We start from the raw sequence: 288,358 nt of genomic DNA, 5'->3' as shown, positions 1-288,358 counted from the left end.
CTCCCAGCCCAGAACCCAGCTCCGAGGGAATGGAAAAGCGGAAGGCGTGGGCTCCCTACCCTACCCAGTCCTCAGAGAGTCATAGATAACCCTCTACATGCACATTTCTTTACCGAATCTCTAAATGAAAATACTGTCAGATCCACAAAATGTCCTTGTACAGTAGTAGATCTAATTAAATATGGAGGATTCTAAATGAATATCTAAGGAGCTTTTATACAATTATAATGCAGGGTAAAATAGTTGACTGAAATAGTTGACCACACGCAGGTAGGCTATTGCTTGTTGGGGGGGATTTTCACACAGTAGCTGGGCTATTAAACTAATCCAACAGATCGGCTCTCAGAACTCATTAACACGCGTTACTGTGTGTGTTTCGATATTCTCTCTCTCTCTCTCTCTCTCTCTCTCTTTCTCTCAGAACTCATTAACACGCATTACTGTGTGTGTTTCGATATTCTCTCTCTCTCTCTCTCTCTCTCTCTCTCTCTCTCTCAGAACTCATTAACACGCATTACTGTGTGTGTGTTTCGATATTCTCACTCACTCACTCACTCACTCACTCACTCACTCACTCACTCACTCACTCACTCACTCACTCACTCACTCACTCACTCACTTACTCACTCACTCACACACTTGCTGTCTTGACCTGTGAATGCTCGGCAATGAAAAGCCAACTAACATTTACTCCAACACTCGAAAAAGGTTCCTTGAGTATCCTTTAGGGGTTCTTCAAATTGAAACTTTGGGGGAACCCCTATAAATTCTTCAAAAAAACATTGAAAAATATTATTCAAAGCATCACTTCCTTGAAGAACCTCAAAGAACCTTTTGAGGCAAATTTTTTATAATAATTATACAAATATTGACAAAATTGATTTAAATATTACATTTTTTATTTAGTGGCACAACAAATGTGAATTAATATTTACAAAGTAAGTTACCAAACAAAACACATTACAAATTTGCAAAAATAAAAGTAACCTTTATTTAACTGGGCAAGTCGGTTAAGAACACATTTTTATTTACAATGATGTTCTACTTCGGCAAACCCAGATGACGATGGGCCAATTGTGTTCCGCTCTATGGGGCTCCCAATCACGGCCGGATGTGATACAGCCTGGATTCAAAGCAGGGACTGTAGTGATGCCTCTTGCACGGAGATGCAGCCCCTTAGACCGCTGCGCCACTTGGGAGCCATGACCAATAAATATATTTATTTTCTTCAGAACATTAACCATGTGTGTTCTCTTGTTTTGTACTGTTCTGTAGTTTAAACCCAATGATTTGTCTGACATTTGCGTCCTGCAGGTCCAGGCATGGATCAAAGCTGGCGAGAGTATTTGTATCATTATTTTATTAATGAAAGCATAAAGATGTTGATGAAGAAGCCACATTTGCCTCATTTGCCATCCCAGTTGGTATTCTGTGGAACCATGCGTTTTTTTTCGCCGTGGCCCGTTGTCCAGCCCTTTGTCCACTGATCTCCACGGATGGTTGTCGGCATGGTTTTTGTAAGATCTGCTTCCAACTCACACTGTCAAACACATAGATCCCCTGAACGCAGCTCACTTTCCAGCCCACTTTCCAGCTCAAACTCTCAAACACATAGATTCCCTGAACGCAGCTCACTCTCCAGATCCCAATCACCTGAATTCTGATCACCTGTTCACACAGCTGTATGTCATTTTGTACACCTTCTATTTGGAGGGCTGTTTATTTCCATATTAGTCCTCCTGTGTATCGTAGTTTTGTCGATCCTCACTAACAACGTACTTTTGCCTATCTGATATCCTGTCATAAATCTCTTGCCTGATCTCCCGGACTACGTTATAAGCCTATCCCCCTGCCTATATTGTTACCTTTTTGGATTCCCTGTGTATGACCTTCTGCCTGTCCATGGACCCTGCTACCTGACTCCACCTGTGGTCCTTTACTAAATAAACACCTGCTGCACCCTGCGCTTGAAACCAGCACTCTGTCTCCCATCATACTCATTACAGTTATATGCTCGGTAAAAACACATTCACGTTTTAAGTACACAATTATCGATTTTATTACACAGTATGCCTACACATTGATAGGCTATATAAAAAAAAATGTTTTCATAAAATGCACTGAAACCAAAATACTTTAAGTTTTGGAGATCCTCTCAGCTGCGGCTCATTTTCAAGTCCTAACCCTGGAACAGGTAGCACCAAAATAAATAAAGTAAAGATCTACAACACCTACGGTAGGCCTACAATATATAAAAAAAATATTATTTTAATCTCTACATGTAGGTGTCCTGATTTAAACCTGATCGAACTTGTTTGGCATCAACTGAAAACATCCACCAGTCTACAATACAATTCTCCCCGTACCCTCCTTCTTGGCAAGAGTCTATTGTCCTGCAAATAGCCCATAATGGGTGGATCGATGGCTTCGTTTTTATGTATTGAACGAATGTATTAATGAGTAATTTACCATTCTCGGCCTGGAAACGTTGTTTGCAGTTCACAATCTAATTTTCAAGTCCTTGTTTAAAAAATAACGACATTTTGGAGTTGATTTTGTTTTCAAGTAACCGAAAGTGAGCGGTTGTAATCGGAATAAAAGGAAAAAGTCTATTGTCCTGCTAATAGCCCATCCTAGAAACGTTGTTTGCTGAATTCACAGCCTGCTAAGCTTGTTTTCTCTCCCTGTTGTGCGTCACCTCACGGGTCTACCAGTCGCAGCCAGCATGGGTATTGAACCAGCATCTGAAGCAACAAAGTTTGCACTGCAATGCAGTGTCTTAGACCACTGGCGCCACTCGGAAGATGCCATCCACAAAGTTTTTAATGCTGATCAATTGCCTTGCACAAAGTATCAAAATACTAAAACACGCACAATTTATACAGCCAACCTAACTAAGAAATACATTTGACGATACAATTCTCCCCCTACCCTCCTTCTTGGAAAGATTCTGTTTTCCTGCTAATAGCCCATATTGGCAATGTACAATGTGACCGGTCGGGAATAGGTTACAGCACTACAGTAAGAGCAAAATAATCCTAACATTTCCACACCCTAATTGTAGTCTAACCAATACCCAAACGGAGTTTCAGTGAAAATAAAAATCTCATTGATTTATCAAGACCAGTCCCCATGCTTGTCTCAAAACAGCGCTGTCTTGACCTCTGAATGCTGTCTTTTCCCCCTTCCACTTGCCTCTTCCATTCATTTTGAAAGAGTATTTTCCAGTAAGCATAATCAGTGTTCTAACTCTACTGTGCGCTGGTTTGGAGCAGTGACGCAGGGTACTGTACTAAACCACAAATTACCTCTAAGTCCCGCAGCATAATCTCAAAACTTTTAGTTGAGCAGCCACTGTATGTGAGAACTCTATTCATTGACTGCAGTTCAGCGTTCAACACCATAGCGCCCTCAAAGCTCATCACTAAGCTAAGGACCCTGGGACTAAACACCTCCCTTTGCAACTGGATCCTGGACTTCCTGATGGGCGACCCCAGGTGGTAAGTGTAGGTAACAACACATCCACAATGCTGCTCCTCAACACGGGGGCCCCTCATGGGCGAGTGCTCAGTGCCCCCCTGTACTCCCTGTTTTCTCATGACTGCACGGCCAGGCACGACTCCACCATCATTAAGTTTGCCGATGACACAACAATGGTAGGCCTGATCACCGACAATGATGAGACAGCCTATAGGGAAGAGGTCAGAGTCCTGGCCATGTGGTGCCAGGACAACAACCTCTCCCTCAAAGTAATCAAGACAAAGGAGATGATAGTGGACTACAGGAAAAGGAGGGCCGAGCACGCCCAAATACTCATAGACGGGGCTGTAGTGGAGAAGGTTGAGAGCTTCAAGTTCCATGGTGTCCACATCACCAACAAACTAACATGGTCCAATCACATTTGACGATACAATTCTCCCGCTACCTTCCTCCATGGCAAGAGTCTATTGTCCTGTTAATAGCCTATAATGGCACTGTACAATGTGAACGGTCGGGAGTAGGCTACACCACTACAGTAAGAGCAAAATAATTCTAACATTTCCACACCTCAATTGTAGACTAACCAATACCCAAACGGAGAGTCGGTGAAAATAAAAGTCGGATTGATTTGTCAGGAGACTTGGCATGGGTCCTCAGGTCCTCAAAAGGTTCTACAGCTGCACCATCGAGAGCATCCTGACAGGTTGCATCACTGCCGGGTATGGCAACTGCTCGGCCTCCGACTGCAAGGCACACAGCCGTGTGTACGGCCTAGTACATCACTGGGGCCAAGCTTCCTGCCATCCAGGACCTCTGTACCAGGTGGTGTCAGAGGAAGGCCCTAAAAACTGTAAAAGCCTCCAGCCACCCTAGTCATAGACTGTTCTCTCTGCTATTGTATGGCAAGCGGTACCGGAGCACCAAGTCTAGGTCCAAAACGCTTCTAAACAGTTTCTACCCCCAAGCTATAAGACTCCTGAACATCAAATCAAATGGCTAGCCAGACTATTTGCTTTGTTGCTGCCTCCCCCCCTTTTATGCTGCTGCTGCTCTGTTATTATCTATGCATAGTCACTTCAATAACGCTACCTACATGTTCAAATTACTTCGACTAACCTGTACCCCCGCACAATGACTGTACCGGTACCCCCTGTATATGGCCTTTCTATTTTACTGCTGCTCTTTAATTATTTGTTACTTTTATTTCTTTAGGTATTTTTCTTAACTGAATTATTGGTTCAGGGCTTGTGAGGAAGCATTTGTTGTATTCTGCACATGTGACAAATAATATTTGATTTGATAAAGAGACAACTTGGGGCTTGGATTTATTTTCCTGTTGGCTGTCCATATGAAAAAGAGAACAACCTGATTAATCAATTTACTGCACTGCTCATTTACAACACCTTCCTAACATGGGCCCCATCCGAAACCATGGTTCCAAACTGCTACTGCTGCCTCACATTACCAGAAGCTGTACTTGGACAAGCTGAGAATGTACACAGCCGTGAAATTGCCTTTCTTTGGACTGCGCCGGCATGCTAGCTTGTTAGCAGTGCTAAAACCTGCACTGAACAAGAGCCTGTGGCGGTAATGACTGTCCAATGAGAGCGTACAGGAGGGAATGACCTGCGTGGGAAGATACCCTCAATGGGATTCCTTCAGTGTAGCCCTATATCACAATGCTAACGTCCAATTACACAAACAGATGTAAGATGAGAAGCAAGAGGGAGAGGCGCATCTGTAATTACATGTTCATCGGAGAAGTCAGGGAAATTGTGTGCTGAAGTCGTCCGGTTACTGTGTGTTTTTATAGACTAGAAGAACTTGTGTGCTGTGAGGGACTGGTATTGGCTTTGGCTTTGAAAACAACAACAACAACAACCAGTGGGTTTTTGTTTTGCTCAATCAAAAACATTTAAAATACGATTGACTTTTGCAATGGCCACCTGACAACTTGCTTCTCCCTGGCCTATCCCCTTAGTCCTTCTCCAATCTCTTCACCAGTCCAGCTCTCGATAGCCTGGTTGCCAGTCTGTTTAGCTTACATTCGTCTCCAGGCATAAGCGACATAAGCGGTCACTTGGGGCCCACTGACGTTTTTTCTTTTTTTGGGGGGGGACTCAGTCGGGGTCTCAACTTAATGTTGAGAGTTACAATAGTAGAATACACGAGGTCAGATTTCTAAATTTGGTTGTGCATCAGCAGTTTCTCTTGTTATGTCAGTCACTGACTGTTACTCAGTGTCAGCAAGTTAGTCTTGTCAGCTATTTAAAGTGGAACTGACAGCGTTTTAACTACTTTGCAGATATGAAACAGACCATCATAACATCAGTCAAAACAATCACATCTCCAGTTCATGCTACAGAACCAGCTTTATAAAGAGGTTTTGACTCAATATTCCATGACATAGAGTAGGTCATTATTGACAGAAGAGATGGATGCAGTTCAATGCATGATTAATAATTCACCAATACATGTATTGATATTCCAACAAATATTGCTGTCATGTTGTAAATCACAGCTGGCCTGGTACATTATTTGCTACCTCCAGCCATTTAGGATGAACTGTTTCAGTTTAAATTACTCAATATTTTGGACAAAAACGGATGAATCTGAAGACTGGGAATGTGAATACAATTAAACTAGCAAGGGTCATGATCACAAGCCAGTCACAAGGTGGCTAATAGCCTAGCATATCTATTTTTTGATTAGCTAGCTAGCTGCTGGGAGTCATGTCATTGGACGAGTTAATGGCTTTCCCCCCAGCATATTGTTTTTCCAGTGGCTACAGCTAGAGATGCAGGTGTTATTTGGTTAGCTTGCAAGAATTGTGAATCACTTTGCTAGGTAGCTATACTGAACTTGAATAAGTGTTATCCACGGTTAGCATACCTCTTAGTTATCAATCAAATGTATTTGGCATCGATCACGTGGGCAGGCAGTCAAGTTCCCACTCAGTTGTCAAAATTTGGGTTGCAACAAGTATGCATTGGCAGGCAATTCAGTGCTATTCTGACGGCCAACTAAGAGCTGTTAGGTTTAAGCTAATTTCGCTCTTGCTAACATTAGTTGTTCATTTTGTTGTTGATTATGATGATGTGCATAGGTAACTGAGAGAGAGAGAGAGTCTACCTATTCATGGTTGTTTGATCAACAGGACTATAAAGTTCCCAAATCCAAGAAGACACCTGTGATATTTACATATTTGAAGAAATCCATTCAGGTGTATTTTGTGACTTTTGGCGAATGCTTTCTAATAATCTGAAGTCGCACTGTTGCTACTGCAAGGGAATACTTTACACTGTCCAGTTCAAATTGAATGATGGTAGGCCCGTGTGGCAAATTACATATTTGCATATAGGCCTACTGCAGCTCTGATTGGTTATGGCTCACCGGCCTAGGTAGAGTCCGGTCCTTGACAAGACAGTTTTTATTAGATTTTATTTCCTGCAGTGCCTATTAATTGTCCAAAGACATGGTCTCTTTCCCACTATAGTATATTGCTATTGAATTTTCACAAATGCCTTAGTATACGTAATTCCCAAGCATTTTATGAACGTATGAAAACGTGACTAATTTCTCGCTTGTCAAATAAAAAGAAAAAGAAGCAACATTCTTCCTGGGGGTGTAAATGAACAGATTTTAATCAAATGTCATGTCGCTAAAAAGCTGTCAGTTCCACTTTAAGGTCCTTATCCACTTCATGACACTGTGTGACTGAGTTAACTCAGCCTTTCAACGTAAGCTAATTAGCACGGCTTTGCCATGGTGAATGCAAAGAGAGGAGAGGACTGGGGTACCCTGAGGTGGACAGGAAGTAATCATGGCCGAATACTGATCGGGCATGCAAGGCAGGTGGGCCAGGGGCCCTGACCTCCAGGGGACCCCCACTGATTTTGTTATTAAATCTCACTCTGATATCATAAACTCTTGGCAAAATGTATAGACTTGCAGGAAATTAGCTTTAAAACTGCAAAGATTTCTCTCCACCCCATGACAAAATGACTAGAAATCTGCTGTAAAACTGCAATTTCTTTCTCTCTTGCCCATGGCAAAATGTGTACAATTGCAAAAAGATTCCTTCCTTTATAGGCATTGGACTGTCACTCACGTTACATTTTGGGAACATGCCTCGGCTCGGTTCGACAGCACCACCCATTAATTGGAATGGACAACGACCCTGGCTCTAATTTATTGCCATTGACGTGCGTCCAATGCCAGCCAATGCTGCATGTTCTCCAGCATACAGCAGCAGCTGTCACCCTCTGCGCATATCACGTCAGGCATAATTATAACAACCGCAGCCTGACCCAGGCTTTGGGGTCTGGTTTTAAGCAGACATGTACAGAGAAGATACATTGTGTAAGGGGTTATATGTGTGTCACTGAAGGAGTTGTCACTGACTATTTCATAATTTGAAAAGGTACAGTAAAGGAAGCAATAGCTCAATGAGCTTTCCAGTACCATGTCTCACTTCCATGCATTTAGGCATCTGTACGTCGTCTAGTCTCCCTTCACTCATCTCTTAATTATTTATATGATTCAGACCTACTTTAATGACTTGAAGCCATAGCAACATACACCAGAGCAGGGTTTCCCAAGCTTGGTCCTTGGGCCCCCTGGGGTGCCCCAGCACTACACAGTGGTTTCAGAACCAAGTTTGGGCAACCCCGCACTAGACTAGGACTCTACAACCCTGTTCTTGGGGAGCTACCGTCCTGTCTCTTTCCACTCCAACCCCAGTTATAACTAACCTGATTCAGTTTATCAACCAGCTAATTATTAGAATCAGGTGCACTAGATTAAGGTGAAAAAAAACTGGTTAGTGCTAAACAGAATACTTGGGACATCCCTGGGATACTTGGGACATCCCTACCCTAAATCTAACCTTAACTTACCCTAACCTTAATCATAACCATAAACCATTTTAGATTTCAACTTCAATGGGTTAGGGATGTCCCCAGTGGTGATTTTAGCATGTAAATCTTGGTGGGGCAAAAATAAAAGTGGAATGCATGCCAGCAAAGCCACTACACGACACAACACAATACTAAACAATACATGAATTGCACTATAACGGTGACAAACGGTGCCCACAAATGACCTATACATAAAGCTGTCCCAACAGCTGTCTCAACATCTTACCAGTGCTACACATGGCTATCAGCAGAGCCTTGTCTGGCAGTGAAACAGTTAATTCAGCCTCATTTACTGCCTTAAAAAACAACGCTAATATGGCTGACTTGCTTAAACAAATGTAGTTTCTAATGACAATTGAGATGTACAAACTATGGCATAATGGGACGACAATTGGATAAGAGGCAATCCGTAATTTCGACTAAGACATTAATGAACGAGCTAGAATGGACTTAGGCAATACAACTATTTGTTTAGCACTTTTGAAATGTGTGTTCTCCCTGTACACCAAGTCAGAACCGTAGGATAAATAAAGGGGTCATTTAAGCAGACAATAAAAACTCTTACAATATTTGATGATTACATTTCTCTAAAACAGGTTATAGGCTAGATGTGCACCACCAAGTCAGAACACTAGACAAAATGAATCAGGGTAAATCAACCAAATTATTAGGGTGAGGCACATGGTCTACTAACATCTTACTACACAACATACACTCAGTATTGCTTTATTAGCAACAGTATACATACCTTCCTGGCATATTGCAGAATTTATGCAGCAGCATACAAGACATTTTTGGACTCACCTTGTTGTGCTGTACTCACATGAAGGTGGCACAGCGGTCCTTTGTGGGCAAATGTTGTCATCAAAGTCTGGCATTCTATGGATTAATGGTGCTTTCAAAACAACTAGGAACTGTGAAAAAAACATGATTGAATCATGATAGCATCAATGATCTTCCGGTCGTAGCTCTAGAAAGAGGCCAGATTTACAATTCCGAGTTGGATGACCATTCAAAACGTATTTTCCCAGTCATAGCTTGTTTATTCCCGACTTCCCAGTTGTCTTGAACTCACTGAAGTCAAGTTTTTGCAGTTCCGAGTTAACAGTTGTTTTGAGCGCAGCACAAATCATGCTTCATTGATAGCATAACCCGTGTTGAATGTTTATCATTTTAACAGACCCTTAATCCCAGATTTGGGACCACACAGCCACTCCACTGAATAGCAGGCTATTAGCCTGTCACTAATTCCTTCCAAATTCATTGTTGAATTTGCAATTTCCAACATGTTGTGTAATGTTTATGTCCAATGGCCGATGAGCACAGATATGTTTTATCTATAAGTTTTCTTCTTTATTTTTCTTCATATGACAAGGATTAAAAAGGATTTGCCAGTAGCTTGTCGACTTGATTCATGATGATGACTGCTAGCTAAGATTTTGAAAGTATGATGTTGACATCAGTCCAATCAAAGCTATTATACATATAATGTGATTTGAAGTCATTTTATCTGCGGCCAATGACTTTGCGCCTTCTTGGATGGGCACTTCTAATTTAACTCTATGGCAGCACCTAAGGGGCTAGAAGAGTGTGCAAAGCTGTCAAGGCAAAATGTGGCTATTTTGAAGATTCTCAAATATGTTTAACACTTTTTTTGGTTACTACACCATTACTTATGTGTTATTTCATATTTTTGATGTCTTCACTATTATTCTACAATGTAGAAAATAGGAAAAATAAAGAAAAATCCTTGAATGAGTAGGTGTGTCCAAACTTTTGACTGATACTGTAGACAGGGGTGCCTTTCCAAATCATGTCCAACCAATTGAAGTGACCACGTGTGGACTCCAATCAAGTTGTAGAAACATCAAGTAAGATCCATGGAAACAGGATGCACCTGAGCTAAATTTCGAAACTCACAGCAAAGGGTCTGAATACTTATGTAAATAAGGTATCTGTTTTTTATTTTTAATAAATATCCAAACATTTCTAAAAACCTGTTTTCACTTTGTCACTGTGGGTTATTGTGTGTAGATTGCTGAGGATTTAATTGAATTTAATACATTTTAGAACAAGGCTGTAATGTAACAAAATGTGGAGAGAAAAAAATCAAGGGATCTGAATACTTTCCAAAGGCACTGTAAACTGGGTAAATCAGTTGTGAAGAAATAAGTAATATACTTTTAGGTCATGTTTTTCAGAATGGAAATGTGTGTCTGTTTTTTTCCTCCAGAAAATGCATTTAGTCCTACCCACTAATTTATTAAACATATCTTAGAATAAAATGAAGTTAAACATTGCAAATGTATTAAATCAGTCTACAAAACATCTGTTTAAGAGTATTGTATTGTGTAATCCACTTGACTCTTTATCTGTAGTACAGGAGGCAATCACTGACAGAGAGAAGGAACACAGAAAGAACAAAGTAATTCCCTGTCCGCATAAATTGAATAATCACTTGAGAGGAAACGTAATAGAGACAGACAATACAAGCACAGTAAATGCAGGTATCAAAAACACAGTGATTTCCAAAACAAGCTACAAATTGGCTATGGTTTTATTTTGACAATGCAGGCAAGGTACAATAATTGCTTTCAGAGGGCTTTCGATAGCGAACAAGTCTTGCCTATTGATAGAGGGTCATGATCAGTGAAATCGAAAATAGACACTGGCTTTATTCAATAAAACATTGCCATTTGTGTGTGTGGTTGTGTGTGTGTGTGTGCATCATTTTAGAATTACAATAAATTCTACACTGTAATAAAAGACTAGCCCCCCCCCCCCCCCCCCCCCACACACACACAAAAAAAGTAACACAATACATAATGAGTCATTCACACTGTGTTGGTTCGATCATTACTGGAGTGAGTTTGGATTGTTGATGCTTAAGTTGAGATGGAGGAATGTCTGGTGTTTTGAACATACTGCGAATCTTACTTACAGACTGAATCCCACGGCTTTGTCGCAGACAAACAGCAGCTCATGATACTGATACACCAGAGGAGCAGCTTGAGGAGCTCATTGGCAAACACTTGTGGTTAGTAAGCCCTGAGCATGCAGGCTAAGTAGCGGCAGAGGATGTTTAGAGAGTCTGACTGTTTTCCCAGGCATATCGACGGGTCCCTTTGACCCTTTCTTCCCAGTGTACATCCATTTCAACCCTCCACTTGCCTCCCTCTGCATCCACTCACTAGCCCGCATCCAACTCAATGCAAGTGAGCTAGGAAGACAGTACTCTGGAGAGCTGCACAGCACTCTCACAAGAGACACTCTGAAAGTGGAGAAGCATTGATGTTTCATAGCAATCTTCTCCCAGAATCGATCTATAGTAACCAAAAGAGACTTGGCTCAGAAAGGACTGCCGATTATAATGCTGAGCTTGAATGGTGGCCGTTTAAATAGAATAGGTAGTATTCAATTCAATTCAAGGGGCTTTATTGGCATGGGAAACATGTGTTAACATTGCCAAAGCAAGTGAGATAGATAATATACAAAAGTGAAATAAACAATAACAATTAACAGTAAACAATACACATACAGAAGTTTCAAAACAATAAAGACATTACAAATGTCATATTATGTATATATACAGTGTTGTAACAATGTACAAATGGTTATTCTAGAATAGTATTCTATTCTAGTATTCTGGTAGTGAAAGAGAGTCAGAGACACTGTAATCGAGCCCTAAAACATTAAGGTAGTATAGGACAAGAGTGAAAGTGTGTGAAAGCCATCTCATCTAAGAAAAAGGGAATTATAAACACTTAAATTGTGGAGTGAAAGTCACTGAATCAATCCATGAAAGGACGCTTTAGGACTCGGGGAGCAACGCCTGAAATCTTGCTGGTCGTTTAAGTGAAAGTATCTAATGGGCTTGTGGTAATGCCATATGAAAATGTGTAATTTTTTGAAAGCCTACTACCTCTGCACGACAATTCAGACTAAAAGCAGCGGGGTCCCTCGGGGAGGATTTCTGTAGATAACCTCTGCCTGCCTGTACAGCTATGCCACGCTAGGCTACAGCCCCTTAGGTTACATAACACTGTCATCCTAGCATCTGTGTTACACATCGATACTTTGCATTGCAAAACACTCCTCTGTGCTATTGCTCTTCTGTGATAAAGCTAATCAATTACAAGGAGATGCTGATAGGGTATAGATTTTTGTGCATGATAAAGAGACAGAGAGGAGATTAGAACTGCTGAGGTGCATTATCATAAATCAGGAAGTGCACAGTAGACAATAATTGTTATTTGAATAGAGGAAAAGTACAGTGGCTGATCTGGGTGTGAGTCAATACTGTGCACTTCCTAACACTTCCAATTTTAACTCGCTCCAGTGTTCATTTGAACACTTTTGCGGTATGTATATGTGTTCACTCTCAACAGAGTGAATTTCACACTTTCAAAAGTACTCTACAGTAGAGTGAAGTATAATGAAATTGTGTACAGTATGTTGTAAAGCCTATTATGCATATTTCCCAAGGTTCATTTTCTTTGAGTGAATTATAGAATTAACACCCATGACTGTATTTGTTAGTGACACAGACAAGGTGGTTGAATTATTTCATTTAAAAGGCCTGTGGCGTTCACCATGTGAGTTCCTAGGCAAATGTTATTATTTAAACGAAACTATGACTATATACATAACATATATCATAAGGCCTTACTTTGATGGCATAGTTTTATCCTAACTTAGTGGTGATAGGAAACACCTGGTTTACAGGCCAGTTCTGGCCTGCAAGTCACACAGTAGAGGCTCCTCAGAGGAGGAAGGGAAAGACCATCCTCCTCAGTGAATTTCATAAAAATAGTAAAACATTGAAAAGTTATGCTTTATAGACAAAACTATAATAAATATATTCACATCAAATACTTTATTAAAACACTGTTTTGCACTGAAGGTCCACAGCTAGCTTCCGTCCTCCTCTCAGTACATTGACCTCAATACAACACCTAGGAGAATCTTGGTTCTCACCCCCTTCCATAGACTTCCACAATAATTATGACAACTTCCAGAGGACGTCCTCCAACCTATCAGAGCTCTTGCAGCATGAACTGACATGTTGTCCACTCAATCAAAGGATCAGAGAATGAATCTAGTACTGAAAGCATAAGCTACAGCTAGCTAGCAGTGCATAAAATGTGGTGAGTAGTTGGCTCAAAGAGAGAGAAAGACAATAGTTGAACAGTTTTGAACATGTTAATTTCTTCAAAAATTGAGAAGCAACTTACTTAGCTAGCAAATGTAGCTGGCTAGTTTAGTTACTCAAACACCCAGCTCACACAGAGGGATGCTATGTTAGCTAGCTGGCTATGACTATCCAACACAACACTGGAACTTCCAAGTCAAGGTAAGCTTTTGGTTTTATTAATTTATCTGCACATCTATCACTCCAGTGTGTAATTGCTAAAATGTAATTATTTTGCCACTATGGCCTATTTATTGCCTTACCTCCCTAATCTTACTACATTTGCACACACTGTATATAGAATTCTCTATTGTGTTATGTTTCCGAGCCGGTCACGGGTGCACCTCAGCCACACTCAAGGTGCTAAACGATATCATAACCGCCATCGATAAAAGACAGTACTGTGCAGCCGTCTTCATCGACCTTGCCAAGGCTTTCGACTCTGTCAATCACCATATTCTTATCGGCAGACTCAGTAGCCTCGGTTTTTCGGATGACTGCCTTGCCTGGTTCACCAATTACTTTGCAGACAGAGTTCAGTGTGTCAAATCGGAGGGCATGCTGTCCGGTCCTCTGGCAGTCTCTATGGGGGTGCCACAGGGTTCAATTCTCGGGCCGACTCTTTTCTCTGTATACATCAATGATGTTGCTCTTGCTGCGGGCGATTCCCTGATCCACCTCTACGCAGACGACACCATTCTATATACTTTCGGCCCGTCATTGGACACTGTGCTATCTAACCTCCAAACAAGCTTCAATGCCATACAACACTCCTTCCGTGGCCTCCGGCTGCTCTTAAACGCTAGTAAAACCAAATGCATGCTTTTCAACCGATCGCTGCCTGCACCCGCATGCCCGCCTAGCATCACCACCCTGGATGGTTCCGACCTAGAATATGTGGACATCTATAAGTATCTAGGTGTCTGGCTAGACTGCAAACTCTCCTTCCAGACTCATATCAAACATCTCCAATCGAAAATCAAATCAAGAGTCGGCTTTCTATTCCGCAACAAAGCCTCCTTCACTCACGCCGCCAAGCTTACCCTAGTAAAACTGACTATCCTACCGATCCTCGACTTCGGCGATGTCATCTACAAAATGGCTTCCAACACTCTACTCAGCAAACTGGATGCAGTCTATCACAGTGCCATCCGTTTTGTCACTAAAGCACCTTATACCACCCACCACTGCGACTTGTATGCGCTAGTCGGCTGGCCCTCGCTACATATTCGTCGCCAGACCCACTGGCTCCAGGTCATCTACAAGTCCATGCTAGGTAAAGCTCCGCCTTATCTCAGCTCACTGGTCACGATGGCAACACCCATCCGTAGCACGCGCTCCAGCAGGTGTATCTCACTGATCATCCCTAAAGCCAACACCTCATTTGGCCGCCTTTCGTTCCAGTACTCTGCTGCCTGTGACTGGAACGAATTGCAAAAATCGCTGAAGTTGGAGACTTTTATCTCCCTCACCAACTTCAAACATCAGCTATCTGAGCAGCTAACCGATCGCTGCAGCTGTACATAGTCTATTGGTAAATAGCCCACCCATTTTCACCTACCTCATCCCCATACTGTTTTTATTTATTTATTTTTCTGCTCTTTTGCACACCAATATCTCTACCTGTACATGACCATCTGATCATTTATCACTCCAGTGTTAATCTGCAAAATTGTAATTATTCGCCTACCTCATGCCTTTTGCACACATTGTATATAGACTCCCCCTTTGTTTTCTACTGTGTTATTGACTTGTTAATTGTTTACTCCATGTGTAACTCTGTTGTCTGTTCACACTGCTATGCTTTATCTTGGCCAGGTCGCAGTTGCAAATGAGAACTTGTTCTCAACTAGCCTACCTGGTTAAATAAAGGTGAAATAAATAAAAAAAAAATATATATATATTGACTGTACGTTTGTTTATCCCATGTGTAACTCTGTGTTGTTTGTGTCGCACTGCTTTGCTTTATCTTGGCCAGGTCACAGTTGTAAATGATAACTTGTTCTCAACTGGCCTACCTGGTTAAATAAAAAAATAAAAAATAGCCAAACAAATAAATAACTCTTACAAATGAAGCACAAAGACTTTGGATTGCCTTTATTAAGACTTTCTCAATATCAATTTTCAGCCAGACCGCCCAGCCAGCATCTAACCCAATAACATAACTTTCTTCCCATATTTTTTTTTTGTCTCAATGAAAGGTTTGGAAAACAAAAGTTTTATAAAAAACACATACACCTACACATTAACACATGGAAACAATACACGCTCCATATAACTCATATCATAGGCCTAAAAGTACTATAGAGCTCTATTTACTTGCACACAATACAGCTGGTCACCCTGCAGTGCCCCAACCCAACACACCCTAGTCAGCTTTAGGATCTTAGTGAAACATTCATTATAGGTTTCAGGTGTGTATGGCCAATGCCAGAATGACAACCAACTGTAAGGCAGAACCCCAGGGCATGTTTTCAATACAGACTCCTTTGTCATATGGTATTCCATATAAGGCATCCAGTTCTTATGAAAGTTGCACAGTATACCTTTAATCTTGTGATAAATCAAATCTAGTGATACATAACGGAAGTTGTGGGAGGATTACCAACCTTTCAATTAATGGCAATGCATTTCTTAACTGCTATAAATGCTAGTTTACACATTTTCTTCTAATAATATCAACATTTACAAGCAAACAGAAACAAGTAGAAGGAAGACTCTGTAGACAAGCTGAGACAAACAAACATACTTCTTGCCAGAATTCCGCCACCCTTCACAAGGCCATCACATATTTCCCCTTTTGTGTTTTACACCTCCAGCAGAATAAAAACATTTCTATGTGCATGATATTCAGTTTCACTGGCATTTAGTACGTTCTATGGATGGTCTTATACTGCAGCAATTTATGTCTTGAGATTATGTGAACATGACTGGGCATTCATCATCAATAGCATCTCCCAGGTCTTCCTCACATTTTTGTTATGCTTGTTTTGTGTCATCGGGAAAAGCCTCTATCACCCTTGATACAGTTTGGAAATCAACTTTAGAGGTCTCTCAGACTGCCTTAAAATAGTTTCAATCTTTGAAGTTTCTTGCTTGTCCAGTGTTTGCTGCACAGACAGAATAAAGTATTGCATCTGCAAAAGTTCACCTCTACGCTGTCACAGATTGGTCTTCCCTGGCTACCTGACCCTAATGAGAGCCCTGTCACCCTCTGATCCTGCTAAGACATGATGAGCATAGTGTTGTGTGCTGACTGAGCATCATTAAGGTGAAGCCTGTAGAGCCGTTTATACCGTGTAAAAGTAGGGAATTGGCTAGGGAAACTGACAGATCAATAACATTACATTGAACATTACATTACACCAGTTTCATCATTTGATTCAGGTCAAGTGTGATCGAGGCAAAAATAATAGCTAAAGTTAGTGAGCTAGCTAGCTAGCTAACATTAGCCAACTAGAAAACATACCCAACCGCTATAAGGCATCCGCATGGTCATGTCCTCCATGTCCCCAGTGAAAGTTGCACCTCTGTGTGACATACATAGACGGGTAACCTAGGATCAGGTTTTCATGTTCTAAAAAGTGGAGATAAATTAATTGTAGAATACTTCCCCTCAGTAATCAATCTCCATCACACAATATGCCAGGGTTCTTACACACACAATTGTGAACTCAAGCAATTGTGAACTAATCATCGGATTTTAGTCTAATCACCTCTTTTGCTCTTTATTCATATCTTACCTCCTCACCCTTTTTTTCAATATTTTGAGGAAATGTATAATCTCATGCCATGTGGTCAAGCAATCACGCTTCGCTCGTTACAACTTAATGTTCAATTTGACTGCTTCAGCATCTGACTGAGCCCCCTTTCCTTCTCTACCTGCCTGCCATTACTCTTAGAGTTAATACCCTTTTCTAATTACAATGTCCTTTGGGATATCATAATTATAATTTCTAAATTAAATCATCACTCGATTGGCACGCGATGAAAAGGAATGATGCAGATGTGCCAAAGATGAAGTGTACACAGTTTGAATTATTATTAGTGTTACTGATGTTATAGACAGATGTAAAAATAACCCAAACAGACATATTAAAAGTACATTATTCAAAACATATGGTTTAATAAGTATATTTGGAAAGTCTTTATAGGGGCTGTCTTTGAGTATAATGGTAAATTGTTGATATCGCGCTATACTGAGTTTTCGTTAATTTGGAACTTCCAAAATGATATGTTCTTATTACAGACATGTTCCTGTTACAGGCTTTGGTTTTTCCATGTACATTTTCGAGGTTGGACGTTAGCACGTGGGGCGGATCAATTGGTGTCACCTCGTTAGTCACTATGTGTTACACCTGTGCTGGTTTGTCATCTCGTTAGTGGGAAGATGTTTCACCTGTGCTGGCCCAGGTTATATTTAAGAGTGGCTGGCTCAGTGCTCTTGAGAGATGTGGCGGGTTAACACCTTTAGTTGGTGCTCCCTATTTGGTGCTCCCTATTTTCTAGAAAAACATTCCTTTGTCTGATCTTCCCTGTTTTCATTTTGCTCCACTTTTTGGTTTGCTTCCTGTCTAAGTTTGGCATGGGTTTTTATTTTGTTTGCCTTTTAGTGGGCAAATGTAGTTTGTGCTCATGGTGGATGTCTTTTAGGACCCAGTTGTTGCTAGTCAACGTTCAGTGGACACCCCCATGAGTATCTTTCAGAACCCCTCCTAAAACTGTTTTGGTTGTTGTCAGTGACTCTTTGTTAGTTCCCTTTTCTGTTTGAGTGACATTTTTGGTTTTCTTGCTGGGGAACACAACAGTTCAGTTGGACTTATCCCAAGATAAATTTGATTATACAATTATCCTGTAACTATTACAATATGTGTTTCAGTCTGGGATTGTTTTGCCTCGTTAAAATTTATTTACAAACCTTATTTTTTCCCCTTGGGGACGGTACTGTAGTATTGGGCGGATGGAAGAATGCCTGAGGGAGGTTGGAAGAAATGTGAACAGTTCACATGTAGTGGTTAGCAGTATTGGACACATTAAAATGGGCTCTTATAAGGCCAGAGCAAGGAGTACTCCAATATTTCAATATCTCAGTATCGTTCTAGCTAGATGAGTAATGGACATGGATTTGGCCTCAAAAACAGTATCAAACAGTTCTGTTGTGCACTTAAACACTCTTGCACGCAGTTCCATGAAAATCCACTTGATGAAACCATGGTTGCAGAATTCACTCGGACTTCTCCATATGCCCATTCACTGCCCATAGCCCAGTGACTGGTTCCATGGAGTGCATTGAGCCTCTGGCAGATCTGATAACAGAATGGACCTGGACTGGGTTCACGTTATGATAATAAACAGGGGTTGGAACCGTAGTTATTTTCCAAATGTTTTTGTTCTGAACAGAACCATTATTTTATTTTGTTTCACTTTTTTGACCAGCAAAAATTTCTGAACCCGTTTAAATCCCAAAAAGTTATGGTTTTATATTGTTCCTTTTTAAGTCTGTCGGTTCTTAAGTTTTTACAATTAGTTCAGCATGAAATTACTTCACCAATAGATGCTGTCAACAGGTCAATCAAACTCAACCAAAACAATGGAATTGCCATAGAAATGTTATGGGGGAAAAATCCCAACTCTCATTGCTCTGTAGAAACAATAGCCTAAATGTAGACAAATTTTTCTATGTGTATTTCATACTTTGTTGAGGTAAAAATTGGAGTATAATGCTTGTATGAATGTCAACCCCAACATGATGTTCATGTCATTGTCACCAATCAAATGCATTACAGTTAAAAAATAACTGACTACCACCACTGATTTCTGTATGCTAAACCAGTTTATACTGTATGAACTGGAGTTAGCATTTAGCAGTCACTTCTAAAACCTGAAAAGGGATACCTTCTAAATGTTCTGCAGCGATAAAAACAGACATAAATCCAAATCAGACTTAAGTAACCACTTTTTGGCGCTAATTTCAGAATCACGATTGTAATGTCAGTAGGCTACTAGACTATGCTTCGGTTGGGAAGGGCAGGTTGCCTACATGCGCGCGCACACACTCTGACTGGCAAAGATTTTCAGCTGGCAGGCGGACAGACATTGGAATACATTTCTGAGTGACTAGGGCTGTTGGGTAGACCGTATTACCACCACACCAGGGCCATGAGTCATGGAAGTAATCAAATTTCACATGACCATTTAATGAAGATAATTAGGCTTCTCCAAGCTCTGATGCTGCTGATGGTCATTAATATCCTACCAAACTTGCTAACTGCCAGGTACTCAGCACTCAATTGTCCGTCTAATCACTCTGACACCAATGCAAATGTCATCAAAAATCGAATCAAACACTTAATGAGAGCCCATGACCTCATGTTGCGCAACATTTCTATAGGCTCTGCAATTACGAGAGAAAACAGAGTGATGGCCTCTTAAAAAGAGGATCCCATCAGCTTTCTATAGGCTAGGCCTAATATATTTATTTCTCAAATTTTCCTAATATTAAGCACATTGCTTATCTGTAAGATAGGAGTATAGCCTTCCTGGCTGGCATGAAAATAAACCACTGAATTCGCTATTTAAGTGCAGAGATGACATATTTTTCCGCCCTGTTTCAAGACAAGTGCATGATAATGGTCCATTCTAAATCAAAATGAATTTCACACATATTATTTAGTATATGTAAAGACAATGTTAAATCAAGAATAGTCACTTTTGATAATGGTGTTTTCATGCTATGGAACATTTGTGCTTTATAGCCTACAGCTTTGTATGCATTGCTGCGCTTATAATGTGAATAGCCTAATAGTTTATAAACATTTTAAGCTTAACGTTCTGGTCTGTTGAGTTAGCCTCGTTGCATAAAAAAGTTTGTTTGATGCTAGTGGTTGTATTAATTTGTGATCTATCGCATCCCACAACTGTCCCAGACAATGTTTGGAATATTTTTTTTTTTGACAGAATAGGTCAACTTTGTACTATGAGGGATAGTAGATTGACATAGGCTAGTGCTTTTGCTGTTCGTTAGGTTTACTCATCTTGTTGGCTGACGAAAAGTAGATGTGGACAGTTCTTCCAATATCTTCAATATGCACCTCGGGAATTGAATAAGGACACGCAGTTGCGTCTCCGATGTGTCTGTTTTCACTTGTAGCCTGTGAGAAAGACTCGATCACTTGATGGAGAGCCATGTGAGTGAGATGAGGGGAGCAGGCAGGCATTTTTTTAGGGTGCATTATGGCCACACAAAGGGGATGCCTGTCACGACCTCTGCCGATGTCGGTTCCTCTCCTTGTTCGGCGGTCGACGTCACCGGTCTTCTAGCCATCGCCGATCCATTTTCCATTTGTTTTGTCTTGTTTTCCCACACCTGGTTTTCATTTCCCTCATTACGTGTTGTGTATTTAACCATCTGTTCCCCCCATGTCTTTGTGTGGTATTGTTTGTTGTAAGTGCTTGTGCACATGTTGACTGGTGCGTGTTGGGTTTTGTACCCATGTTGTTATTTTCTTGATGCCGTTGGTTTTGGAAATGAACTGCTCCGGCTATTACCTAGTTCTGCTCTCCTACGTCTGACTTCCCTGCCACCAGTTACGCACCCCCTTACAATGCCGTCGGGACATTAGAGGCATTATCAAGTGCTTCTTAAATTGTGAATGAGAGTCTGACGAACTATGTACACCCTGCGCACATTTTTTATTAATTAATTAATGCCTTTCAAATAACTTTTGTTCAAATCACCATGCAGCCTTACTGTCACACCCTGACCATAGTAAGCTGTTAATTCTCTGTGTTGTTTGGGGCATGATAGTGACTTGGGTGGGTCATCTAGGTGTTTTGTATTTCTATGGTGGCCTGATATGGTTCCCAATCAGTCAGCTGTTTATCGTTGTCTCTGATTGGGGATCATATTTAGGTAGCCATTTTCCCATGGTTATTCGTGGGATCTTGTCTACGAATAGTTGCCTGTGTGCACCCGTAGCTTCACATTTCGTTTGTGCTTGTTTTTTTTTTTGTTGCTGAGTTTCGGTTTATTAAAAATATGTGGAACTCTACTCACACTGCGCCTTGGTCTACTCATTACAATGAGCGTGACAGAAGATCCCACCACCAACGGACCAAGCAGCGGACCAAGGAGGACTGGACCTGGGAGGAAATCCTGGAGGGAGCAGGACCCTGGACAAGGGCCGGGGAGTATCGCCGTCCGAAGGATAGGAGGAGTTAGCTTAACAAAGTAAGCACGAGAGGCAGCCCCAAAACATTTTTTGGGAGGGGCACACGGGGAGACCGTGGGGAGCGTGTGAACGGTCAGGCACCGTGTTATGCGGTGATGCGCATAGCCCGGTGTGCTCTGTTCCAGCTTCCCGCAGTTGCCGTGCTAGAGTGGGCATTCAGCCAGGATGGATTGTGCCGGCTCACTGCTCCTGGTGTCCAGTACGTCTCCTTGGTCCAGCATACCCTGCAACGGTTCTACGCACGGTGTCGCCAGCGCGCCTTCACAGCCCAGTGCATCCTGTGCCAGCTTCCCGCATTTGCCGGGCTGGAGTGAGCATCCAGTCAGGAAGAGTTGTGCCAGCTCTGCAATCTAGACCTCCAGTGCGCCTCCACAGTCCAGTGCGTCCTGTGCCTCCTCCCCGCACTCGCCCTGAGGTGTGTGTCACCAGCCCGGTACCACCAGTGCCGGCACCACGCATCAGGCCTCCAGTGCACCTCCACAGTCCAGTACGTCCTGTGCCTCCTCCCCGCACTCGCCCTGAGGTGCGTGTCACCAGCCCGGTACCACCAGTCCCGGCACCACGCATTAGGCCTCCAGTGCGCTTCCACAGTCCAGAGCTTCTGACTACAGTTCCCTGTCCAGAGCTTCCGGCGACAGTTCCCAGTCCAGAGCTTCCGGCGACAGGTCCCAGTCCGGAACCTCCAACGACGGCCCACGGTCCGGGACCTCCAACGATGGTCCACGATCCGGGACCTCCAACGACGGTCCATGGTCCGGAACCTCCAACGACGGTCCGCAACCTCCAGAGACGGTTTGCGGTCCGCACCCCCCGGCGACGGTCGGCGGTCTGGAACCCCTGGCGACGGTCGGCGGTCTCCGTCCTTTTCTAAATCCAAGATTACCAAAATAATTCAATTAAGTTGTTAGAGTTTGTTCCCATAAAAGGTAAATCCATAAAGATTACAACACATGAAGTGTGTGTGCCCTCAGGCCCCTACTCTCCTACCACATATCTACAACACAGAAGTTTGGAACCACCAAGACTTTTCCTAGAGCTGGACACCCTGCCAAACTGAGCAATCGGGGGAGAAGGGCCATGGTCAGGGAGGTGACCAAGAACCTGATGGTCATGCTGACAGAGCTCTAGAGTTCCTCTGTGGAGATGGGAGAACATTCCAGATGGTCAACCATCTCTGCACTACTCCACCAATCAGGCCTTCATGGTAGAGTGGCCAGACGGAAGCCAATCCTCAGTAAAAAAGTACATGACAGCCCGTTTGGAGTTTTCCAACAGGTACCTAAAGACTCTCAAACCATGAGAAACAAGATTCTCTGGTCTGATGAAACCAGGATTGAACTCTTTGGCCTGAATGCCAAGTGTCACGTCTGGAAGAAAACTCAAGCTGTGGGGATGTTTTTCAGAGGCAAGGACTGGGAGACTAGTCAGGATCGAGGCAAATATGAATGGAGCAAAGTACAGGGAGATCCTTAATGAAAACCTGCTCCAGAGCCCCCCGGTCCTCAGACTGGGGTGACAGTTCACCTTCCAACAGGACAACGACCCTAAGCACACAGCCAAGACAACACAGGAGTGGCTTCGGGAAAATTCTCTGAATGTCCTTGAGTGGTCCAGCCAGAGCCCGCACTTGAACCCGATCGAACATTAACATTCCCCATATAACCTGACAGATCTTGATAGGATCTGCAGAGAGGAATGGGAGAAACTCCACAAATACTGGTGTGCCAAGCTTGTAGTGTCATACCCAATACTCAAGGCTGTAATCACTGACAAAGGTGCTTCAAAATCAAATCAAATCAAATGTGTATATATAGCCCTTCGTACATCAGCTGATATCTCAAAGTGCTGTACAGAAACCCAGCCTAAAACCCCAAACAGCAAGCAATGCAGGTGTTGAAGCACGTTGGCTAGGAAAAACTCCCTAGAAAGGCCAAAACCTAGAGAGGAACCAGGCTATGAGGGGTGGCCAGTCCTCTTCTGGCTGTGACAGGTGGAGATTATAACAGAACATGGCCAAGATGTTCAAATGTTCATAAATGACCAACATGGTCAAATAATAGGTCTGGGACATGTAGCACGTCCGGTGAACAGGTCAGGATTCCATAGCCGCAGGCAGAACAGTTGAAACTGGAGCAGCAGCACGGCCAGGTGGACTGGGGACAGCAAGGAGTCATCATGCCAGGTAGTCCTGAGGCATAGTCCTAGGGCTCAGGTCCTCCGAGAGAGAGAAAGAGAGAATTAGAGAGAGAGCATACTTAAATTCACACAGGACACCAGATAAGACAGGAGAAGTACTCCAGATATAACAAACTGACACTAGCCCCCCCCCCCCCCCCCCCCCGACACAAACTATTGCAGCATAAACACTGGCGGTTGAGACAGGAGGGGTCAGGAGACACTGTGGCCCCATCCGATGATACCCCCGGACAGGACCAAACAGGAAGGATATAACCCCACCCACTTTGCCAAAGCACAGCCCCCACACCACTAGAGGGATACTTCAACCACCAACTTACCATCCTGAGACAAGGCCGAGTATAACCCACAAAGATCTCCGCCATGGCACAACCCAAGGGGGGCCGCCAACCCAGACAGGAAGATCACATCAGTGACTCAACCCACTCAAGTGACGCACCCCTCCTAGAGACGGCACGAAAGAGCACCAGTAAGCCAGTGACTCAGCCCCTGTAATAGGGTTAGATGCAGAGAATCCCAGTGGAAAGAAGGGAACCGGCCAGGTAGAGACAGCAAGGGCAGTTTGTTGCTCCAGAGCCTTTCCGTTCACCTTCACACTCATGGAACAGACTACATTCAATCATATGACCCACTGAAGAGATGAGTCTTCAGTAAAGACTTAAGGGTTGAGACCGAGTTTGCGTCTCTCACATGAGTAGGCAGACCATTCCAAAAAAATTGAGCTCTATAGGAGAAAGCCTTGCCTCCAGCTGTTTGCTTAGAAATTCTAGGGACAATTAGGAGGCCTGCGTCTTGTGACCGTAGCGTATGTGTAGGTATGTACGGCAGGACCAAATCAGAGAGATAGGTAGGAGCAAGCCCATGTACTGCTTTATAGGTTAGCAGTAAAACCTTGAAATCAGCCCTTGTCTTGACAGGAAGCCAGTGTAGGGAGGCTAGCACTGGAGTAATATGATCAAATTTTGGGGTTCTAGTCAGGATTCTAGCAGCCGTATTTAGCACTAACTGAAGTTTATTTAGTGCTTTATCCGGGTACCCGGAAAGTAGAGCATTGCAGTAGTCTAACCTAGAAGTAACAAAAGCATGGATACATTTTTCTGCATCATTTTTGGACAGAAAGTTTCAGATTTTTGCAATGTTACGTAGATGGAAAAAAGCTGTCCTTGAAACAGTCTTGATATGTTCGTCAAAAGAGAGATCAGGGTAAAGAGTAACGCCGAGGTCCTTCACAGTTTTATTTGAGACGACTGTACAAACATTAAGATTAATTGTCAGATTCAACAGAAGATCTCTTTGTTTCTTGGGACCTAGAACAAGCATCTCTGTTTAAAAGTAGAAAGTTTGCAGCCATCCACTTCCTTATGTCTGAAACACAGGCTTCTAGCGAGGGCAATTTTGGGGCTTCACCATGTTTTCTTGAAATGTACAGCTGTGTGTCATCCGCATAGCAGTGAAAGTTAACATCATGTTTTCGAATTACATCCCCAAGAGGTAAAATATATAGTGAAAACAATAGTGGTCCTAAAACAGAACCTTGAGGAACACTGACATTTACAGTTGATTTGTCAGAGGACAAACCATTCACAGAGACAAACTGATATCTTTCCAACAGATAAGATCTAAACCAGGCCAGAACTTGTCCGTGTAGACCAATTTGGGTTTCCAACAAAGTACTGAGTAAAGGGTTTGATGTTTTTAATACCATTCCACTCATTCTGCTCCAGGCATTACCATGAGCTAGTCCTCCCCAATCAATTAAGGTGTCACCAACCTCCTGTGATGCATGTTTTTTTTTCACACACACCAATTCTTACCCAAAATACCCCTTACTTAAAGTGACTGGTGTAATTTTGACCAATCAATAGAATTTTCACTCTGTGGCACATCATTCATGCCATGGTATTGCCATGTGGTCTCCCGATTTTAAATTGGCGGATGGTGAAGTCGATGTGGTTGTTGTTCATATACCGGAAAAGATGAGCTATCTTGCAATTCCATAAACAATTTCCCCTTAGGTTTACATGCTTAACATTTAATTCTATAGCACATGTGGAGACGTTACAAGCTAGCTAAGAAAACCTAATCATTTCAATTAAATGAATGGCTCAAGCTTCCTCTTTAGACATTAATTTAGAAAATGTCTAACAGAGGCAGAAACACATAGGCTACTTCTGTATGATTTGAGGATAAAACTGCATCTTGGGTGGTGATTGGTGAAACTATGTCTCACGGAGGCGTAATATACTATTCATCAACTAACACTTAAACTTTACACATGTTAAGGTTTTGGAATAAGTCCTATCAACTTTGAACATGTCTTAAATCTCCTCAATGCTGACATATTCATTTCCTCGCCACAAATCATCCCCCGATGGCTACCGCGCTGTGGAATCATCATGCATGAGGTGTCAGCCTAGTCGAATACATGCTGCCTGTATTACACTCATTGATCTCTGGCAAGGTCACACCAACTGCTCACTATCAGATAATAAGGGCTGCCAAATAGGTTTTACATTGTGCTGCTGATATATGGGATGGATTCACACTAGCCCACTACACTGGGTGCTGGTGGTGTGGATAAGAGGTGTGATGACTGAGATAAAGGAGTTGGTGGTCGTTGAGGCTAACTGTAGCTAATGAGAAATAGTGGACAACCATCGGGGAAAAAAGGGATTGATAAAACGTGGTACGGCCGTAGTCAGCAGGTCACAAAAATGTAACCCGGAGGGTTTACCTTAAATTGTCTGATGCTTTAACATTGCTAGACACACATATGCACGCACACACACACACACTAGCTGGATTCCCCAGCCCCACACCCAACACCAAAGTTACTTGGGGTAGCAAAGGCTGTTTCGCCTTTTTAATCTCAGTATCCTCATACACAGCGGCTCCCTAGAGCCTGTGTAATAAAGTCGAATTGCAGACTCTGGCTTGACTAATCTCTCTGTACCCACTCCACTCCACCCTCCCTGCTAATTGTTATTAGGGGAGCTATGCCAGCCTCAAGGCAGAATCGAACTCTCTCCTTTTATCTAAGATGTTTTTCAATCAGAGGTGAGGAGATGGTCAGGGTGGGATGCCGATGATAACCTGAGAGGCTGTTTCCGTTCCTATTGGGAAGGAGGGAATTAGTTCCATGGATTTGGCAACGGGAACCGGCAACACAAGCAAAATAACTCTCCAGTGTAGCTCTTAACAGAACTGTTTGTATGTTTCTCAGAAGTTGTGGTGAGAAAGTCGGGATGTCAGTGAGGCTCTGCCGTCTCTAAGTCACAATTATTGACTTCCTCAATTGATTGGTTGTTTTCTTCTCACTCCTACTGTACTAAGTTGTTTTGAGCATTTGTAATGAGTTGTATGGTCAAGGTTTAAACAAGGAGAATTGAGAGCTGCACTCAAGTGAACTGTTTTCCTCTACTAGCTTCCCCATGACAATTTAGCATAATTAGTAAGTAAATCATGTAATTTGTGTAGCTTTACAAAGTTTAAAAAAGCTTCCTGGACTCAAGTTGCTTTCTTTCGTTTGCTTGAGTGCACAAAACTATATTGTTCTGACTCCCCAATTAAAATATGTTTTTGACAAGATTATGATACATTAAAAGGTAAGAAATGTCTGCCAACCTGCTCTCTGTGAGAGCCATAATAGGATGGTGCTGTACAATGTTGTTCGCATCAGTTCACCCTTTCAGGAAAATCAGTGAGTCAAAATTGCTTTGCATCCAATTATATGTTTCTGAGAGAGGTTCAGAAAGGTTGATAAAGGACGACAAGCATACGCAATATTTCCATTTCCTTTCCATTTCTTGGAAATATGATTTATTACATTGAAAATGAATAATTCAAGGGATAAGGGAGGAGTGGATGATAGAGTTTAACATCTTTAACATCATTCATCGATCTTCCGCAACCATCCAACCGACCTTGCGCAATTATGCCTTGAGGTTATAGTATACAGTATCTTCTGACATTGTGCTTGAGACAGTCGTATGAGTGCTGTCGCCAAACGATATGAGTGCTGTCTCAGCCATTGGTACTTTAGCATGTTTTGTTACTTGGCTGGTTGACAACCAAGATGGCTAAATGTATAATTCCCTGCGACTTTTACACTGAAGAAATGCATGATTTTGTTTGATATCCAAAATGGATGATGACTGCTTCCCTTCAGTGAATTGAATGGTTCATGAGGGGAAAATAAGATGCTTCAGCCCATCCAACATTATGTAGGGGAAAAGTTTTATCCGATTGTAAAATGGTTTGTGAAAACAATGCTGGAAATGTTCTGAGGTGAGTTTCCCAAAAGCTATTTGGCACATAATCTCTCTCAACAATGCAGCTGCACAGCCGCAAGAGTGTAACAAAAATGGCAAGACAATCGTAAATGAACAAAATGATTCAAATGGAGCACTGCACTGGTCTGGGTCTTTGAGAGAAACAAAGTACCACATTAGCAACAAAGATTTTAGGAAACTCAAACTAGTTTTGGACCAGCTCGTTTAATACCATATGATCGGTTGGGGGTAAATAGTGTGCACATACAGGTATCTGCCAAAATAATGGAAACAATTGAGTAAATTAGAGTTCTGGCAGCTCTCATGGTGTGGAGTGCATTTTCCTGGCATGGTTTAGGTCCTCTCATCCCCTTAAGAGGGAAAGCTAAATGGCAATAAATACACAGCCATTCTGAGCGATCACCTTCAACCTAAGGTGAATAATTTCTATCCAGATAGGAGTAGTCTCTTCCACAATGACAAATCATCCAGTGGTCACTGAATGATTTGGTGAGCTTGAAAACTATGTAAACCATATGCCGTGGCCGTCTCAGTTACCAGCTCTCAACCCAATTGAATAATCTGGAGTGGCGCCTGAGAATTTCTTGAGGAAGAATGGTGTCGTATTCCCCAGTAGAGTTCCAGACAATTGTAAACTCGATGCCAGGGGACATTGAAGCTTTTCTGATGGCTCGTGGTGGCCCAATGCTCTATTAAGACACTATGTTGTTTCCTTTATTTTGGCAGCTACCTGTATGTCAAATGTGATTATATTTCTTAACTGACCATTTGTCACGGCTCTCGTCGTAATGAGGATCGGACCAAAGCGCAGCGGGGTAAGTGTAAATGATTTTATTAGATCACAAAACACTCAAACAAAATAAACAAGCGGGATAACCGAAACAGTTCTGTAAGGTGCATAAACTATACAGAAAATAACTACCCACAAAACACGTGGGAAAAGGGCTGCCTAAGTATGATTCCCAATCAGAGACAACGATAGACAGCTGTCCCTGATTGAGAACCATACCCGGCCAAAACATAGAAATAAAGAAACTAGAATGCCCACCCTAGTCACACCCTGGCCTAACCAAAATAGAGAATAAAAACCTCTCAATGGCAAGGGTGTGACACCATTTCAATTACTTTATAAATAGGTTTTCTTTGAATATCCTACAAAACTTTCACTTGTCTTCTGATATGAAAGAATAATGGATAAATATAATCATTTGACCTCATCCAGGCCCTAAGGCAAGGAGGCAGATGAGGACAAAGGCAAGAAAACTTCTATAGACAGTTGACCTGGCCCATGGCCGCAGGAAGATATTTTGGGGTGGGGGTGCTGTCGACAGGGGGATCATTTTTGTTGGGGCGTTCACGTGTGTACAGTTTCCAACTTTTGAAGCAAGCTTGGAGAGAGATTTGCTATGTGAATTTCATGGTGAAATGTGGAAAAATTCTATTTGATTCCTGGAGCATTTAATATTCAATGGTTATTTGTATGACTTATTGCAGCCTATGAATGGCTGCAATAATACATAGCCTCATATCATTCATTTTCAAAGACCAAAGTAGGCATATCAGATTTGAAGTATATGATTATACTGACAAAATTGGGAATAAGTGGAATAATAAAATACGTTTGGGGAAAAACAGTAGTTCTTTCTGACAAGCAGAGTAAATACCCTATATTTTAGGGTAAGGCCTGGGTTTGATCCTGGGCTGTATCACAGCCATCCGTGACTGGGAGACACACAAGGCGGTGCACAATTGGCCCAGCGTCGTCTGGGTTAGAGGAGGGTTTGTCCTTGTGCTCTAGTGACTCGGTGGGTCGGGCACTTGCAAGCTGACTTCGATCATCAGTTGTACGGTGTTTCCTCTGACACATTGGTGCGGCTGGCTTCCGGGTTAAGCGAGCAGTGTGTCAAGAAGCAGTGTGGCTTGGCAGGGTTGTGTTTTGGAGGACGCACGATTCTCGACCTTCACCTCTCCCGAGTCTGTATGGGAGTTGGAGCAATGGGACTAAACTGTAGCTATCAATTTGGATATCACAAAAAACGGGTAAAAGTAAAAAAATAAAAAAAATAAACGATTAATAATTAATTAATAATCAGACTAAATAAAGTAAATAGATAAAATCTTGTAAAGACAAGATGACATAAATCCATTCATAGTCCCCCCCCCCCTCTAGAATGAAACTTTTCTGACAAAATTAATTTCACAGGTACAAATAAGGTCACGCTAAAAAACTATGCAGGTCTGTCTGCTGCCTTTTCGTTGTCACAGCCTAAATGCCAATCACCAAACGAGGGGCTAATGCAAGTGTGGAATAAATCGACTTTAGTACATGCTGTCAATTGGCTGCATTCTGCAATAGGGATGGGAGTAACAGCAAACTCATTTTGTTGACAACATTGTACATAAAACATTTTATAATTTTATTAACTCCGCGAAGAACATTCTCTCCCCATTCAGTGCCACTCTGATCATTTAATTAAAACATGCATCCAATCCCCTTGATCCCTTACATAACTAGACCAATCATATGCTTCAATGTGCTGCGGTTCACAGTTCTGTGGCAAAACAGGACAATGATACAGGTTCTGCTCGTGATGTCAAATTGCAGGCGCAGATGCTCCGATTTCTAAACGATTTGGAGCACAGTTGAAAAGTTTACTATACAATGGATTAGTTAGAATTTTTTTTATTTTTTTACTTTTCAATGAGTGAAATATAAAAGGTGTGCTGTAAGAGCTTGAAACGAGAGTCAAATGCGTGTGTCTCAGGGCCAATGTGTGAGAGTTGGCAGTTCTGAGTTTCACATGTGGAATCGCTGTTTTGACATGTCAAGCTTAAAGCATTATCATTGTTATTCACCATTTTTCTCCGTCGTACTTGCCCTTCCCTGCTGTAAGTGATACATTGTTTACTAAGGCTTTATATCAATAGCAGATCACACAAAAAATCTACTTAGAATTGTGGACTGATTTCATAAATGGATTTGAAATCCTCTCTCAAACACAGTTTAAAGAAAAGTTATTGTGCACATGTTTTAAGATGACATTTGTGGTGAATCAATTACTTCAGTGTATTAAGGTTTCTAAACAGCCTATCATGCTATAATATCCATGCTATAATATCGGGTTACTACAGGAAACTGCCAAAATAAAGGAAACACCAACATAGTGTCTTAATTGGACCTTGGGCCACCAGGAGCCGCCAGAACATAGATTCTACAAGTGTCTGGAACTCTATTGGCGGGATACGACACCATTCTTCCATGAGAAATTCTATAATTTGTTTTTTTGTTGATGGTGGGGGAAACGCTGTTTCGGGCGCCACCCAGAATCTCTCATAAGTGTTTAATTGGGTTGAGATCTGGTGACAGAGACACATCGACAATGCAACTCAATGTCACGTTTCAGGTATTGATGGGGACAGATGCCTATTGACTTGTTTATCTCTGCATCGGCTTCTCTTCCTGGTCCGTTGCTATTTACCCAGACCTATTGTCCTGCTGCATCAGATAAGCTTCTCCAGGCTCGCTGTTTCTTGGAGTCACACGATGACATGTTGTGTGGTCCTCCCACTACGACTCGTGAAAGCATGCAGTTGATTAGGCTACAGACAACTTCACAGGGTGGTGAAAGTGAAAGATGATGAGCTTGATGCTCCTTTCCAATAAATATTGAGGGGCTTATTCTTCTGGTGACCGGATGGTCAATTCAATTTGATGGAAAATGGGAAAATGCACGTTTGCGGATTTTTGAATATTTGCATAAATCTGTTGCCAATTGGATGGAAACTTAGCTAGTGATCTTTGCCCATGTCAATAACGGAGGATGGAGTAATGTAAATGCAAATGGTTTATGTTTGTGTGTTCAGACTCTCATGAGACTGTTGATGATATGTGGGTGGTTTCTGGACACACATACAGAATTTACAGCCAGGTATAATCGGAGTATTGAGCGGCTGGCAGAATTCCACATGAGCAGGGCAGTCAGATTGAGGTGTCTAAACCATTTGTTGGCCCTATTTATTGATTCATGTTGACCTATTGATCTATGCTGGATTAACGTAAAGGTCAATCTTTTGTATTATGACAGGAGCCCACCTATCAGGATGGCGGTCGACGTCGCCAGTCTTCTAGCCATCATCAATCTATTTTCCATTTGTTTTGTCTGCTTTTCGCACTCACCTGGTTTCAATTCCCTAATTACATGTTTTATATGTTCCCTCTGTTTCCCCCATGTTCTTGTCGGGAATTGTTTATTTGTAAGTACGTGTGCTTTATGTACTGCTGAGATACGGGTTTCATGCCCATGTGTTTTGTTATTTTTGTATACCGTTTTTGCATCTTTTACTTTAGGATGAAAATATATATTTTTTTGTTATGAATAATATATTTCACAGCAGTTTAGGTGGTACTATGATTCTCTACAAAATAACTGATTGTTTTGTCACAAACTGATATTAGGTGACCTATTAGAATTTCAGTAACCAGAAAATGGCAGCACAATTTCTGCATAATGTATCTTTAAGACTGCAGAACTAGCAATGTACAAGCTTAAACTTAAATCAAACAACACCATTAACTGGCATGGCAATCCATCTAATCAGAGGCTAAAAAGAAAAAAAAAGCCATGCCTCCAAGTCTTCTAATAGGCCACTACCTCTACAATATATTTTGTCAAAATACTTTTTTAATTGTACTTGATACCAAAAACAGTAACATGCATTTAAATGACAACAACAAAAAATACTACAAACATGATACGTTATCGGTCATGTAGTGAATCCATGTCTTTCATGTGCATAATATGACAAATAAACAAGCAAACTTGACGCGAGAATTGCAACCAACATCCAACGGGAAGAACTTAACGTGTACTAGGTCATTCCATGAAATGAGTGCCTTTGATATGTTAAGTGGAAATGATGCACCAATATGGCCTGTTTTTGAAATGAAGTGCCCTTAAGTATAGATCACATGGAGAACTCAATACATTTGATTTTCAATATGAATAAAGACTTGCTAAAGTGACAATTCAGCAATTTGACATGTCCTTCTGTGCACGTTGTGACTTCTAGGAAGATTTTAAAACACTAACCCCCCAAAATACTCCCAAGTTCTCAACATTGTAAAGCCCTAGTTATGTTCTTGCTTTGACAGTTATTTCTGAAGATTATTAATTATTTCATGCGAAATAGTGATTTATGTCTGTCCCTCATTTTAAGGTCAACCCTGTTTGAACTGAACTTTCATTTTAAATATGGTGATACTATTCTTTTTCAAATATGTATTTCAAAATAAACCATTGAACATCTAGTAGTTAAAACAGTGTAAATCCAGGTGAGCTGGTTTTATTCTTTTTGGCTATTTTCTGGTGTTTTGTGGTAAACTGAGCGTGTTGAGCATAACATGTTTAGACAAGTTAGAAATGTTTTAAAAATTGATGTTTTTTGTGAATCTTGCATTCAATTGCCCATCCTTGTTGCACAAAACAAGCTCCTATTCCCACTGTCACAAGGGGATTAATGGTTGATTTAACTAGTAATTACCAGACGGAGGGCCATCTACAGTTGAAGTCATACACCTACATACACCATAGCCAAATACATTAAACTCAGTTATTCACAATTCCTGACATTTAATCCTTGTAAAAATTCCCTGTCTTAAGCCAGTTAGGATCACAACTTTATTTTAAGAATGTGAAATGTTAGAATAATAGTAGAGAGAATTATTTATTTAAGCTTGTATTTCTTTCATCACATTCCCAGCGGCAAAGACGTTTACATACACACAATAAATATTTGGTTGCATTGCCTTTAAATTGTTTAACTTGGGTCAAACGCTTCAGGTAGCCTTCCACAAGCTTCCCACAATAAGTTGGGTGAATTTTGGCCCATTCCTCCTGACAGAGCTGGTGTCACTGAGTCAAGTTTGTTGGCCTCCTTGCTCGCACAAGCTTTTTCAGTTCTGCCCACAAATGTTCCATTGTATACAGGTCAGGGCTTTGTGATGACCACTCCAATACCTTTACTTTGTTGTCCTTAAGCCATTTTCCACAACTTTGGAAGTATGCTTGGGGTCATTGTCCATTTGGAAGATCCATTTGCGACCAACTCTAACTTCCTGACTGATGTCTTGAGACGTTGCTTGAATATATCCGCATAATTTTCATTCCCCATGTCGCCATCTATTTTGTGAAGTGCACCAGTCCCTCCTGCAGCAAAGCAACCCACAACATGATGCTCCCATCCCCGTGCTTCATGGTTGGGATGGTGTTCTTCAGCTTGCAAGCCTCTCCCTTTTTCCTCCAAGCATAACAATGGTCATTATGGCTAAACAGTTCTATTTTTGTTTCATCAGAGGACCAGAGGACATTTCTTAAAAAAGTATGATCTTTGTCCCCATGTGCAATTGCAAACCGTAGTCTGGCATTTTTATGGTGGTTTTGGAGCAGTGGCTTCTTCCTTGCTGACCGGCCTTTCAGGTTATGTCGATATCGGGCTCGTTTTACTGTGGATATAGATACGTTTGTACCTGTTTCCTCCAGCATCTTCACAAGGTCCTTTGCTGTTGTACTGGGATTGATTTGCACTTTTTGCACCATCATCCTGAGCGGTATGACGGCTGCGTGGTCCCATGGTGTTTATACCTGCGTACTATTGTTTGTACAGATCAACGTGGTACCTTCAGGCGTTTGGAAATTGCTCCCAAGGATGAACCAGACTTGTGGAGGTCCACATTTTTTTCTGAGGTCTTGGCTGATGTCTTTTGACTTTCCCATGATGTCAAGCAAAGAGGCACTGAGTTTGAAGGTAGGCCTAGAAATACATCCACAGGTACACCTACAATTGACTCACGTGACGTCAATTAGCCTATCAGAAGCTTCTAAAGCCATGATATATTCTGGAATTTTCCAAGCTGTTTAAAGGCACAGTCAACTGAGTGCATGTAAACTTCTGACCCACTGGAATTGTGATACAGTGAATTATAAGTGAAGTAATCTGTCTGTAAACAATTGTTGGTAAAATTACTTGTGTCATGCACAAAGTAGATGTCCTAACGGACTTGCCAAGACTATAGTTTAGCAAGATATTAAAACTAGTTTTAATGACTCCAACCTAAGTGTATTTAAACATCCGACTTCAACTGTAAGTGGATTGTGGTATATTCCCACTTTATTACAAACACCACATAACACTGCTAAACATCCACTGTAGAGGTGGGGGGTGCAGCTCAATATTAGGAAGGGGTTCCCAATGTTTGGTGTACTCAGTGTACATGCATCTCTAGAATACATTAAGGAATTACATGCATTTTAGCATAGATTTTTGGGCCACACCTGCTAGGTTGAATATACCCAGGTTAGGACTTAGGACAAGAGGATTCGATTATCCCATAACTATTTGCATAAATTAGGAAGAATTCTAGACAAAGGCACCAGCGATGCTAGTTAGTAACGGTACTGGTCCCATAAGTCTGTTGATTTCCTAAAGCTTCTGCATTGGAATACGCGGTTGTACCTGTATCTTCAACCTAGACCTCCTGTCCTCCTTTGTTTGGTATCTTAGAGGTTAAATGGCTTCCAACTTCAAGCTGTTCATGGGTAAACATCTCTGCTACTGAGCCCTTCCATTCCAAAGTGTCAAAGAACATTACTCATCACCCAAAGTTTGACAATTGTGGAAGGACCACCAGAGGGCAGGCTGGGCTCATGGATAGTAGCCCAACAAGGCATGGGAGACAAGGTAACCAGAGGCAATTAAGCACAGCTGACGGTACTAATGACATACTCTCCTTCCCCTATAAGAGAGAGAATGAAACCAGCAGAGAGGGGGGAAACTATCTCTGGAAGATGGCCACCGAGAGAGAGGAGCTATCCAGGAAGAACCACTAAGACGGTGACAATCCCGGGACTTTTTGTTGTAGTTTAAAGATAATCCTATTATGTTCTTGTTTCATCTGGAGAAGAAGATGTATGTTTTTCCTAGGAAGATTTTCATTGATTATGTTGGAGTGTTTGTGTTGACCCAATGCCCTCAATAGAGAACTGTGTTCAATCAAGAAAACTTACTCCTGACTCGTTTATTCCACCTTCCCGCTTTAGAGTGACGCCCAATTACTTGGTCCGCTCACACAATTTTATCGGCACCAAAATCCTTAAATGTGGATTAAAGAGTTGCAAAGGGCTGCAGCCGCCAACGTGTCAGGTTGAATTTATCACGGTAGTATTTCACAACTTCAACATGCTCTGCTTTGATCCAAGTAGTTGATGTCAGATCAGTCATGAGGTTTCTGTTCCCTCTCTGTAGGGGATCAAAGAACTAGATGTCCGTGTGAAAAAGGAAATCAAGGAGAAATTATCCTGATAATATATTCTGTAAATGTCACGTCTGCTCCCGCTCTTCCCCCCGGCGCCCTCTTCCCCCCTGGCTCCCCCTGGCGCCCTCTTCCCCCCTGGCGCCCCCTGGCGCCCTCTTCCCCCCTGATGCCCTCTTCCCCCCTGGCGCCCCCTGGCGCCCTCTTCCCCCCTGCTACCCTGCATTACACATCACGCGCTTCCCTCGTCACGTGCAGCAAGATCAATTTAACGCAATGATAATATGAGACATGGCCATGCCATTTACGGGCCTGACTGAGCGGCATCCAGAGTGCCAGCTATGATCTCTGACTGTCTGAAAGGAAGTAGATGGCATGTTTTTAGAAAGAGAGAGACAGAGAGAGAGAGAGCGTGATATACATTCTCATAGAGTTGTCTCTGAGTCAGAGCGGAAAATCATTGAGCATGAAGAAAGCCAATGGAAATGAATGTGAATGAGTATGGAACAAAAAGAAAGAAAAGAAATGTATCAATTTATTTTATTCAAAAGTATGAAGTCAAAGTCACGTGATAAATAAAGTTGTATTAAAATGTGATCCCTGTTTGTTAGCTAGCCTCTTCATCCTACCCCCTCCTTTTTCGAACATTCTGTTAAAAATCGCACAACATTTCAGCGTCCTGCTACTCATGCCAGGAATATAGTATATGCATATGATTAGTATGTGTGGATAGAAAACACTCTGAAGTTTCTAAAACTGGTTAAATCACGGCTGTGACTATAACAGAGCGTGTGCTTCATCGAAAAGCGCAAGAAAAACTGGTCACTGAAAGCTGAAAAGTATCCATGACACCAAATTTAATATGGACATGGATGCAATTCCTACAGCTTCCACACGATGTCGCCAAAACGTCATTTTCATTGACAAAAATCCTTTGAGACATTACCAATAGATCCGTCATTCCATCCAGCCTACAACAATCGATTTAGGAAGATTGAAAAATGGACATTGTTTTCTTGAGTAGCTGCTATTGAATACAGATCGCCCAGTGATCAATTTGATCGCTTATTAACGTTTACAAATACCTAAAGTTGGGTTACAAAAGTAGGTTGAAGTGTTTTGTCAAAGAATATAGGCAACTTATATAATTTTTAAAAATGACGTTGCGTGTTGGAAGAGAGCTTTTTTCCTGAAGCAGACAGGCTATACAAATGGATATTTTGGGCATACATGGACGGATTTAATCGGGAAAAATACCAATTTGTGATGTTTATGGGACATATAGGAGTGCCAACAAAGAATATCATCAAAGGTAATGAATGTTTTATATTTTAATTCTGTGTTTTTGTGTAGCGCCGGCTACGCTAATTATTTTGTTTACGTCCCCTTCAGGTATATTGGGGGTGTTGCATGCTATCAGATAATAGCTTCTCATGCTTTTGCCGAAAAGCATTTTAAAAATCTGACTTGTTGGCTAGATTCACAACGAGTGTAGCTTTAATTCAATACCCTGCATGTGTATTTTAATGAACGTTTGAGTTTTAACGAGTACATTTAGCATTTAGCGTAGCGCATTTGCATTTCCAGGTGCCTACTTGAGACGTCTGCGTCTCAAGTAGGATCAAGAGGCTAGCTGGGAAAAATATAGGCTACTTTAATTAGCCACTTTACAAGCAAGCCAGCTAACTGTTGCAAATAAATATTATTTTGTATTATGGAATGTGCCAAATTGAGCTACAGAACCAGCATGATTATGGCAATTAGCTAATTGTTACTTTTAGTTAATTATTTCAGATGAGGGGACTACAGATGCAGTTTCATAATTTGATTACGCTGTTGTTGCAGGGATTTTCCTGCACAGCAAGACACGCAAACTTGTAGTGTATTCGAGATGTAAAATACATTTCTTACTTTTGTAATTCCAGCTTTAAAATGTAAAAGTCACCCAGTGAAATACTACTTCAGTTAGAGAAATATTTAAAAAGTAAATGTATGAATATGAATATGCTTAAGTATCAAAAGTATAAATCATTTCAATTTCCTTATATAAACAGACCAGATGGAACCATTTTCTAGTTTTTTAAATTTATGGAAGGTCAGGGGCACACTCCAACAATCAGACATAATTTACAAACGAAGCGTATATGTTCAGTGAGTCCGCCAGATAAGAGGCAGTATGGCTGCCCAGGAATGTTCTAGAGGTGAAAAGGTAGCCTAGTGGTTAGCGCATTGGGCGAGTCACTGAAAGGTTGCTGGATCAAATCCCTGAGCTGACACGGTTAAATTAGGTTGTTCTGCTGCTGAACAAGGCATAACCCATTGTTCCCCAGTAGGCTTTCATTGTAAATAAGAATTTTTACTTAAACTGACTTGCCAAGTTAAATAAAGGTTAAGTAAAAAAATCTTTAAGTCCCTGAATTTGACTTTTCCTGTCCTGCTAAGCATTCAAAATGTACTTTTGGATGTCAAGGAAAATGTATGGAGTAAAAAGGACATCATTTCCTTTAGGAATGTAGTGAAGTTGTCTAAAATATAAATAGTACAGATACCACCAAAAATTACTTAAGTAGTACTTTCTAATATTTTTACTTAAGTACTTTCACCACTGCATGTACACTGTTCTTCTACATCATAATAATGACATTTCTGCAGAGTGTTTTGTCTTCATTTTGGTAGATCATCTTTATTATAAAAACAAACTCTATTCATAGATTCAGATAACAACAAAAACAGTACAATCCCAACCCCTCATTCTCCCATCCATCCCATCCCCTCCCTCCAAACCACCCACCCACCCACCAAGGCATCTATAAAAGTAATTAAATAGGAAAAGAACATACAGTAATAGAAACAAAAACAGTGATTTATTTTTATTTTTATCAGCACTAATGGCCACTAGAACGGACATGACTGCTTACCAAGATATGCAAGTTACACTAAGTGAAAGACAGGTTTTCCAAATATTGTATTAATGGGGAACAGTTGAAGTCAAACTTTTGTTGGGACCCATACACAGTGTACCTAACCTTCTCCAGAGGCAGAGATCACATCACCTCCTTAACCCACTGCATAAAGGAGGGCTGCTTTGCAGACTTCCAGTGAAAGAGGACAAGACGACTAGCTAGCAGTGAGGCTGATGAATGGTAGCATTCTGGTCTAGGGGAAATACCCCCAAAATGGCAGTGACTGTGTTGGGGCTAACAGTTGTGTTGCACATATGTTAGAATGCCTAAAAATGAGGTCCCAGAGCCCACTCAAAGATTGTCATGACCAAAACATGTGTCCCACAGTCGCTGGACTCTGGTGGCATCTCAAACACTTGGGGTCAACATTTGGGTATATTTTTGCCAATCTGTCATTTGAGTAATGAAGACGGTGCAAATCCTTAAACTGAATAAACCCATGCCTTGTGCAAAATGTTGACATGTTGATGCGCTCAATACTTTGTTGCCATGTATCATCGGGTAGCTCGCCACCCATGTCTTGCTCCCATGCAGATTTTGTATTTGCAAAGGACGGTGGATTAATGTTCTGTATTATGTCGTATAACCTGGAGATTGTGCCCTTCAGGCAAGGGTTAATATCTAAGCACCTCTCGACTGGTCACTTAGTAGGCTTGAGTGGAAATGAAAGGAAACGTTTTTTGGCAAAGCTGCGAGTTTGTAGATTTCTAAAAAAGTGGGTATTGGGAATGTTATGGTTAACCCTCAGAGTATCTAATGAGACTAATGTGTTATCACCAAATGGGTCACAAATAACACCAGACCGTTCCAATGCCAGAACTGGAATGCAGTGTCAATATGCGACACTGGGAAGAGATGATTAGATGTTAATGGAGAGAAGCCACTTGCTCGTTTAAGGGTAAAGTGATTTCGGAATTGGGACCAGAAGGGAGTTAAGGGAGTTCTTAACGATGGGGTTCAAAACATGGGTACCAAGGTTCATGGGCATTGGGGAGCACAGGAGCAGACCGGAGAAGTTGGAAGGCATGACTGTAACTCCATGATGCCCCAAGTTGGGCCATCCTTGTTTTCAAATGTAGAAACCCAATAAACACATTTAGAAATATTTTCTCCCCATTAGTAGTGTAAAAAAATTGGGAAGGCCCATCCCGCCTGCGGGCTTAGGTCTTTCTAGATATACCTTTCTCATTTGTGGATTTGACTTATTCCAAATGAAGTTGGAAATGTAGCTGTCCAGTCGTTTGAACATCGACTTGGGGAAAAATGGGAATCATTTGGAATAAGTAGAAAAACCTAGGTAGTACAGTCATCTTAACAAAATTCAATGTTACCTGCTAATGAAATGGGAAGAGACGACCACATTGTGAAATCCTGCTTAGTGCGCTCCACGAGTGTTTTGAAGTTATGTTTAAACAGAGCCTTAAATGAGCATGTGACCTTAATCCCCAAATAATTAAAAGCCTGATGCGCCACCTTAAATGGGAAATTGGCATACCCAATTCCTTCTGCTAACTGATTAAAGGGGAGGAGCACACTTTTAATTAGGCTTAACTTAGAACCAGAGATGTCCCAAATCCTTGTAGCATGTCTAAAAGAGAGGGCATAGACTCCACAGGAGATGTATAAAAGACGATCGTCTGCGTGTAACGACACCTTGTGAGTTATGTTGCCCCTTAATATTCCCTTAAACCTCTCCTCCGCCCACAGGGCGATAGCAAGAGGCTCAATAGCCATGTCAAATAGGAAAGGAGATAAACAGCAACCCTGCCTGGCCCCCCTGTGGAGAGGGAAGTAGCTGGAGGTAACCTTGTTGTTGCGAAAAGAAGCGACTGGGGATGAGTACAAAATCTTAATCCAGGAAAGGAATGACGGGCTAAACCCAAATCTTTCTAGTACCATAAATAGATATTCCCACTCAACCCGGTCGAAAGCATTTTACAGCATCAAGAGAGATGACGACCTCTGGCTGTAGAGTTGAGTGGGCAGAATAAAGAACATTAAATAGACGGTGCATATTATATGCAATAATTAATCGATTTTAAATAAAGATAATTGTTTGAATAAATGACCAATAAGCTCATGAGGCATGTATGTTCAAGAATCAATGGGTAAGTATAATTCATTTATAAGTGCAAGAATGGATGTGGCAACTGGGGATTGCCCCTTTAAATAGTGGAAACATCTGGTTAGTAATTTGCTCACCGTCATGCTACCTGTCCCTTGTGTACAAGCTGTTTACGAAATATATAAAATGAGTTGTGAAAACTTGATTAGCTATGTGCAGTGTTTGAAGTTGCTCTGATCAAAGGTCTAACTATGGATTAAACTTTCTCACAGCAACAATCATCTGTCTCATCAAATACTAGTATCTGGGTTCAAAAGACCCAATTATGCCCAACTTTAAGTTCATTTTATGGCAATGTTAGAGGTCAATTTAGTTGTAATTGTCCTTTAACATTGATTTTGAGTCTGTTTTCCAGCCTACTGCTGTCCGGTCAGAGTTTTGGATGAGTTTGGGCATTTTGGTTGAGGCAGCTGCCCAGTGCTAGTCACAGCAGTACAGTCAAGGCCCTGTGCCCAGACCGATCAGCTAGGCTGCTTCGCACTGTTCATCTCAAATCAACTTCTCTCCTTTGTGATTGTTCATTCTCTCATTGCCATACTGCGTCTGCATGAATCTCTCACACACACAGACTACGATAAAGTCAACGAGCAAAACGAATGAGTGAGTTCTTCAAGGTTCTTAATCTCAACCAACCTATTACAGATGTCCTCAGAAACATGCTTTTTCCATTACTCTGAGCATGTTTTTTGTCCATCTCTCAGTGGAGGTCGACAGTTATGTGCCTAGAGATGCTTTCTCTTTTCACTAAAAAAAGTTATTCTTGAACAAAGGGATTCAAACTTCCAGTTGAACATGGTCTCATTTGTAAGCTACAGCATAATCAACAACATTCTCTCTTTTCCAAACCCGTGGGCAAGCCATTTCATACTGCCTCGCTAACTGCCGCTTCTAACTTTTATGTGCCCAACTGTAATGTTGTGCAATGGGAGTTTTGATCTATTTTATGTCTTTCATTTGCAGATTTAAAACAATATGGAAGTTGTTTTAATATTGGCTTCATTCATTGTCTGTCCATAGATGCCCGGCAGCAAATCTGCTACTATTCAACATTTTTAGATGTGGGAAAAACAGTCACGGTTTGTGCCCATACGTGGAAATATTTCCATTGAAGCATTTGCCCTAAATACAAAACAGTGGGAATATTGTATTTTAGAGGCACATTACCATAATGTATTTATGGCATGTTCAGAGACCTTCACTGAGCTGCCATTTTTTATTTTCCCATAGTGCATTATTCACTTGGATCATAAAGGAAAATATTTTTTTTACATCTTGCCAGTCTTTTGCTATTTTAGGTTTGTTGACACAGAGAAATATATAACAGCCTATACTTGATCTAAGCACTTGATACTTGATACTTGATTGAAAGTAAAGTATGGTGTCAGAATACCCACGGCCAACATTCAGAATTCCTACCCAGAGACTGATTTTAAATGATTATAACTTCACACTTGCCACAATATTGTCACCGCAAGGACAGCCACGTTCTTTTAAATTAGAATTGACAGATTTTAAGTGGGGTCAAGCCAAAGAGGATCAATGTTTTCATCAGAATATCCCTTTTCCACCACCATGTGTTTTCCCTGCCTGTCGAAAGGGAGGAAAAATACTTGTGGTCTTGGAAAACTGTAGACAAGACTCAAGTAACAGGGTTTGAAAGGTACAGCTATCATCCCTGATCTGCAGTGAGTGTTCTCACATAAATTGTCACGTGATTTGTGGAAAGAATGTGTTGACACTTGTCAAATTGTCAGACAATGTCATATGGAGAGTCTTGAAATCAACTCCAGTGAATGTTATTTTATTGTGACTACAATAACTTATGGGTGAGGAATTCAACAGCATCACTCTTGGGCAGACGACAGCGAAGTTATTGAGAGGGAGAAAACGAGAGACGAGAGAAACTAATGAAAAGAGAATTACTGTTTAATAAACAGTTCACATTTTCAACCCTTGCGTTGTCTCAATTGTTTACTCTATTTAAACTTGAATACAAGGCCAGTGTTTCTTTCAAAACACTTTACCTTTTCAATATGACATCACCTACATAAGCACATACACACTGAATCTAGTCCATTCTTTGTGTGCACTCTGTCATGCCTTTCGTTGATGATGATAATAATAATAATAATGCTTTCACATAATAATCATTGGAAACTTTGAAAATGGCTGACATATTAAAGGAAGAAACCACCCAAAAGCAATAATTGCTATAACTTGCAGTGTTAAATAACACTATGTGAGAACAATATTTGAACAAATGTTTAATTTTGTTATGAGGTTGGTAGCAAAGTGAAAATTGTTGTGGAAATCTGTTGCAGCTCAAGTCGACTACAAAACCCACAATGCAATGCTCTCTGGGCTGGCTGGCTAGCTATAATACCAAAGTCAATATCAGCATGTGAAGTAGCTAGCTATCGATTTGAGTAATCCACTCTTTCAACGTGCAGAGAAAGGAATCCAAAAATCCAAATCCAAAGTCATAATACTTTTCTATTTAATCCTCAGGTGCCCTAAAATGTAATTAAACTATAATATTTCACAGGAAAAGAAGTATGTAAAATTTCAAGCCTGAAACCTTGAACAAAATCTGTTGACATCTAGTGGAAGCCATAGGGATTGCAATCTGGGAGCTGGAATTGCATAGGACCCATAGATTTCCATTGAAAGAGCATGGGCTGTCAAAAAAAAAAAAAAATTTCCGGTTGGTTTTTCTTTGGATTTTTGGCTACCATATCAATTCTTATAGTCTCATACATTATTTTAACATTTCTACAAACTTCAAAGTGTTTCTATCCAATGGTACCACTGGGCGGCAGGGTAGCCTAGTGGTTAGAGCGTACCACTGGGCGGCAGGGTAGCCTAGTGGTTAGAGCGTACCACTGGGCGGCAGGGTAGCCTAACGGTTAGAGCGTTGGACTAGTAACCGGAAGGTTGCAAGTTCAAACCCCTGAGATGACAAGGTACAAATCTGTCGTTCTGCCCCTGAACAGGCTGTTCCTAGGCCGTCATTGTAAATAAGAATTTGTTCTTACCTGACTTGCATGGCAATGTAAAGGTGTAAAAAATAAAAAATAAAAAATAATAATGCATATCCTGGCTTCTGGGCCTGAGTAACAGGCTGTTTACTCTGGGCACGTCAGTCAGACAGGAAGTGGAGAAAAATAGACTCTCAGCCTGCAGTTTGTTTTACAGCTATCAACTTAGGAGTTTACAATCTCTCCATGATCAACCTGAAGATTGTGTGCTTCGCAGAGAGAGTTTGACGCTCGCAACCACACCATGCAATGCAACCTGGACTGAAGAGGCAGAAAAATAGGAGAAATGTGGTGGACCCTCTGTTGAATTACACATTTCTTGAGGTAGGGATATTGCTAAAATATGATCAATGGCTCATTCGAGAGAAGACAACGTCCCGCATTATGACATTGACCAGTATTGAAATCTGACATGTATGATAGACGTTTTCACGATCTAAAAGTCATCTTCCTATTAACTTCCAGTGTAGTGAGAGCAGCATTATCACAACGCTAGAGGGGTTATGGCTATTGACATGACTTTTGTCAGTTCCTGTACTTTATTTCCCAGAGTGCTCTCTTCTTCCGGCGATTCTAAAGTGATTTTCACATCTCATTCTGCACATAGCGAGGCTAAGCAGATGGCCTTGTGTTTGTCATTGAGACGCCACTTTTGGCTCCTCTCCCACCTAGGAACGCTTCCAGCATCCAGCATCAGAACTGGCCTGCTCTGCTCTGTCGTCCACAGCTCACAGACCAATTGCAGCCTGACATCACTGATAGGTTCACTGGAGTATAGCAGCATTTGAGATAGTGTAGAGAGCTAGCCACTGTCTTTGTTTATGGCCTCGTGAAATAGTCAAATTCTTCCAGGCAAATGGGCTGGGGTTTATTTACCATTTTAATCTCTCATTTTTGTGATGGTTGAGCTGACATGGCTGATGTGATGGAGGTGATAGGATGGCTGACTGCAGTGGAAATGTGCCCACAGCAGTGGATGGGGGATGCTTCACCATGTAGCCACTAGAGAAACAGGGTGAAGGTCTGATTCAAGGCTTGTAGGTGGCTGGTGTGTAAATTAATTGAGCTCAGAAGGCACTCACACTCAGAGTAGAAGATTAGTAATATGTCAGCAGTAACATGCACATTATGTGCCTGAGAGTGAATATATTTGAGCTTCAGTACCTTGATTATCTTTATCGTCTTTCGATCTTCATTGAGAAAATATAATCATCTTTAAGGAGATGGATGTCAAAAGGAAGTAGGAAAGCTGCTGTTTACACTTACTGTTTAGCTGATGAAAGATCAATTACTGTATCTCTAATCAACTCATAACGATCCCTTGGAAATGATATGCTGCTGATTTTTTTTCTCATTTCAAATGCCCCCTTTGACCCTCTAAACATAAGTCTAATTTTCCTCTCATTGGAATTCAGATCATGTCTCGGTGGTTTTAAACACGGACTGGTGGCCACCCACATGTCACAATCAGACCTATTACCTTGAAACGTTAAAACACCTCCATTAAGTTATCTTTACCACTGCCTTCATAACACAAGACATCCACAAGAGAGGATTGGGTATCACAACAAATGCATTTCTGCGTTCCTAAAATGGATTTACTTCCTCCAGGAAGAGTCAACGCTATAAAGGATATCATGACAAATTGTCTCGGAGCCCACTTTTTTCATTTAACTGGTAATTCATCACTGTGAATAAGCAGCTTTGGAGATCTAATATACTTCTCCTGCATTCCTCAGGACAGAGAGGCTGGGCTCTGGTCAAAGGTAGTGCACTATATACTGTAGGGTAGCATTTGGAGCACAGACTGCCTGTGTGCGAGGTGAATAAAATGGCTGACACGTTGGCTGGAAGGAAGGCTGTTAATTATCCTCCATGTTGGTATTCCCATGGGAGGTTCAGTCCCAGGGTGGGCTCTGACACTGGGTGATAAATTATACAAACATTACACCTCTTATGCAGATTCAGAAAGTAGCTTAAAATACAGTGTCTTCAGAAAGTATTCCCACCCTTTTACGTTTTCCACGTTTTGTTTTGTTAGCCTGACTTTAAAATGGATTCAACTTTGATTTTGTGTCACTGATCTACACTCAATACCCCATAATGTCAAAGTGGAATATTGTTTGTAGGACATTTTTGTAATTAATAAAAGAACATCTGAAATGTCTTGAGTCAATAATTATTCAACCATTTTGTTATGGCAAGCCTCAATACATTCAGGAGTAAAATGTCCTTAAGTTATTTGTTAAGTTGCATGGACTCATTCTGTTTTCAATAATAGTATTTAACATGCTTTTTGATTGACAACATCATCTCTGTACCCCACACATACAATTATCTTTAAGGTCTCTCAATAAAGTAGTGAATTTCAAGCATAGATTCAACCACAAAGAACAGGGAAGTTGTTTAATGCCTCTTAAAGAAGGGCACTGATTGGTAGATATGTAAAATAAAAATACATTAAAAAAGCTGAAGCTGAATATCCATTTGAGCATGGTGACATTATTAATTAGGCTTTGAATGGCATATCAATACACCCAGTCATTACAAATATACAAGTGTCCTTCCTAACTCAGTTGCCAAAGAGGAAGTAAACTGCTCAGGGATTTCACTATGAGGCCAATGGTGATTTTATAACTGTTACAGAGTGTAATGGTTGTGATATGAGAACCTAGGATGAGGCAACATTATAGTTACTCCACAATACTAACCTAAATGGCAGACTGAAAAGAAGGAAGTCTGTACAGAATAAAAATATTACAAAACATGCCACATTAAGACATACTGCAAAAACATTACTAAAGAAATACACTTTGTCCTGAATAATATGTTAGTGTGTTTGGGGCAAATACAATACGTCACTGAGTACCACTTTTCATATTTTCAAGCATGGTGGTGGCTGCATCATGTTATGGGTATGCTTGTCATCTGCAAAGACTAGAGAGTTTGTTTTGATAAAAAGAAATGGCAAATTCTTAGAGGAAAACCTGTTTCAGTCTTCTTTCCAACAGACACTGGGAGACAAATTCAGTTTGTCTCTAGGGGCGCTATTTCATTTTTGGATAAAAAACGTTCCCGTTTTAAGCGCGATATTTTGTCACGAAAAGATGCTCGACTATGCATATTCTTGACAGTTTTGGAAAGAAAACACTCTGAAGTTTCAGAATCTGCAAAGATTTTGTCTGTAAGTGCCCCAGAACTCATTCTACAGGCGAAACCAAGATGATGCATCACCCAGGAATTAGCAGAATTTCTGAAGCTCTGTTTTCCATTCTCTCCTTATATGGCTGTGATTGCGCAACGAATGAGCCTACACTTTCTGTCGTTCGCCCAAGGTCTTAGCAGCATTGTGACGTATTTGTAGGCATATCATTGGAAGATTGACCATAAGAGACTACATTTTCCAAGTGTCCGCCTGGTGTCCTGCGTCGAATTCGGTGCGCAATTGCCAGCTGCTTCTACTTTACCATTTGATTCAGGGGAGAAAGCATGTGTCCAAGAACGATGTATCAATGAAGAGATATGTGAAAAACACCTTGATGATTGATTCTAAACAACGTTTGCCATGTTTTCAGTCGATATTATGGAGTTAATTTGGAAAAAAGTTTGCGTTTTGAGGACTGAATTTATGGATTTTTTTTGGTAGCCAAATGTGATGTATAAAACGGAGCTATTTCTAATACACAAGGAATCTTTTTGGAAAAACTGAGCATCTGCTATCTAACTGAGAGTATCCTCATTGAAAACATCAGAAGTTCTTCAAAGGTAAATGATTTTATTTGAAGGCTTTTATGTTTTTGTTAATGTTGCGTGCTGGATGCTAACGCTAATGCTAACGCTAAATGCTAACGCGAAATGCTAACTCTAGCTAGCTACTTTTACACAAATTATTGTTTTCCTATGGTTGAGAAGCATATTTTGAAAATCTGAGATGACAGTGTTGTTTACAAAAGGCTAAGCTTGAGAGATGGCATATTTATTTCATTTCATTTGCGATTTTCATAAATAGTTAACGTTGTGTTATGCTAATGAGCTTGCTGATAGATTTACACAATCCTGGATACAGGGGTTTTTTCATAGCTAAACGTGACGCAGAAAACGGAGCGATTTGTCCTAAACAAATAATCTTTCAGGAAAAACTGAACATTTGCTATCTGAGAGTCTCCTCATTGAAAACATCTGAAGTTCTTCAAAGGTAAGTGATTTTTTTGAATGCTTTTCTGTTTTTTTGTGTAAATGTTGCCAGCTGAATGCTAATGCTAAATGCTACGTTAGCCATCAATACTGTTACACAAATGCTTGTTTTGCAATGGTTGAGAAGCATATTTTGAAAATCTGAGATGACAGTGTTGTTAACAAAAGGCTAAGCTTGAGAGCTAGCATATTTATTTCATTTCATTTGCGATTTTCATGAATAGTTAACGTTGCGTTATGGTAATGAGCTTGAGTCTGTATTCACGAACCCGGATCCGGGATGGGGAGATCAGAAAGGTTAACACAAGAAACTCATTAAGTAAAATGGATAAATTGAAAGTGTGGGTTCACAGCTCCAATCCAGATGTGTTGGTCATTACTGAGACGTGGATAAGATAGTGTTATGAATACTGATGTTTCACTGAACCTTTCTGGTTATAACCTTTTTAGGTAAGACAGATCTTCCAAAGGTGGGGGAGTGGCAATCTTCATCAAGCATCACCTTCAGTGCTCGGTTGTCTCCACCAAGTCTGTCCCCAAACAATTTGATTTGCTGGTTTTAAGCATTAAACTTTCAAATAGCTCTTTGTTGACTTTTGCTGGGTGCTATTGTCATCCATCAGCACCGGCTTGTACCCTACCTGCCCTAAACTCTCTCCTGGCCCCTTACACTAAGTCTGAATTTGTCCTGCTAGGTGACTTAAACTGGGACATGCTTAAACCACTTGACCAAGTCCTAAAGCAATGGAACTCCCTAAATCTTTCTTAGATTATCACCAATCCCACAAGGTATGACTCCAAACATCAAGAAAAGGCTACTATCCTCACAAATAATCCTGATATATCCTGGTATCAGTCTGGTGTTTTCTGTAATACCTTAGTGATCACTGTTTTTCAGCCTGTGTTCGTAATGGCTGGTCAGTGAAACGACCTGTCCTGACTTGTCATAGAAGCTTGCTAAAAAACTTTAATGAGCAAGCCTCCCTTCATGAACTGGCCTCTGTAAAATAGTATAGAATCAGCTTTGACCTTCTTTTTTGATATTTCAGTGGTATTGTTAACAAACACTCCCCCATAAAGTGAGATTTAAAAACAGGTTCAGCCCCTGATTCGACAGTGAAATTGCAGAGTTACTCCACCTCAGGAATTGCATTTGGTGAAAGGCTCGGCACACGCATACTCAAGCTGACTGGCTATCGTTCTGGCAAACTAGAAATAAGTGCACTCAGGCTAACCGGAAGGCCAAAGTTAGTTCCTTTTAAGGAGCAGTTCTCTCTCTGTTGGTCTAACCCCAAGAAGTTCTGCAAAACGGTTAAAGACCTGGAGAATAAACCCTCCTCACAGCTGCCCATGTCCCTTAATATTATTGACAAGAATCACATGGCTGAGCTCTTTAATCACCACTTCATTAAGTCAGTATTCGTATTTGACTCAGCCATGCCTCCTTGCCCGTCCAACATTTCCTCATCTCCCAACCCTTCTACTGTGACTATCCCTGATGCTTCTCCCTCTTTTTTCCACTGTCCCACAACAAAGTTTCTCCCTGCAGGCAATCACTGAGTCTGAGGTGCAAAAGGAGCTCCTTAAACTGGACTCCCCCAAAAACACCTGGGTCAGATGGTTTAAACCCTTTCTTCTTTAAGGTTGCTGCCCATATCATCGCCAAGCCTGTCTCTCCTTTCTGGGGATGTTCCCATTGCTTGGAAGGCAGCCACAGTTTGTCCTTTATTTAAAGGGGGAGATCAAGCTGATCCTAACTGTTATAGGCCCATTTCTATTTTGCCCTGTTTATCAAAAGTGTTGGAAAAACTTGTTAATAATCAACTGACTGGCTTTCTTGATGTCTATAGTATTCTCTCGGGTATGCAATCTGGTTTCCGCTCAGGTTATGGATGTGTCACTGCAACCTTAAAGGTCCCAAATGATGTCACCATTGCCCTTGATTCTAAGCAATATTGTGCTGCTATTTTTATTGACTTGGCCAAAGCTTTTGATAAGGTAGACCATTCCATTCTTGTGAGCCGGCTAAGGAGTATTGGTGTCTCTGAGGGGTTGTTGGCCTGATTTGCTAACTACCTCTCTCAAAGGGTGCAGTGTATAAAGTCAGAAAATATGCTGTCTCATCCAAGGCTCGATCATGGGCCCCACACTCTTCTCAATTTACATCAACACCATAGCTTAGGCATTAGGAAGCTCTCTCATCCATTTATATGCAGATGATGCAGTCTTACACTCAGCTGGCCCCTCCCCAGATTTTGTGTGAAATGTTCTACAACAAAGCTTTCTTAGTGTCCAACAAGCTTTCTCTACCCTTAACCTCTAGTGACACCCCATCCCATGAACGGGACCGTTGTCATCATCTGACACTAATTAGCATAACGCAACGGACATAAATCTTCCTAGAAAATATTCCTATTCATGAAAATCACAAGTGAAATATATTGGAACACAGCTTAGCCTTTTGTTAATCACCCTGTCATCTCAGATTTTCAAAATATGCTTTACGGCCAAAGCTAGACAAGCATTTGTGTAAGTTTATCGATAGCCTGGCATAGCATTATGCCTTGCTAGCAGCAGGCAACCTTGTCACGAAAATCAGAAAAGTAATCAAATTAAATAGTTTACCTTTGATGAACTTCGGATGTTTTCACTCACGAGACTCCCAGGTAGATAGCCAAAGTTCATTTTTTCCCAAAATATTATTTTTGTAGGCGAAATAGCTCCATTTGTTCTTCATGTTTGGCTGAGAAATCAACCGAAAAATATTCCAAATTAGCTCCATAATATCGACAGAAACATGGCAAACATTATTTAGAATCAATCCTCAAGGTGTTTTTCAAATCTCTATTCGATAATATATCCACCGGGACAATTGGTTTCTCAGTAGAAGCGATTGGAATAATGGCTACCTCTGTACTTTCTTCAAGATTTTCTCCGGGAGCATCATGTGACCACTTGTGCAATGTAGCCCCCTACGGGTATTCATCAACATAAATGCGTAAAACTACGTCACAATGCTGTAGACACCTTGGGGAACACGTAGAAAGCGTAAGTTGGTTCATAGCACATTCACAGCTCAATGGGGACTCATTGGCAAGCAGCGCCTGCAACATCAGTTCTGTTATACTCACAGACCATATCTTTACAGTTTTGGAAACGTTAGTGTTTTCTATCCAAAGCTGTCAATTATATGCATGTTCTAGCATCTTGTCCTGACAAAATATCCCGTTTAAAACGGGAACGTTTTTTTTCCAAAATGAAAATACTGCCCCTAGAGTTGCAACAGGTTTTAACCTTGTTCTGAACAACTCCAAAACAATGGTCATGTGGTTTGGTAAGAAGAATGCCCCTCCCCCCACTGGTGTTATTACTACCTCCTGAGGGTTTAGAGCTTGAGGTAGTCACCTCATACAAGTACTTGGAAGAATGGCTAGATGCTGCACTGTCCTTCTCTCAGCACATATCAAAGCTGCAGGCTAAAGTTAACTCTAGACTTGGTTTCTTCTATAGTAATCTCTCCTCTTTCACCCCAGCTGCCAAACTAACCTTTATTCAGATGACCATCCTATCAGTAGGTAAGGGTGCTCTCGAGTGGCTATACGTTCTTTACCATTCGGCCATCAGGTTTGCCACCAATGCACCTTATAGTGTAGTAAAACGCCAAATGGATCTACCTCCTGGTCCTCTTTCCCTGTCTTACCCACTAAGGGTAGAGACAGAGATGACCTCGCCTATTGAAAAACCGGATTGGGCACAGCCACCAGAAGACGACTGAAGCCAACCAACTATTGAACCTGACTGGTGTCAGGAAGAATCACCCTCTGCCTCAGGTGACACCTCTGAATGGGAACAGCTGATAGACTCATTGCTGATAGAGTAATGGCTCTGTCATAAACAGAGGCCCATATGCGCACTGTAAGAAAAGTATTTCCTCATTGTTGCTAGAGTAATAGGCTCTGTCATAAACAGAGGCCCATATGCGCACTGTAAGAAAAGTATTTCCTCATTGTTGCTAGAGTAATAGGCTCTGTCATAACCAGAGGCCCATATATGCACTGTAAGAAAAGTATTTCCTGTTGTAAGATATGTCATCACCCTCTCTGCTCTGAGGGAATGGGAGGAGCAGCGGATCGGGTGCAGAGAATCAAAAGGTATATAAAGAGACATTTGCCATTACTTTGGCGCTGACTTCTTGAATTCTGAATTCATTTAGACAACCATTTGACTTCGGGTATTTGCCACCTGACTCAAATTACTTAAAGATTCTAACTTGCTGGATACCAGGGTAAGAGTCCGTTTACCTATCGACCAGTTGACCATGTGTGCAGCATACGTTTGGACCGAGTGTACCTTTGTGACAAAGTCTTAATTGACCAAGGAACACTGTAGCACCGGCCGGGTTGCTTGCCCCAGACACTGCGGTAGATCAATGGCAGAATTACCACCTGCTGAGAACGGTTGGAAAATTGTTCGAATCGACTCTGTCTCCGACTGACCCAGTGACACGTGTACTGTTGTAACACAGTGCCTTGCCCTGGAATCGCGGTTGCGGGTTATTTGACAATACTATCCAACCTGATGGCAGGTTAGAGTACTCAGTCTAACTTGAATCTCGAAATTTAGTTGAACCAACGATTCCTCATAGGATAGATCGATACATAAACTAAATTCTCAGAACTCTGACCGATTGAAACACCGCTCCTGATCTCGTGGGTCTCCCTGTCATCTTTTAAAGGTAATTAAGTTGAAGTATTATATTTTATTAGAGATAAGTGTTATCATTGTACCAGGCATTTTATAAGAGCATTAAGGCATTTGCATGTTTTTGATTAACGCTGTGTGTGACCAAGTAACAAATTGTGTATTTTGAAGTGTGTTTGATTGTAAAAGACACAAAACAGAGTGTTTTCAAAAATAAACGGTAGTCTTATTTTGTCTCGAGTAAAAGGTTATCTCAAAGACAGTTAACGGACAACTCTGACACTCCCCGCTACCGGGACAATGGAAACGGGGATCAATGCTCTATGACAGAATGAGCTACCATTAAAAGACAAGGAGGAAGGTGTGTCCATTAGTGATTCATTGAATTGTCTTATCGATCTATCTAAGTTTTATTTTCCAAGCGATACATAGCCGATGGGCAGAGTAGTGAGACTAAGTTGACTAAAGGTCTTCACACTTTAAACTAGATACATCAGAGGGGAAACACTCAACCACAGGGAAATCATATAGAGACTGGTAGGACTAGTGCTTAATAATAACTCAAGGACCAATTAGTGGTGAAGCAAAGAGTCTAGAGGATAAAGGTGGGGTTCACACATCCCAGCTAGAGCTAGACCGTTGAGAGTGACAAGGCAAAAGACCTCTCTACGCGGACAACGTATCGATATAGAAAGGGAGGCAGGGCTATGCGAGCGGTCCTGGTTATACCGAGATAACCTGAAGTATCTACAGTGCCCTGTCCAATCCAGGGAACGGGACGCTAACCATCTCTGCACCCCGCTGCCGGCCAAGGGGCGGGGCTGAAGGTTTCGTATCGCGACAATAGGACACATCACTTGCACTCTATACTCCTCTAAACTGGTCATCTCTGTATATCCATTGCAAGACCCACTGGTTGATGCTTATATATTAAACCCTCTTTGGCCTCACTCCCCCCTATCTGAGATATCTACTGCAGCCCTCGTCCTCAACACCTGTTCTGCCAGTCACATTCTGTTAAAGGTTCCCAAAACACACACATCCCTGGGTCGCTCCTCTTTTCAGTTAGCTGCAGCTAGCGACTGGAACGAGCTGCAACAAACACTCAAACTGGACAGTTTTTTCCCCAATCTCTTCATTCAAAGACTCAATCATGGACACTCTTACTGACAGTTGTGGCTGCTTTGTGTGATGTATTGTTGTCTCTACCTTCTTGTCCTTTGTGCTGTTGACTGTGCCCAATAATGCTTGTTCCATGTTTTGTGCTGCTACCAGGTTATGTTGCTAACATGTTGTTGTTAGGTTGTGTTGCTACCATGCTTTGTTATCATGTGTTGCTGCCTTGCTATGTTGTTGTCTTTAGGTCTCTCTTTATGTAGTGTTGTGTTGTCTCTCTTGGTGTGTTTTGTCCTGTATTTATTCATTTTTGTTTAATCCCAGGCCCCCGTCCCCGCAGGAGGACTTTTGGTAGGCCATCATTGTAAATAAGAATTTGTTCTTAACTGACTTGCCTTGTTAAATAAATACATTTAAAAATCATGTTTGCGGATGACACACAGTAGTGGGCCTGATAGCCTACAGGGAGGTGAGGGTGCCAGGAAAAAAAAAACTCTCCCTCAAAGTTAAGAAAGTAAAGGAGCTGATCGTGGACTTCAGGAGACAGCAGAGGGAGCATGCCATATCCACATTGACGGGACCGTAGCGGAGAAGGTGAAGCGCTTCAAGTTCCTCAGCATACAGTACGATTTTCAATTGCACAAAAAATCAAACCCTCATTAAAATAAAGTTATCATATAATACAGTTGAAATGTTTACAAATTAATGCTGAAACGGATTATACTGCTATTATGTCCTGCTATAATTGTTTTGCAGTTCTAATTTAGTGCCTTATTGCAAACAGGATGCATGCTTTGGAATATTTTTTATCTCTATAGGCTTCCTTTTTTCACTCTGTCATTTAGGTTATTATTGTGGAGAAACTACAATGTTGTTGATATGAGTTTCCTCCTATCACAGGTATTAAACTCACCATTTAATGACTTTTGTTTGTCAAGTTATGTTCAGAAATCCACAGGAAAGAGCGGTCACGACAACGCAGACGGAAATTCCAATTACTCTTCATAATGTCCACAGAAACATGTAAAACGTTTTTTATAATCATTCCTCAGGTAGTTTTTAAAATATATATTCAATAATATATCAACCCAGTGTGTTTTTCAATAACAGCGGGAGGAACAATGGCGGCTTTACTCTGTTGCGCAAAAACTTACTCTTTGAGCCCCCACCTATCCACTTACGCAATGTGATCTTTCACGCAAATTTTTCAAAATAAAAGCCTGAAACTATGTCTAAAGACTGACACCTTAGGGAAGCCAGAGAAAAAGGAATCTGGTTGATATCCCTTTAAATGGAGGATAGGCATGCAAAGGAACAGATACGTTTCAAAATAAGAGGCACTTCCTGATTGGATTTTCTTCAGGGTTTTGCCTGCAATATCAGTTCTGTTATACTCACAGACAATATTTTTGACAGTTTTGGAAACTTTAGAGTGATTTCTATCCTAATCTGTCAATTATATGCATATTCTAGTATCTGGTCCTGAGAAATAGGCCGTTTACTTTGGGAACTTTATTTTTCCAAACATAAAAATAGTGCCCCCTAGCTTCAAGAGGTTTTAATGGAAGCCTCTCAAATATAATCCAGGTAGAATCAGGAATTACCCAAGGTAGCTTTTTAGGCCCCTTACTTTTTCAATCTTTACTAACGACATGCGTTTGAGTAACACCAGTGTGTCCATGTACAGTATGTGGATGACTCAACACTATGCACGTCAGCAACACTTGACTGCAAACTTAACAAAGAGTGTGGGTAGCAAGGAATAAGTTAGTCCTAAATATTTCTAAAACTAAAAGCATTGTATTTGGGACAAATCGTTAATCTAAACCGCAACTACATCTCATAATGAATAATGTTGAAATTGAGCAAGTTGAGGTAAACTGCTTGGAGTAACCCTGGATTGTAAACTGTCATGGTCAAAACATATTGATACAACAGTAGCTAAGATGGGGAGAAGTCTGTCCATAAGAAAGCAGTGCTCTGCCTTCTTAACAACACTATAAACAAGGCAGGTCCTACAGGCCCTAGTTGTCGTACCTAGACTACTGTTCAGTAGTGTGGTCAGGTGCCACAAAGAGGGACTTAGGAAAATTGCAGTTGGCTCAGAACAGGGCTTGCACGGCTGGCCCTTAAAAGTACACTGAGAGCTAACATTTAATGACATGCATGTCAATCTCTCATGGCTAAAAGTGGAAGAGAGATTGACTTCACAGAGCTGTACGGTACTGTGAAGAGACACACACAAAGGCATGCATTGTGACATTGTTGTATAGTGGTATCAAAAATGTTGTATTCTATATGTAGTGTAATAATGTTATTTGATGTATTGTTTTGATGTAATGTTTTATCTTTTGACTTAATGTAATGTAAGTGCTTTAATATGTTTGGACCCCAGGAAGATTAGCTGCTGCCTTGGCCACAGCCAGGAGCTAGCAAATATAGCATTGTCCAAATTCATGAATGTAAACAGCTGGACCGATGTCAGCGATGCTGCATTGCAAGCAGAAACTTCCTAAAAACACTGAACTATCCCTTTAATTACTTGTCCCTCAGTGTCACAGCTACAGCGTTCCCTACTGTTCAAAACATGTACCTTGGGTCTGGACAAACAGAAAATAATCCCATTTGGCTTAAATGGTGCGTGAAGTGGGCACTTGATAATATGGTAAGCCTGTACATGCCGTTAAAGAGAGAGCACTTAAGGAAATCCAATAATTGGAGGGGAAAGGGATGCAAAGCAGTTAAAACTGACCGAGCTACAGTCTTCCTTAGTAGTTAAAACTGACAAAGCTACAGTCTCCCTTGTTGTAGGAACTGTTAAAACAGGGATGAAAGGGATCTTTAACTGTGGTCACTGCCTGCTTGCTGGACACTCCAGGCAAGCTTCTGTCCCTGCCATCACCCACTGTGTCTGGTGAATGATTCCTTGGGCCACCAAATCCTCGTCTCAACCCCTAATCTGTTTAGACACCTCAGAAGGGCTACCCCGGTATCCTCTGACTGATTTATTCATCTAAACACACACACACACACACACACACACACACACACACACACACACACACACACACACACACACACATTGACCTCTGTCTAACTTCCTCCTCTCAGCTGAACAGTAGTTATTTGGATGCGGAGAGGCTCTGGAAAGTAAATGTATTTGAGTTAAACGTAACAGACATGCTGACATTTCCTGACATACTTCCAATAGCTTATTTCCAAACATATCATACAATTTTACTCAAAGGTCGCATGTACAGTATCTGTATACAGTGCCTTCAGAAAGTATTCAAAAAAAGTATTGCTCCCCCTTGACCTTTTCTACATTTTGTTGTTACAGACTGAATTTAAAATGGATAACATTGAGATTTGTGTCACTGGCATACACAATACCCCATATTGTCAAAGTGGAATGTTTTTATACACTACTGTTCAAAGGTTTGGGGTCACATAGAAATGTTCTTGTTTTTTAAAGAAAAACACATTTTTTGTCCATTAAAATAACGTAACATTGATCAGAAATACAGTGTAGACATTTTTAATGTTGTAAATGACTGTTGTAGCTGGAAAATGCTGATTTTTTTTAATTGAATATCTACATAGGCGTACAAGAGGCCCATTATCAGCAACCATCACTCCTGTGTTCCAATGGCATGTTGTGTTAGCTAATCCAAGTTTATAATTTTAGAAGGCTAATTGTTCATTAGAAAATCATTTTGCAATTATGTTAGCACAGCTGAAAACTGTTGTTCTGATTAAAGAAGCAATAAAACTGGCCTTCTTTAGACTAGTTGAGTATCTGGAGCATCAGCATTTGTGGGTTCGATTACAGACTCAAAATGACCAGAAACAAAGTACTTTATTCTGAAACTTGTCAGTCAATACTTGTTCTGAGAAATGAAGGCTATTCCATGTGAGAAATTACCAAGAAACAGAAGATCTCATACAACGCTGTGTACTATTCCATACACAGAACAGTGCAAACTGGCTCTAACCAGAATAGAAAGAGTGGGAGGCCAATATCAAAGAAAAAGCCATATCTCAGACTGGCCAATAAAAATACAATATTAAGATGAGCACTGGACAGAGGAACTCTGCCTAGAAGGCCAGCATCCCGAAGTTGCCTCTTCACTGTTGACGTTGAGACTGGTGCCTTGCCGGTACTATTTTTTTTAAGCTGCCAGTTGAGGACTTGTGAGGCATCTGTTTCTCAAACCATTGAAACATATTTTTAGATATACTGTAGGCGACATGAGTCTCACTAGTGTTGAGTAATGTGCTGTTAAGTGGTGTAGGTCTTATTTATTTTTATTGAACTTCTACCTTCCCTCAGAGTGGGGTTCTGGGCCGGGAGGCTCGACTCTCGCCCGAGCTCGGATCCCCTCATCTCCATGTCGCCTGGGTTGCGCCCGACCGGCTCCATCCCCTCTTTCCCCATAAGGCACGGCAGCACGGCGCACCCCCAATAGCAAGGTGCAGATGGGCATATTTGTATAATGAATATGAATTCAGAGGGCAGAAATTATTAAATTGTAAAGCATTAGTTTTAAAAATTGTGTATGTTCAATTATTTGTGGCATTTAAAGCACATTGAATTAAGAAGCAATAGGATATGAAGCAATAGCCTACCGGCATGTGGTCAACTATTTCAGCAGACAAGCATGGGGACTGGTCTTGATAAATAAATTATTTTTCTTTTCACTGAATCACCGTTTGGGCATTGGTTAGACTACAATTAGGGTGTGGAAATGTTATGCTCTTAGTACTGTAGCCTACTCCCGACCGGTCACATTGTACGCCGCCATATTTTCCTAACTGAAACCGAGGCTTTTTTTTCTTGGAATAGAAACACCTCAATAATAATCAAATGAATTAAAGCTACATTTCTTAATCAATCCCATATACCAGGTTATTACAAAAAAAGGGTTTTAGTACAGCCAATATTGAAGACTGTCAAATGCTTCTCAAAGATGCCCTCTGGTGGTCAAACCAACGCTACCTAGCATTAGTAGCAACAATGGCTGACAATGAAATAACATGCCATAGAATTCTGCAGCAGCCCACCACGTGTGCTGCAGTATGACCCAACTTTTACAGGAGGAACCACTGTACCTGCTGCTTCCATTTGTTGAGGCAGTATTCCGTAACATATACACTGGGAGTCAGAATGCAAGAGCAGGTGGCGAGTTTAATAATAAATGGAACATAGCCCAATACAAGAACCACGAGTATCGTATAGACGTGAAACAGAGTCAATACTACCTGGGGAATGGACCAAAAGAGGTGACAGATATAGGGGAGGCAATCAGTGAAGTGATGGAGTCCCGATGTGTCTCATGATGAGACACAGGTGCGCGTAATGATGGGTGCCAGGTGCTTGTAAAGATGGTTGCCTGGGAAGGTGGTTAGTAAACCGGCAACGTCGAACCCCGGAGGGGAGCAGCGGGAGTGGACGTGACACTTTCAAAATTAAATTTGACTAAATTAATTTATCTTTGAAGTAGTCAACCTTGCATGTTAAATGTAATAATAAAAAGTAAATCAGTCAATTTAATGATGTCTGCTTTACTTTGAGACAGCGGATGCTTATCACAGGAAAACATCTGCATTTGTTTACAGAGAAGCACGGTTTGGCATGGTTTGACTTTGAGAGGAAAAACTAAGGCAAGAAACGAAACATCGATTTCACAGTCAGTTTAGGGATAATAGTCACAGTATAATACGAACCAGGCCTCCGACTCTAACAGCCAGACTCCCGGGGTTGATTTTATTAACCAAAACATAAAAAGCAACTGCTGCCATAATACCTATTTAGTTTATGCCATATTTTATTTACCAAATCTGCTGTGAGACACAGGGATGGCCTCTAATGGCTAGATGGCTGGTCTGGTAAATATCATGGCATAGTGTGCCTTGCATTGATATTCTCCACATGGCTGCCTTGGCCTGGTAACTCTTTGATAGCCTGGTTAAACCAGACAACGCACAGTGTCCAGTCTGGTTTATTCAAAATAGCTAATTGACACTAGTAGTGCACTGGGCAAGGTGAGGTCAAGGTTGACAGGTAGGAGGTAGGCACTCTAAACCAGCTTAAAGGGATAGTTCAGGCAAAATCTATATTTGGGTGAAATTGCTCTTACTTTGAGTTGTGTCTGAAGGCCCATAGTTACAGAATCCACATTATGAACTGGCTGGTTCGAGCCTTGAATGCTGATTGGCTGGAAATTCACTCTGTATCCCATTGGTATGACAGAACATGCATTTTTACTGCTCTATTACATTGGTAACCAGTTTATAATAGCAGAAGGCATCTTGGGGGGTTTGTGGTATATGGCCAACGTACCATGGCTAAGGGCTTTGCCCAGGCACTCTGTGTTGCGTCACACACAATAATCACAGTAAAATAAGAACCAGGCCTCCAACTCTAACAGCCAGACCCCTGTGGTTGATGTTATTAACCAAAACATAAAAAGCAACTGCTGCCGTAATAGATATTTAGTTTATGCCAGATTTATACGTTAAAAGACAAAAAAACAAAACGGCCAATCATTTCAGGTCCAGTATCCTTGTTGGGCCGCTGGTGTGAAAGATTCAGAAGGCTACCGGCATTACACATTGGCTAAAAGATTACTGTAGCTCTGCTGGAATCACTTTTATAGATAACTTTGACACCTTCTGGAAAGATACTCTACAGGAATGAAGGAGTCTATCCAAATCAACTTGGCTCCTGGGCCCTCATTTATCAATGTTGCATAGAAAAGCTTCTCAATGAACTGATATGAAGAACATTTTGAATGTTAGCAAATACAAAAAGTTGGTATTCATCAATTGCTCTTACGCTTTATTTACACACACCTGTAGGTATTTTGCCTTGATAAATCAGACACGTTCTAAAACCCTGTGCTAGTGCACGTGAAGCCACATTTACATAAAGAACAACACTAAATGACCATATATGGTCACAAACTCTCCCTTTATAGCTGCAAGAAATATCACTAATTTCTGTCCCCCAACATGCAGAAATACAACAAGCCATACTTTTTGCAGCCCTCAGCAATGGCTTGACAAATAAGAGAAAAAATATTGCTTGGGAGCAGGTTAGAAATTATAAAGAAATGGTTTGATTTGAAAGCATATGCAAAAAAAGATCCAGGGCAGTGTGACTCTTCACTGTCAGCTATGGACTAGCGCATTAGCACCATAATTGGAGAGACCCCAGTGTCTGGCATCATTTGTGATGGTGATACTGAGGACCCTCTCCCAGACCTTGAAGGAATACCAGACACCATCAATTGTCAAGCTTTATTTTTGCAACCATATTCAGACATGGACCACATAAATAAATATTTTTCTTGATAAATATACACTACCGATCAAAAGTTTGGGGTCACATAAATGTCCTTGTTTTTAAGGAAAATCACATTTTTGTCCTTTAAAATAACATAAAATTGATCAGAAATACCTTGTTGACAATGGTGCAGTTAATGTTGTAAATGACTATTGTTGCTGGAAACGGCTTATTTTTTTTAATGGAATATCCACATACAGTAGACATTTTCACTTAGGGGTGTACTCACTTTTGTTGCCAGCGGTTTAGACATTAATGGCTGTGTGTTGAGTTATTTTGAGGGGACAGCAAATGTACACTGTTATACAAGCTGTAGCAAAGTGTCATTTCTTCAGTGTTGTCACATGAAAATAAATACTCAAAAATTTACAACAATGTGAGGGGTGTACTCACTTTTGTGATATACTGTAGGTGTACAGAGGCCCATTATCAGCAACCATCACTCCTGTGTTCCAATGGCACCTTATGTTAGCTAATCCAAGTTTATCATTTTAAAAGGCTAATTGATCTTTAGAAAACCCTTTGGCAATTATGTTAGCACAGCTGAAAACTGGCCTTCTTTAGACTAGTTGAGTATCTGGAGCGTCAGCATTTGTGGGTTCGATTACAGGCTCAAAATGGCTAGAAACAAAGACTTTCTTCCGAAACTTCTCAGTCTATTCTTGTTCTGAGAAATGAAGGCTATTCCTTGTGAGAAATTGGCAAGAAACTGAAGATTATGTACAATGCTGTGTACTACTCCCTTCACAGAACAGTGCAAACTGGCTCTAACCAGAATAGAAAGAGGAGTGGGAGGCCCTGGTGCACAACTGAGCAAGAGGACAAGTACGTTAGTGTCTATGCTGGCCTTCCAAGCAGAGTTGCAAAGATAAAAACTTGTGAGACAATACATTCTGGGGCAATGTAAATGTGTTTTCCTTGTAGATTTGATTACAGTATTTGGAAGAACAGATACAATGGTTATAGTTATGATATTGCCACTTGTCCTCAGTGCCAGAGCTATGGGTTGTGGGAAACACTCCCTGTCAGGCATGGGCTCATCGGGTCTGGGTGGATCATTCAGTGGAATGCCATTTTTGACTGCAATGTTGTGGAGCTGCAAGCCTTGACAATGTAGCAAACCTAAAAGGAATTTGCACATTGTATTGCATTTGAAGGAATGTTATTTCAGAGGCAAACCTTGCATGGCTGGTATTGCAGTGTGCAGACAAGCACAGCCAACGCCCTTTCAGTAGGCTTATGGTGCGCACCACTGTTCTTGTGTGTGTGTGGGCTTGGTTATACCTTGCCTCTTGTTGGTTTGTGGGCAGTTTTTAATGGGTAGCCCCGGTCTCCTGCAGTTCTGAACACAAAATTCAGATATTGTTTCCCAGTCGAGGTCCAACAAGCCATCCATCATCAACAGCTCCTTCCTGGAGGTTAAGACCGACTGAACTGTTCTGCACAAATGAATGAATCATTTGGCCACTACATTCAACAAATCCAAATGTGAATCATATGTGACCTGCACATTGACAGAATGGAAACCTTTTTTGTTTATGAAGTTGAATTCGTTCAACAATGATGCTTTTATTGCGATGTGGGTGCAGCCAATTGCTCCAATGACATTGGGAAATCAGCTATGGTATTGAAATCCCTTTTCACTCTGGCCTGTTGCACAGCAGTGCACAGAAACTGTATGTATTGTGGGGTCAATGAAATAATGCCATGAAGGACTGGAGGCAATATTCGGCTCATGGTTGGTTGTGAAATGCAAGACCAATCAACAATTTTCCAGTTGCCAAAAAACCTAGGGCGGAGAGGACTTGGCTATGAAGATCTGTGAAGTTAGGTGCGTTTTTCTACTGACTCTGAAAAACACCAAAAGAAAGATGCCCAAGGTCCCTGCTCATCTGCGTGAACATGCCTTAGGCATGCTGCAAGGAGGCATGAGGACTGCAGATGTGGCCAGGGCAATAAATTGCAAAGCCCGTACTCTGAGACGCCTAATACAGCGCTACAGGGAGACAGGACGGACAGCTGATCGTCCTCGCAGTGGCAGACCATGTGTAACAACACCTTCACAAGATCGGTACATCCGAACATCACACCTGCTGGACAGGTACAGGACGGCAACAACTTCCCGAGTTACACCAGGAATGCACAATCCCTCCAGCACTCAGACTGTCCGCAATAGGCTGAGAGAGGCTGGACTGAGGGCTTGTAGGCCTGTTGTAAGGCAGGTCCTCACCAGACATCACCGGCAACAACGTCGCCTGTGGGCTCAAACCCACAGTTGCTTGACCAGACAGGACTGGCAAAAAGTACTCTTCAATGACGAGGCGCGGTTTTGTTTCACCAGGGGTGATTGTCAGATTTGCATTTGTCGTCAAAGGAATGAGCGTTACACCGAGGTCTGTACTCTGGAGCGGGATCAATTTGGAGGTGGAGGATCCTTCATGGTCTGGAGTGGTGTGTCACAGCATCATCGGACTGAGCTTGTTGTCATTTCAGGCAATCTCAACACTGTGCGTTACAGGGAAGACATCCTCCCTTGTGGTACCCTTTCTGCAGGCTCATCCTGACATGACCCTCCAGCATGACAATGCCACCAGGAAAATATTGCTTGTTCTGTGCGTGACTTCCTGCAAGACAGGAATGTCAGTGTTCTACCATGGCCAGCAAAGAATATGGATCTCAATCCCATTGAGCACGTCTGGGACCTGTTGGATCGGAGGGTGAGGGCTAGGGCCATTCCCTGATAGAAATGTCTGGAAACTTGCACGTGCCTTGGTGGAAGAGTGGGGAAACATCTCACAGCCAGAACTGGCAAATGTGGTGCAGTCCATGAGGAGGATATGCACTCAAGTACTTAATGCAGCTGGTGGCCACACCAGATACTGACTGACACTTTTGACCCCTCCTTGTTCAGGGACACATTATTCAATTTCTGTTTGTCACATGTCAGTGGAACTTGTTCAGTTTATGTCTCAGTGTTGAATCTTGTTATGTTCATACAAATATTTACATGTTAAGTTTGCTGAAAGTAAACACATTTGGCAGTGAGAGGAAAATTTCATTTTTTTCTGAGTTTAGATTTGTGAAAGTTAGTGTATATGCTGATGATCCATCATGTATGATAGTCTTGGGAGTGTGTAAACTTAAATTTTGTATTACCATATAATTGTTGTATGTTCTCTATAGTTATGTACTTGAAAATCTATCAATTCGGCACATTTGGGCAGACTTGATACAAAATATTGTCCACTATTGAAATGCTTCACTGGATCAATCTGAAACTTTGCATCTAGTGGCCAAAATCTAAATTGCGCCTAAACTGCAATAATACATTATGGCCTTTTTCTTGCATTTCAAAGATAAAAAATGCATGTTTTTGTTTGTATTATCATTTACCAGATCTAATGTATTATTTTCTCCTACATTAATTTCATATTTCCACAAACTTCAAAGTGTTTCCTTTCAAATGGTATCAAGAATATGCATGTCCTTGCTTCAGGTCCTGAGCTACAGGCAATTAGATTTGGGTATGTCATTTTTGGCGAAAATTGAGAAAAGGGTCCGATCCTTGAGTGGATTATTAAGGAAATTAGAAATAATGGATATTTGGAAACAAAAAAAAACAACCTAGTGAGACATACATGGAGGAGACTTAATCAAGCTAGTCGTCTTGACTACTTTTTTTTCTCTTTCTCTCTTGCATCAAAGGTTTAAAAAGTTTTAATAGGAGACAGAATGCGATCGGATCATCATCTAATTTGCATTCACACAACTCTTATAGATTTTCCACATGATGGGGATATTGGAATTGTAATCAAAGTTTACTGGAGGACAACTTAGTTAAAAATAAGACAAAATAATTTATATCTGAATTTTTCCAGTATAATATAGGTTCAGCAAATCCCCTTATTGTTTGGGATACCTTTAAATGTACCTTCAGAGGTCATTCAATTACATTTTCATCAATAATAAAAGAGCAGTTTCTGGCTGGAGACAAGACCTACAAGCGAAATCCATGAACTAATAGTACAGGTAGAAAGCAAAAAAATTATACTACGGAGAGAAACAAAAATAACTTGGGGAACTTATTCAAGAACGATCTACTGTAAAATATTACAAAAATAAAGCAAACTGGACGGAATATGGAGTGAAATGCACCAACATTCTTCCTGAATCTCCAATACAGCAATGCAAACAAAAATAATTTGCAGAAACTTGTTACTGAAGACGGAGTCATCTATGATTCTCAGAATTATGTTTTAAACGAGGAAGCTAATTATTTTAGGCAGATGTTCTTTTTTCCGTCTCATCCTCTCCCACTGAATGAGGATTACGGTAAGGAATTCTTTCCAAATAGTAAAACAATGGAAAATTAACAAATGTACAGAAACATCAGTGTGAAGGCCAAATTACAGAGGAATAACTTTTGAGGCTATTAAATCCTTTCAGTCTGGATAAACCACAGGGCTTGATGGAATACCGGTAAAGGTATATCAAGCCTATTTTTTATATACTAAACACTGCATTGTTAGATTGTTTGAACTACTCCTATAGAAATGGTAGTCTGTCAGGTACTCAGCAGGAAGATCTGATTTTTCTATTGTTAAAACAAGACCCATATGGCAAACATAAAGACCCAGTCTATCTAAAAAACTGGAGGCCCAATACACTTCAATGTTGTGATGCAAAAATACTAGCAAAATGGATAGCACTCAGAATTAAAAGGGTTTTACCAGGTATTGTTCATCCTAATCAGACAGGTTTTTTACATGAACGATACATTGGAGATAATATACGACAACTACTAAAAATAATAGAACATCATGAGAAGCCAGGCCTGGTATTTATAGCAGATTTTGAAAAGACATTTGATAAAGACTGGCTATCATTTAAACATGCCTGGATTTTTTTTCAATTTTGGTAATTCTCTTATAAAAATGGGTTCAAATAATATATAGCCACCCCAGGTGTAAAATAGTAAATAACGGCTACTTCTCAGAGTTTTGAATTATGAAGGAGTTAAACAAGGGTGTCCGCTGTCACCATATCCATATCTGGCCATAACGGCCATCGAAATGCTAGCTATTAAAATCAAATCCAATAACAGCATTAGGGGATTAGAAATCCAAAGCTTAAAAGCAAAGGTGTCCATGTATGCCGATGACTCAAGTTTTAAATTAAGTCCGCAAGCTAGATCCTTGCAATGTCTCATTGAAGATCTAGGTAACTTTTCTGTACTCTCTGGACAAAAATCTAATTATGATAATTGTACATACAGTATTACGTATTGGATCTTTAAAAAATACAACTTTTACATTACCCTGCAGTTTACCTATGAAATGGGCTGACAGTGAAGTAGACATATTGGTATTTATATCACAAAATACATACATAAGCTCTCCACAATGAATTTCAATAGAAAACTTGTAAAAATAGACACAATCCAGCAACCATGGAGAGGTAAATACCTGTCTATTTATGGAAACATTTCCCTGATTAACTCCTTAGTCATATCTCAGTGTACTCACTTTTGGCGCTGCCTACTCCTGATTAATTTTTCAAATCATATGAGCAAAAAATATTTCACTTGATCTGGGATGCTAAATCAGACATAATAAAGCATGCCCATAAATATGAATTGGGTGGGTTGAGATTATTAAATATAATAGCACTAAACCTCTCTCTAAAAGCTTCACTTATTCAAAAGTTTTACTTGAACCCTAAATGGGTCCCAAGTAGATTACTAAAATAAGCTCATCCATACATTGTTTAAAACTGGCCTTTTTGCCTTTACAGATTGCAGAGCTGGCTACAATTTCAATTTCATCCCCCTGAAAAGAGAGAACAAATACTATGGCTGAACTCTAATGTGCTGGTTGATAAAATACCTGTATTTATGGGAAATTCCAATTTACAATATAATTTATGTCCTTTATAGAGTTATCAGATGTGTATGGGAAGTTCTGCTCAATCCAAGAGTACAACAAATTGATTACAGCATTACTCCAAAAATGGAGGAGGCAGGAGGCAGGTGGCAGCAGGAGAAGGTATGGAACTGGTCTGTCTTCCCAATATAAAGAATCTCAACTGGCGGAGGAATAAAAATAGCATAAATAAGAAGGTATATCAGTTTCATTTGAGGACCAGGATGTTGACAACTGTGCCAAACATATTGCAAAATATTCGGGAAGAGATTTTTGATGTACTGGTTCCATGGTAAAGGGTGTATGAGTTGATATATATAAACAACGCAAGATTCAAGACTTCGTGCTTATCAGCTAAAATGAGTATATAGAATTATTACCAGAAACAAAATGTGGAATATTTGGTGCATAAAATCATCAAAGCTCTGCAGATTTTGTGAGGATACAGAATCAATAGACCATATATTTTGGTATTGCACTCAGGTAGCCTGTTTCTGGTCTCAGGTTCAGGAATGGCTGAAAATGCATAGCATTGATCTAGAATTGACCCTAGAAATGGCACTGTTAGGAGATTTGGAGATACCAGGTCAGTCAATTACTAATATACTAATAATCTTAGTCAAAGTATTTATCTTCAACTCGCAATCTGTAGATTGATTAGATTGAAATTGTATGTTAAACATCACAGCATAGTTGAAAGATATGTGTTACGTAAAACCCCAAAGAGGGAGGCCAGCAGAAATAGATGGGATGGGCTGAGGGAAGCTGAGGGTTGGGATGTGGAATTGGAGACAAGTGGGAGTGGAGTTGTTGTGCGGGACACCATCATTCTAAGATGAAAGTTTTTTTTTTTTTAAGTCTAAATAAAACGTAATATAAAGTATGTTTGAATGACACTGAGGGACAGTGTTTTTACAACTAAGGCGAGTTTCCCTGAGGCTGATGTCGTGGAGGTGTTTGTACACATGCATATACTCACTCTCATTCAAATAAATGCATACAAGAACAAACACATACATGTAATAGTGCCAGACATGCACACAAACATATACAAAAACAAAACTACAGAAAATCACATTGTATGATTTTTAAGTAATTAATTTGCATTTTATTGCATGACATAAGTATTTGATTCATCAGAAAAGCAGAAGTTAATATTTGGTACAGAAACCTTTGTTTGCAATTACAGAGATCATACGTTTCCTGTAGTTCTTTACCAGGTTTGCACACACTGTAGCAGGGATTTTGGCCCACTCCTCCATACAGACCTTCTCCAGATCCTTCAGGTTTCGGGGCTGTCGCTGAGCAATACGGACTTTCAGCTCCCTCCAAAGATTTTCTATTGGGTTCAGGTCTGGAGACTGGCTAGGCAACTCCAGGACCTTGGGATGCTTCTTACGGAGCCACTCCTTAGTTGCCCTGCCTGTGTGTTTCGGGTCATTGTCATGCTGGAAGACCCAGCCACGACCCATCTTCAATGCTCCTACTGAGGGAAGTGATACATGACCCCTCCATCCTCCCCTCAATATGGTGCAGTCGTCCTGACCCCTTTCCATAAAAGCATGTTTCCACCTCCATGCTTCACGGTTGGGATGGTGTTCTTGGGGTTGTACTCATCCTTCTTCTTCCTCAAAACACGGCGAGTGGAGTTTATACCGAAAAGCTCTATTTTTGTCTCATCAGACCACATGATCTTCTCCCATTCCTCCTCTGGATCATTCAGATGGTCATTGGCAAACTTCAGATGGGCATGGACATGTGCTGGCTTGAGCAGGGGGACCTTGCGTGCGCTGCAGGATTTTAATCCATGACGGCGTAGTGTGTTATTAAAGGTTTTCTTTGAGACTGGTCCCAGCTCTCTTCATGTCATTGACCAGGTCCTGCCATGTAGTTCTGGCTGATCCCTCACCTTCCTCATGATAATTGATGCCCCACGAGGTGCGATCTTGCATGGAGCCCATGACCGAGGGTGATTGACCGTCATTTTGAACTTCTTCCATTTTCGAATAATTGCGCCAACAGTTGTTGCCTTCTCACCAAGCTGCTTGCCTATTGTCCTGTAGCACATCCCAGCCTTGTGCAGGTCTACAATTTATCCCTGATGTCTTTACACAACTCTCTTGTCTTGGCCATTGTGGGGGGGTTGGAGTCTGTTTGACTGAGTGTGTAGACAGGTGTCTTTTATTCAGGTAATGAGTTCAAACAGGTGCAGTATATATAGGTAATGAGTGGAGAACAGGAGGGCTTCTTAAAGAAAACCTAGCAGGTCTGTGAGAGCCGGAATTCTTACTGGTTGGTAGGTGATCAAATAATTACATATGTCATGCAATAAAATGCAAATTAATTACTTAAAAATAATACAATGTGATTTTCTGGATTTTTGTTTTCTGATTCCGTCTCTCACAGTTGAAGTGTACCTATGATAAAAATTACAGACCTCTACATGCTTTGTAAGTTGGAAAACCTGCAAAATCGGCAGTGTATCAAATACTTGTTCTCCCCACTGTATATACACTGCTCAAAAAAATAAAGGGAACACTTAAACAACACAATGTAACTCCAAGTCAATCACACTTCTGTGAAATCAAACTGTCCACTTAGGAAGCAACACTGATTGACAATAAACTTCACATGCTGTTGTGCAAATGGAATAGACAACAGGTGGAAATTATAGGCAATTAGCAAGACACCCCCAATAAAGGAGTGGTTCTGCAGGTGGTAACCACAGACGACTTCTCAGTTCCTATGCTTCCTGGCTGATGTTTTGGTCACTTTTGAATGCTGGCGGTGCTTTCACTCTAGTGGTAGCATGTGACGGAGTCTACAACCCACACAAGTGGCTCAGGTAGTGCAGCTCATCCAGGATGGCACATCAATGCGAGCTGTGGCAAGAAGATTTGCTGTGTCTGTCAGCGTAGTGTCCAGAGCATGGAGGCGCTACCAGGAGACAGGCCAGTACATCAGGAGACGTGGAGGAGGCCGTAGGAGAGAAACAACCCAGCAGCAGGACCGCTACCTCCGCCTTAGTGCAAGGAGGAGCAAGCAGAGCACTGCCAGAGCCCTGCAAAATGACCTCCAGCAGGCCACAAATGTGCATGTGTCTGCTCAAACGGTCAGAAACAGACTCCATGAGGGTGGTATGAGGGCCCGACGTCCCCAGGTGGGGGTTGTGCTTACAGCCCAACACCGTGCAGGACGTTTGGCATTTGCCAGAGAACACCAAGATTGGCAAATTCGCCACTGGCGCCCTGTGCTCTTCGCAGATGAAAGCAGGTTCACACTGAGCACATGTGACAGAGTCTGGAGACGCTGTGGAGAACGTTCTGCTGCCTGCAACATCCTCCAGCATGACCGGTTTGGCGGTGGGTCAGTCATGGTGTGGGGTGGCATTTCTTTGGGGGGCCGCACAGCCCTCCATGTGCTCGCCAGAAGTAGCCTGACAGCCATTAGGTACCGAGATGAGATCCTCAGACCCCTTGTGAGACCATATGCTGGTGCAGTTGGCCCTGGGTTCCTCCTAATGCAAGACAATGCTAGACCTCATGTGGCTGGAGTGTGTCAGCAGTTCCTGCAAGAGGAAGGCATTGATGCTATGGATTGGCCCGCCCGTTCCCCAGACCTGAATCCAATTGAGCACATCTGGGACATCATGTCTCGCTCCATCCACAGACTGTCCAGGAGTTGGCGGATGCTTTAGTCCAGGTCTGGGAGGAGATCCCTCAGGAGACCATCCGCCACCTCATCAGGAGCATGCCCAGGCGTTGTAGGGAGGTCATACAGGCACGTGGAGGCCACACACACTACTGAGCCTTATTTTGACTTGTTTTAAGGACATTACATCAAAGTTGGATCAGCCTGTAGTGTGGTTTTCCACTTTAATTTTGAGTGTGACTCCAAATCCAGACCTCCATGGGTTGATAAATTTGAATTCCATTGATAATTTTTGTGTGATTTTGTTGTCAGCACATTCAACTATGTAAAGAATAAAGTATTTAATAAGAATATTTCATTCATTCAGATCTAGGATGTGTTATTTTATTGTTCCCTTTATTTTTTTGAGCAGTGTATATATATATATATATATATATATATACTTCATTTGCTGTTTCTTCTGTCTTTTTTCTCTTTAGTTCATTCTCTTGGTTGTTAGTGAATTGCAGGGGTTCTTTGGGGGTGGGGAAGGGAATTAATTGTATTTTTATTCTTGGGGGGTGGACTGTGGGAGGGGTCTCGAATGGTTGAGGGACAGCTATTGGGGAACAGTGGGGGCATCTTGGAGGGTTTGGGTGCACATTTTTTGACCTGGTGGGAGATCTCTCAACTTGCCCTTGAGCAGGGCATTGAACCTTGTTGCTTCTGTGTGTCTCTCTGAATGGGAGACTGTATATTATATGTTTTAGATATTCAATAAAATTATATTTTGTGGTTGCAATTTCAGTTTAATCCAGCATAAAAGACAGAACAAATAATACAACAACCTTTAACAAGTGGAAGGGGGGAAAAATATTATTATTAACCCTGTTTTTCATAAGCGTAGCAGGCTGTGAATTCTGCAAGCAATGTTTCCAGGATGGTCATGGCTCCTGACTGGCGCAGTGGACTAAGGCACTGCATCTCAGTGCAAGAAGCATCACTACAGTCCCTGGTTTGAATCCAGGCTTTATCATATCCGACCGTGATTGGGAGTCCCATAGGGCGGTGCACAATCGGCTCAGCGTCGTCCGGGTTAGGGGAGGGTTTGGCCGGCAGGGATGTTCTTGTCCAAAAACATAAATTCATATTTTGGCCTTTATAAATATTATTTTGACCTTTATTCAGATTAAGTCAGTCACTTTCGGTTATTTGAAAACAAAATATTTAAAATATTTTTTAAACAAAATGGTTATTATTATTAAACATTGAATACATTGCAAATTGGGGGATTTTCACACCTACAGTATCTATGAGAACAGACTTTTATATAATTATAATAAAGGGTTAATAATAATAATAATAATAATAATAATAATAATAATAATCGCTTTGTTTAAAAAATAATGATATTTTGGAGATTTTGATTTCATATCCGAAAGGGAGTGTCTGTAATCTGGGAAAAAGGCAATTCTTGAACATGGGGTGAGACAGTTTTACTATTTTTGTAAATAAGGCCAGTTTGTTATTTAGAAGGATTTATTTCTGTTTTTAGAGGGAGAAAAACCAAAAGACCTTAGATCGCTGTGCCTCTCGGGAGGCCCCATCTAAACTTTTTTAATGCTGATCAATTGCCTTGCACAAGTATCAAAATACTGAGAGGTGTTTTTGTGACCACATCAAATCAAATTTTCTTCGTCACATACACATGGTTAGCAGATATTAATGCGAGTGTAGCGAAATGTTTATGCTTCTAGTTCCGACCATGCAGTAATATCTAACAAGTAATCTAACAATTTCACAACAACTACCTTATACACATAGTGTAAAGGAATGAATAAGAATATTTACATAAAAATATATGGATGAGCGATGGCCGAACAGCATAGGCAAGATGCAGTAGATGGTATAAAGTACAGTATATACATTTGACATGAGTAATGTAGGGTATGTAAACATTATATAAAGTGGCATTGTTTAAAGTGGCTAGTGATACATTTATTGCATCCAATTTTTATTATGAAAGTGGCAAGAGATGTGTCAGTATGATGGCAGCAGCCACTCAATGTTAGTGAGATAGCAGCGGTTTTTCAGTCTCTCGGTCCCCACTTTGATGCACCTGTACTGACCGCGCCTTCTGGATGATAGTGGGGTGAACAGGCAGTGGCTCGGTGGTTGTTGTCCTTGAGGATCTTTTAGCCCTTCCTGTGACATCGGGTGCTGTAGGTGTTCTGGAGGGCAGGTAGTTTGCCCCCGGTGATGCATTGTGCAGACCTCACTACCCTTAGGAGAGCCTTACGGTTGTGGGCGGAACAGTTGCCGTACCAGGTGATGATACAGCCCGACAGGATGCTCTCGATTGTGCATCTGGAAAAGTTTGAGTGTTTTTGGTGACAAGACTAATTTCTTCAGCCTCCTGAGGTTGAAGAGGTGCTGCTGCGCCTGTAACGGCTGCCGTCGGGAGAAAGAGAGGACCAAGGTGCAGCGTGGTAAGTATTCATTGTAATTTAACAAAGAATGAATACTTAAACATAAACAATACACGACAAACGAACAGTCCTGAACGGTGCAACAAAACACAAACAGAAAATAAACACCCACAAAACCCAGGTGGAAAAAGGCTACCTAAGTATGATTCTCAATCAGAGACAACTAACGACACCTGCCTCTGATTGAGAACCATACTAGGCCGAACACAAAAACCAACATAGAAAAACAAACAGACTGCCCACCCCAACTCAAGCCCTGACCATACTAAAATAAAGACAAAACAAAGGAACTAAGGTCAGAACGTGACAGTACCCCCCCAAAGGTGCGGACTCCGGCCGCAAAACCTGAACCTATAGGGGAGGGTCTGGGTGGGCGTCTGTCCGCGGTGGCGGCTCTGGTGCGGGACGTGGACCCCACTTCACCATAGTTTTTGTCCGCCTCCTCAACCGCCCTCGTGGCCTCTTATGAGTGGCGACCCTCGGACTGGGGACCCTCGCCACGGGTCCCGAATGGACGGGAGATTCCGGCAGCGCCGTACAGGTGGAAGACTCCGGCAGCGCCGGACAGGCGGGAGACTCGGGAGAATCGGGAGACTATGAGATAACACTGACAGAAGAGATTTACGATACTTTTGTGCTATACCATACCAGGGTGAGACGGTTCCAGTTTGGAGTAGGAGGACCAGACACTGGTCTATACAATGAAAACTGTTGACACAGCAGGTGCTGTCTGCTATGTATTATAGATACCTTTCATACAAATCTTAATCTTGTGACCAGTATATGTATCTGTTGTTCATCATGTAGGTTGAGAGGGGTGTATCTTGGCTATAAAAGATCTTTGTACTTTTGTGTTGTCACTTCATTAGAAATGGTGCATCATTGAAAGTCATTGCTATTGCAAAGCTCTTATTATTAAATATGTAGTTTAAGTATAACTCTGACTCGTGTGTGAAGTTTGTCTCTCTCCTCAATTGGTAATACAGAAATTAACCACCACAACTTTTAGTTGAGCAACCACTGTAATCAGAACATATCCCAGATGGTTGATGAACAGGGATACCTACTTTATCAACACCACGACCAGCTGGCGCAACTGGGGGTGCTATGGAAGAGGTTCTTTGTAGTCTTCAATCTCTCGAACATGATTGAGAGGCGTTGCCTTCATCTAGTGAAGGATACTCTTCCACCAGTCAACCTAGTGAGCCAGCACACCAGTCCAATCAGCAGTCCACCAGGTCAGCGACGCATGTCTGTCCCTCCTGAGTAAATATGATGGAACCCCATCTAATTGCCACAGCTTTCTACGCCAGTGCTCCCACTATTTTGCGCTCCAGATGGGAGTTCCCACCACTGAGAGGTCCAAGGTTGCCACAGTTATTTCTCTGCTGATTGGGCAGGCAATGGAGTGGGCTACAGCCACCTGGGAGAGAGGAGGAGCTGAATTCGTATAAGGGGTTCATGTTATCTTTGATCATCCACCGAAGGGGGGTGGGCGCTTATTCCACCTACGGCAGGATGACCAGACCGATGCTGAGTACTCACTCACTTTATGGACTGTAGCAGCATCCAGCGGATGGAATGAGCTGACGCTCTGTACACTATTCAGAAGAGGACTGCGTGAAGAGTTCCAGACGGAACTGGTATGTCGAGATGACAACCTCTCCTTGGACACACTCATCGCACTGAGTAAGCTGCTTCTCTCCCTCCCTCAGCAACCACTCTGTATCAGAGACTGAGCCAATGGAGGAGAGGGTCACACACCTCACCGTGGCTGAACGACGTAGACGGATACAGCTGGGGCTCTATCCCTATCGTGGTCAAGGAGGGCAACAGCTTCAGCAATGTCTGGTACGTCAAACTCGGGATCCATGAGAGCAGAGGGATAGTCACATGATATTCCACCCCCTGCTGAAGGTGTGAGTATCCCATCTTCAAAATGTTCTGCCAGACCTTTTTTCGTGTCATTCACATAAGCTGGCTGTCCCTCGGGTACTGTTTCTACAGCGCTAGTGGATTCCGGTGCCGCAGGGAACTTTATTGACCAGATCCTTGTCTCCTCTCTTAATATAACCTCATACCCACTCTCCTCTCTGTTTCCAGTCCAAGCCCTTGATAATCGACCACCAGGATCCGGAACCATCACGCACATCACCACACCACTCACCCTCACCATGGAGCCCATTCATCAGGAGAATATTCCATTCCTCATGACTAGTGCACCAGATCATCCTCAGCCTCCCATAGCTCCTACGCCATAACCCCACCATCTCATGGTCGAGGATAAAAATCACGGATTGGTCACCCGAATGCCAGAGGACCTGCTTTTCTGTTCCATCTCATGTAGTATCCCCTGTAATCTGGGACGTAGATGTGGACATTCGAAACGGAAACCAGAAACGGCTCTGGAACGGAAACCAGCAACCACTACCTGTCCTCCTGAGCACATCTAAGTTCCCACGGGGATAAGGGAGTGACTATTGACCTGGGCACAAACTAGTCACCGATGGACATTCTGGAATCACCCATACTATTCAATCTCTCTCCGAGAAGTATTGGCTGCCCACCTAGGTGCATGATGTTATTCGTTATATCAACTCCTGTTCTGTATGTGCTCAAACTAAGTCCCCCCCAGCATGCTCCAGCAGGGAAGCTCCTTCCCCTTCCCATGCCTCAGTGTCCCTGGTCTCATCTGTCCATTGACTTTGTTACCGATCTTCCCTCTTCTGACGGATTCACCCCCATTCTGGTGGTTGTGGACAGATTTTCAAAACTATGGCTGTTTTTCCCTCTCTCTGGTCTCCCCACAGCTCTCCAGGTCACTGGGGCACTGTTCCAGCAGGTATTCCGGCACTATGGCCTTCCGGAGGACATCGTCTCCGACCGTGGGCCCCAATTCACGTCACAGTGTGGAGGGCGTTCATGGAGAAACTGGGGGTTATGGTCAGCCTCACTTCCGGGTACCGGCCTCAGTCCAATGGGCAACTAGAGAGGATGAAACAGGAGCTGGGGAGGTTCCTGAGGAGTCACTGCCAGGACCGGCAGGGGGAGTGGGCCCGATTCCTTCCCTGGGCGGAATACAACCATTCATTACGTCACTCCTCCACCGGGTTACTCCCTTCCTGGGTTATCAGCCGGCACTGGCTCCGTGGACTCCGAGCCCGACCGAAGCCCCTGCGGTGGACGAATGGTTCTGGTGCAACAATGAGGTTTGGAGTGAAGCTCATGTGAGGCGCAAGCGCGCTGTCCCATTACCAGAAGAAGCAGGCGGATTGCCGCCGCAGTGAGACGCCCGTGTTCCATCATGGTCATCATGTCTGGCTTTCTATCAGGAACCGCCCACCCCGCCTGCCCTGCGAGAAGCTGAGCCCCCGGTTTGTGGGGCCATTTAAGGTTCTCCAGAGGGTCAACGAGGTGACGTATAGCTTACAGCTTCCCAGGAACTACCGTATCTCACGTCACAAACCACTCATTCGCCAAAGCAATTTAATTGTGTTTGAAAAAAACTGGAGAAAATAACAGGACAAATCCCATTTCAACCCTGAAATCAACTAACCATCTTCTACCACATAGTGATTTAGTGAACACTGTATTTCAATGACTTACAAACAGCAATAGAATGAGGCTTTCTATAGAGTTCAGTCCAAAAACATTTGGACTGAATGCTTCACCATAAAATATTTTCTAAATATGTTAGCAAAGTATTGTCAGGACTTAGGGAGAACAGAACCATAACAATATTATTCTACTATAGTTCCTCCCTGTTTGTATTGTCAGTATAGTCATAACTCCTGTGGTTCAGTTTGGAATTTTAACAGTCCTCTTGTGACTGACATTGGGACCTTTTTCAAATCCATTGTTCATACCACCCCTAATAGAATATCAACAAAGCTTACTTACAGACTCTGGATTCATCTTGTGAGTGAATATTTTAAAATATGAATAATGTGTATGCTGTTTATACCCAGAGTGCCATGCATTATTTGACATAACAGAACTATATGTCAAAAATCAAATCTTTGAAAGCTTTCCCCGCTAAGTGTTTTGACAACCACATGTTTAATAGCCAACCTCTAACTTCTTACTGTGCTGTTAAGTTATGTAATGTTGTCAAAACTCAGCATTCATTAGAGCCTGCTTGTTTGGTTGGTTACACCGGTTAGGTCATTAATGTCACACGTTTGTCAAAGTATGGATCAGGCTCTGACGCTAATTGCAAGTGTGGGATTGAATGTATAATTAACACCTGCTTTAAAGTGATATTAAAAAGTGCATGCACTTTCATCTATCTCATTAAAAATGTTAAATCTGTGGGCGAAGTAGCACTTAGCTAGCTGTCTACCAAACTGAAACTTACAACAGCTTATGTTATAGATACCACAGTCTTCATGTGACAATATGGCACTGTAGAATCACTAATCAAGATGTTGATTTTACCCTGACAAGTCAACTTCATTTTAACAGCTAACATGTAGTTCAGAGGGCCATAAATATTAAAGACCGTCGCCATCTTCACAGCACCTCCATTTGAAACAAGAAACTCAGTTATGACCTTGTTTTTTAGGACCATAAATCAAGGTAATCATACAGGTAATCCTTGAAACACCTGACTCCACTTGTTTAGCTTTGGCAGCCCTCCATTTTGCATGAGTGCTCACTTTCTTGCCATTTTGTTTGAGTATCTATTAAAAAGGAGGAGGAGTTACATATCACTGGCAACTGTTAAATTGATTCCAGTCTCCTGTGTCTTGTCCATGGTTCACAGTATAACATCTACATTAAGACGCTTTACTCTGCCATCTTCTTGGTATCTAATTTCAGCATTTTAGATGCTGGCTAAAAACTTTGGAGGTCGTTGTTGTTTGTCATTCGAGCTCCTCCACTCTGCCAAGTAACCAATCTAAATAAGGAAGTCAGTCACATTTTTTATGGTATTGTCTTCCTACCCGCCTGATGATGAGTCATTTCGCCTTGGCAGGATCCTGCTGTCTGCTTACATACAGCTTTGACTGCAGAAGCTGTTCCGTATATGTAGATAGAGGAGGCATCATTCATATCTGAATCTAAAACGTAATATCCACATCTATAACAACATCTATAATTAATGCATATTTGTATGTACTAACACCCAGTGCCATGGTGAGAGAGGTTATGCATTGAATGATGTCTCATATTTTGTTGACAAACGTTGTCCTGGATATGTGTATTTCCTTATGTTACAAATGATCAATTTATACCAAGTGCATGTTTACCTAGCTGTTCATGTGAGAACCCACGTTTGCAGTGTAGAAGTGAGTCTATCCTCATTAAACACTGTAAACTGACTTGGAAATAGTTTGCTGGTAAGAGGCATGCAAGAGACTCATTAGCGCACTGTACAGTGGAGGACAATAGTCACGTGGAAATAACTGTGTGGGAGTAAATTAATGATGTTTGTGGTCTGATAATGGTGTGATAACTGTCTGACTAGTTTGAGAAGTTTCTGAAACTCATTAACATATAGTAGAGAATAACAGGAGAAACAGCAGATGAACTGAATAAATAATGTAGAAAAAAAACATAGAAAAAAGGAAAATAACTCCAGGTGACTGTGTTAATGAAATGTGCTTATTGAAATGAAATGGAGTGTTTTCATAGTAGCCAATCTCTGTTAGAGAAAAGTCCTTGGAGATCTCCCAGCTAGAAGCAGGAAGCAGGCTGGTGGGAGGAGCTATAGGAGGTCAAGCTCATTGTCAAGCTCATTGTACACAAAATAGGTGCTGTATCTAGAACCTAAAAGGGTTATTTGGCTGTCCCCATAGGAAAACTCTTTGAAGAACCCTTTTTGGTCCAAGGTAGAACCCTTTTGGTTCCAGGTAGAACCCTTTACACAGAGGGTTCTTCTACCTGGAACCAAAAAGGGTACTACCTGGAATCAGAAAGGGTTCTCCTATGGGGACAGCCAAAGAACCCTTTAAGAACCCTTTTTTCCTTAGAGTGTAATGGATGGAATGGAATAAATGGAAATATCAAAGATATGGAAACACATGTTCCCCAGGTGTAAATGTTGGTGTAAATGAGCATGTGTTCTCAGTCAACTTACCTGGTATAATAAGGGTACATTTAAAAAATAGTTTTTATGTTTGACTCCGTTACATTTATTTCATTCCAGAGAGAGCCAGCAGCCTTGAAGGAGTTGATCGCTGGACATTATCAGTGTGTCACTTGCTGGCGAGATTAAACAGATTTTCTCTTCTCTTAGTACTGTCGAATAATGGAAGTGACATGAGGGAGGAATCTTCTGGGCCCAGGAGAGGCCACAGTTTAATATAAATTAACTGAAGGATTGCGAGTGTGTGTGTGGGGTTCACTGTTATGTGAAAAGATAACATCTGCCTTTCGGTCAAGTTCTCTATCTCTCTCTCCTTTTTCACATCCTCTCTGTGACACACACACACACACACACACACACACACACACACACACACACACACACACACACACACACCCATACGTGGACAATCCCTATCCGATGGAGCATAATAGCCTCTCATCTCTGTGTGCCATGTCAGCCACCATTGTCCATCGAGGAAGTAGACAACTGTAAATAACAACCTCCTGCTGGGAGCCGTATAGTTGTGTCAATGTGTGAGTGTCGGTGCCCAATGCATTTCCATCCTATCCTAAGCACCAACCCCAGGGGTTACAAACCCATCAACCAGTTGGCGGATAGAAAAGAACACCAGAGGGGTGGCAATATTTGTGTTTTGAGTGATGGCGGTATGGGGATAGACGGGGCATATTATTGCCAAACCAGTCACAGGAGGTTAGGATGTGTTTTGAATTAAATGCAGGTGCGGCTGGATTCTATACTTCTCAGGTGGACATGTTTTAGGTCGGTGAGGATGCAATGGAAGTTGGCACTGATTACAAAGGGGCTCTAGCTGCCCTAATGGTGAGGGGAAGAGGACTGTGTGTGTGGGTGTCTGTATGCGAGTGTGAGTGTGTCTGTGTGTATGTGTCGAGGTTCACAAATGAGCTCAGCCAACATCACTGTCACCGATCTCCTGAGTAAGGCAGGTTGAGGTGTCCTAGAGGGGTGACCCCTCTATCCCTTACCTGTTGGGATGGGCCTGTCTGACTCTAGCATAAATATAGATGGTGTCGGAGGACCATGAATATAGATGCTGATAGCAGAGGGGCTACTATTAATAACAGGACCTTGATCTATCCCTGGATGGAGATTGTGTAGAAAGAAAAGTGGGGATGTCAAGGTAAGTGAACTGTCCTCATTCTTCAAGTGGGGCACACTGTTTGGAAGGCTTACAAACGGAAGGCACACATTTTAGGGGGGCATTAGTCAAATCCATAGGCACCCACTTGTTGATGTGATGGATAATAGAAGTGACAGTATATTAATATGGAGGAAGCAGTGTGTCCCCTGGAGCAATACTTAGTTTACTGGGCGAGTCCGCTGAAGTAAACAGGCACTAATAAAGTTGGAAATGACTGATAGTAATGCACCCTCCCAATGGCACACAGCCATGTTCATTGATCCAATGGGGAGGGGTAATGAGGATTACAGGAAGTGACACAATTGCACTTCCTCTCTGGTTGCCCAGGACCCAGGAAGTGTAATGCCTTAAGGCAATGTCCTTGCTATTTTGGCACAGCAAGGAGGACAGCAGAAAAGACAATAAAGGAGGAGACAAGGAGGAGACAATAAATACAGTACTGTCAGACTTCATACTGTCATAGCAGTCCTTAGCAGAAGAAAAATATTATGAAGTGGATACAAGCATGACATTTGGAACAAACATTCCTCAGGTGATACAGTATGAAAACATCTCATAAGAGGTGCCATTTCAAAGTTATTGTGAAAATTCAAAATGGCTGCCACAATAGCTGGTATTTGACCAGAAAAACTGTTATGCAACAGATAAAAGCATGGAATTTGGTACAAACATTCCTCAGATTATAGAAACATATCCTATTAGTGGTGCTCAGTTTTGAATTAAACAGGAAGTGTATTTAAAAATGGCCACCGATGGAGATGGTAATACATCCATAGTTATGTTTAATGACTTTCCATCATCCCGAGTTTGACACTTCCGAGAACAAAGGGGCTCACTTTTGCAGGAGTTCTCTGCAAGCTTTGTCAGTCTCTGGCCCATCCCAAAACTTATGGTGAAGGTTCTGATTGGTCCAGCAGGTATATCTCACTGGTCATCCCCAAAGCCAACACCTGCTTTGGCCGCCTTTCCTTCCAGTTCTCTGCTGCCAGTGACTGGAATGAATTGCAAAAATCGCTGAAGCTGGAGACTTACATTTCCCTCACTAACTTTAAACATCAGCTATCTGAGCAGGTAAATAGCCCAACCAATCTACCTACCTCATCCCCATATTGTTTTTATTTACTTTGCTGCTCTTTTGCACACCAGTATCACTACTTACACACCATCTGCTAAATTGTAATTACTTTGCTACTATGGCCTATTTATTGCCTTATCTCCTCATGCCATTTGCACACACTGTATATAGACTTTCTTTTTTTTCTATTGTGTTATTGACTGTACGCTTATTTATTCCATGTATAACTCTGTGTTGTTGTTTCTGTCGCACTGCTTTGCTTTATCTTGGCCAGGTCGCAGTTGTAAATGAGAACTTGTTCTCAACTAGCTTACCTGGTTAAATAAAGGTGAAATAAAAAAAATAAAAAAAATGGTTTTCAGACTTGTTGACCAAATGCTGGTTTGGCACACTGCTCAGTCTGAATGGTGCGGCCTGTGTTGGGGGATGTTCTCCATTGAGAATGACATCTTTGAGAAGAGAGCCTTCCTCAGATCATTGAAACAATCTAGGATGATTGTCTAGTCATAGATGGCACAGCTGTATCTCTCAAGTAATGTAAAAGTGGATGAATCCAGATCAAGGGGTCAAAATGGTTCAGCTGCCATGGAAACAAAGGCATCAGTCACCTCTGGAAATGACTTAAATGCACTTCAAGCTGTATTTTTGCCCTTTCCATTAAATTCTGAGGTTCTATCACAACCTGTGAATGCGTGGAAGCCTCACAAAGCCAAACTTGTGCATTCCAAGCTTCTTGTAGATGGTGTTGATGCAAATATGCTGGTAGGTTTTAACCAAACCAAATGCAACCCACGGCTTTATGGTAGGATAATCCTTGGTAAGATGGAAGAACAGCCCAGCAAGGAGGACAATGATATCTGTATCAACTGAGCGAATGATAATGGTTTGTGCACCCTTTTGAAGGGTATTTTTAAGATGAAGGCATACTCCTGTGTCTGCATCTTTGTGGTCACATTCAGGAATTGATGTCAGCCAGTTCTTTGAGCTCTCTTTTCCATCTTCAAATCCATTGGCACACACCTTCTGTGTAAACATTTGTTTGTCGTTATGATTTCTGGTCAGAGAACTTACATGGAAGCTTGGTTGTCTTCAGACTTTCATTGATTCTCTCTCATTGAGTATTTCATTTGTATGTGTCACACGTTATCAATTCAATTGCAGTTTTTCAACTTATGCTCGACACTACTGCCATATTTGCCAAATGTGGAAACTTGGTGGGTAGGCAAGGAATGGACAATGAGAGCTCCATCAATGATTTTGGCATCAAAGGAAGAGAGCACAGGTGGGTAGGAATCTACAGTGATCAGGCCTAGCAGATCAGATTTTTGGGTTTGCATTTCGTTATTTGAATGGGCTGGAGGACATGGGTTATCCTCGCGAGAGTAAAATAAATCTAGGTTTTCATCTCAGAACTTGTTTGCGTTGTAAAGTCGGCTAAAAAGTGTAAAATCACTTTTGAATGCAATTAGTTGCTTTCCCTCTTTTGTGACTGGCTTTACTTTGGCATTTTCAAGCAGTGGTACATTATTCCTCTTAAACTGTTGCGACGAGCAATCCCGTATCCGGGAGCGTAATTATAGCCTCAAGCTCATTAGCATAACGCAACTTTAACTATTCATGAAAATCGCAAATGAAATGAAATAAATATATTGGCTCACAAGCTTAGCATTTTGTTAACAACACTGTCATCTCAGATTTTCAAAAAATGCTTTTCAACCATAGCTACACAAGCATTTGTGTAAGAGTATTGATAGCTAGCATAGCATTAAGCCTAGCATTCAGCAGGCAACATTTTCACAAAAACAAGAAAAGCATTCAAATAAAATAATTTACCTTTGAAGAACTTCGGATGTTTTCAATGAGGAGACTCTCAGTTAGATAGCAAATGTTCAGTATTTCCAAAAATATTATTTATGTAGGAGAAATCGCTCCGTTTTGTTCATCACGTTTGGCTAAGAAAAAAAACAGAAAATGCAGTCATTACAACGCCAAACTTTTTTCCAAATTAACTCCATAATATCGACAGAAACATGACAAACGTTGTTTAGAATCAATCCTCAAGGTGTTTTTCACATATCTATTCGATGATAAATCACTCGTGGCAGTTTGGTTTCTCCTCTGAACCAAATAGAAAAAATGCACGCACCTGGAGATTACGCAATAGTTTCGACGGAGGACACCGAGCGGACACCTGGTAAATGTAGTCTCTTATGGTCAATTTTCCAATGATATGCCTACAAATACGTCACAATGCTGCAGACACATTGGGGAAACGACAAAGTGTAGGCTCATTCCTTGCGCATACACAGCGCATTCAAAATCTGGCTCACTTCCTGTATGAAATGTCATCTTGGTTTCGCCTGTAGCATTAGTTCTGTGGCACTCACAGACAATATCTTTGCAGTTTTGGAAACGTCAGAGTGTTTTCTTTTCAAAGCTGTCAATTATATGCATAGTCGAGCATCTTTTCGTGACAAAATATCTTGTTTAAAACGGGAACGTTTTTTTATCCAAAAATTAAAAGAGCGCCCCCTAATGCATAACTGGTTAATGCTCTGATGGATGGATGTGTTTCTATACACAATGACTTCCTGGAGATATTTAAGATTTTTAAGAAGTGCCTAGTTTCTCAATGGTGCAGACAGTGGCAATAACATCTTTGCTTGCACAATTGCGTGTATCCAAAACCAGTGTCACGCCCTGGCCTTAGAGAGCCTTTCATTTTTCTATTATTTTGGTTAGGTCAGGGTGTGATTAGGGTGGGCATTCAAGGTTTATATGTTTTCTATTTCTTTGTTGTTTTTGCTATGTGTGGCTCCCAATCAGAGGCAGCTGTCTATCGTTGTCTCTGATTGGGGATCTGTCACACTCTGACCATTATTTTATTCTGCTGTCTCTCCGTCTCATCCCTACAGGTGCTCCCGCCTGTCCAGCGCTGCCAGAGTCTCCCGTCTGTCCTGAGCCGCCAGAGTCTCCCGTCTGTCCTGAGCCGCCAGAGTCTCCCGTCTGTCCAGCGCTGTCAGAGTCTCCCGTCTGTCCTGAGCCGCCAGAGTCTCCCGTCTGTCCTGAGCCGCCAGAGTCTCCCGTCTGTCCTGAGCTGCCAGAGTCTCCCGTCTGTCCTGAGCCGCCAGAGTCTCCCGTCTGTCCTGAGCCGCCAGAGTCTCCCGTCTGTCCTGAGCTGCCAGAGTCTCCCGTCTGTCCTGAGCCGCCAGAGTCTCCCGTCTGTCCAGAGCCGCCAGAGTCTCCCGTCTGTCCTGAGCCACCAGAGTCTCCCGTCTGTCCTGAGCCGCCAGAGTCTCCCGTCTGTCCTGAGCCGCCAGAGTCTCCCGTCTGTCCTGAGCCGCCAGTCTCCCGTCTGTCCTGATCCACCAGAGTCTCCCGTCTGTCCTGAGCCGTCAGAGCCGCCAGTCTGTCCTGAGCCGTCAGTCAGCCAGGGCCTGCCAGAGCCGTCAGCCAGCCAGGAGCTGCCAGAGCCGTCAGCCAGCCAGGAGCTGCCAGAGCCGCCAGCCAGCCAGGACCTGCCAGAACCGTCAGCCAGCCAGGAGCTGCCAGAGCCGTCAGCCAGCCAGGAGCTGCCAGAGCCGTCAGCCAGCCAGGAGCTGCCATAGCCATCAGCCAGTCCGGAGCTGCCCCTCAGTCCGGAGCTGCCCCTCAGTCCAGAGGCGCTCCTCAGTCCAGTGGTGCCTTTAATTAGGGTCTTAGACCCAAGGTCGGAGGCGAGGATCGCCACTCTAAAGAGGCCCTTGAAGAGGAAAATTACTATTGGGGACGTGGGGTCCACGTCCCACGCCAGAGCCGCCACAGTGGCCAGATGCCCACCCAGACCCTCCCCTATAGGTTTAGGTTTTGCGGCCGGAGTCCGCACCTTAGGGAGGGGGGGGGGGGGGGATCCTGTCCCACTCTGGCCATTATTTGAGTTGTTTGTTTCTATGTTTTGTTTGGTCAGGGTGTGATATGAGTGGGCATTCTATGTCTAGTTGCCTGTGTCAGCACATTTGTAGTATAGCTTCACGTTCGTTTTGTTGTTTTATAATTTGTTTAGTGTCCGTCTTCATTAAGATATAACATGTATTCAATTCACACTGTGCCTTGGTCTTCTCACTACGACGAACGTGACAGGATCATATATAAGTTGTGATTTTCCGTTTGGGTTTTGTGGGGAGTTATTTTCTGTTTAGCTGTTTTCTTGCCTGCTAGAACTGTGGTCTTTCGTTTTTTCTGCTTTGTTATTTTGTTGCGGTGTTCAGGTTTATTAAAAAATCATGAACGTTTACCATGCTGCACCTTGGTCTCCTTCTTCAACCCACGAGAGTCGTTACAACCAGAAGCTCTAGACATTTATCTAGGAATGGACTCCCCATGCTTGAGATTGTGTTTCACAAGTTGGTCACTTAGCTTTTTAATGTTTGCTGGTGTGATGAACTTTGTTCATGTTGTTGTTCATGCAACATTTTCCATTGGCTGAATTTTTGGCTAGTTGTCTTGTAGTTTTGGTATTTACAAAATGGTTGGAATTTCCCAGCTAGCTCCTCAGCTGATAGGGACATCCTAGGGACGTTACAACGTTTCCTGTTGGTCGTTTACCATTTTCCTTCAGGACGTCCTTTTGTTAGCTGTGTAGTTAGTTTGAATTAATATTAATAATACCATGAAACAAGATTAACCAGGTGTAAAGGAGGCATTGCGTTTACATAACTGAAAGTGAGTTGATTAGAAAAACAAATGTATTAGCTAGCTACAAAGACTCATATTATTGATTAGTGTTACGAATTCCCTGCCGGTAACTGTTATCAACACCTCACAACCCTGAGCTGCACACTCCACTGCCCATCCCCCGTGACCGGAGCTTGAGAGTCTATGGGGTAGCATAAACCCGCCTCTCAAATTTTCTGACCTGTGTGACCTGTGCCCAGATAGGTAGCTAGGGAGGTTAGTAGGGGGCTGTATATCTGCCCATCCTCTTGACTATACAGGTCATACAATACTTGAAGTCTCCATCAAGCAGTGGCAGAGACATCTGTCTTAATTATTTATTGACTAACTAACTAATCAAATCACAGAAATACATGAAAACATACACACAATTAGCTACACATGGGGTATTACATAATACAAAGGAAAAAGTCCCTAGCAGACGAAACCGATATGATGGCTTGGTAGACAAAGGAAAGGGGTGGGAACCGCTCAATAGCGGGAAACTGATAGCTGATAACTACACTCATAGAAATTGCTAATACTTTACATGAACGACCCCTTATTGCAATTTACCTATTTACGAGTGTATTTATTGCTGTCTCTCTCTGTCGGTGCTGGTCCATCTGCTGAAGAGACTCGACAGAAAAGTCTCTGGTTGGGTTTCCCAGAAGTCACATTCTGTCGTAGTTGTTATAATGAATACTTCAGAGTACCATTCGGAAATCTTCTTAGAATTGGGTGCGTTTACCAAACTTAAGAATTTAAACAGCTGCAGTCTGAATATTTATTTGTTAGTTTGTAGACTTCTTCGCCATTTCAACATGGGAATGATCTCCACGTTCTCTGGTCTTGTCTTTTGGTAGAGTTGTAGTTAAACCACTTCACACACCAGCGTCACCCGACATGTTTTGGTCTTAGAAATTCAAACATTTGCAACCTTAGCTTACACCGTGGTTTGCGTGGTCTGGTGTGAATTGCATCACGGGGGCAAAGGGCTGTCTCATCATGTTTGTGCCCACCTGGGCGTGGTTACTGATTGTGCATAAGTTACCATAAAACAACCAACTCTCATTTAGAAGACTAAATCACATTATCTTTTCAAAAGTAGTATTATACTTATTCATCCATCTTACACAACATTCAGAAGTAAACCTGACAGCTGGGAAATGTACACTATAAGAGATATAGTTATGTGTGTTTCCTGTCCTTCATGAGATCACCAAATGAAACACACAAAAGTGTCCACGGACCATTCCCACATTCTTGAGTGAATGTATTAATGTCTTCTATGTTTTTAGTGTATGCAACATGATGGACTGACTGGTTTAAAAGTGCATGATGTGAGAATGTATGTTATGTATGTTATGTTATGTGGAAGGTGATGCCAAAGAAAAATGTCCATCCTGGATGGACAATCACATTTCTTTCTATTCTATTTTATTACGACCTCACCTACCATCAATAGCTACCATGACTGAACACAACGCATCAAGACAATTTCCTTTTTCTACAATTATTTGAAGGCATTTCTCCATAACTGACAAAGCGGTTCAGGTTAATCTAAAAACGATGGCACTTTAAATGGATTTCATATAAAGGCTAACTCATCATGTTTGCGATGCAGATCCTTTCCAGCATCTGAATAAATATTTTTGAGGATTTACTTCAACCCCTACACGTCATGCTATTGTCTATCATGTGTTCCCTTCATGTGTTTTAAATCAAAAATAGAACATTCAAAGGAACATTTTTGAGGTTCTCATTCGTCCCCATGAGCTAGTACATGTCATACCCATGTGCTTCATTTTAGGTCGTTTGATTTTAAATTACTTTAAAGTCAGCTCTCTGAACTCTGCAACAGTGTGTCTTGCTTTCATTACCAATCATTTTACTGTGTTCCCTGGCATCAATGTCTAACAGCCCTGGCAGACAGCAGATGTATTGGGGTGAGGGTGTGCTGGCTCAGCTTGGTGAGAGTATGGCTTAGATTAAATCAGATCAAGCGTTAACCTGCTATGCCTCGTGGGCATAAAGATCCAACAAAGCCTCATTGTTTGTGTGCTTTCTTTCTCCCTCCTCTCTCTCTCTCTCTCTCTGTCTTTGTCTCTAGCACTGAGATGCAATGCCTTAGACCGCTGCGCCACTCGGGAGCCCATATGATAGTGGCAATTAGATTTTGATGTGAAAGTTTTTCACATGTGAAAATGCAATTCCATATGTGAGAGTTAGAGTTCAGAAGTCCTCTACAGATTCATTACCTATAATACAGCTCTGCACTTATCTTTGTAAAGATGCATGTATGAGTTGCTCTGGCTTGGACAAGGCTTAAAGCTAGAATCCGCAGTTGAAACAATAACAAAAGGGTTATGAAGCCTCTGTTTTGGTAAAATGCTGAGGGATGGGCCTGGAGAAATGTAACCACTCTAAAATTCATAGAGGTATGGAAGTAAGAACTGGCCATCCACAATATCAAAATTATAGTTTTAACCATGTTTTGAGGCTATACAGGGTTTGTTTTTATGTATGTTGTTAACAAACATTGGAGTAAGCTTATATTTTGGGTTCTGATGGGGTACGACAGTTCAATTGAGCACGAGGCATTTATACGTTATATTCTTCAAGAACCAAAGGGTATATCATTCATTTAGAATTCCAAAAATGTCTGTAGCAACTACTGATTCCAGCTTTAAAGGTGTATGTATGGGTTTGTCAGATCAATACATATGTGTTGCTTGTCATGCGGAAGGGATCAAAGCTAGTCTGTAAGAATCTCTGATCTTCTTATTCATATGGTGATGATAACAATGAATGTACTGTACATACAGTGACATGTATCTGCCAGTTGTCATGAGAGCACTGACAAATATAAGGCTTAATGCCACAGAATTCTATTGACAGTATTTATACAGTATACAGTTGAACTCAGAGGTTTACATACACCTTAGCCAAATACATGTAAACACAGTTTTTCACAATTCCTGACATTTAATCCTAGTAAAAATTCCCTGTCTAAGGTCAGTTAGGATCACCACTTTTTATTGTGTGAATGTGAAATGTCAGAATAATAGTAGAAAGTGATTTATTTCAGCTTTTATTTCTTTCATCACATTCCCTGTGGGTCAGAAGTTTACATACACTCAGTTAGTATTTGGTAGCATTGCCTTTGAATTGTTTAACTTGGGTCACACATTTTGGGTAGCCTTCCACAAGCTTCCCACAATAAATTGGGTGAATTTTGGGCCCATTCCTCCTGACAGAGCTGGTGTAACTGAGTCAGGTTTGTTGGCCTCCTTGCTCGCACACGGTTTTTCAGTTCTGCTCACATATTTTCTATAGGAATAAGGTCAGGGCTTTGTGAAGGCCACTCCAATAACTTGACTTTGTTGACATTAAGCCATTTTGCCACAACTTAGGAAGTTTGCTTGGGGTCCATTCGGTAGACCGATTTGCGACCAACCTACAACTTCCTGACTGATGTCTTGAGACGTTGCTTCAATATATCCACGTAATCTTCCTTCCTCTTGAAGCCATCTATTTTGTGAAGTGCACCAGTCCCTCCTGCAGCAAATCACCCCAACAACATGATGCTGCCACCCCCTTGCTTCATGGTTGGGATGGTGTTCTTAGGCTTACAAGCCTCCACATTTGTCATCCAAACATAACAATGTTAATTGTGGCCAAACAGTTTTTGTTACATCAGACCAGAGGACATTTCTCCAAAAAGTACGATCTTTGTCCCCATGTGCAGTTGCAAACCGTAGTCTGGCTTTTCTATGGCGGTTTTGGAGCAATGGCTTCTTCCTTGCTGAGCGGCCTTTCAGATAATGTCGATATAGGACTCATTTTACTGTGGATTTAAATACTTTTGTACCTGTTTCCTCCAGCATCTTCCCAAGGTCCTTTGCTGTTGTTCTAGGATTGATTTGCACTTTTCGCACCAAATACGTTCATCTCTAGGAGACAGAACGCATCTCCTTCCTGAGCGGTATGATGGCTGCTTGGTGCCATGGTGTTTGTACTTGCATACTATTGTTTGTACAGATGAACGTGGTACCTTCAGACGTTTGGAAATTGCTCCCAAGGATGAACCACACTTATGGAGGTCTACAATTTTTTTTCTGAAGTCTTGGCTGATTTATTTTGATTTTCCCATGATGTCAAGCAAAAAGGCACTGAGTTTGAAGGTAGGCCTTGAAATACATCCACAGGTACACCTCCAATTGACTCAAATTATGTCAATTAGCCTATCAGAAGCTTCTAAAGCCATGACATAATTTTCTGGAATTTTCCAAGCTTTTTAAAGGCACAGTCAACTTAGTGTATGTAAACCTCTGACCCACTGGAATTGTGATACAGGGAATTTATAAGAGAAATAATCTTGTCTGTAAACAATTGTTGGAAAAATGACTTGTGTCATGCACAAAGTGGATGTCCTAACCGACTTGCCAAAACTATAGTTTGTTAACATTACATTTTTGGAGTGGTTGAAGAATGAGATTTATTGACTCCAACCTAAGTGTGTGTATTTCTGATACATTCCCTTCGGAAAGTATTTACACCCCTTGACTTTTTACACATTTTGTTGTGTAAAAGCCTGAATATATAATTGTTTAAACTGAGATTGTGTGTCACTGGCCTACACATAATACCTCATAATGTTAAGTGGAAATATGCTTTTACAAATTCATTTAAAATGAAAAGCTGAAATGTCTTTAGTCAATAAGTATTCAACCCCTTTTCAAGCCTAAATAAATTCAGGAGTAAAAATGTGTGTAACAAGTCACATAATAGGATGCATGGACTCACTCTGTGTACAATAACAGTGGTCATGACTTTTGAATGACTACCTCACCTCAATACCCCACACATATGTTAGGTCCCTCAGTTGAGAAGTGCATTTCAAACCCAGTTTCAGGGAGGTTTTCCAACGCCTCACAAAGAAGGGCACCTTTTGGTAGTTGGGTAAACATAAAAAATGTAGACATTGAGCATGGTGAAGTAATTAATTACACTTTGACATAAAGCACAGAGTCACTACAAAGATACAGACGTCCTTCCTAACGGATTTGCCGGAGAGGAAGGAAACCGCTCAGGTAGTTCACCATGAGGGCAATGGTGACATTTAAGAGTTTAATGCCTGTGATTGGAGAAAACTTAGGATGGATCAACAACATTGTAGTTACTCCACAATACTAACCTAAATGACAGGATAAAAAAAAATATATATTCCAAAACATGCATCCTGTTTGCAATAAGGCACTAAAGTAAATCTACAAAAAATGTGGCAAAGAAATTAACTGTATGTCCTGAATGCAAAGCGTTATGTTTGGGGCATATCCAACAAAACACATCATTGAGTACCACTTTATATTTTCAATCATGGTGGTGGCTGCATCATCTTATGTGTGTGCTTGTAATTGGCTTGGACTAAAGAAGATTTTTTTTGGATAAAAGTAATGGGAATAGAGCTACTGTAAAAAATCCTATAGGAAAACCTTCATCAGTCTGTTTTCCAACAGAATAATTCACCTTCCAGCAGGACAATGACCTAAAACACAAGGCCAAATATACACTGAAGTTGCTTACCTAGACGACAATAAATGTTCCTGAGTGGGCTAGTTAAAATTTTGATTTAAATCGGCATGCAACTCTACGGAAAAACTTGGAATTGGCTGTCTAAGCAATAATCAACAGCCAAAGGTGATTCTAACATGTATTGACTCAGGGAGTGGAATACTTACGTAATCAAGATATTAGTGTTGTATTTTTTCATATTTGTCTTCCACTTTGAAATTACAGAATATTATGTGTGGATTGATGTCACCCAGTAAAATACTACTTTGGTTTTAAGTATCAAAAGTAAATATATTTTCTAAAGTATTCTTAAGTATTAAAAGTACAAGTAAAAGTTTGAGAAACAGACACTTCACCGGTCCTCAACTGGCAGCTTCATTAAATAGTACCCGCAAACACCAGTCTCAATGTCAACAGTGACAGATTTTTGGGGTTTGTTAAAAAAACAATTTTTAATGCACAATTTATGTAGTAGCACTGTTCCATATATCTTGAACTCTCTCCACATATACTTTTTCTCATTAGATTGCTTTTTTTCGTAGTTTTTTTTTACAAACTATGTACGATTCTTTAACGCTTTCCAACATTGAACAAGTAGAGTCATAAACATAATAAATACCATTTTTCCTTATTGGACTTTGAAAGAGGAAAGAAGAAGAATTGCAACATTATCAAACATAACAACAAAAGTGAAAAAAAATGACATCAAACTACGTATCGCACCTTTCATCACAAAATCTTAAGTAGACACATTGTGGACATAATTAGATTTATTTATCAATCTATAGTATAGGTAATGTGGGCCTGTGTCCTTCAATAAAAGCTGTACCCTTTTAAATAATGTGATAAATATATAAAAAATCTGTGTGCCTTAGACAGTTAAATAAATACAAATATTTTTGGTTCTTACACCTTCACAACAAAAGACGAACACATTGTAAATACCCGAGAAAGAACACTTACATACATCGCTCTTATAGTAATTATAACTGCATCGAGAGAAATCGGTCAAGACCCCCTCTGCACAATTTAAGGAAACAAATCAAACCCAATAAACAATCAAACAAAGAGAATGGGCGGCAGCAGACTCTCTTATTGAAATAAAGAGAGAGGGCAAGAAATAAGACCAGCCTATAGACTAGATAGATGCGCTTGTGTCTTTGGAGGATGTCCGTGACCACAACTATTTTGGTAATGACAAAGAAAAACTAGAGAACATTTGATTACACTGATGTCGCTGACAGTCAGTGGTATGACAGCTGATTACACTAATAGCATATGTGCAAATAACTGGAATTCACTATGAAGCTGTCTGTGTGCTGTATACTGGAGCCATTTTCAATGTCAGTATTATATTAAAGAAGTATGAGGACTACGACACACTTTGAGAGACATCTACTGTATATAGAATGATAATAATACTAGTGATAATGACGGCTGCCTCAAGAAACGACTTTCCCTGGATTGACGTCAGTTAGCAAAATTAGAATTTCAAAATCTGAGTCTGACCATGCACCTGTATACATGAAAATATTCCTGTTTCCTGGAAAAGGAAGGAAAATAGCTGTATTGTCCATTTGCTACAAAATACTGAAATACTGCATTTAATTGAAAAAGTTTTCAATGGGATCTGGTTATTGGTTATGATAACTGGAATATGTGTTTAAAATAGAATTACATTCAGTGTTTGGAATACAAGTCTCGGAAATCTGGTAGCAGTGATATAGAACAGGGTTCTTGTAACATTATAACAGAGAACCCAACTGGCTTTGGAATTCCAGGGTAAATCATTTTGGTTAAGAGAGAACATATTTTCATGACAGAGGCAGGTACCTGGAATTGGAATGCATAACACTATCATACATTGGCAATTCCATTCCAGGCTAACCTCTAATCTCATGAATGTAATGTTGTCATGTATCCTGGCTGTTGAGGAATACATGGTGTGTGTTGGAGGGCAGTAGCATCCCTGGCTGGGTGAGCGAAGAGTTCGTTTTGACATATCAACCGCCAGACATTCTCGCTCGCTCGCTCGCTCGCTCTCTCGCTCATTTGTTAAACAGCATGACAGGTACATAAACAATGGGATTGTGGAATAAACTGTGCTCTGTTAGATGGGGTTGGACAGTAGTTTTATCACATTTTCCCCATGAAAAATAAATCAGCCTGCCTTCAGCAGACATAGATGAAGCCACATCTGTGATTCTTGTGATCGTTTCTGTCAGCGATTAGGATACATCTGCCTGACAATACGTTCTATAACTATTACTTAAAGCGGTCTGTAAACATTGCCAATGAAATCACATATTTTATTCTGACTGCTTTATTCCAATGATCAAAAGGGACCGGGAGGAAAAAAGGATTCAGATCAAACCATTTTTGTTGTCTATAGACATATCTGGCAACAGAGGATTGGCTTTGTTTGACTTTGCAAAATAAACACAGCAGTTTGTTTTCTTTTGGTGTTTTAAATGTCAGTTAGCGCTTCAGGATGCATTACAACTGAATACCCACTGGGCACAGAAGTCACTTCAATGTCTAGTTTTAATATTCATTTGGTTGAGTTGTCAACTAACGTGAATTCAACGTGAAATCCACCAAAAATGACACCCTGTCATTTGATTGGGTGAGAAAAAGACCAAAATCCCATCAATTTAAAAAATCCAATCAGTTTCCCACGTTGATTAAACATCACATTGAATTTTTGGGTTGAAATGACGATTCAACCAGTTTAAAAACAAATACTGTACATAATTGTGTTCCAAATAAGCACAAAGGTCTGTATGAACAAATACTGCACTTTATGCCTTTCAAAGCCTAAAGAAAAACATCAAAACAATCCCTTTTCCTTGTCCCTGGTTGTGAACTATGGCCTGGGGGCGTGGACGCAGGAAGATGTTTTGGAGTGAGGGTGCTTTCACCATTATACTTTTTAAAATGTAGATTTATCAGGGGTGCTGCAGCAACCTCAATACCCCTACTTCATGCGGCTATGCCCGGGGGAACATTTTAAGTCAAATCCCAGCAAGTCCCAGTTCCTATCCCTGCCTCTATCTATACCACAAAAGCCCTTTTCATTTAAATCTCAGTTCTTCCATTCACTCGCTCATTCATAGAGATGTTGCACAGCAGGGAACTGTATCAGGACACAGGCTTTGGTACTATTCTCTCTTTCCTGAATTGTCCCTTGCTCTCAGCTTTCAGTCAAACTAGCTGTGACTTCCCTGCAGATAGAGCTAATTAGCAGACCACGCTAATTAGCAGACCACGTGCACGAGAGAGAGAGAGGCAGATGAGAAGTCCTTGTGGGTGAGGCCATTATAACTCTCACAGTCCTCTCAGAGCTCTACCTACTGGGGTGAGCTATCTTAACAACACCAAGTAAAACTTTGGTCTTAATTGGTTTCATCCTATGCCGTGTGGGGTAGTGTGTGGAAGCCAACTGGTTCTCTGAGCCCAGAGATTCAAGCTTCAAGCTCACATTCTTTTTGGGAGGGCTCCCACATTAGCCAATGTACAGAACAACAAAAATAAGGGAACTTTTGGGGAGCTGATGATTGTGAATTATTTTGGCTTTTGTACTCATAATTACAATATTTTTCAGCGAGAGAGAGAGTGAAGGGGTAATCCTACTGCAAAACATTTGAGACTGGTCCTGTCTAGACAACGTCTATCTGAAGATGCATAACTATATTCCCCTTTGTCAGAACAAACCACAAGAAGTCAGCATTCACTCAATCGTCTGCCAGACAGTGTCAATCTTTTCCTAGTTAGACTTATTCATGTGTCATTCAAAAATAAAAAGTTGTGCTATGTGCATGACAATATCTGATAAATGGTTTTATGTTCTGGAATTGGAATGATGATCAGATGTGTTATGGTCCTTCATAATGGGTGGTTCAATTTGAAAGGATTTGCAGAATTTCAGCAAAGTATTGTCAGTGCCCACTGGGTACAGGCGTCAATTCAATATCTATTCTATGTTGGTTCAATGTCATTTTGTTGAAATGATGTGGAAACAATGTTGATTCAACCAGTGTGTGTGCCCATTGGGTACTTTCTATGACACAACAGCAATGTCACCTATTACCTGTTTGATGGCTAGAAAGAGTTTGAAGAACAAAATGATTTAGTCTGAAGATTTAGTATAGATAAGTTTTGCAAGTTGCAGAGATGAAGCATCCAAAAACATCCACGTTCCTCTCAGACCTTAACATAGCTAGCCCAAAAAAATGATATTAATAATTGGCATTTCTCCCAATCCAGCTTTCAACAACGATATACTAAAGTGGACGTTATCTTATTATTAAAGTCCTGGTAATTTTGGAATTTGAAATAAATAAAAGTGCTTTTTATAAAGGAGTGCTTATTCGGTTGAAAATTAACACCTTTTACAACCTTACACAACAGAAAAAATATATTCAGATATGTTTCATACTGTAGCCTATGATAAGTCCTCTCCATATGTGTGTGTTTGTATTTGCTTGAGCCTCAAAAAAACCTTATCAGGCGTGAAATGCCTTATTGATGTTAAACTGCTGCTCATCCTTCACCCCCCCACCACACACCCCCCAGGTCTGACTATATCTAAGCCAACTTTACGTTGTAGTCCCAGGAAAATGCTAAGATGAAAGGGAGGAGAAGAAGTCCTCACAGTTTGAGGAGAGTTATGCTAAATACTTACTTCCTGAAAGAACTGGGCAACACAAACACAACTGTTTTGTCCTCTAGGTAGATTTGACAGTGTGTACCAATTTTCACAGTTCATTCCCATTAGTAACAGTGTTGGATGTCACATCACTTTTTTTCCGTTTGCACAATGTCTTGGTTGTTGTTGTAAGGATAATGGGGAAGGCATCCATCTTCAATGGTGGCCTAAGATTTCACATCAGAACATGGTCTCTATGAAGATAATAATTCATCAGAAGAACAGAAGGAAGGAATGGGAGAATGTTTACTAGAGACAGTAGTCTGGACAGACATGAAATGAATGGTCCATGGTGGTCATTCGCTTTATGATGCAGCGCCAGAAAGCATAGCCAGCTCAAAGTTCAAAAATTGCTCCACAGGAAATAAAAACATGCAAAGGAACAAGAATCAAATTGTTTGTGTCAATGATCTTGAACAGGTCAGTTAGTCCAACAGGGATAATGTATTTGACACGTGCCCCAGTACCATTTTCTTCCCACTTTCTGAGTATTCTTATGGACTCCAACGCCATCCATATGGACTCCAACTTCTGGATTTTGCAGAATAAAAAACAATAAGAGAACACTGGACTTACTGACAAACGTGATTTTCTTTAAAACTGACATCAAAAGTCACCTCTCAGCTGAATCTGCCAACGCCACAGGGATTGTACCAATTCCCTGTGCTGCCTTTTGGAAAAAAGTCAGCTCTTGACATTACTTAGCTTGGCCATTGTCATCCTGACCGTCTGTAGCTTCCAGAGGGAATGCACTGAGCGAACGTACCTCAATGTATTAGCAGGCGAGAGACTACAGAGGTCACCTCACCCTGGGAGGGGGTATGTGAGGTCTGTGTTTACAAACCAAGTGTACCCTGTGTGAACCATCACGGTAGCTGTTTCCCTCGGTTGGTTTGGAGAGAAGAGGGGAAAGCTGTGCTCTGTGGGGGACATGTTGGAGGGGTGGTTGGCGGTGAGAGGTTAGAAGGGGGCGTTCAGCCAAAGCAGAGTGTTGCTAGTCCTCAAACAGCCGAGGACTGCTTGATGCTGTGGAAGCTGACCCGCGTGGGCGACGTGGGGATGGACATGGCACGCGCCACCCTAGCCCTGATTGAATGCTTGTCCTGCCAGCGGTGCCATCTCTTCCTAACTGCAGAACGCACCTGAGAGGATAGCAGAGAGAGAGAGAGACGGAGAAAAAGAGGGAAAATTCCAATTTTGTTTGGTCTGACGGTGTAAATTGTTGACGAAAGTAACATAACAATTGTATTCACTTTCTTCACAGAAACTATATAAATCGGCAATGTCAGTTTGATTGAATACCACTTATACACTGCTCAAAGAAATTAAGGGAACACTAAAATAACACATCCTAGATCTGAATGAATGAAATATTCTTATTAAATACTTTTTTCTTTACATAGTTGAATGTGCTGACAACGAAATCACACAAAAATTATCAATGGAAATCAAATTTATCAACCCATGGAGGTCTGGATTTTGAGTCACACTCAAAATTAAAGTGGAAAACCACACTACAGGCTGATCCAACTTTGATGTAATGTCCTTAAAACGAGTCAAAATGAGGCTCAGTAGTGTGTGTGGCCTCCACATGCCTGTGTGACCTCCCTACAACGCCTGGGCATGCTCCTGATGAGGTGGCGGATGGTCTCCTGAGGGATCTCCTCCCAGACCTGGACTAAAGCATCCGCCAACTCCTGGACAGTCTTTGGTGCAACGTGGCGTTGGTGGATGGAGCGAGACATGATGTCCCAGATGTCCTCAATTGGATTCAGGTCTGGGGAACGGGCGGGCCAGTCCATAGCATCAATGACTTCCTCTTGCAGGAACTGCTGACACACTCCAGCCACATGAGGTCTAGCATTGTCTTGCATTAGGAGGAACCCAGGGCCAACTGCACCAGCATATGGTCTCACAAGGGGTCTGAGGATCTCATCTCGGTACCTAATGGCAGTCAGGCTACCTCTGGCAAGCACATGGAGGGCTGTGTGGCCCCCCAAAGAAATGCCAACCCACACCATGACTGACCCACTGCCAAACCGGTCATGCTGGAGGATGTTGCAGGCAGTGGAACGTTCTCCACGGCGTCTCCAGACTGTCACGTCTTTCACATGTGCTCAGTGTGAACCTGCTTTCATCTGTGAAGAGCACAGGGCGCCAGTGGCAAATTTGCCATTCTTGGCAATCTCTGTTAATCTCTGGCAAATGCCAAACGTCCTGCACGGTGTTGGGCTGTAAGCTCAACCCCCACCTGTGGACGTCGGGCCCTCATACCACCCTCATGGAGTCTATTTCTGACCGTTTGAGCAGACACATGCACATTTGTGGCCTGCTGGAGGTCATTTTGCAGGGCTCTGGCAGTGCTCCTCCTGCTCCTCCTTTCCTTGCACAAAGGCGGAGGTAGCGGTCCTGCAGCTTGGTTGTTGCCCTCCTACAGTCTCCTCCACATCTCCTGATGTACTGGCCTGTCTCCTGGTAGGGCCTCCATGCTCTGGACACTACGCTGACAGACACAGCAAACCTTCTTGCCACAGCTTGCATTGATGTGCCATCTTGGATGAGCTGCACTACCTGAGCCACTTGTGTGGGTTGTAGACTCCGTCTCATGCTACCTCATGCTCATGCTACCACTAGAGTGAAAGCACCGCCAGCATTCAAAAGTGACTAAATCATCAGCCAGGAAGCATAGGAACTGAGAAGTGGTCTTGCTAATTGCCTATAATTTCCACCTGTTGTCTATATTCAATTTGCACAACAGCATGTGAAATGTATTGTCAATCAGTGTTGCTTTCTAAGTGTACAGTTTGATTTCACAGAAGTGTGATTGACTTGGAGTTACATTGTGTTGTTTAAGTGTTCCCTTTATTTTTTGGGGCAGTGTAGTTGACTGCCACTTTAAGTGAGTTTCCATTTAATTGTTTTCACCTAATTAAAATATGATCTCATTTATGCAGTTTCCAAATTGTGGTAACCAAGGAGAAGTGGACAGTGTTGGGACAGTGCCATGGGATTAAAAATAAGAGGGAGGTAGAAGCTTTTAAGGCACTGAACTTCTGCCACACCATGAGAACCACCATGTTTTCTCTAATAACAAGTCAGTGACATGACTACTTTCCTTATTTGCTTTTGGATTGTATTAACCTCATTAGAAGCCCAAAGGATAAGTGTACAGGCCCCTTTCTCACTAATGAGTTAGTTTACAAAAGGAGAAGCGGCACTATGTTCTTTGGCTCCCTGGTTTACGTGTGCTGAAAGATACAAAATCTAAGTTCTGGTTGTTCCCTTTCTAAACTTATATTCATGAAACGGTGTGCTCCATAGAGCTTCCACATCTTGAATAGCACTCTTTCTTCAGCAGGAAAGTGCTTATTTGATTTGTATCCATGATTCTACCAAAACACAGGCTTTACGTATGACGCCGATCACAGTATATTTAATTAAAGCCAACCTGTTTGTTTTTTTCACCTGCTTCTAAAGAACTAGAGCAACAAGCAGCTCTAGCTTTTCACTTTGTATTATGTCAAACCCTGCAGGCCCCTTTGGAACACTTCACACAGTTGGCTGCAGAATTGAAGGAAATATGTCACAGAGGATGAGGACTGTGTACAGTAGGGGTGTGAACGCAGTAAAGACACATTTGGTTATGTCTGCGGAAAGAGCCTTGAGTGTTTAATACAGCATTAGAATAACATACGGTATATTAACGATTATAGATAGAATAGCTGCCTGGGAGTGATTTCATGGATAAAAGGAAAAAGGAATCACTTTCCCGCTCTTTTCTCAGAGACTGGAAGCCTTTCACACAAAAGAGGTTTCCATCTAACCTTTTTATTAGAGTAAAGTACATCGGATAAAACATGTAAAGACAAGCCTGTTGGAAACAGCTAATTTGTCGACAACTAAACATGTGGGCAAATATTTTGCTCTGTGAAACAGAATATGCGACAATTGCAGTAGAAAAGCTTTTATCTGCAAATATTGACACAATGACCATAATTTTGAAGTAAACTTGGATTCACACTATGCTACGTTGTGTGATCCTCCCACTGCGACTTGGCAAAGCATGCACAGATTTAAATAAGTTATGAACTTCACAGGGTGGTGAATGTGCATGGTGATGAGCTTGATGCTGCCACGTCTACTCCCGCTCCACCTCTCATTGTCGCCAATTTTCTCATTATTCCGCAAACCTGTCACCATTGTTACACGCACTGCGCCTCATGAGACACACCCGGACTCCATCACATTCCTGATTACCTCCCCTATATCAGTCACTCCCTTTGGTTCTTTCCCCAGGCTATATTGTTTTGTGTTTCATGTCTGTACGCTACTCGTGGTTCTTGTTATGTTCCATGATCGTTTATTCATTAAATTCACTCCCTATACTTGCTTCCCAATTTATTAGCGTTGACGATCCAGAATAGCGCCTCACCAAAGGAAGAAAAAGTGATTTATTTTTGGCTTTTTTACTGGTGACGTCGGGTCCAAGGGAGGCTGATGACGCAACCAAGGATGGCTCTTTAGGCTTCCAAGCCTCGGTTGGCTCGTCAGGCTTCAATTGCCGAAGCTACAGGGGAAGCCGCAGCTTGCTCGTCAGGCTCCCGTGACTCAGCCGGCTCGACAGGTTCCTATGCCTCAGCAGAAGCGATCCTGGTCCTCGCGACCGTCCCTCTGGTCGGCGTCCTGTCGCTGGAGCCACGCGTCAGGGAGGATGTACTGTCACGTCTACTCTCGCTCCCCCTCTCCGGGTCTTGTTGTCGCCAGTTTCCTCATTATTACGCACACTTATGCCTCATGAGACTCACCTGGACTCCATCACCTTCCTGATTACCTCCCCTATATCTGTCACTCCCTTTGGTTCTTTCCCCAGGAGTCATTGTTTCATGTCTGTACGCTACTCGTGTTTCTTGTTTTGTTCCATGTTCGTTTATGTATTAAATTCAATCCCTGTACTTGCTTCCCGATTTATTAGCGTAGCCATTACAGATGCTCCTTTCCAATAACTATCGATGGTCTTATTTCGTATGGTGGTGACATGACTAACCATGATCGGCTGCCAGTTGACAAATAAAAATGATCATGGTCTTATCCATAAACCTCCTAATCTACCTTTTGCACTGTATCTGCAAACTGTTGTCTAGCGCTACGTGCCAAAACGAGAATGGGCACATTTGCTGTTTGTGCCAAAACCAGCGTCAGAAATAAAACTAGGATGCAAACGCAGAACTTCTGTTTTATTCAGTAAATGAAAAGTTATGACTATGTCACGACACACTGCTTTTTATCTGCAACAAGTCAGTTTGATGGAACTACAGCTCTGGTGGGAAAATGTCCATTTTTTTTATATGTGGATTTTAAGAATATCCACATTAAAATCTGTCACAAATTGGATGTAAACCTAGCTTGTGATGCAATATGGATCTATTTAAAAGAAATGCCATCCAAGGCGGAGATTGTGGAATTAGTGAATGCGTATGTGTGAGGTGAGTGTGTGAGGTGAGTATGACATAAAACCTTCGATTATTTCCTGTGCTTTTCATTCTAATCATGTCTTATATCAGAGTGAGCTCAAATTATTGGGACAGAGACTCTACTCCAGCACTTTGGATTTGAAATGATACAATACACAAATATCATAACCCCCCCCAAGATGCTAACCTCCCCTGTTATTGTAATGATGAGAGGTTAGCATGTCTTGGAGGTATGATATTTGTACGTCTAACATTCTCACTTGTTTAGGATTATCCGTAATCATGGTAGCATCCACATTAATGTTAGTGTTTATAAATATTTTCTGTTATTTACAATAAAAGTGACTCAAAGTTACACATTATTTACCATTCATTTCTATTGGGCACAAAATCATCTGAAACACTACCAAAACAAACATAAAATGCATCAAACTAATTTGTAGCGTCACAAGCTTGAAGTAGTCATTGTGTATGCAATGAATATGGGACCAAATTCATAGATTTTTACTACTTTCATACACTTAAGTGAATTTATCCCTATCCTTTTGGTCCCCTAAAATTGAGGGACTATGTACAAAAAGTGCTGTAATTTCTAAATGGTTAACCAGATATGAATGAAAATACCCTAAAATTAAAGCAGACATTCTGCACTTTAATCTCATAGACATTGACTAATTTTTTAATTGTAATTGCTGAAGTACAGGCCAAAATAATAATAGATGTGTCACTGTCCAAATACTTCTGGAGCTCACTGTAAACTGAGTGTACAAAACATTACGAACGCTTTCCTAATATTGAGTTGCCCCCTGTTTTGGATCAGAATAGCCTCAATTCATAGTGCTGAGGTAGTGCTGAGCAATTTGTGTTTGAGGTCGGTTCGGTTTCGGTTCCTTTGTAAAAAAAAAATAATTTAAATCACCTTTTTCGATTATATATTTTTTTACATTAATGGATCCAGTGGATTTACTGACTGGTAAAACTTAACTTTTTTTTTTTTTATGTTCTGTGAACAGAAGTGACAATTTTGCCTGTTCTGGGAATGTTTATTTTTAGGTTGTAGGGAGGTTCTGAGAACGTTTTACTCTGACCACCACTTGGTTTTCATGGGATTCAATACATGTTATGACACACTATGTTTATCAGCTTGTGGGGTCCAGTGGCTTTGACACACACTACAAAAAGACTCGGACTATGGAATATTGAACAAATACACCATAACTACCACCACAACCCAGGTATTGCTCAGTCTCTTCACACAGGTGTTTTTACTCAGGACTACACGCTTAGATACCCAACAGATCCAATTTAAAGAGCATTTTCTCCCTGCTTAGCACAAGGTGAAGGAGAGCTGTATTAGATAGGAATGCTAAAATAGCAGTGATTGAAGTCGGCCGCGGCTGACTGGTACGGAAAAGGCGGCACCTCTTTCTACTCTCTTTTCTACAGCTTGAGTAACGGCACTTCTTCTAGAATATCAGAGTAGAGAAGGCTAGTTAATAACATTTACCTGTGTGTCTGAGGTTAGTACTACTCTGGTTCTCCTTATGTTGTAAATAGTGAAAAAAAGCAGAAAGAAAACTAATCGGTCCTCTCTGGCTTTACTTCACAGATCGCTGATGGTTCATGATAACATATGAACAACCGCCGAACTCCACCATTTGCCCTTTGGATGTAGTCCCATGATTCCATCAAGAGCAACGAATTAGCTGCTGCTCGACATTAGCAAGCCGACAGGAGAAACGGAGGTTGATTAGCTAAGCAAACTGCCAGCACACATCTATTGAGTGGCCACTTTTGCCCTAAGTAACTGCGCCTCAATGGGAGATATCTGCCACACTAAGTGGCGTCATGCTAACATATTGTACATTGACCTCTACTCAGCATTAGTGTGTAGGCTTCATTTCATTTCGATTATACATTTTTCACATTGATGCACTGTGAATTATCTGGGTTGAATCCTGTGATAACACTGAATAAAACAATAAATGTCCCATGATGGTAGTGACTGCCCATTAATGCTTATTAAACATGATTTATTCACTTCGCTTTAATCAAATATTTCCGTTGTTGTGAATAAAACATTTGTTTTATTTGATGACTTTATTATTTAATTCCAAGTCATTTTGACAAAATCACTTTTTCCTTTCAATTAAGACCTAGAAATCCAGGTGAGGGGTGTTCCCTTCTAATTAGTGACCTTAATTCACCAATCAAGAATAAGGGAGGAGCAAAATCCCACAGACACTCGGCCCTCCACTTGATATAGTTTCCAACAGGCCAATAAGCTACATCTCCCTACTACCCTCATACTCAACTCTGGACCTCGAAGCCAGTTCCACTGCATTTTTTTTTATTGTTCCCCTCTAATCAGGGACTGATTTAGACCTGGGACACCAGGTGTGTGCATCTCATTATCCGATAGAACAGAAAACCAGCAAGTGCCGGACCTCGTATGGTAAGAGTTGAGTACCCCTGTCCTACTCAATGGCACAGTTCAGGCTGGATCTGATTTATCTCTAGATAAACTGTGCAATGTGCGCACAGAAAAAAAACTGAACAAAATGCAATTCAAATAAGTCAATTGGTTGTTTTAAAAAACGCAAAATAACCAACATTTCAGTAATCACTCAACACATCAGGGCAAGGACATCAGGGCAAGGACTCTACAAGATTTTGAAAGCGTTCCACAGGGATGCTGGCCTATATTGACTACAATGCTCCCCACAGTTGTCAAGTTAGCTGGATGTCCTTTGGGTGGTGGACCATTCTTCATATACACGGGAAACTGCTGAGCGTGAAAAACCCAGCTGTGTTGCAGTACTTGACACAAACCTGTGTGCCTGGCACCTATTACCATACCCCTTTCAAAGGCACTTAAAACTTTTGTCTTGCCTATTCACCCTCTGAATGGCACAAATACACAATCCATGTCTCATTTGTCTCGATGTTTAACAATCCTTCTTTAACCTGTCTCCTCCCCTTCATCTACGCAGATTGAGGTGGATTTAACAAGTGACATCAATACTGGATCATAGCTTTCACCTGGTCAGTCTGTCATGGAAAGAGCAGGTGTTCATAATATTTTGTACACTCAATGTATGTGATAACCTACAGTATTTTACTGAATGAAAATGATTCATGATGTGTTAGTCCAGCCTTAAAGTATGGGTCGCAGCATCTGTGTGATGCCTCAAAAAGCATCTGGTTTCATTCAGTTTATTCCAGTTAAAACATTTAAATGATTTATTGTATTTTAACAGCAACAGTTTCAACCTAGAAAGATATACAGTGGGGCAAAAAAGTATTTAGTCAGCCACCAATTGTGCAAGTTCTCCCACTTAAAAAGATGAGGCCTGTAATATTCATCATAGGTACACTTCAACTATGACAGACAAAATGAAAAACAAAATCCAGAAAATCACATTGTAGGATTTTTAATGAATTTATTTGCAAATTATGGTGGAAAATAAGTATTTGGTCAATAACAAAAGTTTCTCAATACTTTGTTATATACCCTTTGTTGGCAATGACAGAGGTCAAATGTTTTCACAAGATTTTCACACACTGTTGCTGGTATTTTGGCCCATTCCTCCATGCAGATCTCCTCTAGAGCAGTGATGTTTTGGGGCTGTTGCTGGGCAACACAGACTTTCAACTCCCTCCAAAGATTTTCTATCGGGTTGAGATCTGGGCCACTCCAGGACCTTGAAATGCTTCTTACGAAGCCACTCCTTCGTTGCCCGGGCGGTGTGTTTGGGATCATTGTCATGCTGAAAGACCCAGCCACGTTTCATCTTCAATGCCCTTGCTGATGGAAGGAGGTTTTCACTCAAAATCTCACGATACATGGCCCCATTCATTCTTTCCTTTACACGGATCAGTCGTCCTGGTCCCTTTGCAGAAAAACAGCCCCAAAGCATGATGTTTCCACCCCCATGCTTCACAGTAGGTATGGTGTTCTTTGGATGCAACTCAGCATTCTTTGTCCTCCAAACACGACGAGTTGAGTTTTTTCCAAAAAGTTATATTTTGGTTTCATCTGACCATATGACATTCTCCCAATCTTCTTCTGGATCATCCAAATGCTCTCTAGCAAACTTCAGACGGGCCTGGACGTGTACTGGCTTAAGCAGGGGGACACGTCTGGCACTGCAGGATTTGAGTCCCTGGCGGCGTAGTGTGTTACTTTGGTCCCAGCTCTCTGCAGGTCATTCACTAGGTCCCCCCATGTGGTTCTGGGATTTTTGCTCACCGTTCTTGTGATCATTTTGACCCCACGGGGTGAGATCTTGTGTGGAGCCCCAGATCGAGGGAGATTATCAGTGGTCTTGTATGTCTTCCATTTCCTAATAATTGCTCCAACAGTTGATTTCTTCAAAAGAAGCTGCTTACCTATTGCAGATTCAGTCTTCCCAGCCTGGTGCAGGTCTACAATTTTGTTTCTGTTGTCCTTTGACAGCTCTTTGGTCTTGGCCATAGTGGAGTTTGGAGTGTGACTGAGGTTGTGGACATGTGTCCTTTATACTGACAACAAGTTCAAACAGGTGCCATTAATACAGGTAACGAGTGGAGGTCTGTGAGAGCCAGAAATCTTGCTTGTTTGTAGGTGACCAAATACTTATTTTCTACCATAATTTGCAAATAAATTCATAAAAAATCCTACAATGTGATTTTCTGGATTTTCTTTCTCATTTTGTCTCTCATAGTTGAAGTATACCTATGATGAAATTTACAGGCCTCTCATCTTTTTAAGTGGGAGAACATGCACAATTGGTGGCTGACTAAATACTTTTTTTGCCCCACTGTATATGTAAGTGTTTTTAATGGAGAAAAATAAACATGAATAGATATTTTCATTGTTATTTGTTTATATTGCAATTGTTTTAGGCATAAGGGCAATGCAATGTACTGATATCTACAGTTGAAGTCAGAGGTTTGCATACACCTTAGCCAAATACGTTTAAACAATTTTTTTACAATTCCTGACATTTAATCCTAGTAAAAATTACCTGTCTTAGGTCAGTTAGGATCTCCACTTCATTTGAAGAATGTGAACTGTCAGGATAATGATTTATTTCAGCTTTCATTTCTTTCATCACATTCCCAGTGGGCCAGAAGTTTACAAACACTGAATTAGTATTTGGTAGCATTGCCTTTAAATTGTTTAGCTGGTGTCAAACATTTCAGGTAGCCTCCCACAAGCTTCCCACAATAAGTTGGGTAAATTTTGGCCCATTCCTCCTGACAGAGCTGGTGTAACTGAGTCAGGTTTGTAGGCCTCCTTGCTGGCACGCACTTTTTCAGTTCTGCCCACAAATGTTCTATAGGATTGTGGTCAGGGCTTTGTGATGGCCACTCCAATACCTTGACTTTGTTGTCCTTAAGCCATTTTGCCACAACTTTGGAAGTATGCTTGGAATGTGCTTCCATTTGGAAGACCCATTTGCGACCAAGCTTTAACTTCCTGACTGATGTCTTGAGACGTTGCTTCAATATATCCACATAATTTTCCCGCCTCATGATGCCCTCTATTTTGTGAAATGCACCAGTCCCTCCTGCAACAAAGCACCCCCACAGCTCTATTTCTGTTTCATCAGACCAGAGGACATTTCTCCAAAAAGTACAATCTTTGTCCCTATTTGCAGTTGCAAACTGTAGTCTGTCTTTTTAATGGAAGCAGTGGCTTCTTCCTTGCTGAGCAACCTTTCAGCTTATGTCGATATAGGACTCGTTTTACTGTGGATATAGATACTTTTGTACCTGACAATCTTCTGGAATTTTCCAAGCTGTTTAAAGACAGTCAACTTAGTGTATGTAAACTTCTGACACACTGGAATTGTGATAGTGAAATAATCTGTCTGTAAACAGTTGTTGAAAACATTACTTGTGTAATGTACAAAGTAGATGTCCTAACCGACTTGCAAAACTATAGTTTGTTAAGAAATTTGTGGAGTGGTTGAAAAACGAGTTTTAATGACTCCAACCTAAGTGTATGTAAACTTCCGACTTCAACTGTACGTATAGTTGCATGTTTTCATAAGCTTGGGTTCCAGGAAAACAGAATTTCTAATTTGGGTCCCAGGCTGAAAAGGTTTAAGAACCCTGTGTTAGTCTAATAACAGTATGCAGCTTTGATGTAGCGATTTGCACTACACTAATTATTCACAGGTTATTGTAGGTGAATGTCAGATCTACTCAAATGTGAGTTTCCCATTTATTTCCATAAGGTTGGAGGTGATTACTGTAGTAAAGGCTGGGTGTTTGGCCTGCTCTTTTTCTTGTGCGTGGGTGTGAAAATGTAACTGGCCTATTGTCCTGACAGGTTTGACAATCTTATACACAGCCTGCCATGAGTGTGAAATCATTAACATTTCAAAATAGCGAAGGCAATTGTGTATGGCTAAAAGAGTCGCCAGAGAAATTAAGGTTTGAAAAACCACATCATTTCACAGGATTCCAAGTGTGACATTTCCATTTAGTTTTGGAACACTTCACGTGGATTTTCACAAGTGATCACATGTGAAACAATATGGTTTTGGAACACTTGATGATATTTCCCGTGGATTTTCACGTGTGATCACGTAACCTTTCACATGTGGAATCATGTGTTGTAGGAACATTTGTTATTAGTTTCACACTGGTTGTGGGAACAAAGCCATATGCTTACTGAACATTTATTAAGAACGTTTTGCCTGTTCTGGGGACGTTTATTTATAGGTTGTAGGGAGGTTCTGAGAACGTTTTACTCTGACCACCACTTGGTTTTCATGGGATTCAATACATGACATTCAATTCAATAGGTTTATCAGCTTGTGGAGCCCAGTGGCTTTGAAACACACTACAAAAAGACATCCGTCCGGACTCTGGAATATTGAACAAATACACCATAGCTATCACCACAATTCAGGTATTGCTGTCTTTTCACACAGGAGTTTTTAACTCAGGACTACATGTGTAGATACCCAGCAGATCCAATTTGAAGAGCATTTTCTCCCTGCTAGTGAGGTTAGCACAAGGTGAGTGAATCTTTGTTTTGGCTAGGCTAGGTTTTCCCCTTGCAGCATGCTTTAAGTCTGTCATTAGAGTCAGAGTTGTGTGTATTGCTTCAAGGGGTCTCCCAGCAGCATAGGAGTGATTAAAAGAAGATTCTGGAGAGTAGAGAAGGTTAAACCCTGCTGTTCATCATGATTTCAGTGCAGTTGGTTAGTGTTAATATCAGTTAGGTCATTAACCGAGCTTGCACTGTAAGTGTGAAGGAGAGCTGTATTAGATTGAAGTTGGCCGCGGCTGACTGGTACGGAAAAAGCGGCACCTCTTTCTACTCTCTTTCCTACTGCTTGAGTAACGGCACTTCTTCTAGAATATCAGAGTAGAGAAGGCTAGTTAACATTTACCGGTGTGTCTGAGGTTAGTACTACTCTGGTTCTCCTTGTGGTAAATGGTGAAAAAAAGCAGAAAAAAAACAATGGGTCCTCTCTGGCTTTGCTTCACATATCACTGATGGTTCATGATAACATATGAACAACCGCCGAACTCCACCATTTGCCCTTTGGATGTAGTCCCATGATTCCATCAAGAGCAACGAATTAGCTGCTGCTCGACATTAGCAAGCCGACAGGAGAAACGGAGGTTGATTAGCTAAGCAAACTGCCAGCACACGTCTATTGAGTGGCCACTTTTGCCCTAAGTAACTGCACCTCAGTGGGAGATATCTGCCACACTAAGTGGCGTCATGCTAACATACTGTACATTGATGTCTTTTCAGCGTTAGTGTGGAGGCTTCACTTCATCCTTTAGGACTCTCCTTGTAATGAGGTAAAATAAATGCATTTATAAACCAAAATACACGGATGAGTTATCCAAGAGACATGACCCGGATAGTCTCCTGTTGAGACAGAATGCTCCAGGGAGAATGGGATACCTGAGGAGGTAACTGCAATGTTTACATCAAGCTGTGTAGCAAGAGTACTTTCACAGCTCTCCCAAGGGTTTTTCAGGTTTTAGGGCAAGCAATTCTTTGTAACTCCAGACAGATTTAGGTTTCTCACCGGTTAATATTTTATGACGAATCCATTTAGGCATCCTATTCCTTATATAGTGCACTACCTCTTACCATGGTACCATGCAGCCTCTAACATGGGGTGTGTATACAGTGGGGCAAAAAAGTAGTTAGTCAGCCACCAATTGTGCAAGTTCTCCCACTTAAAAAGATGAGAGGCCTGCAATTTTCATCATAGGTACACTTCAACTATGACAGACAAAATGAAAAAAAAAAAAAAGAAAATCACATTGAACGATTTTTTATGAATTTATTTGCAAATTATGGTGGAAAATCAAATAAAATGTATTTATATAGCCCTTCGTACATCAGCTGATATCTCAAAGTGCTGTACAGAAACCCAGCCTAAAACCGCAAACAGCAAGCAATGCAGGTGTAGAAGCACCAAAATAAGTATTTGGTCACCTACAAACAAGCAAGATTTCTGTCTCTCTCTGTTTGAACTTGTTATCAGTATAAAAGACACCTGTCCACAACCGCAAAGAGTCACACTCCAAACTCTACTATGGCCAAGACCAAAGAGCTGTCAAAGGACACCAGAAACAAAATTGTAGACCTGCACCAGGCTGGGAAGACTGAATCTGCAATAGGTAAGCAGCTTGGTTTGAAGAAATCAACTGTGGGAGCAATTATTAGGAAATGGAAGACCACTGATAATCTCCCTCGATCTGAGGCTCCACACAAGATCTCACCCCGTGGGGTCAAAATGATTACAAGAACGGTGAGCAAAAATCCCAGAACCACACGGGGGGACCTAGTGAATGACCTGCAGAGAGCTGGGACCAAAGTAACAAAGCCTACCATCAGTAACACACTATGCCGCCAGGGACTCAAATCCTGCAGTGCCAGACGTGTCCCCCTGCTTAAGCCAGTACATGTCCAGGCCCGTCTGAAGTTTGCTAGAGAGCATTTGGATGATCCAGAAGAAGATTGGGAGAATGTCATATGGTCAGATGAAACCAAAATATAACTTTTTGGTAAAAACTCAACTCGTCGTGTTTTAGAGGACAAAGAATGCTGAGTTGCATCCAAAGAACACCATACCTACTGTGAAGCATGGGGGTGGAAACATCATGCTTTGGGGCTGTTTTTCTGCAACGGGACCAGGACGACTGATCAGTGTAAAGGAAAGAATGAATGGGGCCATGTATCGTGAGATGTTGAGTGAAAACCTCCTTCCATCAGCAAGGGCATTGAAGATGAAACATGGCTGGGTCTTTCAGCATGACAATGATCCCAAACACACCGCCCGGACAATGAAGGAGTGGCTTTGTAAGAAGCATTTCAAGGTCCTGGAGTGGCCTAGCCAGTCTCCAGATCTCAACCCCATAGAAAATCTTTGGAGGGAGTTGAAAGTCTGTGTTGCCCAGCAACAGCCCCAAAACATCACTGCTCTAGAGGAGATCTGCATGGAGGAATGGGCCAAAATACCAGCAACAGTGTGTGAAAACCTTGTGAAGACTTACAGAAAACGTTTGACCTGTCATTGCCAACAAAGGGTATATAACAAAGTATTGAGATAAACATTTGTTATTGACCAAATACTTACTTTCCACCAAAATTTCAAATAAATTCATAAAAAATCCTACAATGTGATTTTCTGTATTTTTTCCCCTCATTTTGTCTGTCATAGTTGAAGTGTACCTATGATGAAAATTACAGGCCTCTCATCTTTTTAAGTGGGAGAACTTGCACAATTGGTGGCTGACTAAAGACTTTTTTGCCCCACTGTATATGTGTTGGGCCAGGGTGAAGCTCATTGTGATCCTATTAATTCTGCTGTCCAGTGGTGGAAATCTGCATGTCCAAGGTAACCCTGCTGCTTGCCTTGCATTTTAGACGACACAATACATCTTTAGGACATTTTTAGCTCTGCATGAAATGGTGCCAAGTGGACATGTTTCTAATAGTCCTGGGAGGAATGAGAGCAGGGTTGGAGGGAGGGATAGTGGGAGGGAGGGATTGGAAAGGAAAACGCATTAAGGGTACAGTGTGAGCGGTGGGGGATCATGGGACGAACATGAATCTGCTTACCTCGCTGTTCAGGAAGCAATAAAACACTGACACGAAAAAGCCCTGGAGAACAGAGACAAAGATGGCGAGAGGAGAGAGAGAGTGTCAAACATTGAAGATAGGATGAGCAGTGCGAGCAGCACTACATTGTACTGTAGCCTACATCTATTTTTTTTGTGACACGTTATATGCTTCAGAATGTTTACATCGTCAAAGAAGTTCTCAAACCCTCTATAACACTTTTCATTGGGCCTGGGCATACCTGAAAAGACTCCAGGATGGAGTTGAAGTAGATGAAGACTATTTGGGCGACCTCATCCTCCCCTCCCGGGTTGACGAAAAATAGCATGTAGGTGATGCCCAGGAGAGGCAGCAGCACCAGAGTGGCCTTCACTGCTTTCCTGATGGACACACAGTAACACAAGAGTCATATTATTAAATAAAGACCTGGCCGCCAACTAGAGAGTCAATTAGACACAGACACAGAGCCATACTAACGACACAAATAGATACCTAAAATAGACCTGCCAGACAACTAGTGGGCCAATACTAATTTGCTAACGGCTGCCAAGTTTTTTTTTTCTCCTGTTCTGTGATTTTATGGTTCATGAGAGCACTCACAATACTGTGGTGTGTAGTTTGGATTTATGGTGTCGACATATCTTTAAGGGTAGTGATAATGTTTGTCAAGTTCTTACAATACTTTGATTCCACACTGGGTCTGGGGTTACATATTCAAACCATGGCAGCAGTTTCCAGTTCACATGCATACTGAATTACCTCATAGTCCTTACAGCACCATAACAGGTAGACGAATAACTCCCAATTTGAATTGCTCTGTTAATATATTTAATGTTCTTAAACTTGCTGAGTCAGTGGCTGTGTGGTTGTTTCTGTGTGTGTGTATATGTCTGTTTCTGTGTGTATGAATGCCTGTGCGCGTGCGTATGTGTCATCCTCGGCCGCCCCATGGCGCTCTCACACCTGTGAATGAGTGAGTGGCAGCTGTGCCCATCACTTCCATGCAGAGACCCCCGATGTCAGCTGCTGAAACTGTTACCCAGCGCTGTCAGAGCTAGCATGTTGCCGTACTGCCCTCTCGTCTACACTGGCACAAATTGAGCACAAAATGAAAGTACAATTTCTGACATGGCCTAAAGTAATGTGACACGGACACATTCTTTCAATTCATCAATTTCCCAGTGGAAGTGCATTGCTGTGGTGCATACCAGCTATACGGCCCACCAATGGGTTAATGTATGAGGACAAGGTCATGTTCTAGGTCATACTGGCCTCATCCATCAGCATATTATTAATCATACGTGAAGGGCTGACCAGCAGAGTCCAATAGAGGAGCACTAGCTGAGGCTCAATGGCGCGAGACCCACAAAATGGCACCCTATTCCCTCCCTATTCCCTCCCTTATGACCTGGTTAAAAGTAGTGCACTGTATAGGTAATAAGGTGCCATTTGGGACGCAGGCTAAAAGCTGGCTGTAGGGTAACAAACGTAGCCTTTATAATCACATTAGTGAAGCCAAATTGAATTTGCTCAATAAGACATTTGATTGACAAATGACTCCATTAGAATAACAATAATGAGATATTTGCTTGGCTACTTTCCAGTCAGATGACCCCATGCAGCGTCTGCCACTCTGGTTTCATTTTCCAAGGAATCAGTCAAACTGTCTGATTTTACTGTTCCAAAAAAAAAGTGTGAAAATGATTATGGCTTGTGAATAGTCAGCATGGTGTGTTGTGCTAGCTGGTTACAGTAGCTGTGAAGGGTGCGAGGGTTTCTGAAGATAAGGCTACACACAGGCACGGGCATGGGCACGCACACACTCTCCCACCCCACCTGGTTCCATACAAAAATAAATTATTACAATTCAACCAGACAGGTATTGATCATTAGGTTTCTTCCAACGAGGCCATTGATGTTTCCTGGGCGTGTATTAATTAACAGCATATTGATGTCTACTTTACAGCTGGGGCTGGCTCAGCTGACCCTGGATGCATCCAAAATGGCACCCTAATCCCTACAGTGCCTATAGAAAGTCTACACCCCCTTGGACTTTTTTTTTCACATTTTGTTGTGCATTCAGACCCTTTTTTTAGGCAAGCCTAAATAAGTTCAGAAGTAAAATTTAGCTTAACAAATAATATAATAAGTTCTATGGACTAATAGGGGTTGATATGATTTTTTTATGACCACCCTTCCTCTGTCCCCCATACATTCAGCATCTGTAATGTCCCTCAGTCAAGTATTACATTTCAAGCACCTATTCAACTACAAAGACCAGGGAGCTTTTCAAAAGCCTCATAAATAAGGGCAGTGATTGGTAAATGGGTAACAATAACAAATTACATATTCAATATCCTTAAGCATGGTCAAGTTAATAATTATGCTGTGGATGATGTATTAAACCTCACAGACACATCAAAGATGCAGTCATCCTTCTGCACTGAGCTGCAGGACAGGGAGGAAACTGCTAAGGGATGTCACCATGAGGCCATTGGTGATGTTAAAACAGCTGCAAAGTTCAATGGCTGTGATGGGAGAAAACGGAGGATGGATCAACAACATTGTAGCGACTCCACAATAATGACCTAAATGACAGAGTGAAAAGAAGAATTCAATTACACAAAACATGCATACAGTGTGTATGCAACAAAGCATCAAAGTCATACCAACAAAAAAAAATACATGGCAAAGGAATACACTTTTGGCCTCAATGCAAAGCCTTATGTTTGCAGAAAATCCAATACAACACATCACTGAATAACTTCCTCCTTATTTCTAAGCATGGCTGCATCATGGTATGGGTATGCTTGACATCGGCAAAGACTGGGATGGAGCTAAGCAAAACATCCTAGAGGAACACCTGCTTCAGTCTGCTTTCCACCAGACACTGGGAGAGGAGTTCACCTTTCAACAAGACAATAACCTACAACACAAAGCCAAATCTACACAAGTTGCTTACCAAGAAGACAGTGAATGTTCCTTAGTGGTCAAGTTACAGTTTAGACTTAAATCTGCTTAAAAATCTATGCCAATACCTTAAAATAGCTGTCTAGCCATGATCCCCAACAAATAAAGTAAAATCAAATTTATTTGTCACATACACATGGTTAGCAGATGTTAATGCGAGTGTAGCGAAATGCTTGTGCTTCTAGTTCCGACAGTGCAGTAATATAACAATACCCCACCAACTACCTAATACACACAAATCTAAAGGGGCGAATGAGAATATGTACATGTAAATATATGTATGAGTATATCAAACCTTTTTTATATACTCAGAGGACCATTATTAGCATGTTTTAGCCACTCCTATATAAACGTTAGATTATCAGAACATGCAACAATGAGGTCTGATTTCATTATTACTGAAACAGGATCCAAGTGGTGTGTAAAATATATATATATATATATATATAAAGATCGAGGCCTCTTACACTTTAGTGTTGTGATGCAAAAATTTGAGCTAAATGCTTGGCGCATACAATTCAAAAGGTATTGTCAGACATTATTCATCTTAATCAGACAGGTATTTTACAGGGACGATACATTAGAGATAATATAAGACAAGTACTGGAAACAATAGAATACTATGGAATTTCGGAGAAACCAGTCCTGGTTTTCATAGCTGATTTTGAAAAGGTTTTTGATAAAGTACGACTGGAGTTTATATATAAATGCCAAGAATACTTACATTTTGGAGAAACTCAATGGGTTGAAGTTATGTATAGTATCCCTAGGCGTAAAATAGTAAATAATGGCTACATCTCAAACTTTTTAACTGTCAAGACGGGGTTAAACAAGATTGTCCACAACTGACACGTCTATTTATTATTGCCATCGAAATGTTATCTGTTAAAATTAGATCCAACAATAACTTAAGTGATGAGAAATCCGTGGCTTAAAAACAAAGGTGTCATTGTACGCTGATGATTCACGATTTCTTTTAAAACCACAATTAGAATCCCTCCACAGTCTCATAGATGATCTAGATATTTTTTCTAACCTCTGGATTAAAACCAAATTATGATGTGTATGGTATTACGTATTGGATCACTCAAAAAGTCAACTTTTACATGTAGTTGACCAATAATATGGTCTGACGGGGATGTGAATATACTCGGTATACAAATCCTGAAAGAAAGAAATGATCTCACTACAATACATTTTTTATAGAAATTAAGCCAAAATAGAGAAGCTCTTGCTACCATGTAAAGGAAAAAACCTGTCTATTTGTGGAAAAATCCTGATTAACTCTTAAGTCATATCACAGTTTACCTATTTGCTTATGGTTTTGCCTATACCTAGTGACCTGCTTTTGAAATTATAAACTCAGCAAAAAAAGAAACGTCCCCTCACTGTCAACTGCGTTTATTTTCAGCAAACTTAATGTGTAAATGGGGGAGGTCAAAGTAACAGTCAGTATCTGGTGTGGCCACCTGCAGCATTAAATACTGCAGTGCATCTCCTCCTATTGGACTGCACCAGATTTGCCAGTTCTTGCTGTGAGATGTTGCCCCACTCTTCCACCAAGGCACCTGCAAGTTCCCGAACATTTCTGGGGGAATGGCATTAGCCCTCACCCTCCAATCCAACAGGTCCCAGACGTGCTCAATGGGACTGAGATCCATGCTCATTGCTGGCCATGCAGAACACTGACATTCCTGTCTTGCAGGAAATCCCGCACAGAACGAGCAGTATGGCTGGTGGCATTGTGGAGGGTCATGCATCATGCTGGAGCACCACATGAGGGAGGAGAATGTCTTCCCTGTAATCCACAGTGGACTGAACAAGCTCAGTCCGATGATGCTGTGACACACCACCCCCAAATCGATCCCACTCCAGAGTACAGGCCTCGGTGTAACGCTCATTCCTTCGATGATAAAAGCGATCCTGACCATCACCCCTTCTGAGACAAAACCACACTTTTTCCCAGTCCTGTCTGGTCCAGAGATGGTGGGTTTGTGCCCATAGGCAACATTGTTGCCGGTGATGTCTGCCTTACAACAGGCCTACAAGCCCCCAGTCAATTCTCTCTCAGCCTATTGCGGACAGTCTGAGCACTGATGGAGAGATTGTGCGTTCCTGGTGTAACTCGGGCAGTTGTCGCCATCCTGTAGCTGTCCCGCAGGTGTGATGTTTCGGATGTACCGATGCTGAGGACAATCAGCTGTCAATCCTGTCTCCCTGTAGTGCTGTTTTAGGCGTTTTAGTACGGATATTGCAATTTATTGCCCTGGTCACATCTGCAGACCTCATGCCTCCTTGCAGCATGTCTAAGGCATGTTCATGCAAATGAGAAGGGACCCTGGGCATCTTTCTTTTGGTGTTTTGCAGAGTCAGTAGCAAGGCCTCTTTAGTGTCCTAAGGTTTCATAACTGTGACCTTAATTGCCTACTGTCTGTAAGCTGCCTGTATGCTGTTTGTGTCTTAACGACCGCTCCACAGGTGCATTGTTAATTGTTTATGGCTCTTTGAACAAGCATGGAAAACAGTGTTTTAACCCTTTACAATGAAGATCTGTGAAGTTATTTGGATTTTTACGAATTATCTTTGAATGACAGGGTCCTGAAAAAGGGACGTTTCTTTTTTTGCTGAGATTATGAACAAAAACATTTTCAATTTTATTTGGAATGGCAAGCCAGACAAAATTAAAAGGGCCTATTTATATAACGAATATGAATTCGGAGGGCAGAAATAATTAAATAGTACAGCATTAGACCTCTCACTAAAGGCATCAGTCACACAAAAGTTATACTTAAAACATAAATGGTTCTCTAGTAAATTAATAAGAATACCTCACCCCATGTTCAAGAATGGCCTTTTTCCTTTTTTTCAGATTATAACTGCTCACTTTCGGTTATTTGACAATGAAATCATTGTTACGATTTTCTTCGGGTGAAGTAGAGTCAGACCAAAATGCAGCATGGTAATTTAGATTCATCTTTAATAATGATGAAAAAACAAACAATACAAAAACAAGAAACGTAACACGAAAACCTAACAGCCTATACTGGTGCAACCCAAACACAGAGACAGGAACAAATCACCCACGACACACTCAAAGAATATGGCTGCCTAAATATGGTTCCCAATCAGAGACAACGATAAACACCTGCCTCTGATTGAGAACCACTCCAGACAGCCATAGACTTTGCTAGAGAACCCCACTAAGCCACAATCCCAATACCTACGAAAACCCCAAGACAAAACACACCACATAAATAAACCCATGTCACACCCTGGCCTGACCAAAATAATAAAGAAAACACAAAATACTAAGACCAGGGCGTGACAATCATCTCCAAATAGCATTTTTGATAGTTGGTAGTTTAGAAAGTTGATAGCAATTTCAGTTTAATCCACCTGAAAAGACAGAACAAATAATACAACACATATTGTGGTTAAACTCAAATATACTAATTGAATAAAAAAAATATTTATTGATTATTTTTTTTTTTAAAGGTATAATTTTTGTAAATGATATCATAAATAGGACTGGTGTAGTTATGTCACACATGCAGCTAACACAGACATATGGAAATGTCTGCTCTACCCAAAATTACAACCAACTAATTGCAACAATACCACAAAAATGGAAGAGGAAAGTAAAATGGGGAAAAGTAAGGAACTTGTCTGTCGGCCCTGCATTAAAGACCATAAATGGTTTTAAAAAATGGTGATAAATAAAACCATATACCAATTTCATTTAAGGACCAACAAATTGACAGCTGTGCCATATAAATGGCGAAATATTTGGGAAGAGATTTTCAATGTACTGATTCCATGGCACATGGTTTATGAATTGACATGCAAAACAACGCCGGATTCAAAACTTCACATTTTTCAATTGAAATTATTATACAAAATTCTTGCAAACAATAGAATGTTATATTTATATGGGGGATACAATCTTCCCAGCTCTGCAGATTTTGTTGCGAGGAGGCAGTCATTAGATCATATATTCCTGTTGTACGCGGAACGAGGAAGAGCTCGGTTTTGTTTGTTTGGAAAGTTTGTTGGAAAGTTCTATAAGCAGTTGTTACAACAACAATAAAATAGTTTCAAGTCTTTTGTCCAAATACTTGTGGATTCTACTAACAAAAGAATGGACGACCTGACCAGAGAGGTCCAGAACCGGAAGAACAGTTTGCAGTTCTCCCAGGGTCAGCTCGACGAGTTGAAACAGGAGAACGGCAAGATGACAGCAATCTGTAAATCATTGAGAGAGGACATTTGTGTGAATCCATGATAACAATTACAGATAAATCAGACTATCTCGAGGGACAATCAAGGTGAAACAACATGGTTGTTGACGGAATTGCAGAACTCCACATGAGACCTGGATGGAGTCTGAGGACAAAGTGAGGGAAATGAGAAATCTCTGAGAAAATGAAGATGGACCACTGCAAGGTCGAGGGGGGGCACTCCCACAGGACTGGAAAACCCACCACCGGCCCAGGTGATAGGTCCAGGCCGATAGTGGTCAAGTTCCTGAGGTTCAAGGACAAGGTAGCTGTTCTGGAAAGAGCCAAGAACTTGAGAGGAACGTATATCCTCCTCAACGAGGACTATCCTGAAGCTGTGCGCCAGAAGAGAAAATAACTGATCCCAACAATGAAAGCTGCCAGAGCGCATGGGTACATTGCGTACATCTGCTACAACAGGCTCATTGTCCACCCTCCCTCCCAGAAGCCTGCAAGGGATGAGAGAGCCAAGCCTATGGGTTCGTGGCCTTGCGCACACACAAACCAATTGATTCACGGACTGCTGAATGTATATATATTTTTTTATCTTGCTTTGTCTGCTCTTTTCAATATTATGTCTATCTCCAATAAGCTTCCCAGGAAAGGGCTGAAAATAGCCCATATTAATATATGTAGCCTTAGAAAAAAGGTTCATGAAATCAATAACTTGCAAACATCAGATAACAATCATATATTGGCCATTTCTGAGACTCACCTAGATCATTTATTTGATGATACAGCAGTAGCAATACAAGGATATAACATCTATAGAAGAGACAGAAATGCTTATGGGGGAGGAGTTGCTGTATATATTCAGAGCCATATCCCTGTAATGCTTAGAGAAGACCTTAAGTCAAGGTTTATTGAAGTGTTGTGGTTGCAGATTCACTTGGCACATCTGAAGCCTTTTTCTTTCGGGGTGTTGCTATAGGCCACCAAGTGCTAACAGTCAGTATCTAAATTATATGTGTGAAATGCTCGATAGTGTATGTGATGTAAACAGAGAAGTCCACTTTCTTGGGGACCTGAATATAGACTGGTTTTCATCAAGCTGTATTCTCAAGAAGAAGCTTCTTACTGTAACCAGTCCCTGTAATCTGGAAATAAATTCATAAAAAATCCTACAATGCGATTTTCTGGATTTGTTTCTAATTTTGTTTGTCATAGTTGAAGTGTACCTATGATGAAAATTACAGGCCTCTCATCTTTTTAAGTGGGAGAACTTGCACAATAGGCTGACTAAATACTTGTTTGCCCCACTGTATCACACCAGACATGTAACCAAGGGTCTTTTCATAGTCCCCAAATCCAGAACAAATTCAAGAAAAAGTACCGTATTATATAGAGCCCTTATTTCATGGAACTTCCTTCCTTTCAAAAAACAGATAAAGCAACACCTCGTGGCACAACGCCTCTCCCCTAATTTGACCTAGATAGTTTGTGTGTATGCATTGATATGTAGGCTAGGTGTGCCTTTTTAAAAATGCTTGGAGTTCTATCCTTGAGCTGTTATTGTCTAATGATGTTCTGTATTATGTCATTCTGTATTATGTTTCATGTTTTGTGTGGACCCCAGGAAGAGTAGCTGCTGCTTTTGCAACAGCTAATGGGGATCCTAATAAAATACAACATGTTGGTACTGTCCATATGTAGCTCGTTTTTGGTCACGGGTCCAGGAAGGGCTGAAGAATTGCAACATTTACCTAGAACTAACGCTGCAGATAGCAATAATGGGTGATTTGAAAAGTCATAGTCAATCAATCAATAATATAATAATTATTTTAGCAAAAATAGTTCTTTAAATTACAATCTGTAGAAGCTATGAGAAAAGAAAGATTCAGTACTTTTGTGAAGCATCACAGCACAGTTGAAAAATATATGGCAAATAGAAATCCCAAATGGATGGTGTTAAGAGATAGATGGGAGGGGTTGAATGGAGCTGAAGGGGGGGACTAATAACAACAAGAACCACTGTAAAACATATGGGGTGTGAAATGTATATAGGTTCCGAAATTTTGTGAAATAGCACAGTTTCAAATAGAATGAAAGTTTGTGTGTGTGTGTGTATGTATATATATAAATGTATGTACAGTTGAACTCAAGTTTACAAACACCTTAGCCGAATACATTTAAACTCAGTTTTTCACATTTCCTTTGGAAGTATGTATGCTTTGGGTCATTGTCCATTTGGAAGACCCGTTTGTGACGACGCTATAACTTCCTGACTGATGTCTTGAGATGTTGATTCAATATATCCACATAATTTCCCTCCCTCATGATGCCATCTATTTGTGAGGTGCACCAGTCCCTCCTGCAGCAATGCACCCCCACAACATGATGCTGCCACTCCCATGCTTCACAGTTGGGATGGTGTTCTTCGGCTTGCAAGCCACCCCCTTTTTCCTCCAAACATAATGATGGCCAAAATGTTCTATTTTTGTTACATCAGACCAGAGGACATTTCTCCAAAAGTACAATCTTTGTCCCCATGTGCAGTTGCAAACCATAGTCTGCCTTTTTTTATGGCGGTTTTGGAGCAGTGGCTTCTTCCTTCCTGAACGGCCTTTCAGGTTATGTCGATATAGGGCTAATTTTTACTGTGGATATAGATACTTTTGTACCTGTTTCTACCAGCATCTTCACAAGGTCCTTTGCTGTTGTTCTGGGATTGATTTGCACTTTTCACACCAAAGTACGTTCATCTCTAGGAGACTGCGTGGTCCCATGGTGTTTATACTTGTGTACTATTGTTTATACAGATGAACGTGATACCTTCAGGAGTTTGGAAATTGCTCCCAAGGATGAGCCAGACTTGTGGAGGTCTACAATTTTGTTTCTGAGGTTTTGGCTGATTTCTTTTGATTTTCCCATGATGTCAAGCAAAGAGGCACTGAGTTTGAAGGTAGGCCTTGAAATACATCCACAGGTACACCTCCAATTGACTCAAATGATGTCAATTAGCCCATCAGAAGCTTCTAAAGTCATGACATAATTTTCTGGAATTTAAAGGAACTTAACTTTCCACCTTCTCCAATGCTGTCCCTTCGATGTGGATAGGGGGGTGCTCCCTCTTCTGTTTCCCGAAGTCCACAATCATCTCCTTTGTTTTGTTGACATTGAGTGAGAGGTTGTTTTTTTGACACCACACTCCGAGGGCCCTCACCTCCTCCCTGTAGGCTGTCTCGTCGATGTTGGTAATCAAGCCTACTACTTCAGTGTCGTCTGCAAACTTGATGATTAAGTTGGAGGCGTGCATGGCAACATAGTCGTGGGTGAACAGGGAGCACAGCAGGGGGCTGAGCACGCACCCTTGTGACACCCCAGTGTTGAGGGTCAGCGAAGTGGAGATGTTGTTTCCTACCTTCACCACCTTGACAGCGCTTGAAGAATGTTGGAAATAACAATGGGCAAATATTGTACAATACATGTGTACAAAGCGCTTACCCAAGAAGACTCACTGCTGTAACCGCTGCCCAAGGTGTTTGTAACATATATTGACTCAGGGGCGTAAATACTCATCTAATCAAGTTATATTAGTATTTTATTTTTCATTATTCTTTAAATATACTTTTTCTTCCACTTTGACGAGTAGATAATAATTACATTTATTTTAATCCCACTTTGCAACACAATAAAATGTGAAGAAATCCAAGGAGGTAGAGCACTACCTATGGGGGCCTGGTTAAAAGTAATGCACTGTAAAAGGTATAGGGGGACATTTGGGGCCCTGGTCCTGGCTCACCTGTACTGTATTGTCTCTGAGGTTGTGGAGGCTCTCAGCTTGGTCATTAGGATTCTCACAATGTTGAAGAGGAATATAAAGTTGATCTGAAAACAGAGAGAAAATAAGAACGTAGGAAGATTTACATTGGTAAGTTATGAGAAAGAAACATTTAATAAAACAATCTTTGTCTGTGCTGGAAATAACTGTCACATGGTTGACATTTTTCTCAACACATTTAAGGAAATTAGAAAAGATGTGTCACAGGCTTGACCTTTCTCTCAGTACATTGCAGTCAATGGGAAAATATGATAGTCACAGGGTTTCAAGTTTTCAGGCTGATATTGGGCTGATACAGTATCTTGACTGTATGTCAAACAAGGAGTAAAAAAAACAATTTAATGCTTCAGAGCAAGGTTTTAGGATTATTGACTACTGAGGAAAATCAATAAAAATCTATTGTTTACATTAAAATGTAGCGTGCTGGGAGTTACCTCTGTTGCAGAGGATTGGTTCATTAGAGTTACCAGCCCAAAAAATTGCTTCGAAGGGTTCAAGCAAGACACATCTCAACATCAAGGAGACTGTGTGAATCAGGCCTTCATGGTCAAATTGATGCAAAGAAACCACTACTAAAGGACAGCAATAATAAGAAGACTTGGTTGGGCAAAAAAACATGGGCAATGGACATTAGAACAGTGGAAACATGTCCTTTGGTCTGATGAGTCCAAATTTGAGATTTGTGGTTCCAACTGCCGTGTATTTCTGAGACGCAGAGTAAGTGAACGGATTATCTCTGCATGTGTGGTTCACACCATGGAGCATGGAGGAGTTGGTGTGAGGGTGCTTTGCTGGTAACACTGTCAGTGATTTATTTAGAATTCAAGGCACACTTAACCAGCATGCCTACCACAGCATTCTGGAGTGATACGCCATCCCATCTGGTTTACGCTTAGTGGGACTAACATTTGTTATTGAACAGGACAATGACCTAACACACCTCCAGGCTGTGTAAAGTCTATTTGACCAAGAAGTAGAGTGATGGAGTGCTCCATCAGATGACCTGGTCTCCACAATCACCCGACCTCAACCCAATTGAGATGGTTTGGGATGAGTTGGACCACAGAGTGAAGGAAAAGCAGCCAACAAGTACTCAGCATATGTGGGAACTCATTCAAGACTGTTGGAAAAGCATTTCAGGTGAAGCTGGTTGAGAGAATGCCAAGAGTGTGCAAATCTGACAAAATTTGGCTACTTTGAAGAATCTCAAATATAAAATATGTTTTGATTTGTTTAAAACTTTTTTTGTTTAGTACATGATTCCAAACAGTGTGTTATTTCATAGTTTTGATGTCTTCACTATTATTCTACAATGTAGAAAATAGTAAAAATTAAGAAAAAACGTTGAATGAGTAGTTGTCCAAACCTTTGACAGGTAGTGTATTTTCAATCATGTTCCAACGTTATGTGTGAGTATCTGATTTGTTATGTAGGGAGAAGGCATGAGATAAACAGTCACCTATTTAAACTTTCTGATAATCAAAGGTTAGTGATTCATTTTATCTATATTTATGCATTTGTGACTGTGAAAAATCGCTGTGTGCGTTTTTGAATTTGATGGTCATATAACATATGTTGTGTTTTCGCTGTAAAACTTTTTTTTTAAATCGGACATGATGCGTAGATTAACAAGATGTTTATCTTTCATTTGCTGTATTGGACTTGTTAATGTGTGAAAGTTAAATATTTCTAAAGAATGTTTTTTTCAGCTGAATGGGAGGGGGTGTTCCCTTTAGGGAACTCCTTGTGCCCCCTAGTCCCAACATTAAGGAGGAAATGAGAGTGTAAAGAGAGTCAAAGTGAGCTAAAACGCTCACAGTTTAGCATGCTGCCAATCATTTACGATTCATACATATTCCTCATATCATATTCATTCCAACTGACCCAGTCAGTTCTGCATATGTGTAGTAGGTGTCACGCCGTTCAAATAGCTTCACACGATGGTATTACTGCATGTGCGTGAGTGTGTGCGTTGGAAGGCTGCGGTATAAAGTTCACACACCATTGAATGTCAATGACCTTTCTACTGTTTGTCTTGAAGCAATTACTTGCCCTCGAAAAACAATTTCTGCTTGAGTGCACAATAATGTTATTTTGTTATTGTTCCTAACTGTGCGGTGCTGTAAATACAAACACACTTAGAGGGAAGGTGTAAAGGGGAAGAGCTTGGTCATGGATGTAAGAAAACCTAACAAGGACAAGGCTAGAACACTATGTCTATACTAGGAGGAAAAATATGGAGAAATGTGAAAAGGATTGTGTAACACCAGTCTTACCAGCAACACCAGGATCATTGGGCCCTGGTAGATGTAATCTGTGTACACTCCTGCCTTCTTCCCAAACCAGCACCTGCAATTTAGAACACAGAGAGTTGAGCCAATCATACTGGCAGATGCAGAAGGTCCACCAGTCACATTTTTTCAATGAAAAAGCAGACTGCGGGACCTTTGCCAACATTTTTTTTATAGTTGACTAAAATGAGCATCGGCCTCGGCCAATCACAATTGACATCATAGGTAGGTGAGAGGGCTTAGCCTATCAAAGCCAGTACTGGCAGAGAACAAGAGGCCTTTGTACAGTCCAGCACTCATCTCTAGCAACAGAAAACACCTAAAACAAAGAATTATGTGGAATTACATCCACTTTGCAGTGGGATGAAAAAAGGAGAAGACGCTCTCTGAGGGGATGAGATGCCTCAGATTCCCTCATTCTACAGACTCAGTTCAGTGGAGTGAATCATTTATTTGTTCTGTATTCACCTTGTTGGTATCAGAGCGAGAGAGCAAAACGGCTCAGGGTAAAAAAAAGCAGAGGGATTGGGGGAACTGTGTCTGGATAGAAAAGCCAAGTGCACAACTTTTATGATTAAAAAAAAAATATATTATTATAAACTCAGCAAAAAAGAAACATCCTCTCACTGTCAACTGTTGATTTTCAGCAAATTTAACGTGAATATATTTGTATGAACAAAACAAGATTCAACAACTGAGACAAACTGAACAAGTTCCACAGACATGTGACTAACAGAAATGGAATAATGTGTCCCTGATCAGTGGGGGGGTCAAGGTAACAGTCAGTATCTGGTGTGACCACCAGCTGCATTAAGTACTGCAGTGCATCTCCTCCTCAAGGACTGCACCAGATTTGCCATTTCTTGCTGTGAGATGTTACCCCACTCTTCCACCAAGGCACCTGCAAGTCGCCGGACATTTCTGGAGGGAATAGCCCTAGCCGTCACCCTCGGATCCAACAGGTCCCAGACGTGCTCAATGGAATTGAGATCCGGGCTTTTTGCTGGTCATGGCAGAACACTGACATTCCTGTCTTGCAGGAAATCACGCACAGAACGAGCAGTATGCCTGGTGGCATTGTCATGCTGGAGGGTCATGTCAGGATGAGCACCACATGACGGAGGAGGATGTCTTCCCTGTAACGCACAGTGTTGAGATTGCCTGAAATGATAACAAGCTCAGTCCGATGATGCTGTGACACACCACCCCAGACCATGACGGACCCTCCACCTCCAAATCGATCCCACTCCAGAGTACAGGCCTCGGTGTAACGCTCATTCCTTCGATGATAAAAGCGAATCCGACCATCACCCCATGTGAGACAAAACTGCGATTCATCAGTGAAGAGCCCTTTTTGCCAGTCCTGTCTGGTCCAGCGATGGTGGGTTAGTGCCCATAGGCAACGTTGTTGCAAGTGATGTCTGGTGAGGACCTGCCTTACAACAGGCCTACAAGCCCCCCACCCAGCCTCTCTCAGCCTATTGTGGACAGTCTGAGCACTGATGGAGGGATTGTGCGTTCCTGGTGTAACTCGGGCAGTAGTTGCCATCCAGTACCTGTCCCGCAGGTGTGATATTCGGATGTAACGATCTCGTGCGGGTGTTCTTACAAGTGGTCTGCAATTGCAAGGACGATCAATTGTCCTCCCTGTAGTGCTGTCTTAGGCGTCTCACAGTACGGACATTGCAATTTATTGCCCTGGCCACATCTGCAGTCCACATGCCTCCTTGCAGCATGCCTAAGGCACGTTCACGCAAATGAGCAGGGACCCTGGGCGTCTTTCTTTTGGAGACAGCTCTGCACTAACTGGCACAGCCACAAAGTCCAAAAATCTGATTTTAAACCTTAATCCTAACCTTAACTATACTGCTAGCCCTAATGCCTAACCTTAAATTAAAACCAAAAAGGCCATCTCTGTTTTCATGATTTTTTGCAATATAGGCAATTTTGACTTTGCAGCTGACCTATCCAAGGGGACATCGCTCAGTTCTGCCACCAGGGAAAGACTCATGAGAATAAATGTCAACCTGCTATTCTGTATGCAGGGAAATGGTCGGTTACAGGTTCACTAAGACTCCCTTAAAATGAGGATGAATTGGTTGTTTAATGACTTGGCGACATCCATCTCTCATCCACTACAATGATCACTCTGATGGGTCTGAGGAGCTAGACACGGACAAGATTGTTGCCTGATTCCAAAGACAAATCGATACCACAGGGACATGAATAGAGATAGAGAGAACCCAGGAGAGAATAATAAATAAAAAAAGTGCTTACTTTTCGTTGTCGTAGTAAAGCTTGCCAATTGCCCATGCGATGATGATTGGAAGAGGGATACCTGTAAAATATCACACATCGTCTCTGTTACAGTTGACTTACATTCATGTCACTCATCACAAAGAATCAATCAACCCACATCTGTCTTTCCTATGATGAACTAAGTGTTAACTCACACCACCCGATGCAGATGAACATCCACTTGCGTAGCTTGTCCGTAGAGTAGGTGAGCACGATGGCTGTATGCAGGTAGCAGCCCTCCCCAAACATCCAGAAGAAGTTTGTCACGTGGAAATAGTTATAGGCTGCCGTGACAAGCCGGCACCACAACTTTTATAGAGAGGAAGGAAAGAATTACAAAAAAATATTAAGGCTAGTAAAAATGAAAAAAAAAAGTGAGAGCTGTCAAGCCACCACTGGTTCATTTCCTCACTCCTTAGGGGGTTGTTGCCGATCCAGGCTGCATCTGAAATGGCGCCCTGTAGGCCCTTGTCAAAAGTAGTGCTCTATATAGGGAATAGGGTGCCATTTCGGATGCAGCCCTGGTTCTCTGAAAAACACTCAATTTGCGAGTGACACTCCACCTTGGAATCCTTATTTAACATATGCAGCTTGTTGAGTTTCTCTGTCATGCTCTGAGTAGTGTCAAAAGGTCTCTCTGAATGTTTCCAATTTGGGACTGGTATATAGGCAGATGTCTGGCAAACAAAGGTCACCGCGGCAGTATAAGAATGGCAGATTTGACCTCCTGCATAACTTGTTAAACTGCATCATAGCTCTCACTTCCCATGGCCTATGATAGTCTGAGTCATCCAACACTGACAATACCTCTCAACAAGTCCAAAGTCTATATAGATCTGCTATCTTAACATCTCTTGGGTAGGGGGCAGTATTTTCACGCCCGGATGAAAAGAGTGCCCAAAGTAAACTGCCTGTTACTCAGGCCCAGAACCTATGATATGCGTGTAATTGGTAGATTTGGATAGAAAACACTCGAACGTTTCTAAAACTGTTAAAATAATGTCTGTGACTATAACAGAACTGATATGGCAGGTGAAACCCCGAGGACAAACCATCCCCCCCAAGAGAAATTCAGCCTACCACTATTTTCAATGGCTGTCACCTTTATTATAAGGCGAAGTCCTCCCAGATTGCAGTTCCTAGGGCTTCCACTAGATGTCAACTAGATGTCAACAGTCTTTAGAAAGAGTTTCGGGCTGTTTTTTGGAAAAATGAGCCAGAAATTGTTTTTCTAGGTTGCTCCCATTTTGGCTGTAGTATTTCCAAGCGTGTGAATGAGAACGCGTTCTTTGGTATTTTTCTCTGGAAAAGACAATAACGATTCTCCGTCTTAAATTGTATAGTTTATTTACGTATTAGGGTACCTAAGGTTTGATTATAAATGTTGTTTGACTTGTTTGCAAAAGTTTATTAGTAATGTTTGGGATTCATTTTGTATGCATTTTGATGGAGGGAAACTGGGTTGATGATTGACTGAAGCGTGCCAGTTAAACTGAGTTTTTATGGATATAAAGAAGGACATTATCGAACAAATGGACCATTTGTGATGTAACTGGTACCTTTTGGAGTGCCAACAGAAGAAGATCATCAAAAGTAAGGCATTAATTATATCGCTATTACTGACTTTTGTGTCGCCCCTGCCTGGTTGAAATATGTTTTTCATGGTTTTGTATGCGAGGCGCTGTCCTCAGATAATCGCATGGTGTGCTTTCGCCGCGAAGACTTTTTGAAATCTGACACAGCTGCTGGATTAACTTCTCGGGTATATGTGGGACGGTAGCGTCCTACCTCGCCAACAGCAAGTGAAATTGCAGGGCGCCAAATTCAAAACAGAAATCCCATAATTAAAATTCCTCAAACATACAAGTATTCTACACCATTTTAACCTCTTGTGACTAGGGGGCAGTATTTTCATTTTTGGAAAAATAACATTCCCAAAGTAAATGGGATATTTTGTCAGGACAAGATGCTAGAATGTGCATATAATTGACAGCTTAGGATAGAAAACACTCTAAAGTTTCCAAAACTGTAAAAATATTGTCTGTGAGTATAACAGAACTGATATTGCAGGCGAAAGCCTGAGAAAAATCCAACCCGGAAGTGCCTCATGTTTTGAAGCTCTGCGTTCCAATGCGTCCCTATTGAGCAGTGAATGGGCTATCAACCAGATTACTTTTTCTACATATTCCCCAAGGTGTCTACATCATTGTGATGTAGTTTTACGCATTTATGTTGAAGAATACCCGTAAGCGGCTACATTGTGTAAGTGGTCACCTGATGGCTCTCAGAGTGATTATCGCATAAAATACAGAGTTAGCCATTTTTCCAAAAATGAAAATACTGCCCCCTAGTCACAAAAGGTTTTAACCTTGTGACTCAATCCATACATCTGTTGTTTGTCATGTAGACTGAAGGGGGTGTATCGTTGCTATAAAAGGCCATGGTATCTTTTGTCGTTGGGCTCTCAACGAATCATTTTAGGTGTGATTCGTTGACAACCTCCATTACTGCAGTCATTAAATAATAACGTTTACTTGTTTTGAAGAAATCGAAAAGTGTCTCCTTTTGATTACAATATTTACAGCTGGGAGATGAGACAGGAGATCTGTCAACAAACAATAAGAAAAAATATTTTAATTTAGCATTTGTTCAGGTAGTTATTCATATGTTACCTAGTGAAAAGAAAAGAGTAATGTACTGAGTGGGAAATATCTCTATTCAATATGAAAGTGTTATTGACTCCTTGTCTAGCATCACAGTCTCACCCCACTTACTTCAAGGACATACCAAAAGACTCCCTGACCCTGTACTACCCATCAAATCATCAAAGTCGCACAGAAAATGGGACTCTACAGCCAGCAATCTCAGTGTATTTGGGCTAAGATCCCAAGTTACCCTTTCCAATTCCCTCCACTCTACCCCTTGTGTAGTCTAAATGCATTTCAGGGCAGCTGTCAAATCAGGATCGCAGTTCATTCACAACTCTCCATTTTCTCTAGCCTCTACTCTAATCGACCCATTGAGGGTGAGAGACTCCCAGTCCGATCAGTGAAGTGGGGCCGTGGTTGAGTGTGATAGCGTGATATCGCTACCATCCTGACATCCCCGCCACTGACGCACGACAGTCCCCTCTATTTTTGCAGGGGGAACCCAGTGTACCAAGGGCAAGAAAAAACACAAAAATGACAGCTTTCAAAAGTGAAAAACAACTCTCCTGAGGTTCGAGAGTTGCTTTTGACCGAGCCAACTCCCGTTTTGAAAATAGAGAATCATATTTTGAGGCAACAGCTGATAAACAGATGTGCTGTACAAAAATTATTGAATGGCAAGAATCAACGCAATTGCGCATTAGCTGACGTGTTCTCAGTTAGGATAAGCCTAGTATGTTGATATTTGTCTTTAACTGCATTCGTTTTTTATAAACAGTACGCTGTAAATAGTATGTAGTACGATTGCAACACAGTTACAGTGCCGCGAAATAGTATTCTTGCATACAGAACTGCATTAACTCAGTTGCATTTAAGGGTTTGAAGCATGAACTGCTCATTTAAAGTCCTGCCACATCTCAATTCAGATTAGGTCTGGACTTTGACTAGGCCATTCCAAAATTTCCAATTTGTTGCTTTTTAAACAATCATGACTTGATTGTGTGTTTTGGATCATTGTCTTGCTGCATTGTCTTGCTTCAGCTCACAGACGGATGGCCTGACATTCAGCATTATCTGATACAGTGCAGAATTCATAGTTCCTTTTATTAAGGAAAGTAGTCTGATGCAGCAAAGCATCCCCAAACCATCACACTACCACTGCCATGCTTAACCGTTGGCATTCGGTTCTTACTGTGGAATGTAATGTTTGGGTTTTAACCAGACATAATGGGACCCATCTCGTTGGACAAGGGACATCTCAGCCGGCCAAACCCTCTCCTAACCCAGACAACGCTGAGCTAATTGTGTGTCGCCTCATGGGTCTCCCGGTTGCGACCAGGATCAAACCAGGATCTGTAGTCACGCCTCTAGCACTATGATGCAGTGCCTTTTTAACATTTTATTTTACCTTTATTTAACTAGGCAAGTCAGTTAAGAACAAATTCTTATTTTCAATGAAGGCCTAGGAACAGTGGGTTAACTGTCTTGTTCAAGGGCAGAACGACAGATGTTTTACCTTGTCAGCTCGGAGTTTCGATCTTGAAACCTTTTGGGTTACTAATCCAACGCTCTAACCACTAGGCTACCTGCCGTCTTAAATCACTGTGCCACTCTGGAGGCCTCTGGGTTGCTTTGAGCACGCCCAGTCTGTCTTCTTAGGTCAGATATTGACAGTGGGGGTTGGATTCATTCATTTCTGAGGGCTGGGGGGCCGGAGGGGGTGATGAGCTAATTAGTAAAGTAGTAGTAAAGTCTAATTGAAAGAGCTGGGAAGGAAAAGAAGCATGTTCTCTTTTCTCTGAGATGAGGGATGTTTGCAGAAGCAATAACATCAAGAGGCAGGCCAGCTGAGGGGCAATTAACAGTGAACCAGGATGACATGATAGTACTCCAAAGCCTGTTAGGTAGTTAGGAATATGTGTGCATGCGCCCGGACCCTGGAGATGTTTTTGAAATGATAGCTGTGACATTGCAATCCAATTTGATCGGAGAGAGGAAAAAGGAGGATGAGTGAAAGTGAAAGTTTGAGTGTGTGTGTGTGTGTGTGTTCATTAGTGAGCCTGGAGAGAGGGGCAAGTAATAGAATGAAAGAGTGGGGATTTTTGTGTGTGTGTGTGTGTGTGTGTGTGTGTGTGTGTGTGTGTGTGTGTGTGTGTTTCCTTATCTGCATGAATGTATTGCCCTTCTGTGTTTGTGTTGTCTCCAGTGTATCACAGCAAACTATATACAGGTAACTGCCAAAATAAAGGAAACACTTGAGTTGTTTGAGCTGTTATGGTGTGGGGTCCATTTTCATGGAATGGTTTAGGTCCACTCAAACCCTTAGAGGGCAAGGCAAGTTAAACGGCAATAAATACATAGCCATTCTGAGTGATCACCTTCAGTCTACGGTGAGTAATTTATATCCTGATGACATTGCCCCCATCCACAGGGCACAAGTGGTCACTGAATGGTTTGATGAGCATGAAAACTATGTTTACCATATGTCTTGCCCATCTCAGTCACCAGATTTGAACACTTGCCAAGGCACATTGAAGCGGTTCTAACAGCTTTTGATGGCGCCCTATTAAGACACTTTATGATTGTGTTTCCTTTATTTTGGCAGTTACCTGTATGTATATTGCATATAAAGCGGCCTGAAATTGATGTACAATTAACTTCCCTGTACTCACCACATTGCTCTCGTGCACCTCAGGGTTCATGGTAAGCTGTACAACGAACCAAGTGGCGTTCCTCAGGATGAAAGCTGTGATCAGGTTCCAGTGGATGATGTTCCTCAAGCAGCGGATACTCCTGGGGGGAGAGAGGAGAATAGAGGAAAAGGTAAGCACGGGTACCTATTCATTATACTGTACAGTGCATCATGGTATCAATGCTATGCATCAAATTGTGAATCTTTTGAAAAAATATGTGTATCAAGGTTCTTGATGCCTAAGTCAGTACATTGCACTGTAATACTCCTGGTGGTAGAGGAGAGAACAGAAGACAGGTTAAGGGCTGGTGGTATATAGTATAATTATTGCAGTGTTTGCAGTGAGTGCAGTTTTTCCTTCTTCTGTATAATTATGACATTGAGTCGAGCACGCCAATTCCTCATGCTATGCAGTATAATGTTGGTAATACATATGACGGGATGATGGATAATGGGACCATAATAAAAATAGGAAAAGTTAAGAGACAGTGGGGAAGTTTGTGTGAGTGTGTTTTGTTTGGATGTGTGTTTTGCATAATTAGTACAGCATGTGCATGGACTGTGTGTGTGTGTGTGTGTGTGTGTGTGTGTGTGTGTGTGTCACAATTGACATATTCCCTACAGTAAGTCTAAAGAGCTAGACAAGACCCGTTCCCTCAAGCAGGGGGTGTATCACTTTCTCTGTTCTGTTCTAACCACTTTATCCCACCTCCAGTGGCAAAGCAAACCACCTCACAATAATCTCCTAAAACCCTATAGCAGTAGAGTTGGGCAGGCTGATCAAACTTTTCCCCAGGCCTCAGTAGGACCAGCAGGTTCTTCAACCCACAGGAATGACTGATCGAATTGGACCAGCTAATGCAAGGTTTATTAGATCAGTCAAGGTTGTAATTCACACAATTGGTGTACAAACGTGGAGGTAATAAGACACCAGGAAAGGAAAGCATCCAGGACCAACCTTCTTAAAGAATACATTTCTTTGTAAGTGCCATTTTCTTCCTCAAGCTTAGAATTAAACTACGAAAAGTTGCTAGTCCTCAGTAATGTTATTTTAAATGTTCTGAAGCTTCTTCCTATGTTTCTTCCCATTAAAAAAGTCATGAAGAAATTAGATTCTCGAAAATAATGTTGGATTGGATTTCGTCTTGGAAATGTACTTAATTCCAAGATAGCTATACCCTTGTCTTAAACTCACGGCAGTGAGAGGAAAAAGCTCATGAAAGCAGTTGAACATGTTTAAACCCCCCAGAGTCAATGTCAGCCCCCCACAGAAATGTATTTAGCATAATAAAGAAATCCCCATAAAGAACAATCAGTTTAACCTACAGATATCTGTGAAAGGTGACAGAGCTAGAATGTTCGTCAGACCGTTTTGCTCTCCGATCCCCCCCCCCCCCCCCAAGCGTCTTGGGACTCGTATGAAGTCGGTAAAACCGATCTGCCAACTTCTGTCTGTAGTGTCTGAACGTTTTGGGCTACACACTAATATCCCTCTGTGGAAAGGTGAGACCATCACGAACACGTTTTGCTCTAGGACACCCACGTGCCTCACAAGACTCGTCTGAATGTTCTTTTCAAAATTCGTCAAGCTCTTTCAAATTGGTTTATTGATCATTTCTAGACAACCATTTTCAAGTATTGCAGTAGATTCTTCAAGCACATTTAAGTCAAACCTGTAGCTCGATAACTCAGGAACATTCACTGTGTTCTTGGTAAACAACTCCAGTGTATATTTTTGGCCTTGTGTTTAAGTCATTGCCCTGCTGAAAGGTGAATTCATCTCTATGTCTGAACCAGGTTTTTATTTTGGATTTTGCCTGTACTTAGCTCCATTCCATTCCTTTTTTTATCCTGAAAAACTCCCCAATCTGTAAAGATTACAAGCAAACCCATAACATGATGCAGCCACCACATGCTTGAAAATATGCAGAGTGGTTCTAAGTAATGTGTTGTACTGGATGTGCCACAAATATAACACTTTGTATTCAGGACAAAAAGTGAAATGCTTTGCCATATTTTTTGCAATATTACTTTAGTGCCTTGTTGCAAACAGGATGCACGTTTTGAGATATGTTCTGTTCTGTACATGCTTCTTTATTTTCATTCAGTTATTTAGGTTAGTATTGTGGAGTAATTACAATGTTGTTGATTCATTCTCAGTTTCCTCTGTGATAACGGGCATTAAGCTCTTAAGCTGATCTAAATTGGAGTGATTGTGAAATCATTGAGCGGTTTCCTTCCTCTCCAGCAACTGAGCTAGGAAGGACACCTGTATTTTTGAAGTGACTAGGTGTATTGATACACCCTCCAAAGTATAATTAAATGAAAATTCCCCCCAAAAACTAGTTTTTGCTATTTGTGTAATTTGTCATTGTTGATATAGTCCAAAAATGTTCTACAAGTAACAATCAAGTTTTTAAGATATACAACTTTTAAAATATAGAAATACAGCTGGTATGATGCATTTTGCATGAACAATGGTTTAATGAAACAAATACCAAAATGTAGTTTTTGGGTGGTTTTCCTTTTAATAACTACACCATGCACAAAGGAATATTCAAATCAAATCAAATTTGTGTTGAATACAACAGGTGTAGTAGACCTCACCGTGAAATGCTTACTTACAAGCCCTTAACCAACAATGCTTTAAGATTTTTTTTCAACAAGTGTAAAGTGAAATATTGAAAATAGAAAATAAAAGTAACAAATAATTAAACAGCAGAAGTAAAATAACAAATCGAGGCAATACACAGGGGGTACCCATACAGAGTCAATGTACGGGGCACCAGTTAGTTGAGGTAATTGGGGTAATATGTACACGTAGATAGTGTAAAAGGGACAACACATAGATTATAAATAGACAATTTTTGACAGCCTTCCTCTGACACCGCCTGATATAGATGTCCTGGATGGCAGGAAACTTGTTCCCCGTGATGTACTGGGTTGTACACACTACCCTCTGTAGTGCCTTGCGGTCGGAGAACAAGCAGTTGCCATACCATTCTGTGATGCAACCAGTCTGGATGCTCTTGATGGTGCAGCTGTAGAACCTTTTGAGGAACCGAAAACCCATGACAAATCTTTATAGTCTCCTGAGGGGGAATAGGCTTTGTCGTGCCCTCTTCACGACTGTCTTAGTGTGTTTGGACCATGAAACTTGATTGTTGATGTGGACACCAAGGAACCTGAAGATCTCAACCTGTTCCACACCAGCCCTGTCGATGAGAATGGGGACATGCTTGTTCTTCCTTTTCCTGTAGTCCACAATCATCACCTTTGTCTTGATCACATTGAGGGAGAGGTTGTTGTCCTGGCACCACACGGCCAGGTCTCTGACCTCCTCCCTATAGGCTGTCTCATCGTTGTCGGTGATCACTGTTGTGTCATCTGAAAACTTGGTGTTGGAGTTGTGCCTGGTCATGCAGTCATGGGTGAACAGGGAATACAGGAGGGGACTGAGCACACACCCCTGAGGGTCCCCCGTGTTGAGGATCAGCGTGGTGGATGTGTAGTTCCCTATTCTTACCACCTGGGGGCGGCCCGTCAGGAAGTCCAGGATTCAGTTGTAGATGGAGGTGTTAAGTCCCAGGGTCCTTAGCTTAGTGATGAGCTTTGAGGGCACTATGGTGTTGAACACTGAGCTGTAGTCGGTTGGTCCACACCTCAGAATGTACGTTTTTGGACCAATGGAAGTCCTTGAAGGTGGGTGAAGTTAATTATAGGGCCAGACAGCCGGGGCACAGGCATCTGACCCAGATTTACCATGTGAATTTGGTGAAGAAATGGAATGCACATGATGTACTTGACTCAGACGGCAGGGAGAGGGGAGTGGTGATTGAAGGGAGACATCTTTCAGCCCGCTGGCTCCACCCCTGAGCCTTATATGGACTTTCTGCCCCAATGAGGCAAGTCTGTGGGTCATTAAGCCATGGAGTGCTTGGGGATGAAAGAGGAAGCGGGGTGCACAAACAGAGAAAGGACTGAGAAGGAAGCCTGTGTTATGGAGTGTGAGACAAGAGAGAATGATCTGTGTGATTACTCATTGTGACCTGGACTCTCTGATTACCCCCACTGTGTACTGAACCAATTTGTGTGAGGACCCGAGTTTTAGGATTACCCCTGGAGAACGGAACGGACAAAGAGAATGGATTGTGGGCTGTGAACTGGTTACTGAATTCCCCCCTTTCCCAAGGTCTGCTCCCTAATAAATTCCCCATTCGTATTCTTGTTGTGCTTTATGTGCGTGTTTGGTTATTGAACTTGGTGATGCGGAAACCCCACCCCCTTGAGCCTGCTACAATACACAATAGCACAAATCAAATCAAATTTTAGTTGTCACATACACATGGTTAGCAGATGTTAATGCAAGTGTAGCGAAATGCTTGTGCTTGTAGTTTCGACAATGCAGTAATAACCAACGAGTAATCTAACCTAACAATTTCACAACAACTACCTTATACACACACAAGTGTTAGGAACGAAGAATATGTACATAAAAATATATGGACATATTGATGGTACATATTGATGGTACAGAACGGCATAGGCAAGATGCAGTAGATGGTATCTAGTACAGTTATACACATGAGATGAGTAATGTAGGGTATGTAAACATATAAAAGTGGCATTGTTTAAAGTGGCTAGTGATACATGTATTACATCAAGATCGCAAGGTGCAGTAGATGGTATAGAGTACAGTATATACATATGAGATGAGTAATGTAGGGTATGAAAACATTATATGAAGTGGCATTGTTTAAAGTGGCTAGTGATACATTTGATCAATTTTTATATTATTAAAGTGGCTGGAGTTGAGTCAGTATGTTGGCAGCAGCCACTCAATGTTAGTGGTGGCTGTTTAACAGTCTGATGGCCTTGAGATAGAAGCTGTTTTTCAGTCTCTCGGTCCCTGCTTTGATGCACCTGTACTGACCTCGCCTTCTGGATGATAACGGGGTGAACAGGCAGTGGCTCGGGTGGTTGTTTTCCTTGATGATCGTTATGGCCTTCCTGTGACATCAGGTGGTGTTGGTGTCCTGGAGGGCAGGTAGTTTGACCCCGGTGATTCGTTGTGCAGACCTCACTACCCTCTGGAGAGCCTTACGGTTGTGGGTGGAGCAGTTGCCGTACCAGGCGGTGATACAGCCCGACAGGATGCTCTTGATTGTACATCTGTAAAGGTTTGTGAGTGCTTTTGGTGACAAGACAAATTTCTTCAGCCTCCTGAGGTTGAAGAGGCGCTGCTGCGCCTTCTTCACCACGCTGTCTGTGTGGGTGGACCAATTCAGTTTGTCCGTGATGTGTACGCAGAGGAACTTAACTTACTACCCTCTCAACTACTGTCCCGTCGATGTGGATAGGGGGGGTGCTCCCTCTGCTGTTTCCTCAAGTCCACGATCATTGTTTGTTTTGTTGACGTTGAGTGTGAGGTTATTTTCCTGACACCACACTCCGAGGACCCTCACCTCCTCCCTGTAGGCCATCTCGTCGTTGTTGGTAATCAAGCCTACCACTGTAGTGTCGTCTGCAAACTTGATGATTGAGTTGGAGGCGTGCATGGCCACGCAGTCGTGGCTGAACAGGGAGTACAGGAGAGGGCTCAGAACGCACCCTTGTGGGGCCCCAGTGTTGAGGATCAGCGGGTTAGGGATGTTGTTACCTACCCTCACCACCTGGGGGCGGCCCGTCCAGTACCCAGTCGATCTTGATGACGAGTTTGGAGGGTACTATGGTGTTAAATGCTGAGCTGTAGTCGATGAACAGCATTCTTACATAGGTATGCCTCTTGTAAAGATGGGTTAGGGCAGTGTGCAGTGTGGTTGCGATTGGGTCGTCTGTGAACCTATTGTGGCGGTAAGCAAATTGGAGTGGGTCTAGGGTGGCAGGTAGGGTGGAGGTGATATGGTCCTTGACTAGTCTCTCAAAGCACTTCATGATGACGGAAGTGAGTGCTACGGGGCGGAAGTCGTTTAGCTCCGTTACCTTGGCTTTCTTGGGAATTGGTTTTGGGATCGTGAAATGGCGGCCATCTCCTTCTGCGCCATTGAAACAATGTTTACTCAGCTACCAATAGGTGCTCTTCTTTGCAAGGCATTGGAAGAACTCCCTGGTCCTTCTGGTTGAATCTGTGTTTGAACTTCAATGCTTGACTTAAAGACCTTACAGTATGTGTGGGGTACAGAGATGAGGTAGTTCAAAAATCATCTTTGACACTGCTATTGAACACAGAGTGAGTCCATGTAACTTATTATGTGCCTTCTTAAGCAAATGTTTTCTCCTGAACTTATTTGGTCTTGCCCTAAAAGTGATTGAATGCTTATCGACTCGAGACTTTTCAGCTTTTCATTTTTTATTAATTTGTAGAAATGTCAAAAAACACAGTTCCACTTTGACACTATTGGGTATTGTGAGTAGGCCAGTGACAAAATCTAAATTTAGTCCATTTTAAATTCTGTTACACAACAAAATATGAAAAACTAAAGGGATGTGAATACTTTCTGAAAGCAAGTATTGACAACATTCCTCCCACTTTATACTAACTGTTTAACGGCTCATTACATCATGTTTATTAAAAAACCTTTCCTACCAATGTTAAAATGTGACAGAATGCACACTGTGGTAGATTACCTGTTTCAGCCATGGTACAGCAAGTGCTTTGTGGTTGTACAAGGCACATGCGCACATGTACGCACACACGCATGCATGGCTGACATGGCTATACCTAGAGGCTCTGACAAAAACAAAGCCCTTTAAGCTTTGAAAAAAACATGTGCATTCTTAAATGATTAATGGCTAATCCACCAGAGACTGTTTGGAGTACAGCCAATGTAGATGTTGTCCTCTACCTTCCCTCTGTTTATTTTACTCTCACAAGCAATTTCACTAATTCCTCTGACTCTCTCTCTCTCTCTCTCTCTCGTCTCTCCCCCCGCTGTGCATCATCTTTCATTTTAACCCTCACCTTCGTTCACCCTCACCTCATTCCTTCTCCCTCTTTCAAAATGACCACTGTAAGTTACTCCACATTTTTTCCCCATTTCTCTATGTCCTCAACCTTTATCTCTTCTTCACTCTCTCGCTTTCTGTCATCCCCCCCTCGTTCTATTTTTCTCTCTTCCCCCCCCTCTTCTTTTCTCTTCATCAGGCCGGACTAAATTACCGGAGGCAGAGAAGACTGGACCCATATTTCCTTATCCTCCTACTTATCCCTGAGATCGTATTGCTGGACAAAACCATTTGTTAGGATGGAGTACAACAATTCATAAAAAAAGTAAAGGGTTACTGGCTCAGTTCCCTCCAGACATAACCTTACATGTCTTACTTTTCATTTGTCAGCCAAAGAAAGTATGAAGCTCTAGAAATCTACCTCATTTCTATTTACAGATGCAGCTCATGGAGATCTCAAAGCCTGAACGAGGAGGCCAAATTGCACTCTATTCCCTTTGTCGTGCACTAATTTTGAACATGGGCCCTGGTCAAAAGTATTGGGCTAAAGAGGGAATAGGGTCCCATTTGGGATACAGCCAAGGACTGCGATGGTCTTCTTCAGTAGAAAATATTTTGGAGTATGGTTAACTCTAGCTAGTGGGTATGCCGAGTTATACACGTGTGTTATGTTTCCAATTAAGTAGACATTTGAGCAGTCCGGGGGCTGACCAATCAAATCCTATTAAAATAAAGGGACTTAAAAGCAGTCTGGAAGACAAATAATTGAAGTACAGACACATAAACCAAAAATATCTGGTGTGTGTCATACAGGAAATGTCACTTTTAATCTGAAATCAAAACACTAAGGAGGTTGAGGTTTCAGAATGTTTCTTTTTGTGGAGTGTATGCAGACAGTCTCTTGTTGACAGAGTATCTAGGAATGGACAGAGACACACACATACTTTCAAAAGGATTATCTGATATAAAACGCACCTTGAAAGGCACACACACACACACATGCATACTGTACGCAGCGCCCCTGGTCGTCACAGCTCTCCACAGACAAGTGCCTCAGGGATTGTGTTAGAGTGTGCACGTTCATTTATTTTAAAGTGCAGGCTTCAGAGGAACAAATGGGGATATTAGAGGCATCAAACGGTTCTTTGATTTATTTGCCTCTGCATATCAATGTATGTAAAAAAGGGAAACAGAATGGCCCTGAAGAGGAATGCAATGCAGGGCTTGGATGGAGCTCTGTGCTGTGTAAGAGCAAAAGACTGGCCTGAAAATGAACTTCATCATTATTCCTTTCATTTTAATTTGATTAATAATAAGACAAATCATGTAATTTCACAGGGAATTTCAACTTTTGTTATTAGAAATGTGATAGAGAGGAGGACAAAGTGAAGCGACATTATGAAAAGAACAATAAACACAAACTCAAATTGCGATTCTCTTCTCCGGGCCCTAAACCTATTTGCAGTGTTTCTTGAATGTGCCAGACTGCCCAGTTTATTCATTGGGCAGTATTGACTATAAGCACACGACCAATTTACAGGGTTTACAACAATACGAGGGAGAACAGGATATGATGCTTTAGTAACGTCATGCTACATCACAACAGGCCGTGAATGGGAGTCCCATAGGGCGGCACACAATTGGTCCAGCGTCGTCCGGGTTTGGTCGGTGTAGGCCGCCACTGTAAATAAGAATTTGTTCTTAACTGACTTGCCTAGTTAAACTCAATTTTTGCCTAAAATGACATACCCAAATCTAACTGTCTGTAGCAAGGATGTGCATATTCTTCATACCATTTGAAAGGAAACATTTTGAAGTTTGTGTAAATGTGAAATGAATGTAGGAGAATATAACACAATAGATCTGGTAAAGATTGCCCAAATGTGCCTAATTGGTGTATTAATACATTTTCAAGTTCATAACTGTGCACTCTCCTCAAACAATAGCATGGTATTCTTTCACTGTAACAGCTACTGTAAATTGGACAGTGCAGTTAGATTAACAAGAATTTAAGCTTTCAGCCAATATCAGATATGTCTATGTCCTGGAAAATGTTCTTGTTACTTACAACCTCATGCTAATCGCATTAGCCTACGTTAGCGCAACCGTCCCGAGTTCTGGACCGATCCTGTAGAGGTTAAATAAAGGTTAAAAAATAGATATTTAAAAAAAATTCAGTTCACAGCGATTCTGTGTGACTCAGTCAGTAGAGCATGGCACTTGCAACACCAAGGGTTGAGGGTTCAATATATGCCAAATATATGCATGCGCGACTGGTTAAAAGTGTCTGCTAAATGGGATATATTATATTTTCAGTAAGTCCCCTTTTTGCCTCCAAGAGGATAAAACACTCTCAAATCCTAACAAACCTCTTTCACAAAAGTTTTACAGCAGTAGACATGAACTAGAATGAAAACAGGCACCTCAGTTGTTTCGGGTCTCTAAAACAGGATTTGGTTTTAAAAATGGTCAGAATAGAACATCTCCAGTTGGTTTACCCAAAGGCAGTTTCTAAGAACCAATGCCCTCAAACCTCACTATAGGAGGCAGTCTCTCTCTGTCTGTGGGTTGATGTCATCACGCATCAATAGAGGTGACATGACATGACCGCCAAAGATGGACACTGGCGAGATGTCTTCAGGGGAGGGACTGAGGTTCCAAGGTTCTGCCTGCATCCTAATTGGCACCCTATTCCCTTTATAGTGCACTACTTTTGACTAGGGGACTGGTCAAAAGTAGTGCACTATATAGGGAATACAGGGCCATTTGGGACACACACTCTATCTATCTCTATTGAGAACATGCCAAGACTGTCAAGCTGTTGCCTAGTTCCATGAATGACAAGAGAAACTCTACGTACTAAATTATCAAACACACCCACACCACCAGCAGTGAAGTAGCCCTTATCTAAATGAAGAGAAACAAGCTTCTCTGTATGGGGTCACAGGCTATATGTGGAGGTTCGGAATGAGGAATTGATACCCACACACACACACCAGCCTGGCCTCAGAGCCATATGAAACATACTTTACATATTTCTGAGCACCTGCAAGACTTATACCTACTAGTAGTCTAGCTAATTCAGACAGAAACAAAAGTAGGGAGGTTGGTCAAGGAGGATGGGTAAGTGTGATGCGCAACTGTCTAGCAATCCAAAGGTTGCGTGTTGGAATTGTGTCAGGAAAAACTGTAGTATTTTAGCTAACCCTTCCACTAACCCTTATTCTAAACTTAACCCAATTCAACTATCCTTCTATGTAAATTCACCTAACCTTTGTCGCTTTAGTTCCCCCAACCTTTAATGTAAACGATCCGAACCTTTGTAGTTAGTTCACCTAACCAACGTAAATTCTCCCCGGAATTCTCATTTGTTGTTAAGACGCAACAAGCAACCTGGTTTTAGAGAAATGCGTATAATACTACATGACTTCCAAGACTCTTCCAAGACCAATGACATCATCCAATTGAGCAGACTTGCTGGTGTTTTTACAGTCTTTTATGTCCAACAATGCAAATTCTAATAAATATATATTTTTATATATACTTGGGGGGCCATAATAAAAAACCCAGCAGGGCAACAGTGGGGAACCCTGCTATATGTCCTCTAATTCATATGATATTGTATGACTGCTATTCCATTCATAATGTAATTTAACACAATGTAACATATATTACTAAATGGAGTGTCACAGAATAAAACAAATTGCCCTGAGATCAAGTTACGCACACACACACACACACACTTGCTTTCTGTTCTCTGGGCTCAGTCGTAGTTCAAATCTCTGGCAACAGAACCTTGTCAAAATCGAACACACTTCTCGTTCTTACTTCCAACTCCAGCATCCAGACTCTAACCACCAAGCATAGCTGAGCAGCAGGGATCTGCAGAATAACAGATTACTTCACAAGAAGTTAAATGAGACTGTGGTGCAGTGCAGTGTTTAAAGCTACACTGGGCTGGGTAAATATGGGGGCATGGCCACAAGTGTGGTAAAACCAAGACCGTTCAATCCCAGAGCAGTCCTACCAGAAAATGAGGTTCAAACCACACCAAACCACTGAGGCTGCAGCTGAGCTAAGTACCATGTACAGTATATCTAAAGCGGTTTACCTGAACAGGATATTATGTATATCAACATCCACAACATGCAGTGGCTACATAAGTATTCCCATCTAGAACTCATTAGAGATGTTCTGTTCTACACTGTGTTCTATTTTTGTCATGTTCTATGGGATGTTATATTCTCGTTCATTCTATTCTGTATCGTCTACTACCCTAATACAATACTAGGAACAAGCGCCAAATGCATAATACATCATAGCTACTTGAATAATAAATTGTCATCGATGTACCCTCTTGGTTAAAGTTCTGATTTTGAAATGGTTAAAATAGATTTCTGGGTGCACTGGAATCCCCTAATAATTTCCTGTTTGTTGTGGTAATAGTAATCAATAGGGAACCAAGTTTGTGTGTGTGCATGTGTATATATGTAACTTTGCAGTGGTGGAAAAGGTACCCAATTGTCATTCTTAAGTAAAAGTAAAGATACCTTAATAGAAAATGACTCAAGTAATAGTGAAAGTTACCAAGTAAAACACTACTTGAGTAAAAGTCTACAAGTATTTCATTTTAAATATAATTAAGAATCAATTGTAAATGTAATTGCTATACTATACGTAAGTATCAAAAGTAAAAGCAGAAAACATTTCAAAATCCTTATACTAAGCAAACCAGACGGCATGCACACTCCAACACTTAGACAAAAATTTACAACAAAGCATTTGTGTTTGGTGAGTTCGCCAGATCAGAGACAGTAGGGCTGACCAGGGATGTTCTCTTGATAAGTGTGTGAATTTGACCATTTTCCAAGCATTCAAAATGTAACGAATACTTTTGGGTGTCAGCGAAAATGTATGGAGTAAAAATGACATTATTTACTTTAGGAATGTCGTGAAGTAAAAGTAAAATTTGTCACAAATAAAAATAGTAAAGTAACTACTTAAGAAGTACTTTATAGTATTTTTTACTTAAGTTTACTGTAAGTTTGCATGTGAGGCGTAACTTAGTACTTTGTAAAGCTCAAGGACATTTTCATTTTGAGTAGCAGTCACCTGCTGTTGAACTATGAAGGGGCTTCCACTGCAACAAGCCGTTTAAAGACACCACCAGGTCAAGCTGAAGCCTCCCATGACCCCTCACCCCAGAGTCCTGCCTCCCAGAGCAGGCACACACGGGTAAACAACACCACCACACATGTGCAGGTCTCATGGGCAGCCGAAAATGTCAACCGAGGCCCCAGCTTGGGTTTGTATTATTAATATATAAAAATATCATATCTGGGCTAACTACTCCCTTGTGTGTTGTGTGGCAGAAATCCAATAATTAAAGGTCAGAGATTCTCTGAATCACTAACTTCTAGCAGAATGAGATGAACATGTGAGTTCAGTTTACTCAGCAGAGAGACGCAGGGAGTCATCCCTTCCTTGTTTTTTTTATTTAGGCTTACAGCAAGTTCCAGCCTTGGTAAAAAAAAAAAGAAGAAGAATTATGTCCTTTTTGATATACCACACTTCTGCCATTGTGCATTACCAGATAAAGTGATTCTGAATCAGTATAAACAAGAATTGACTGGTTCTTTCAGTCAATTTCTATTCATGTATATTACGTTATACACCATTAACCCAGATCGCAGAAATGGGGTCTGTTGAGCCATTAATAAGTATTATTTCATCCCCCAACGTCAAATACGTTGATGAACAAACATCATGTGTTTACACTAGAGTCAAGTCAGCTATCTGTGTGACTGGTTAGTGCATCTGCTTGCTCAACTGCAGGCTATTTGACTTGACCTTTTCAGGAGGATGTAACGCTGGAGTGTGTGTGGGGAATGGAAATTGCATCTGTGAGTTGTGTGTGTGAGTTGTGTGTATGTGTGTGTTTGTGTGTGTGAGTACAGGTTACCCATTAAGATAATGCCTTGCCTTGGGTCACCGGGTCTCTTTATAATGACTCGATGACTAAAACTACCTCGTCGTCAAGGTTAGAGAGTACCTGGGTATTGAAGCAAAGTAGCATAAATCAATGGTCCCATGTTGTTCCAGAATGCCTTGAAGGTTGTCATAAATTACTCGCATCACCCCAGTCATCAAGAAGTCTCTTTATGGAGTTGTAAGGATTAAGGGCATGAGTTCAATCTCCTCAGCCTCTGGCCATCAGATTTGTCCTTGACGTAGTTGGTACGCAACATTCATTACACTTTTGGAAGGTGCTACAGTTTGAAGTCCTAAACTATGTAATTAGTACTTTGGTCAGGGTAGAATTAGTTTAAAAAGTCGTTAGTGAAGCGAAGTGAAATTAGACAGACACGTGGCTAAGATCCATTAAACCAAATAAAGACTGAACATAGTGCCATTGGCTACCTCAGGAAGCCCTTTGCAGCAGTGGGCTGAAGGCTCTGTTTCATATTTCTGAGCTCTGGGCTCTTGTAAAAATGGTGGACCCCACTACAGGAAAAAAACATGCCACATCGCTGTTAAAACAAGCCTGTAATCGTCCCCTTTCAGTAATCGGAAAAGTGCCTTGGTTTACAATGAGGACATCTCTAAGTTGGGTAGAAGTGTTGTGGTACAGTATCTGCAGCTTTTTGCTTTACTTTTCCTTTTTGGTAGCAGAATGTCCCTTTCTTTTTGTATCCAAATCCAGCTTTAAACTTCTTCACAACAGTATCTCGGACCTGCCTGGTGTGTTCCTTGTTTTTCATGATGCTCTCTGCGCTTTTAACGGACCTCTGAGACTATCACAGTGCAGGTGCATTTATACGGAGACTTGATTACACACAGGTGGATTGTATTTATCATCATTAGTCATTTAGGTCAACATTGGATCATTCAGAGATCCTCACTGAACTTCTGGAGAGAGTTTGCTGCACTGAAAGTAAAGGGGCTGAATAATTTTGCATGCCCAATTTTTCAGTTTTTGATTGTTAAAAAAGTTTGAAATATCCAATAAATGTCGTTCCACTTCATGATTGTGTCCCACTTGTTGTTGATTCTTCACAAAAAAAATACAGTTTTATATCTTTATGTTTGAAGCCTGAAATGTGGCAAAAGGTCGCAAAGTTCAAGGGGGCCGAATACTTTCGCAAGGCACTGTATGTCAATGATTTGCAGCTTGATTCAATGCTGATGTTAAGTTCATGTTCGGTACCTTGGCAACAAAGGTCTTTAACAACATGTTTGAATGGGAACTCTGCAAAACGGACTCTAATGAAGTGGGCTCAAGCAAAGTTAATAACAAATAAGGCCAAGGTGAAACATTGACTGGCACTAGGCTAGACAGCTTTTCGTCTGATGCGTCGATGCCAGCCAGTGCCAGGTGAGCTGTGACAATCACTGACAGGCACCACTCCAGCCGTCACGCTAGAATGGGTGCTCTGAAAGTGGACGAGCAGCTGCTTTGGGATCCAAAGTTCCGCCACGTTTGTTCCAAGTGAGAACACTGGCTTATGTCTTACACTTTATTATATGAATAGTATCACAGTTTTGAGGGAGTTTGTGCTGCTGTACAGCCCAAGGCACTGTGCGGAGTGGATCTTTACTACATATGATCTCAAGGGCCTAGTGGTACAGTAGGGTTGACAGCAAACCCCTTCCCACATCACCACAGTTCCTCTCATCTTACTGGCTTATCTCTTGGTTAATATCCATCTCCCCAGGGAGTCCTGTATCTTCACTATGCACATTCTTGAAAGCATCAGCATTTCCCGTTTCATGCTTTAAACCCCTTCCCCACTGTGAACGAACTTGGACAGCGTCATGGGTATTGTGCTGCAAACCAACCTGGTCTCAGAGCATTTCGTATTATTCTGTACATAAATCTGAGACACTCCATTTAGTATGATATGTTACGTTTTGTTACATAAGACAGATGTTTACCTAAGGCAAAAACAAAAGGAAGGTGGCTGGTCGGGGTGGATGGGTAGGCATATAACGGGAATGTCTAGCTACTCAAAGGTTGCGAGTTCAGAAATTATCACAGATAACTTGAGCATTTTGGCTAATTAGAAGCTTTTAGCTACTTTGCAACTACTTAGCATGTTAGCGAACCCTTCCCCTAACCCTTCCCTTAACCCTAGTTTAACTCTTTAACTTAACCCTAACCCTATCTATCATGGGTCCTCAGATCCTCAAAAGGTTCTACAGCTGCACCATTGAGAGCATGGTTGCATCACTGCCTGGTATGGCAACTGCTTGGCCTAAGCAGCAGGATGAAGAGGCACTCCAGAGTGTAGTGCCAATGGCACAGCACATCACTGGGGCCATGCTTCCTGCCATCCAGGACCTCTATACCAGGTGGTGTCAGAGGAGGCCCTAAAAATTGTCAAAGACTCCAGCCTTGTCATAGAATGTTCTCTCTGCTACCGTATGGCAAGCGGTACCGGAGCGCCAAGTCTAGGTCCAAGAGACTTCTAAACAGCTTCTACCCCCAAACCATAAGACTCCTGAATATCTAATCAATTGGCTACCCAGACTATTTGCATTGCCTCCCCACCCCACCTCACCCTCTTTACACCACTGCTACTTTCTGTTGTTGTCATCCCATGCATAGCCACTTCAATAACTCTACCTACATGTACATACTACCTCAACTAACCGGTGCCCCCTCACATTGACTCTGTACTGGTACCCTCCTGTATATAGTCTCGTTATTGTTGTTTTACTGCTGCTCTTTAATCTCTTATTCTTGTCCATATTTTTTGAAACAGCATTGTTGGTTGGGGGCTCATAAGTAGGCATTTCACTGTTATATTCGGAACATGTGACTAATTTGATTTGATTTGAACCCCTAGCCTAGCTAATGTTAGTGAGCTAGCTAACATTAGCCACCTAGCTAGAATTGTTAACATATCATGCAGTTAGCTTATTCATAACATATAATACGAATTGTAATTCATAACATATCATACGAAATATGCGATGGACATCCACAAATTAATACATACTATACGAAACTTAGAAAATCATAAGCATTTCACGGCGCATGTGACTAATAAAATTTGATTTGAAAAATAGAGTCTCGGATTTACATACAAAATAATACGAAATGCTCTGAGACCCGGTTGTATAAGCGCCTGCTCCTTTACCTGTTAACAAAATGAGGGGGGATAGATCAGGCAAAGATACTGCTTGGCTACGTGAATAATGCTTCTGTCGTTTTCACAACAGGGGGTTTTCCATTAGTGGATAACAGCAGTGCTGCTCTGCTTGTCCTTTTCCACTGACGCAGATTCCCCCTGGTGTGTTTCACAGTCCAAATGGCATATCACTGCGTTGGTAACACCCTGCCAGTGCAGTGCTGGGGTCCTGGGTATGTTCGCTGTCGGTGCGTTTCTCAGTTCACTGGGGAGCTGAGGAAAGTTGGCCAGGGGCCATCACTTCACACTGAGACCATGTGTCTCTGAGGTCTGTAGCCTCCTATCCTCTACATCCCCTGTCTCTTCCTCCTGCTGCTACGTCAGTATGGACGGGAATAGAATCCGCCAGGTCCTCCTAGTTCAGGGATCAGTGGAAAGTCAATGATCACCTAAAGTCGTTGTTTCCCTGATAATCTTTGCCTCTTTCGTAATCACTTAAGTGTTAAAATAATTGACAAATCATGAAGTTGTGTACAAAGTTTCCAAGTGGTGGCAATTACAAAACTTGTGCACGAGAAATATCCACATGGGTATAACGCGAAAGTAATTTAGGTCCGCCCAATTCAACACAATTCGATACATGTCAGCTGAAGTTCCCACACAAACAACTAAGCCCTCGTCCCATACAAATGCACCTTTACCTCTTTTACACTTATGCGTCTGTACGTTTCAGTGCTCGGCAGTATCTTACCAGATGTCAGCAAGTGTGAATGAAAGGAAGGGTGAAGCAGAAGTGTTCTTCCATGGATGCTTTGTCTACAACTCAAACTCGGCAATACTGTTCACAGTGCATTGGGTGCCTTAACTCAGTGTGGCTTGAACAAGTAGGCACAGCAATGTGTTTACCCTCTTCTTACCGTTGTGTTCCCGGACTGAAAATAACCTCAAGTCATTCAATCTAAACTTGTCCGCACACTAAACCAGGCCTGGGGTCTTCACTGAGTTTGAATAGGAGGTTTAGGACTACCCAAACAAAGTGTTACCGAAGCTTATGTGCAGACACTAAACCTCTTAAAAGTGGTTTCCTTGGCCGAGCTACCCAAACAATCCGCATGCATTGAATGCACTGATACTGTACAGCAAAGCATTACACGATCAAAGAAGAGCGTATACACTCAGTAGTGACAATGATGTGCATTGTTTTTCAACTGTACAATGCATTCAGGCAGTGAAGCTATTTTGATTCATCTCCGTAATCTGATAATCCTTCAAATTGTATTATCGATTTTGTAATCAGTCCTGAAGAGCAGATTAGAGGGGATATAAAAGGAGGATATATAAAAGAAAAAACGCACCTTTTGACTTTCGATTTTATGCCAAAAGACATTGAAGGCCTATAATCTCTCAAAACGAGGCATGGGAATGAGAAAGTACTCCTTTCAGGGACTTTTCTTCTGCCGTTACAGTACGTACAATGTATGACTCACACAGCTACCATTCTCCTGTGAAGTAGCCAGAGGCGCTTTAGAGCCAACCTTTTGTGTTGTTGTGTGTGTGTATGAAATATTAAAAAGGACAGCTTTATCACAGCCAGATCAAATGAAAAGATAAAACAGGCTGTGATTTCAGCGAGTTCAGCCCATGTGCGGAGAAGGAGTAATGAAGTCTCAGGGTGTATGTGTGTGTCCATCCCAGACATCTGTTCCTGCTAGCGGTTTCATTTCAGTTTAGGAAGCAAACATTAGACCAGCGCTGGCCTGTCTGCTACTTTACAACCTTAGCTTTTCCTGTCCTCTATTCTCTACATACATACAGTACGACCAATCCCAATAGCTTTAGCACACACCACTCTCCATATTAGCTGAGATGGTCAGAGGTTAATAAACAGGGCACTGATGTCGAAGATGTAACTATGTTAACCAGATTGAGTGAGCCTAAACAATCTTCCTCTGTTGTCTCAACTCAAATGAGACTTCTTGATGATTGGAGCAATTGAAGCAGTGAGACAGTATCTTGCTGACATTAATCGGACCAGATTAATCCAGGATAATCTGTTCTAAACATTCTCTTACACTATATGTTTAATCTCAGAGTCCAGATAATCTGTGTTGGTGTGGCCTTTGAGAAAACACAGACATGCGTGGTTTTTGGCTGACTGACATGTTGGGTTGTTAGTGACATGCTGTTTGTCACGTATCACTGCCTTCACCACCGCACAGCGCCTTCAACACCGCACAGCGCCTTCACTGGTCAACACCTTCCCAAACAGACATAATTTCAGCATCTAGTTTTGGTTTACATTTGGTTGAGTTGTCAACTAACATGAAATCAATGTGAAATAAAACATTTTAAAAAATCACCATGTCATTGTCATTGGATTGAGGTAAAACTATTTCCTTACGTTGATGACTTTTTTCAAATCCAATCATTTCCCCACGTTGATTCAACGTCATCAAACTTTTTTGGTTGAAATTACATGGAAACAACGTTGACTCAACCAGTTTTTGCCCAGCGGGTGAGCCCTGGGAGTCCAGAACGAAACTCACAAAACAAGACTGCGCTTGTGTGAACATGTGTTTGAGTCTCAGAGTGGATTTGTCCGTGTGTGTGTGTCCGTGTGTGTGTGTGCGTGTGCGTGTGTTCGTTCGTGCGTGCCTGTGTGTGTGAATGTATTTGAATAATACACGCCACTCCAGCAGGACACACTTCACTAATATGCTGGACAAAACCGAACAAGGCTGCATTACACCTAGGTCAAACCAGCGCTGCATTACATTCACCACCTCATTCATCCAACCTTGTCATGAGTCAGAAAATCAATTTAGACATTGATGGGTCATGACAGAGCATGCACTGCAGGGTTGAGGGCCGGGCTGGTGGTACACATAATGACATATCCCCCCCCCCCCTCCCCCCCGGTGAGTGACAAGTATCGAGCACAAGAACATGGATCCTGTCTACTGAGCCATTAAATAACATGAATCTTGGCAGGATTATTATAGAGTATTATGAACTATGGAATAATGGTATTTTCTTCTCGGTTTCATACTGTATTGTTTCATGTTGTATTGGATTGAGTATGAAACACTTAGCCGTAACCAAGGCTATGGGGTTGTGTGGGTGTGACATCAGAACACAGGATGTGTTGAGTTACGTGAAGGAACGTGACAGGCGGGTGTCGTGTTAATATCTGTTTCTGTTATGTGATGTGTTTGATATGATGGAGGAATGACAGTAGGAGGAGGACAGTGTTACTCACCTCAGCCTCATAAAGAGGATGAAGGCCACCAGCAGGGCTGCCAGAGAGATACAATGTCCCATGTAGTTTATGATCACCGCTATGTGGTAGTGCAGCTTGCTCTTTTTCTGCAGAAAGGAGGGGGGAAAAAAGCCAGATAATACGCCAAAAAATACAGTAAAATGCCAACAATAGTGTGGACAGACAAATCTATACTTGGCAGTGTACATCATTGTCAAAGTTAATATAAAAGATAGCTAATAACTTCATGAGAGAGAGAGTGCACTTTCGTATTGCCTACTGTTAGAAACAGTGCAGAATGTATCATCTATGAATCGTATTATGGCAATTGCTTGGCATCCGACTATAAGGCGCTGCAGAGGGTAGCGCGTATGTCCCGAGTACATCATGGGGCCGAGCTTCCTGCCATCCAGGACCTCTATGCCAGGCAGTGTCAGAGGAAGTTCTTAAAAATGTTAGAAGAGTCCAGCCACCCAAGTCATCAACTGTTCTTTCTGCTACCGCACAGCAAGTGGTACCGGAGCGCCAAGTCTAGGACCAAAAGGCTCCTGAACAGCTTTTACCCCCAAACCATAAGACTGCTAAACAATTAATCAAATGGCTACCCGGACTATTTGCATTGATCCCCTTCTTTTTGCACAGACTCTCTTGCACTGGCTCTATGCACCCTCACTGGACTCTACCCACACATACTGCACTGACATTCCAACACACACACACACACACACACACACACACACACACACACACACACACACTACGCTGCTGCTACTCTGTTATCTATCCCGATTGCCTAGTCACTTTTACTCCTACCTACATGTACATATAACCTAAAATACCTCAACTAGCTCATACCCCTGCACGTAACCCTAATTCGGTACCTGTATTCCTTGTATATAGCCTCGTTGTAATTATTCAAGTTAATATTTCCTTTTTGTTATTTAGCAAATGTTTCTTATTTTAAATATCTGCATTGGGAAAGGGTTCGTAAGTAAGCTTTTCACGGAAAAGTCTACACCTGTTTTTTTATTTATTTTTTTATTTCACCTTTATTTAACCAGGTAGGCTAGTTGAGAACAAGTTCTCATTTGCAACTGCGACCTGGCCAAGATAAGGCATAGCAGTGTGAACAGACAACAGAGTTACACATGGAGTAAACAATTAACAAGTCAATAACACAGTAGAAAAAAGGGGAGTCTATATACATTGTGTGCAAAAGGCATGAGAAGGTAGGCAAATAATTGCAATTATGCAGATTAACACTGGAGTGATAAATGATCAGATGGTTATGTACAGGTAGAGATATTGGTGTGCAAAAGAGCAGAAAAATAAATAAATAAAAACAGTATGGGGATGAGGTAGGTAAAATTGGGTGGGCTATTTACCAATAGACTATGTACAGCTGCAGCGATCGGTTAGCTGCTCAGATAGCAGATGTTTGAAGTTGGTGAGGGAGATAAAAGTCTCCAACTTCAGCGATTTTTGCAATTCGTTCCAGTCACAGGCAGCAGAGAACTGGAACGAAAGGCGGCCAAATGAGGTGTTGGCTTTAGGGATGATCAGTGAGATACACCTGCTGGAGCGCGTGCTACGGGTGGGTGTTGCCATCGTGACCAGTGAACTGAGATAAGGCGGAGCTTTACCTAGCATGGACTTGTAGATGACCTGGAGCCAGTGGGTCTGGCGACGAATATGTAGCGAGGGCCAGCCGACTAGAGCATACAAGTCGCAGTGGTGGGTGGTATAAGGTGCTTTAGTGACAAAACTGATGGCACTGTGATAAACTGCATCCAGTTTGCTGAGTAGAGTGTTGGAAGCAATTTTGTAGATGACATCGCCGAAGTCGAGGATAGTCAGTTTTACTAGGGTAAGTTTGGCGGCGTGAGTGAAGGAGGCTTTGTTGCGGAATAGAAAGCCGACTCTTGATTTGATTTTCGATTGGAGATGTTTGATATGGGTCTGGAAGGAGAGTTTAGAGTCTAGCCAGACACCTAGGTACTTATAGATGTCCACATATTGTACTCGGCGCATGTGACAAATACAATTATATTTGATTATGTGGTCTTTACATATGTCAATAGTTCATGCATTACAGCCTGCGCTCATGAGGTCATCATGTACAGCAGACTTTGCAAAGGATCTATAAAAGTCACATAAATCAATTTCATCTCTAAAACCAGTTTACATTTGCTAACATGCGTTTACCTATACTTAAGAGTTTAGAAAAAGTATCTTAACACAGCAACACACCTACATCACACAATTTGCTAAATAGTTCATTTTCTGCTCAGAACCACATTTTGTTCATCAAATACAAACTCTACATTTCAAAATGCAAAAAAGCGTTCTTTACATAAACTAACTCAATCAAAACACGACAAACCCGACTCATTATCTAATAATTCTGTCAAAACACTAGCACACGTTTTCTATCCAAGAGGAACATACAGTTGAAGTCGGAAGTTCACATAGACTTAGGTTGGAGTCAATAACTAGTTTTTCAACCACTCCACAAATTTCTTGTTAACAATCTATAGTTTTAGCAAGTCGGTTAGGACATCTACTTTGTGCATGATACAATACATTTTTCCAACAATTGTTTACAGACAGATTATTTCACTTATAATTCACTGTATCACAATTCAAGTGGGTCAGAAGTTTACATACACTAAGTTGACTGTGCCTTTACACAGCTTGGAATATTCCAAAAAATGATGTCATATCTTTAGAAGCTTCTGATAGGCTAATTGGCATAATTGTAGTCAATTGGAGGTGTACCTGTGGATGTATTTCAAGGCCTACCTTCAAACTCAGTGCCTCTTTGCTTGACATCATGGGAAAATCAAAAGAAATCAGCCAAGACCTCAGAAAAAGAATTGTGGACCTCCACAAGTCTGGTTCACCCTTGGGAGCAATTTCCGAACAATAGTACACAAGTATAAACACCATGGGACCACGCAGCCACCATACCGCTCAGGAAGAAGATGCGTTCTGTCTCCTAGAGATGAATGTATTTTGGTGAGAAAAGTGCAAATCAATCCCAGAACAACAGCAAAGGACCTTGAAGATGCTGGAGGAAACAGGTACAAAAGTATCTATATCCACAGTAAAACAAGTCCAATATCGACATTACCTGAAAGGTCGGTCAGCAAGTAAGTAGCCACTGCTCCAAAACCACCATAAAAAAAGCCAGACCACGGTTTCCATGGACATGGGGACAAAGATCATACTTTTTGGAGAAATGTCCTCTGGTCTGATGAAACAAAAATAGAACTGTTTGGCCATAAGGACCATGATGATATTTGGAGGAAAAAGGGGGAGGCTTGCAAGCTGAAGAACACCATCCCAACCATGAAGCACAGGGGTGGCAGCATGTTTTGGGGGTGCTTTGCTGCAGGAGGGACTGGTGCACTTCACAAAATAGATAGCATCATGAGGCAGGAAAATTATGTGGATATATTGAAGCAACATCTCAAGACACCAGTTAAAGCTTGGTCACAAATGGGTCTTCCAAATGGACAATGACCAGAAGCGTACTTCCAAAGTTGTGGCATAATGGCTTAAGGACAACAAAGTCAAGGTATTGGAGTGGCCATCACAAAGCCCTGACCTCAATCCTATAGAAAATGTGTGGGCAGAACTGAAAAAGCATGTGCGAGCCAGGAGGCCTACTAACCAGTTACACCAGCTCTGTCAGGAGGAATGGGTTAAATTCACTCAACTTATTGTGGGAAGCTTGTGGAAGGCTACCCAAAACGTTTAACCCAAGTTAAACAATTTAAAGGAAATGCTACCAAACACTAATTGAGTGTGTCAACTTCTTTTTTTTGTTCTTTTTTGGGGGGAATTTTACCCCCTTTTTCTCCCCAATTTCATGGTATCCAATTGTTAGTAGCTACTATCTTGTCTCATCACTACAATTCCCGTACGGGCTCGGGAGAGACGAAGGTTGAAAGTCATGCGTCCTCCGATACACAATCCAACCAAGCCGCACTGCTTCTTAACACAGCGCGCATCCAACCCGGAGGAAACACCATGCACCTGGCAACCTTGGTTAGCGTGCACTGCGCCCAGCCCGCCGACGTGTTTCTTCCCCGCCGATGTGTTTTTGCCAGGATAAACCCTGCCTCATCTACATAAATTATTTAATGTGGGGCTTGATTAGCCTCCAACTCTGTAACTCTCTGAAAAAAAGAACACAGTATGTGTAAATGCTTTTCAGTGTGTCCTACTGTATGTACTGTAACCCATGTTTGCATGTAGAGTAGCATAGTGTAAAACTCACTATAGAAAAAGACATTGGATAGACACCATACCCGGGCGTGCCGGAGTTCCTTGACCTCCCAAAAGGAACTGTGTACAACTCTGAGTTTGGTCAGAGTCAGAGCAATGGTAGTCAGGCTGATGCTTTCCACATTGTGAATTACCAGGTTGTCCTCTACAATTCTGGTATGAATCTCTCAATTTTATTGCATTGTCAGCAATGAACAATCCTACAATGGCATGCTCTTGGTCTTCACTGAGGAGCATTCCTCCCTCCCCAGAGGGAGGAAGACGTCCTTTGGAGGAACAAAAATACAACATATATCTTTGCATTGAGACTGGTGGCCTACAGTTACAGTGAGACATAGCAACAGTAATGATAGAAGAAGCCCTTGTGAAATTCATTGCTTACCTGTTGGTTTGTTGAAAATTCCGGCTAATGGAAGCCACGGTTAACTGTCTGAGACTAGGCTGGACTCTTTCGCTGGACTCTTTCACCAGCCTCAGTGATAAACCATGGTCTATGATGGTGGCTCTTATTTCATCAGTGACAACAGATCTTACTCTCCTTTGAACACCACCACACATTCTTACTCCTCTCCCCCTACCTCTCCTTCTTCATTGTCCTGGTCCAGCTACTCCTCTCCCTGGTCCAGCTACTCCTCTCCCTGGTCCAGCTACTCCTCTGCCTGGTCCAGCTACTCCTCTGCCTGGTCCAGCTACTCCTCTGCCTGGTCCAGCTACTCCTCTGCCTGGTCCAGCTACTCCTCTGCCTGGTCCAGCTACTCCTCTGCCTGGTCCAGCTACTCCTCTGCCTGGTCCAGCTAATCCTCTGCCTGGTTCAACTATTCCTCTGCCTTGTCCAGACAGTTTTTTCTCTCTCTGCTCCTCTGTCTCCACATTGGTCAAAATCAATCCAAAGAGTCCACTTTTTACTGTGTATGTCCATGTAATTGAAAGAACTTCAACACCTGGCTAAGTCTCCGATTGAGATTAGAATCAGCTGTGGTTGGTCTATTTTACACAACTTAAAGTAAATCAGCTATTTCTCAATGTTTCAATGATCTGTTCATTCAAAAAATCTTATCAGCTGTTTCAATATAGCTTTTGAGCTGCTGTTATTCCAGAAGTAGAGGCTTTAAACATTAGGTCTTCATTTCTGGCACACTGTGTGCAAGCATTTGTGAATAGGGCAAGAAAGATCCATATTTTTGGTATTGGGTAAGCTTGTATGTAAAGAAAATGTAAGCATTTTAAAAACGTGTTAATTGACTACATATTCTGTGAAAACAACATGAATTGTGTTCATGGTATGGTCCACAACAGATGGATGTTGTGCTAATTTTGTTTAGAGTTTTGAAAATGTGACTACAGATTGGACAAAAGGATATTGGCGATTGTAATATGTAATATGTCTGTCTGTATTATGTACTGTTAGAACAGTCTGGTATTGAATAGATATAGTCAAAGTGCAGAGGTTTGAGTTGACACTGGATTATATGACTTCCCATCATTATCTGTGAAAAAGTCCCCTGTATAACTCAACAAGATGGCATTTTATAAGGGACAATGACTGTTGTCATTAATATCAACGTGCAATGAGTGATATCAAATGTCACATACTGGTCATTTAGTCAATTTCATTGACATCAAACAGGGAAATGATATGTAATTCGTACTTTAAATCACATCTTGACTTTACACCATTTAAACGTTCACATTCTCGTACAGTTAACACCTTTGGGGCAACTGTCTATCTCCTCTACAAACAACAGCCTCCCTGTCTTCTTTCTGGACATGTTGTTCTGTACCTGTTGTCATTACCTCATCACAGAGCACACCTTCTAGTTCTCTTCTTTAACATGTTTCTCTCTGTCTCTCTGTCTCTCTGTGTGTGTGTGTGTGATTTAGCTCGGCCCCACAGTGTTGTTTCCCTCCGTATTCTATCCACCACACTATTGTAATTTTGGCGAACTGGATAGCGGGGAGGTGGGGGGTGGCGGTGGGGACTAAGATCTACTAAGAGACAAAGAAATAAAAACAAACTCCCCCCAGAGAAAAATGTGAATCTTTATCCATCCAGATCATCCTGATGGGATTATCTCCTCGGTAATCCCACAATCTAATCTGTCACTTTGATGGATTACCAACAGGCAGCCACTGGCAGATTACAAACGTACGCCTTGATGAGTCATGAGAAAAAATTCTAACTGGAAGCATCCCATTCCCCTACCATCTCACTCACTACTCCTCCCCCCCCCCCCCCCCCCACACACACACACACACGCATATGCAAATACACACTTATCCTAGCAGCTGTTTCACACAGGGCTATCTTGATCTTGCAGGTAGGGGAGTCTGTTTTACCTCAGGCTACAACACTGCCAAGAGTCTCCTAGAGATTCTTAATCTACACTCTATCCTGTCTGCTATCTCTGTCTGTGTCTCTTTCTGTGCTGTTCTATAACTGGGGGGACCCAGCTTTGCCATTCCCATACGAACCAACGACTCCCTTGTATTCTGCATAAAACAGGAACTCTGGGATCTAAGGCAGAAAAAAATATGAAACTTTTATAGCGCTATTCATTACATAAAGAATCTCAAAGCGCTTTATAGCAACACAAAAAAGAAAATCATTATAAATGAGACAATGTCAAGAGCGGGTTGGAAAGTTCACTGCTTGAATGGTCATCGGAGGGAAGTTGTCTATGGGGGAAAGCAAGCAAAGGTGGTCTCTGGAAATGGTCTCTAACATGGTGATAGTACTCAACCCTGAGGCATCTCTTTCTCCTTCCTGGCTGAGCAGTAGAGGCATTCAGAGCAGCCCCCAAACAAACACAGCGAAGGCAAGCTGTAACTCATCCCATCATACCAGTCCATAGTGAAAACAACTGCCAGGTTTATAAGGATCACTTTACATAGGGTCTCACATATGGTAACGATGATCCTAATGCTCCGACTGGCAACAGTTTCTTAGAAATATTCATATTCTTGCTGGGTCTGAGGGAAACAGATGTCAGGGAGGGACCCAGAGTGCTTCTGTGGACATCCTTCCTGGCCCCTATCTCTTTAATTAGGCAATTGGGACAGACCGGATAGTCCTAGCATATGATGTGGTACACAGGCCTGCATCTATCTATCTATCTATCTATCAACCCACCCTACCCATCTATACACATCAGCAGGACATGCATGTGTATTGTGTATGTGCCGGTGTGTAAGGACAGACTGTTTTTGTATTTGTTCAAGAGTTAACATGTTTATTGAAACATCAGAGGCTGTGAGCCTTGTGTTGTGTGCCTGACCTCCCTGAAACCTGATAAGAACAAGGCTCATATGTTTTGTCACGTAACGCTGGTCCGCGGAGGGGGAGGATAGGGGGAGGCTTTTTGATGGCGGTGCCCAGCCGCCTCCCACTCTTAGAGGCCAGCCTTCCCGCTGGCCAAATCTGTCACCAATTTCCTCCTGCCCTCTTAAAGGAGGCCAGTGAAAGCTCTCCGAGCCAATAAAATAGGACGGGGAGAATGGAGGAGCAACATGCCATGCAGAGCCAAACAGAGGGAGCAGGCTGCATCGCCAGCCTATGAACAGTAGGGATGGCTGGGCCCTCGTCTCATTTCTCCTGACTCCCCTGCCTCTCCTTCTGCTTCAGTGCTGGTTTAGAGAAACAATTATTTTAGTTTGATGTTTATATGAATGACTCCTGATGATGACTAAGATCTGTGATTATAGAAAACATTTGTGCCATTGGTACACAATGGCATGTGTTAAGACTGAGTCAGAGATTTGAGCTGGTACATTCAGTTGGTATTTAGCCATTTGGTCAAATGACTTTTGGCTTTGTACTTTGGAACACAGGGAGCATCTCACTTGTAGAGCTGATATTTTACTGATACATTTGATATCTGCAAGAGGAGATTCCAGCACCTCGAAATTGTAAATGGACATACAGTAGTGATTAGTACAAGTGGGTGAGAGAGAGAAAAAAAGCAGGTTGGAAGGGGTTCCCACTAAAACACATCCAAGCAGTTTCCCTTTATTTCTAACGGGGCAGGCTAACAAAACATGATACTCTCCCCACCTTTTAATGTTTTAGTTCTAAGACAGTGCTCTGATACAGAGGTAGCAGTTGTACTCGCAGTTTCATTCGCTCTGTGCCCAACTGTCTTCCCCACTACACTTTGTGAAAAATGTTAAATTCATCCTATCAGCTGTTTCTAGCAGGGCTATCTTGTTCTCGCAGGTGGGGGAGTCTCTTTTACCTCATGCTGCAACACTGCTTAATCTACACTCTCCTATCTGCTATCTGTGCCTGTGTCTCTCTTTCTGTGCTGTGCTCAAACTGGGGGGAAATAGCTTTGTCATTCACAAATGAACCAATGAGTACCTTGTATTCTGTATAAAACAGGAACTCTGGGATGTAGGGCAGACATTGGGATGCATTTTTTACTCGGAAATGAGTCCCTCATTGCTCATTTGTCTGCCTCAGCATAACGAGACATGGTGATAGTACTATGTCCTGAGGCATCTCTTTCTCTTTCCTGGCAGAGCAGCAGCATCCCCCTAACGCACAGCGGAGGCAAGATGTAAAACGACAAGATAACTTGCCTGAGCCAGTTGTTGTCCCCCATGAGGAAATAAGGGGTGGGAACTGTGGATCTGTCTCCGTACATTCGTCACAGTCGACACCACTGGTGAATGAGGTGTCTTTCAATGGAGATGGAGATGCAACATTTACAAAATTACACTGATTGGCCCAAGAGGGGCGCTACAGTGAAATCAACTGAATAGTTTGAACAAGCATGTCTCCAGTCCCGTTTGAGCTACATTCATGAAATGTTGAACATATATGCAGCCCTCGATGAAAAGCGTGTTTCCCATAAGGACCTATAAGCATTGCACATTAACCATTTATTTGGAATTTGATGTGTGCATTGGGTTATTGTCTTCCTGGAAGATCCATTTGCGGCCAACTTTAAGCCTCCTGGCAGAGGCAACAAGATTCTGGGCTAAAATATCCTGGTACTGGGTAAAGCGCATGATGCCATTGACCTTATCAAGGGCCTCAGGACTCGTGGAAGCCAAATAGCCCCATAACATCAAAAGATCCACCACCATATTTTACAGTAGATATGGGGTTCTTTTCTGCTCATGCATTTTCATTTGGACACCAAACCCACCACTGGTGTGCGTGGCCAAAGAGCTCTATGTTCATGTCATCCAACAAATGCAAACACCTTGAGATTGCTAAACAGCATTAGCACTTGGATGGGAACTGGTGCTTTAGTCAAATGACATGAACATAGGGCTCATGACCAGAAAAGAACCCCATACCTACATTAACATCTTTATCAAGGGTGTTAATAATTTTGGACCCCACTGTATATGCATCTCCTCATGAGAAACAAGCATCCCATAAGTACCTATAAGCTCTGCCCATAAAATGTTCCACAATTTAGAGACTTGCTGTCCCCCATGACTGTGGGGGAATATACACTACCATTCAAAAGTTTGGGGTCACTAGGAAATGTCCATGTTTTTGAAAGAAAAGCACATTTTTTGCTCATTAAAATAACATCAAATTGATCAGAACTACAGTGTAGACATTGTTCATGTCGTAAATGACTATTGTAGCCCATTATCAGCAACCATCACTCCTGTGTTCCAATGGCACGTTGTGTTAGCTAATCCAAGATTATCATTTTAAAAGGTAAATTGATCATTCGAAAAAAAAATTCAATTCATTTGCACAATGGTGTCTTAAATGTGGCTATGGCGTGCTTGGCCCCAGAATTGTTACTTGCAGCTATATTATTTGATGACTGATATTCAGATTTAGACCAAATAAGTTTAACACCATTTCGCAACAGCTCTGATGACATATTCCTTCCTGTGAAATAAACACATTTCCCCACATGCCACTAAGGTTTTTGTTTTTTATTTTCTCCTGTAACACATCTCCCCATCAAGCAGTGGGGTCCGTTCTCTGACATCCCGTCCATTGTGCGCTATCAAGTTTTGATTTCCAGCGAGGGAAAAAAATACTTCATTGTTTTAATTCTCTTATTAATTCATACAACATAAGTTGTAATAATTGTCACTAATTGCCCCAAGGGGGGGGGGGGGGGCACTGCATAATTTATGGACATGTTTACTGTTGCCTTGCTTCTTTGTGCACTTTCTTTCACAGTTGAGCAATTTAAAAAAAACTTTCTTTTGTCTTTGGCCCATCTACCGAAGCCCAGAGGGCCTAATTTTCAACCCGAGTTCACATATACAACACGTGAAAAGCATTGGGCCAGTAAGCATTTTATTTCATGTCAAGTCTATGGACCTGAGTGACAAGCAGCCCTCTTTAGAGGCCATGATTGACCTGGGAAAATAGACTCTATGGCTATTTCTATAACCCCTGCCTCTGGGGCTCTGGTGAGAAAGACCTTTTCCTACCTTAACAAAGTGCTTTTTCTTGTTTAAGAGTACATGTGCCAGAGTGGAATGAGGACATGTGCCTGCACTGGTGTTGTTGTAGTACAGCAGAACAGATATGTACTGTATGAAGCAAATAAAAACAGTACAGTTGTGTGTGGTAAAAAAAAGGTTGTTTGCAGTGTTTGTTTGCAATCATCTATTGGTCGTTTAAACCGGAGTAGTCAAGTCTTTAGGACATGGCTTCATTCCTTACTACATATGCCACTGGACTGGAATGAAGAACATTTCACAGTAATTCCTCCTTTCTATTACAAATGCATGCAGTGAATGACCAGATACACTAGATACATAATTCAAGTCCATGATCATGTTAATCACATGAAAAGCAAAGTCTATATGACCTCTGGTTCTGCCAAGTTCTTTTAAATCAAAATAAACCTTAACATGACTCCTAACCCATGAGCTCTCTCCTACGGGGGGCCTAGCCCAGGGAAAGGAAACTTAAAAGCAGTGAACTAGCTATGTATTCCAGGGTCAAAGCTCATCATATCTGTTCCTCACTATTTTAGTCTGTAAAGTCATAGGAGTGCAGCATTCACTCGGCTGCCTTCTAAAGAGGAAATAACCCCAAAACATCCAGCCTGAGCAGGAGGAGACTTACCACAGAGAAAATGAGAACATAAACCAACAGCTGGACATGATTTTAATGAAATCAGCACTCTAGCGACAACAGCAATTCCTCCTTAAACAACCATTACCAACTGAGCAACCACGATATAAACTATGGTGAATCATAAGCCAAATGCTCCAAATTGCTGGGATTTCAAGGAATGCAGGTTTGTGATTGGACCAAGAAGATTATAGCCCATTGTCAGCTATAAGCTTTGCGGACCGGAAGATGCCCTAGAAAGCAGTTACTCAGCCCCCCCCCCCATGCTGTGCTGGTATACGGAACAAATGGTGAGATCAAATTGAACATTTTGTAACCACACTGAAGTGGTTGACTCATCTTGTCAGTAGCCCACTGTGCTGTAAGTGGGTTAAAATGTTCTACAGGTGGAAAGGGCAAATTATCATTTACAACACGATCCAGCTAAAAAACAAAGTCAAAGACAAATACCTTGCTTTTGTACTCTCCTGCTCTGAGATGAGGCTAGATTTTTCTTTGCTCCTCTCTGCATTCTGTCTTTCCCTAAAGGTGATATTGAATGCTGATGCTAGCAACACTGGCAGCAGATGGCTTGTATTCCTTCTCGACAAAATCTAGTCATATAAAAGTTTCTACCACTATTTATGCAACCAGTGTTAAAACCCAACACTTAAAAGTGTTCAAATTCAACTGTTACTGCATACCTCGTAAAATGTGTGAATTGCTGGCATAAACAGCTCCAACAAAAGAACCACTGTAGTCAGATATAGTGAAGGCCAAAAAAAGAGTAATATAGTTAACCTTTTCCCTACTTGATTTAAAAAAGATTTGTAAGCAAAAGCTACACCCTAAAGGATTGCAAACTTTCTGAATATCAGTAAAGGTCACTAGAACTACTTCTAATTAAGTGCATCGGGACCTTTGTGTCTGCAAGGTGACACTGTTTTAATACAGTAGCACAGCTTTGCCACCGTCCTCAGTCTTTGAAAAACCCTGCCATTGATTCCCATACTGTTTTTAATTGTCCCTATACCACAAGGTTTGATTTTGTAAATGCGCAGCACCAACCTTCCCCATGCTTGGATCTGGATGAGCCAAACCACAAAGCAGTGGGCGTCTGTCGACAGGGTGCTCCCCTGTGTGAGTGGACTTATTCATTTGCATGTGTATGTCCCTCAGGAAACAGATGGTGGGGAGAAGAGAGCAGGCAGTGTGCAGCCAGCCGTCTGCCCAGTGGCAAGGGGGTCCTCAACAACCTTAGATGACTCACGTGTTCGCCTGTTAACAATACTGCTAGCTAGCAGCTGTCTGCTTACCAATGGCAATCACAATCAATCTGTGTCATTGGTTTTGGGAAGGGAGATAATTTGTTTATTATATGACTCATAGACCTGTAAGTGATGCATATAATATAACTGTCCGACTCATTCAAATGAAGGTTGATGTTTTTTCAGGGAATGGAAAGGAAGGCAAAAAGGTCACAGGTCAAATGTGGGGTTAAAAAGTATTTCGGAGAAAAATGTAAATGTACAGCCAGTGTTATTATAAGGGAATCTAATTGACATGTTTACAATAAGTTGGTCAGGCATTGGAATAGCTTGATGTGAGAAAATCACAGAAAATATGTTTTTAGCTCACATTGTACAGTAGGTGTAACAAGTGCTCGGGAGACCAAGTATACAGTACTACCTCACACGAACTTTCCTTCCCTCCAACCAGATCACCTCCATTACACTCCATAATGATCTGGTCGATGTAAACAACCACTTATGCATTGTTAAATACAAGCTACAAATAAGATAACAAGCCTATACATAATTCAAGCTCTCTCCCACTCTCATATCCTCCCAAAACAACCCATGATACATATTTTAACTGGCAGAAGGCATGTATGGCCCATAGTAGGCCCGCTTACTTGCCTGTCCGTAAAGGCTAGAATCAGTGCGGGTCCTACTGGCACCCCAGGACCCACAACAATAATAGGACTCCATTAACGTGTGATGGAGGGTAGAGGGAAAGGTACTAAGCATCCTATCCCATAAAAAGTGCTCCATTAACTGTGTCTGACTCAATAGAGCTACATGAGGTGCTTGTTGGAGACGGAAGAAAAGTGGTTAGGTAAAAGCCCTGTTGTCTTGAGGACTGAGATATAAAGGTATGACTCTGTATGACTGGTAGATTCTGCTGTGAAAGACAAAGCTGAGCTGGGCCCTATCTGAACGATTTCGATGGAGCACAGTTGCTTCAGTAGGCATTCACTTGTGATGGCTTAGTCATCCAGCATCAACAGGAAGCTCATGGACAACAAAAAGCAAACTGAAGAGATGAAGCATGCAACACCCACTCTATAACACAATCATCAGTCCTGGAATTTTAAAGAATATGTGTGCTGAAAGAGAACATGGTGGTGCTGGTGGGATTTTGGTTGTACCACAGAATGTTTCTATTGGCAGGAGGTAGCCTCAAGATTAGAGAATAGGGCCAGTAACCTGAGGGTAGCCACCCGCTTCAAATACCAAAGCCGACGGAAAAAAATCTGGTGAATGTGAGGGTTGCTTGCATCAGTATCGGAGGTGCTACAGTCGTTGTGCCCTTGAGCAAGGTACTTACAGTAGAAGCTTTCTTTTTTACGATCAAATCTATATTTTTTATGAAAATTATGTTATAGGAAGGGTTCAGACACCTTTTATTGTCATTCCACTTGTTTATGAGAAACCCAAACAGCAAATCAATTCATCATCCTCGTTGTGTAGTATGGGGGCCCTGAAAAAACATGAACAAACGCTCCAAAAAAATCTAAATATGTCCTTTTAGGAAAGTAAAATCTCTGTATAGTGATGCAGATGTTTAGATGTTGTACACATGAAATTGTGTCATTCTGAACATTATCCGCAACATTATATTCCCTTTTGTGCAACTCGAGCTGTTTAGCTTATCCAGCTGTTCCATTCTCTGTGTAGCTTGCTACTACACATAACTGGCAAAATCAAAGAAACACCAACAGCCGCCAGAACAACTTCAATGCGCCTTGACATAGATTCTGCAGACTCTGGAAATTCCTGTGTTGTAGTTGCTTTCAATACACGTTGTACCCCTAATTTACTAAAGTGTTTCCTTTATTTTAGCAGTTACTTGTAGAATGGATGGAGAGGAATCTTTTGAGTCGCAGTAAAAGGGAGTATAACATTGGGGATAAAGTTCGGAATGAAACAATTTCACAACATCTAATGTTCTGCTTCCCTATACTGAGAGATGTTTTTGGAGCCTTTGTTCATAATTTGCTATTTGAGGTAAGTTTCTCAAAAACGCGGCTTCCGGTTGAGCAATGTAGAAAGAAGTCGCACGATGTCTCGTCTCCGACAACTTTTGTAAATAATCCGCAATTTTGCCTAAATTCATACTTCTCATGACCTCAAAAGTCATTTTAATTACCCAGTAATAAAGTGCATCTAAGTTAGCATGAGCAAACCAAAACTTCACATTCCACCAAATCAACTTCAGCTTCATCACAATTCCAGTGGATCAGAAGTTTACATACACTAAGTTGACAGTGCCTTGAAATAGCTTGGAAAATTTCAGAAAAGGATGTCATGGATTTAGAAGCTTCTGGTAGGCTAATTGACATCAATTGAGTCAATTGGAGGTGTACCTGTGGATATATGTCACGTTCTGACCATAGTTCTGTTATTTTATTATTTGTTTTAGTATGGTCAGGGCGTGAATTGGGGTGGGCAGTCTGTTTGTTTTTCTATGTTGGTTTTTGTGTTCGGCCTAGTATGGTTCTCAATCAGAGGCAGGTGTCGTTAGTTGTCTCTGATTGAGAATCATACTTAGGTAGCCTGGTTTCAATTTTGGTTTGTGGGTGTTTGTTTCCGTGAGAGTGTTTGGGCCACACGGTACTGTTTCGGTTTTGTATATTTCCTGTTTAGTGTTTGTCATTCACCTTACGGGACTGTTCATTTGTTGCTTATTGTTTTTGTTCAGTGTTCATTTTGCTTCATTAATTTATGGACACTTACAACGCTGCGTTTTGGTCCTCCGATCCTTCTTGCTACTCCTCCTCAGAAGAGGAGGACGAGATCCCTTACAATATATTTCAAGGCCTACCTTGAAATCAGCCAAGAACAGAAAAAAGTGTCTGGTTCATCCTTGGGAGCAATTTCCAAATGCCTGAAGGTACCATGTTCATCTGTGCAAACAACATTACACAAGTATAAACACCATGGGACCATGCAGCCATCATACCACTCAGGAAGGAGATGAATATACTTTGGTGCGAAAAGTACAAATCAATCCCAGAACAACAGCAAAGGACCATGTGAAGGTTCTGGAGGAAACGGGTACAAAAGTATCTATATCCACAGTAAAACGAGTCCTATATCGACGTAACCTGATAGGCCGCTCAGCAAGGAAAAAGCCACTGCTCCAAAACCACCATAAACAAACTGACTACGGTTTGCAACTGCACATGGGGATTAAGATCGTACTTTTTGGAGAAATGTCCTCTGGTCTGATGAAACAAAAATGGAACTGTTTGGAGGAAAAAGGGGGAGGCTTGCAAGCTGAAGAACACCATCCAACCTGTGAAGCATGGGAGTGGCAGCATCATGTTGTGGGGGTGCTTTGCTGCAGGAAGGACCGGTGCACCTCACAAAGTAGATGATATCATGAGGAAAGAAAATGATGTGGATATATTGAAGAAACATCTCAAGACATGAGTAAGACATGAGTAAAGTTTGGTCACAAATGGACAATGACCCCAGGCATACTTCCAAAGTTGTGGCAAAATGGCTTAAGGACAACAAAGTCAAGGTTTTGGAGTGGCTATGGGCCAAAATTTGCCCAATTTATTGTGGGAAGCTTGTGGAAGGCTACCCAAAACATTTTACGCAAGTTAAACAATTTAAAGCCAATGCTATCAAATACTAATTAAGTGTATGTAAACTTCTGACTCACTGGGAATGTGATGAAAGAAATAAAAGCTGAAATAAATTATTAGCTCTACTATTATTCTGACATTTCACATTCTTAAAATAAAGCAGTGATCCTAACTGACCTAAGGCAGGGAATTTTTACTAGGATTAAATGTCAGGAATTGTGAAAAATTTAGTTTAAATATATTTGGCTAAGGTGTATGTAAACTTCCGACTTCAACTGTATGTCCAATTAAAAATATACAAATACATTTTTTTTTAAAGTTTCTCAAAACCATTACATTTACATACAAAATAGAGATGTGGTTGTAAAAATGAAAACTTCCTCTTTAACTAACTCCCACAATGCTTTAGGGATGCTGCTCTTTGTCTGACCCTGTGCTGCCTCCAGACTGTCATGTGTGTGTTTCTGTTTGAGGGATACTGAGAATTTCTCTGCAAATAGACAGTAAAGATATTTTCAGCAGTGCTTGTATCCTTAGAAGAATGGAAGAATATATATTTTACTATCCATTACAGAGGCTCAGTATTCTCAGAGTTAAACAGTTACCTTTCCAGACAGTACATACCTCATTGAGAATCTCTTGACACTGGGTGTAGTTGCCTTTCACCGCCCAGGACCCGTTGGAAAGGCATTCTCTGTACACATTGTCTGTGGAAATAAAGGATTGGAAAACCATGTTATGAAAGTTAGCAAACACGCACCATTTCTCCTTTCATACAAGTGACTAAAATTAACCGAAACCTTAAACTCAGATTCTGCAAAAACAGCGCAGGGTGGCTGTAATTTATGCAGCTTAGAGTGCTGATAGAGAACACACGATCCAGTCTTGACAATGTTGCACGCCAAACCCATTTCCAAATAAGTATTTAACTCTTGACAGTGCAGCCGCTTTTTTTATGCTCTAAATAATAAAAAAATACAAAGTGGAGCAAAGAAACCCCTCAAAGCTGAGAGGTGTCTTTGTTTGATTTCAGGTACACATGCTACATGCACACAGTGGAGGTATGTGACACAAGAAGTAAGCAAGAGACAAACAGAGAAGCAAAGCCACAGACTTCTAAAAGACTCTCCACTGTGTTCCCAAGGTTGTGACAGAGTAAGCGACGGAGTGTCGGAGACAGCAAAAGACAGATCAAAAACATTCAGGCCTAGAGTGCTGCCCTGCGGTACACCACACTTTACATGTTTGACATTAGAGAAGCTTCAATTAAGCTAACCTAAAATAAAGACTGTCAGCTAACGCTCCACTAACACCTAATGAACCATCATAATATTACTTGACAAACTGCAAGAAATTAGGCATCATGTCATTACCCCATGACAGGTCTAATTGGTTGTTCTTAAGTTGATTGACATAGAGTAGGTGGTATGCCATGCTCTCAATATGTTACATCATATAAATCCTACGACAAATTACAAAACATATCAAACGTAAGCACGACCTAAGGCCATAAGATTTTGTATACTTCCTGCTATGCTCTCAACATGAGGATCTGTACAAACACGAAGTAATGGGATTGAAAAAAAAAACATTTTGATAGACTTGGTGAATCATTACAAAAAGTATGGAAAATAAAAATGAAATCCCAAACTATAATTAAACGAGAGAAGTGTGATGACATGATATATCAGTAATGACACCCTTGATGTGGTGTACACATGAAAAAAAAAAAAAAAAAAAAAAAAATATATATATATATATATATATATATATATATTTGACAATATCAGATATCAAAATATCAAAAAGACAATTGTTGTTGTTGCTGCAGGGGTTCTGTATTACAGTAGATAGTTACAACATCAATGTTTGCGGTTAAACAACATTGTTGGTAAGTCATTGACATTCCGTTCATATCATGGTCTCTCCTTGGCATTGTTGATTGATTTATTGACCATTATGTGTAATCTTTATTTAACTAGGCAAGGCAGTAGGCTGCATTGATTGACCTGTTCTGATCAGTAGGAGTTGGGGGGTAATACAAACATTAATTAACACACGCTCATGCATTTATTGATCATTGACAACATTTTAACTTGCATAGTCTGTATCACCAAATACTAATACCCGTTGGACCAACCTTTGCTTCTGTCCTACAGCTTAATTCTTTGCGGCTAGCATTACACCATGACTGTCTGCCAAGCGCACCACGATAGATGGTTGACAGTATTCATTATGTCATTAAGAATACACACGGTTCAGTCTTTGAACTGGGCTCGAGGTTGGGTTGTACTGAAAATATGGCATGCTATGGATATGACATACAGTACATACTGTATGTGATAGAAAATGAGACAGTACAAACGCACACAAACACACATATACACACACACACTGCAGAAAGCAAGGGATGGATGGTCTTCTGAAACAAACCGCTGACAATACATTTCTGCCCAACTGCTCTGGCCCTCCATGTGAATGATATTCTCCCACTTGAGTTGCCCCTATTGTGTGGTTCTGCTGTAGGGGGAATTGAGGAAGGCCTCAAATCAATACCTTTAAGGCTGAGTAGCTATTATCAGTGTGATTCAATCATTCCCACTGCAGCTGGGAGTGGCTGGCCCTGCACCAAGCAAGGACCTCTTCCTCACTCTACACTGAACTTTGAGCTATAGTACACTTTCTCTGAAGGTGTAAGAATGCCATACCGCTGTCCATGGAAATAAGCTTTCTTGGAAAGATTGAGGCAAGGACATTGAACTTAGAGGAGAAGATTACAGTTAGTCATGGATGAAAATATCCACAAAAACGATATTGTTTTCATGTTTTTGACTTTGAAAATCAATCACAGTGACCTTTTTCTAAGCCGCCCATCCCAAGGGTTTATCTTCCTTTTAGCTCTGTTTGAAGATGAGGTCGCTAGGAATTAATGGTGCACCATGGGGAATAAGTGTGGCCCCTGTCTGGATCCCATCAAGCTATGATGTCCAGAATCAAGTCAATGTGACCTTGAACTCAGGCTAACTCACTCACAGCAACACCCCTGCAGCTAAGGATTTACACCCATCAGTCCCTGTATTGATCAAAACCCACTAATATCATAAATAAAAACGCCCAATGGTGGAGTGGTAACACTGCAGAGATCGGGAACCCAGGTCCGGAACTTCCTTCCTCAAGATAGAGTCTAGAAGGGTCAGTAAATTCCAGGTCTGGAATTTCTACACTTCATATCCTCCCTCATGTCTCCACCTCTCCTTCGAACTGTCTGAATAAGTATAAACATATATCAAATATAAAAAAGGAGGATGTTTCATCCCTGATATTCCATGAGTAAAAGTAGAACTCCAGCTGAGAGCTAGACTTAAATTGGAAAGGAAGAGAGGGAAAGATTTAAAGTCTGGATCTGCATTCTGCATTTTCCGACAGAGTCAATATCTGCCCTGAAGAAGAGGTTCCCATGTACCCCCTCCTGACTATAATTTAAACAATACAAAGGCCAGTGCAAAATCCAGACGTCCGGGAAACCACCTTGAGATGGTCCGACACTAATTTTCAGTACATAGCAGTTCCAATGATCAATCATGCTTAAACTCCAATTATAAACACATACAGTTGACACATTACCATTTATTGACTTCAGGGTGCCTGTGATTTGCCACAGTCTTCTTCTCATTCAGTGTGATCTCATTCTCACTTTCCCTCTCTCTGCCCACCCGACCGCCACGGAGACCCCCATGGGTATTGGATACTCACTGTCAGCCTTCTACGCTACAATTCATCTAAATCTAGCTGAATCCCATGGAAGCCCCCGCCAGAAGCTTAGCATTCTCTCTCGCCCCCTCAAACGGGATGGGTATGTTGTGTTCCGCTCTGATGTTCAGCCGTCGGAAGTCATCGCTACAGTCTTAAGTGGGCTTAATCGACGAGCTGCCAAGCTATGTAGTCAGCATGGCAACGCAGAACAGCGAATACTGTCTACCATTATTTGAGGAATTATCTTTGTACAGGGGAGAATATATCTGGCGAATATGAATGGGGTTCAATCTTCACCTTCTGAAGAGCTCTAACAAGCAAGTGGGAAGCCCAGTTATATAGTTATCTGATCTGAACACCTAGTCAGTAAACCCAGCCACAAAGGAGATGGATGTGAAGAATGATCAGGAGTCGGGGCCCAATTAAACGGTTTAATTCCAGACTACATCTAGGGGTGTGAAACACTAATATCAGGGATGAAACATCTGAAGCTGTATGAAACGATAATACCAATGTAGCCTATCTGGGAAGACAGCTACAGCTCTGAAAATATGATACAGCACCATGTATGAAGGAAACTTTCAGCAAACGTTCTGCCAAACTTTCTGCCAAAGTTGTCCAGCTTCAGGCTAGCTTGTACCCTTCCATCATCCACGCTTGGGTTATCCATAATGACGAATACACTGAGCCAAGAGAGAAGCAATTGCCGGGTAGTCAAGGACTTTGGCCATCAGTTGTCTCAGCTCTTCCCTAGCAGGTATAAGCTTCATTGAACACAGACGGTAATGTGACGAGTACAGTTCCAGTCAATCACTCTAGCTTGGACCAGAGGGACTAGGGAAGGACCCAAAACAGCTTCTGTTAACTTCTTTGGGCTGGGGGAAGTATTGAGTAGCTTGGATGAATAAGGTGCCCAGAGTAAACTGCCTGCTACTCAGGCCCAGTTGCATATATGCATATTATTAGTAGATTTGGATAGAAACTACTCTGAAGTTTCTAAAACTGTTTGAATGATGTGTGTGAGTATAACAGAACTCACATGGCAGGCAAAAAACCTGAGAAACAATCCAACCAGGAAGTGGGAAATCTGAGGTTTGTAGGTGCTCAACTCATTGCCTATCGAAAATACAGTGGGATATTGGTCATATTGCACTTCTTAAGGCTTCCACTAGATGTCAACAGTCTTTAGAACCTTGTTTGATGCTTTTACTGTGAAGTGTGGGTGAATGAGAGGGGAATGAATCAGAGGTCTGCCAGAGAGCCACGAGCTGGTGACACGCGTTCACGTGAGAGTTAGCTTGAGTTCCATTGCATTTCTGAAGACAAAGGAATTCTCCGGTTGGAACATTATTGAAGATTTATGTTAAAAACATCCTAAAGATTGATTATATACATCGTTTGACATGTTTCTACGGACTGTAACAGAACGTTGACTTTTCGTCTGCTCCTAGTGATCGCGCGTCTTAAATTTGGAAGTCTTGGCTAAACGCGTGAACAAAAAGGAGGTATTTGAACATAAATGATGGACATTATCGAACAAAACAAACATTTATTGTGGAACTGGGATTCCTGGGAGTGCATTCTGATGAAGATCAAAGGTAAGTGAATATTTATAATACTATTTCTGACTTCTGTTGACTACACAACATGGCGGATATCTGTTTGGGTTGTTTTGGTCTCTGAGCACCGTACTCAGATTATAGCATGGTGTGCTTTTTCCGTAAAGTTTAAAAAAAAATCTGACACAGCGGTTTCATTAAAGCCTGAGCAGATTGGGGGCAGACAGTGTTTCTGGACAGAATGTAGAGGTGGAATGCAACCGAGCAGTGACAGGAGAGTTGGGCTGTGTTGTTGAGGGGTGAGGGTGGTGGTGTACAAGGCTGGAGAACTCACTCTACTGACTGTCAATATAACAAGGGGGGATATACAGAGAGAGAGGGGGCCATATGGAGTGTGTGCGGGTGTGAGAGAGACAGACAGACAGTATAGGCATCGCTGTAGGCCAAATGGACATGCTGATGGGCAAGTTATAGAAGAGACCTGCGAGACTGGGAGGAAGAGCGAGAGTCCAGGAGATAACATCTTTCCACCTCTTACTTTCCAATTTATGTCCATCACTCTACTGGAGTTCTCCTTGTCTCGTTAGATTTTTAACTTCTTGACTTGAATCCTTCCTGGACTATTTCTGTCCTTTTCCTCCTAATCTCTTTTCTCCCTGCTTACAGGTTGCGCTGATATTGATCACACGTACACAACTCAATGACTGTTGTAATTGTTCCTGTCATCATTTCCCCTCATTTCCTTTCTCTCCCTCTCCGTCCCACTCTTTTCTGCCTCTAATGCTCCCTATAGTTGGTAGTTGTATTGATTAGTCATATAAAATCCAAGGGCTTCCTTAATTGCTCCTGTCAAACCGTGAAAGAGCTTTGTGATCACACACACACACGCAAATGCACATGCACTCGTACACACACACACTCATGCATATGCACACACACACTCACATGCAAACGCACACACTCACACATGCATACGCACACTCACTCACACACATGCAACAGACTCTTGACAAAGTGGTGGGCGGAAGGCAGAACCATGGATCGATTAGTTAGTTAGAATATGGCGATGTGAATTGGCAGGAGAATGATTCTAAGTAACTTAACATGAGTCATCATTTAGCTTAAGTAATATGATTTGCGATGACACTGATGGGTAATCAAGACATTTATGAACTTGTAATTACAGTGATCATGAACATCAATAAGCGTTCATGACCATCAATAAATATTGAGTGTGTGATTACAATTTGTGGAGCTGGTGGTGGATCTTCTTACGTTTCTGCAACGAAGATTGAGATTGAGATTTTTCCAGGATTGCCATGGCTCATTTAAAGATAAACCACGACTAAGCCTTTTTTAATCGTACAACTCAATGATCAACTTTTAGTAACAAAACAGCCTGAGACAATTGGTCTACTTTTGAGGTCTGACTAACTTTGATCTTGGGGTAAAATGTCCATTTAACAGATGTTTGATAATGTGTGGTTGACATTACAAAAAAGGACCAGACCATTGCATGTGTCCAGATATATACCTTTGCTAATCTAATACATCACCTAAAGTGTGGTGTGGGACCATTTAAAATCACAGAGAAGCAGTTCATCATCGTTTTATTCTTGTCAGCATATTTCATAAATTCAAATCTGTGTCGGGGGGGCATTTTCACAGAGAACTTCCGGACGGGGAACAGACTGGGATAATTGCTCCATTTTGAGAGTTTAAAGTCCCTTCCTTCAAATCAATTGTATTAAAATCTGCTCTGATCTTCTGACTATACTGCTGGATGAGCTAAATGGCGTTTGCGCTGGCTTCAGACCAATGTTGGATTCACTCGGGAGATCGTTCATTGTTCTAAAAATGCACTGGACAATTATATCACAAATCGTATGGAGAAAATATTTGCAATAAAAACAGTACCAGGCAAAAGTTTGGACACACCTACTCATTCAAGGGTTTCCTTTATTTTGACTATTTTCTACATCGTAGAATAATAGTGAATACATCAACACTTTGGAATCATATAGTAACAAGAAATGGGTTCAACAAATGCAAATATATTTTACATTCTTCAAAGTAGCCACCCTTTTCCTTGATACCAGCTTTGCACGCTCTTGGTAGTCTCTCAACTAGCTTCACCTGGAATGCTTTTCCAGCAGTCTTAAAGGAGTTCCCACACATGCTGAGCACTTGTTGCCTGCTTTTCCTTCACTCTGCGGTCCAACTCATCCCAAACCATCTCAATTGGGTTGAGGTCGGCTGATTGTGGAGGGCAAGTCATCTGATGCAGCACTCCATCACTCTCCTTCTTGGTAAAATAGACCTTACACAGCCAGGATGTGTGTTGGGTCATTGTTCTGTTGAAAAACAAATGATAATCCCACTAAGCGCAAACCAGATGGGATAACATTTCGTTGTAGAATGCTGTGGTAAACATGCTGGTTAAGTGTGCCTTGAATTCTAAATAAACCACAGACAGTGTCACCGGCAAAGCACCTCCTCCTACATACTTCACAATGGGAACCACACATGCAGAGATCATCCGTACCCCTGCTCTGCGTCTCACAAAGACACGGCGGTTGGAACCAAATCTCAAACTTGGACTCAGACCAAAGGACAGATTTTCACCAGTCTAATGTCCATTTCTTTTGTTTCTTGGCCCAAGCAAGTCTTTTCTTCTTATTGGTGTCCATGAGTAGTTGTTTCTTTGCAGCAATTAGACCATGAAGGCCTGATTCACGTAGTCTCTTCTGAACAGTTGATGTTGAGATGTTTCTGCTACTTGAACTCTGTGAAGCGTTTATTTTGGGCTGCAATTTCTGAGGCTGGTAACTCTAATGAACATATCCTCTGCAGTAGAGGTAACTCTGGGTCTTCCGTTCCTGTGGCGGTCCTCATTAGTGCCAGTTCCATCATAGCACTTGATGGTTTTTGCGACTGCACTTGAAGAAAGTTTCAAAGGTCTTGAAATTTTCCAGATTGACTGACCTTCATGTCTTAAAGTAATGATGGACTGTTACTTCTCTTTGCTTATTTTGAGCTGGCATTGCCATAATATGGACTTGGTATTTTACCAAATAGGGTAAACCTTATGTATACCACCACTAACTTGTCACAACACAACTGATTGGCTCAAATGCACTAAGGGCAAAGGGTGGCTACTTTGAAGAATCTCAAATATTAAATATATTTTGATTTGTTTAACACATTTTTAGTTACTACATCATTCCATGTGTTATTTCATAGTTTTGATGTATTTACTATTATTCTACAATGTAGAAAATAGTACAAAAATTAAGAAAAACCCTGGAATGAGTAGGTGTGAACAAACTTTTAACTGGTACTGTATATATAGATTTTTTTTCTAAGATAATTTCTATATAGTATGAAGAAAATTTTGCATACAATGAGCTGTAATGAAACCATGAATCTCATCATCATCATTGATGTAAAATTCCCAATACTTTGAGGCAGGAAAATATGACAGTGCTATAGACAGGTTGATTGTTTAGCAACAAAACCGATGGCTGCACATCTATGGGCAAAACAGACGGGGTTGACTTAGATTGTTGACAACATGTAGGCCTAAACTGTATTTTGTCTCCAAATGTTTATTGAAAACATAAATACATTTGCACAATGAGCACTTCTTGTCTCTCAAATACGTTGTTACAGTTGTTGGCTAGCTAGCTAGCAATTTATTGACATATTAGCATAGACATAACATCAGTCAAAACACCTCAAAATAAGACATGACATCAAGATTAAAGATAAATCTAAAGGAAATCAGCCACCTACGATTCCCCATGTGGCAGCTTCATGTTGTCAGCTGCCTGACTGTTCAGAATCAGAACATCACAGGCCCTTCAGCTTCATCGGTGTGCGCACATCATTTTTGCATAATTTAAAAAGTCAATAATATTAGCTAACATACTAAAATCTCTATGTGCTGTGTGGACCAGGATACAGGAAGATGACATCACAACATAGCTCACAGAAGGTGCACTCTGACCCTTTTCAAATGGAAGTGAAATGCCATTCCATGGTGTACTGTACGTCTATGTTTATTTTATGGAAACACTGACATTTACTTATTAAATGAATATCCCTTTGGATTGTGTGCGATGACAGAAGAGAGGAAGGACTATCATCTTGAAAAAGGTCTCTGTCCTAAATGTCCACACAAACATGCAGATGTAATACTAATGTATGGGAGTTATCTTTTCTACAATGAAAGTGAAGGACTAGAGAAATGAAATCACAGAAAAGGATGTAAAGGATAGATCATGCGATAAATCATGTCTCTTAGGTCAGGTTGTGACATATGGATTAACACTTTGCTGTTTCTCACACTGTAATGTAACCTTCTGGAGTGGTGTATTTCTCTTATTTTAATGTAACCTTCTAGAGTGGTGTATTTCTCATTCTGTAATGTAACCTTCTAGAGTGGTGTGTTATCTAATTTACATGGCCCTTTCGTCCTGTTCCTAGGGCCTAAGTGGACAGAGAAAGAGTAATGGGGCCTATGGTGGTACTGCGGGTAGTTTCGTGTGTCCTCCACTTCCCTATCATCACTCGTCTTTAATGGTTAGTGACTAATTACTAGAGGGAATATCACATAAACAGGCCTAAGCACTTACTCCAGCAATTAAAAAAATCATCAACATTTTTAATCTACAGAATCAGAAGACTTTCATTTATTAAATTGGTGCATCCACACAAAACTAGGATTAATTTAACTCTACTGATCGTTTCTAGAGAAGCACACAAATTAATGTGCATTCACACATTGACCCTCTGAGAAAAGGAGGAAATGCTTGTTTCTGATAGTGATTAGTTGATTATGGTTGGAATGGGAGCTACATGAAAACAAAATCAATGACAGTCCTCTTTAACTAACATCAGCTAATTAAACTATCCCCATTGATGTCTCAAGAGTTTACTAAATCTTTCTTTGTAAATTATTAAAACAGATTTTGGTGTTGGTTTGAATCTTTTACACGACGTCAAACAGAGAGCGAGCAAGAGAGAGAGAGCGAGAGAGAAATACTGAGAACCAGGCATCTGTTACTGCAGTTTCCGTTTACTTTTTAAGTGGGTTTTTCCGAAAATGGATAATGACGGGAGAAATTGGTAAACAGTCCCTTTTCTTAACCAATTGAACATGAGAGCTTAAACCTTTACAAGATCCGCCGTGAAATGTCCCATGACCAACAGCCCAAATCATATTACATTGAATATATACATTAATATTCATTGCTCACCTTTCTATTGCATTTGTTTTTGTAACGCTTCCATGCCTTGACATTATTCAGATTGCAATCTGTGAAGGTGTGCCCTGAAAGTAGGACTAATTGATATTCAGAACTCTCCCTCTCTCAATTGTTTTTCCAGTCAGTCCGTCCTCTTCTCATCCCATACCTACTGAAAGAAACACATTCAGAGCTGATATGTTTAGCTAAAAAGTAGAGCATAGGCATACATAATGTACCCCCTTTCTGTTTGTCATGCCCATGACTACATCACTAACTGGTTTCCAAAAGTTTTCTAAACACTACCCAGTTCCCTCGGGGTGAATTCAAAACAAAAAAAAATAGACCTTGGGGGGAAATATGACACAAAAAAATGAGAAATAAAATACAACGGCACTGCACCATTTGACATTATGCATTATTCAAGATTTCAGTTCCAGTCAAATCACTGCCCTTGGGTATGTCTTGCTCTGGTGTAAAGAGCCATGGGCTGAATTACCAAGGATTTGAATAAGCAGTGTGTGAATTTGCATTACTGGTGTCCTAATTTACAAAACCTACCTCCCTCTCCATAGACAGAGAACCCATTAGGAATTCTACAACACGGTGCCCTCCGTAATTATTATTATTTTGACTCTATACTCCAAAGGTTTGGATGATTTGAAATCAAACAATGACTATGGGGTTAAAGTGCAGAATGTCCACTTTATTTTCAGGGTATCTATATTGGGTGACCCATTTAGAAATTACAGCAGTTTTTGTACATAGTCACCCCATTTTAGGAGAGCAAAAGTATTGGGACAAATTCACTCATGTGTAAAGTAAAAAGTAGAGTATTTGTTCCCATATTCCTAGCATGTAATGACTTTATCAAATCAAACTTTATTTGCCACATGCGCCGAATAAAGTGTTGACTTTACTGTGAAATGCTTACTTACAAGCCCTTAACCAACAGTGCAGTTAAAGAAGCAGAAAATATTTATCAAGTAGGCTAAAATAAAAAGTAACACAATAAGAATAACAATAACGAGTCTATATACTGTGCAGGGGGCACCGGTACCAAGTCAGTGTGCAGGGGTACAGGCTAGTTGAATCTGTGCAAGTAGGTGGGGGCAAAGTGACTATGCATAGGTAACAAACAAACAGTGAGTAGCAGCAGTGTACAAGGGGGAGGGGTCAATGTAATTTGTCCAGTGGTGATTTTTATGAACTGTTCAGCAGTCTAATGGCTTGGGGGTAGAAGCTGTTGAGGAGCCTTTTGGTCATAGACTTGGAGCTCTGCTACCGCTTGCCATGCGTAGAAGAGAAAACCGCATATAACTTGGTTGACTGGAGTCTGACAATTTTATGGGCTTTCCTCTGGCACCGCCTATTATATACGTAGGTCCTGGATGGCAGGAAGCTTAGCACCAGTGATGTACTGGGCCGTTCGCACTACCCTCTGTAGCGCCTTAAGGTCAGAATCCGAGCAGTTGCCATACCAGGTGGTGATGCAACCGGTCAGGATGCTATCAATGGTGCAGCTGTAGAACTTTTTGAGGAACTGGGGACCCATGCCAAATCTTTTCAGTCTCCTGAGCGGGAAAAGGTTTTGTTGTGCCCTTTTTACGACTGTCTTGGTATGTTTGGACCATGATGGTTCATTGGTGATGTGGACACCAAGGAACTTGAAACTATTGATCCTCTCCACTACAGCCCCGTCAATGTTAATGGGGGCCTGATCGGCCCGCCTTTTCCTGTAGTCCACGATCAGCTTATTTGTTGTCCTGGCACCACACTGCCTGTTCTCTGACCTCCTCCCTATAGGCAGTTTCATCATTGTCGGTGATCAGGCCTACCACTGTTGTGTCATCAGCAAACTTAATGATGGTGTTGGAGCCATGTTTGGCCACGCAGTCATGGGTGAACAGGGAATACAGGAGGGGACTAAGTACACACCCCTGTAGGTCTCCAGTGTTAAGGATCAGTGTGGCAGATGTGTTGTTGCCTACTCTTACAACCTGGGGGTGGCCCTTCAGGAAGTCCAGGATCCAGTTGCAGAGTCCCAGACTCCTTTAGTCCCAGACTCCTTAGCTTAGTGATGAGCTTTGTGGGCACAATGGTGTTGAACACTGAGCTGTAGTCAATGAACAGCATTCTCACATAGGTGTTCCTTTTGTCCAGGTGAGAAAGGGTAGTGTGGAGTGCGATTGAGATTGTGTCATCTGTGAATCTGTTGGGGTGGTATGCGAATTGGAGTCTAGGGTGTCCGGGAGGATGTTGATTTGAGCCATGACCAGCCTTTCAAAGCACTTCATGGCTACCGATGTGAGTGACATTGGGGCGGGGGTAATCATTTAGGCAGGTTACCTTCGCTTCTTTGGGCACAGAGACTGTGGTGGTCTGCTTGAAACATGTAGGTATTACAGACTCGGTCAGGGAGAGGTTGAAAATGTCAGTGAAGACACGTGACAGTTGGTCCACGCATGCTTTGAGTACAAGTCCTGGAAAACCATCTGGCCCAGCAGCTTTGTGAATGTTGACCTGTTTAAAGGTTTTGTTCAAATCGGCTACTTAGAGCGTTATCACACAATCATGCAGAACAGCTGGTGCTTTTATGCATGCTACAGTTTTGCTTGCCACAAAGCGAGCATTAAAGGCCTTTTGCTCATCTGGTAGGCTCACGTCACTGGGCAGATCGAGTCTGGGTTTCCCTTTGTAGTCCGTAATAGTTTTCAAACCCTGCCACATCCGACAAGCTTCAGACGGTGTAGTAGGATTCAATCTTAATGCTGTATTGACGCTTTGCTTGTTTGATGGTTAGTCTGAGGGCATAGCGGGATTTCTTATGTGTCCGGATTAGTCTCCCGCTTCTTGAAAGCGACAGCTCTAGCCTTTATCTCGAAGCGGATGTTGCCTGTAATCCATGGCTTCTGGTTGGGATATGTATGTACAGTCACTGTGGGGACGATGTCATCGATGCACTAATTGATGAAGCCGATGGCTGAGGTGGTGTATTCCTCAAAGCCATTGGATGAATCCCAGAACATATTTCAGTGTGTGCTAGCAAAACAGTCCTGTAGTGTAGCATCCGAGTCATCTGACCACTTCCATATTGAGCAAGTCACCGGTACTTCCTGCTTTAGATTTTGCTTGTAAGCAGGAATCAGGAGGATATAATTATGGTCAGATATGCCAAATGGATATCGGAGGAGATGTCACGTTCTGACCATCGTTCGTGTGTGTTTTCCTTGTTTTAGTGTTGGTCAGGACGTGAGCTGGTTGGGCATTCTATGTTGTGTGTCTGGTTTGTCTATTTCTATGTTTGGCCTGATATGGTTCTCAATCAGAGGCAGGTGTTAGTCATTGTCTCTGATTGGGAACCATATTTAGGTAGCCTGGGTTTCACTGTGTGTTTGTGGGTGATTGTCCTTAGTGTCCTTGTAACTGTCTTGTGTTGTGTTAGCCTAAACTGGTGCAAACTGTTTCGGTTTTCACATTACGTTTATTGTTTTCGTACAGTTCATGTTTCATCATTGTTGAATAAACATGGATCGCAATCTGCACGCTGCATTTTGGTCCGACTCTCCTTCACCCGAAGAAAGCCGTTACAGAATCACCCACCACAACAGGACCAAGCGGCGTGGTGAAAGGCAGCAGGAGCAGCGTAAAGAGGAATGGACATGGGAGGACGTTTTGGGCGGCAAGGGTTGTTACACTTGGGAGGAAATACTGGCTGGAAGAGATCGCCTCCCATGGGAACAGGTGGAGGCACTTAGGAGAGCAGAGGCAGCCGGAGAGAGGAGCCGGCGATACGAGGGAACACGGTTGGCAAGGAAGCCCGGGAGTCAGCCCCAAAAATGTATTGGGGGGGGCTCACAGGGAGTATGGCTACGCCAGGTAGGAGACCTGCGCAAACTCCCTGTGCTTACCGGGGGGCTAGAGAGACCGGGCAGGCACCGTGTTATGCTGTGGTGCGCACGGTGTCTCCAGTGCGGGTGCATAGCCCGGTGCGGTACATTCCAGCTCCGTGTATCGGCCGGGCTAGAGTGAGCATCGAGCCAAGTGCCATGAAGCCGGCTCTACGCATCTGGTCTCCAGTGCGTCTACTTGGGCCGGCTTACATGGCACCAGCCTTGCGCTCGGTGTCTCCGGTTCGCCTGCATAGTCCAGTGCGGGCTATTCCACCTCGCCGCACTGGCAGGGCAACCGAGAGCATTCAACCAGGTAAGGTTGGGCAGGCTCGGTGCTCAAGAGCACCAGTGTGCCTGCACGGTCCGGTCTACCCAGTACCACCTCCACGCACCAGCCCTCCGGTGGCAGCTCCCCGCACCAGGCTTCCTGTGCGTGTTCTCGGCCCAGTACCACCAGTGCCAGCACCACGCATCAGGCCTACAGTGCGCCTCGCCTGTCCAGCGCTGTCAGAGCCTTCCTCCTCTCCAGCGCTGCCGGAGTCTCCCGCCTGTTTAGCGCTGCCAGAGTCTCCCGCCTGTTTAGCGCTGCCAGAGTCTCCCGCCTGTTTAGCGCTGCCAGAGTCTCCCGCCTGTTTAGCGCTGCCAGAGTCTCCCGCCTGTTTAGCGCTGCCAGAGTCTCCCGCCTGTTTAGCGCTGCCAGAGTCTCCCGCCTGTTTAGCGCTGCCAGAGTCTCCCGCCTGTTTAGCGCTGCCAGAGTCTCCCGCCTGTTTAGCGCTGCCAGAGTCTCCCGCCTGTTTAGCGCTGCCAGAGTCTCCCGCCTGTTTAGCGCTGCCAGAGTCTCCCGCCTGTTTAGCGCTGCCAGAGTCTCCCGCCTGTTTAGCGCTGCCAGAGTCTCCCGCCTGTTTAGCGCTGCCAGTCTGCAAGGAGCTGCCAGTCTGCAAGGAGCTGCCAGTCTGCAAGGAGCTGCCAGTCTGCAAGGAGCTGCCAGTCTGCAAGGAGCTGCCAGTCTGCAAGGAGCTGCCAGTCTGCAAGGAGCTGCCAGTCTGCAAGGAGCTGCCAGTCTGCAAGGAGCTGCCAGTCTGCAAGGAGCTGCCAGTCTGCAAGGATGCCGCCAGTCTGCAAGGATGCCGCCAGAGCTGCAGGATGCCGCCAGAGCCGCCAGAGCTGCAGGATGCCGCCAGAGCCGCCAGTCTGCAAGGAGCCGCCAGAGCCGCCAGTCTGCAAGGAGCCGCCAGAGCCGCCAGTCTGCAAGGAGCCGCCAGAGCCGCCAGTCAGCATGGAGCAGCCAGGGCCGCCAGTCAGCATGGAGCAGCCAGGGCCGCCAGTCAGCATGGAGCAGCCAGGGCCGCCAGTCAGCATGGAGCAGCCAGGGCCGCCAGTCAGCATGGAGCAGCCTTCACCCGCCAGTCAGCATGGAGCAGCCTTCACCCGAAGAAAGCCGTTACAGGAGAGCTTTGTTTGCATCTCTGTGTGTGGAGTAAAGGTGGTCTAGGATTCCCCCCCCCCCCCCCCCCCCCTAGTTGCACATGACATGCTGGTAAAAATTTGGTAAAACTGATTTAAGTTTGCCTGCATTATAGTCCCTGGCCACTAGGAGCGCCACTTCTGGGTGAGCATTTTCTTCTTTGCTTATGGCCTTATAGAGTTGGTTGAGAGCGGTCTTAGTGTCAGCTTCACTTTGTGGTTGGTAAATAGTCGGCTACAAATAATACAGATGAAAACTCACTTAGTAGACCGTGTGGTCGACTTATTAGGTACTCTACCTCAGGCGAGCAATACATCGAGACTTCTTTAATTTTAGACATCGCGAACCAGCTGTTTTTGACAAAAAGACCCCCAACCCCACCCCTCGTCTTACCAGAGGTTGCTTCTCTGTTCTGCCATTGCATGGAAAATCCCGCCAGTTCTATATTGTCAGTTTCTTCGTTTAGCCACGTCTCGGTGAAGCATAAGATGTTACAGTTAATGTCCCCGTTGGTAGGGTAATCTTAATAGTAGGTCATACATTTTTTTTCCAATGATTGCACGTTAGCAACACGAATGGAAGGCATTGGGAGTTTGCTCGGTTGCCTCTGGATTCTCAGAAGGATCCCCGATCTGCGTCCCCTTTTCCGGCATCTTTTCTTCACGCAAAAGGCGTGGATCTGGGCCTTTTCCAGTGAAAGCAGGATATCCTTCTTGTCGGACTTGTTAATTAACGGAAAAAGTTTATTTCAGTCCACTGTGAGTTGTCGCGTTTCTGATGTCCAGAAGTTATTTTCGGTCATAAGAGATGGTAGTAGCAACATTATGTACACAATAAGTAAAAAAATAAGTTACACAAAACGCCAAAAAATACAAAATTGCACATTTGGTTGGGAGAATGTAAAACGTCAGCCATGTTCTTTGGCGCCATCTTAAATCAATCTTGTGACTCTATACATTTGTTGGCTGCATTTGCTTTGGTTGTTTTTCAGAATATTTTGTTCGCAACAAAAATTATATAGGTGTCATAACCAGCCATAAAATAATGCAATATATGTCACAACAGGTCTAAAAATATGTGTTATGACAATGTTATGTCAGCTGTTATGACATGACACGGTTATGACCATGTCATAACGTGTTATGAATCTGGGTGTCAAGCAAATTGTTACCCAATTATCATACCCCCAAGACATGATAACCTCTCACCATTTCAATAACATGGGAGGTTAGCAATTTCTTGGGGGGTGGGGTGATATTTGTTTGTCTAACTTTCTCACTCATCATGGAAGCATCCACATTCATGTTGAAGTTTTTAGAAACATTATATTCTTATTTACAATAAAAGGGACTCCAAAATGACACAATCAATTATTTACCATTCATTTCTATTGGGCACAAAATCAACGCAACCCAAACAAATAGCAAATGCGTCCAACAAATTTGTAGAGTCACAAGCTTGATGTAGTCATTGCATTCTATGAATATGGGACCAAATACTTAAATGTCCACTACTTTAACATACACTATATATACAAAAATATGTGGACACCCCTTCAAATTAGTGGATTCGGCTATTTCAGCCACACACGTTGCTGACAGGTGTATAAAATCAATCACACCGCCATGCAATCTCCATAGGCAACATTGACAGTAGAATGGCCTTACTGAAGAGCTCAGTGACTGTCAACGTTGCGCCGTCATAGGTTGCCACCTTTCCAACAAGTTTGTTTGTTAAATTTCTGCCCTGCTAGAGCTGCCCCGGTCAACTGTGAGTGCCATTATTGTGAAGTGGAAACCTCTAGGTGCAACAACGACTCAGCCACAAAATGGTAGGCTACACAAGCACTCAGAACGGGATTGCTGAGTGCTGAAGCGCGTAAAAATCATCTGTCCTTGGTTGCAACACTCACTACCGAGTTCCAAACTGCCTCTGGATGCAACGTCAGCACAAGAACTGTCAGTCGGGACCTTTATGAAATGGGTTTCCATGGCCGAGCAGCCGCACAGACGCCTAAGATCACCATGCGCAATCCATGCGCTAGCGTTGGCTGGAGTGGTTTAAAGCTCGCCGCCATTGAAACTCTGGAGCAGTGGAAACTCGCTCTCTGGAGTATTGACTCACGCTTCAGATGCCAGGAGGATGCTTCCTTCCCCAATGCATAGTGCCAACTGTAAAATTTGGTGTAGGAGGAATAATGGTTTGGGCTAGGCCCCTTAGTTCAAGTGAAGGGAAATCTTAATTTTAATTAGGGGTACATACATTTTAGACCATTCTGTGCTTCCAACTTTGTGGAAACAGTTTGGGGAAGGCCCTTTCCTGTTTCAGCATGACAATGCCCCCGTGCACAAAGTGAGGTCCATACAGAAATGGTTTGTAGAGATCGGTATGGAAGAACTTGACTGGCCAGCACAGAGCCCTGACCTCAACCCAATTGAAAACAATTTGGATGTATTGGAACACCGACTGAGAACTTGACCTAATCGCCCAACAACAGTGCTCACTCTCTTTCCCTTCTCTCTCTCTGTCCCTCTCTCTCTCTGACTGTTTAACTGTCTTCCTCTATTTTACTCTCTAAAATGCAAAAGTGTTCATATACACTTGTCATGCCTCCCTCTCCTTGGTGAGGATCAAAAGGACCCACAGCAAGGCAAATGTTTGAGGATAATCTCTACAGACCAGACAGCATGGAGCGGTCGATCATGTGCTGAAAGACTACTGTAGCTCTGCTGGAGTCACTTTTCTTGATAACTTTGACACCTTCTGGAAACAGAAGATACTCTACAGGAATGACAGAGTCCATCCAAATCACCTTGGCTCGTGGACTCTGTCCACACATTTCAAGGCTGCGTTGAAACAATGACTGGTAAATGATCCAAGATCAGCTCAGTTAATCCCTACCATTGTATGACAATGAGTCGTCATAATTCTGCATCAAATGCACATGATCTTATGGGCACTGTCAAACACAATATAAGTAATTTAATTTATGTACCCCTAATTTCACCGAATATATCCGTTTATCCTTCAGATATTGTATGCAGTAATCATGAGCCTATAAACCAGAGTTACACTGTTAGCACTGAGGCGGTGTGCAATCGTAGGAAGACCACTTTATGCAGCTCACCCTGCACTATCAGCTCCAATGTAAACATCATAAGTAAGTCTACCTCTGATAAGCTTCCCAGTAAAGCATTAAAAACAATCAAACAACCCAGAGAAGTGCTAAACAATAGCCCATATTAACATATGTAGCCTAAGAAACAAGGTCCATGAAGTCAATAACTTGCTTGTAACAGATGACATTCATATTCTGACTATCTCTGAGACTCACTTAGTTTAGGTTCATCACCTAAACCCCATTCTTGTGGGAAGCTGCTATAGACCACCAAGTGCTAACAGTCAGTATCTGGATAATGTGTGTGAAATGCTTTATAATGTATGTGATGTCAGAGAAGTATATTTTCTGGGTGATTTAAATATTGACTGGATATCATCAAGCTGCCCACTCAGGAAAAAAAACTTAACCAGCGCCTGCAACCTGGATTAGGTTGTCAGTAAACCTACCAGGGTAGTTACAAACAGCACAGGAATTAAATCCCCAATATGTATTGATCACATCTTTATTAATGCTGCAGATATTTGCTTTAAAGCAGTATCAAAATCCATAGGATGTAGTGATCACAATATAATAGCCATATCTAGGAAAACCAAAGTTCCAAAGGCTGGGTCTAATATAGTGTATAAGAAGTCATACAATAAGTTTTGTTGTGATTCATATGTTGATGATGTAAAGAATATTGGCTGGTCTGTGGCGTGTAATGAGGAGCAACCAGGCACTGCACGTGAAGCATTTATGAAATTACTTATTCCAGTTACTAACAAGCACGCACCCATTAAGAAAAGGACTGTAAAAACTGTTAAATCCCCTTGGATTGATGAGGAATTAAAAAATTGTATAGTTGAGAGGGATGAGGCAAAAGGTATGGAAAATAAGTCTGGCAGCTCAACTGATTGGCAAACGTACTGCAAATTAAGAATTCATGCGACTAAACTAAATAAAAAGAAACTACACCATGAAACAAATAAATTATATTTAAAAAATGACAGTAAAAAGCTTTGGGGCACCTTAAATGAAATTTTGGGAAAAAAAGCCAACTCGGCTCCTTCATTCATTGAATCAGATGGCTCATTCATCCCAAAGCCCACTGATATTGCAAACTACTTTAATGACATTTTCATTGGCAAGATAAGCAAACTCCGCAACAAACGCTGTCACTACACTTCCAAGTATATCGGACCAAATTATGAAAGACAGGAATTGTACTTTTGAATTCCGCAAAGTCAGTGTGGAAGAGGTGAAAAATTATTGTTGTCTGTCAACAATGACAAGCCACCGGGGTCTGACAATCTGGATGGAAAATTACTGAGGATAATAGCAGATGATATTGCCACTCCTATTTGCCACATCTTCAATTTAAGCCTACTAGAGAGCGTGTGCCCTCAGGCCTGGAGGGACGCAAAAGTCATTCCGCTACCCATGAATAGTAAAGCCCCCTTTACTGGCTCAAATAGCTGACCAATCAGCCTGTTACCAACCCTTAGAAAACTTCTGGAAAAAATTGTGTTTGACCAGATACAATGCTATTTCACAGTAAACAAATTGACAACAGAATTCCAGCTTGCATATAGGAAAGGACACTCAACAAGCAGAGCACTTACACAAATGACTGATGATTGGCTAAGAGAAATTGATGATAAAATAATTGTGGGGGCTGTCTTGTTAGACTTCAGTGCAGCTTTTGACATTATCGATCATAGTCTGCTGCCGGAAAAACTTGTGTCATGGCTTTACACCCCCTGCTATAACATGGATAAAGAGTTACTTGTCTAACATAACACAGAAGGTGTTCTTTAATGGGATCCTATCAAATATAATCCAGTTAGAATCAGGAATTCCCTAGGGTAGCTGTTTCAGCCCCTTGCTTTTTAAAAGATTTTACTAATGACATGCCACTGACTGAGTAAAGCCAGAGTGTCTATGTATGCGGATGACTCAACACTATACACGTCAGCTACTACAGCGACTGAAATGACTGCAACACTCAAAGAGCTACAGTTAGTTTCAGAGCGGGTGGCAAGGAATAAGTTAGCCCTAAATATTTCTAAAACTAAAATCGTTGTATTTTGAACAAAACACTCACTAAACCTCAACTAAATATTGTAATAAAAAATGTGGAAATTGAGTAAGTTGAGATAACTAAACTGCCTGGAGTAATCCTAGATTGTAAACTGTCATGGTCAAAACATCTTGACACAGTATTAGCTAAGATGGGGAGAAGTCTGTCTATAATAATGTGATGCTCTGCCTTCTTTACAACATTATCAACAAGGCTGGTCAAAATCTCCTGGCTGAAAGTGGAGGACACTTTTATTTGAGGGGTATTGACATGAATGCACTGAGCTGTCTGTCTAAACTACTGGCACATAGCTCAGACACCCATACATACCCCACAAGACATGCCACAAGAGGTCTCTTCACAGTCCCCAAGTCCAGAGGCACACAGTACTGAGAGGCACACAGTACTACAAAGAGCCATGACTACATTGAACTCCATGACTACATTGAATTCCACATCAGGTAACTGACGCAAACAGTAAAATTAGATTTAAAAAACAGAGAAAAAAAACACATTGTGGAACAGTGGGGACTGTGAAGCAACACAAACATTGGCCCACACACACGCGTTAATTTATCATCGAATCACAGCCTACTTCAATTTGATGATTTAACAAAAGCGCATTCGTGAAAAAAGCACAATCTTTGTGCAAATGTACCTAACCATAAACATCAACGCCTTTCTTAAAATCCACACACAAGTATATGTAGTTAAAAGAAATTCAAGCAGAGGCAGGGTATATGCAGCAGTTTGGGCCGCCTTCCTCGTTTGAACTGTTGAAAGGCCATTTTATTCCTAACAAAGCCGTAATTAATTTGCTAGAATTTTACATAATTATGACATAACATTGAAGGTTGTGCAATGTAACAGTAACATTTAGACTTAGGGTTGCCACCCGTTTGGAATGGCAGCAGCAGGCTCGTAAGCATTCATTCAAACAGCAGCTCTTAACCATTCATTCAAACAGCAGCTCTTAATGACTTCAAGCCAATCAACTCCCGAGATTAGGCTGGCAATACTAAAGTGCCTATAAGAATATCCAATAGTCAAAGGTATAGGAAATACAAATGAAATAGAGAGAAATAGTTCTATAATTCTTATAATAACTACAACCTAAAACTTCTTAACTAGGCATATGGAAGACTCATGTTAGAAGAAACCACCAGCTTTCATGTGTTCTCATGTTCTGAGCAAGGAACTTAAACGTTAGCTTTCTTACATGGCACATATTGCACTTTTACTTTCTTCTCGAACACTTTGTTTTTGCATTATTTAAACCAAATTGAACATGTTTCATTATTTATGAGGCTAAGTTGATTTTATTGATGTATTATATTAAGTTAAAATAAAAGTGTGAATTGTTCATTCAGTATTGTTGTAATTGTCATTTATTACATATACATACAGTGCCTTGCGAAAGTATTCGGCCCCCTTGAACTTTGCGACCTTTTGCCACATTTCAGGCTTCAAACATAAAGATATAAAACTGTACTTTTTTTGTGAAGAATCAACAACAAGTGGGACACAATCATGAAGTGGAACGACATTTATTGGATTTTTTTTTTTTTTTTGACAAATCAAAAACTGAAAAATTGGGCGTGCAAAATTATTCAGCCCCCTTAAGTTAATACTTTGTATTGCCACCTTTTGCTGCGATTACAGCTGTAAGTCGCTTGGGGTATGTCTATCAGTTTTGCACATCGAGAGACTGAAATGTTTTCCCATTCCTCCTTGCAAAACAGCTCGAGCTCAGTGAGGTTGGATGGAGAGCATTTGTGAACAGCAGTTTTCAGTTCTTTCCACAGATTCTCGATTGGATTCAGGTCAGGACTTTGACTTGGCCATTCTAACACCTGGATATGTTTATTTATGAACCATTCCATTGTAGATTTTGCTTTATGTTTTGGATCATTGTCTTGTTGGAAGACAAATCTCTGTCCCAGTCTCAGGTCTTTTGCAGACTACATCAGGTTTTCCAGAATGGTCCTGTATTTGGCTCCATCCATCTTCCCATCAATTTTAACCATCTTCCCTGTCCCTGCTGAAGAAAAGCAGGCCCTAACCATGATGCTGCCACCACCATGTTTGACAGTGGGGATGGTGCGTTCAGCTGTGTTGCTTTTACGCCAAACATAACGTTTTGCATTGTTGCCAAAAAGTTCCATTTTGGTTTCATCTGACCAGAGCACCTTCTTCCACATGTTTAGTGTGTCTCCCAGGTGGCTTGTGGCAAACTTTAAACAACACTTTTTATGGATATCTTTAAGAAATGGCTTTCTTCTTGCCACTCTTCCATAAAGGCCAGATTTGTGCAATATACAACTGATTGTTGTCCTATGGACAGAGTCTCCCACCTCAGCTGTAGATCTCTGCAGTTCATCCAGAGTGATCATGGGCCTCTTGGCTGCATCTCTGATCAGTCTTCTCCTTGTATGAGCTGAAAGTTTAGAGGGACGGCCAGGTCTTGGTAGATTTGCAGTGGTCTGATACTCCTTCCATTTCAATATTATCGCTTGCACAGTGTTCCTTGGGATGTTTAAAGCTTGGGAAATCTTTTTGTATCCAAATCCGGCTTTAAACTTCTTCACAACAGTATCTCGGACCTGCCTGGTGTGTTCCTTGTTCTTCATGATGCTCTCTGCGCTTTTAACAGACCTCTGAGACTATCACAGTGCAGGTGCATTTATACGGAGACTTGATTACACACAGGTGGATTGTATTTATCATTAGTCATTTAGGTCAACATTGGATCATTCAGAGATCCTCACTGAACTTCTGGAGAGAGTTTGCTGCACTGAAAGTAAAGGGGCTGAATAATTTTGCACTCCCAATTTTTCAGTTTTTGATTTGTTAAAAAAGTTTGAAATATCCAATAAATGTCGTTACACTTCATGATTGTGTCCCACTTGTTGTTGATTCTTCAGAAAAAAATACAGTTTTATATCTTTATGTTTGAAGCCTGAAATGTGGCAAAAGGTCGCAAAGTTCAAGGGGGCCGAATACTTTCGCAAGGCACCACACACACACACACACACGCCGATTAATTGGTATCGGCTTTTTTGGTCCTCCAATAATCGGTATCGGCGTTGAAAAATCATAATCGGTCAACCTCTAGTAAACTTCCATGAGAACAGAGAGGAGCAGACAGGCCCCTAGATGGGGATAACCTTAGAACACATCTACAATATCACTGAGGTGTACCACACTGGTCGTAAAAGAAGTCCAGTGGACTTTCCACCTCCAAATTAAATGTCAACAATAATCATTCCTTGCCATGTGTAGTTTCAACAACAATGCAACTAGTAAAATGCTCTAATCATGTTCCGTTAAGATAACATTTCAGAATAAATCGGTAGGATAACTGGTCCCCTTTAGTACCAGTACCAATCCCGGCACAGTCAGTCCAGGCACAATCAGTCAAAAGGTTAGAGACCTAACAAGTCAAATTGCTATTGATGACAGCGACAGAAGAGATAGTGCTCACTCAGATTGCAACACGTGGAAGGGAATCACTTTTCTGATGGTTAACACACATGCCTCTACAGTGGCAAGAAAAAGTATGTGAACCCTTCGTAATTATCTGGATTTCTGCATCAATTTGACTTAAAATTTGATCTGATCACAACAATAGACAAACTCAGTGTGCTTAACCTCTTTCAGCTAGGGGGCACTATTTTTATGTTTGGAAAAATAACATTCCCAATGTAAACGGCCTATTTCTCAGGCTCAAATGCTAGAACATGCATATAATTGACAGATTAGGATAGAAAACACTCTAAAGTTTCCAAAACTGTCAAAAATATTGTCTGAGTATAACAGAACTGATATTGCAGGCGAAACCTGAGTAAAATCAAACCAGGAAGTGGCTTCTATTTTGAAAGCTCCAAAGGTAAGTGATTCATTTTATTGCTTTTCTGATTTTCGTGACCAAGCTACTTTGATGCTAGGTGTTCATAATGTTTCGTCTAGTGATCGATAAACTTACAAACGCTTGGATTGCTTTCGCTGTAAAGCATATTTTGAAAATCTGACATGTCCAGGTGGATTAACAAAATGCTAAGCTGTGTTTTGCTATATTGCACGAATATAAATATTTTTAGTAATATTATTTGAATGTGGTGCTATGCAATTCAGCAGTTATTGATGACAATAGGTAACACCCAAATGATTGTATATTTTTGTCTATATTGAAGACAATTTAAATATTCACAGTGTAGGTTGGAAAAAGCCAGACCCCCCCAGGATAGGAGAGAGCGGAGTTGGGACAGTTTTAAACATTCTCTGTATTGCATTGCTGTATGGAGAAGTTAAAAATCAATTTGTTACAAGAGAGAGACTGTGCCCCCAAATGTCAACATCAGAAGATTGGACATTGGAACATTAGTTTTGGAATCCAAATGTTTGGAATGGTCGGTGGGGAGCCAAACAATAATCATGTCATATCACTTAGCATTTGGTCATGTCATTACGGATCGTATAACAAGATAACTGTATCTTTAAGAGATTTCACAATGTAGATATCAGATTTACATCTAAATGTTGTAATCTTATATGATTAAATATGAAGCTATTTGTGAAAAGATAGCAATGTGATTTTAGCCTTCTAAATGAGATAATTGTTTTTCATATGAACATTTTCCAAGTCAGCAATCATGCCCATGTGAGCACAGACATTGTGGCAACTTGACGGAACCACCTTCAAAGGCAAGAGCTTGAAATGACTCGCTGAAGAATGAACATATTAGAGCAGAGAATGTGAGGATCATCCACACGTTAAAATGTTTGGAATTTAAATCTCTACAGATGACAGCGTTGAGCAGTGGCTACATGGCTGACAAATGTTTAAAATCTACAAGACCAGAAAGTGGTAAGACACTCACAAGTGAAGAAGATAAAGACTATACCGGAACATGCAGTCTACAGCTGTTTTAGTAAACTCGAGCAAAGACCACTGTGTGCAACATCTGGAGGATCCATTTTAGCACACACTCAGAGTCAAAGAAAACAAAATCTACAAAGGACAGTGGGGCCTCTGGTGGACAAACCAGAGACTTCTGTTGAACTACTCCCCAAAGGCATAGTCGGACCGGGTGGTTTCAACAGAGAGATGACAAAGACATACAAGCATAAATATTTACATTGCAATTATTTTCGAATGAGCGGTGGTTGATGTGCACAGTATTCATTCTCATGAGCATAGCTTCCATATGTATGTACCAGCCCATTCCCTTTGTCTCTCTCGCTCTCCTTATCTTTCCCCTCCCTTCCCATTGTGTAACCAAATGGTCATATCGGGTTAGTCCACTAGGGACTTTTCATTGCATGATGTTAGTAATCGATAATCTATTTTGTGTGTGTGTTTATATAATTATGTGTGATTATTTAGTTAGTTAGTAAATAAATAAGCCGTTTTGTGTATCGCAGATTCATCATTTAGGCTACGGTTTGTGCAGATTTACGAGGTCAAAAATGTTCAGAATGAGACTGATTTGAGGAAATTATTTATTATTGACTGTTATGATAGAGATATTCTGATATATTCTTGTGTTAATTCAGGAAACGGTGACTCATTAAACAAACTTTTCCTAAGGTGCCCCAAGTTATTAATGAGTGAGTTGTTGCATTATTAATTTAATCACGTAATAATTAAACGTAGGTCATTTTTCGATAAAATAGCATGTCATCACATGAATGATAGTCACGTCACGACACACTCTAACATGCACAGCTGTACAAAGATTTACTCGGATGTTTGCATTTGCATGCATACGTGTGTGTGTGTTTGTGTACTGTATGAGTCTTGAGACAGGCCTGCATAAATAAACAATAGCTAAACCCTGAAAATCGATATACAACTGTGGATATTGGACAGACACGCACAAATAAGCATTGTCAATGGGGCTCTACTCACTGGTGGTGTTGTATTTGACACCATAGAACATCTCTGGACATGGCCGTGACACCCACTCCCCTGCAGTGCTCTTGGGCCAGCAGGTACCGATGGGATCGATGGACATGTTACAGAACAGGCCTGAGTGACAGAGAAAGGAGGGAGGGAGATAGAGAGACAGACACATAGAAGAGGATCACAAAAGGAAAGAGGACAAGAGAAAAAAAGCCAGCATTACAACCAGTGGAGTTGTGTCTGTGATTGTGGACGGACAGAGGTTAAAGAGCACATTGTCACAGCTGTCGAACAGAAAGTGGATGGTAAATTAAGGAACAGGACCTGACCACTGTGACCTGCCTAGCAGTGCTTACAGGTAACTGGACCTGGCGACAGCAGGATCGACCACACACACGCATGGTCACAGACGTCGTAACCATGGCACCAGTCATCAACTGAGCTGCAGTCTCAGGGCGTGTCCAGCTGTATTCAATTATAATAACCCGTAACTTTTCTAATGTTTGAAAATTGTACGTTTTGGAAAGTTGTACCATGTTAACCCATTACATTTAACATTTACATCCCTCTTATATGAGGCGGTGTTAAACAGTAGGAAGTCACTGCTTTTAGACCACCCCTCAATCTATAAATGGCAACAATTACAAAGTTTGTTTACAAATACTTGAAATGTGCAAAGTGCAAACTAGGATTACAGTTGCCATGCAGTAATGTATACTCACAATACAGCTACACTGTATCTGACTATGTACAGTGCCTTGCGAAAGTATTCGGCCCCCTTGAACTTTGCGACCTTTTGCCACATTTCAGGCTTCAAACAAAGATATAAAACTGTATTTTTTTGTGAAGAATCAACAACAAGTGGGACACAATCTGGAAGTGGAACGACATTTATTGGATATTTCAAACTTTTTTAACAAATCAAAAACTGAAAAATTGGGCGTGCAAAATTATTCAGCCCCTTTACTTTCAGTGCAGCAAACTTTCTCCAGAAGTTCAGTGAGGATCTCTGAATGATCCAATGTTGACCTAAATGACTAATGATGATAAATACAATCCACCTGTGTGTAATCAAGTCTCCGTATAAATGCACCTGCACTGTGATAGTCTCAGAGGTCCGTTAAAAGCGCAGAGAGCATCATGAAGAACAAGGAACACACCAGGCAGGTCCGAGATACTGTTGTGAAGAAGTTTAAAGCCGGATTTGGATACAAAAAGATTTCCCAAGCTTTAAACATCCCAAGGAGCACTGTGCAAGCGATAATATTGAAATGGAAGGAGTATCAGACCACTGCAAATCTACCAAGACCTGGCCGTCCCTCTAAACTTTCAGCTCATACAAGGAGAAGACTGATCAGAGATGCAGCCAAGAGGCCCATGATCACTCTGGATGAACTGCAGAGATCTACAGCTGAGGTGGGAGACCCTGTCCATAGGACAACAATCAGTCGTATATTGCACAAATCTGGCCTTTATGAAAGAGTGGCAAGAAGAAAGCCATTTCTTAAAGATATCCATAAAAAGTGTTGTTTAAAGTTTGCCACAAGCCACCTGGGAGACACACCAAACATGTGGAAGAAGGTGCTCTGGTCAGATGAAACCAAAATTGAACTTTTTGGCAACAATGCAAAACGTTATGTTTGGCGTAAAAGCAACACAGCTGAACACACCATCCCCACTGTCAAACATGGTGGTGGCAGCATCATGGTTTGGGCCTGCTTTTCTTCAGCAGGGACAGGGAAGATGGTTAAAATTGATGGGAAGATGGATGGAGCCAAATACAGGACCATTCTGGAAGAAAACCTGATGTAGTCTGCAAAAGACCTGAGACTGGGACGGAGATTTGTCTTCCAACAAGACAATTATCCAAAACATAAAGCAAAATCTACAATGGAATGGTTCAAAAATAAACATATCCAGGTGTTAGAATGGCCAAGTCAAAGTCCAGACCTGAATCCAATCGAGAATCTGTGGAAAGAACTGAAAACTGCTGTTCACAAATGCTCTCCATCCAACCTCACTGAGCTCGAGCTGTTTTGCAAGGAGGAATGGGAAAAAATGTCAGTCTCTCGATGTGCAAAACTGATAGACATACCCCAAGCGACTTACAGCTGTAATCGCAGCAAAAGGTGGCGCTACAAAGTATTAACTTAAGGGGGCTGATTAATTTTGCACGCCCAATTTCAGTTTTTGATTTGTTAAAAAAGTTTGAAATATCCAATAAATGTCGTTCCACTTCATGATTGTGTCCCACTTGTTGTTGATTCTTCACAAAAAAATACAGTTTTATATCTTTATGTTTGAAGCCTGAAATGTGGCAAAAGGTCACAAAGTTCAAGGGGGCCGAATACTTTCGCAAGGCACTGTAAGTACCATTTAAATACATGGTTATAGTGTATTAAAGTGTGTTAAAGTGGGAAGCCAATTTCCTTGTTGATTTCTCATCTCTGTAAATGTGGCATTGTAATAGAATGCGATGGCAGTCAAGATAGGGCTTGTTATTGCCTGTGGAAAAATGATGGGTTCAGTTATGATTACAAACATTACAATAACCTATTACATTTAATGATATACTGTACTGTGTCTGAGCAACAATCTGTTTGCACTCAGGTGAAAACCCCACTGTATGAATTTTCTATTTACTGAAAATTGTTTCCTTAAAATTAAAAATCATTGAACATGTATATTAACATATTAGTAAAAGATCCATGTTGTGTCTCCACCATGGGATGGGAGACAGACAGAATGCTAACAGAGAGGTCTGCTTTCTTGGGGACCTGAATATTGACTAGTTTTCATCAATCTGTCCACTCAAGTGGAAGCTTCTCATTTTATCCAGTGCCTGTATTCTGGTTCAGGTTATTAATCAACCTACCAGGGTCACATTTGTACTAATACTGTAGAACTTTGTTCTAAAGCTTTATCCGTACCCATTGGATACAGTGATCACAATATAGTGGCTAAATCCAGGAAAGCCAAAGTTCCAAAAGCTGGGCATAAAATTATGTATAAGAGATCATGCAAACAATTTTGCAGTGACTTATGTAGATGTTAAAAATGTTTGTTGGTCTGATATGAATCATAAGGAGCACCCAGATGCTGCACTTCATGAATTTATGGAACTGCTTCTTCCAATTATTGATAAACATGCACCTGTTAAGAAACTGACTTTTAGAACTGTTACGGTTGCATGGACTGATGAGGAACTGTATGGTTGAAAGATATTTATTTTATTTGTATTATTTAACCTTTATTTAACTAGACAAGTCAGTTAACTCTGGGATATGTGGGACGGTAGCATCCCACCTGGCCAAAAGCCAGTGAAAATGCAGAGCGATAAATTCAAATAAATTACTATAAAAATCAAACTTTCATGAAATCACACATGCAAGATAGCAAATTAAAGCTACACTTGTTGTGAATCCAGACAACATGTTAGATTTCAAAAAGGCTTTTCGGCGAACGCAAATGATGCTATTATCTGAGGATAGCACCATAGTAAACAAAAAAGAGAAAAGCATATTTCAAACCTGCAGGTGCGACACAAAACGCAGAAATAAAAATATAATTAATGCCTTACCTTTGACAAGCTTCTTTTGTTGGCACTCCAATATGTCCCATAAACATCACAAATTGTCCTTTTGTTCGATTAATTCCGTCGCTATATATCCAAAATGTAAATTTGTTTGGTGCGTTTGATCCAGAAAAACACTGGTTCTAACATGAGCAACGTGACTACAAAATATCTCAAAAGTTACCTGTAAACTTTGCCAAAACATTTCAAACTACTTTTGTAATACAACTTTGTATTTTTTAACGTAAATAATCGATAAAATTGAAGACGGGATGATCGGTGTTCAATACAGGAGGAAAACAAACTGTAGCATGCTTTCTGGTCACGCGCCTCTATCTAACAGTACACTTCAAGTTACCCTCGTTCAAGATGGCCGTACTTCTTCATTACACAAAGGAAAAACCTCAACCAATTTCTAAAGACTGTTGACATCCACTGGAAACGACAGGAACTGTAATAAGAAGGTCCCTTAGAAATCTGGATTCCCAACAAAAACTCATTGAAAAGAGAGTGACCTCAGAAAAAAATCTGAATGGTTTGTCCTCTGGGTTTCGCCTGCTAAATAAGTTGTTATACTCACAGACATGATTCAAACAGTTTTAGAAACTTCAGAGTGTTTTCTATCCAAATCTACTGCTAATATGCATATCTTATCTTCTGGGGATGAGTAGCAGGCAGTTGAATTTGGGCATGCATTTCATCCCAACGTGAAAATACTGCCCCGTCACCAAGAAGTTAAGAACAAATTATTATCTACAATGACGGCCGACATCGGCCAAACCCTATCCCGGACGATGCTGGGCCAATTATGCGCTGCCCTATGGGACTCCTAATCACAGTCGGTTGTGATACAGCCTGGAATTGAACCAGGGTCTGTAGTGACACCTCTAGCACTGAAATGCAGTGACTTAGACTTCTGTGCCACTCAGGAGCCGAGATGGGGCAAAAGGAGTGGCTAATAAGTCTGGCTGCACATCTGACTTACTGCAAATTGAGAAATTATGTGACTTAAGCCAAGATCAATGATATAAAAATGAAAAAAACTTTAGTGTACTTTAAGTGAAATTAAATATTTCATTGAATCAGGTGGCACTTAAAGTACACCAAAGTTTTTTTCCAAATTTTTATATCATTGATCTTGGCTTAAGTCAAATAATTTCTCAATTTGCAGTAAGTTAGATGTGCAGCCAGAAAAGCATTGCAAGTTTGAATTTTGTAAAGTTAGTGTGGGAAGGGGGGGGGGGGGGGGGTGCTTTGCTGTTGACACTGTCATTGATTTATTTATACTTCAAGAAACACTTAACCAGCATGGCTACCACAGCATTCTGCAGCGATACGCCATCCCATCTGGTTTGTGCTTAGTGGGACTATCTTTTGTTTTTCATTGGGACAATGACCCAACACTCCTCCAAGCTGTGTAAGGGCTATTTGACCAAGAAGGAGAGTGATAGAGATGACCTGTTCTCCAAAATCACCCGACCTCAACCCAATTGATATTGTTTGGGATGAGTTGGACCGCAGAGTGAAGGAAAAGCAGCCAACAAGTGCTCAGCATATGTGGGAACTCCTTAAAGACTGTTGAAAAAGCATTCCAGGTGAAGCTGGTTGAGAGAATGCAAAGAGTGTGCAAAGCTGTCAAGGCAAAGGGTGGCTACTTTGAAGAATCTCAAATATAAAACATAGTGATTTGTTTAACACTTTTTGGGTTACTACATGATTCCATATCTGTTATTTTATCGTTTTGATGTCTTCACTGTTATTCTACAATGTAGAAAATAGTTAAAATAAAGGAAACCCTGGAATGAGTAGGTGTGTCTAAACCTTTGACTGGTACTGTATGTAAATTGTAAAGTCTTGTGTCTGTAAAGTGTTTTTTTGTTATGTGTCGGACCCCAGTAAGACAAGCTGTCACCATTGGCGTCGGCTAATGAGGATCCTAATAAATCAAATCGATATTGAAAATATGTTAAACATGACTTGAAAAAGCAATCAGTTCCATCTCCTACAGAACTCTATGTGTAACCCCAGCTGAATGGAATTGAAATGTCTGCTAAAGAGATTATAGTGCATGGAGGTGAAACTGGACCTGTGTAGACAGAAAAGTGTACGTTTTCATTCACGTCTGAAACAGAGCCTTTCTAGTTGATTTGCATCAGGGCTTGAAGTGGTTGGGGATGTAGACATTGCATTCACTCTATAAAGTGTGTAATTGTCCAAAGCCTTGGTGCTCTCCGTTTCCTCACATCTTTGTGTGGCAGACCTATGCTAACAGATTGTGTTAATGCCTTGTGTTAATCTGCTTTGCATTGGGTGGATGGCATTTTTACCTTGTAATTGGGAAGGAAGAAGTGGACGAGTGTGTGTGTGTGTGTGTAGAAGATCTATTAAAGGAGCTGTCAAAGCTCTTGATCGTTTTGACACGGCAGGCAACATTAGTGACCTTTTAGATACACCACATCACAGAAGTTACCACAAATGTCACAAGCCGTGACCGGTTTCCTATTGATTATCCACACTACTGAGTACAGAAGCGGTTTTACAAGAATCCCAAAGATAATTAGATTAGTCTTGTAAACCCGACCCTTGTCAACAGCAGTGACTAGGGTCTGCAATTCATGATGGACTCTTTTGTTAGTTTGATAAGGGGGAAAATGATTGTTTCCGGGGTGTTTCCCCTTCAGACAGACAAATCTCCCAACAAATCATGAGGCAAACATGCCAGAACATTACAATTTAATTCCAAAACGTACAAGCAAAACCTTTGCAGTTGTTTAAATGATGGTGGTTGATGCAAACTAGCTACTTGTGAAATGCACACATTAAAAATAACCTTTGTGATCTCCATCTTGCTAGCCACTATTTTGTGGCAAGGCAGTGACGCAGGAGGTTTCTCTATGACAAACTGACATTCTATTGTGACAAACATTACGTGTTAACCCGGAACATTGGATAAATAGTGGGAGGCGACTTGGCTAGCTTTCGTTGTATATAGATTATCTCAGCAATAACCATTTTAGCAATACACTCTTATCAGAGCGATTTACAGTTAGGGTTAGGTTGCAGTTTTCCCCTGTCATGTTTGTTCATTACTACAATGCCTGAGCACAACAGATGATAGCAATATATGTGCATAAAGATGAAAGCATGATAAAATAATTTTTCCAATTCATGGAAGATAAGCAAAGATGAGTCACAATCTGTGGCCTGCTATGGACCCGTAATCCACCGTGGGTCACTAACATACTAGCAACAACATCTGTGTTAACGTGCTAGCAACAACACGCTAGTGGAAAACATGCTTACAGCAAACCTGAACCTGGGGATAATGGGATTAACACCTCACTGCGGCCTTCCATGATGACCATACCAACAACAAAACAGCAACAACAGCAACCACCATACTAGGGATACAGCTGGGCAGGTAACCTTTAGTGACAGCTGTTGCACTACCAGCGAGGCAGCTGTGTCTGTTAGTCAGGTGAGCTGGGAGAGTGGGAGGAGAGAGGGAGAGAATGAGTGAATGAGAGGGAATGGTAGAGGGAGCGAGGTTGAGAGAGCGACACCAACTGAATGAGAGAGAGAGGGAATGAAAGAGAGAAACGTAGAGAGCAGCAGACTGATGAAGAGGTAAGCAGATTGCTCAGGTGGATAGGCTCTGTTTAGCTATGACACCATGTTGAAATAGTAATTGAGGCAAGCCATATCTGGGCTAGGTAGATGTCAGTAACCTTGTGGGAAAAACACATGAATTTCACATAATCACATTTCACATGTGGAAGGATATAGGATCACATGGGAAAATCCACATATCATCACATTTAAAGTGTTACAAAACCATGATTTAACATGAAATGATGTGGTTTTCTGTAAAGGGTTATGGATGGTTAAATGGAGTAAGAGAAGAGAACACATAAGCAAAATAGGAGTTGTCTGTCTTGGTACATTTAGCGTTGTTGGACTACATATACTAGTGATTCGATGAGTCGTAAGGGGAGAAAAGATTTAAAACTTCAGTGAAGACATCCAAGCCTCACTATGTAAATTAATGAGGTAGAGACACTGGAGGGATTTGAAAACCCAGCACAACCCCAAACACGATTCTGATAAACTAAAATGGAGATAAAACGCAAAGTTGTGTAGCTGCAGGCAGTTTAAAACCAATTAGAGCACGTCAGATTGGAGGAGGCAAGCAGGCAGCCTTCATACGGCTGATGACATTACTCTGGGCTTTGGTAGAAAAATGTGTTACTTATTAATCAAACAAAGGGGACTCTAATTTGTCCTGCACAACTTCTACAGCTACAGGCAGCAATGCATCATGGGCTGCCAAAGAAAAGCCCTAGTGATTGGCTTAGAGAAAATCCTCCCCGTCATTTCATGAAGGTGGGTCAAATTTATCTTTATTTTTTCGAAGAGCACAGCGGGATGTGACATGTACTTTAAACAGTAAAATGAATATTTTTAAAAAATAGGACCGCAAAATAAAGTGTAGTGGCTAAATTGTCTAATATAATTGTCCCAATGCAATTTCCAGCTTAATATTTTAGCTACAATGGAGAGTGGTGGAAGTATGAAAACAAGCATTTCGCTACACCCGCAATAACATCTGCTAAATATGTGAATGTGACCAATAAAATTGGATTTATTTGATTTGAATAGTTCTGACTCATCCAATGTCCAGAGTTTGATTCAAATTGGAACGTGTTAATCCATTTATTTGTTGTTATTCTCTTTACAAAAATTGAAAGAATATTGTAAAAAAATGTCATGATTGTTATAAGGAGTGGACCAATGTGCAGCGTTGTAGGCGTATATATACCTTTGTTACATGAACACCGAACAAAAACAACAAAATACCAAACGTGACGCTAAATAATAGTGCTAACAGGCAACTATCCAAAGTCAAGATCCCAAAAAGCACAATGGGGAAATGGCTGCCTAAATATGATCCCCAATCAGAGACAACGATAAATAGCTGTCTCTGATTGGGAACCATATCAGGTCAACATGAATCACTAATCACCTAGATGACCCACCCTAGTCTCTATCACGTCCCAACCAACACAGAGAATAAACAGCTCTCTATGGTCAGGGCGTGAAACAAAATGGATTCTGATTGAAAATGTCCTTAAATTCAAACTAAGCTAACATACATTGCATGGCCTGGCATTACCAAAACTTTTTTACACATACCTTCAGAACCTGAAGGTTGATTAATGTCTAAGATGTTGCTGTGCATAAGTGCAGCCCTTTGTCAGTTGAGTAACAAAACTAGCCCTAGACACGTTTTCTCTGTATCAAAATGAATAGCAGCTCTTTTGTTTTACATACCGTGAATCATATACACTGCTCAAAACAATAAAGGTAACATTAAAATAACACATACTAGATATGAAATATTCTAATTAAATACTTTTTTCTTTACATAGTTGAATGTGTTGACAACAAAATCACACAAAATGTATCAATGGAAATCATATTTATCAACCCATGGAGGTCTGGATTTGGAGTCACACTCAAAATTAAAGTGGAAAACCACACTACAGGCTGATCCAACTTTGATGTAATGTCCTTAAAACAAGTCAAAATGAGGCTCAGTAGTGTGTGTGGCCTCCACGTGCCTGATCTCCTGAAGGATCTCCTCCCAGACCTGGACTAAAGCATCCGCCAACTCCTGGATAGTCTGTGGTGCAACGTGGCGTTGGTGGATGGAGCGAGACATGGGCGGGCCAGTCCATAGCATCAATGCCTTACTCTTGCAGGAACTGCTGACATACTCCAGCCACATGAGGTCTAGCATTGTCTTGCATTAGGAGGAACCCAGGGCCAATCGCACCAGCATATGGTCTCACAAGGGGTCTGAGGATCTCATCTCTGTACCTAATGGCAGTCAGGCTACCTCTGGCGAGCACATGGAGGGCTGTGCGGCCCCCCAAAGAAATGCTACCCCACACCATGACTGACCCACCGCCAAACCGGTCATGCTGGAGGATGTTGCAGGCAGCAGAACGTTCTCCACGGTGTCTCCAGACTCTGTCATGTCTGTCACATGTGCTCAGTGTGAACCTGCTTTCATCTGTGAAGAGGGCGCCAGTGGCGAATTTGCCAATCTTGGTGTTCTCTGGCAAATGCCAAATGTCCTGCACGGTGTTGGACTGTAAGCACAACCCCCACATGTGGACGTTGGGCCCTCATACCACCCTCATGGAGTCTGTTTCTGACTGTTTGAGTAGACACATGCACATGTGTGGCCTGCTGGAGGTCATTTTGCAGGGCTCTGGCAGTGCTCCTCCTGCTCCTCCTTGCACAAAGGCGGAGGTAGCGGTCCTGCTGCTGGGTGTTGCCCTCCTACGGCCTCCTCCACGTCTCCTGATGTACTGGCCTGTCTCCTGGTAGCGCCTCCATGCTCTGGACACTACGCTGACAGACACAGCAAACCTTCTTGCCACAGCTCGCATTGATATGCCATCCTGGATGAGCTGCACTACCTGAGCCACTTGTGTGGGTTGTAGACTCCGTCTCATGCTACCACTAGAGTGAAAGCACCGCCAGCATTCAAAAGTGACCAAAACATCAGCCAGGAAGCATAGGAACTGAGAAGTGGTCTGTGGTCACCACCTGCAGAACCACTCCTTTATTGGGGGTGTCTTGCTAATTGCCTATCATTTCCATCTGTTGTCTATTCCATTTGCACAACAGCATGTGAAATGTATTGTCAATCAGTGTTGCTTCCTAAGTGGACAGTTCTGTGATTTCAAAGAAGTGTGATTGACTTGGAGTTACATTGTGTTGTTTAAGTTTTCCCTTTATTTTTTTGAGCAGTGTATTTGGCAAAGCATCAAAAAGTGACACATAAACTGATACCAGGCAAAACACACTTACACTTTGGGACCGCATGAACATTTCTACTGTACTCACCGGCAGTGACATTGCTGGGCGTGAGGGTCAGATTCCACAGTGCCAACGTACGTGCTGAAACACAAGAGGAAAATCATATATTAATACACCACTAAAATATACAGGAAACACATGAATAAAACCATATTCCATTTACAATTAATGTAATTATTCAGGTTTGACATGAAGATGGATACGTGTTGGAACAATGGTGACAACAAAGGAAAAAAAGAGACTCAAAATGTCATAAAAGTCTTATAATTATCTTCTTTGTATTCTGCCCTCCATTACTTTTAAAATGTGCTACCAGTCAACATAGACAATTAGGCATGCAAGACGCAACACCAGAGAAATTATTTCAAAAATCTGACAAGAGACAAAAGAAGAATCGTCTTTGATTAATATCTGTAAACATGATGCTTGCCACTGTAACCAACCATTCCCTACGCCCCTTTCCCCCTATCCCTCACCCACCACTCTCCCCTTATAATATATAAACTCATCAAAAAAAAGAAACGTCCCTTTTTCAGGACCCTGTCTTTCAAAGATAATCCATAAAAATCCAAATAACTTCACAGATCTTAATTGTAAGGGCTTTAAACACGGTTTCCCATGCTTGTTCAATTAACCATAAATTAATGAACATGCACCAGTGGAACAGTCGTTAAGACACTAACAGCTTACAGATGGTAGGCAATTAAGGTCACAGTTATGAAAACTTGGGACCCTAAAGAGGCCTTTCTACTGACTCTGCAAAACAAAGATGCCCAGGGTACCTGCTCATCTGCATGAAAGTGCCTTAGGCACGCTGCAAGGAGGCATGAGGATTGCAGATGTGGCCAGGGCAATAAATTGCAATGTCCGTACTGTGAGACGCCTAAAACAGCACTACAGGGAGACAGGGCGGACAGCTGATCTTCCTTGCAGTGGGAGACCACGTGTAACAACACCTGCACAGGATCGGTACATCTAAACATCACACCTGCGGGACAGGTACAGGATGGCAACAACAACTGCCCGAGTTACACCAGGAACGCACAATCCCTCCATCAGTGCTCAGACTTTCCGCAATAGGCTGAAAGAGGCTGGACTCTGAGAGCTTGTAGACATCCCCGGCAACATCACCAGACATCCCCGGCAACAGCGTCAACTACGGGCACAAACCCACCATCGCTGGACCAGACAGGACTGGCAAAAGTGCTCTTCACTGATGAGTTGTAGTTTTGTCTCATCAGGGGTGATGGTCGGATTTGCGTTTATCGCTGAAGGAATGAGCATTAAACCAAGGCCTATACTCTGGAGCGGGATAGATTTGGAGGTGGAGGGTCCATAATGGTCTGGGGCGGTGTGTCACAGCATCGTCGGACTGAGCTTGTTGTCATGCAGGCAATATCAATGCTGTGCGTTACAAGGAAGACATCCTCCTCCCTCGTGGTAACCTTCCTGCAGGCTCATCCTGACATGACCCTCCAGCATGACAATGCCACCAGCCATGCTGTGCGTGATCTCCTGCAAGACAGGAATGTCAGTGTTCTGCCATGGCCAGCTAAGAGCCTGGATCTCAATCCCATTGAGTACGTCTGGGACCTGTTGGATCAGAGGGTGAGGGCTAGGGCCATTCCCCCAGAAATGTCCAGGAACTTGCAGGTGCCTTGGTGGAAGAGTAGGGTAACATCTCACAGCAAGACCTGGTAAATCTGGTGCAGTCCACAAGGAGGAGATGCACTGCAGTACTTAATGCAGCTGGTGGCCACACCAGATACTGACTGTTACTTTTGATTTTGACCCCCCTTTGTTCAGGGACACATTATTCCATTTCTGTTAGTCACATGTCTGTGGAACTTGTTAGGTTTCTGTCTCAGTTGTTGAATCTTGTATTGGTCATACAAATATTTACACATGTTAATAAGTTTGTTTAAAATAAACTTTTTTGCTGTATTTATATGGAAATATTCCCTTTTTCTCTCCGGCATATGCTTTGATGTACAGTTGCATTATTCAAAAAGTGCAGGGTACATTGCACCCATGGAGCATGTTTCGTTTGAGCCAGGGCCGCATCGCATCTAATCATGAAGGAAACCTAGCACTCATGACTGTCAAATAGTTCCTTCCAAACATAATTCCATGCCCGTCTAACGTCTCTTTTCCCCTCATTGAACTTAGATCAAAGGACAGTTGGATAGAGGACGCTATCTATGTCAATAAAACATAAATATACTGTATATTAAAACATTCATAAAGTACAGGCAGTTTGGGCTGTTTTTTAATAAGGTGATGAAGTCAGAGGCAGTCTTACATGAATGGACAGGCCGTCCTTTCATTTAATCTTAGATCATCCTCAAGTCCTGAGCCGGAATATAGAGGTCACACAACACACTGTAGTGGCTCAAACACACAACCCATTTCATCCTCAAAACACTGCTAACTGTTTCCATGATTCATCCTGTATCTTTGTTGGATTCATATCCCATTTTGGTAGGAGTCCATGTTCATGTTCAGTATGTGAGACTTGGCCTTGCTAGTAGGCCGTGTAATGTTGATATGATGGTTGATATTTACAATGCATTTTCACAGCTCCTAAAGGCCTGTCTCTTCGGCCTTCAGTCTGTTCCCCCTATCTGCCACTGTGGCTGTCATAAAACAAGTTGGCCCAAGAACATGATTTCAACATAAACGGTTGTGTTATGTTCAGAGAAAGACACACACAGACACACATCCATGCACACATGCACACACACCCACTAACCCTCTAACCAATGGACCGCATGTCCACACACTGTGAGCATTGTGAGGACATGCGGTCGGCTAGTTGGAGGGTAGGTCACACAGACAGCACACACAGAACGTGTGGTACTACATTGATAACACAACTCCTACAATCCATCTTCAGAATGATTCTATAATAGAGGAATTCCCCAGGGACGTACTCACGCGTGATGACTGTGTCCACGCTCCACAAACATTACCATAACATCCTCCTGGCTAGTGTTTCCATCCACTTAGCTTGAAGCTAGCCCGGCCAGAGCTCCTGTGCTACCACCGAAGCATACTCCTGGGCTACAATATCCGGACCCACGACCGGTCTATCGATGTCACCGCATGAAGAGAAATAAACAGACTTAACCCCATCACGACGTCCCCCAAAGGCTAACTTTCTAGCGCTTGCTTGCTTGCTAATTCGGCCTGCTAACTGCTAGCTTGTTTAGCTCCGGTCTGCTAACTGCTAGCTTGTTTAGCCCCGGCCTACTAACTGTTAGCTTGTTAGCACAGGCCTGCTAACTGTCTGAATCGCCGCGTCCCCAGCCAGCCCAACCACTCACTAGACCCATATTTATTTTCAATCTCTTTTCGATTTTTAATTTGATTATACCTCCCGGTAACCTGCCTCACCCAATGTGATACGGAATCGCTATTATTTTAAATTTTTAGAACACATTCAAGAACCTCCAGAAGCTAACCAGCTAACTAGCTACCAGCTATTTAGTCATTGTTAGCCACTGCTAGCAACTTTTACCTTCTGCACAGCCAGCCAGTTTTTTTTTTGCCTGGATAATACTTGCCAGTCTAGCTTCCCTGTCCCATCTACCGCTGCCCCCTGGACACTGTGATCACTTAGCTACATAGCTGATGCCTGCTGGACTGTCCATTAATCACAGTACTCCATTCTGTTTGTTTATGCTTTTATCAGGCTCTGTGTGTAGTTAATCCGACCCTCTCTGCCTAGTCAACGCCATTTTACCTGCTGTTGTTGTCTCACCTACTGTTTTAGCTAGCTCTCCCAATCAACACCTGCGATTACTGTATGCCTCTCTCAAATGTCAATATGCCTTGTATACTGTTGTTCAGGTTAGTTATCATTGTTTTAGTTTACAATGGAGCCCCTAGTTCCACTCTTCATACCCCTGATACCTCCTTTGTCCCGCCTCCCACACATGCGGTGACCTCTCCCATTACAACCAGCATGTCCAGAGATACAACCTCTCTTATCATCACCCAGTGCCTGGGCTTACCTCCGCTGTACCCGCACCCCACCATACCCCTGTCTGCGCATTATGCCCTGAATATATTCTACCATGCCCAGGAATCTGCTACTTTTATTCTTTGTCCCCAACGCTCTAGGCGACCAGTTTTGATAGCCTTTAGCCGCACCCTCATACTACTCTTCCTCTGTTCCGCGGGTGATGTAGAGATAAACCCAGGTCCTGCATGTCCCCAGGCACCCTCATTTGTTGACTTCTGTGATCGAAAAAGCCTTGGTTTCATGCATGTCAACATCAGAAGCCTCCTCCCTAAGTTTGTTTTACTCACTGCTTTAGCACACTCTACTAACCCTGATGTCCTTGCTGTGTCTGAAACCTGGCTCAGGAAGGTCACCAAAAATTCTGAGACTTCCATACCCAACTATAACATTTTTCGTCAAGATATAACTGCCAAAGGGGGAGGAGTTGCAGTCTCCTGCAGAGATAGCCTGCAAAGTAATGTCATACTTTCCAGGTTCATACCCAAACAGTTCGAACTACTAATTTTAAAAATGACTCTCTCCAGAAATAAGTCTCTCACTGTTGTCGCCTGCTACCTACCCCCCTCAGCTCCCAGCTGTGCCCTGGACACCATTTGTGAATTGATCGCCCCCCATCTAGCTTCAGAGTTTGTTCTGTTAGGTGACCTAAACTGGGATATGCTTGACACCCCGGCAGTCCTACAATCTAAGCTAGATGCCCTCAATCTCACACAAATCATCAAGGAAACCACCAGGTACAACCCTAAATCTGTAAACAAGGGCACCCTCATAGACGTCATCCTGACCAACTGGCCCTCCAAATACACCTCAGCTGTCTTCAACCAGGATCTCAGCGATCACTGCCTCATTGCCTGTATCCGCTACGGATCCGCAGTCAAACGACCACCCCTCATCACTGTCAAACTCTCCCTAAAACACTTCTGTGAGCAGCCCTTTCTAATCGACCTGGCCTGGTCTTCGAAAGCCAAGTCAACAAACAAGTCTCTGACCATCTCGAATCCCACCGTACCTTCTCCGCTGTGCAATCTGGTTTCCGAGCCGGTCACGGGTGCACCTCAGCCACGCTCAAGGTACTAAACGATATCATAACCGCCATCGATAAAAGACAGTACTGTGCAGCCGTCTTCATCGACCTTGCCAAGGCTTTCGACTCTGTCAATCACCATATTCTTGTCGGCAGACTCAGTAGCCTCGGTTTTTCTAATGACTGCCTTGCCTAGTTCACCAACTACTTTTCTATGGGGGTGCCACATGATTCAATTCTCGGGCCGACTCTTTTCTCTGTATATATCAATGATGTTGCTCTTGCTGCGGGCGATTCCCTGATCCACCTCTACGCAGACGACACCATTCTATATACTTCCGGCCTGTCCTTGGACACTGTGCTATCTAACCTCCAAACGAGCTTCAATGCATACAACACTCCTTCCGTGGCCTCCAACTGCTCTTAAACGCTAGTAAAACCAAATGCATGCTTTTCAACCGTTCGCTGCCTGCACCCGCACGCCCGACTAGCATCACCACCCTGGATGGTTCCGACCTAGAATATGTGGACATCTATAAGTACCTAGGTGTCTGGCTAGAATGTAATCTCTCCTTCCAGACTCATATCTAACATCTCCAATCTAAAATCAAATCTAGAGTTGGCTTTCGATTCCGCAACAAAGCCTCCTTTACTCACGCCGCCAAACTTACCCTGGTAAAACTGACTCTCCTACCGATCCTTGACTTCGGCGATGTCATCTACAAAATAGCTTCCAATACTCTACTCAGCAAACTGGATGCAGTTTATCACAGTGCCATCCGTTTTGTTACTAAAGCACCTTATACCACCCACCACTGCGACCTGTATGCTCTAGTCGGCTGGCCCTCGCTACATATTCGTCGCCAGACCCACTGGCTCCAGGTCATCTACAAGTCCATGCTAGGTAAAGCTCCGCCTTATCTCAGTTCACTGGTCACGATGGCAACACCCACCCGTAGCACGCGCTCCAGCAGGTGTATCTCACTGATCATCCCTAAAGCCAACACCTCATTTGGCCACCTTTCGTTCCAGTTCTCTGCTGCCTGTGACTGGAACGAATTGCAAAAATCGCTGAAGTTGGAGACTTTTATCTCCCTCACCAACTTCAAACATCTGCTATCTGATTAGCTAACCGATCGCTGCAGCTGTACATAGTCTATCGGTAAATAGCCCACCCAATTTTACCTACCTCATCCCCATACTGTTTATATTTATTTACTTTTTTGCTCTTTTGCACACCAATATCTCTACCTTTACATGACCATCTGATCATTTATCACTCCAGTGTTAATCTGCAAAATTGTAATTATTCACCTACCTCCTCATGCCTTTTGCACACAATGTATATAGACTCTCTTTTTTTCTACTGTGTTATTGACTTGTTAATTGTTTACTCCATGTGTAACTCTGTGTTGTCTGTTCACACTGCTATGCTTTATCTTGGCCAGGTCGCAGTTGCAAATGAGAACTTGTTCTCAACTAGCCTACCTGGTTAAATAAAGGTAAAATAAAAAATAAATAAAAAATAATATTATAATTAGACAGGCTGCAACCTATTCCCTACACAGTGCACTACTTTTGACCAGAATCCCATCGGCCCTGGTCAAAACTAGTGCACTACATAGGGTGCCATTTGGGACTCAAGCAATCATTCCAGAGAGACTGCAGACCCCTAGTGATCCTATGCCCTTGGTTCAGGGAGCTTTCAGGTTCAGTGAGCCCCTGCATGGGTAGATGATATGTCAAAGGACCAGGCCAATGAGATAACATGCCCTGCAACCTATACAGGCTCACCAATACAGTACAATACAGTACAAACAGATCCTTGTGATCTCTCTGATACCTTGAGATACACAGTACTGTATGTATTCAATGGGCACTCTAATAGATCACCCATCTCCCAAGACCAAGTCCCATCTCATGATGGTCTTCTGTACAGTAGCAGAGGTCAATGCCCTCTACTCTACCAGACGGGGTCAGTGTGGCTGACTGAACGCAACTGAAGAGGGGTCAGAGTCAGAGTTGTCCTCCAGCTAGTCACCCTATTGTAGCTCTCAGAGTATACCGTTCACACTGGTCTCAAATTCTATCAAGAACTCAAATATCACACAACTACTTGAGAAAGGTGCCACTCTTCAGTGCACTGGTGGTTTGCTCTAAACCAGCTACCATAACAATTGTCAACATCATGCCATCCTGCATCCATCTGCTGGCTTACCTCTGAAGCTAAGCAGGGTTGGTCATGGATGGGGGACCAGATGCTGCTAGAAGTGGTGTTGGAGGGCAAGTAGGAGGCACTCTTTCCTCTGGTCTAAAAGTAAATATCCCCACTACCTCAGGACAGTAATTGGGGACATTGCCCTGTGTAGGGTGCTGTCTTTCTGATGGGACATTGAACAGGTGTCCTGACTCTCTGTGGTCATTAATTATTGTAAGAGTAGGGGTGTTAAACCCAGTGTTCTGGCTATATTCTGTCCCTCATACCATCATGGCCACCCAATTATCCCCAGCTTGTAACTCTTCCCCAGGTTGTTGCTGTGAATGTGTTCTCAGTCAACTCTCCAGGTTATAAAAAAACAGATCCAGCCCTACCACTCACCTAAATACTGTGCTCACGCACCAATAATTATTCCTTGCATTCATTCATGTGAGTGAGTCATCCCACACACACGTTCCAGTGATTCATTTCACCGCTGACTGGCGTAATGCAACTTGACAAGTTTATTGCTCAATTAATAAAACTATGACTCATGCAAACTGCAGATGTTAGAAACAGAGCCTAAAACAGTTGCAATCATCTTTTCACACCATTTCAAGTAAAATCAAGCTTTTTGTTCTCAATAATTGGCTTACTGTGAAGATTGATGGATAGGCAGGATAGGCAGTACCGCTCTCTCTCTCCCCCACACACTGGAAGCTATTAGTGACTGTGTGATGAGTACAGTATAAGCTATGTAGATAAGAGATCTACCCAGGCAAATCCGGGATAAATACAAATAGGTTAGAATGTAGGAATTACTTACGGTAGTCATTTCAGAAAGTTGTTAAGGGAGACGTTCAATACTACAACCAATTCAACAACAACTTGTTGGTGTAATAGCACTGAGAAATCATGGCCTTCAGAGGCCCATTATGGGGAGACAGACATTGATTCATGAAATTTGAGATGAGATGTTGATCACTGTTTGATCCGCATACTTTCCCAAAGCTTCCCTCTGTTTAACAGGCACAGATATCAGAGATGGATGGAGCCAGAGAGAGAGAGGGAGAGAGAGATGAGAGAGAGAGAATGAGACAGAAAAGGAGAGAGAGGGAGAGATGAGAGAGAGACAGATTACTCTCTTGATATGTGGAAGGGAGTAAACATCCTCTACTGCAGATAGCAGGATGTCTGGTGGGAAGGAACATCAAATCCATAGGAAAACATGCTCTGAATTTTGTGAATGAAATGACAAAGCCTATAGAATAAACAACCAGGTATACAATTATGGGGAGGTGTTCATATCTTACTGGACATATTAAGTTTACACAGCAGCAAGTAATAATACGAGGGGGCCACTGTACATATCCCCATTGAAGTTCTGTTGAATAGTCACCATGGAAACAGAACAACTGCTGCACAACCCCCCACCCCACCCACAAGTTTGATATGTCAACGTCTATTGACGCCAGCCAGCCATCGCCCTTGATTGCGCTGACTTCTAAACAGCAGTTCTTAGAACAGTTTATTGAAGTGGGCTGAGACGATTGTGTTAAACAAAGTCGATGATTTCTCTCTGCGTTAATAGCTTGTCTATTAGACATCCTCAGTGTTCTTTCTCAGCACTGCAACGACCTTAATCATAAGCCGCTATCATCACGTTCCCCTCTTTTCTCTGCTCATAATCATTTGCCACAGTATCTTCCCTTTGTAGGTCAAAAGGGGGCTCATAAAGGCTATGGATAAAAAAGGATATACATTATTCTTTCTTTTACTAAGCTGCTTAATTGCAACCAAGTAGTGGCTAATGTGCATCTTATCCTTCGATATCCCTTCAAAAGCACTTGTGGCTAATTAAAGAAATGTGTGCGTACCCATGATTGCATGCAGTGTTACTGAACCATCGCTCGCTGGTCCAACTGCCACAAATAGTTAATTGCACACAAGCTAATTTGATCCTTAAAGGAAGAAGGAAATTGCTTATTGCTGTCACGTTCGCCCTAATGATGAGACCATGATGAACCCTTAGACATACAAAAACCCTAGACATACAAAAACTAGAGTAGCCACCCTAGTCACACCCTGACCTAACCAAAATATATGGAAAAACAGTTGAAAATGGCTTCCTTTCAATTAGCAGGCTTATTCAAGGGAGACAACATCAATACTGCAGCATCATCAGCGTTTTTTTGAACCTTTATTTAACTAGACAAATACTGACCTGTATTGTATGCAAACATTTTTTTTTTTTATTATATTATTTTATACTAATACAATTGTACACGATTTTGTTTAACAAGTAATACATGTTTTGTATATCCCCAAAAGCACAAATCAAAATCGACAAAGAAGTGATTAATTGGCAACAACATTTTGCAATGGCCATCTCAGTCTCAGAACGTCAAACCCAATAAAAACTGGTGGTTTGAATTTCAGAAGGAAGTCCAAAAGTGCAGACAAGGGATACCAAGGATCTAGAAGGATTTTTGCATGGAGAAGGATTGTGTATGGGGGAATGGTCTAAGCTCCCTCCCAATGTGTTCTCCAACTCATACAACAGCTCGGTGCAGTTATCTTCGCAAGTTGAGGTATTGAAAGGTTTTGAAAACAGTTTTTTTTTTAAAATACATTACTTGTTAAACCAAATCTCTTTCTCTGAGCAATTGTATTAGTATAAAATATATATTTTTGGAACATACAATGTAACTTAGTATTTGAATTATTTATTTTATACAGTCATTTTTGCTCATCTTTTCAAGGGTGTCAATAATTTTGGAACCCCACTCTATTTGCATAGTTTATTTGCAAAGCTCTAGTCTCGTCAGAGATGGGCAGTATTTCTGTTACATGTACTGTATGTGAAATATGTATTTTAATTTCTTCTGAGTATTTTGCATTACACTGGGCTGAACTACACTCAATGTATTTTCGAACAAGATATTTCGAAAGCTGTAATTTGTATTTTCTAAATATTTCTCTATACCATTTTTATACAGCTGTTCACATTTTTGTTGTCCTCTTTCACCCTACGTTGGTATCAAAAGTCTGATGGCGCTACTGTGTGATGAGAGTTTCTACTAAATGAACAGTGCATTCGGAAAGTATTCAGACCCCTTTCCTTTTTCAACATTTTGTTACATTACAGCCGTATTCTGAAATGGATTCAATTACTTTTTCTATCATCAATCTACACACAATACCCCATAATGATAAAGCAAAAACAGATTTTGAGAAATGTTTGCAAATGTATTCAGACCCTTTGCTATGAGACTTGAAATTGAGCTCAGGTGCATCCTGTGTTCATTGATCATCCTTGAGGATTTTCTACAACTTGATTGGAGTCCACCTGTTGTAAATACAATTGTTTGAATGTGATTTGGAAAGGCACACATCTGTCTATGTAAGGTCAAATCAAATCAAATCAAATCAAATTTTATTTGTCACATACACATGGTTAGCAGATGTTAATGCGAGTGTAGCGAAATGCTTGTGCTTCTAGTTCCGACAATGCAGTAATAACAAGTAATCTAACTAACAATTCCAAAACTACTGTCTTGTACACAGTGTAAGGGGATAAAGAATATGTACATAAGGATATATGAATGAGTGATGGTACAGAGCAGCATAGGCAAGATACAGTAGATGGTATCGAGTACAGTATATACATATGAGATGAGTATGTAAACAAAGTGGCATAGTTAAAGTGGCTAGTGATACATGTATTACATAAGAATACAGTCGATGATATAGAGTACAGTATATACGTATGCATATGAGATGAATAATGTAGGGTAAGTAACATTATATAAGGTAGCATTGTTTAAAGTGGCTAGTGATATATTTACATCATTTCCCATCAATTCCCATTATTAAAGTGGCTGGAGTTGAGTCAGTGTCAGTGTGTTGGCAGCAGCCACTCAATGTTAGTGGTGGCTGTTTAACAGTCGGATGGCCTTGAGATAGAAGCTGTTTTTCAGTCTCTCAGTCCCAAGCTTTGATTCACCTGTACTGACCTCGCCTTCTGGATGATAGCGGGGTGAACAGGCAGTGGCTTGGGTGGTTGATGTCCTTGATGATCTTTATGGCCTTCCTGTGACATCGGGTGGTGTAGGTGTCCTGGAGGGCAGGTAGTTTGCCCCCGGTGATGCGTTGTGCAGACCTCACTACCCTCTGGAGAGCCTTACGGTTCAGTTTGTCTGTGATGTGTATGCCGAGGAACTTAAAACTTGCTACCCTCTCCACTACTGTTCCATCGATGTGGATAGGGGGGTGTTCCCTCTGCTGTTTCCTGAAGTCCACAATCATCTCCTTAGTTTTGTTGACGTTGAGTGTGAGGTTATTTTCCTGACACCACACTCCGAGGGCCCTCACCTCCTCCCTGTAGGCCGTCTCGTCGTTGTTGGTAATCAAGCCTACCACTGTTGTGTCGTCCTCAAACTTGATGATTGAGTTGGAGGCGTGCGTGGCCACGCAGTCGTGGGTGAACAGGGAGTACAGGAGAGGGCTCAGAACGCACCCTTGTGGGGCCCCAGTGTTGACGATCAGCGGGGGGGAGATGTTGTTGCCTACCCTCACCACCTGGGGGCGGCCCGTCAGGAAGTCCAGTACCCAGTTGCACAGGGCGGGGTCGAGACCCAGGGTCTCGAGCTTGATGACGAGCTTGGAGGGTACTATGGTGTTGAATGCCGAGCTGTAGTCGATGAACAGCATTCTCACATAGGTATTCCTCTTGTCCAGATGGGTTAGGGCAGTGTGCAGTGTGGTTGAGATTGCATCGTCTGTGGACCTATTTGGGCGGTAAGCAAATTGGAGTGGGTCTAGGGTGTCGGGTAGGGTGGAGGTGATATGGTCCTTGACTAGTCTCTCAAAGCACTTCATGATGTCGGAAGTGAGTGCTACGGGGCGGTAGTCGTGCACAGTAGACTGTGCATGTCTGAGCAAAAACCAAGCCATGAAGTCAAAGGAATTGCACATAGAGCTCCGAGACAGGATTGCGTCGAGGCACAGATCTGGGGAAGGTTACAAAACATTTCTGCAGCATTGTAGATCCCCAAAAGCCTTCATCATTCTCAAATGGAAGAAGTTTGGAACACCCAAGACTCTTCCTAGAGCTGGCCATCTGGCCAAAATAAGCATTAGGAGGAGAGGCCTTGGTCAGGGAGGTGAGCAAGAACCCGATGGTTCAAGAACCCCACTAAACTAGGCCAATGACAGTTCCCAGTGTGCTTTGCAGTTGTTCATTTTCATATATACCTTTACATTTTGGTCATTTAGCAGACACTCTTCTCCAGAGTAACAGTGCATTCAACTTAGGTAGATGAACAACAACATATCCAGTCATAGTAAGTAAGACGTTTCTGTAACGTTACTGAGAATGTTGTTGCTTTTTTTTAACTAAATACAATACTTTGCAGAAATATGTTTTATTTGATTTTGATACATTGGTCTTTGGGGTATTTTTAAAGTAGTATATTGTCATTGTAGTTTGTCATTCATGCCCATCCCTATGTTGTGTTTTCACCTTTCATGTGGAAGTTGAAAAGACAAGGAAGAAATAGCTCTGAAAAATTGTGTGATGGGCAGGGAAGACTATGTTCCCGTTCGTTGTGTGTCATCTCAGAACTTTTGCGTTGTTTATTTCCCAAGAATGCTCTAAGAGAAGGTGGTGACCTCATGACATGAGAATGACAGTTGAAGAAAGAAACTGTTACATTTTGTTCTGTGTAAACTCTATATCCAACCATATGTCCGACCTTTTCCTCTGAAAGAGACACAAAATAACCTATCCTCTGTGGTGGCTGACAATTTCATGTGAAAATGTATGATGAAGGGTTGAGAAAATATATTTGTCATCCTTTCTCAGTAACCATCTTTGAACAGACTGGGTAAAGGGAAACAAAGACATGACCCCAAAAAATCCCATTGAATCCCATTTTAAACACTATCATGGTGAGTGGGAGTTATGGATAATTTCATCTTTGACATGTCTAGATAATGTGCTTGACATGATATCCTCGATGCTCTGACGCCTCTGTGTAGCCAACTGTATAGTCAACTGTATAGTCGTGGCCAAAAGTTTTGAGAATTACACAAATATTCATTTTCACAAAGTCTGTTACTTCAGTTTGTATGATGGCAATTTGCATATACTCCAGAATGTTATGAAGAGTGATCAGATAAATTGCAATTAATTGCAAAGTCCCTCTTTGCCATGCAAATTAACTGAATCCCCCAAAAACATTTCCACTGCATTTCAGCCCTCCCCACAAAATGACCAGCTGACATCATGTCAGGGATTCTCTCGTTAACACATGTGTAAGTGTTGACAAGGACAAGGCTGGAGATCACTCTGTCATGCTGATTGAGTTTGAATAACAGACTGGAAGCTTTAAAAGGAGGGTGGTGCTTGGAATCATTGTTTTCCCTCTGTCATCCATGGTTAAATGCAAGGAAACTCGTGCCGCCATCATTGCTTAGCTCAAAAAGGGATTCACAGGCAAGGATATTGCTGCCAGTAAGATTGCCCCTAAATCAACCATTTATCGGATCATCAGGAACTTCAAGGAGAGTGGTTCAGTTGTTGTGAAGAAGGCTTCAGGGCGCCCAAGAAAGTCCAGCAAGCGCAAGGACCGTCTCCTAAAGTTGATTCAGCTGCAGGATCGGGGCACCACCAGTACAGAGCATGCTCAGGGATGGCAGCAGGCAGGTGTGAGTGCATCTGCATGCACAGTGAGGCGAAGACTTTTGGAGGATGGCCTGGTGTCAAGAAGGGCAGCAAAGAAGCCACTTCTCTCCAGAAAAAAACATCAGGGACAGACTGATATTCTGCAAAAGGAACAGGAATTGGACTGCTGACGACTGGGGTAAAGTCATTTTCTCTGATGAATCCCCTTTCCGATTGTTTGGGGCATCCGGAAAAAAGCTTGTCCGGAGAAGACAAGGCGAGCGCTACCATCATTCCTGTCTCATGCCAACAGTAAAGCATCCTGAGACCATTCATGTGTGGGGTTGCTTCTCAGCCAAGGGAGTGTTCTCACATTTATGCCTAAGAATACAGTCATGAATAAAGAATGGTACCAACACATCCTCCGAGAGCAACTTCTCCCAACCATCCAGGAACAGTTTGGTGACAAACAACGCCTTTTCCAGCGTGTTGGAGCACCTTGCCATAAGGCAAAGGTGATAACTAAGTGGCTTGGGGAACAAAACATTGATATTTTGGGTCCATGGCCAGGAAACTCCCCAGACCTTAGTCCCATTGAGAACTTGTGGTCAATCCTCAAGAGGCGGGTGGACAACCAATAACCCACAAATTCTGACAAAGTCCAAGCATTAATTATGCAAGAATGGACAACCATCAGTCAGAATGTGGCCCAGAAGTTAATTGACAGCATGCCAGGGCGGATTGCAGAGGTCTTGAAAAAGAAGGGTCAACACTGCAAATATTGACTCTTTGCATCAACTTCATGTAATTGTCAATAAAAGCCTTTGACAAGTATGAAAGGCTTGTAATTATACTTCAATATTCCATAGTAACATCTGACAAAAATATCTAAAGACACTGAAGCAGCAGACAAATTAAAATGTGTCATTCTCAAAACTGAAGGTTTGTGCTACAGGTCAAACTATCGTTGCATTACAGGCCAAATGAGCCTTGCATCTTGTCAGTCAAACCCTCATAAGAAGCTATAAAGACGGGTCTATGAAGTGTGCTCTATAACATGATATCTATTCCACATGCAGTCTCTGATAACTCAGAGACAATCCATCTTCATAGATCTTATCGGATCTGAGCTCCACCAAACCATGTCCTCAAACACATTGTGTTCACACATACAGCACAGAGCAACTGCTCCACATAATGTTTTGATTGGCCTTTGAAGTGAAAGTGGAGGGTGATGGGTGCGAGGTGTGGGGGTGGGAAGGCTAATCCTTATGGAAAAGAGACTGCAATCATCACAGACTACTCCTAGATCGATACTGAGGGTAACTAAGGTGCAACTCTAAGTCCCATCACCATCGCAGACGATTAGACAGTTTTGATAAACTGCTCATGCAATAAGATCCCACAGCCTACGGAAATCTCCTGCCCACACCATTGTCATGTAGTCAAGCAAAACACCCGTCTCAACATCAACAGTGAAGAGGCGACTCCAGGAGGCTGGCCTTCTAGGCAGAGTTTCAAAGAAAAAGCCATATCTCAGACTGGCCAATAAAAATAAAATATTAAAATGGGCAAAAGAACAGACACTGGACAGAGGAACTCTGCCTCGGAAGGCCAGCATCCCGGAGTCGCCTCTTCACTGTTGACGTTGAGACTGGTGTTTTGTGGGTTCTATTTAATGAAGAGTCCAGTTGAGGACTTGTGAGGCGTCTGTTTCTCATAAGACAACATGTCGCCAATGTTATGTTGAAAGAACACTTGGCCCCTAATCTTATTGAGTTGCAACTTGCTGATGTGTTTGATAGTAATCACCCGAGTCTGCCACTGTTTTGGGCAAAATTACAAATGGAGACCCTGCTCCCCTTCTCCTACCCCCATCCCTCCTCTGAGGTTTCCTACAAATGACAATATTCAATATTAAAAAATTCAAAACACATTTGCGAGCATCTTGTGTCCCACCGCAATCTACTTTGTAACATGATTCCCTATGAAAGACTGCCAGACAGACACATACTGTACTCGGGTAATAGGTAGTCTTAATGAGCTGCAGAACATCAGTAGTGAGCGTAGTAGCAGCTGACTCGATACTGCAGTGCACCTCTAGTTTCCATGCAAAAAAAATTTACTTGAGAAATACTGCACCAGACACCTTAGCTTGATGTCAAATTGAACGACCAAGACCTCCTCGGCAAAAACATTGATGTTAATGACAGACTTCTTGATTTATCTTAATTAATTCAGACTATTTTGAAGGAAAATGGTTGACTCAATAGGGACAAACAACAATAACTGCCAGGGTACGATATAGTGAACGTAACACACCCACACCGAACCCACACCGAACCATAACTCCAAGACCCAAATCTTATTTTTCAAAATTGAGCAGCAGAAAAACACATGCAAAATTATTGCTTTCAGCCCTCCATTAAAAAAAAAAAAACGTTTTGAAAGCTTTGTGTTATTATAGGTGATTGGGACTACAAAGTGCACATGGACTTCTACTGGGAACACATTCTTGCTCAGTTGCATTGCTGTTGGCAACTGATGCTGTGGACTGACCAATATGACTGTTGTTGCCTATGTACAGTATTCCACCAGTGCCTATTCAGTGAAGGGGAAACTCAGAATGATTCAACTTCCGATTTAACATGATAGACCATTAAAAATGTTCCTACACCATATTCCCCGCCCACATAGAAAACTGTCCTTAGACGACTGGAGGAGGGCCTCACCAGTGAGATTGGTGGACAGCAGGAGCAGTGTATCACAGGTCAGGTCAGCCGTTGTCCCGGAGATCACCACTGCCCAGATGGTCAACACCTGAAAAGGAAAAGAGAAATAAATAAAGAGAAAACAAGTATAGTCAGTCTGTTTCTGGAACTGGGGTAAAACACATTTATCTAAAAGACAGATGACATAAGTTTAGTACTGATGTGAACTTCACTGTCAACTTGAGACGAGGGAAACATAGGCAGACACTATGTCTAGTGTCCAGCATTAGTCAGCCTACCTCCCACACAAAAAGGCAGAAAATATCCCCAAGTTCCCAATAGTGCATTTCTATGCTGTTCACTGAATAAAAAAATGATGCTAATGTATCAAATTCATTGACTATCAGACATACTCCTAGTCTCAGCATCGTAAAATACTGCATTAATTTTACATGTTGGTTTTATGCACATATTTTACATTTGTGGCATGAATTGTTCATGTTATTTATATACATTACTTCACTATAGGTTTCCGTGATGTACAGTATAACGAACAACCTGCAGAGTTAAAACCTTCAGGACTTTCCTTTGAACCTGAAGTACAAACATTCATGTCAATTATGCATGCATATTGCACTAGCTTGTCATGTAGGCTGTAAAGAATATATTCACATGCACCCTTTCCCTTCTGAGTACCCTGGCCCTCACGAGTGGTGCAGTGGTCTACGGCACTGCATCCCAGTGCTAGAGGCGTCACTACAGAACCTGGTTCGATTCTATCACAACTGGCTGTGATTGGGAATCCCATAGGGCGGCGCACAATTGGCTCAGCGTCGTTAGGATTTGGCCGAAGTAGGCTGTCATTGTAAATTAGAATTTGTTTAGTTGCATAGTTAAATAAAGATTCAATCAAAATGTACAGACCTAGAGAAACATATGCAGTAGATACATAAATATCCCTATAGGCCAGGAATCATGAACTAGATTCAGCCGCAGGCCAATTTGTTCTTGGGCGAATGTTCAGGGGGCCGGAAGATGATCACACATAATCTGTAGACTGCAAATTGTACGCAAGATGCCCAAACGTATATAATAGTTGACAAAAAAATGATGAAATGTCCCATGGAAGAATGGCGACGTGTCCCGTTACTAGAGTTCCAGACACTTGCCAAGGTGCATTGAAGCTGTTCTGGTTTGTGGTGGTCCAAAGTTCTGTTAAGACACTTTGTGTTGGTGATTCCTTTATTTTGGAAGTTACCGGTATCTCTACTATGAGTGGGAATACTTCGGAACAGATTTCCAAAATTAAAATCACTTAGAGCTGATTTTCTGTCCAACAATTAAATTGTAGTTATTTATTTTTAAGTTGGGGGTGGGGGCAAATAAAATCACCTGCGAGCCAAATTGTTGGCGGAATAAAAGTGTTGGGGAAAATACATGTTATCCACCTGTTGCAAGGATGGCTAAATGAAACCCATGCAGGCCGTATTTCATAAACTCAAACCGCCCATTCTTTCCGTGGTCGGTCTCACGTGAAGAGCCTCTAGCGCCATAGGCGCTGAGGCCCTTCGTCGAGGAAAAAGGTATTTCAATGCCCACACACCCAGACAGGGAAGAGGAGAAGAGGCGGTGGCCTGCTAATCTAAGACCCTGCTCCCCTCCTCCTACCCCCATCCCTCCTCTGAGGTTTCCTACAAATGACACTAAATTGATTTGTGACCTACATTTCGTAATATGTTGAAATTGGAATGCAATAATCCATGAAGAGAGGAAGCAAGAATATACAATAAAAAACACACACAGGGGCCTGGTCTGCCGTAGAGCCAGTACACTCAAAATAGCCTTGACTGCTTGAGAACATTAAAGGGGTTTTATGTAACCTCATCTGCTTGCTTGTTTGCTTTGCTTGTGTCCTTGTTGATGAAAGGAGAGTTCAGAATTCAGAGTGTGTCACAAGGAGCTGCACTTGAAACATTACCTATCCTCTCAGGGAGCTCTACTTATATGCTCTGTCTCTTAACGGTGATTCATTATCACAACAAAATGGTGCTCTGTGTCAGTAGCGATGTTCTGGCATAACCTTCAGCTTAAAAACAGGATGAGCAAGACTTGGAAATGTAATTCCACTGAATGCATTCTTCCGTAGTAATAAGCTGGCAGAATATTTGATCAATCAATCTTTACAAAAACGGTGTCAGCCTTAATAATGCAATCACGCGTTCATTAAAGTACTTCTTGACTGACGTTCACATAATTACCATGTTTGGCAACATCTTAGCCGTGGTTCTACAGTAATGCACTCTAATGCCGCATAATGACCACACATCATCACTGCAGCTGGCCAATACAGTACAACATGAATTAATTTCATTCACTCAACTAATTCAGACACTGCCATGTGGTGTGAAGCTGATGCACAGCAGGTATCTTTCACACATGAGGAATATCTTACCAAGCATAACACTTCTGTGCTAAGTAATGACAACTTTATAATCCATTTGAATAAGTACATGGTTGGTAAAAACAAAGAAAATGAAGGGTGACCGAATGGTGGGGACTTTGTATTTTTTGTTGTCCCTAAATCCCAAGTCATTGTAGTACCTATATATTCCTAGTCCCTAGAGAGAGAGAGGTAAATCTGGGTTGGCAAGGAGATACTGTATACCTAGGGGTCATGGGCAGGTTGGCATGGAGACATATCCAGGGGTCATTGACTCATTATGCCCATGTAGTATTCTATACAACTTAATCCTTCTCCTAAGCAAAGTGGGTAGGAGTGAGTTTGTTTGAGTTTGTTTGTGCGTGTGTTTAAAAATGTATACTTTTAAAGTGAAGTTGGCAGTTTAAATGTGAAATACTTATCAGCTGGCTTCTGATTAAAAAGTAATAATAAAATCTGCACATCTCAATTTGGGTGGAGTTAAATGGGAAGTCTCCACACTTAATATCAAAAGCCTGAGAAAAGAACCTGTCCTATGGGGGATTTTTGCTCAATCAGAAACAGATCTGTGAATCACTCTCAAACCATAATTAGAAATAATGTCTGAGCTAATGAATCCCAATCCACAAGGTGCAAAGAAACTTATGTCACTCACAAACTGCACCTCTAGCAAGTAGATCTCAAGGCACATATCATGCACACATGCGAGCACGAACAAGGGGTTAGAATAGGCGCAGGGAACAGAACTGGAAGTCGGAACAGAAAGGGAAACGAATGTGATCCATACTGTTCTGGAATAGAACTGTTATTTTAAAAGCATAGGAACATTGCAGGCATTTTTTCAGGCATTTTTCTAGTACCACATAAAAACGCAACAAAGCGCCTATGCAAAGCCCTCACTCTGTCACCCAGAAATGTATTCCAGTGTCTTCCTCCAAGCTGAAAATCTTTGCCAGTGTTTGTGTGTGTTCAGGCTACCTGCCCCTCCCCCTCCGGAGTACAGGCTACTGTACTGACGTTACAAGCATGATTCAGGAAATATATTTTAAACTAGTTATCACGTTTCATGTTGGATTCATTAACTACAAAAAGATAAGACTTGTTTTTAATTCTGGTGCCACTCTGCACACACAAGCTTGTTAGCTAGCTCAAAGGACATTCAAAGTTCCTCTATGGAAGCCGCTCCTCCTAGGTATAATTCTGTGGTTCTAATTCAGAGAATCTATGTCATAACAAGATGTCCAGTGCTTCAAGCCTCCTTCTCAACCTTCTCTCGCTCTCTTCCCACCCACAAAATGTCAGACACATCTTGCGCCATAGGCTACACTCATCTGTCCATCATGCATGTAAACAACTAGCTTGCCTGCTCTGTCCGCACTGATTGCCAAAGTCATTTAATGGGCTAAATGTAAAAAACGGTGGATTTCTCAAGTTAAAAAAGGAACAGAAAGGAATGATATAAACCTGTGCTTTTGTTGTTGTTGCTAGAACCGGTTAAGAACTTTATTTTGCTGGTCGGAACAGAACAGAAATAATTTTGGTTCCAAACTCTGGCACGAACGCACAACCCCCCCCCCCCCCCCCCCTCACCCCCCACCCCACTCAACACACACTCACACACACACTCACACACTCCCCCCACAAACATCTGAGTTACACATAGCCCAGAGTGAGTGCTTCTGTGCAGAGTGGAGAGGAGAGGAAGGAAAACACAGGAAGCCAGCCTTCTGCCCTCAGTCAGTTATTCAAAAGAGCAGAACAGAGGAGTAGGCATGGGGGAGTTTAACTCATAACCTAAAGGTGGTATGTCCAGCAGAGACATATGTGGTCACCTCTGACTTCTTGTGATTCGCTCTGGTTCATTCCAGCGAAACTGACTGCACACTATGGGAAAATGGAGCCTATATGCCAACCATGGGTAAAGATATCACAAAAGGAACTGTCACACACTACATGCTGAGACGTTTTTTTTTAAATGTAGCTACCGAGCTGAGAACATTATGTTTCTCTTAAAGTTTGGTGAGAGTGCGGTTGTCTTGTGGTTATTTTGCATATAACCTTTCCACAACTTTCTGGTAATGGTGCAGGATAGACGCTTGGCTTTCTCAACATTCTCAGCATTTAAGTAACTTGACAAAAAAAAAAAAATCTTGGTATTTCATTTCTTTAACAGAACGTTTCCTAAAAGTTCAAACATGGTTACATTTGGTCATGTTTAAGAATGTAAAACCGTGAACATTCTCAAATAGTTCAGAGAATGTTAAGAACCAATGTTCTACTATAGGAATGTCAGTACTTCAGCATAATGTTTCCTTCAGGTTTCCTCATGGTTCTATGGAAAGTAAAGTTTTCAAATTGCTCCGAGGACGTTAAGAAAACAACAACATAAAAACGACAAGAGAACGCTCAAAGAATGTTGTTTCAAAAAAAAAAAAGTACATTCCGTTCTTAGCATCAACAAAACTCTCTCTATCCTTTATCTTGATAAGTGTGTTCAGATGTATTGGTCTTAATGAGTGCTTGCTTCCTTTTAAATGGGGTCTGTTTCAATAGACTAAAATGAAGAGCTTTGTATGCGTAAAAAAAACATGGCGTGCTAGCTCCATCCTGATGGCGCAGTGGACTAATTCCATGTACAGGTATAGAGAATAGAATATTATAGTTTTGAATCTCACTGATGCCTAGTCACAATAAAAAAATCCAAAAAGTCCAAATAACCTATCATTTCCTTTCTAAGAGCGTTAATAAAACCTCCCATAAAAACTTCCAAGGAACCAGAGTAAAACATTCTCAGAACCTCCCTGCAACCTAAAAAGAAACGTTCCCAAAACAGGCTAAATGTAATTTTGTTTCACTGTTATTTTTTTATTTATCTTTTGTTAACCTAATACATATTTTTTACTTAAAAATTGCACTGTTGGTTAGAGCCTTAAGTAAGCATTTCTCTGTAAGGTCTACCTACACCTGTTGTTTTCGGCGCACATGACAAATAACATTTGATTTGATTTTGTTCACTTCTGTTCTCAGAACATTTTAAAAACGTTATGTTTTAACCGGTCAGGAAACATACTGTACGGCTCCGTTCCCACAACTTTCAAGGAACCAAATGTGCTAGCAGGGATAGCTTTCTCACAGGCTTCGGAAAGTCTGCGTGAGATACCATTGCTTGTATTTGTCTCCCTCGTGAAGGACTATTTTACAGAGTGTACCAATTTTGCTCCTTGATCAACCGTAAGGCAAACTTGGGTTTGAACTGACCCTGACTAAGTTACAGTACTGTTGCACATCCTCATTTAGGAAAGTTTTATTGGAGTGTTCTATTAGCCACAACCACAGGGTGTGCCCTGTCCCGTCTTGTCCCGTCCTGTCCTGCCCTGTCCCGTCCTGTCCTGCCCTGTCCTGCCCTGTCCTGCCCTGTCCCGTCCTGTCCTGTCCCGTCCTGTCCCGTCCTGTCCTGCCCTGTCCCGTCCTGTTCTACCCTGCCCTGTCCCATCCTGTCCTGCCCTGTCCCGTCCTGTCCTGCCCTGTCCTGCCCTGTCCTGCCCTGTCCCGTCCTGTCCTGCCCTGTCCCGTCCCGTCCTGTCCTGCCCTGTCCCGTCCTGCCCTGTCCCGTCCTGTCCTGCCCTGTCCCGTCCTGTCCTGCCCTGTCCTGCCCTGCCCTGTCCCGTCCTGTTCTACCCTGCCCTGTCCCATCCTGTCCTGCCCTGTCCCGTCCTGTCCTGCCCTGCCCTGTCCTGCCCTGTCCTGCCCTGCCCTGTCCCGTCCTGTTCTACCCTGCCCTGTCCCATCCTGTCCTGCCCTGTCCTGCCCTGTCCCGTCCCGTCCTGTCCTGCCCTGTCCCGTCCTGCCCTGTCCCGTCCTGTCCTGCCCTGTCCCGTCCTGTCCTGCCCTGTCCTGCCCTGCCCTGTCCCGTCCTGTTCTACCCTGCCCTGTCCCATCCTGTCCTGCCCTGTCCCGTCCTGTCCTGCCCTGCCCTGTCCTGCCCTGTCCTGCCCTGCCCTGCCCTGTCCCGTCCTGTTCTACCCTGCCCTGTCCCATCCTGTCCTGCCCTGCCCTGTCCTGTCCTGTCCTGTCCTGTCCTGCCCTGCCCTGTCCCATCCTGTCCTGCCCTGTCCCGTCCTGCCCTGCCCTGTCCCGTCCTGTCCTGCCCTGCCCTGTCCTGCCCTGTCCTGCCCTGTCCTGTCCTGTCCTGCCCTGTCCTGCCCTGTCCTGCCCTGTCCCGTCCTGTCCTGCCCTGTCCTGCCCTGTCCTGTCCTGCCCTCTTTGACTTTTCTGCAGATTTCTTATTGCAAACGGGGTGAAACAAGTGAGGGTCTGTTCAAGTTTGAAAATACTTTGCGCGAATACTGAATACTGTGGTTTAGTTGCCAGAACATCTAACAGAGAAGGTCAAATCAACTTAGACAAAGTAATAAAAAATAGAACTAGAACAATAGAATACATTTTTAGGCGCAATTGTATTGGCAGCAGAGAAGTGTTCATTTTATGAGCAAATCCCCCGACAGTTTAGCCTAAAATTGTAAACAATGAACAATACATGGTAATTCAAACAGGCCACCATAGCCCTGCTCCCAATCTGCAGTTGCCAAAAGGGTTGAAACTAAATCTAATTCTGACTGTCCATAGTCAGTGCATGTGATAAACTATTCTTCCTGGTTCCACTTTAAACAAACTACAACTTTTGTCTAAATGAAGCCTTTATAAACCCGGAATAACACATACATTCATCCCTCAGAAAACATTCATTATCAATAATCTTCAAAAATGAAAATGTATGTGTCAAAATGCAATTGCTAAAATGAAAGGGGTCAACAGGGAAATTGCTCTTGATCTTCCATCGAGTTCCTTTTGACTGTGAATGAAAGTGGATTGTATTGGTGCCAGGAGGACTACCTGACTATCTGTCTAATGGAGTTCACCAGATAACACTGGCCCAACTGGCTTTACAACTGATACACTGGCTGGCAGCAGGCCTTCAATCAAGGCAGAGTGACTGCCACAATGTTGTTTTTCATTCTTTCCATTCTTGTTTTCCATTCTTGGGCAGAAAGGGGTAGAATCGATCACAGCCAGTATTGTATCTTCATTTGTATATAACGGAGGATTTGAGCTCCGGCTTCCTAGAGCTCAGGGCATGGCACTCATAACCATTCAGCAATGCACCTGTGTGGTGAGTGAAGCTAGGTTCGTGCCCAGGTCACAGCCTATTAATCAGCCCATCAGGACATGAAAGAACACCCGGAGAGGCAATTTTCACTCCTTTATCCACCACCGATCCCCTTAAAGTGTCTGACATCACTTTGTGGCTTTATCAAAACTTTTCAAGGTCCCACACAATAACAGGTTTCTACAAATATAATACTTGACACACACACTATAGTGAGTGAATAGAGATACAGGTTTTGAAAAAAATAGTGATTCAGTCTTCGCAGAGTATCAAAACCCTAAGATGCCTGAACGACCGCTGGGGTAGAGAAGTCAAGTGCCTGAACTCCCTCCCTCTCTCCACTGTGCTGCACCACGGAAACCCACGACTCTCTCCCAGGCTTCTCAGCATGATTCCTGGCTCTCCTTCTTCCCGGAAACTTTTGATGGTAAATCCGGAAAACAATGTGGCAACACTGGAAGGCAAGTGCATTTTGAACCATGTTTGGACACTGGTTTCAGGGGAGAGATTCTTGGACTAAGTCGAGACAAATAATATGAGTTTATCCCAACTACCTTGGTGTGTGATTCACATAGGTCCTCCTTATATACTAACAAGGCATTAACACGTGGTATTGACATTGCGCTACATAAAATGGCATTGGCATTACACCACCATGATGCATCTGTTTATACTATCCAAAGTTTCAGACAGGGTTCTACATGCCTTGCCAGAAGCCTTTCCATGCGAGTTGAATGGCACCTCATAAAATCCTCTTCAATTAGATAATGCGTGTGTGTGTGTGTGTGTGTGTATTGGAGAGAGTTACTGTGTGTGTGCGCATGTCTGTGTGCGTGCCCATGTATGTGTGTGTCTGTTTCTGCGTGTGTCTGTGGTCACTGACTAAGCCACACACAAGAGGGTTGTCTGAGTACACCAGCGTTAGCAGCAGCAGCCGTCTGTAAAATTGATAATCCACGTCTAACAATAGGTACCAGGCACCAACAACATGTAATATATACGCTGGGCTCTTACAAATGGCAATGCTGTCCTTACACTCTCAATTCTCATCCCCATCCACCACCATTGGCCCAACTCCATCTTGGAGAGGCTGCGTAACAAGAGGCTTGACATGCACACAGACACAGACATGGAGCCAGGGGCTGGAGCATGCAGTAGGAATGGGTTCACCGCAGCTGACTACAGTCAACAAGAACAACCTTCAGAGTTATGATGCGTTTGGCAGGTTGGTTCTGAGAACAAATAGAGTGGAGATGATCCCTGCTTTGGAACGACTGATATCCAGGGATTGTTGTTCTTCTACTAACCCCTGAGCCCCCAAACACGAGACAGCATCACCCCCTGTCATGATCCCCTTAACCCTCAGGTTCGAGGAAGGCTGAAATTATTCTGAGAAAAAACGATTTTTCTTGTGGAATGTAAGAGGTTGGTTGGTTTCAACAAACCCCTCCCCCCAGAGGCAAGAGTCGGCTGTGTGTGTGCCTGTGAGGGCCAAAATGCTACAGAGGCCAAGAGAAAGCGGAGTGGATGTTGGAGAGATATTCATGTGTTAACATTTTGTATTAGCACTCTAAACCACTAAATTGATATTATGTGTAGTAAAGTGTCTTAATACATCACAAACAACTAGTCCTCCATCATGCCGTGTGATATAATGACACAAACTACAAATACCACAAGCATCATCCAAATACCAGACCTTCTGTTATTTTCACCCAATTGGTCAGGCGGAAATTTGAAAGAGCATTATCTATAACTTCAAGCTGCCACAGTCTCTCTCTGATTGGATGACCCAGTCTGGAAAAACAATGGAGTATGTCCTGAACTGCACACAACCCACAATCTTTCCATTGCTCTTTTCTGTCCGTCCTAGTGCCAGGATTTAGCTTGACAACTGAATTAAGGGTGGGATTTGAAATGCTCTGTGAAGTTAGTAACAAGTGAAAAACTATTATTTTTAACATTCAAATCAACTTTACACATGGGAAGATTATGTTACCAAGGGCAATGTGTGTATTGCTTTATAAAGAGTGATGGGTGCTTGCTATATGAAATGCTTGTTCTGCAGCTAATGAGAGCCAAACAAACACATCAACACGCATAAACACACAAACACATGCTCAAGCACACACACACACACACACACACTTAACCAATCTCTTCTGGTGAAATATGTATTTTTTTTTTTTTAATTTATCAACGCTCACAAGTGATGTCCCGCCTCTCACATTGAAGACACAGTATATAATATGATTGAACTCCCTCACGCTAAGCGGCTAGCACATGACTTATTTATACTTCAAATGGACGGGGTGATCAAATTGCTCTTAATTCCCCCCTGCCATAATGAATGGGTTTAAGAGCAATGCTGGCTGCTGTAGTAGTGCTCCCTCTTTCTCTCTCTCTTCGTGTGTGTGGCAGTAGTGATGCGTGAGAGATACAACCCACGCAAAGTGCGCATGGCACGAGTCGAAAAGCATGTCTCCATTAGCTCACTCTCCATTGATACGAGACAATGTAATGCAGCATCAATTGACTTCTTCCACAATATAGCTGTCCTCATGTAATCTATTTGAAGAATTTCTTGATGGGAGATATACACTGAGTATACAAAACATTAAGAACACATGCTCTTTCCATGATATAGACTGACCAGGTGAATCCTAGGTAAAATCAATGATCCCTTATTGATGTCACTCGTTAAATCCACTGCAATCAGTGTAGATGAAGGGGAGGAGACAGTTTAAAGAATGATTTTTAAGCCTTGATACAATTGAGACATGGATTGTGTGTGTGTGCCATTCAGAGGGTGAATGGGCAAGACAAAAGATTTAAGTGCCTTTGACCGGGGTATGGTAGTAGGTGCCATGGGTACCGGTTTGTGTTAAGAACTGCAATTCTGCAGTTATTTTTACGCTCAACAGTTTCCCGTGTGTATCAAGAATGGTCCACCACCCAAAGGACATCTAGCCAACTTGACACAACTGTGGGAAGCATTGGTGTCAACATGGGCCAGCATCCCTGTGGAACGCTTTCGACACTTTGTAGAGTCCATGCCCCGATGAATTGAGGCTGTTCCGAGGGCAAACGGCAATTCAATATTAGGCGTTCTCAATGTTTTCTAGTATCAGTATACTGCGTTAGTGTTTGTGGTTGTATTCACTTGTGACATGCCCATTTCTGATCCTCCACTTCAAGGAGTACAAGAGCGACCATTTCTTCAGCAGTATCACAGAAACCTTATTAGTGTGGCACTACACAGTAGTTGTGGCATTAAGTTAATATTGCCAGAGACTCAATTTAATTATATTGACATTAATTAATGTGCTATATGACCCACAGCTATGAATACTTTAAATTGCTTCCACCACATTAAGCCTGATTAAAAGGTGAAATTTTTTTAAATGAGCAAATACTGCATCGTTTAGTCATGGTCAAAACCAAATCTGATGTCCCGTGTTATTATATATATGCCTCCCTAGTGTCCATTGCTCAAAACGTATCTGTCAAAAGCAGTATTGTCATTGTACTGTAGTAATTTGGTAGGTCTTTGTCCTTGATCTCATCCAAATATACAGTATACTTCATGCCCTAACAGTAATTATAAAACAGCTGGTTTGAGGTCAGGCACATCAAAGGAAATGTGTTAATCAGTTTTTCTACTACAGATGGAGCTTTTGCCTCTTTCCAATATAAATGTAACCTATGAATAATTAGACTGCATTTGTTTGGGTAATTAAAATGTATAACCAACAACAACTCAAGCCTCATGCATTGAGAATGTACTCCATTTCCATCTGATAGCTAACAAGAAAGCAGCTTTGAAATACAAACAGAACTACTTCCCTTCCCTATTAGAAGTCATTCGCAATTGTTATACACAGAACTGAGCTCCCAGACCCAGTTTGAACCATACTACCAAATGGTGAAATAGTTCAGTGCTCAGAAGCAGACCAAATCAAAGATGTTTGCCTTCTTTGCATCATTAACCAAAACAAATCAAAATTAAAAAAGACATGAAAATAGAGGGGCCAAATGCTAGTTGTTGATGGGTCCTTGGTGATGGCAAAGGCTACTAGTCTTGCGGGTCAGACATCCAGCTTACTTAACTACTCTGTAGTAATAGTTTACTCACTGCTTTGATGTTTGTCAGAGAGCCGGTGACAGCAGAGAGTCTGACATCATACAAACCCCTATCATGTCTGATCATATGTGACAAATTGTACTGCCCTGTCACAGTTGAATTGCTACTGATGTGTATGCTATTAAGGGGGAGCTGGATAGCAGCTCCAATGGCAGACTCCATTATATTGAGATTTAAGTGTCAGGCCGCCAGTACGCATGCTAGCTACAATTAGGCTAGCATGGCAGATAAGCCTGACAAACAGACCCTTAGACACGTCAATGCATCAGGGCCAAGTGACACCATGTTGAATTATAGGCGGTGCCTGAGAGATCTGATTAATGGGCCATCCTACATGATTTTCTATCTTGCTTCGTGCTTCAAAACAACTGGGACAGCATTGGGAAACAAGTGGAACCTTTCACTAACGCAAGGTTCTGCGTGGAACCCCTTTACCACTAAAATGTTCTAAGTACAATATGTTTCACCACCAAAGGGTTCTACCTGGAACCAAAAAGTGTTCTCCTATAGGGACAAAAAATGATCTTATAATCTTAGAGTTTAGGCAAGGGGGATAAATGGAGTCTGTGATGTCTGTGGTGCGTGACAAACACATATTTCTTTAGACTTTGATTACACTCAGTGGGTTTTAGGATGAAAGGGGAATTTAACTTTTGATCAACTGTATCATACTCTAAACCAGTGCAAGGCCTTTCTCATAAGAACCTCAGTGCTTATATGGGTCAGTGTTTCACGCATAGGGCAGTTACTTAATCCACTCTTGTGGAAAGTTGCTGATGATGCACCTTAAAGTAAGAGGAATATATTGGCAGCAGCATAAAAAGCAAAGATGAGCATAGCCTCTTCGGACATGAAATGCCCACAGGCTATTTGATAAACAGGGCTTCCTTTCGGTCTACAGTTTTTCTGCTCTGATGCCGGTTAAGGGCATATTATCATTTTAGACGTAACCTTCATGGAGATAAACGTCCCTATCAGCTTTGGTATTGATCTGTCAATCTTACATTGATTCCTATTTTCTCTGTCCACCAATCAGATGCAGTGGCGGTCGGTGACATTTAAGATGAGGAAGGATAATTATTATTTTTATGATCATGGCCTTATTTCTATTACAGCATATTGGATGACTGGCATTCATATTCCATTCACCCAGCTCAATGTAACACTAATAGGTTTAGGCTACTACATCATACTCACATTTTCCCTATACCCACCATGAGGTTGCTACAACCTAGCCTATGAATGAAAGTACACTGCTCAAAAAAATAAACGGAACACTAAAATAACATATCCTAGATCTGAATGAATTAAATATTATTATTAAATACTTTTTTCTTTACATAGTTGAATGTGCTGACAACAAAATCACACAAAAATTATCAATGGAAATCAAATGTATCAACCCATGGAGGTCTGGATTTGAAGTCACACTCAAAATTAAAGTGGTGTGTGTGTGGCTTCCACGTGCCTGTATGACATCCCTACAACGCCTGGGCATGCTCCTGATGAGGTGGCGGATGGTCTCCTGAGGGATCTCGTCCCAGACCTGGACTAAACCCTACGTCATAGCCACTAACAACGCATATGCCTGGAATTTTTATGTTTCCCATTGCTCCTCTGAGGAGCCTCCACTGATCAAATGTGGTATCAACAAATCTTCGTCCAATTGGTTTTGGTAGCAACAATGCCCCCTTGCCCTTATTTATCTAAATGGAATTTATACATTTCCTAGAATGGACATTAGGAAACCAGCAATAAAGAGAGTCCCATATGTTGCTATGTACTGTACACTTCAAATCCAAATACATCATTTTCTAATTAGAATGATTTCCCACTCAAAGGATTCCACAAGCTCTTTGTTGAATAAATATCTCAGCTCTACTCCAGCCCAAGATGTAGAAGAGTGAACGGCAGTGATGGTCGCATATGTTGCTTTGTACACATCATCCAAATGCTTAATACCTCATTTTTGACATGTATACTTGAAATCCAAATACCTAATCTTCCCATTCGAACCCAATCACTTTCCACTCTCAAAGGATTCTCCACTTTAGCCTCTGATGTAGAAGAGCACAGATCCTAACAGTCGTCTCCAGCCATACCACTCTGCAATGTCGAATGATGATGTTCGGATGGGGAGAGAGAGAAAGAAACAGTGGAAGCCAGTGCAAAACAGCTGTAGAGCTGTAGAGTGGAAGGTAATGGACTCAGAAGAGGTCTCCATCGCCATATGTCTTCCCTCTGGCAGAGGCTGCAGGGCTGCTGGCCCCCCTTATCCCTCCATCCCTCTATCCCTCCTCCACCAGCCAACCCTCCATCTTTCTCTTTATCTCCAGAGCCAGGGACCGGGCCTTCTTGAAGCTTGACAGCTGGGATAGGGAGTGGAAGTGTGGCCAACGTTGGCCCATGCAAGTGTATGTTGCTGTCACTGTGTGGATCTTTGAGTGGCTGATGACAGGTGCTAGAGACTCCCACACACAAACACACACACACACACACACACACACACACACACACACCACCTGGCTATGGGCCCCATCGGCCCCATCAACCCCGAAACGACCCTTTCCCTCCATTTAGCTTAGTTTCCTCTTTTGGCTCAGCATTTACTCGTTCTCCATTCATATCAACGTGGTAATGATTGGACAGGATGAGAGGGGTCCACTTGGCTGTTTCTCAAATGGCTCCCTATTTCCTATATAGGCTCCCTATTTCCTGTATAGTGCACTACGCTTGATCAGAGCCCACAGTGCTATATATAGAGAATAGGGTGCCATTGGGACGCAGACCTTGATAGCCACTACCTCCTCCAGCTGTCGAGAGTAAGGTGCCTCTGGCTACCTTGGTGGCCCATAAGGAGCGGCTGTTTGTGTTAGCTACAGTGTCTAAGCTTGACTTATCTAAAGTGAGCAGGCTGCTCACTGTGAATGAGTCGATAGTCTGGGACCAGCAGGAAAAGGGGCCCTGCTTGACATTCAGTGCACCAGCAGCTTTCTAGGCAGAACTTCTGAAATGAATCAAACCGGAAGACGCTGTGGTTCCAAAATCTTCTGAAAATATGTTCTAAAAAACAAAAACAAGTTGATAATCCCACTTGGGGAGAGAAATCAAATGGCTAAAGGTTGGTGTATTATAACTGAGACTGAGGGCCTTTTGATGGTTGAGTGGCTTGATGGAGTGTTGGATGTGAAGATCACCTGGCAGAGGATGTGGCGGTGAGGTAAAATACAGTAAATTGGACATTTTCCGCAGTCACTGTGGTCTGGCCACACACTTAAATGAGTTTTCCTGCTCTCAGCCTGAGGGAAGATCAAATTTTAACAGCCACTATAAACACCTCCAAAGGGGAAAGAGGAGAGACAAAGGTGCTTTCAAATTACCACAAGGATTAAAACTTTCTGCCCTGGTCTCAGTCTCCTGACGATGCAGGACATTCCAGTCATTTTAAACAGCCTCTCTCTCTCTCTCTCTCTCTCTCTCTCTCTCTCTCTCTCTCTCTACATCTCTTTCTGTCTCTCCATCCCTCTCTGTCTCTCTCCTAGCACATCATCGAATCTCCATGGTCACTACACAAATCTTCCTGCAGGCTAGCATTAGGCTTGTGCTAGCCACAGACGTAAGCTGTTAATTCCTCCACGGTGTGTGACAAAGCAGGCAAACTCGACGCGCCAACATGCAACAGTCAGGAGAAGACTCACACTGCATTTATGGATGCGGAACAAGACAGCAGAGTCAACCGCCCGTGAATACATGTTCCATCATGCTCTCTGTGTTTGCGTTTTGCAGCCTCAGAGGTGTCTTTTCAAATGGCTCATTTGAGATTCAGATTCGGAAAAGTGTTACTGTCCCATTGCCGAGCAAATTTGGCTTTCTCTTTAGAGTTATGAAATACAAATGGGCATGGCACGGTGACAAAGAAAAAGTTGCAGCACATATAAAAGACAACAGCGTCTACTGCAAAGACGACAAATTGTGAACGAGCCCATAAAAAGACAGTGTGCGGCACCATTATTTCATTAGGCTTTGCAGCCTCGCCGGCGCTGCGACGTGAGCGATGGGATGCAGAACTTGGTCTGCCTCTACCAGACTTAACAAACAATACATTACAACTAATGGGGGAGAGGGAGCGAAAGAAAAACAACGCGACTAGACAGTGATGAATGCCTTGTTTGTTCAACTACCAGATATCTCCAAGTTTGTTCAAACCTCCCACATTTCAAACAGAAGCCCCCGCGGAGCAGGAAGCACACAGCAATGAAAAAGAATAGCACACAGAAGCCTTTGAGCTTCAGGAGAATGCAAAGTCTTTGCCTGCTTTGCATCCTGCACTGATGATTGATTTCACAGGCACAGCTAGGGAAGCTAGAATCAATCTAGGATGGCCGTCTTGCAAAAACTAACATTGAAATATGGAGGTAAACACTTAAAGAAAAACCAGCCACCTTCACCCTCGCAGCCGGGCTGTATACTGTAATTTGTGTTCATCCACCAACCTGTTTTGAAATGACATGGTAGATAGATAACCAGCACTACAGGTGCCATGGCAAGCTAACAAACTAACTAAGCAGGTGCCATGGCTAACTAACTAACTAACTAACTAACTGGCACAGAGGATGGTGGGGACCGTGCTCCGTGGGCGTAAGTAAGGAGGACAGACCCTTGTCACTGTTGCCTGCCAGGCTGCCTGATCTACTTTGATCCCTGGGGCTAGATCCAGCTAGCATACTGTGGTGCTGCAGCCTCAGCAGCACCTCTGTTCCGTTTAAGGCTCTAATGGTGTTTACACATTTAGGGCATTATGACGCTCCACTGTTTACCCTGCCTTATTATCACAGGGGGGGGGGGGGAGAGAGAGAGAGAGAGAGGAGAGAGAGAGAGAGAGAGAGAGAGAGAGAGAGAGAGAGAGAGAATGTGTCGCTTGCATGGGTGGCATAATATGGATTGCATTATATTGATTGTTGGCCACACTTCCACTCCCTATCCCAGCTGTCAAACCATGGGTGTATGTTAGTTTGTGTGTCAGTCAGAGCTTGTGGGGTTTGTAGTATAGAACTTGTGTGTTGGTGCATGTCATGAAAGGCAAGTACGCAAGAACGCTAATACTGTCAAGAGACAGGTGTGTGCGTGCACTCACTTCGGTATCATTAATGGAAGTTATATGTTTGAGTGCTGTGTCGTCAGTACTGTAGGTGTATATTTGTAGGAGGCTGCATGGCATGTATCTATTAATTAATGAGGCAGGATACTTATTGTGGGTGTTGTGGGTCTCTCTATCCGTATCCATGGGAGCCAGGCCAGGGAACGTGTGTGTGTGTGTGTGTGTGTGTGTGAGTGAGTGAGTGAGTGAGTGAGTGAGTGAGTGAGTGAGTGAGTGAGTGAGTGAGTGAGTGAGTGAGTGAGTGAGTGAGTGAGTGAGTGAGTGAGTGAGTGAGTGAGTGAGTGAGTGAGTGAGTGAGTGAGTGAGGGAGGGAGGGAGGGAGGGAGGGAGGGATGGCTACTGAGGACACCAGAGCATCAAAGCCCTGAGAGAAAACATGTCTATGGGAGATCCCTATTTCTTCCCATTTTGATACCCTCTGAGGGAGGACTGTCGGATCAATATTTATTCTGCCTCCCCTATGGGCTGTGGTCAAAATAAGTGCACTACATAGGGAATAGGGTGCCATTTGGGACAGAGACTAAATGTGCATCTCTACTTTGCCTCTTCACTTGCCCTTGCGGTTGTGGTTGATTCTGGGCTGGTATTGCCGCTGTAAGGTTGTTAATTGTGATAAATGAGAATGTCACCAGCTCCTACGGTAGCCCGGCAAGTCAATATATTTTATGCCAGCTCTGGCATGGCACGGAGCTGATGTCTCTGTGGGTAATTAATGGAGGATGCTCAGGCTTGTATCAAGGATGGCGGTACAAAGGCACAGTGCACCTCTCTCTTGCATACTCCTCTCTCTCCCTACTCTATAATTCTAGTGCAGCCTCTTGGGCAGTCTTGTGTGTGTGTGTGTGTGTGTATCTGTGTCCGTGTAGGACTGTGTTGTGCTTGCATATGGGTGCATGTGTATGTTTGGGAATGGAGGTGATTGTACATGTTCAAATAAATTAGACGTCGGAATGGTACGTGGATAAGATCCCTTGGTCATGCCCCATACAGACTGATTCTGTCCCTGTCCCTGTAATTTTGTCTTTCCTCTGGAGAAACTAAACGATGACGTTCATCTGGATAGGTGCAGTCTCTCTGAGACGTTGTGACACGGGGGAGCGAAACATGGAGTCAAGCGCTTCCACTTGACTTCCTGCATATCTCAGGCGCCTCGAGCCTGCGACAGATACCGGGAGACCTGGGATATATAAAAAAAAAAGTCCCCACTCACAGGACAATAAATATGTCACTCTGTCGTAGGAAAGGAGGCCAGTGTTTACAGCCTGACCAAGCATGGGTTATCAGGCCTCTGGACAATCCACGATGCACCATAAACATTACAGCAGAGATGGAGGGGGAGAGAGGGAGAGGGAAAGAAAGAGAGCAAAAGGAAGGGAAGAGTTTGTAGTATAGTGAAGACTTAAGGGCCATTTACATTATCTCTCTTCAACATCAGATGTGTTACTTTTCTGTTTATACTGGCCTTGGATGTTGTGTGGCCAAAGCTACATTCCTGCTTCCTATGTGAGCGCAGCTATTAGCATACCGTAAACACCATAGTATATAGACAAACAAAATGAGGATAGCAATTGAAATTATACAGGAGCTTCTCATCTAAACCATATTCCACATAATGTTTTACACTTAATTAATGCAATGATTCAAACATTTGTGGATATTTTCTAAATATATTTCCATTTGGCTGAAGCAAAAACGCTGTAAATAATTGTATATTAAAATTTCCGTTGTAATTGTGTTAATGATTTTCTTGTGCTTATTCTATTTTATATGAATTGTGTCAAATAATTCAGCATCAGCTGCCATCAATACTTTGTAATGTTGAATTTGAAATAAACCAGTCTAAATACAGTGCTTTCGGTAAGAATTCAGACCCCTTGACTTTTTCCACATTTTGTTACTTACTGCCTTATTCTAAAATTGAATTACACATAATACCATATAATGAAAAAAGCAACAAAAAAAAAACGTTTTATAGACTATTTTGCAAATGTATAAAAAATGTCAAACTGAAATAAAACATATGTTTTTTTACCTTTATTTAACCAGGCAAGTCAGTTAAGAACAAATTCTTATTTTCAATGACGGCCGTGGGTTAACTGCCTGTTCAGGGGCAGAACGACAGATTTGTACCTTGTCAGCTCGGGGGTTTGAACTTGCAACCTTCCGGTTACTAGTCCAACGCTCTAACCACTAGGCTACCCTGCCGCCCCAAGTATTCACACCCTTTACTCAGTACTTTGTTGAAGCACATTCGGCAGCGATTGTAGCCTTGAGTCTTCTTGTGTATGATGTTCCTGTACAAGCTTGGCACACCTGTATTTGGGGAGTTTCTCCCATTCTTCTCTGCAGATCCTCTCAAGCTCTGTCAGGATGGATGGGGAGTGTTGCCACACAGCTATTTTCAGGTCTCTCAGGAGATGTTTGATCGGGTTCAAGTCCAGGCTCTGGCTGGGCCACTCAAGGACATTCAGAGACTTGACCCGAAGCCACTCCTGCGTTGTCTTGGCTGTGTGCTTAGGGTCATTGTCCTCTTGGTTGGTTGAACCTTCGCCCCTGTCTGACATAAATAGACAAGTGTGTGCCTTTCCAAATCATATCCAATCAATGAAATATACCACAGGTGGACTCCAATCAAGTTGTAGAAACAATTTAAATGATGATCAATGGAAACCGGATGCACCTGAGCTCAATTTCGAATCCATAGCAAAAGGTCTGAATACTAATGTAAATAAGGTATTTCTGTTTAAAATGTTTAATACATTTGCAAAATGTCAAAAAATCTGTCATTATGGGGTATTGTGTGTAGATTGCTGAGGATTTTTTTTTGTGATCAATTTTAGAATAAGGCTGTAACGTAACAAAATGTGGAAAAAGTCCAGGTGAATACTTTCCAAAGGCACTGTACACAGTAGAAGTTGGAATAAATTGGAAAAACAAGTAACTTAGAAGAACAACAAAAATAACATATTTAACTTGTAAAAGTACCTCTTGTTAGCTACTCCCTATAGTTGTGCAGAATTACACTTTAATGTTAATTTCTCTACCATGAACTGCCTTCAACGTCGTTTTAGAGAATTTGGCCGTACGTCCAGCTGATCTCAAAACCGCAGACCACGTGTAACTATGCCAGCCCAGGACCTCCACATCTGGCTTCTTCACATGTGGCATCGTCTGAGGGGGGAGTAATTCTGTCTGTAATAAAGCCCTTTTGTGGGGAAAAACTCATTCTGATTTGCTGGGCCTGGCTCTCCAGTGGGTGGGCCTATGCCCTCCCACCCCTGCCCAGTCATGTGAAATCCATAGATTAGGGCCTAATTTATTTAAATTGACTGATTTCCTGATACGAACTCTAACTGAGTACAATCTTTGAACTTGTGGCATGTTGCGTTTATATTTTTGTTTCAATATAGTTCACATCAATAACAGTTGAGTGAAAAGGCTTGTTATTTACAGACTATCGAGACACGGCTATAGTGTCTCTTCGCCCTACATCATAAATATCTCCCGCTTCCTTTCCTAATCAGCTAATTTGTGTGCTGCTTTAAGGCTATGTAATGGCACTGATAATAAGAATACAAAACCTCCACAAATAAACCAATAAACAACACAAGCATCCAATTCTGTTCTCCAACTACACTCCAGTCCTCTGATCAAACAAAAGGAAAAAGAAAAACAACATACCCCTTTTGGGAACCGCAAACAATTGCTTTGATGAGTTTGTGTTAGCTTTAAGTGAGAAACCGAGTATGTGCTCTGCAAAAACAAAACAATCACACAGTAACTTAATTTAAGTAACTTATCGGAAAAGTCAACCAAACCATGGTTGGCTCTCCAAAGCTTTGTTATGGCACTGCCCCCAGTACCTGCTGCTCTCAAACCACCATAGACTGTGCACTTTCATTTAATTATTTTGCAGATTTGAGTGGTCAATTGGCTTGGGTGAAACCCTGATGCAGGTATGGAAATGTGCTGCCTTTGTCCTCCCCTGAGTTAGTTGGGAAAGGTTTTTTCTCATAGTTATTCAACCAAAAAACCTTAACAAGCTTCAAAGCTGCATGGGACTCAAAGAAATAGTCCCCCTGAATTAGTACAGTGCCTTCAGAAAGTATTCATACCCCTTGACTTATTCCACTTTTTTTTTACCACCTGAATTAAAAAATGTATTAAATCGTTTTTTTTCTCAGCTATCTACACAGCTATCCCCACAATAACAAAGTGAAAACATGTTTTTGAAATATCTAATTTACATACACTACCGTTCAAAAGTTTGGGGTCACTTAGGAAAATCACATTTTTTAGCCCCATAACATCAAATGGATCAGAAATACAGTGTAGACATTGTTAATGTTATTGTAGCTATTGTAGCTGGAAACGGATGGAATATCTACATAGGCGTACAGAGGCCAATTATCAGCAACCATCACTCCTGTGTGCCATTGGCACATTGTGTTTGGTAATCCAAGTTTATCATTTTAAAAGGATAATTGGTCATTTGAAAACCCTTTTGCAATTATGTTAGCACAGCTGAAAACTGTTGTTTTGATTAAAGAAGCAATAAAACTGGCCTTCTTTAGACTAGTTGAGTATCTGGAGCATCAGCATTTGTGGGTTCGATTATAGGCTCAAAATGGCCAGAAACAAAGTACTTTGTTCTGAAACTCGTCAGTCAATTCTTGTTCTGAGAAAGGAAGGCTATTCCATGTGAAAAATTGCCAAGAAACTGAAGATCTCGTACAACGCTGTGTACTACTCCCTTCACAGAACAGCGCAAACTGGCTCTAACCAGAATAAAAAGAGGAGTGGGAGGCCCCGGTGCAGAACCGAGCAAGAGGACAAGTACATTAGAGTGTCTAGTTTGAGAAACAGATGCTTCATTAATTAGTATCCGAAAAATACCAGTCTCAACATCAACAGTGAAGAGGCGACGTCTGGATGTTGGCCTTCTAGGCAGAGTTGCAAAGAAAAATCCATATCTCAGACCGGCAAATAAAAATAAAAGATTAAGATGGGCAAAATAACAGAGGAACTCTGCCTAGAAGGCCAGCATCCTTTTCTTTCAAAAACAAGGACATTTCTAGGTGTCCCCAAAATTTGAACCGTAGTGTAAGTATTCACATCCGAGTCAAAACTTTGTAGAAGCACTTTTGGCGGTAATTCTCTAAGAGCTTTGCACACCTGGATTGTACAATATTTGCCCATTATTCTTTTAAAAAATTCTTCAAGCTCTGTCAAGTTGATCATAGTTAGATAGCCATTTTCAAGTCTTCAAGGTAAGGTTCTGTATTTATGTTCTTAGTCAACATTGTGTTCTGTTTAGTTGTGTTCTTGAACGTAGCCCTGTATTTCGCCAACCTGATCCGACCCTTCCTTTCACCCTAGAGGTGGATGCCTCCGAAGTAGGAGTAGGAGCCATACTCTCTCAGCGGGTGGGAACATCTCCAAAATCACATCCCTGTGCCTTCTTCTCCAGGAAGTTATCCCCCGCTGAGAGGAATTACGATGTGGGGAACAGAGAACTCCTCGCCATCAAGCTGGCCATCGAGGAGTGGCACCACTGGTTGGAGGGCACACAACATCCCATTCTCGTCCTAACAGATCATCGTAATATGGAATATATCAGAGGGGCCAAGAGGTTAAATTCCAGACAAGCCCGCTGGGCTCCCTTCTTCACACGCTTCCATTTCCATGCTACTTACATCCCTGGAAAGAAAAACGTAAAAGCTGATGCTCTCTCCCGCCAGTTTGACCTTCCGACCAGTAACTCAGACCCTACATCCATTCTTCCTTCCTCTTCTATTATGGGACCGGTACAGTAGGAGGTTCACTCTGCCATACAATAAGCCCTAACCTCAGACCCGGCTCCTCCTGGGACACCAGCTGGGAGGAGTTACGTACCAGCAGCTGTGAGACCCCAAATGATACAATGGTGTCACACGTCCTTGGGGTCAGGACATCTGGGCATTACATGAACCACTGAACTTCTAGCCGTAAATTCTGGTGGTCCTCACTGAAATCCGACGTAAGGGATTGCATACTCTCCTGTCCAGTCTGCGCCCAAACCAAAAGCCCTCGCCATCTCCCTTCTGGTAAGCGTAAACCTTTGCCAATCCCTCAAAAACTCTGGTCCCACATAGCTATTGACTTCATCACAGACCTTCCTGAATCCTCTGGTAACACCACCATCCTTGTCATAGTAGACCGTTTTGTCAAAAATGTGTCATCTTACCTAACGTCATGGAATTGGCTGAGTGTATGTTCCAGCAGGTGTTCCTCCCCTGATAAAAAGTTATGTCCTCGCTTCATTGGTCCCTTCAAGATAACCCATCGCTTCAACCCTGTCAGGTACCACCTCCAATTACCCAGTCAGTACTGTACTTACAGTACTGTAAGGTCAGCCTTGTGTTCTTTAACGCCGCCCTGTCTTTCATTTTTTCATTGATTTGACCTATTTTAGTTACTCGCCTGGCCTCGTCAGCTCCTTATTTAGTTCAGTTCATTCTGTTAATTTTCTTAGTCAACCTTGTGCTCTGTTTCATTTGTTCTTGTGAGGTATTGTTAGTTTTGACTCTACTAAGCCTTTTCCTAGCTTGTTTGTGAGAACCAGTTTTAGCCTTCAGTCCTAGTTTTTTTTCACCTGCCTGTTTCCCTACCTATGTATGACCATTGCCTGCCTGTGACCACTATTCCTGCCTTCTGCGAAGATGTAATAAACACCTGCCACACTGAATGTGAATCTACACCTTTAAGTTAAACTGTAACTAGGCCACTTAGGAACATTCAATGTCATTTTGATAAGCGACTTTAGTGTAGTTTTGGCCTTGTGTTTTAGGTTATTGTCTTGCTGAAAGATGAATTTGTCTCCCAGTGTCTGTTGGAAAGCAGACTGAACAAGATTTTCCTTTTAGATTGTGCCTATAGCTCTATTCCATTTCTTTTTATCCCAAAAATACCCTAATACTAGTTTATTTTTTTCTCCAGGTAAGTTGACTGAGAACACATTCGCATTTACAGCAACGACCTGGGGAATAGTTACAGGGGAGCAAATGAGCCAATTGGAAACTGGGGATTATTAGGTGACCATGATGGTTTGAGGGACAGATTGGGAATTTAGCCAGGACACCGGGGTTAATAACTCTACTCTTATGATAAGTGCCATGGCATCTTTAATGACTTCAGAGGGTCAGGACACCCATTTAATGTCCCATCTGAAAGACAGCACCCTACACAGGGCAGTGTCCCCAATCACTCTGGGGATATGTGATATTTTTTAGACCAGAGGAAAGAGTGCCTCCTACTGGCCCTCCAACACCACTTCCAGCAGCATCTGGTCTCCCATCCAGGGACTGACCAGGACAAACCCTGCTTAGCTTCAGAAGCAAGCCAGCAGTGGTATGCAGGGTGGTGTACTGCTGGCTAAGACTAGATAACATTAGCCAGCTAGTGTTATGACAGGAGAATGAATTTGTCATTTGTGTTGTTTAAGAGATAAAGTTATGTTGTCCTACTGTCTTTCATGATGTCACAAAATTACACAAAATCGACATGGTCGTGGTATGCAGGGTGGTATGCTGCTGGATACTAGCAAGCATGAAAATATTAAGGTATACTCAGTGATGTGTTGTGATGGATTTGCTCCAAACATAACACTTTGTATTCAGGACAAAAAGTAAATTTTCTTTGCCAATTTTCTTGCAGTATCTCTTAAGTGCCTTGTTGTACACAAGATGCATGTTTTGTAATATTTGTATTCTGTACAGGCTTCCTTCTTTTCAGTCTGTCATTTACGTCAGTATTGTGGAGTAGCTACAATGTTGCTGATCCATCCTCATTTTTCACCTATCACAGCCATTAAACTATCTAACTTTTTTTAAATCACAATTGGCCTCATGGTGAAATCCCTGAGCAGTATCCTTCCTCTATGGCAACTGAGTTAGGAAAGACGCTTGTATCTTTGTAGTGATTGGGTGCATCGATACACCACCCAAAGCCTAATAACTTCTCAAAGGGATATTCAGTGTCTGCTTACAATTTCTGAAACTGCTTGAAACTCACTATTCAACAATCTTTTTAACCACTGTTACTGAACACGGAATGAGTCCATGCCATTTATCATAAGATTTGTTAAGCACATTTTTACTGAAAGTATTTAGACTTGCCATAACAAAGGCGTTGAATACTTATTGACTCAAGACATTTTAGCCTCAGATTATTATTATTTTTTCACAACAAACAAAATTCCACTTTGATATTATGTGGTATTGTTACTAGATCAGTGACACAAAATCTCAATGTAATCAATCTTAAATTCAGGCTGTAATAAGACAAAATGTGGAAAAAGTAAAGCACTGCATGTCTCTAACAGGATAAAATACCTGGATGATACACTCTGCACACTGCATATAGCTTTGTAGTAAAAGCAGAAAGGGTTTGATACGGACATACAATACAAGAGTATGAACAAACTTACAATGTATTGTGTTTACGCACTCTCCAACTCAAGAGCTATGTAAGAATCATGAAGCAATTCTGTTTGGAAAAAATCATGGGGCAGTTTCCCAGGTCTGGATTAAGCCTACTTTCAAACCGATCAGAATTTCCATTAAACGTGGTTTGGCGTCCAGGGGAATATTTAATCTGGGTCTGCAAAACTGGCCGATAGATTCCTTTTCAGACATTATGAGACTGTTATCCCTTAGACTCTAAGGTGAATAGCCTTTAAGTACTACACTGAAAATAGACTACACAAAAAATAAATTAGTTTGACAGTCTACAACTCAACAATGGATAGCATTTGAAAAATAAATAAAAGATTACATTTGTCCAGAAATAGTTGCTTTATTGCTTTGGTATTCATTTGACTTAGCCATGTTTAGTTATGTAAGGACTAGACAGCAAAATCTCTGATTTTCAGTTTCACAATGCTCATGTTGGAAAATAATCATCTCTGTATTGTTATATCTATGACAACACCCCCATCACCAAATCTTAACAACATGAAGAGTAAACCAATCAAATTCAGATTATGGACGGTCAAAGTAAAGCATGAAGTAAATAGGAAAATAGGAAAATAAAATAGGAATAGATAGAGAGGCAGCGTGTCCGTGTTCTTACATGAGTTTCTGGATGTCCAGTTTAACCAATTAAACTTTAATAGTCAATGCACAGCTTAGAATTATCTTTACATTAGATATCACTGTCTGTGAATCATACCACTTCAGCCCTGTGCTATGCAATCTCTAACAGTTATCTTCCAATGCTTCAGTGCTGCTTTTTCCAAGGTCAAACAAATAGTGTGGCCCATATCTAATCTATTCAGTATACATACAAACACCAGTTAAGACCGTGTTACAATATAGCCACGACTGCATCGTCTCTATGTAACCAGGTTATTACACTACCGTCTCCCCAACCACATCTTTCCACAGCACTGATTGGCCTTATGACTGACACATCAGTTTCTTACAGCACCCCTATGGAAACAAGACAGTGAGGCCTGCGTCCCAAATGGTACCCTATTCCCCACATAGTGCACTACTTCTAATAGCCCAATGGACCCTCTTGGAATAGGGTGCCACTTGGGACGCAGCCAGTGAGTGCTCCTACAGTGTCTTTAAGTGCTTTTATACATGTGTCTGTGAGCATAGCGTGATGTAGAAAAATAAATAACAGCCATGCATGTCAGCAGATGGATCGCAGTTTGGCTTGCCCGGAATGATTTCCTTCATTTTATTAAAGGGTCAATATGGGAACGGTGAATACATTTTGACATCTTAAAAGTGGTGGCTGCGTTGTTTTTGTTTGAATCTCAGACTGCCCCTTTAAATACCCAGCTCTCCGAGGTTTCACTTGAAATTGATCAGACCCATTTTCTGAGAATTTTACAGGGCTCATGTTGTAAGGGGCTTAGGGAAAGGAGAAGCAAAGGCTTTTCCGAGCAACTATGATTGTTATCATCCACATTTGATCTAAAACTGATTACCTTTGGTACGTAATGTCCTGTCCTCCGATTTAGTTATCTTTTTCATAGAATTAATTTAAACAGGAGGCAATCAATATGTAGTTAAACAAAGACTGCAACTACCGGTACATCTTAAGCCATCAGTCTATGTGATGTGTCGTGACAAATTATTTTGCTTCATACCATTTCCAATTTCTTTTTACACATTGTATTGTTTTGAGGAACTCTGAATGTACACTACCATTCTAAAGTTTGTGGTCACTTAGAAATGTCCTTTGTTTTTTAAAGAAAAGCACATATTTTGTGATTTAAGATGGGCAAAAGAACACAGACACTGGACAGAGGATTAGCTAACACAACGTGCCAATGGAACACAGGAGTGATGGTTGCTGGCCTTTGTACGCCTATGTAGATATTATTTGACAAAAATCAGCAGTTTCCAGCTACAACAGTCATTTACAACATTAACAGTGTCGACACTGTATTTCTGACCAATTTGATGTTATTTTAATGGACCAAAAAAAAAGCTTTTCATTCAAAAACAAGACATTTCTAAGTGACCCCAAACTTTTGAATGGTAGTGTATTGCAATCCAAATCTAATTTCTACTTTATATATTTTTTTTAAATCAGGTTTTTAGATGTAGTGGTCTAAAGAAGCCTGATATCCTGTGACTCAATAAAAACAAGTGGTTAGAATTTCTCCTCCAGTTGCTTTCTATACCTTGGGACCAATTGCATAGAAGTGGCATAGATTTCTCATGGGCTAGACTAGGAAACATCTACTAAAATCTGCAGCAGAACTCTTGTCATGATGAGTGACATTGAGCTATTCATCAATGCGATAGGTTCAGGGCTGTGCATGACCAAGGTCATATTCATTAGGGGGAATAATTTTCAAAATGGACTGAAACAGGGAGGTACCACTGTACATGAACTTGTCCAATAAGAACACTGACTAGCAAAACGGTTTGCTACGCTGTGCTCTACTGAACATGACCCTGACCAGATAGAAGAATGCCCCCCTCTGGCCTTCAACCCATCCCACCTGACCTTAATAGAGAGAACCTGTACTTCTGATAAATGTCCATTCTTGCAGAGTGCAAACACTACATTTCCATATCCACTGTAATAGACTTCTGTGCTGATAGATACACCTGGCAGCCACACCTATAGTATAGCCCAGTATGACATACTGTAGAGTGGGATATTGGTTGATTACTGGGCTTCAAACTTTGACTGATTGAAGTTCTCAAGCCTCATCCTATCTGCCGAAATCCGTCCAGTCACCTTGGCTTGGGGAAGGTGGGCTTTAAAACATGTGTGTGCTGGCAACCTAGCTATCATTGATTAATATGTTCAGTTGGAGCTGCTGATGCAAGCGCTTTCAAGGATTTCAGCCTTGCGCCGACAAACACATACTTTATCATCAATGTATAGCCAACTGCTTGGTATAGTGCACTATACAGGGAAAGTGTAATATTTCAGACGCTGGCAAGATATTCTATAGATTTATAGGTGATGGGAGTCGGGAGAGAAGGACGCACATTATGCATCTTGAAAGGTCAAACCATAGTGTACAGTAAATGCATGTATTCCATATACAGTGGAAGTTGGAGGTTTACATACACCTTAGCCAAATACATTTAAACTCAGTTTTTCACAACTCCTGAAATTTAGTCCTAGTAAAAATTCCCTATCTTAGATCAGATAGGGTCACCACTTTAGTTTAAGAATGTGAAATGTCAGAATAATAGTAGAGAGAATTATTTATTTCAGCTTTTATTTCTTTCATCACATTCCCAGTGGGTCAGAAGTTTACATACACTCAATTAGTATTTGGTAGCATTGCCTTGAAATTGTTTAACTTGGGTCAAAGGTTTTGGGTAGCCTTCCACAAGCTTCCCACAATAAGTTTGGTAAATTTTGACCCATTCCTCCTGACAGAGCTGGTAACTGAGTCAGGATTGGCCACCTTGCTCGCACACGCTTTTTCAGTTCTGCCCACAAATGTTCTATAGGATTGGGGTCAGGGCTTTGTGAGGGCCACTCCAATACCTTGACTTTGTTGTCCTTAAGCCATTTTGCCACAACTTTGCTTGGGGTCATTGTTCATTTGAAGACCAAGCATTAACTTCTGACTGATGTCTTGAGAGGTTGCTTTAATATATACACCTACATTTCCTCCCTCATGATGCCATCTATTTTGTGAAGTGCGCCAGTCCTTCCTGTAGCAAAGCACCCCCACAACATGATGCTGCTACTCCCATGCTTCACGGTTGGGATGGAGTTCTTCGGCTAGCAAGCCTCCCCCTTTATCCTTCAAACATAATGATGGTCATTATGGCCAAACAGTTCTATTTTTGTTTCATCAGACAAGAGGACATTTCTCCAAAAAGTACGATCTTTGTCCCCATGTGCAGTTGCAAACCGTAGTCTGGCTTTTTTTATGGCGGTTTTGGAACAGTGGCTTCTTCCTTGCTGAGCGGCCTTTCAGGTAATGTCGATATAGGACTCGTTTTACTGTGGATATAGATACTTTTGTACCTGTTTCCTCCAGCATATTCACAAGGTCCTTTGCTGTTGTTCTGGGATTGATTTTTACTTTTCGCACCAAAGTACATTAATCTCTAGGAGACAGAACATGTCTCCTTCCTGAGGGGTATGATGGCTGCGTGGTCCCATGGTGTTTATACTTGCACACTCTTTTTTGTGTACAGATGAACGTGGTACCTTCGGGCGTTTGGAAATTGCTCACAAGGATGAACCAGACTTGTGGAGGTCTACAATTGTTTTTCTGAGTTCTTGGCTGATTTCCTTTGATTTTCCCATGATGTCAAGCAAAGAGGTGCTGAGTTTGAAGGTAGGACTTGAAATACATCTACAGGTACACCTCCAATTGACTCAAATTATGTCAATTAGCCTATCAGAAGCTTATGAAGCCATGACATATTTTCTGGAATGTTCCAAGCTGTTTAAAGGCACAGTCAACTTAGTGTATGTAAACTTCTGACCCACTGGAATTGTGATACAGTGAATTATAAGTGAAATAATCTGTCTGTAAACAATTGTTGGAAAAATTACTTGTGTCATGCACAAAGTAGATGTCCTAACCGACTTGCCCAAACTATAGTTTGTTAACAAGAAATTTGTGGAGTGGTTGACTTCAATCCGACATCAACTGTAGGTAGTCAATGAGACACATGGCTGTGGTAAAGGTCGCCGGCACTGTTCATGGTCACACAAATGTATTATATTCCCCAGTGGCAGCTTCTGGTGTGAAGGGAAACCAATCCAAATGGCACCCTGCCATATTCTACAAAAATATAGTCAACACCTCAGGGGTGTAAAGTACTTAAGTAAAAATACTTTAATGTACTACTTAAAGTAGTTTTGAGTGTATCTGTACTTTACTTTGCCATTTATATTTTTTCAACAACTTTTAATTTTACTCCACTACATTCCTAAAGAAAATTAACATACTTTTCACTCCATTCATTTTCCCTGACACCCAAAAGTACTCGTCACATTTCAAATGTTTAGCAGGACAGAAAACGGTCCAATTCACACACATCAAGAGAACATCCCTATTGCCTCTTATGTGGCAGACTCACTCAACACAAATGCTTCAATTGTAAATGCTTCGTTTGTAAATGGGTGTTGACAGCAAGAAGCCCAAATAGATTTGACAAAAGAAGAAGTATTTCAAACCCTGATTACATTGGGTTACAATAACCTCTTTATTTATGTGTGGGAATACTTGGGAACAGATTTCCTGAATTGTAATCTATTTGAGCTGATTTCCTGGTGATTTTACAGTCTTTTATGTAAAAATAAATTAATAAATATTTTTTTTTTTTTCTACGAAAAATTGGGGGGCCAAATAAATTCACCTGGGTGCCGAATTTGGCCCACGGGCTGCCTATTGGAGAACCTTGTTGTATCTTGCTAGCACACACTGTTATTCCTCAAAAGCCAGTTTCCCATCTGTCAGACAAGCAGCCATTGGTATTCAGCTATGTGATATGGTTGGACGGTAGGATTTCTATCTCAGTAGCTTCTGTGCCCGTAGAAATATAATTACTATAGTATACTAGAATTAACTAGATTTGAATGGGAATGTTCGTTCTGTGGTCTGGTCCTTTCCATCTGAGGGCTCTGTGATGAGTGAATTAGTTCAGCGTGGACAGACAGACCCAGACTGTGACTAGGGGTACATTGAGATCTCTAATTAAAGAGGTGGACATTGAGATTTTATTGAGGAATAGTTTATATGAGAGTGCTGAACAGACTGGAGTCTCACTGACATTCACACCTGATGAAGGGACAAGGATCTGTTTGTCTCTGAAAGAGGGCCCTGTTTAGGACTATCCTTAAAAGTTTGATAGAGAGGAAAAATTATGTAGGCCTACAGAGTCTGTCTGCCAGGCAAATTGGGAGTATAAAAATAACATTATGTTGGTGATTCATTCGAAAATGTAAAATGTATAGTTTGGTGGACAGGAAAACAATGTTTACAGAGTCAGACAGTTTGGCAAATGGAGAGTATAAAAATGACATATTGTTGATTCACTTTAACATAATCAAATGAACATATCAAATGAATCATATGAAAATCAAAGACATGGGATGGTTGCTCAGTCAAAACGAAAGTGATCTGATAATTTGCATGTTTTCTAGCTAGATGATTGATCTGCAATCAGATATGCATAGTTGGTTTTAATTGCATTTTCACTTCCTCACTGTCCAGGTTGTCTTTTCTGCTTTAATTAGAATGTCAACCCTCACTGCATTTAAAACTGTCAATCACTTCACCTCATAGCCCAGGGCAGAGTTCCCTAATCTCTCTCCATTGGACAAATGCCAGACTAACCTCAAGCAATATAGGATTTGTGTGATTCACAGGCAGTGGCTGTGTAGAAATGAATCCCCTACTGCACCTGCATGAGTTTGATTCTCAATGCATCAGGGTGTCTATATTGAGACTGTTTTTAATATACTGCACAAAGAAGGTATGATCCTACGCATACACCAGATACCCAAGTGGCTGTAAGCCAAACATTTTCAGCGTAAACATTAGGTAGGCGTGGAAGAAATTGTGTCAACCTTTCCGTATTTACTGCTCCTTGTCATGAGGTATTGCATGGGTAACCCTTGCTTTACACAACAGAACACATGGATCATTTCTGTTCCATGCAGAATTAGAAGGATTTGTATCTCTGCACCGTGTTTCCACTGTATAAGCTTACTTTCTCTATACACTTGTGCAACCTTTTGTAAAGCTGTCAACTCTGCACAGCATAAAGCATTCATTTTGGCCACAAGTTGTGGCAAAAGATTTTTATCATAAAGTGAAAACAACGAGAATAAAGAGGCTTGGCATGTGTCGGCAATGTCAATGGTTCGAAGAAGCTTAATTTTAGTGTTTGTATTTTGATTTATGATACCAAAATGCGGTGCGCTATGCGGCGAGGTGCCAAACCTATCCAACTTCGCGCAATCAAGATTGAAGAATCCCGTACAAGTAGTAGGCCTATGCAAGTGCTGAATAGTTGTTTTGTTGCTGTCGGTGCTTTCAATCTCCGCAGGTCATGTAGGCTATGTGGATGTGATGATTGTATAAGAAAACAGACATATTTAATCCTACCGATTTAGATTTGACTCTCACTCAACCGTGTAACGACAATGCGTAATCTTCTCCTGAGTTAAGCGAAATCAGGCGAGCCACAACAACACCAAAGATTGAATGAAAGACTTAGATTGATCCCAAAAACTGTGGCTAACAGCCACGTGTCTCCTGCGGATTTAAATTAAATTGAATACCTGCTGAGTCATATTTGCAATATTTCATGTCTCAGCATTATCAGCGCGTAACCGCGTTTAATTGCATTCTTGAATACAAGCCAAGTGAATGAATCAACAACAAAAAATGCATATAACAATATTTAGCAATATCCCTTTTAATAATAATAGTTCATAGTGATAGAGAGCCCCAGTGCCAATATAACTTGCATTTGAAGTAATATTATTCACTAGATATTGTTCTTTAAAGGTGTTGTAAACGGAAAACACACACGCACACATGTACTGCACACACACACTTTTACATGCATCCTTTGCTGCTGCTACTCTTTTCCTTATTTTACTATTATTATTATCTATCCTGATGCCTAGTCACTTTACCCTGCCCTCGTGCACATATCTACCCCAAAAACCTCGTACCACTGCAAATTGATCTGATACGCCTACTGGTAGCCTACTCTCTGTATATAGCTCCATTCTTGAGTATTTTGTTTTATTCTTCGTGTTACTATTTTATTTGTATTATTAATTTGTAACTCTGCATCGTTGGGAAGGGCTCTTAAGCAAGCCTTTCACGGTAAAGTCTACACCAGTTGTATTCGGCGCATGAGACACATACAATCTGATTTCATTTGATTTGAAATAACAAAAAAACAAATCTGTCCCAAGCAGTGAGAGGCAAAAACACAATCTCAGCTGCCAACAAAACCATTTTTTTTTTTTTACAACATAGCAGTTAACTGAAAGGACAACAATGATTTAAAAGCATCTCGCATGCACCTGACATACCTGGGGAAGAATTCGCAGCCACATTTTTCTGTGGGTTTATTTGCTGATATCTCCAAACTGCACTCCTGCCTTCCCGCAGTTACCGAGTTACCACGAGATGCCTCCGGTACCGGATTAGGGACACTCAATTCTCACAAGAGAGGATATCACACCACTTTCGGAATGAATCTTGCCCACATGAACAACCAACAGTTACTTATCGTTATGCATTTTCTCAAATATGAAGTCCCAATAAAGTGTTTAAGTAAATGTTCATTTATTTTATAACACAGCCTATAAATTGCCGGTCATTATCTTATCGAGATATGTTTGGTGTTAATCGATGTCAGTCCATTTCAGAGGAAATTCAAACGTCTCTTCGGAAATATTTTTTGCATAATGTTGATCCGTAGTAGTCTATTTCCTTCTGTATTACACCGCTATATATTCCTGTGAATGGACTTTCCAGGGTACTGCGTTTAGCTTGGTTTTAATAATAGCCTACATGTAAATATCTATTGTTCTCCATGTACATAAAACGAACATTAGAGGTTCCGTCCGAAGTATCCAATAATTAATTCCGTGGGCCTATTGAAATTCGGTCAGAGATTGATGTCGGGTCTCGCCAACTTCAAAGCGTTACAGCCTTTTGCGTCGTCCTTTTTCAATCCCTCTTCATAACAACAGTCCTCTCATGTATTGTTTTTTTTGTTCGATGTGCGACTGGTCAGGTCCTCCAATATTTATTTTCTCAATGCTAAGGTCTCCAAAATACCATTTAACTTATAATATCTAGTCAACATACACCACAGCATTAATTAAATCTGCCCACTGCGCTCCAAAAAGTGAAAAGGGAAGAGTGCTTCGCAGGCTCAGCTTCAGAAATCGCCTAATATGATGTGTTTGACAAAACTATACCGGTATCCTCTTAACGCAGTGGCGGGCCACAGTCTTTCTCGCGCTTGGGGTGTTTCAGCTCCGATTCCACTTCACTGCAGTTCGACCGACTGCTTTTAGAATTTGAAATATTTTGTTTGCGGTACTGCTCTCCCAGCCTCCATAGGCAAATAGTACAAACTCCAGCATGCGATCGCATACTGTCCTACGTCACTACACACTTTACGGCTCTCCTCTCTTCACTTTAGTTTTTCCTCCTGAGAGCAAATTAACTTGTATTGCACTTCATCAAAACAACATGTTAGATCTGTTCTCGATGTATGTCCAATGGTACACACCAACTCCAGGGAGCACGAAAATGTATGTCTGTGAAGCTGTAATATGGTTCAATGAAAGCAATAATTTGCCAAATAGGTCCTATGAAGCCCCATTGAAAGCTTTAGACCCATGTCATATATTGTATAGGTACATGAGGATACATAACTATAACATCATTTAGGCTGGCCACTCAAATACTCCCCTGACCCCTTCGTCCCTCTCTCCATTGTACTGTCTTATCTCTCCTGATGCCCCACCATGCGTTTTTATTGAACCTTTATTTAACTAAGCAAGTCAGTTAAGAACAAATTCTTATTTACAGTGACGCATAGGAGCAGTGGGCTAAGTGCCTTGTTCTGGGGCAGAACGACAGATTTTTACCTTGTCAGCTAGGGGATTCAACCTAGCAACCTTTTGGTTATTGGACCAAAACTTTAACCACTAGGCTACCTGTCATATAGTTAGTTCCCTTATGGACATTTCCACATGTTTTGTACATGAAAAATTGTATTTCACATGTGAAATCATGTAAAACCATGTGGTTTTGGAACACTTTACATGTGATGGAGTTTCAAGTGGATTTTCACGTGATCACAACCATTCACAAGTGGATTTACATTTTCCCATGATGCCCTGCAACCCACATACATATTTGACAGATGTATTTATACAGTAATTATTATTCAGCATTTCCTCACCAGCGATTTGAACAACCTCTTGGTTCATGACATTCCGATCTTTCTGCTACACCAGCAAGGCTGTGTCAATGACTGATTTCACCAGTATTCCCACACTTTGCGGGGTTATAGTAGATATCAGCTTTGTATAATACATTCAAGAAAAACTATTTGATTTATTATAGTGATTCAGGAGTAACATTGAAACAGAATAATATGTCCCACCAACATTAGACTATACAGAAAACCCTAAAATTGATGAGATAAGTAAATGAAATAAACATTAGTCAGATAACTGATAACTAAAATAGTGCAGATATGTATTATAGGTACTGAATGTGTAGGGGACTTCTAAGAATGCTGCAGACTTTGTGACACAGCAGATAGACCAGCGTAACCCAAATCCAGAGGTATTTGATTTCAAATCCAAGGTGAGGTCATGTCGAAAACTCAGTACCAAGTGATCATGTCAAATGCAATCATATTGTTATTGATTAAAGTTTTGTACACCTTGTTTTATAACACATTTTAACTCAACAGCTTACCACTTACCTTAAATCCCCCCGTACCATTTCATTACCTCCCTTACAAAAAAAAATATGTGAAATGTACTATTTCACATTATGAAGCTGAATTTGAGCTGAAATCTACAAATGTGAAAACAAAAGAGACATGTGAGGTCAGTTGTTCACTTGTAGACAATATGGAGTTCACATGTATTCAATATGGAGTTCACATGTATTCAATATGGAGTTCACATGTACTCAATATGGAGTTCACATGTAACGCTACCTTTTCACGTGAGAATAACACGTTTTCACCTCATATGTGAATTGCAGATTCACAAGTGGAATTTACATGAAAAACATTCACATGTGAAAATAACATTTGGAATTTCACATGTGAACAATTTCACATGGAATTGTATTTTAACATTTGAAAACTTTGGTCCATAGGGGGGCTAGGCCTGCATCTCTGCTAAAATCTGGGTAAAGGATTGAAAGGAATCTGAGTCTTATTCTGTAAATTTAGCTATTGCTTGCTTTTCTAAAGTCAACCAACCTTGCCAGCAGGCATACCAGCTAACATAGTTAGGCAAGCTAGCTACTCTTGTTACTCTTGCTAGCTACTCTTGTAGGTACTTGGCAGGTAACCTGGCAGTTATGAGCGTTGGGCCAGTGACCGAAGGGGTGAAAAATCGGTCGATATGGCCTTGAGCAAGGCACTAACCCTAATTGCTCCTGTAAGTCGCTCTGCTAAATAAATAAAAAGCTAATATAAATGTATCTTTGATAGCCTAAAATGGCTACTTGGTACAGTAGCTAGTTATGAAGTTGGGAACCTTTCTGGGCTAGCTAAAGCCAACTTCATTGATAGGTGGCTAGTAGCATTACAGAGAAGAACAAGTATTATATATATTTTTTTAAAGTAAACAGAACAAGTCAGTGGGCACATGCCTCTGCATACACAAAATGCAGTTTGGGCCACAAGCCTACATTATCCTTCATCTCTCCCAGGTAAAGTAAGGGGCAGGCTTAAATCATTTCATAGAGGAGCTAGATAGATTGATGAGATGACAAAGCCTTTTTTACAAATAGAGTAGGTCTATCTGACAGCTGACATATTGCAGCGCTAATGCAATGATATCCCATGTGATGATGTGACGTATGGCCTGTTCTACGAGGGTATTGGAGATATGGCCTGCTCTACGAGGGTATTGGAGAGCTCACTGAATTTAAAGATGGAGACTTGGGGAGAGGAACACTTTTGCTACTTCACTCTCCAATATTAATGGAGGAGCAAACTGAAGAAAATAGGATATTCAGCCATGGAAACCAGATGCATTTGAATTATTTACTTATGAAAAAGAATGCAGTCCTAGCATTGTTGTCACAGGTGTGAAAAGAGCCTTAATTGCTTGTGCGTGCTACCTTGCTTTGAGAACTTGCTAATTGAATGATTGATCCTGTAATTATATCTGCTGACTGTTTCTTTAAATTCCCGACTGTTCTTTAAATTCTGTCCTTTTTTGTTTGAGGTGCGGCTGCCTGGTGGAAGGTGCAAGTAAGAGGGAAGTTTGACATGTGGCTGTTGATTTAAGTTTGGAAGTTGCTAACTTTCTAGCTGGTTGCTGACATTCTTGCTGACTTTCTAGCTGTTCATTGTTTTATGTTATATAAATACAATGACTGTTTAGTTAGGTTCTGGTGCAGGGTCGCAGGAAACACTGTTTTTGTTTGGTTCCACTGGTCCTGAGGCCCTTGTTAAGGTCAACTGCATCTTTGCCCAGTACGAGGATATTTTAGCACAAAACCTGGTTGCCTCTGGCAGAGGCTGAAACTTTTTCGCAAGTGGATCTTCCAGCAAAACAATAACTTCAAGCACAGTATTGAAAACTGGGTGCCAATAATTGATATTTTAAAATAAAAATAAATTAAACAAAACCTCTTTCTCTGAGCAATTGTATTAGTATAAAATAATACAATTTTCAAATTTTTATGCGCATACAGTATAGCTCAGTATTTTTCATTTTTAGTCTTTTATCCTATTTTTTTATCAAGGGTGACAATAATTGGAGATGACAGTGTATACTGGATGTCCAAAATTGTGGTGGGAAAGACCAAATGTTTTTTTCCACCCAAATAATAGTCATCATAAGAGTACTTCCAGAACCACCTTGTGGAGAACTTAGATACTTAAAATTATTTTATTGCACCACAGTTGGTAGAATATGATATATGTTGACTTGTGTGTACTGTAAAGGTCACCATTACCATATAGTACATCTCTGAATCTGCACATTTTGTAATCATGGGACGGAAGCTTGATTGTCTTCTTATGTATAGTATTTTCTTACTTTTTTTGAGGGATCCTGTTGTGCCACCCATCCCCTCAAATCATGGGGTGTGATTGTAGTCAGGTCATCTGGGATACAAGTCAGTATTTGACGTCCATCCCTATTTCAGGAAGTCGGGAGATGATGTGGAAACTGGCCGCTAGGAGCAACAGAAAACTACCTTCAAGTAGTTTTTGTTTTTTGCAAAGGCATTGTGGACGGTATTTGTTATTTATTAGGCTCCCCATTAGCCGCTACAAAAGCATCAGCTGCTCTTCCTGGGGCCCACATGAAACATGACATAATACATATTATAAACTGGGTGGTTCGAGCCCTGAATGCTGATTGGCTGACAGCCATGGTATATGAGACCGTAAACCATGGGTATGACAAAACATACATTATTTCTGCTCTAATTAAGTTGGCAACCAGTTTATAATAGCAATAAGGCACCTCCGGAGCTTTTGGTATATGGCCAATATACCACGGCCAAGGGCTGTGTCCAGGCGTTGCGTTGTGAGTAAGAACAGCCCTTAACCGTGGTATATTGGCCATATCCCACATCTCCTCGGGCCTTATATCTTTAGTACAGAACATCATTAGTCAAGGACCGAAATACTAGCCTACATATCAGTACATGTCAGTACACACACACAATATCTAGGTCAAATACATAATACATTGCAAATTACAATGCAATATATATAACATGTCTGTCTCTCCTCAGTCCCCTTTCTGCAGCAAGGTCTTCTTTTATCTGTTTTTTTTTTACTGGTTTTATTGCTAGCTTGAGTTACCTAGGGTGGCAGAGAGTTCCATGTAGTCATAGCTGTATTTAATACTGTGTTTCCCAGCCTCTGTTCTAGACCTGGGGACTTTGAAGAGACCTCTGGTTGCATGTTTTGTGTTGTACCGATGACTGACCAAACTGTGTGCCAACTGCTTGAACAGACACTTCGGTACCTTCAACACACCAATGCCTCGCACAAAGACCAATAGCCATGCTGTCAATCTCTCCTCAACTTTGAGCCAGGAGAGACTGACATGCATGTTACTTCCTCTATGTGCATCTAAGTGCGATACGTGCTGCTTTGTTCTGGACCAACTTACCTATGTCCTTCTTTGCCTCACATGACCATACAGCTGGCCAATAGTCCAGGTGCTACAATACTAGGGCCTGTTGGACCTATGTGGTTGACTGAGATGTCAAGAAGGCAGAGCAATGAATGCCCTGTTATGGACAGACCTCTTTCCATTTTAGTAACCATAGTGTCTATGTGTTTTGACTATGCCAGCTTGCTATCTGCCTCTGGTGCCAAAGGTCGCATGTTCGATTCCTGCTATAGAAAGTTCATGCCTAAACTTAACCTTAAACACTTAGAAATTGGAAGTTTGAGAAACATAGATGAACGTTTCATTCTGACATGAGTCTGTGAGCTTATTGGTGATTGTGCCACCCCAAATGAAACTCTTGAAAGGCAAATATTACATAAGCTATCTACAGCTTTATGTGCTGGTTTGGTATTTGGTATTCTATTTGGATCCCCATTCCCTGTTGCAAAAGCAGCAGCTTGTCACGGCCGTCCTCCTCTTCATCTGAAGAGGAGAGGCGAAAAGGATCTGAGGACCAATACGCGGCGTGGTAAGTGTCCATGGTCAATCTTTAATAAAGAAAGTAGTGAACACTGAAAACTATACAAAACCAGTAAACAAAATAACAACCGTGAAGCTAATCATATGGACTGTGCTGAAACAAGCCATCAACATAGACAATCACCCACAAACAAACAGTGCAACCCAGGCTACCTAAGTATGACTCTCAAACAGAGACAACTAATGACACCTGCCTCTGATTGAGAACCATACTAGGCCGAAAACATAGAAATGCCCCAAAACATAGAAAAACAAACATAGACTGCCCACCCAACTCACGCCCTGACCATACTAAATAAATACAAAACAACGGAAATAAAGGTCAGAACGTGACACAGCTACTCTTCCTGGGGTGCACACAAAACATGAAACACAATACAGAACATCAATAGATAAGAACAGCTCAAGGACAGAACGACATATATATTTTTTAAAGGCACATGTAGCCTACATGTCAATGCATACACACAAACTATCTAGGTCAAATAGGGGAGAGGCATTGTGCAGCGAGGTGTTGCTTTATCAGTTTTAAAAAAACAGGTCTGCTGTTTATTTGAGCAATATGAGATGGAAGGAAGCTCCATGCAATAAGGGCTCTACATAATACTGTACACTTTCTTGAATTTGTTCTGGATTTGGTAACTGTGAAAAGACCCCTGGTGGCATGTCTGGTGGGATTAGTGTGTGTGTCAAAGCTGTGTGTAAATTGACTATACAAACAATTTGGGATTTTCAACACGTTTCTTATAGAAAGAAGAAGTGATGCAGTCAGTTTCTCCTCAACTCTTAGCCAAGAGAGACTGTCATGCATAGTATTTATATCAGCCCCTTGATTACAATTAAGAGCAAAATGTGCCGCTCTGTTCTGGGCCAGCTGTAGCTTAACTAGGTCTTTCCTTGCAGCTCTGGACCACACAACTGGACAATAATCAAGATTAGACCAAACTAGAGCCTGCAGAACGTGCTTTTTGGAGTGTGGTGTCAAAAAAGTAGAGCATCTCTTTACTACGGCTAGACCTCTCCCCATCTTTACAACCATTGAATCTATATGTTTTGACAGTTTATAATCTAATGTAATGCCAAGTAATTTAGTCTTCTCAACTTGTTCAACAACCACACCATTCATTACCAGATTCAGCGGAGGTCTAGCACTTAAGAAATTATTTGTACCAAATACAATGCTCTTAGTTTTAGAGATGGACAAGTTTTCAGGACAAGTTTATTACTGGCCACCCATTCCAAAACAGACTACAACTCTTTGTTAAGGGTTTCAGTGACTTCATTAGCTGTGGTTGCTGATGCGTATATGGTTGAATCATCAGCATACATGGACTCACATTCTTTGTTTAATGCCAGTGGCAGGTCATTGGTGAAAATAGTAGAGGGCCTAGAGAGCTGCCCTGCGGTACACCACACTTTACATGTTTGACATTAGAGAAGCTTCCATTAAAGAAAACCCTTTGAGTTATATTAGATAGATAGCTCTGAATCCACAATATGGCAGAAGTTGAAAAGCCATAGAACATACGTTTTTTCAACAACAGGTTATGGTCAATAATATCAAAGGCTGCACTGAATGTTATACACACTATGCAGTGTGTGTAAGTGTTAGATATTGCCCATTGTTGTATTGCCTATTACTACTCTTATATACAGTGAGTGTACAAAACATTAGGAACACTTTCCATGACAGACTGACCAGGTAAGTCCAGGTGAAAGCTATGATCTATAATTGATGTCACTTGTTAAATCCACTGCAATCAGTGTAGATGAAGGGGAGGAGACAGGTTAAACAAGGATTTTTAAGCCTTGACAATTGAGACATGGATTGTGTATGTGTGTTATTCAGAGGGTGAACGGGCAAAACAAAATATTTAAGTGCCTTTGAATGGGGTATGGTAGTAGGTGCCAGGGACATCGGCACCTACTACTACATACCCAACGCTGCTGGGTTTTTCACGTTCAACAGTTTCCAGTGTGTATCAAGAATGGTCTTCTGTGTGAAGCATTGGAGTCAACATGAGCCAGCATCCCTGTGGAATGTTATTGACACCTTATGGAGTCCATGACCCAACGAATTAAGGCTGTTCTGAGGTCAAAAGTGGGTGCAACTTAATATTAAATCAAATCAAACTTCATTTGTCACGTGCCCTGAATACAACAAGAGTAGACCTTACCGGGAAATGCTTATTTACAAGCCCTTAACCTGCAGTGCAGCTCAAGAGTTAAGAACATATTTAATAAAAATTATTAAAATAGTAATAAAAAGCAACACAATAAAAATAACAAGGCTATATACTGTGGGTACCAGTACCGAGTCAGTGTGTGGGGGTATAGGTTAGTTGAGGTCATTTGTACATGTAGATATGGGTGAAGTGACTATGCATAGATAATAAACAGCGAGTAGTAGCAGTGTACAAAAGGGGGGGGGGATCAATGTAAATAGTCCGGTGGAGATTTTATTAATTGTTCAGTTATCTTATGGCTTGGGGGTAGAAGCTGTTGATGAACCTTTTGGTCCTAGACTTGGCGCTCCGGTACCGCATGCCGTGCGGTAGCAGAGAAAACTGTCCATAACTTGGGTGACTGGAGTCTGACAATTTTATGGGCTTTCCTCAGACACTGCCTATTTTATAGGTCCTGGATGGCAGTAAGCTTGGCCTTAGTGATGTACTGGGCTGTTCGCACTACCCTCTGTAGCGTCTTATGTTCAGATGCCGAGCAGCTGCCATACCAGTTAGTGATGCAACCGGTCAGGATGCTCTCGATGGTGCAGCTGTAGAACCGTTTGAGGATCTGGGGACCCATGCCAAATCTTTTCAGTCTCCTGAGGGAGAAAAGGTTTTGTTGTTTACTCTTTTACTCTTTTCACTACTGTCTTGATATGTTTGGACCATGATGGTTCGTTGGTGATGTGGACACCAAGGAACTTGAAACTCTCGACCCACTCCACTACAGCCCCATCAATGTTAATGGGGGCCTGTTCGGCCCGCCTTTTCCTGTAGTCCACGATCAGCTCCTTTGTCTTGCTCACATTGAGGGAGAGGTTGTTGTCCTGGCACCACAATGCCAGTTCTCTGACCTCCTCCCTATAGGCCGTCTCATCATTGTCGGTGATCAGGCCTATCACTGTTGTGTTGTCAGCAAACTTAACGATGGTGTTGGAGTTGTGTTTGGCCACGCAGTTGTGGGTGAACAGGGAATACAGGAGGGGACTAAGTACCCACCCCTGAGGGGCCCAAGTGTTAAGGATCAGCGTGGCAGATGTGTTGTTGCCTTCTCTTACCACCTCGGGGCGGCCAGTCAAGAAGTCCAGGATCCAGTTGCAGAGGGAGGTATTAGAGGTCCTTAGCTTAGTGATGAGCTTTGTGGGCACTATGGTGTTGAACGCTGAGCTGTAGTCAATGAACAGCATTCTCACATAGGTGTTACTTTTGTCCAGGTGGGAAAGGGCAGGGTGGAGTGCGATTGAGATTGCGTCATCTGTGGATGAAAGCATTTAATGGCTACCAACGTGAGTGCCACGGGCGGTAATCATTTAGGGAGGTTACCTGGTCTGCTTGAAACATGTAGGTATTACAGAGTCAGTCAGGGAGAGGTTGACAATGTCAGTGAAGACACTTGACAGTTGGTCCGGCATGCTTTGAGTACACGTCCAGAACAGTCTGGCCCAGTGGCTTTGTGAATGTTGACCTGTTTAAAGTTTTCGTTCACATCGGCTACCGAGAGCGTTATAACACAATCATCCAGAACAGCTGATGCTCTTGTACGTGCTTCAGTGTTGCTTGCCTCGAAGTGAGCATAAAATGCATTTAGCTTGTCTGGTAGGTTCGTGTCACCAGGCAGCTCGCGTCCGGGTTTCTCTTTGTAGTCCGTAATAGTTTAAGCCCTGCCACGTCCGACGAGCGTCAGAGCCAGTGTAGTAGGATTCTATATTAATCTTGTATTGACGCTTTGCTTGTTTGATGGTTCGTCTGAGGGCATCGCGGGATTTCTTATAATTGTCCGGATTAGTCTCCCGTTCCTTAAAAGCGACAGCTCTAGCCTTTAACTCAATGCGCATGTTACCTGTAATCCATGGCTTCTGGTTGAGATAAGAACGTACAGTCACTGCACTTATTGATGAAGCCAATGACTGAGGTGGTGTACTCCTCAATGCCATTGGATGAATCCCGGAACATATTCCAGTATGTGCTAGCAAAACAGTCCTGTAGTGTAGCATCCGCATCATCTGACCACTTCCGTATTGAGCGAGTCACTGGTACTTACTGCTTCAGTTTTTGCTTGTAAGGAGGAATCAGGAGGATAGAATTATGGTCAGATTTGCCAAATGGAGGACAGGGGAGAGCTTTGTATGCATGAGTGTGAGGAGTAAAGGTGGTCTAGGATTTTTTTCCCCTGGTTGCACATGTGACATGATGGTAAATATTTGGTAAAACTGATTTAAGTTTGCCTGCATTAAAGTCCCCGGCCACTAGGAGCGTCACTTCTGGGTGAGCATCTTCTTTTTTGATGGCCTTATAGAGTTGACTGAGAGTGGTCTTGGTAGATAGTCTGGTCTATAGCTTATCATAAGGTACTCTACCTCAGGCGAGCAATACCTCAAGACTTCTTTAATATTAGACATCGCACACCAGCTGTTATTGAGAAATAGACACACACTCCCACCCCTCGTCTTACCAGAGGTAGCGTCTCTGTTCTGCCAGTGCATGGAAAATCCCGCTAGCTCTATATTGTCTGTATCGTCGTTCAGCCGCGTCTCGGTGAAACATAAGATGTTACAGTTTTTAATTTCCCGTTGGTAGGATAATCTTAATCGTAGGTCATCAATTTATTTTCCAATGATTGCACATTAGCAAGAAGAACAAATGGCAGTGGGAGTTTACTTACACTCCTACGGATTCTCAGAAGGCTGGCCGATCTGCGTCCTCTTTTCCTGTGTCTTTCTTCATGCAAAATGCAGGGGTCTGGGTCTGTTCCAGTGAAAGCAGGATATCCTTCTCGTCGGACTCATTAAAGGAACATTTTCTTCCAGTCTGCGTTGATTAATCGCTGTTTTGATGTGCAAGAGTTATTTTCGATCATAAGAGACGGTATCAGCAACATTATGTACACAATAAGCAAAACAATAAGTTACACAAAATGCAACAAAACTAACAAAAGAGCACAATTGGTTAGGAGAATGTAAAACTTCAGCCATGTTCTTCGGCGCCATTATAATAATTTTGAACTGTGCAAGTACTATGATACAAAGAAACAGCATGACCCTACTGAGCAGGGTCTGCTCCACCATCTAGTCCAGTGTTCCCCAAACTGTGGCAACTTACTCTTGAACGTTGTAATAATCGAATGCACATTTTGAAAAAGGGTAGTGCTTGAGCAGTTTTCATCTTGTCATGTCAGTCATTGCAGACCTTAGAGAGCTATTTATAACTTGTAAGAAGTATCCAGATCAACTAGCTCATGTCAGCTTTTGTTTTTTAGCCTATAGATTTTATTGTAATGTTTGAGTCACTCAATGAGACGCATCAACATCTTTTGATGTGTGGATGTGGAGGAAAGCCTGTAGGATTCATGTCATGTTTAACATTTGGAGGATTCTGGAGGAGGGAAGTGACAACATCACACCTAGTAATTCCTAGGCACTTATCATATTAGTCTTCTCTGTGATGTTTAACCCCTTCAATGTCATTATATCATTGTAGAAAATGAGGCCTCTCGGGATATTCCACCACAAATAGCTAATTTAGATTTAATCTGATTGCCCCTTTTCAGCTATGTACCTTTTAGGGCTAAGACCGCATTCACTGTAAACGCTGCATATGTCGGCTTAATGGGAAATTACCTTTGAATGTCAGTCACACTATAACGCAGATCATCTGCGGTCCGGATTGAATCTAGGTCATAAAGAAAGTTATTTAGGTGATTCATAACAAATTAGAGTTGAAATAGCAATTGGAAGCTTAGGAGGTCAAAGTCAGCTTGGGAGCTTGTTTTTTATTATTATATTTATTTGAGGGAAAAAAACACAATTAAGCCACACATGAAGTGAATGCACAGTAATTAAAATAATCAAGGATAGTTATAATTATCCTTGATTATTTAAACAACATATTTTGAGTTGTGTCCTGTATGATACATTTACCCTCTTGGTTCACGGTCTTCGGCTGGCAGGCAGGAAAATACTCATTGATCTACACAGTAATTACATTACTACAAACAATACGCAGGGCTATATCATAGGAACAGATTGTTAGGGCTGTTGAGGCCTATGGTCTTGTCATTCTAATTGTGTAGATTGTTTCTTCTTGCCTTCTCCCTGTTTGGTTTCTGTCACCGAACCGCTCATTAGTGAGGAGAAACTGTCCTCTGCACTCTCCTACTATCCACTAACCTATTGCTGTCTGTGATGTCATGCCTAATTATGTGCATACTTTCTGTAAGATGCAAATGAGGGGCGGACTGTGTGGCCGTACCAACCTACACAACTGGCGTTACAAAGATGATTCACTGGCTGAGAGTCATTGTCAGGGACACAATCTTGCCTAAAACAACTCTCCTTCTTTATCTGAGACGCATTCAATTGAAGGCATTTTAGACTGTGTGTGTGTGTGCTCGTGTGTGCTGTCATGGGAATTAGACACAAAATGTGTCACCTCTATTTCAGAAAAAGCGTTTTTGAAGATGAGAAGGCTAGATGAGAATGTCATGAATAAAGGGTGGATCTTTACTCAGTTGACTGAACCCAACTGAATGGCATTTTCAAACGCTTTTTGCACACATGCAGCCAAAATGAGATCTATCTTTCCTCTCTTCTATCTAAGTGTAACAGTATAACTTTAGACCTCCCCTCGCCCATACCCGGGCGCGAACCAGGGACCCTCTGCACACATCAACAACAGTCACCCACGAAGCATCGTTACCCATCGCTCCACAAAAGCCGTGGCCCTTGCAGAGCAAGGGGAACCACTACTTCAAGGTCTCAGAGCAAGTGACGTCACCGATTGAAACGCTATTTAGCGCGCACCACCGCTAACTAGCTAGCAGTTTTACATCCGTTACAGAAGCTCCAACAGTTTAATTGGTTGAGGTGTTTTAATCATTTCGATTGGCCAAAGATATCACTGTGTTGTCAGATAGGGGAGAAGAGGAGAGTGGTATGCAGAAGCAGCTGCACACTTTTAAATAACCATCTAGTAGGAAGTCATGAAAGTGGCAGTATCCTAGGGTGTGAGTCCCAAATGCACACTATTCCTTACATAGTAAGTTGAGTCATCTTTGTAGCGCCAGTTGTGTAGGTTGGTACGGTCACACAGTCCGCCCCTCATTTGCATAGTACAGAAAGTACTCACATAATTAGACATGACATATGGGGCATAGGGTGCGATTTAGCAATGGGCGTATGTATTTCAGACAAGACCATTCATAAAGTGTACGTTTGAGAAGGATATTCATGACGATGTGGATATGTGGATGTTTAGGATGAGGAATGGAATTTATTCTTGATTAAAATATGTCTTTATCTTGAGGAAGATGAAGATGTCATCAAAGTTTACTTCAGAAACAACACTGTTACCCCAAGGCACCACACATCATCTCAGGAGCCTTAATACCTCATTACATGTTTAAATATTTTAATTAGACCCCAAGCAACTCTCGCTGTGGTTTTAACAAACAACTTATCTCCTCACAAATGTTGGTTTCTTTCAACGTCACAAATGCACTAATATAGCTTGAGAGAAGGAAACATGGAGAAAACCCAGTGCCCACACATTTGTCTTTTTCTGAACATTTATGTCACAAGGTTGTATTGTTGTACACACACACACACACACACACACACACAGTGTAGTGCATACACCCAAGGCATGTGTTGCTTACAGTTTCGAACATCATAGGTTGTTGCTGAATGAGTCAACACATTAATATTTTCCGTTTTGATGGTTAGCTTTCCTTTTAAATTGAGTTGATCATTTGCAATAATAAGTTTAAACTTGTGGCCAAGTTGACATTGAGGAAGGGGGCAGTAGGCACACCGCACCTTTCTGTAAAAAAGGTACATGTTCTGGTATAGCCTCAATGCCATGTGTGAATGCCTCTGGGCTATATTTAAAGCGATGGCGTCCTTTTTTAGCTCTCTTTTACGACAGTGTCTATCCGTAGGGCATTCCAGTGGGAGGCATGCCAGTGCTGGTGACACGCTCGTTTGGGTAGGGCATGACAGTGCAGTCAGGGTGTCCCTGAAGTGAGTGGGAGGTGGACAGTGATATATGGTGACACTGTGGCAACAGCCAGGGAGGGGTGACTGAGTATGAGTATGTCTGTGACAACAGCAACACACCCTTCTCTCTACTCCACCCCTTCCTGAGGGCTAGGCTGTCTGTCAGGTGCCTACGGGTCAGTCTCTGGCTGTGTGACTGACAGAGCCCAGAAACACGGCCGTCTGGTTTGGTGACATTCTGAGCTCTTGTTCACCTGTAGCGTGAAGGAAATCGAGTGCTGTTGTTGAATATGATTTCATTAGTGCCTGTCTGAAAAGTATTCTCATAATGAGTCGCACCTGTATGAATTCATAGGGTTGTGTAGATTTGAGCAGGAAGCTTTGTAGACTACTGTATTTATGCTCTGCCCACTATCTTAAATGGTCCCTACACGCTTAGAAAAAATTGTTGCAAATCGGTTCTTTGCGGAGGGATAGGTTTTTCCCAAGAACCGTTTTGAGCTGAAGATCCCATTTTGGAAGACAAGGGTTCTTTGTAAGGCAACAAGGGTTCTACATTGAACCATATATCATATTTCCCAGCATTCTCTATTGCAAGGTGATTTTCAGAATTGTTTGTTTTAATATCTGTGTTTTTGCATGTACATTGATTGGTTCATTCATTTTGTGCTACAAAAAGATATATAACATACATTTTTCTAAACAAATCCAATCTGTTAGTACAGTCATTGGACTTATTGCACCAGTTACTGAGATGGTTGTTCCAGTTTATATGATTAAGTTTGTCTCAGCATTAAATCTTTCCTACCCTGGCAGTCATTTTGAATGCAGGCTGTAGGTGATTAAAATGTTCACTTATTGGATATCCTAACTCTGGCTGGATTCCAATCGGAATTACACGTCACTTTGTAAGCCAGCATCATATTGTGACTTGAAGGTATTATGTGGGGCGGGGGAGGGTTCAACTAAGCAAACATATGTAATTGTTTTAAGACAGTCATTTAGCTATTTGATTTTGAATATTAGGACCCCTTTAGGTATAAAAAAATAATATCTAATGAAACATTGAATTTGACCATACTGTATTGACCCATAAAAACACGTTGAAAAACAGATTCATACATGCAAAATAAGATACTCTAAAAAAGGTATGGTCATTTTTTTTATGGCACTAAACTACTTCCATACATGCAGTACTTCCATACATTTTTTAAAACTGGAACCGGCTTACGTTAAGACGAGTCTTGTGAGGCGTCCTAGAGCAAAACACTGACATTTACGTGTTTTGTTATAGTCTCATCTTTAGTGTGTAGCCCACTGTTTGGATGCCTCAGACGTTTTCGTGAGAAGACCATGATCTGAAAAACACTGCTGTAGCTCGGCCACCTTCCACCGCAGATGCGGAAGGACGCCATTGGCATATGCTGTAAATTGAGACGCAGCCCATGCAAAACATATCTCTAGCTTAAACAGACAGATTTTTCTGGGGATTTTTGTATTATGCTAATTAGATTTCTGCAGTGGCACGGGCATCGACTCTAGGGGGAGTTATATTGTGCATGGAGATGGAGAGAAGAATTACAATTGTTTCCATTTCCTCTTATTAATAATTCAGACTGACCTGAGGGCGACTGGGAACCAACTGGAAATATTTGGTTTGTCTCCTGCTCAAATTATGAGTACCACACCATACGGTAACCTTTCAGGATAGGACTGCGACACTGAAACTTGTTTGGGAGGGTTATCTTTCAACAAAGTGGTGGTGATTGATAGTAAAATGTCCTCCCCTTTCCTGGTAAGGTGTCCTTGAGGGATTAAAAAATACAGTTGATGGCCACTCCAATACTTTGACTTTGTTGTCCAATACTTTTACTTTGTTTGGAGGAAAAATGGGGGAGGCTTGCAAGCCGAAGAACACCATCCCAACCGTGAAGCAGGGGGTGGCAGCATCATGTTGTGGGGGTGCTTTGCTGAAGGAGGGACTGGTGCACTTCACAAAATAGATGGCATCATGAGGGTGGAAAATTATGTGGATATATTGAAGCAACATCTCGAGACTCGAGGAAGTTAAAGCTTGGTCGCAAATGGGTCTTCCAAATGGACAATGACCCCAAGCATACTTCCAAAGTTGTGGCAAAATGGCTAAAGGACAACAAAGTCAAAGTATTGGAGTGGCCATCACAAAGCCCTGACCTTAATCCAAATACGAATTGAGTGTATGTAAACTTCTGACCCACTGGGAATGTGTTTTAAGAAATTAATGCTGATATAAATCCTTCTCTCTACTATTATTCTGACATTTCACATTCTTAAAATAAACTGGTGATCCTAACTAACCTAAGACAGGGAATTTGAACAGGAATAAATGTCAGGAATTGTGAAAAACTGAGTTTAAATGTGTTTGGCTAAGGTGTATGTAAACTTCCGACTTCAACTGTATTTTTTTTATCCCTCAAGGACACCTTGCCAGGAAAGGGGAGGACAGTTTACATAGCTGGCCATATGTGGATGTTCATTTTTACTTTATGGGCTGGTTATGTCAGCTTCTTCTAACCCATCGCTTTCTACTACATATAATAATATGATTAAATTATATCTTTACTATCTTTACATTAGAAACCAAAGTATATCAGAATTCCAGTCATTCCAATAAATGCTCTTGCTCTTCAATAATTGGACGTGGAAATATGAACGTATAAATTATCCAAATTGTTTTACCTGAGAATAACCCCAAAACTAAGGACTTATTAACCAGCCCTACTCTGATGTTTATGAGTTTGTTGTCAACGAGGACTGATTGGGCTCATTGATTCAAGTTGAAAAATAAATGCTCCGCTCATGTAATTGCATGCTTTGAGCACCACTGAAAAGTGCTATTTACAGGCAAAAACCTGAGGAAAAACCAACCAGGAAGTGCTGTTTTTCTGAAACCTCTCTTTTCCATTGCAAGCTTATCCTCCATTTAATGGGACATAAACCAGATTCATTTCCCCATGGCTTCCACAAGCTGTGAATAGTCTTTAGACATAGTTTCAGGCTTTTATTCTGAAAAATTAGCTAGAATGATCACATCGCGTCAGTAGCTAGGTGTCCCCAGATTTGTGCATGCTCTCTCCCTCCTATTGAAAAGGCTACCGTCGGGTTGAAATATTATCGATTATTTATTGTAAAAACAACCTGAGGATTGATTATAAAAACCGTTTGACATGTTTCTACGAACTTTACGGATACTATTTGGAATTTCCGTCTGCCCGTCGTGACCGCACCAGCCTGTGGATTACTAAACAAAACGTGCCAACCAAATGGAGGTTTTCGGATATTAAATTAATCTTTAACAAACAAAATGAACATTTATTGTGTAAATGGGAGTCTCGTGAGTGCAAACATATGAAGATCATCAAAGGTAAGCAATTCATTTAATTGCTTTTCTGACTTTCGTGACCAATATACTTTGCTGCTAGCTGTTTGTAGTGTTTTGTCTGCTGACATCTGTCCTCACATAATCACATGGTTTGCTTTCACCGTAAAGCTTTTTTGACACGCCAGGTGGATTAACAACAAGCTAAGCTGTGTTTTGGTATATTGCACTTGTGATTTCATGAAAATTAAATATTTGTAGTAATTTAATTGGAATTTGTCGCTCTGCAATTCACCGGATGTTGACGAAAATTATCCCGCTAAAGGGATCGGTGCGCCAAGAGGTTAGGGCAAATCCAACCATGAAACAATAACAAAACGCAACCCTGCCTCTATTTAGGTAGGATGGGCCTGAAGAACCTGGGCCAGTAACCACTCTCAGATTAATAGACAGAGCTATGGATGCATGGACTGACCATCCATGATATCAAAATTACTGTTATGAGGCTATACATTGTTTGTTTACATTTACAATGTTGACTAACATTAGACAAAACAAGCTTATATTTTGGGTTCTCATGGAGTGTGACAGTTGAACTAACCTCATGAGGCATTTATAAGTTATATTCTTCAAGAAACAATGGATATACAGTTCCAGTCAAAAGTTTGGACACCTACTCATTCAAGGGTTTTTCTATATTTTTACTATTTCTACATTGTATAATAATAGTGAAGACATCAAAACTATGATTTTGCTGCAAAGAAACCACTACTAAAGGACACCAATAAGAAGAAGAGACTTGCTTGGGTTGAGTAACACAAGCAATGGACATTAGACCGGTGGAAATCTGTCCTTTAGTTGATGAGTCCAAATGTGAGATTTTGTTTCCAACCGACATGTCTTTGTGATACACAGAGTAGGTGAACGGGTGATCTCCGCATGTGTGGTTCCCACTGTGAAGCATGGAGAAGGAGGTGTGGTGGTGCTTTGCTGGTGACACTGTCAGTGATTTATTTAGAATTCAAGGCACATAATTCGAGACATTCTGCAGCGATACGCCATCCCATCTGGTTTGATGTTAGTGGGACTATTTGTTTTTCAACAGGGCAATGACCCCAAACACACCTCCCGACTGTGTAAGGGCTATTTGACCAAGAAGGAGAGTGATAAAGAAGGAGAGTGCCGCATCAGAGGACCTGGCCTCCACAATCACCCAGTGGTGTAAAGTACTTAATTAAGTACAACTTCTTTCTAATTAAGTCGTTTCTGGGGGTATCTGTACTTTACTATTTATATTTTTGACTACTTTAACTTGTACTTCTCTACATTCATAAAACAAATTATATACTTTTTACCTCATACATTTTCCCTGACACACAAAAGTACTAGTTACAAGTTGAATGTAGCTAGTAAACTTAAACTTGCGCATTTTTTCAATGCTGATTTGATTGTCATTGAGAACACAGAGAAGTGTCAAAGATTTTTTTTCGCAAACATCCTTTCTGAATATTAAAGTAATCCTCAAAGTAATCATCTAGTTTTTCAAAAGAATCTGTAATCTGATTACAAAATTTGGGGCGGTAACGTAACAGATTACAGTTACCATTTTCATGTAATCTGTTACTCCCCAACCCTGTATAATGTTCTCCTCTTTTACACTTCCTCAACCTCTCATCTGGCCAACATTGCAATACCATTTAAGTGGGCCACTAGATTAGTCCATTCTTTATGGTACATGACACCCTGCAAATTGGTGTGGAAGGAATAAACTCACTTCCAACATACGCAGACAAACACTGGCCTATCTTGACTTAGTTCTCTCTAGTTCACTTCTAATGGGGTGGGTTGCTTTCACAGGTATAGGAGATTTTGATTTGGATGGGGTGATGCTGATGCATAAGATGCAGGTAGTGCTCACACACACACACACACACACACACACACACACACACACACACACACACACACACACACACACTAATACATGCACCCATTTAAGCAGTACCTGTAAGTTAACTTGTACGGTATGTCATATGTGGCTACTGCTCTGTTGTGAACCTTGTAGTGTCACACCCTGATCCGTTTCACCTGTCTTTGTGATTGTCTCTACCCCCCTCCAGCTGTCGCCATCTTCCCCAAAATCCCCTGCGTATTTATACCTGTGTTCTCTGTTTGTCTGTTGCCAGTTCGTCTTGTTTGTCAAGTCAACCATTGTTTTTGTGACTCAGCTACTGCTTTCCCAGTCTCTCTTTTTTTCACCCTCCTGGTTTTGACCCTTGATTGACCTGTCAATTGCCTGCGCCTGTTGGATTATTAAACCAATGTTAATTCGACGTTGTCTGCATCTGGTCTTACCTTCACACCTGATATGTAGATTAACTACATCAAGGGACATGTCTAAAGGTTTGATTGCTCTCATTGGCTGGACATGGAAATGTGTTCTCTCATGCAACTCCACTAGCTACATGAGTTTGAGCCTCCATTGTATGTTTCCAGGGTCGTTAGTGAAGGAAGCCGCTCAACCAAAGAAGGGCTATGCCAGCCTAGGTCCCATAAGCTCTACACTTTGAAGTCTGTGAACTTTCCTCAAACTAGATTTATTTTCTCTCTCAGGGGAACAGAAAGTTATGTGACTTCCTTGCATGGTCATGCGTGTGTGACTCAATTCCTCGCCGACACTCTCCAGAATGAAAATTGATGCAAAGGCTGAGAAAAAGGATTATCCTCTTTTCTTTGCAGGGAGATATTTCTCACCGCTCTGTCACTTTCCTCTGAGACAAATGAGGTACCTTGAACTGGGAAAGTCATGAGGTATATATGCACCACCTAGTCCTCCTTAGGAACTACTGACCTTGTTTGAATTCCCAAGCCCTTTATCTGATTACAATTGATATAGTTGAGCTGCAGACTGACCCTTCAAGTTGTGTTATGACATGTAACATAATTGTGTGAGTGTGTGACACAGACATCATGTGTGTATTGTAAGAGGCCGACAGAGCGAGAAAGAGAGCCAATCATGTGATCATAATTCAAGAGCTAGCATGCTTACTGTTTTCCCAAAATATAAGTATTGTGTAAATGTAACACACCCTACTACACTACGCCAAATTGACAAACTGGACATAGGCGTGACACTGACAGTGACTCTCCTGCGACAAAAGAACATCCCAACTATGCCCGAAACGTAAGGCATGGCTAGACTGTGCAAGGTCGCAGTTGTATTAAATTTAACTTATAGTATAATCACACATAATTTTCCCGTTTGATCTTTTGTTATTATTTTTTTTACAGTAGATTAGACACTGTCCATTGGCTTGTCCTTTATATCGATATATGCCATTCTTCTTCGAACTTGGCTTCCGGGAAGAGGAGCTGAGTATATTGTAGAGCTGAGGATGTCCCATGGACCATAACTAAGCATTATTGAGTGTAATGAGTGCGCTGAGAGTCGGGAAGCAAGTACAGGGAATGAGTGTTTTAATCAATAAACAAAACAATAAACACAGACCACAATTAACGCACCGACATGAAAACAGAGTCAATAACACCTGAGGAAAGAACCAAGGGGAGTGACAGATATAGGGAAGATAATCAAGGAGGTGATTGGAGTCCAGGTGAGCGTCATAAGGCGCAGGTGCGCAAGACGATGGTGACAGGTGTGCCAGGATAATCAGCAGCCTGGTGACCTAGAGGCCAGAGAGGGAGTATGGGTGACATTTAGTGTACATTCTGGTCCCTGGATTCCTGTGTCATCTAAATAGAGACAGGAGGGACAAAGGCCCACCGCCATGGTAGCAGCTGGTTCCATGTCAGGGATTGTTGTTCTATAGAATGTAGAGGACTGACTGACAAGGCGGAAAGCTTGATGTAAAGTATAGTTGAGATTCAACATGGCGCCAACTAACTTTAAAGACTGACCTTGTCTTAATGGATCTTTGCCTCATGTTGGATCTCACCACTTTGCTTCAAGCTTACCAGCACTGTGTCCTTATAGATTCTCCCAGAAAAAAATAGCATTACCCCCACAAAGCTCCTTCATGTGTCGTGTGAAGTACTGTGCTTCAAGTATGGAATAAACCGAAGTAATGTATCCTAGAGCCTATCCAATTTGAATTATGCCTGATGATGAAGCTCAATTGAATTCAATAGCGGAGTAGGTGAGTCATCCCATTTCAACTTATTATAACCTTGTTGTGTTGTTGTCGTGCTCACTCCCTTTGCAACCTTTCCATACAACAGTTGTTCAATGTAAAGTGATAATATCATCATTCATCCACAGTAAATGGCAGCACTTCATCTACATATTAATGACAGTTGTTTTCAACCTCTGAAGGCTATCAAGAACTGATTTACTATGACGCTGTTGTCCTATTCTTTATTTATTTCAATTTTTCCAGTTCCTACTTTGCAGTTTTTGAAGATGGTTTTTATAACAGTTCAGCTTTTTATAGAGTGTACCCTGTTCATAGCATTTCTAGTTATTTAATTTCATAATGATGGGGTGGCAATAACTACATTTCACAGCTGTCTCTGCAGACTAGAAATAGTGTTAACTGCTGCTATTTCATACTGCAGAAGTAAAGGCTTTCCAAGCTCAGCAGTCTGCTTATAGTGAAATGTCTCTAATGAGGAAAAAAAAGAGGCAGATGGTCACTGACATTGATCCACAGCTTTAGAAAAGGGGGAAGACTTGATTGCATGTATTCAAAGCAGGATTGGGTACAAGCTTGGTTATAAACCGTGCTTGACTATATCATACCTGATTAGCTTTTTTTTAAGGTCTTATTTTGACCTTTACGAAAGCATGGCTATAAAAAAACATTGCGATATTCTGACTAAAGGCAATGAAATGCATATAGATATGATAATCAAACGATTAACCTTGCTGATGCTGAAGAATGCAGTTGAGACATAGTCCCTACATTGACTTATACCAAACTGAAGGCTTGGGAACTGGGGACCACTGACCAGCCGTTTGTGTCTGTGTATCCTGCCTAAATCCAGGCCATTTCACAATAAATATAGGTAACAACTCACTGAAAAAATAATATGGATGGTTTCCTGAAGTAATGTTGACAGTGAATATCTACATAGTCCCCTTCACCTGAGAGCCTACTCATTTTTCACAGAAAAAGTAATTTCCTAAGCTGACAAGTGAAACATCTCAGCTATCAGGAAGCTCACGAATAAAACCATCCATATCCCGCCTCACACTCAAACCAAAGGGAAGGCCATGGTTTCAACAAAATCCCCTTTCTCATTTGTCTTCCAATTCTCCAGCTTAGATTAGGAGCATTGCAGTTCCAGAGTACTTTCCTAACTTTCCATTGAAACTCACCTTCAATCATTTTCTTTTATTTTTAGATTTTCATATCCGTCTTCTCTTCTCCTCCCCACATTTCACAAACCTTGACATGCACAGTTTTAAAAGGAGGCAATTGCCAGTGAGATGTTATTCAGTGTTACTGGCGCGTTTATGTTTCATAGGAATTCATTGTAGCTTTATATTCTTTAAATGATAATAATGATTAGCATTTATAAACTGAAAACGGAATACTTTTCAAAGCTTTTTTTGCTCCATAAACACATGCTTCAAAAAGAGTCCCAGGGGAAAACATTAAATATGGATGGTTCTCCTTAAGAGTCCTATTGGTTTATTTCTCTGAGACAGTCGGAGAGGCGACAGCCAGCAGACCATAAGCTGTGTTGACACAGTCAGCTCAATTCTGAGAATTTGCCAATAATTGATATTTTGACCAATCAGATCAGTTATTTTGCCAATAATTGATATTTTGACCAATCAGATCAGTTCTTTTGACAATAATTGGACCAAATAGCTGAATTGGGCTGCGAACACAGCCTTAGAGCAGGGGTAAGTAGGGAGGCGTCACACACAGTTACCCTTATACTGTAATATGCTGCCCAAGCAGGGAGGAGATGGAGAGAAACTGCTTCCAATCTGATATAAGGTTGAAACAGTGAATGATGAAACATCTGCTGAATCCAATTGAATGCAAAAAACACAGAATATTTGAATGCAGAAAATACAGAATATGAATACATGATATATAGGCTGCTATCCTTCTCATTTCTGTACACTTCTCTTGTACAGATCAGTAGAGTAGAATCTATTATCCCCGGGGGCAATGAATTTTGCAGCACATAGTAAAAACATAATGTACACATGAAAATAAATATACACAAAAACAACATATATAGCAAAAATATGTACAGGAAGAAGATCTGTAAACCATTCATGAAAAGAGTCAGCCTATACCTAACAGTACAGTACTATGTTGTATTAAGAAAGCTAGTAGCATCTTACATGAAGGAGAGTTTTGACCGGTTAGTTTTAAATTTAAGGAACCTGTATCTGCACTTAGAGGGAAGCAACAAAAATTCATCAAACTTGGGAGTTCCTCAGAATGGATGGTGCCTTCCGCATGACTCATGTCTGATACAGGTCAGAAAGGTCAGTTACGTTCGTACCAATGATCCTGCTAGTGATCATACTAAGTATTCTGTTGACAGTTGGTTTTCATTGCTTAGGTTCTGTGAATGCAGAGGACAGTAATGTGGTTCAAATCAAATAAGATTGTATTGGTCACATGCAGATGTTAATGCGAGGGTAGCGAAATGCTTGTGCTTCAAGTTCGTGCAGTAATATCTAACAAGTAATCTAACAATTTCACAACAACTACCTTATACACACACAAGTGTAAAGGAATGAATAAGAATATGTACATATAAATATATGGACGAGCAATGGCCTTGCGGCATAGGCAAGATCAGTAGATGGTGTAGAGTACAATACATACATATGATATGAGTAATGTAGGGTATGTAAAAATTATATAAAGTGTCATTGTTTAAGTGACTAGTGATATATTTATTACATCCAATTTTTAATTATTAATGTGGCTGGATATTTGAGTCAGGATGTTGGCAGCAGCCACTCAATGTTAGTGATGGCTGTTTAACAGTCTGATGATAGAAGCTGTTTTCAGCCTCTCAGTCCCAGCTTTGATGCACCTGTACTGACCTCGCCTTCTGGATGATAACGGGGTGAACAGGCAGTGACTCGGGTGGTTGTTGTCCTTGATGATCTTTTTGGCCTTCCTGTGACATCGGGTGGTGTAGGTGTCCTGGAGGCCAGGTAGCTTGCCCCCAGTGATGCGTTGTGCAGAACTCACTACCCTCTGGAGAGCCTTACGGTTGTGGGCGGAGCAGTTGCCGATTGTTTTCGCTGACAACACAAATTTCTTCAGCCTCCTGAGGTTGAAGAGGCGCGGTTGCGCCTTCTTCACCACGCTGTCTGTGTGGGTGGACCATTTCAGTTTGTCTGTGATATGTATGCCGAGGAACTTAAAACTTTCTCACTTTCTCCACTACTGTCCCGTCAATATGGATAGGGGGGTGCTCCCTCTGCTGTTTCCTGGTTGTCTCCTATTGGCTGTTTCCAATCCTAATGGCTTGCCTTTCATCTCCCTAGATCTTTCTAGAATCAAGTCTGCATGTTAAGTGTGGGAGTCTATGTGTCTGAAATAGAAATGGTCCCTGGTCAAAAGTACCACACTAAATTGGGCTCTGATCAAAAGTGTACAAAATAGCAAACAGGGTTCCATTTCACATGTATACATTGACTCCCACAGCTTATACGATTCTAGCCCAGGTCCCTGGTCAAAAGTAGTGAACAATAAAGGGACTTTTTTCCAAGCACAGAGATATTGAAAAAGGCCACTATGGGATGAGAAGATAAGATCCCAAGGGCCGTAAGCCAGATGATAGAGCACAAGGCTGACTGCTTGAAACTGATGAACAGCTAAGAGGTCACGCAAATTGTCACACTGACTGTTAAAATCAGACTTTAAGAATTGAACTTTTTATATCCACTATCATATTTTCCTTGAAAGCATCCTTGAGTGATTCAGTAACCCTGAGTCAAGTGAGATGTTCGAGTTGCACGTGGAGGAGATATGATGGGCAGGCCAGGCCACATCTCCCAAAAACACTAGGAAGGGCTGAATGACATCAAAGTTACTTAGCACCCCCTTGAGGACTGCAGATCGGTCTTCCACAGAACTCATTCAGATCTTTCTCTGCTCATCTTTAGTGGTATTGACAGAAGTAGAGTGTTGAAACGTTTTTGTCAGTAGAAAGTAGGGTGAAAATGGATCTCTGCATAAAAACATAGCAAATCTGAGATATCTTGTGATTGATTACATTTTTTCAGGAGTATGTCGACAGATGTGTGACAGAATGACAATATCAACCTTTTTTTTGACATTTCCATTTTCCATAATGAATAATAGTGTATTAGCAGCCTTCCTTGTTTTCTATACTTTTTTTGTTAGGTATCATTTACAATGTAAATTGAGCCTTTGTTTTCAAAGGAGACACAACAAAGCAATTTCCATTTGATTGCCTACTAGATGACGTGCTTAATTTCTCTGTCGGTTTCCCTGGGACTTTGATCAACCCTTCTGGCTACCTCAGAAGCATTCATTCATTCAATCAAAAATAATGTGGGTTTCATTAACACTTTTGAATCAAAATATATTGCCACACACATTGTGGCTATTCATTGAGAACTGTTGTTACGAGCCACTGTTCACACAAACAGTTTCTCAAAACTCATTGTTTTCTCTCACGCTCAGTTATGCTTCTTCATTCAAATACAATTATCGTCATGATTCATTATTGTGTATTCCCCATACAAGCAGGAAATGAAACATCAAGGGTGCCACATCCATTCAATAAGTTGTTCACTCTTTAATTTAGTTACTGGCAGAGCCTCTAGAAAACCTACACACCGTTATGTAACGCTGTTAATTAACTGTTCGTAAACAAATATGGGAAAAATAGAAATACTTTTATTGTAATTAGTTTCCTTTGTATTACCCTGTAAATTAGGCTAAATGTTAGTGGTCTATTCAGATTGATTTAGCACTGAAACTTGGTCTTTCTTGTTCACATCTGTCATTGAACTTGTTTTATCCTAAGGTGTGCATTTGATGCTTTGATCAAGCTAATGCAAGATGTACATGCTACAGAATGCCATAGTAATGTTTTGAAATGAGACTATATGAAGAGTTTCATTCCAAAATGCTATATACTGAGTATACCAAACATTAGGAACACTTTCCTAATATTGAGTTGTGTTTTGGAAATACACTTTGGCGAGTATAGAGATAAAATATGAAGTGCATTATTATGATTCCAAAAGTGTTCTTTGCGGAGAGATAGAGTTCTACCCAGAACCGTTTTCATATGAAGAACCCTTTTTGGAAGACAAGGGTTATTTGTAGGGCAAAGGGTTCTACTCAGAACCTTTAACATGTTTTTGGTTCTACTTAGAACCCTTCTGAATCTGAATAAGCTTTTGATTGTATTTTTTTTTGTCTTTCTTTTAAATAGTGCATGACCATTACCGTTGGCCACATTAGGAGTTTGAGTAATCTGAGAAGTTTAATAAGATAAGAGAATGTGTGAGAATGTTTTAAACTATACCTATTGTATGTGGGAATATGTGTGCATGTATCTAGTAATTGTACTTATATAGTACTAACAAAGATTTGTTTGTTTTAATATCTGTGTTTTTGCATGTACATTTATTGGTTGATTATCTTATGCTTCACAAGACACATAACATACCTTTTTCTAAACTAATCCAATCAAATAACCAGTGGTGATTTTAGCATGTATGTCTTGGTGGGGCAAACAAAAAAGTAAATGTGGGATGCATGCCAGCAAAGCTACTACACAACACAACACTGAACAATACATTAATTGCACGATAAAGGTGACAAACGGTGCACACAAATTGTCAGGGCCTACATAAAGCTGTCCCAACAGCAGAGTTCCAACAACAGCCCCAACATCTTACCACTGCTACACCTGGCTATCAGCAGAGCCTTGTCTAGCAATGAAACAGTTCATTCAGCCTCATTTAATGCCTTAAAAAAAACATAGCTGATACGGCAGTCTTGCTTAAAACAATAGTGGTTTCTACTGACAATTGAGATGTACAAACTATGGCATAAGGGGACGACAAGTGGAAATGTGGCAATCCGTAATTTCGATAAATACATTAATGAGCGAGCTAGGACGGACGTAGTTAATATAAATATTTGTAAATGTCATGTACTGTCATGTTGTGTCTTGTCTCTGTCCTTTCCTTTCACCCTGTCTCCCTCTGCTGGTCGTCTTAGGTTACCTTTTCTCCCCCGCTTTCCCCCAGCTGTTCCTTGTCTCCTCCTAACTACCCATTCACCCCGTTTCCCACCTGTTCCCTTTTTCCCTCTGATTAGGTCCCTATATCTCTCTCTGTTTTTGTTCCTGTCCTTGTCGGATTCTTGTTTGTTGTGTTTCATGCCTGAACCAGACTGTCGTCATGTTTGCTGTAACCTTGTCTTGTCCTGTCAGAATCTGCCGGTCCGTCTGAGCCTACCTATGTTTGGTAATTAAAGAAGCTCTGTTTAAGTTAATTCGCTTTTGGGTCCTCATTCACGCACCGTAACAGAAGAATCCGACCAAGAATGGACCCAGCGACTTCGGATCCTCTCCACTCAGCCGTCGGGATCCAGGGAGCGATGCTAGGCAGACACGAGCAGGAAGTGTCTGCTGCTCGACATGCCGTTGAGACCCTGGCCACCCAAGTCTCCAACCTCACAGAACAGGTTCACCATCTCCGCCTCGATCCACCGGCCACTTCCAGGGCTTTCGAATCTCCGGAGCCCAGAATCAATAACCCGCCGTGTTACTCTGGGGAGCCCACTGAATGCCGCTCGTTCCTCACCCAGTGTGATATTGTGTTTTCTCTCCAGCCCAACACTTACTCCAGGAGCACTGCTCGTGTCGCCTACGTCATATCTCTCCTTATTGGACGGGCTCGTGAGTGGGGCACGGCAATCTGGGAGGCAAGGGCTGAGTGTACTAACCAGTATCAGGACTTTAAGGAGGAGATGATACGGGTTTTTGATCGATCTGTTTTTGGGGAGGAGGCTTCCAGGGCCCTGTCTTCCCTATGTCAAGGCAATCGATCCATAACAGACTACTATATTGAGTTTCGCACTCTTGCTGTCTCCAGTGGCTGGAACGAGCCGGCCTTGCTCGCTCGTCTTCTGGAGGGTCTCCGCGCAGAGGTAAAGGATGAGATTCTCTCCCGGGAGGTTCCTTCCAGCGTGGATTCCTTGATTGAACTCGCTATTCGCATTGAGCGACGGGTTGATCTTCGTCACCGAGCTCGTGGAAAGGAGCTCGCGCTCTCCGTCGCCCCCCTCTCCGCATCACTACCATCTTCCTCTGCCGGCTCGGGTGCTGAGCCCATGCAGCTGGGAGGTATCCGCATCTCGACTAAGGAGAGGGAACGGAGAATCACCAACCGCCTCTGTCTCTATTGCGGTTCCGCTGGTCATTTTGTCACTTCATGTCCAGTAAAAGGCCAGAGCTCGTCAGTAAGCGGAGGGCTACTGGTGAGCGCTACTACTCCTGTCTCTCCTTCAAGATCCTGCACTACCTTGTCGGTCCATCTACGCTGGACCGGTTCGTCAGCTTCCTGCAGTGCCTTAATAGACTCTGGGGCGGAGGGCTGTTTTATGGACGAGACCTGGGCTCGGGAACATGACATTCCTCTCAGACAGTTAAAGGAGCCCACGGCCTTGTTCGCCCTGGATGGTAGTCCTCTCCCCAGGATTCAGCGTGAGACGCTACCTTTAACCCTCACTGTTTCTGGTAATCATAGCGAAACCATTTATTTTTTGATTTTTCGTTCACCTTTTACACCTGTTGTTTTGGGCCATCCCTGGCTAGTTTGTCATAATCCTTCCATTAATTGGTCTAGTAATTCTATCCTCTCCTGGAACGTCTCTTGTCATGTGAAATGTTTAATGTCTGCTATCCCTCCTGTTTCCTCTGTCTCTTCTTCACAGGAGGAGCCTGGTGATTTGACAGGGGTGCCGGAGGAATATCACGATCTGCGCACGGTGTTCAGTCGGTCCAAGGCCACCTCTCTTCCTCCACACCGGTCGTATGATTGTAGTATTGATCTCCTTCCGGGAACCACTCCCCCCCGGGGTAGACTATACTCTCTGTCGGCTCCCGAACGTAAGGCTCTCGAGGATTATTTGTCTGTAGCTCTTGACGCCGGTACCATAGTCCCCTCCTCCTCTCCCGCCGGAGCGGGGTTTTTTTTTGTCAAGAAGAAGGACGGGTCTCTGCGCCCCTGCATAGATTATCGAGGGCTGAATGACATAACAGTTAAGAATCGTTATCCGCTTCCTCTTATGTCCTCAGCCTTCGAGATCCTGCAGGGAGCCAGGTTTTTCACTAAGTTGGACCTTCGTAACGCTTACCATCTCGTGCGCATCAGGGAGGGGGACGAGTGGAAGACGGCGTTTAACACTCCGTTAGGGCACTTTGAATACCGGGTTCTTCCTTTCGGCCTCGCTAACGCTCCAGCTGTCTTTCAGGCATTAGTCAATGATGTCCTGAGAGACATGCTGAACATCTTTGTTTTCGTTTACCTTGACGATATCCTGATTTTTTCACCGTCACTCCAGATTCATCTTCAGCACGTTCGACGTGTCCTCCAGCGCCTTTTAGAGAATTGTCTTTTTGTGAAGGCTGAGAAGTGCACTTTTCATGCCTCCTCCGTCACATTTCTCGGTTCTGTTATTTCCGCTGAAGGCATTAAGATGGATCCCGCTAAGGTCCAAGCTGTCATTGATTGGCCCGCCCCTAAGTCACGCGTCGAGCTGCAGCGCTTTCTCGGCTTCGCGAACTTCTATCGTCGTTTCATCCGTAATTTCGGTCAGGTGGCAGCTCCTCTCACAGCCCTTACTTCTGTCAAGACGTGCTTTAAGTGGTCCGTTTCCGCCCAGGGAGCTTTTGATCTCCTCAAGAATCGTTTTACATCCGCTCCTATCCTTGTTACACCTGACGTCTCTAGACAGTTCGTTGTCGAGGTTGACGCGTCAGAGGTGGGCGTGGGAGCCATTCTTTCTCAGCGCTCCCTCTCTGACGACAAGGTCCACCCATGCGCGTATTTTTCTCATCGCCTGTCCCCGTCGGAACGTAACTATGATGTAGGAAACCGCGAACTGCTCGCCATCCGGTTAGCCCTAGGCGAATGGCGACAGTGGTTGGAGGGGGCGACCGTTCCTTTTGTCGTTTGGACTGACCATAGGAACCTTGAGTACATCCGTTCTGCCAAACGACTTAATGCGCGTCAGGCGCGTTGGGCGCTGTTTTTCGCTCGTTTCGAGTTCGTGATTTCTTATCGTCCGGGCTCTAAGAACACCAAGCCTGATGCTTTGTCTC

At 41.8% G+C, this 288,358-nt stretch overlaps 1 protein-coding gene across 1 annotated transcript; it reads right to left on the bottom strand.

Moving 5' to 3' along the window:
• Positions 1-93,184: 93,184 nt before the first annotated feature.
• Positions 93,185-259,533, bottom strand: crhr1 (corticotropin releasing hormone receptor 1). The gene is made up of 14 exons (XM_021624572.2): positions 257,100-259,533; positions 223,664-223,751; positions 207,044-207,097; positions 196,558-196,677; positions 170,172-170,254; positions 153,328-153,434; positions 133,970-134,090; positions 128,805-128,958; positions 128,629-128,689; positions 126,337-126,409; positions 124,022-124,107; positions 113,274-113,412; positions 113,033-113,074; positions 93,185-98,610 (listed from the first exon to the last, which is right to left on the bottom strand). Exons 1-14 carry the CDS (start codon positions 257,121-257,123, stop codon positions 98,470-98,472), a joined length of 1,293 nt encoding a protein of 430 aa, XP_021480247.1. The 5' UTR covers positions 257,124-259,533; the 3' UTR covers positions 93,185-98,469.
• Between the last annotated feature and the right edge of the window lie 28,825 nt (positions 259,534-288,358).

This window comes from Oncorhynchus mykiss, chromosome 12 (genome assembly GCF_013265735.2).
Source record: "Oncorhynchus mykiss isolate Arlee chromosome 12, USDA_OmykA_1.1, whole genome shotgun sequence".
NCBI classification, from domain to species: domain Eukaryota; kingdom Metazoa; phylum Chordata; class Actinopteri; order Salmoniformes; family Salmonidae; genus Oncorhynchus; species Oncorhynchus mykiss.
Note: the sequence above shows the minus strand (reverse complement) of the source record. Positions and strands in the feature narration are given on the sequence as shown.

Bases quoted from the DNA above. Each gene is read 5' to 3' on its own strand.
- crhr1 (XM_021624572.2), bottom strand. From the start codon at position 257,123: ATGTGGCTGCGAATTCTTCCCCAG. The intron at 170,255-196,557 runs GTGAGTAGAGCC...TTATTTCCACAG, and splicing joins TGTCAAATACAACACCACCA to ACAATGTGTACAGAGAATGC. The intron at 113,075-113,273 runs GTATGCCCAGGC...TCTGTTCTCCAG, and splicing joins CCATCCTGGAGTCTTTTCAG to GGCTTTTTCGTGTCAGTGTT.